Consider the following 288,358-nt stretch of genomic DNA (forward strand, 5'->3'; position numbering starts at 1 on the left):
ATAGCATAGATGGTTTGTGTGTCTCCGGTTTAGGCACATGGGGGTGGGGTTAGGATTAGGCTGTGTGGAGAGGGAGCTTAGGTTTAGGCACCTCCGGGGTTAGGTTAGGGTTAGGCACTAAGAGGTGAGCTAAGGGTTAGGCTGCGGGAAGGGAGGGGTAGGGGCTAGTATACTTACCTCGCCCATCTGGATTTTACACTTTGGTATTGTGACAACTGGCATCCCGTCCGCCAGTCAAACATACTGAACCCTCAAAGAGATACCCTTCATTTACATGGACTTGATGGTGGATGCAGCCTGCAGGGCTTACAATCGCCTTTCCAAGACTCTGTCACACTGCTGTCTTCGCACCCCCCACCCCAAGTGCAGCACCAACTGGGAGCAGTCCCAGTGGTCCCTGGATCTACTGTCTGCTGATACACTGTGCAAGTTGTCTGTCACCTCTGCTCACTCCTCCCTGCTGCTGTATTTAGTGCTGGAACTAAGCTCACTGCCAGGAGACCTTGATATTGCCCTTGAGCAGCCTCTGCACCACCTAGCATGGCACTGGGGACCGGGTCTCACTGACCCAGAACTAGCATCCGGTCCTGTTTGCCCCCCGGCATTGTATCAAAGCCCAGAGAAAGTGCTGCTGGCAAATGCCCTGTGAATAACTGAAAGGGCCAATCCCGATTTCATCCTGCAGAGGAGGAAGGGACATGGGACCAGAGGAGGAGGGGCGCTGTCTGGTAGGCACTTATTTGAGAAATTGTGTGTGTGGGCACTCGCCCATCTTTAAAATGTATTGCATTTAGAAGTCTGATTTTGTGAGTTAATGTTGGTGTACTTTCCAGAACATTTATCCTTAATGTTATTATTAACAGTTTCTCATATTGCGCAACCTATTCCGCTGGGATGAGCGAAGAAGCCCTCACACACATGCTGTGTATGCGCCAATTCTCTCTACCTCCTTTACAATCCTCAGACTACTTCCTGTGTGGGATACCTAAAGGAAAATAAGAATGTACTCACCGGTAATTCTATTTCTCGTAGTCCGTAGTGGATGCTGGGGACTCCGTAAGGACCATGGGGAATAGACGGGCTCCGCAGGAGACTGGGCACTCTAAAGAAAGATTAGGTACTATCTGGTGTGCACTGGCTCCTCCCTCTATGCCCCTCCTCCAGACCTCAGTTAGGGAAACTGTGCCCGGAAGAGCTGACATTACTAGGAAAGGATTTGGAATCCAGGGTAAGACTCATACCAGCCACACCAATCACACCGTACAACTTGTGATAACCTTACCCAGTTAACAGTATGAACAACAACTGAGCATCACTCAACGGATGGCTCATAACAATAACCCTTTATTAAGCAATAACTATATACACGTATTGCAGAAAATCCGCACTTGGGACGGGCGCCCAGCATCCACTACGGACTACGAGAAATAGAATTACCGGTGAGTAATTTCTTATTTTCTCTAACATCCTAGTGGATGCTGGGGACTCCGTAAGGACCATGGGGATTATACCAAAGCTCCCAAACGGGCGGGAGAGTGCAGATGACTCTGCAGCACCGAATGGGCAAACACAAGGTCCTCCTCAGCCAGGGTATCAAACTTGTAGAACTTCGCAAATGTGTTTGAACCCGACCAAGTAGCAGCTCGGCAAAGCTGTAAAGCCGAGACCCCTCGGGCAGCCGCCCAAGAAGAGCCCACCTTCCTTGTGGAATGGGCTTTCACTGATTTTGGAAGCGGCAATCCAGCCGCAGAATGAGCCTGCTGAATCGTGTTACAGATCCAGCGAGCAATTTTTTGCTTTGAAGCAGGAGCACCCAGCTTGTTGGGTGCATACAGGATAAACAGCGAGTCAGTCTTTCTGACTCCAGCCATTCTGGTTACATAAATCTTCAAAGCCCAGACTACGTCCAGCAACTTGGAGTCCTCCAAGTCACGAGTAGCCGCAGGCACCACAATAGGTTGGTTCAAATGAAAAGATGACACCATCTTTGGCAGAAATTGCGGACGAGTCCGCAATTCTGCCCTGTCCATATGGAAAACCAGATAGGGGCTTTTACATGACATAAGCCGCCAATTCTGACACCTGCCTAGCCGAAGCTAAGGCCAACAGCATGACCACTTTCCACGTGAGATACTTTAGCTCCACAGTCTTAAGTGGCTCAAACCAGTGGGATTTCAGGAAATCCAACACCACATTAAGATCCCAAGGTGCCACTGGTGGCACAAAAGGGGGTTGAATATGCAGCACTCCCTTAACAAACGTCTGAACCTCAGGCAGCGAAGCCAGTTCTTTTTGAAAGAAAATGGATAGGGCCGAAATCTGGACCTTTATGGACCCCAATTTTAGGCCCATAGTCACCCCTGACTGTAGGAAGTGCAGGAATCGACCCAGCTGGAATTCCTCCGTAGGGGCCTTCCTGGCCTCACACCAAGCAACATATTTTCGCCATATACGGTGATAATGCTTTGCTGTCACGTCCTTCCTAGCCCTTATCAGCGCAGGAATAACTTAATCCGGAATGCCCTTTTCTGCTAGGATCCGGCGTTCAACCACCATGCCGTCAAACGTAGCCGCGGTAAGTCTTGGAACAGACAGGGCCCCTGTTGCAACAGGTCCTGTCTGAGAGGCAGAGGCCATGGGTCCTCTGTGATCATCTCTTGTAGTTCTGGGTACCAAGTCCTTCTTGGCCAATCCGGAACAATGAGTATTGTTCTCACTCTTTTTTTTCTTACTATTCTCAGCACCTTGGGTATGAGAGGAAGAGGAGGAAACACATAAACCGACCGGAACACCCACGGTGTTACTAGAGCGTCCACAGCTATCGCCTGAGGGTCCCTTGACCTGGCGCAATATCTTTTTAGCTTTTTGTTGAGGCGGGACGCCATCATGTTCACCTGTGGCAGTTCCCATCGATTTGCAATCTGCTCGAAGACTTCTTGATGAAGTCCCCACTCTCCCGGGTGGAGGTCGTGTCTGCTGAGGAAGTCTGCTTCCCAGTTGTCCACTCCCAGAATGAACACTGCTGACAGTGCTTGCACGTGATTCTCCGCCCAACGAAGAATCCTGGTGGCTTCCGCCATCCGCGGTCACCAGGACCCAGTTCTGTATGCCGAACCTGCGGCCCTCGAGAAGGTGAGCACTTTGCAGCCACCATAGAAGAGACACCCTGGCCCTGGGGGACAGAGTGATCAGCCGATGCATCTGAAGATGCGATCCGGACCACTTGTCCAGCAGATCCCACTGAAAGATCCTCGCATGGAACCTGCCGAAGGGAATGGCTTCGTAAGACGCCACCATCTTTCCCAGGACTCCCGTGCAGTGATGCACCGATACCTGTTTTGGTTTTAGGAGGTCTCTGATCAGAGTCACGAGCTCCTGAGCCTTCTCCTCCGGGAGAAACACCTTCTTCTGTTCTGTATCCAGAATCATGCCCAGGAAGGGCAGACGCGTCGTAGGAATCAGCTGCGACTTTGGAATATTCAGAATCCAGCCGTGCTGTCGCAACACTTCCTGAGAGTGTGCTACGCTGATCAACAACTGCTCCCTGGACCTCGCCTTTATGAGGAGATCGTCCAAGTATGGGATAATTGTAACTCTTTGCTTCCGAAGGAGTACCATAATTTCCGCCATCACCTTGGTAAATATTCTCGGTGCCATGGAAAGACCAAACGGCAACGTCTGGAATTGGTAATGACAGTCCTGTACCACAAACCTGAGGTACTCCTGATGAGGTGGATAAATGGGGACATGCAAGTAAGCATCCTTGATGTCCAGAGATACCATAAAATCCCCCTCTTCCAGGCTTGCAATGACCTCTTTGAGCGATTCCATTTTGAACTTGAATTTCTTCAGATAAATCTTCAGGGATTTTAAATTCAAAATGGGTCTTACCGAACCGTCCGGTTTCGGTACCACAAACATAGTGGAATAGTAACCCCTTCCCTGTCGAAGGAGGGGAACCTTTCCTATCACCTGCTGGAGGTATAGCTTGTGAATTGCCGCCAGCACTACCTCCCTTTCCATGGGGGAAGCTGGCAAGGCCGATTTTAGGTAACGGTGAGGGGGGGGGGGGGGGTCACTTCGAATTCCAGCTTGTATCCCTGAGACACAATTTGTATGGCCCAAGAATCCACCTGTGAGCGAACCCACTGGTTGCTGAAATTTCGGAGACGCGCCCCCAACGCTCCTGGCTCCACCTGTGGAGCCCCAGCGTCATGCGGTGGATTTAGTGGAAGCCGGGGAGGACTTTTGTTCCTGGGAACTAGCTGCATGGTGCAGCTTCTTTCCTTTACCCCTGCCTCTGGCAAGAAAGGATGCACCTCTGACTTTTTTGCTTTTCTGAGAACGAAAGGACTGCATTTGGTAATACGGTGCTTTCTTTGGCTGTGAGGAAACATAAGGCAAGAAATTTGACTTCCCAGCTGTAGCTGTGGACACGAGGTCCGAGAGACCGTCCCCAAATAATTCCTCACTCTTATAAGGCAAGACCTCCATGTGTTTTTTAGAGTCGGCATCCCCTGTCCATTGCCGAGTCCATAAGACCCTTCTGGCAGAAATGGACATTGCATTTATTCTAGAGCCCAGCAGGCAAATGTCCCTCTGGGCATCCCGCATATATAGGACGGCGTCTTTGATATGACCCAGGGTTAGCAAAACAGTGTCCCTGTCCAGGGTATCTATCTCCTCTGACAGAGTATCTGTCCATGCTGCTACAGCGCTACACATCCAGGCCGAAGCAATAGGTGGCCTCAGTAGAGTACCAGAATGTGTATAAACAGACTTCAGGATAGCTTCCTGCTTCCTATCCGCAGGATCCTTTAGGGCGGCCGTATCCTGAGACGGCAGGGCCACCTTCTTAGATAAGCGTGTCAACGCCTTGTCTACCCTAGGGGAGGATTCCCAACGTAACCTGTCCGTTGGCGGGAAAGGATACGCCATAAGTAGCTTTTTGGAAATCACCACTTTGTTATCAGGGGAACTCCACGCTTCTTCACATAATTCATTTAATTCATGTGAAGGGGGAAAAGTCACTGCTCGTCTTTTCTCCCCAAACATATAAACCCTCTTGTCAGAGACAGGGTTATCCTCTGAAATGTGCAATACCTCCTTCATTGCAATAATCATGTAGCAGATGGCCTTGGTCATTTTTGGCTGTAAATTTGCCTCATCATCATCGACACTGGAGTCAGACTCCGTGTCGGCATCTGTGTCAACCATCTGAGATAGTGGGCGTTTATGAGACCCTGACGGCCTCTGAGTCGCAAGGTCAGGCACGGGTTGAGCCCCCGGCTGTCCCAAGGCTTCAGCTTTATCGAACCTTCTATGTAAGGAGCTTACATTATCATTTAAGACCTTCCACATATCCATCCAATCAGGTGTAGGCACCGACGGCGGCGACACCACATTTATCTGCACTTGCTCCGCCTCCACGTAACCCTCCTCATCAAACATGTCGACACAGACATACCGACACACTGCACACACACAGGGAATGCTCTGACTGAGGACAGGACCCCACAAAGGCCTTTGGGGAGACAGAGAGAGAGTATGCCAGCACACACCACACCGCTATATAACCCAGGGATTTACACTATAATTAGTGATCACCCAATAGCTGCTGATTTATACGTTTTTGCGCCTAAAGTTATGTGCCCCCCCTCTCTTTTTCCCTTCTTGTACCTGGATACTGCAGGGGAGAGCCTGGGGAGCTGCTTCCAGCGGAGCTGTGAAGAGAAAATGGCGCTAGTCAGTGCTGAGGAAGAAGGCCCCGCCCCCTCAGCGGCGGGCTTCTATCCCACTTTCATGTGAAAAAAATGGAGGGGGCTCGGACATATACACAGTCCCTGACTGTATATATGTCTATTTCTTTGCCAAAAAGGTATTTAATTGCTGCCCGGGGCGCCCCCCCTGCGCCCTGCACCCTACAGTGACCGGAGTGTGCGGTGTGTTGTGGGAGCAATGGCGCACAGCTGCAGTGCTGTGCGCTACCTTAAGTGAAGACAGGAGTCTTCTGCCGCCGATTTCGATGTCTTCTTGCTTCTGCTGGCTGCTGTACTTCTGGCTCTGCGAGGGGGACGGCGGCGCGGCTCCGGGAACGGACGATCAAGGTCAGGTACCTGTGTTCGATCCCTCTGGAGCTAATGGTGTCTAGTAGCCTAAGAAGCGCAACCTAGCTGCAGTGAGTAGGTTTGCTTCTCTCCCCTCAGTCCACGTAGCAGAGAGTCTGTTGCCAGGAGAAGCTCTCTGAAAATAAAAAACCTAACAAAATACTTTCTTTACTAGTAAGCTCAGGAGAGCCCACTAGGAGCACCCAGCTCTGGCCGGGCACAGATTCTAACTGAGGTCTGGAGGAGGGGCATAGAGGGAGGAGCCAGTGCACACCAGATAGTACCTAATCTTTATTTAGAGTGCCCAGTCTCCTGCGGAGCCCGTCTATTCTCCATGGTCCTTACGGAGTCCCCAGCATCCACTAGGACGTTAGAGAAAGGATGTATGTTTGGAAAACCCCGCACAACTCTGGAACTCTAACAAACTATCCAGAGGGAGATAGCAGCCATCCCAGCTGATGTGCTGCACAGCGCTATGGTGGGGATGACAGAGAGAGCCTGAGAATGTTCTCTTTGAGGCGGTGACAATCTAAGGTATGTGATATTCAAACCTTGAACAGTGCCATGAACTCCTGTACCTTGCTTATGTAGTACACATAGGGGTTTATTCATATCTGATTGCAAATTTGCAAACGGGTGCTTGTCTGTGGTCTGCACATGCGCAGTGGCCGCGGTGTGTGTGCACGACCTATCATAATGTGACTGCATCCTGGAAGGATGGCCATTTTCAGCATGCCTGATGACGTTGCCTGCATTCCTGCAATAGGAAACATGGCACCGGACTGCCTGCTGAGTAATCAGGGGGTCATCCTCTATTTTGGCTCCTGCAATGCAATTGCAATTTAATTGTGATTGCATCGCAGGGCAGCGCCATACATGCTGGGCAGCCTTGCCCTGTGCTGGGCGGCCCCCAGCATGCAATCTCATCCAGAGCAGTTTTTGATCATCTAGCAAAAACTGCTAAGGACTCTGAATAACCCCCATAGTCTTTAATAAATGAGCTTGCTCCATTCCTTGATACTTGCGTTTCAAATGTGTCCCATCATTATGTCTCCCCATCCCCATTTAGGGATGGCTTCAGAATATTCCAAGGTTGGTTTTCCATCCCAATCCACCGCTGGTAATATCCTCCTCCCCCCCGGAGTTTGCAGCCAAGGACAGCATAACCCGACCCCCCCGAGCTTGCAGCAGTGGGCAGTAATAGTCAATACCCTACCCCCACCAGATCTTGCAGCCACTGGCAGTCATTTTTTTACATTTATTCCCGTGAATGGGTGGCTATTGGCCCCAGTGAATAGCTTTGCCCAGGGCCTACAATGTTGTTAAGACGGCCCTGTCTGTTGCTACTGAAATCTAAGAAGGGATTTATTGTAAGCTACACATTTTCAGCAATTTGGATGGCAAATGTATTAGTTGTGCATGAAATTGGGTACAAATTAATGTATTTGTGAGGCCAAAATAGTCCAGATTAATCAATCATCTAATGCAGGTTACTTAATTATTAATCCGGACTAGAAAGCCAATGACCATCCACATTAATTAGGCCATGGGTTTTTTAGATCTGTCCACCTTAGTCACCCATGTTGCCAAATTATACGGAGATCTTATCTGTCCGAGTTCTTCCTGTTTCCTGTGTGTGAGTGAAAGTTCTACACAGATAGCCTGACAACTAAACATTAATGGTGGGATGTAATGGAGTCCGAGATGGGTGGAGGTGCGAGATGCAGACCGATCTCAGAAACACTTACAGTACAAGGCAAAACCATGACTTGTAATGTAAGTGATTGCCCCTTTAAAATCAGTCGAGATCGGCCAGCAACCCGCACCCCCCGCCAACTCGGACTCCAATACATCCCGCCACATATTTCTGAAATATAACTAAGTAAACAGCACTTATTCCAAACATTGGGCCTGATTCAGATGTGGTCACAACTTCAATGGTGTTGCAACTGAGTGATTATCAGCAGACTGCACGTGCGTTGCGGCCACAGTGCGTACGCACCAAGGTACCTTAGCAATTGTGCTTGCACTAAAATTTGATATGCAGACTGGTTGACAGGAAGGAACCATTTGGGGGAGGTAATGGGGAATGGCAGCAAAAGCCATTTTTGAGGCTTGTATATGCCTTCAGCTGTGATCATGTACGTAGAGAACATGGCGTCAGCGTCGCTACTGCCGCGGCCAGTCTGTGTAATCACAGGTATACCCTAGGAGTTGATGTTTCTCGTTATTGCGTCGGTCCTGCGTATGAGTACACAGTTGTGGAGGTCTTTACGTTGCCTCCGGCGGGCGTCTACCTTCTTTCTTGGATGGCAGCTTCACTTGTGATGATTAACAGTTCTGTAACCTAGAAAAACGCAGCTGCGTATGCATTTGGTACAAACATGAATTAGGCCCGGAGTATGCAGTTGCTGAGCGGGTTGTGATAGCTTCGGTGGGCGTCTCTGTTCACTTGTGGGTGGCTGCTACACTTGCATTTCCTTGCAGCTCCATTATGGAAAAGGATCACTGTTGCGTCGACATTGCGACTGCACCTGAATCAGGCCCATTTTTATCAGTATTATTGTTATGCCACATTACTTATAAAGTCACAACAGCACTTAAAAATAAGAAGGCAAAACTACAAACTGCTAACAATAGCTTTTTTATAGGACACAGAAGCTTATTTTCAATACCTATTAAAATCTATGGAAAAAATGTTAGTGCAGCGCCATTGTGAATGAGTCCTGTATGATGTTGCAATATAGAAATCAATACTACGATTATTAGATGTTAGATTTCAGCTATATGATGGCCTGAGGCCTCATTCCATGATTCATTATAACAGCTCTACTGTTTGTCACATGATTATGTCACATGAGCATGATCTGCTCTCACAGGGACCTCGCCCTTTATAAGCGGTTGTGTAAGAACTGGCTTGGCTGGACTGATGGTAACAAATAGATTTGCAATACAGCTGTAATTGTAGCTTGTGGGTGTAACTTTGTCTGAATGCAATAGTCACTATACATCCAGTATTTACACAAAGTTAAAACAATGCTGGTCCTATTTATAGGTGTCAGAGTGGGGGGTCAAGAGGGTGCCTCACCTCCCCCCAAATATTTGAGAGGTACCAGTCAAGGTATTGGGTTGCAATGCAGTCGCCACTGGGGCTACTATGGGCAGTGTCAGGATGGAGAGATAACCCCGTCTCCGGCTACACCGCCTCCACGGCTCTTCTCTGTCCTGGACCCAGCTCCTATAGTATATGGCTATTTACTGTGGGTTGGTCCCTCCTCTGCGACCTGCCCTGCGCAAAAACAATTCTGAGGTTAGAGTGCATTAAAAATGCCTTTTCTGTTTAAATCATAAGTAAAAGTTTAGATGAAAACCATAGAAAAATATTCTAACAGAATGTTGCAAATACATTTGACAAAACTATTCCATTGAAAATGTGCTTTTCTCTATGTGCAAGAAATTATTTAATGATCACTGGCAAGTTGCAACACATGAAGAGGATACTGTAATTATCACTCTGTTTGATTTGTGCTGAGGCAGCACCTCTAAAGGCCCATACACACTGGGCGATTTTTAGCTGAAAGCAGCTCACTTTTGGTGAGTTGAGCTGCTTTCAGCTCAAAACCGCCCAGTGTGTATGCCTCGGCGATGAGCGCTCATGCGCGCCCCCACTTCATCATTGGCGGCCGCCGTTCATCTGCTGGTATTACCAGCAGATGAACGGTGGGGTGAATGGCTTTCCATTGCGTCCTGCTATGGAAAGCCGTTCACCCCCGCTGACATCGCTGGGCAGGGGGGAAAATCGCTCAGTGTGTATGCACTGAGCGATTTTCAGCCCAGCGATGTCAGCAATCATCGCTGTGCATATGCGATGGGCAAAAACGCCCAGTGTGTATGTACATTAAGGGCCATATGCAATCAATTGCGGTCGAATTGCCGCAAATGTCGAAAAACGGGGCATTTTCGACAGTAAAAACTGATTCGACAATGCAATACAGTACTTTTCGACAAAAAAATGTCCGTTTCAGATTCAACTTTTTGCAATTCGACATTTGTCAAATTCGACATGTCTGCAATGGTAAAAATGCGGCTTTTCGACAAAAGTATATTCAATTGAAGAATGTCGATTCGACAACAGTGCTTTTCGACAGTCATTTTGTCAATTTCGCCCCCACCGGCCCCACCTCCAGGCTGCACCGTCCACCGTCATGCTGAGGACTTTGGTGTACCAGAAGCAAGTTTCTGTTCCTGGGAACCTGCAGCAGCAGGTTTCTTGGATTTTGGCCGACCCCCTCTAAAGAAGGTTTTGGACGGTTTGGCCTTTCTTGTTTTAGTAACCCGAAAAGGACTGTGATGCCGCTGAAGGAAAAGATTTCTTCACAGCAGGTGCAGCTGAGGGAAGAAAGGGTGACTTACCCGCTGTAGCCGTGGAGATCCACGCATCCAACGCTTCCCCAAAGAGAGCCTGACCTGTGTAGGGTAGGGTCTCCACACCTCTCCTGGATACCGCATCAGCAGACCACTGGCGCAGCCACAGTCCTCGACGAGCTGAGACAGACATGGAAGAAATACCTGCAGCCATTGAGCGCAGCTCCTTCATGGAATCCACCATAAATCCTGCAGAATCCTGAATGTTACAATTCTACGTCACTTTTATCCATAGTATCCAAATCCTCAAGTAACGTGCCTGACCACTTTACTATAGCCTTGGAAATCCATGCACAGGCAATAGTGGGCCGTAGTATCGCCCCTGAAGCCGTGTATATGGATTTGAGTGTAGTATCCATTTTGCGATCAGCCGGCTCCTTTAAGGCAGTAGATCCTGGAACAGGTAAAACCACCTTTTTTGAGAGTCTGGATACAGATGCGTCCATTATGGGTGGATTTTCCCATATTTTGCGATCCTCCTCAGAGAAGGGAAAAGCAACCAGAACCCTTCTAGGGATCTGGAATTTTTTCTCCGGGCTTTCCCATGCTTTCTCAAATATAGCATTTAATTCTTTGGACGCAGGGAAGGTTAGCGAGGCTTTCTTATTGTCAGTGAATTAAGCCTCCTCAACCTGCTACGGTGTTGTATCTGCAATATTCAACACATCCCTTATAGCCTCTATCATCAACTGCACCCCTTTAGCAAGAGATGCGGCCCTGCCTAAGCACATCCCCATGACCGTCTGCCGTGTCAGAGTCGGTATCCGTGTCATCCTGCATAATCTGTGCAAGCGCACGTTTATGGGAAACTCCTGAGGGGGGCCATGTGGTAACAGAACCAGACCAAACTGCCATAGAGTTCTGTAAAACCTGAGTTGCAGATTCATTCTGTGCAACCCTAGTAGAAATCTGAGAAATCATGGATTTGATAGAGGATAACCATTCAGGCTCCCTTGCTGATATCTGTGTTAAAACAGTGCAATCCTGATTACATGGAATGGGATCATCCTGTGAGGACATACCCTCTCCAGCATATGACACAGAGTCCCTGGACATAGCTAATGGAGACCACCGACACTCCATACACACAGAGGAGAACAGACAGAGTTTCACCCCCCCAAGAATGGCAAGAGAGACACAGAGATTGGAGCCAACCCACACACAGCGCTTTCCATGTATAGGGAGACCCTAACCAGCACTGACTGTGTACCTTAATAGTGTACCCCTTTCTACAACCCCCTGGTGCCGTGAGAGATAGCTGGAGTTGCTCTGGAGGGACTGCATATCACTGACAGCGTTTCTGCAGGCAGGAAAATGGCGCTGAAAGCTGCTGGGTCCGCTCTGAGGAGAAGCTCTGCCCCCTTAATGGCGCTGTCTTCCCGCTCTTCACAGAGCCTGTGGATTCATGCTGGCAGAGATCCCGGGACCCTGACAGGCTGTGTGACCAGTGTAGGGTGTAGGCACTGGCTCAGGGCGCCCCTCACAGCGCCGCACTATGTACCGCTGAGCCCCGGAGTGCAGTTAGTACTGCGCTCCATACCCTGTTGCCGCCATCTTCACACCGGCTCCCCGCTTGCTAGGGGGGCCGGTGACTAACTCACCACCAATCTTCTGGCTATGTAAGGGGGTGGCGGCATGCTGCTGGGGTGAGCGATCCCCTGTGGCGGGGAACGTTCGATCCCCTCAGGAGCTCAGTGTCCTGTCAGCGGAGATAGTGGCTCAGACCCCGCAGGGGTTTTACTAAAGAAGCTCTGTAGAGCTCCCCTAGCTGTGACTGGCTCCTCTGGGCACATTTTCTAAACTGGTAGGAGGGCATAGAGGGAGGAGTCAGCCACACTCTCAAACTCTTAAAGTGCCAATGGCTCCTAGTGGACCCATCTGTACCCCATGGTACTAATGTGGACCCCAGCATCCTCTAGGACGTAAGAGAAAAAAAGATGGGATTTCTAAGAGCATATAAAGATTTGAAGGCTGTGGATGTGTCTAATCAGGCATGGTAGGAAATCCTATAATAGGGCAGTGGCATAGTTGGTTGCTTGTAGGTGTTGGTGAGGGGATGCAGTCAGGATGCCGGCATTAGGGATGCCGGAGGAGGCATAGAGGGGAGGAGCCAGCACACCCAGTTGAAGCAATTTAAAGTGCACTGGCTCCTTTGGACCCGTCTATACCCTTCGTACTTATCTGTCCACAATATCCCCTATGGATGCAAGAGAAAATATTATTGTATGGTTTAGTTGTGGACAGAATGTCAGTAAATGAATATGTATCTAGTTAAATGGATAAATATGATCTATATGAAATACACATTTTACCAGACTGCAGCATACCTATACAGGTATGTCATCCATTTTTATACCTACAATTACTATTCGCATTGGGCAAGTTAGGATATTAACATCTCATCTGTGCAAACTAGCTGTATACTAGCTGTATACAATGGAATTGTTTGTATTTAAAAATTAGAGATTAATTCTTAGGATAAAATACAAGTTCCTCTCACGTGTAGAAATACAGATACTGAATTCCTTGGCGTCATAGAAAGTATAGTAGGGATAGGCTAAATGAAGTATAGAGAATCTAGTTTAGAATGAGGGGATAGAGTAAAAGAGGAACGGTATGTGAAAGACTTTTCTATTTTAAGGAAATATATTTGACTTTTTCAGATATGCACTGTGCTGCTGTAAGCTTACATGCTACAGTCATTTTCTCACATATTTATTAATTATAAAATAATACATTTGTATAAACACGATATTAATATAAATAATGATGTCATAGTGAAATGTGCTCATGACAGTAAGAGCAGAATAAATTTTGTTGAGGATCCCTAATTCCGTGGCGCAGTAAAAGCTGCCTAAGTAAAAATCCTTTCCCTAACCTGATCCAGCAAGAGATCGTCTGCTTAGAAGCAGGACACCCAATTTTTTTTGGGATCATATAGGACAAACAGAGAGTCCGACTTTCTGTGATGAGAAGTTCTCTTCACATATATCTTCAGAGCCCTTACGACAGCCAAGGACTTTGATGTAATTGAGGAGTCAGTAGCCATTGGCACCACAATAGGTTGGTTAATATGAAATGATGACACACCCTTCGGAAGAAACTGCTGACGTGTCCTGAGTTCAGCTCTATCTTCGTGGAAGATCAAGTAAGGGCTTTTACAGGATAAAGCCCCCAGCTCGGACACACGTCTAGCAGAAGCGAAGGCCAACAACGTGACCGCCTTCCATGTAAGAAACTTGACCTCTACCTCCTGTAGGGGTTCAAACCAATCCGACTGGAGGAACTGCAACACCACGTTAAGGTCCCAGGGCACCGTAAGCGGTACAAAGCAGTAGCGGATCTTGCCACGGGCAAGCAGGACTTTTGCCCGGGGCGCCGCCTTCCGGAGGGCGCCGCACCATGGCAAGATCCGCTACTGTGCTACTGTGGCCCCCGCTGTGTCCGCCGCTGGTCCCCCGCTGTGAAGGGAACTAGACGCTACCCGTCTAGTTTCCCTTCGTGGAAAGGACCTTTGCTGTGCGGTGCGCGATGACGTCATCGCGCACCGCACAGCATTGCGGGAATGACACACGCTAGGGGTCATAATTGACCTCTAGTGTCTGTCTATGCTCTGCTATGGGAGAAACGTCATGATGTCTCTCCCATAGATCCGAGGAGAGGAGCGGCGCTGGCGGAGGTCTGCAGCGGTCGGGAATCAGGAGCGGGGATAGTAAGTATTATTATATTTTTTTTGTGTGTAAGCGGCGCTACTGTACAGGGGGCACAAATGGGGGCACAACTCTACAGGGGGCGTAACTGACCACGCCCCCTGTATGAAGCCACGCCCCTATTTTTTCACCCGGGGGGCCAAAAGGGCTAGAACCGGCCCTGGTACAAAGGGAAGTTGGATATGCAGAACTCCCTTCAAAAAGGTCTGAACCTTAGGGAGGGCAGCCAATTATTTCTGAAAGAAAATGGATAGGGCCGAAATCTGGACTTTTACAGAACCAAACCTCAGGCCCATATCAACTCCTGCTTGCAGGAATAGGAGGAAACGTCCCAGTTAAAACTCCACCGTAGGAAACTTCTTGGATTCACACCAAGAGACATATATTTTCCAAATACGATGGCAATGTTTAGACGTTACCCCTCTCCTAGCCTGTATAAGGGTAGGAATAACCTTCTTCGAATACCCTTCCGAGCGAATTCTCTGGTGCATGTGGAGATGAGATCCCAACCACTTGTCCAGAAGATCCAATTGGAAGGTCCGAGCGTGGAACCTCCCGTACTGGAGAGCCTCGTAAGAGGCCACCATCTTTCCCAATAGGCGAATACATTGATGAACCGACACCCGGGCTGGCTTCAGGACATCCCGGACCATAGTTTGTATCACCAACGCCTTTTCCTGTGGAAGAAACACCCTTGGCACTTCCGTGTCCAGGATTATTCCCAGAAAGGACGACCTCTGGGTTGGTTCCAAATGTGACTTTGGAAGGTTCAGAATCCAACCATGACTCCTGAGGAGGCGTGTTGTGAGAACAATGGATTGTAGCAGCTTCTCCTTGGACGATGCCTTTATCAGCAGATCGTCCAGATATGGAATGATGTTACATAGTAACATAGTATCTAAGGTTGAAAAAAGACAATTGTCCATCGAGTTCAACCTATTTGTGGTCTCCTATGCAAGATTATTTTGTATAAAATTTTGACTGAAGTTGATGACTGCCGTTACGTTTTACCCCTCTTTTTTATAATAACCATATTGCGTGACTATGCCCGGTAACCCTGGATATCCTTATCCATTAGGAATTTATCTAACCCATTCTTAAAGGTGTTGACTGAGTCGGCCATTACAACTCCCTCAGGCAGGGAATTCCAAACATGTATCGTCCTAACTGTAAAAAAGCCTTTACGCCGTATTGTGTGGAATCTCTTCTCCTCTAACCTGAGCGAGTGTCCACGAGTTCTCTGTGTTGATCTAACCAAAAACAGGTCCTGCGCAAGATCTGTATATTGTCCCCTTATATATTTGTAAATGTTGATCATGTCCCCTCTTAATCTCCTCTTTTCCAGTGTAAACATGCCTAGTCTTGCAAGCCTTTCCTCGTATTCCAGCATCTCCATACCCTTAATTAGTTTGGTCGCCCGCCTTTGAACCTTTTCTAGCTCCAGGATATCCTTTTTGTAGTAAGGTGCCCAGAATTGTACACAGTATTCAAGGTGTGGCCTCAAAAGTGATTTATATAACGGGAATATAATACTCTCGTCCCTAGCATCAATTCCCCGTTTTATGCATGCTAATATCTTATTAGCCTTCTTTGCAGCAGTCCTACTTTGGGTACACCCTGTTTGCAGAGGAGAATCATCATTTCTGCCATCATCTTGGTAAACACCCTTGGTGCTGTGGAAAGGCCGAATGGTAGGGCCTGGAACTGGAAATGACAGTCCAGCAATGCGAAACGGAGATAAGCCTGATGCAGCAGCCATATCGGAATGTGGAGGTACGCATCATTGATATCCAGAGATACCAGGAATTCCCCCTCTTCCAGACCTGATATCACCGCCCTGAGAGACTCCATCTTGAACTTGAACTCCTTTAGAAAGGGGTTCAATGATTTTAGGTTCAGAATGGGCCTGACCAAACCATCCGGTTTCGGTACTACGAAAAAGTTTGAATAGTAACCTTTGTTCTGCATGTGAGGTGGTACAGGTACAATGACCTGTGCCTCCACCAGTTTTTGGACAGCGTCTTGTAGCACAGTGCTGTCTGCCAACAGAGTCTGCAAGCCTGATTTGAAAAAGCGATGAGGAGGGAGACTTTGAAACTCCAGCCTGTATCCCTGGGATACAATATCTATCACCCAGGGATCCAGGCCGGACGATACCCAGACGTGACTGAAGTGTCTGAGTCTGGCTCCCACTGGCCCCATCTCCAGGCCGCACGGTCCACCGTCATGGCATACCTGAAGCAGGCTTTTATTCCTGGGAACCCGCAGCTGCAGGTTTCTTGGACTTACTCGACCTCCCCTAAAGAAGGTATTGGATGCTCTGACCTTTCTAGGCCTGTTAGGCCAAAAGGACTGCGTTGCAGGTGAAGAGAAGGACTTCTTCTGAGCAGGTGCTGCTAAAGGGGAAGAAACGGAGACTTTCCCGCTGTAGCCATGGATATCCACGCATCTAGAGCTTCCCTAAAGAGACCCTGACCTGTATAGGGTAGGGCCTCCACACTTTTACTGGATTCCACGTCGGCCGACCACTGGCGCAGCACAGTCCCCGTCGAGCTGAAACAGACATGAAAGATATTCCCGCAGCCATGGAACCCAGGTCTTTCATGGATTCTACCATAAAACCTGCTGAATCATGTATGTTGCGTAAATATAAAGCAACGTCATCCCTTTCCATCGTATCCAAATCCTCAAGTAAGGTAGTCGACCACTTTACTGTAGCCTTTGCAATCCATGCAGTAGCAATAGTGGGACGTAATATGGCCCTGAACCAGTGTACACTGATTTAAGTGTGTTATCAATTTTTCTATCAGCTGACTCCTTTAAAGCGGTAGATCCCGAAAACAGGCAAAACCACCTTCTTTGAGAGTCTGGACACAGATGTGTCAACAATCGGCAGGTTTTCCCATTTTTTCCTATCCTCCTCAGGGAAATGAAACACCACCAGCACCCATTTAGGGACCTGGAATTTTTTCTCAGGGTTTACCCATGCCTTTTCAAATATAGCATTCAATTCCTTTGACGCAGAGAAGGTTAGCGAGGCTTTTTTATTTTCAGTGAAAAAAGCCTCCTCAACCTGCTCCGGTGTGGTATCATTAACATTCAACACATCCCTGATAGCCTCTATCAACAATTGCACCCCCTTTGCAAGAGATGCGGACCCCCGCAACACATCCCCATCACCGTCTGTGGTGTCAGAATCGGTATCCGTGTAGTCTTGTGTGACATGCACAAGCGCATTTTTTTGGGGGTATACAGCGGGGCGTCCTGAGGTACCAGAAACCGGCCATACTGCCATAGAGCTCTGTAATACCTGGGTTGCAGATTCATTACTTGCAACCCTGTCAGAAATCTGAGAAATCCAAGATTTGATAGAGGAAACCCACTCTGGTTCCCTTGCAGGTATCTGTGCTAAACCAGTGCTATCCTGATTACATGGAATGGGCTCATCCTGGGAGGATAAATCCTCTGCCGCATATGACACAGTGTCCCTGGACACAGCTAAAGGAGACCACCAAACACTCCACACACACACACAGGTGGGGGCAGACAGAGAATGGCAAGAGAGACACAGAGATTGGAGCCAAACCACACACAGTGCTTTTAGTAAAGGGAGACCCCTTGTCAGCACTGACTGTGCACCTTAATACGACACACAGTCTATTTACAGCCTCCCCTCCCTTCTACAACTCCCTGGTACCGTGTACAGATAGCTGGAGTTGCTGTGTAGGGGCCTGTTCTTTCTCTCAGCGCTGTGCAGGCAGGAAAATGGCGCTGGAATGCTGCTGGGTCCGCTCTGAGGAGAAGCTCCGCCCCCTTAATAGCGCTGTATTCACGCTCTTCAAGGATTATACTGACCTGAGGTAAAATGTGCTGGCTGAGATCCGCGGACCCCGACAGACTTCTGGACCATTGTGCAGGTGCTAACCCAGGGCGCCCCTCACAGTGCCGCACCATGTGCCTCTGAGCCTCCCAGGAGCGCAATTAATACTGTGCCTCCTCCCCGTTGCCGCCATCTTCACACCAGCCCCCCGCTTGCTAAGGGGGTCGGTGTCTTACTCACCACTCTTCAGCTCTTGCCGGCATGCTGCTGGGGCGAGCGGTCCCCTGTGTCGGAGAACGATCCGATCCCTCTGAAGCTCAGTGTCCAGTCAGCGGAGACAGTGGCTCAGACCCCGCAGGGCGGACACTGCTCCCCCCCTTAGTCCCTCACAGCAGGCAGGCTGTTGCCAACAGCCTCCTGTAAAAAAATAAACTCTAAAATTAAACTTTACGAGAAAAGCTCTGTAGAGCTCCCCTAGCTGTGACCGGCTCCTCTGGGCACATTTTCTAAACTGAGTCTGGTAGGAGGGGCATAGAGGGAGGAGCCAGCCCACACGCTCAAACTCTTAAAGTGCCAATGGCTCCTGGTGGACCCGTCTATACCCCATGGTACTAATGTGGACCCCAGGATCCTCTAGGACGTAAGAGAAACATACATGAAACATCACAGTGCTCACATATATTAATATACAATACGTCCAATTCAATGGGGCCAGTTGTTGTACTGTTTTTTGGGGATTTTATGACCTTGGTGGACATTTAAAAAACGTTTTTTTATATGGGAGTATCTGCCATTCCAGATGTCAAAGATACCTTTATAAACTTCACTTTCCCCACTATATAGTGAGTGGGGTACGCATGTTTTTCTTTTAAAAATCACAAAGACATCTTTTCAGAATTATTTTTTTTAAAAAAGAAGAAGATTGATATTCCATGTACACTTATTATCACCATTACATGTTTTGGCACTTACAGTATGTGTATTGGATAGAAACACATAAATCAAGTGAACACGGTCTTGAAATGTAAAACTTTTCTACACATATGTTTGTATTTTTATTTTTTATGTTCACCATTTGATCAAGTTTGAATTGAAGCACCAAGTGACATCAGAATAGTCGGAAGCATGATTACAACTTGACCCCATTGCATTGGACGTATTGTATATTAATATATGTGATCACTGTGATGTTCCATGTATGTTTTACCATCTAGCGCCCAGGTTTTATCTTTTCCAATCTCTTGTCATGACAGTAACAAACTGTTTGGAAATTGTTATCGAAGTGGTGACCTTTATGTCTTATCTTCTTACTTAAGAACCCATATTTGTATCCAATATAGCAGATCAAATCATATCAATATCCACAGTTCTGAATGTTCCAACAATCTCTGGAAGCACCTAAACGGCACTATAACTTAATAAGTATAGATATGTCCCTAGATCTGTAATCAGTGTCACCAGCTGGAGGGGGGTTCGGGGAAGCGGGTACACCATCACCTGGGCCTGTAGGGAGGTTTCATGAGCTACTGGCAGTGGTTCCCGACCAGAGAAGAGATAGGCAGGGGAGAGGGCTAGATTGATGTGTATGGGTCCTGTGCAAGCTGTTATCTGATGAGATCAATTAGTATTGGAGAAAGAGGCACACAGATAGCCCTCCTAAATCCTGTCCCAGTGTGTATGTAGTACACCATTGGTTTAAGCTTAAATATATACAATCTAATATTCCCCCCCCCCTGAGCACACTGCTGCACTTGCACTGTGCAGTCCCACACTGGGGGCGAGCAGAATGGCAAGTAGGGATGATGCAGATAAGATATGGAGCATCCTTCTTTCTTAAGTGCCCGGGCCCCCTCATGGCTTAATCCAGCCCTGGTCTTGTCTGAAGTTTGGGTAATCTACAGCTGAATGACAAAGGTTTTTCCTGTTGGGCGTACATGCTAGTGTAGGAACTTGCAGAGAATTTGGGTGCTTAGACAACAGGCTGTAAGCTTATATGTTTTGAACAAAATCTCCATACTTTTATTTGCTTTATACTCTGATTTGCAGGCTATTATTGTTAGTACAGATAACAAAAGTCTTTCTTATTCACTTAGCTTTTTTGCACCATATGGTGAGAGATGCTTATGCCAATTTATATGGTCCGTCACAGGGGACAATTCCCGTACTTTTCTACTTTTTCCTGAATTTTATTTGCATCGTAGTTGCATACTAAGTTACTCAGAATGTACCAAGCACACTAGATTAGTACTTTGTTGCAAAGGAATTGGTATAAAGTCGCTGATTAAGGAAAAAAATATGTGACATGAGACATGATGCCTTTTTACACACTTTAGCAATAGAGTTGCACACAGAACCTACTGTACATGAAATGCCAGCACCAGTACTCAGGCTACTCATGTACTTTTGTCTTGGGGTGGTCTTCAGTTTGCCGGTTGTCAGGATCCCGGCGCACAGTATACCGGCGCCGGAATCCCGACAGCCGTCATACCGACACTTTATCTCCCTCTTGGGGGTCCACGACCCCCCTGGAGGGAGAATAAATGCACCACTGTGCCAGCAGCGTGGCGAGCGCAGCGAGCAAGCAAGGGGCTCATTTGCGCTCTCGCCACGCTGTCGGTATGCCGGCGGTCGGGATTCCTGGCGTCGGTATGCTGGTCGTCGGGAGCCCGGCCGCCGGCATACAATACTACAGCCCTTTTGTCACATAGGTGATGTGAATAGGATGCTTTTTTTTTTTTTTTTTTTAAATGTATGTCTCATGGGATTCTTGCCACGGTTAAGTCGCAAAGTCTGTGGTGCACCAAACGTAGCTATTTGGTGCTATATGTACTTTTAACGATCTTCCTTTCTAGGAAGATCAATAGCATCTGCTTGTAATGAGCTACTGAATACATACTCAATACATGCTCATGGGAGTTTCCACTTTGTAAATTCCCCATACCACAATTACTGACACAACAGTAACCTGTAGGCGGGAGGCAGAACAGACCATAAATGAATCAATGGAGGCTGGCTTATTATACCAACAGTGACGATTATACAAGTCTGCTCTCTCCCTGCGTTATGTATAAATGTAATTTTATATGCAATCTGGTCTACAACAGGAATGCCACCCCTATTAGTTTGCACATAGAAAATATATTTTCTCTAATGTAGACCAGTGGTTCTCATCCAGGTCATGTTTTCATGATTTCTGCCTGCGGAAACAGGTGGGAGTATTAATAAAAGTGACTAAGCTAACGAAATCCAGAAAACATGACCTGTTTGGGTATATGAGGGCTGGACGGAGTTGAGTACCACTGATGTAGATGTATGCAATATCCATTAGAGTGTGCAAGGAACCTGCCTAAAGGAAATATAGATAAACACTGTCACAAAGCTTTAACCCTGCACTAACCTCCAATTATAAACCATATACCAATTTGAACGCGATGCAATACTACACACAAGCTCACATGGACAACACAGTGAAGCCAGTGAGCAGCGCACACAGCACAATGCATCGCAGCCTGGCACTCAAATCACAGCGTGAAGGTGCACGGATGGAGCTCGTGAAAAATCGCAGGAAACCTGACAGGCGTGTGGGTGGAAACACCTCCTTTCAGTCGCTGTAGTAGATCGCTGCTTCCTCTTGAGACAGGCAGCTCCCTCCCACCTGTCCGAGACACAGCTGCAGACAGGAGCTGTGCTGTAGAGAGGAGCAGCACGGCTATTACTCATTTATCATCCGACAGGCATAAGCGCACATGCGGCTGGCTACGCTTCACCCTGGACACGTTTAGCAGGGAATGACCGGAGTGATGCGCCTGATGTGTTCTTTCTGCACCTGTATCTAGTACGGAGCTCGGACCCTAGGCACTGCAGCTTCTACTACTACAGTAAGTGCTCTTTGTTTACTGACCTACAGTGTTATATTTATAGTTTCCGCGTGATACATACACACATGTGATCAGGCAATTGGGTACTTGCAGGGAGTTATTACCAGTATTGTGTGTTCTTATAGAGTGTAAACATATTTGATCTAGCATCAGCCGCTGATTTTACAGTGAAGTTTGTATTTATTGAGATGAGCATGCTCGCACGGGTGTAGTACTGGTGACCGGCTGCTCGCACAGCTGCAGGGATCACAATGGCACTCCCACTTTAGCCTACATGGTTAGACAATGTGCTGTATCAGGTCACTTGTTAGTCATACAGGTAACTATTGTTTTATTATTCTTTTTAATGTTGACTTGTAAGGTGCTGCAGTGCAGGCCAGTGGGGAAAACAAAGATGTAAAAAGAAAAGACAGGTATGTCAAGATAAATGTTGGGTCTTAGGACAAGGGACCTATAGGGCCACCTGCAACTACATACAATGTACTGTAATTGTATTTAGTATTTCTTTACCTGCACTTGGCATGGCCTGTATTCCTGCGCTGGTGTAGGGTAAATGCCTCACTCGCTGACAGTCTGCAGTTAATTAGGCTTACCATACATATCCCTTTAAACTGGGGTACTCATGAATTACATAGGTTCTGTGGCTGGCTTAATTTAAACCAGCACTTCACCTGGTTTTAGCCATCCATTTAACCTGTGTAATTGATGGGTGTCCCGGTTGAAAGTGATAGTATGGTTAAGTCTACAGTTAATGCTATCGGCATTCTGACTGTACAGAACAAGCTGTAGTAACACATTGTGGTGGTGGTGGTGGATATCTACTGTTAGGATCTCCATTTGTTTGTTGGAAACCCAGGGGGTATCCACCCACCCAATGCGTGTCAATTTATATTAAATTACTGTGAGTGCGGGAAATACATCTGAGTTCTCTTTATATTTTCATTGCTGACATTGTCATCTGTTACTGAAGTAAAAAGAAAAAAACTTAAGTGCAGTACCCTCTGATATTGCCAGAGGTCACCCCATATCTGTGCACTAAATATGTGTTGAAAAAACCCTGGCATAAGGCATCTGATGGTACAGAATCGGAGTGTAGTTGTTTTAGCCAATAGCAGCCACACCCTGGTATTTAAAAATCTAATCCCTGAAGAACTCGAAGATGCATTTTAGATGTTAAAACCATACACATAAAGTTATGCTGCGCTGTCTCATTTATATGGTATCGGCTGTAGATGTAGCATATTTAGGGGGCAGGGGACACTTTATAAAAATGATCACGAAGAACTAATATATAAAACAGCTTAGAAATTGAGGGGGGTAAAAACTGTACTACATTTCTAAAGATTACACTGATGATCTTCCTTCTCCAATTATAAATCGTGCCATGGCCAGCATCGAGGGTATGCTGCAGCCTATGGTCACCCACAACAAACAAAAGCAGAGGGAATCCTCAGACTTGGGGTGTGTTTGATACTGTGAGCCACAGTGATAGGACGCTCCTAGTATTGCTAAATGTTTATGCTGCAGCCTGATCTAGCTGCAGTCCTTGTCCTCCCTTGACATCACAGTGCCATCACCAAGTGTTGCTGGCAGCAGGAAGCATCTCATGCTGTCTCCTAGGTAACAAGTACGATCTTTGCGCTACAGTCTGGCCAGGGACAGGATGGAGACCTAGTGGAGTGTGGGATTGGTGATTGCAAGGGATATCCCACCGCCCTGGAGGTAGCTACATTTACTACACCAACAGTGACTCAGACACGATGATACTGCTAGCCCCTGCACCTACCTGCCCTGGCTGGAGGGTATCAAGTCAGGAATTCCTATGGCTAACATCCCGATTCCCCTCATCCACATACCTAGGTACCCCTCACTACTGGATACAGGTTCTCCCACATGCCCAGTTACTCCTCAGTACTGGAGGCAGGGTCATCCACATTGCAAGGTAATCCTTACTTATAGAGGGTATCCGGATGATAGGTCAACATTCTCAAAATGTCGATCTAACAATGGTTGACACATGAAGAGGTTGAAATGAATTTTTTTTCATGACTTTTTTTCAAACTTTACCACCTGCGTGGACTACAATTGGGAATACTAACCTGTCCTAAGCATGGTGAGCAACCGTGGTGCACTATTTGGGAGTCCACATGCTGGAAGGAATATTTTGAAACCAAAAGACATTAAAAAGCCATTTCGACCTATTCATGTGTCGACCTTATGCATGTCGACCATTTGGTGCTGACCCATTGATCCATAATGCCTTTAGAGGCAGGCTCCTCTGCATATAAAGTGTATGCTCCGTGACCACCTCTCTAAGGGCCCCCTGCTACCTACCACTGATTGGATCACCGATTTTCATTGGCGGCCACTGACAGCTGTCACACTCTCATTGACTCTGGTCATGAAGGCCCTGACAGTCCAGTCTGACCCTTTTTCTCACCAAGGTGGAGGAAATAAAAATCTCCTACACCCGTGCTTTAAATAAACAGCCCTCTAAAGGTCCAAATTGAACATAAAAGCTGACGAAAGGTATTGGGAGGACTTTATTCACCTAGGGGCCTATTTAGAAATAATGTCACTATAACCCTGAAAATTGATATTCCTTATTGCTTTGTATTGCTGTAATTTGGAATGCTTTTTTGGGGCTATTTAGTAAAGAGCACTCAGCAGGACAGTGGTTCTGATAAGAACCCATCTTAGTGTAGAGAAATATATTTAAGTAATAGCTACTCAATTACTTTCTTGTCTGGTTCAGACCTGGCTTGTAGAATGCACATTGGTATCTGAAAAGCTGGAAAAAAACCTTGCAAATCCAATTTTTTTGGGAACTGCAGTAACCGGCATTCAGCTCTTGTCAAAATCTTGTAGAATCTGCTTTTCTGAATTATTTGCTTGCATCCTATAGAGCTGCAATGAATCAGGCTTGCAAGAGGGGTAAACACTGTCCTCTTCTACACACAGTCCTGGTACTTGCAGTTTAATTGATATTGAGTTTGGTACTTATCTAATTTTAAGTTAAAATATTTAACCCATTTATACAGGTCTCTTCATGCATAGAAACCACTACAGTGGACAGCTGTTCAAATGATTATCTCCTATAGAAACTCTCTTGGAATCTCTAGTGCATGGTGTCCTCTTCTTTGGACCACTACCAAACTTAGGAGGTACTTCAGGGACTTCTGTAAAATAGTTTTACTCAAAGATAGCAGATCAGGAAAAATAATTACATTCAAAATTCAGGGAAAGTAACGTTTAGGGCATAATTTGGTAGATGTTTTGATCAAGCACTCAATTAATTTTTTTCACAGTTGATATAAAATCATATGTGCACTTCAGTGGGCATCATGCAATACAAAGATCCATACTGTATGCAAGGCTTATCCTGGCATATAGGCCTAACCTAAATATTTTCCTCATAAAATAGCCATATATCCCAATTTTGACAGCTGATAACATACAATGATACATATAAGACTATCTTAACTTTTTTGAAATTGTAAATGTTTTCAAATTATCATTAGTAGCAGCTGGGGTAGTAGTGGTGAACGCTTTGTTAGTATTTTTATTTTCTCTAACGTCCTAGAGGATGCTGGGGACTCCGTAAGGACCATGGGGATAGACGGGCTCCGCAGGAGACATGGGCACTTTAAGAAAGACTTTGGATCTGGGTGTGCACTGGCTCCTCCCTCTATGCCCCTCCTCCAGACCTCAGTTAGTTTGATACTATGCCCAGTGGAGACTGGATGCTTTCAGGGAGCTCTCCTGAGTTTCCTGTCAGAAAGTATTTTAGTTAGGTTTTTTATTTTCAGGGAGCCTGCTGGCAACAGACTCCCTGCATCGAGGGACTGAGGAGAGAGAAACAGACCTACTTCTCTGAGTTTCAAGGCTCTGTTTCTTAGGCTGCTGGACACCATTAGCTCCAGAGGGATTGGTACGCAGGTCTCACCCTCGCCGTCCGTCCCAGAGCCGCGCCGCCGTCCTCCTCGCAGAGCCGGAAGATAGAAGCCGGGTGAGTATGAGAAGAAAAGAAGACTTCAGAGGCGGCAGAAGACATCTTGATCTTCATAGAGGTAACGCACAGCAGTGAAGCTGTGCGCCATTGCTCCCATTCACCTCGCACACATCTGTCACTGTAAGGGTGCAGGGGGGGGGGCGCCCTGGGCAGCAATATAAACCTCTCCTGCGACAAAAGTACATATATACATGTACAGCTGGGCACTGTACATGTATATAAAGAGCCCCCGCCATGTTTTTAAGAATTTTGAGCGGGACAGAAGCCCGCCACCGAGGGGGCGGGGCTTCTCCCTCAGCACTCACCAGCGCCATTTTCTCCACAGCACAGCGCTGTTAGGAAGCTCCCCGGACTCTCCCCTGCTTACTCACGGTGACGGAGGGTTTTCAAGAGGGGGGGGCACATAATTGGCGCATATACATACATAAAGGCGCTACTGGGTAAACATTCTGTGTTTTTCCTGGGTCATATAGCGCTGGGGTGTGTGCTGGCATACTCTCTCTCTGTCTCTCCAAAGGGCCTGGTGGGGAACCTGTCTTCAGAAAAGAGCTTCCCTGTGTGTGTGTGTGGTGTGTCGGTACACGTGTGTCGACATGTCTGAGGTTGAAGGCTCACCTAAGGAGGAGGGGGAGTGTATGAATGTAAGGTCTCTGTCGGCAGCGCCGACACCTGACTGGATGGATATGTGGAATGTTTTAAGTGCTAATGTAAATTTATTGCACAAAAGATTAGACAAAGCTGAGGCTAGGGAACAGTCAGGGAGTCAAACCATGTCTGTCCCAATGTCGCCGGGACCTTCGGAGTCTCAGAAGCGCACACTATCCCAAATAGTTGACGCAGATACCGACACGGATTCAGACTCCAGTGTCGACTACGATGATGCAAAATTGCAGCCAAAAGTGGCTAAATGTATTCGATATATGATTATTGCAATAAAAGATGTTTTGCATATCACAGAGGAACCCCCTGTCCCTGACACGAGGGTACACATGTATAAAGGAAAGAAGCCTGAGGTCACCTTTCCATCCTCACATGAGCTGAACGAATTATGCGAAAAAGCTTGGGAAACTCCTGTCAAAGTCAGAAAAATGTCTCAATGCACGTTGCCATATTTGCACCGCACACTGGTCCGCGCTGCGCGTGCGTACGCTCTCCCGTGGAGGCGCATACCCGCAATAGCGTGCACTCGCAGGCGCGGTATGCGTATTTACGGTAGAGTTTATGTAGTCGTAGCGTGCGACTCATTCGTTACAAATGTTCACAATTAATGTAGTTTATAGATCATGGTCCCTTTGATAGATTCTGAAAGTTTGGTTAAAATACAATGTCCCAGAGCTGAGGAATCCCTCTTTATATCGTACGAAGGGTCTAACAGGAATCATACAGCAGTGTTTGGTACCCATCGGAAGAGTATTTAATTAGCAATATTCCGGTGTTGGTTTGGAGCGTATTAATCGCTCGTGCGAATAGTTATGGACATAAGAAGTTTATGTCCATTTCTATTATTTACACATACTCAGGTATGCGGCGGGAAACCCAGTTTCCCACCCACCTGAGCTGTTGGAAATCGTCACAGCCCACCTGTATGAATCACCCTATGACCTTTTGTTATGATACAGGGCCGAATTCCTTCGGCCAATGGACAATGGGATTGTAGGACCAGGAGATTGCATTGTGTGTGGGGCATAAATAGGCAGGCCGACCACATCCAGCTCTCACTCTCTCATCAACGGTTATCTGCTGATAGCCGGGAGCTGGATATCGAGGCGCAGGCGATCATACCCTTTGTGCGTAAGTTTCTCTCCGTAATCATTGTCTTTCTGTGAGCCAATTTCTCTCATCTCTCTCTCTCTCTCTCTCTCTCTCTCTCTCTCTCTCTCTCTCTGTTCTGTTCTCTCATATCTCCCCTAGACTAGGCTAGTATTGTATTGTATTAGATAGTATTGTATTGTATTGCATTTAGGTCAGTGTAGTATTGTCTTTTTGTATTTATTGTTTAGTTCTGTGGTTAGGAAGTCTTTGTTATATTGTAGTGTATCATTTGTACTGTTATCCCCTTTTTACAAGTATATTAGATATAATACAGTTAATAGGCTTTGGAACCTAAACCAGTATCTGTGTATTTTCTATAGTGTTAAGTGTTCACTTGAGCGTCGGTGACGCTCAAGCAGCTTTGTAGTTAGTCAGGTTACACAAGGTTGCACTTACACCCTGTACTCACATTAAGGTATTCTTTGTATTTCTTTGGTATAAGGTTTAAACATTAAGGTATAGCGTTGTGAGCGTCTGCGCCGCTGGTGATCTCCTCGTGGTCTCGAGCGTCCGCTACGCCATAGCGAATCATTACTCTAGTCATAGCCAATAACGTGTCCTGTGATCACTGGGCCGTGAGCGAACGTGACGCTTGAGCGTCTCGCCTACGGCTGAGCGATCGCTACGCCAATAGCGTACCATTACGGTACTTCTTAAGCAAACAGCGTACAGTGTTCTTAGCTTCATAAAGGGTTGTTATACGACAAAGGAATTTAGCATTGTCAATTGGGGACTCGTCCTATCCTTCTCATATCTGCACTAGGTAGATCAGCAGACATTATCCCTCCAGCAAAGGGTGGGAGGTTGTCTCACAGTGCTGACGGGATAAGCGTCTGCTTCGCTTAGATAAAGAGTGCTGAAGGAATCCGGGAACCGGAAGTAAGAACAAAACGCTTGTGTCTTTTAAAACTGTTTATTTCTCTTCTGTCTTGCGTATACACGCACGCATACATATATCTGCATTTTCTGTTTCATTTTCGTATATCACTATTCCTGTTTGCCAAATTTTATAGTTGATAGAAAGTGCTAAAAAGAGATTTGCTGTTATTTCATAGTAGAGGTGATAGTTAAAGTATAGAACAAACACACGGTTTGTCTGAGATACAAGGCAGTCAGTGTGGATTGCGGTAGATGATCAGGGATCATTTACATTGATAAAAATAGAAATTGTGTTACGGTGGATCTTTATATTGCGTACACGTGTCGCTAACAAAGACTAGCGTACGCAATCCAAAGGCAGACGCACGCAGCGTTCATTACGCAACGTAGCGTCCGGTTACGCCCACGTAGCTCAAGCTGTGATAAAGTGAAGTAACGCAAAGGCAATAATTAACGCACAGCGGTAGATAACGCGACGCGGTAAATAACGCAAATCTATTTTTGGAAAAATCTGAAATTTAGTTTAACAGATCCTGCTCCTAATTGGTAACACTTTTGGCCTAAAGACAATTTCTGCGCAGAAATAGATATAGAAACAAAAGTGTACATGTGTTGAGTGAGTGTGTTTTGTATACAAAAGTTTATATAACTTTAAGGTGGAACCAAAAGGAAAGCCGGGTACTCGTCAAGGGACATACGTGTAAGTGACATATACGGTGGCTAGGGAGGCATCCCTGGTTAAATAATATTTGAGCATTAGAGTATAGCGGACCATAAGGTAACAAGACCAGGAGGTCATAAGGTAACAAGACCAGGAGGTCATAAGGTAACAGACCAGGAGGTCATAAGGTAACAGGTAAAATAGACAAAGAGGTCCGCTATAAAAGTCCAGTGGCACAACGCCTGGGGTGTTGGTGCAGAACCCATATAGGCCATACAAGCTCTTGCTGAAGGAATCGCGGCCGGAAACATCGATTCCATTGATCTTTCAGTACATGACAAGTAGTGCTCGTGTACTGAACGATTGGACCGCACGTAATTGTGTGCAGTAGTTAGTAATCTGACCTAATACCATTAGAGTAAAGTGGTCACAAACGCTATTTGTACATTCTGACGTGATTTGTGTAATTTTTTATTTTTGGAAGGGAAGTTCGCTGGTCACTCAGGAACTATCCAACAACCGATACTTGCTGGGGAACGCGCCCCAGTAAATAAAGGTTCACAGGGGCCCTAGGTTGGGTACAGCAGCTCTGGTTACAGTGATTGCAGTACTGGCCAACGTGGGCGAGAAGTAAGTGGGGTACTTGATAAACCACCACCGCCGGCCTGCCCAAGGACATCTTGGTTTGTTTGTAAGGGTTCGCTGAAAACCTTGAGATAAAGATCCAAGGAGGAATAAGCAACGCCTGCAGATTATGGGGGCCATTTGTTCAGGTAGGGGGCGATCAACCTCGGTTCGGGTTGATTCAGAGAACCGACCAGTTGGGTCGGCACGATATGTAATGTGTGAAAAATACGGTAGTCACACAGAGGTTTTATGTGATGAATGGGAGAGAATGACTGTACAAGACAGGGACAAATTCCCAAGAATAGGTAGCTTCAGTCCAGAAGTGTTACAAAATTTAAGGAGGAGGATATGTCTCGTAAAATCAACAAAGAGACGAATTCAACATCATGATTGTTTACAGTTATGGCACCAGGAAGGTGAGATACAGAGAGGTTTGGCTCTGGCGGCAGGATCTGGGGCAGTCAGGAAGTTGATTGCCACAGCTCCTCCTCCACCATACATTGCAGGAGAGAGGTTGATTGCGGAGAGAAACGCACTGGGTTGTAAAACACAAACTCTTAGTAACCCTGTAAATGTTAATGACGTTAACCAAATAACTCATGCAAGTATTAACCCGTGCAAGATGTACCCTGTTTTGAACCTTCCTCAGGAGTGTGATCAAGAAGACGATTCAGCAACAATTTCAGCTCTCTCTCTTGCAGCCACCATAGCAGAGACCACAGTAGGCACAGCGACACCCACGAGATTAGTGAAAGCCCCTAGCGGAGGGATAGGTGAGGTCGTGTCAACGGATGGACTTGCCCCAAGAGACTGTGATCCGGATTTTGATGTTAACCATGATGTTGACCAGAGCAGTCTGTTCCGGCGAGAGTACCATAGAGGTCGAGAGAGGTTCTGGAATGGGTTCCGATTATGATGATGGAGGCGTAGTTTTCCAAGATCAACCAAACCAACAAGCAAAGGCGAGTATCAGAAAACGATCCGATAGAAGAAATTGTGATGGATTGTTAGCTGAAGAAAATTGTATCTGTAGGCTCTGTGATAATCTGGTTGAAGATGGATGCATAAAGAAATGCCAATCTAGTTTTAATATCCATATGGACCGGCATCCATTGAGTGACTATCACTCTCTAGTGGGTAATGTGTTAAACCAAACAGATTGTTGGGTATGCTCTCAAGTACCTCAGGGTCACAGTAAATCAGGGCTAGTACCATTTCCTTTAACGTTAGGGGAGGTACTTGAGCTAAGTGGTGGGAGACCGGTGGACCGGAGGTTTAACATCTCCAGCCCTCCTAGTTTGAAGCTCCACCAATACCATGTGGATAGGTCCCTCATATGTTTTAACATCTCCAATCCCAGAAAACCGGGAAATTGGGAAGTGTCATGGAGCAACCTTACCATGACCTTTTCACACAGAGCAGATAGAATGCCTACAGATACAGAGCTCGTACGCCACATAGCCAGTAGAGGAAAATCTTTCCGGTATCGATATACCTTAGGAAATAGGATTACTAGAGTTGGAGAGGTATCACCAGGATACTGTGCACATATCGTACAAACCGATACGTGCATTAGGCAGATGGAAGAATTAGGGTCAGGAGATTTCACCTGGAAGGTTTGTAACATGGTCATGTCCTTCTCCGTCCCTTATGTTCTCCCCGATGACGCATATTTCATATGTGGGAGAAAGGCGTACAAGTGGCTTGCCCCAAACTCTGAAGGATTGTGTTATATTGGAAAAGTATTGCCTGAAGTGATGACTGTTACACATGACAAAATGAAGGACATACACCGTGGTGCCCAAGCTCCTTATACTCACACTCATTACGAGCACCGAGTTAAAAGACAACTGTCAGAAAGGTTAGAGCATCCGGCCTCTGATCTTATCCATGAATCCACCGGGATTCAGGTCCTGGTCGCGTTAGATTTCACTCGCACCGCTCGGGGAGTGATGAATTATAGATACATTTCCGCACTCGCCAATTTGTTAGATAATATCACTGAAATGTATGATGACACGTTTAGATACACTGGAAGAGAACTTCAAGCTTATAAAACAGAACTAGTTCAGCATAGGATGGTTCTTAATTATCTTACAGCAGTAACAGGCGGATATTGTGTTACATTAGCAACACAGTACGGCATAAAGTGTTGCACGTATATCACCAATAGCACCGAGGATCCGGTAGAGGTCATAGACCAAAAGATGGACGATATTCTCCAATTGAAGTGGGAATTTCGTCGAAAACACAATCTCACCCTTGCTGCTGTAGGTAATGAGCTGACTGGTTGGGTGTCATGGTTGAACCCGCGAAATTGGTTCTCCGGTTTGGGAGACTGGGCTCAAGGAGTCATAATGGATGTTGGAAAGTTTCTACTATGTATCTTGGGTGTCGTTATATCGATTGGATTGATATTTAGATGCGGGCAGGCTTTAATGAGGTGCAAACAAAGTACAAAAGTGATGAGCTTGAGGAGTGAGGAAACCGTAATTAACCTGGATTTGATTTATGACCCAATGATAGAAACCAGAATGTGATGAAAATGCGATTATACGGTCCGTTTCTTTCACCTGTTTTTCTGCTTTTTCTCCAAGATACAAAGACCCCCTTGGACGAGGAAGCTGACGAGACGAGATGTATACAGACAACGGATTGACCAAAGAAGAAGATTTGACAACTTTAAATATGGACACTTGATGAACTTTGCCATGGATCCCCAGTTTCCCTAGTACTTTTAAACTCGCGCTAGCCCAACATTTTTTGTAAATCTGATGGCTCAGACAAAGCTATTTGCTCATGCCCAAGGAGCAATACAGCGCAAAGAAGACGACTCTCAACAGATACCGAACACAACTTCGACGACAGATGTACATTTCCCTGACATAGAATATCATTGCATTTTCCATAAGTGTTCTTTATCTTCATCTCTACAACCCTCAGGTAATGACACACATAGACGATAGGGAATACAGGCACAGATATCAGCAACCACATACCTCCCCCATTCATGTATCATCAACTAAAATGTGCTCCCCATTTTGTTCAAAATCCGAAAAGAGCTCGGTAAAGTTTGACAGCCCATCCACAGACCTGTACCACAGGATAAGAAGGAATTCAAATGTATACTTCGCAATACCTCGAAGCTTGATTTACAACACGTACGGCACGATGATACATGACCCCCCAAACATGGATTCATACACACATGCTTCTGCTATCTCACTAGGTCATACCCTCTTCACACCTTCTCCTCTCTCCTCCCCTACCCAACCATGGAAATCAATTAACCCCTGACTTACATTTTTCTCCTTAAATGTTTTGTGGCAGTTATTATTGACTGCCAAAGGGTGGACTGTCAAAGTCAGAAAAATGTCTCAATGCACGTTGCCATATTTGCACCGCACACTGGTCCGCGCTGCGCGTGCGTACGCTCTCCCGTGGAGGCGCATACCCGCAATAGCGTGCACTCGCAGGCGCGGTATGCGTATTTACGGTAGAGTTTATGTAGTCGTAGCGTGCGACTCATTCGTTACAAATGTTCACAATTAATGTAGTTTATAGATCATGGTCCCTTTGATAGATTCTGAAAGTTTGGTTAAAATACAATGTCCCAGAGCTGAGGAATCCCTCTTTATATCGTACGAAGGGTCTAACAGGAATCATACAGCAGTGTTTGGTACCCATCGGAAGAGTATTTAATTAGCAATATTCCGGTGTTGGTTTGGAGCGTATTAATCGCTCGTGCGAATAGTTATGGACATAAGAAGTTTATGTCCATTTCTATTATTTACACATACTCAGGTATGCGGCGGGAAACCCAGTTTCCCACCCACCTGAGCTGTTGGAAATCGTCACAGCCCACCTGTATGAATCACCCTATGACCTTTTGTTATGATACAGGGCCGAATTCCTTCGGCCAATGGACAATGGGATTGTAGGACCAGGAGATTGCATTGTGTGTGGGGCATAAATAGGCAGGCCGACCACATCCAGCTCTCACTCTCTCATCAACGGTTATCTGCTGATAGCCGGGAGCTGGATATCGAGGCGCAGGCGATCATACCCTTTGTGCGTAAGTTTCTCTCCGTAATCATTGTCTTTCTGTGAGCCAATTTCTCTCATCTCTCTCTCTCTCTCTCTCTCTGTTCTGTTCTCTCATATCTCCCCTAGACTAGGCTAGTATTGTATTGTATTAGATAGTATTGTATTGTATTGCATTTAGGTCAGTGTAGTATTGTCTTTTTGTATTTATTGTTTAGTTCTGTGGTTAGGAAGTCTTTGTTATATTGTAGTGTATCATTTGTACTGTTATCCCCTTTTTACAAGTATATTAGATATAATACAGTTAATAGGCTTTGGAACCTAAACCAGTATCTGTGTATTTTCTATAGTGTTAAGTGTTCACTTGAGCGTCGGTGACGCTCAAGCAGCTTTGTAGTTAGTCAGGTTACACAAGGTTGCACTTACACCCTGTACTCACATTAAGGTATTCTTTGTATTTCTTTGGTATAAGGTTTAAACATTAAGGTATAGCGTTGTGAGCGTCTGCGCCGCTGGTGATCTCCTCGTGGTCTCGAGCGTCCGCTACGCCATAGCGAATCATTACTCTAGTCATAGCCAATAACGTGTCCTGTGATCACTGGGCCGTGAGCGAACGTGACGCTTGAGCGTCTCGCCTACGGCTGAGCGATCGCTACGCCAATAGCGTACCATTACGGTACTTCCTAAGCAAACAGCGTACAGTGTTCTTAGCTTCATAAAGGGTTGTTATACGACAAAGGAATTTAGCATTGTCACTCCAGACAAAAAACTGCAGATTCCCAAAAGGATTCTTATGGCGTATCCTTTCCCTCCAAAGGACAGAATACGGTGGGAATCCTCCCCTAGGGTAGACAAAGCATTGACACGCTTATCAAAAAAGATAGCGCTGCCATCCCAAGATACGGCTACCCTCAAGGATCCTGCTGACCGCAAGCAGGAGGTTACCTTGAAGTCCATTTACACACATTCTGGTACGATACTCAGACCGGCAATTGCGTCGGCCTGGGTTTGTAGTGCTGTAGCAGCATGGACAGATTCCTTATCAGCGGAAATTGAGACCCTAGATAAGGATACCATTTTAATGACCCTAGGGCATATAAAAGATGCTGTGTTATATATGAGGGATGCTCAAAGAGACATTAGTTTACTGGGTTCCAGAATAAACGCTATGTCTATTTCTGCTAGGCGAGTCTTATGGACCCGACAGTGGACAGGTGATGCCGACTCAAAGAGGCATGTGAGTTTTTACCTTACAAGGGTGAGGAATTATTTGGAGGAGGCTTCTCGGACCTCGTCTCCACAGCTACGGCAGGTAAATCAAATTTTTTGCCTTATGTTCCCTCACAACCTAAGAAAGCGCCTCATTATCAAATGCAGTCCTTTCGGTCAAATAAAAGCAAAAGAGTACGTGGATCGTCCTTTCTTGCCAGAGGTAAGGGCAGAGGGAAAAAGCTGCACAACACAGCTAGTTCCCAGGAACAGAAGTCCTCCCCGGCCTCTGCAAAATCCACCGCATGACGCTGGGGCTCCCCTGAGGGAGTCCGCTCCAGTGGGGGCACGTCTTCGACTTTTCAGCCACATCTGGGTTCACTCACAGGTGGATCCCTGGGCAATAGAAATGGTTTCTCAGGGATACAAGCTGGAATTCGTGCCCCCTCGCCGGTTTTTCAATTCGGCGCTACCGACTTCTCCCCTAGAAAGGGAAATAGTGTTACATGCGATTCAAAAATTGTGTATTCAACAAGTGGTGGTCGAGGTTCCCCTGCTTCAAAGAGGGAAGGGATACTACTCAACTCTGTTTGTGGTCCCAAAACCGGACAATTCGGTCAGACCCATTTTGAATTTAAAATCCCTGAACCTCTACTTAAATCGGTTCAAGTTCAAAATGGAATCGCTCAGAGCGGTCATCGCCAGCCTGGAAGGGGGAGATTTTATGGTATCTCTGGACATAAAGGATGCATACCTGCATGTTCCCATATATCCTCCTCATCAGGCGTACCTGAGATTTGCGGTACAGGATTGTCATTACCAATTTCAGACGTTGCCGTTTGGGCTTTCCACGGCCCCGAGGATTTTCACCAAGGTAATGGCGGAAATGATGGTGCTCCTGCGCAAGCAGGGTGTCACAATTATCCCATACTTGGATGATCTCCTCATAAAAGCGAGATCACGGGAGAAGTTGCTGAACAGCATATCACTTTCACTGAAGGTGTTACAGCAACACGGCTGGATTCTCAATATTCCAAAGTCGCAGCTGAATCCTACGTCTCGTTTGACCTTCTTGGGCATGATTCTGGACACAGACCAGAAAAGGGTTTTTCTTCCAAAAGAAAAAGCTCAAGAACTCATGTCTCTGGTCAGGAACTTATTGAAGCCAAAACAGGTGTCAGTTCATCACTGCACTCAAGTCCTGGGAAAGATGGTGGCATCATACAAAGCCATTCCCTTCGGCAGGTTCCATGCGAGGACTTTCCAATGGGACCTACTGGACAAGTGGTCCGGGTCACATCTACAAATTCATCAGCGGATCACCCTGTCCCCCAGAGCCAGGGTATCTCTCCTGTGGTGGCTGCAGAGTGCTCACCTCCTAGAGAGCCGCAGGTGCGGCATTCAGGACTGGATCCTGGTGACCACGGATGCGAGCCTCCGAGGTTGGGGAGCAGTCACACAGGTAAGAAATTGTCAAGGTCTTTGGTCAAGTCTAGAAACTTCACATCAACATCCTGGAACTGAGGGCCATATACAACGCCCTACGTCAAGCGGAGGCATTACTTCGCGACCAACCAGTACTGATCCAGTCAGACAACATCACCGCAGTAGCTCATGTAAACCGCCAAGGCGGCACAAGGAGCAGTGTGGTGATGGCGGAGGCCACCAGAATTCTTCGCTGGGCGGAGAATCATGTAAGCGCACTGTCAGCAGTGTTCATCCCGGGAGTGGACAACTGGGAAGCAGACTTCCTCAGCAGACACGACCTACATCCGGGAGAGTGGGGACTTCATCAGGAAGTCTTCGCGCAGATTGCAAGTCAGGGAGGACTGCCCCAAATAGACATGATAGCGTCCCGTCTCAACAAAAAGCTACAAAGGTATTGCACCAGGTCAAGAGACCCTCAGGCGGTAGCTGTGGACGCACTAGTGACACCGTGGGTGTTCCGGTCGGTCTATGTATTTCCTCCTCTTCCTCTCATACCCAAGGTGTTGAGAATAATAAGAAAAAGAGGAGTGAGAACAATCCTCATTGTTCCAGATTGGCCACGAAGGACCTGGTATCCGGATCTGCAGGAGATGCTCACAGAAGATCCGTGGCCTCTTCCTCTAAGACATGACCTGTTGCAACAGGGGCCCTGTCTGTTCCAAGACTTACCGCGGCTGCGTTTGACGGCATGGCGGTTGAACGCCGGATCCTAGCGGAAAAAGGAATTCCGGATGAGGTCATTCCTACCCTAATAAAGGCTAGGAAGGATGTGACATCAAAACATTATCACCGAATATGGTGAAAATATGTTTCTTGGTGTGAGGCCAGGAATGCCCCTACGGAAGAATTTCATCTGGGTCGTTTTCTTCACTTCATACAAACTGGAGTGAATTTGGGCCTAAAATTAGGATCTATTAAGGTTCAGATTTCGGCCTTATCCATTTTCTTTCAAAAGGAATTGGCCTCTCTCCCAGAAGTACAGACGTTTGTGAAGGGAGTACTGCATATTCAGCCTCCTTTTGTACCTCCGGTGGCGCCTTGGGACCTTAACGTGGTGTTAAGTTTCCTTAAGTCACATTGGTTTCAACCACTTAAAACGGTGGAGTTGAAATATCTCACTTGGAAGGTGGTCATGTTGTTAGCCTTGGCTTCGGCTAGGCGAGTTTCGGAATTAGCGGCTTTATCACATAAAAGCCCCTATCTGGTTTTCCATATGGATAGGACGGAATTGCGGACTCGTCCTCAATTCCTACCTAAAGTGGTCTCATCTTTTCATATGTACCAACCTATTGTTGTGCCTGTGGCTACGCGTGACTTGGATGATTCCGAGTCCCTTGATGTTGTCAGGGCTTTGAAAATTTACGTGGCCAGAACAGCTAGAGTCTGGAAGACAGAAGCACTGTTTGTCCTGTATGCAGCCAACAAGGTTGGCGCTCCCGCTTCAAAGCAGACTATTGCTCGCTGGATCTGTAACACGATTCAGCAGGCGCATTCTACGGCAGGATTGCCGTTACCAAAATCGGTTAAGGCCCATTCCACTAGGAAGGTGGGCTCTTCTTGGGCGGCTGCCCGAGGGGTCTCGGTACTACAGCTGTGCCGAGCTGCTGCTTGGTCGGGGTCAAACACCTTTGCAAAGTTCTATAAGTTTGATACCCTGGCTGAGGAGGACCTCCTGTTTGCTCAATCGGTGCTGCAGAGTCATCCGCACTCTCCCGCCCGTTTGGGAGCTTTGGTTTAATCCCCATGGTCCTTACGGAGTCCCCAGCATCTTCTAGGACGTTGGAGAAAATAAGATTTTAAACCTACCGGTAAATATTTTTCTCGTAGTCCGTAGAGGATGCTGGCCGCCCGTCCCAAGTGCGGACTACTTCTGCAAGACTTGTATATAGTTATTGCTTACATAAGGGTTATGTTATAGTTTCATCGGTTTTGGACCGATGCTATGTTGTTTTTTCATACTGTTAACTAGATAGTATATCACAAGTTATACGGTGTGATTGGTGTGGCTGGTATGAATCTTGCCCTTGGATTATCTAAAATCCTTTCCTCGTACAGTCCGTCTCCTCTGGGCACAGTTTCTCTAACTGAGGTCTGGAGGAGGGGCATAGAGGGAGGAGCCAGTGCACACCCATACCTAAAGTTCTTTCTTAAAGTGCCCATGTCTCCTGCGGAGCCCGTCTATCCCCATGGTCCTTACGGAGTCCACAGCATCCTCTATGGACTACGAGAAAAAGATTTACCGGTAGGTTTAAAATCTTATTTTTTCCAGGCATCAAGTGCATCTAGCAACATAGGTACAGAGTAGTATAACACGCACATGAGGGGGGAGTGGGTATCATGGATCAGTCTGTGGTGATGTACCTACAGGAGATTGTACATTCGGGTGTTCTTACACTTTCTTTATGTGACTTATGTAAAGACATGGCTGCTGTATAGAATGTCTGGATTCAATGACAAGAATCGGATGATTTCAAAGCATCCATTTTTAGCACATTAAATGCAAAGAGGAAGACCAAGTGAGACACCACCTCCATTGAAGCGCAGGGCCGTGTCAAAGGCACCCTCTGAAATCAAGTTCAGGGTGGAATATCATTGGCCAAACTTTACGAATGCAAAACATGCAAACAAGTGCCACGATGCAGCGTACATGCGTAAAACAAAGTAATCTTCATGCAGTGTCTTCAGCCTTTGTGTTCGGGGGTGGTTTCTCCAACTTTCATACTAAAATGGTTTGTTTGTGGAAAAGACTTACTTTTCTAGGTATGAAACAAACTCAGAAGTAAAGGAAAATATTTGTTTTATAAATACTAAGGGCATGTTTGTTTCTGGATGAAATTTATCCATAAATAGATGTAAAACAAAAGTATTGTTTTCAACTTTTTAGTTCTGGCGAATAAATACAATAAGCGACATAATAAGAACAAACTGGAATCATACCAGACATTTGTTTTTTCATGTTAGCTTACTTTTTTGCAAGGAAAAAAAAAAAGCTTTCACAGTTAAAATTCTGTTCCATAATAGGGTAATTTTTATGTTGCAGATGCGTAATGTCTTCTCACGTGGACATGTGTGTAACTTCTTTAGTTTTATAGTTTGTTAAAAACCACTACTTTTTTTTTGTGTGTGTGTTTTCAGTCATGAAGACTAGTAAACATTTTTTTTTTTTTTTTTTTTTAAATCAAGCTATCATAATTCGTGCATTAAAGGGTTAAAGCATATGGATTCAGTATGAATATGGAGAGCATAGACAACAGATTGACAATGTAAGATGTAGTTCAATCGCAAAATCAAAAGATTTTCATAAGAATTCTACAGTTTTGATGTCATCTGTAATGCTGCTGGAAACATGGAGGGGTTTTCTTAAATTCCCACCCCTTCCTTTAAAATCATTATGGTGGCAGTCCCTTCTACCCTCAGCATCTGTAATACTAAGCAGGTTCATGGTGTGGCGGGGTCTCTCAGGTAAAATAGCAGCTCCGATGGTTCTCATGTGAACACCACAAAATTCTTCCATTTAAATATGATGCAGCCAACAGTTTAATGAGCTAATTTCACTCTGTGGTACATGTGTAAACTTGTCTCTCGGTGTTTCTGTGAAGAAACAAACTTAAATAACCTCTTCTTCACAAACCTGCATTGTATCCTGTGTATATTTGTCATTGGCTTTGGGAAATTCTTTGTACAGTACGTCTTAGGCTGGGAACACACCAGGCTGAGATGAGCAATTGCGCTGACAGAGTGGCCAATCCAGGTAAGCATAGACACTTACTGATTAGCCGCTCAGTGTGTTGGAATAGTACTAATTTGTACTTTTGTTATAAAATTAGCAGTAGGTCTACAGTTATAGAGATGTCATTCTAAAGTGTGTATTTTACTCCCGGGAGAATTGTTGTTATCATAATACATTTTATGCATTAAAATAAATGCTTTTTTATTTGATTGTCTAGCGCAACTTGGTAATTTTTTCTATCTTAGTGTGCTTTTGGGGATTGGCATTCCCTTTCCAAGCTGCTGCTGATAATCATCTATACACCACCACTCACTGAGCGCTTAGCTAATTTTCCCCTCCTTCAGTGTTTTGCCATAGCTGAAGCAGCTTGGTGATTGGTGCTGTAATATGAATTTCTATATGGATAGAATACAACGTAGACAGGAAGTTTTAAAAAACTATGAGACTGGGAATCGTACTATTGAGGAAACACCACATGATGAGTTCCTGAAAAATGCCAATAGACTAGAGGAATTGTTAAAATCCGAATCGAGACATTGGTGGGACAAGACGTCCCTATCTAAATATAAAGAGCATAACAAAATTCCTCGTGGCCTACGGATTTTTAAGAGCTCATCTTTTAATGAAGATCCTCAATTATTAGAACAATGGGATAAGATTTTAGATAAATGTTCTTTTGCACTGATGCAGTTAATTGTTGATTATAGAGAAAGTAAATTAAGAGGTATTGAAGATGAAATCAAGCAGACACAGGAGTCCCTCCATAAATTTAAAGATGAGGGTTATTATAAAGAGAGGGAGACTTTAATGAATAAACGGCTAGAACAGTATGAGAAGGAAATAATAGAAAGAAAAGAAATTTTCACGTGATCTCAGAGATTACAATACGAATACAACTAAGAGCTATCACACTAGAAATAGGTCAAGAGATGGCTCACGCTCACAGGTTCGTCAGAAAAGGAGAGTTAGGGATAATCTTGATACATACCAAAGGTCACAGAGAACAAAACCTAATTATAGGTATAATAATTATTCTCAGAACATCTACTCACCAGTTAATCATCAACAGACACAGTCACAGATGTCACCGGGTTGGAACACAGTGCCACATAAAGGATGGCACCGGGAACCAACCACAACAGGTTACAATGAGGAAACCCCCCAAGAACAACGCCATTTTTTAGATCGAGGAAGGAGAGAAAAGAGAGCAAGGGTTAAGAGGGACCAAACCATTCACACACAATCGTTACGACCCATTAATGAGAACACCAAAAAGAGGAAGAGATATCGACCAAGAGGGCGGAGAGGAGGTAAGAGAAAGGAAAAACCAACGGTTTCGTTAAAACCGGTAGGGATTTTCAATCTCTCCTCCACCCCTTTGACCAGAGTTGAGGAAAATTTACTGGCCAAGGGGATGAATTTTGCACCTACAACACGCCCTAACTTCTTTGAACTCTTCATTGAGCTCAATAGATTTGTCAGAGGACTCTGCAGAAAAAGATTTTTTGCGGTCACAGATAAACAAAGATACCCTGTTAATACATGGAATTCTGATATCATGCTGGACCATGATGATACATCTGGTCTAAACATATTAAATGAATTATTGCTTGAGAATATAAATTCAGATAATTCAGAGGAGCAAATACCAACATTGCTTTTTGATACTAATAGAGATATATTTAGGAAGAAGTCACAATTCTTCCCGATACACCATAAAACCAGTGCTATTGATACGTTTTATCATACAACTTTGGAAGAATTCCGAAAGCTGTGTGATAACAAAATACATCCTTGTTTGTTCAATCTACATGTGGATGAAAGGAGGGCCCTTAAAAAAACTTGCTGATGATCCATTGCTGACAATAAAACCAGCAGATAAAGGGGGAGGGGTAGTGGTGCAAAACACTGAAGACTATATCAAAGAGGCAAGAAGACAATTGTCTGATACTAGCTTTTATAAAATTTTAGGATATGATCCCACTTTAGAATATCAAAAACATCTAAAAAGCCTATTAATATCAGCATGTACTGATAAAATACTCACTCGTGAGGAGTTTGATTTCCTCTACCCCCTCCACCCAATCACTCCCATTTACTATCACCTTCCTAAGGTACACAAGACACTTCACAATCCACCGGGTAGACCAATTATTTCAGGGATTGAGGGTCTCACGTCTAATTTGTCCTATTATGTTGATTTTTATTTGCAACCTCATGCATCCTCTCTGAGATCCCATATCCGTGATACCACTGAGTTTATTAAACTAGTGGAGGGTCTGAAATGGCAATCAGATTACCTATTTGTCACATGTGATGTTCAGGCCCTGTACACAAACATTCCACATCAATTGGGGATAGATTGTGTGGCCAAAAGTCTATGTAATGATATTGGTATCTCAGAGAGGAAGCGTGAATTTATTTTGTCAGCTATTTCATTTATTTTATCTCACAATTATTTTTTATTTGATCACTGTCACTATTTACAGGTCCTCGGTACGGCGATCGGGACCAGGTTTGCGCCCAGTTTCGCTAACCTCTATATGGGCGACTTTGAAAGTACATATATCTGGGGAGGAGCCTACGCTGCAAACCTGATCCTGTATGGTCGCTATATCGACGACCTGTTTTTTGTTTGGAAAGGGGATTCTTTTTCTGTCACTGAATTTATTAATTATATTAATAACAACACTTATGGTTTAACCTTCACTTGCACTCACCATCCTTCACAAATAAATTTTTTGGATGTTACGGTGGAGGTGGTAGAGGAAATTGTTATGGTTTCTCCTTATAAAAAACCAGTAGATGTATGTAACTATATACCATATTCCAGTAATCATAATAAGAGTTGGCTTAGGAATGTTCCTAAAAGCCAAGTACATAGGATCAGAAGAAACTGTTCATCTGATATTAAATATCAAGAACAGGTAATGGATCTAGTAGAAACTTTCAAAAATTGCGAATATCCACAAGCAGTACTTGATGAAGCAGTAGAATATGCTACTAAGCTAACTAGAGCAGATACGCTTATGAGTAACAAGGATAGACGGCATGTGGAGATGGAAGCCCAGAGCCATGTCTGTAGTAGTGCTAGTGTGGATAACAGTTATCACACAGAACACTGCATCTAGGAATATGAATCTTATTCATGTCAATGGTAAAACCAAGGGTGAAGAAAATCTGAAAAGTAACAAATATGGTTTGGTATTTAAATCAAAGTTTAATATAGCTGCGAATAAAATCAGACACATTAAGAAAAATTACAGATTATTATTTACGGATCCTGTTCTTAAAGAACATCTTACTATTACACCCTCTATAGTTTTTAAAAAGGCAAATAATTTGAAAAATTTACTAGCTCCTAGTTTTTTTTGGAGGGCGTTCAAGAAAACAGTTCTCCAAATGTATACAAAGAACACTCATTGGACCAGAAGTTCTAGGGTTCTTTAAGTGTAATCATATGAAGTGTACCACTTGTTCATTTGTTAAGAACAAAACTAAAAGTGTATGTGCAGCGGTATCTAAAAAGATTTATACTATTGATTCATTTATTAATTGTAGCACACAGTATGTCATTTATTTGTTAATATGTCCGTGCCAATTATATTATGTAGGCAGGACAATACGTCCCTTGAAGACAAGGTTTATGGAACACAGACGGAATATTTTAAATAAATGTACTAATCATAGTGTTCCTCGCCACTTTCTGGAAGTGCATGGTGGGGATCCAGTGGGGCTCCAGCTGGTCGGACTGGAACATGTCCCAGTTACCAGCAGGGGTGGCGATCGCTTCAGAGTCCTATGCAGACAAGAAGCAGCATGGATTCTTAAGCTACAGTCATTAAATCCTCAGGGTCTTAATGAAACTATTGATCTGGAATTTATTTAGATTAACATATACCCTATTGGGTGTTCACTTATAATGTACTGGTGGTGAAATTTATGATGGGGACAGTTATTTATCCTAATCATAGCTATATGTCCAATGTTTCTCTCTATTCGTGTTTTCTTCTAGCCGTGTTCTCGACTAAATTGGAGTAGTATTGTTGCTTATATGCGTAATACATCTTCACCTCTATATGATTTTATTATGAATATCCCTAGGAATATTTATTTATTGTTTTCTTCTTTATATAAAAAAATAGGAATAATGTTTACACACATTTTATTAATATTTTTGAGTGGTATATTCCCAGTCTCATGTTCTATTGTCATAGATGATGTGGTAATTATTATTAATTGAAGAATATAGTTTTTTTATAATATCCATATTTGGATGTTCATATATATGTATCCATATTGATGTATATACATCTATTTGGTTTCAAGCAATAGATACAGGTGTTTTAATGCTGCTAATTGCTAGATAAAGTGAAAAGACCTTTTTAAATAAAAGCTAGGAACAGTGCTCGTTAAATACTAGCAATCACTGTGATTATTCTAATTTAATTAATCGCAATGGGATTCACCTGTATAGTGGGTATAAATGGAAGTGACTCCCACATCCTGTTATACCTGCCTTTGGAAGAAGACGCCCTGCTGGCGTTGAAACGCGTTAGGATACAGGTGCTTATTGTTGCTAACTTCACTTGGAGCCTCATCCAGCTTTACTCTGTGCGGGAGATCAGCTATCTTCATTAATATTGCTACTACGGTATACCACTGATTACGGACCAGCCGCCGCCTGAGTGTTCATCCACCTTCTATACACACTGGCAATTGCAGGGAGGCTCAATCGGAGCTGCCCGTGGGAGCACAGGTCAGCCGCCTGCTGTTGAGAGCCCATACATTGTACCACGCAAGGTAACAGCCAACCGTCCGGATACTGCAGCCGCGTGTCAGCTATACACAGCCGCATTTCATCCAGTCCGGCGGTTACTTCAGGTACGGCTTTCCACTCCCCGTGCAGGAGCCAGCGGCTGACCGCAGCAACATTGCTCCGGGCTCTCCCCCTTGTTACAGCGGCCAGTGGTTTACCAATTATGCATTTGCTCACAGCATCAACTACATAAGTTTCTATTTTATGTTATAAAAGTCCGGTCTACTACAGGATCATTGGATTAAGCTCACAGTTATCAATGATCAGGACTGTTCGGTATTCATGTGGACCAAGTGAGTTTATGTATGTCAACACAGACTTTTTATTTATTATTTTTTCTTTTAACAGATAATATTCATTTCTGTTGGTAATATTCTATTTAAAGTGATATCCCTGGGGTTATAAGCTCTGGAATAGTACTAATTTGTACTTCTGTTATAAAATTAGCAGTAGGTCTACAGTTATAGAGATGTCATTCTAAAGTGTGTATTTTACTCCCGGGAGAATTGTTGTTATCATAATACATTTTATGCATTAAAATAAATGCTTTTTTATTTGATTGTCTAGCGCAACTTGGTAATTTTTTCTATCTAAGTGTGCTTTTGGGGATTGGCATTCCCTTTCCAAGCTGCTGCTGATAATCATCTATACACCACCACTCACTGAGCGCTTAGCTAATTTTCCCCTCCTTGCTCAGTGTGTTGGTCCTGTCTTACAGTCGAATTGAATATGCCCCGTCTAGCTGTGACGTCAGCCCCTACAGCAAGTGTACGAGCGGTCATAGGACCGCCTGTACACCCGGCCAATGCGCAGATTACTACTTGCCGACCTGCTAGAGATATATTGGCTGTTCGACTGAATGGACGATATATTGCCCAGTGCGTGCCCAGCTTAAGTAAGGGTTGCAGATATGGGTGTAGGTAAATGCCTAGACTACTGTGTGCTACATTGTATTTCTCTAACGTCCTAAGTGGATGCTGGGGACTCCGTAAGGACCATGGGGATTAGCGGCTCCGCAGGAGACTGAGCACAACTATAAAGAAAGCTTTTAGACTACTGGTGTGCACTGGCTCCTCCCACTAAGACCCTCCTCCAGACCTCAGTTAGATTCTTGTGCCCGGCTGAGCCGGATGCACACTAGGGGCTCTCCTGAGCACCTAGAAAGAAAGTATATTTAGGTTTTTTATTTTCAGTGAGATCTGCTGGCAACAGACTCACTGCAGCGATGGACTAAGGGGAGAAGAAGCGAACCTACCTAACAGGTGGTAGTTTGGCCTTCTTAGGCTACTGGACACCATTAGCTCCAGAGGGATCGACCGCAGGACCCGACCTTGGTGTTCGTTCCCGGAGCCGCGCCGCCGTCCCCCTTACAGAGCCAGAAGCACGAAGAAGGTCCGGAAAATCGGCGGCAGAAGACTTCGGTCTTCACCAAGGTAGCGCACAGCACTGCAGCTGTGCGCCATTGCTCCTTATGTACACCTCACACTTCGGTCACTGATGGGTGCAGGGCGCTGGGGGGGGCGCCCTGAGGGCAATAAATAACACCTTGGCTGGCAAAATATACATCATAATATAGTCCTAGAGGCTATATAGATGTAAAATTACCCCTGCCAGTATTACAGAAAAAGCGGGAGAAAGTCCGCCGAAAAGGGGGCGGGGCTTCTCCCTCAGCACACTGGCGCCATTTTTCCCTCACAGTTCCGCTGGAAGGAAGCTCCCTGGCTCTCCCCTGCAGTCTGAATACTACAGAAGGGTAAAAAAGAGATGGGGGGCACTAAATTTAGGCGCAGCATAGATAGATATATATATATATATATATATATATATATATATATATATATATATATATATATATATATATATATATATATATATATATAGAAAGAGTATTGTCCACACTCACGTCTTCAGAAAACATTGCTGGGGTGACTTCCAGATAATTGGGATCAAAGTCCCACTCCAATATAAATCCAACAAAAAAGGCAGGAGCACTCACCAGTCTTCAAAGTAGTAAAATTGGTTTTTATTCAGATCATTAGTGCAGGAATCAAATCGACGTTTCGGTCTGCATGTAGACCTTTGTCAAGATAATTACAGACTGAACAGAGTGCCCTTATATACCCCCATATATATATATATATATAAGCAGCTATAGGGAAAACACTCATTGATAGTGGGATCCCAGTGTTATATAGCGCTCTGGTGTGTGCTGGCATACTCTCTCTCTGTCTCCCCAAAGGGCTTTGTGGGGTCCTGTCCTCTGTCAGAGCATTCCCTTTGTGTTTGCGGTGTGTCGGTACGGCTGTGTCGACATGTTTGATGAGGAGGCTTATGTGGAGGCGGAGCAGATGCCTGTAAATGTGATGTCACCCCCTGCGGGGTCGACACCTGAGTGGATGGTGCTGTGGAAGGAATTACGTGATAGTGTCGACTCCTTACATAAAAGGTTCGACGACATACCAAATGTGGGACAGCCGGCTTCTCAGCCTGTGCCTGCCCAGGCGTCTCAAAAACCATCAGGGGCTCTAAAACGCCCGCTACCTCAGATGGTTGACACAGATGTCGACACGGATACTGACTCCAGTGTCGACGACGATGAGACTAATGTAACTTCCAGTAGGGCCACACGTTACATGATTGAGGCAATGAAAAATGTGTTGCACATTTCTGATGTTACCCCCGGTACCACAAAGAAGTAGGGATGAGCGGGTTCGGTTCCTCGGAAACCGTACCCGCCCGAACTTAATGTTTTTTTACACGGGTCCGAGCGACTCGGATCTTCCCGCCTTGCTCGGTTAACCCGAGCGCGCCCGAACGTCATCATCCCGCTGTCGGATTCTCGCGAGGCTCGGATTCTATCGCGAGACTCGGATTCTATATAAGGAGCCGCGCGTCGCCGCCATTTTCACACGTGCATTGAGATTCATAGGGAGAGGACGTGGCTGGCGTCCTCTCCGTTTATAGAGAAGAGAGTGAGACAGTAGAGCGAGACACAGTAGTAATTTTGGGGAGCATTAGGAGGAGTACTAGTTACTTGCTGAAGTGATAGTGTGACTGTATATTATCTGACTTGTGGGGGAGACACTGACAGTGGGGAGCAGTTAGAGTCTGAGAGCAGGACTCAGGAGTACATATAACGTACAGTGCACACTTTTGCTGCCAGAGTGCCACACTGCCATTGTGACCACACTGACCACCAGTATAATATATATTGTGATTGTCTGCTTAGGAGTACTACTTGCAAGTTGCTGATAGTGTGACCAGTGACCTGACCACCAGTCACCACCAGTTTAATATATATATATATATATAATATTGTATACCACCTACCCGTGGTTTTTTTCTTTTTTCTTTCTTCTTTATACATACTACTATAGTAGCTTACTGTAGCAGTCTGCGGTGCTGCTGAGCTGACAGTGTCCAGCAGGTCCGTCATCAGTCATTACATAATAAATATATCTACCTGTCCGGCTGCAGTACTAGTGTGATATAATATATATTGATTTCATCTCATTATCATCCAGTCTATATTAGCAGCAGACACAGTACGGTAGTCCACGGCTGTAGCTACCTCTGTGTCGGCAGTCGCTCGTCCATCCATAAGTATACTAGTATCCATCCATCTCCATTGTTTACCTGAGGTGCCTTTTAGTTGTGCCTATTAAAATATGGAGAACAAAAATGTTGAGGTTCCAAAATTAGGGAAAGATCAAGATCGACTTCCACCTCGTGCTGAAGCTGCTGCCACTAGTCATGGCCGAGACGATGAAATGCCAGCAACGTCGTCTGCCAAGGCCGATGCCCAATGTCATAGTACAGAGCATGTAAAATCCAAAACACCAAATATCAGTAAAAAAAGGACTCCAAAATCTAAAATAAAATTGTCGGAGGAGAAGCGTAAACTTGCCAATATGCCATTTACCACACGGAGTGGCAAGGAACGGCTGAGGCCCTGGCCTATGTTCATGGCTAGTGGTTCAGCTTCACATGAGGATGGAAGCACTCAGCCTCTCGCTAGAAAACTGAAAAGACTCAAGCTGGCAAAAGCACCGCAAAGAACTGTGCGTTCTTCGAAATCCCAAATCCACAAGGAGAGTCCAATTGTGTCGGTTGCGATGCCTGACCTTCCCAACACTGGACGTGAAGAGCATGCGCCTTCCACCATTTGCACGCCCCCTGCAAGTGCTGGAAGGAGCACCCGCAGTCCAGTTCCTGATAGTCAGATTGAAGATGTCAGTGTTGAAGTACACCAGGATGAGGAGGATATGGGTGTTGCTGGCGCTGGGGAGGAAATTGACAAGGAGGATTCTGATGGTGAGGTGGTTTGTTTAAGTCAGGCACCCGGGGAGACACCTGTTGTCCGTGGGAGGAATAGGGCCGTTGACATGCCTGGTGAAAATACCAAAAAAATCAGCTCTTCGGTGTGGAAGTATTTCACCAGAAATGCGGACAACATTTTGTCAAGCCGTGTGTTGCCTTTGTCAAGCTGTAATAAGTAGGGGTAAGGACGTTAACCACCTCGGAACATCCTCCCTTATACGTCACCTGCAGCGCATTCATAATAAGTCAGTGACAAGTTCAAAAACTTTGGGCGACAGCGGAAGCAGTCCACTGACCAGTAAATCCCTTCCTCTTGTAACCAAGCTCACGCAAACCACCCCACCAACTCCCTCAGTGTCAATTTCCTCCTTCCCCAGGAATGCCAATAGTCCTGCAGGCCATGTCACTGGCAATTCTGACGAGTCCTCTCCTGCCTGGGATTCCTCCGATGCATCCTTGCGTGTAACGCCTACTGCTGCTGGCGCTGCTGTTGTTGCTGCTGCTGGGAGTCGATGGTCATCCCAGAGGGGAAGTCGTAAGCCCACTTTTACTACTTCCACCAAGCAATTGACTGTCCAACAGTCCTTTGCGAGGAAGATGAAATATCACAGCAGTCATCCTGTTGCAAAGCGGATAACTGAGGCCTTGACAACTATGTTGGTGTTAGACGTGCGTCCGGTATCCGCCGTTAGTTCACAGGGAACTAGACAATTTCTTGAGGTAGTGTGCCCCCGTTACCAAATACCATCTAGGTTCCACTTCTCTAGGCAGGCGATACCGAGAATGTACACGGACGTCAGAAAAAGACTCGCCAGTGTCCTAAAAAATGCAGTTGTACCCAATGTCCACTTAACCACGGACATGTGGAGCAGGGCAGGGTCAGGACTATATGACTGTGACAGCCCACTGGGTAGATGTATGGACTCCCGCCGCAAGAACAGCAGCGGCGGCACCAGTAGCAGCATCTCGCAAACGCCAACTCTTTCCTAGGCAGGCTACGCTTTGTATCACCGGTTTCCAGAATACGCACACAGCTGAAAACCTCTTACGGCAACTGAGGAAGATCATCGCGGAATGGCTTACCCCAATTGGACTCTCCTGTGGATTTGTGGCATCGGACAACGCCAGCAATATTGTGTGTGCATTAAATATGGGCAAATTCCAGCACGTCCCATGTTTTGCACATACCTTGAATTTGGTGGTGCAGAATTTTTTAAAAAACGACAGGGGCGTGCAAGAGATGCTGTCGGTGGCCAGAAGAATTGCGGGACACTTTCGGCGTACAGGCACCACGTACAGAAGACTGGAGCACCACCAAAAACGCCTGAACCTGCCCTGCCATCATCTGAAGCAAGAAGTGGTAACGAGGTGGAATTCAACCCTCTATATGCTTCAGAGGTTGGAGGAGCAGCAAAAGGCCATTCAAGCCTATACAATTGAGCACGATATAGGAGGTGGAATGTACCTGTCTCAAGCGCAGTGGAGAATGATTTCAACGTTGTGCAAGGTTCTGCAACCTTTTGAACTTGCCACACGTGAAGTCAGTTCAGACACTGCCAGCCTGAGTCAGGTCATTCCCCTCATCAGGCTTTTGCAGAAGAAGCTGAAGGCATTGAAGGAGGAGCTAAAAGGGAGCGATTCCGCTAGGCATGTGGGACTTGTGGATGGAGCCCTTAATTCGCTTAACAAGGATTCACGGGTGGTCAATCTGTTGAAATCAGAGCACTACATTTTGGCCACCGTGCTCGATCCTAGATTTAAAACCTACCTTGGATCCCTCTTTCCGGCAGACACAAGTCTGCTGGGGTTCAAAGACCTGCTGGTGACAAAATTGTCAAGTCAAGCGGAACGCGACCTGTCATTATCTCCTCCTTCACATTCTCCCGCAACTGGGGGTGCGAGGAAAAGGCTCAGAATTCCGAGCCCACCCGCTGGCGGTGATGCAGGGCAGTCTGGAGCGACTGCTGATGCTGACATCTGGTCCGGACTGAAGGACCTGCTAACGATTACGGACATGTCGTCTACTGTCACTGCATATGATTCTCTCACCATTGAAAGAATGGTGGAGGATTATATGAGTGACCGCATCCAAGTAGGCACGTCAGACAGTCCGTACTTATACTGGCAGGAAAAAGAGGCAATTTGGAGGCCCTTGCACAAACTGGCTTTATTCTACTTAAGTTGCCCTCCCACAAGTGTGTACTCCGAAAGAGTGTTTAGTGCCGCCGCTCACCTTGTCAGCAATCTGCGTACGAGGTTACTTCCAGAAAATGTGGAGAAGATGATGTTCATTAAAATGAATTATTATCGATTCCTCCGTGGAGACATTGACCAGCAGCAATTGCCTCCACAAAGTACACAGGGAGCTGAGATGGTGGATTCCAGTGGGGACTAATTGATAATCTGTGAGGAGCGGGATGTACACGGTGATATATCGGAGGATGATGATGAGGTGGACATCTTGCCTCTGTAGAGCCAGTTTGTGCAAGGAGAGATTAATTGCTTCTTTTTCGGTGGGGGTCCAAACCAACCCGTCATATCAGTCACAGTCGTGTGGCAGACCCTGTCACTGAAATGATGGGTTGGTTAAAGTGTGCATGTCCTGTTTATACAACATAAGGGTGGGTGGGAGGGCCCAAGGACAATTCCATCTTGCACCTCTTTTTTCTTTCATTTTTATTTGCGTCATGTGCTGTTTGGGGAGTGTTTTTTGGAAGGGCCATCCTGCGTGACACTGCAGTGCCACTCCTAGATGGTCCAGGTGTTTGTGTCGGCCACTAGGGTCGCTTATCTTACTCACACAGCTACCTCATTGCGCCTCTTTTTTTCTTCTTTGCGTCATGTGCTGTTTGGGGAGTGTTTTTTGGAAGGGCCATCCTGCGTGACACTGCAGTGCCACTCCTAGATGGGCCAGGTGTTTGTGTCGGCCACTAGGGTCGCTTAGCTTAGTCATCCAGCGACCTCGGTGCAAATTTTAGGACTAAAAATAATATTGTGAGGTGTGAGGTATTCAGAATAGACTGAAAATGAGTGGAAATTATGGTTTTTGAGGTTAATAATACTTTGGGATCAAAATGACCCCCAAATTCTATGATTTAAGCTGTTTTTTAGGGTTTTTTTAAAAAAACACCCGAATCCAAAACACACCCGAATCCGACAAAAAAAATTCGGTGAGGTTTTGCCAAAACGCGGTCGAACCCAAAACACGGCCGCGGAACCGAACCCAAAACCAAAACACAAAACCCGAAAAATTTCAAGTGCACATCCCTACAAAAAAGGGTATAATGTTTGGAGAGAAAAAACTACCAGTAGCTTTTCCTCCATCTGAAGAATTAAATGAAGTGTGTGAAGAAGCGTGGGCTTTCCCTGATAAAAAGCTGGTAATTTCTAAGAGGTTACTAATGGCGTACCCTTTCCCGCCAGAGGATAGGTCACGCTGGGAAATATCCCCTAGGGTGGATAAAGCGCTCACACGCTTGTCAAAGAAGGTGGCACTACCGTCTCCGGATACGGCCGCCCTGAAGGAATCTGCTGATAGAAAACAGGAGGCTATCCTGAAATCTATATATACACACACAGGTGTTATACTGAGACCGGCTATAGCTTCAGCCTGGATGTGCAGTGCTGCTGCTGCGTGGTCAGATTCCCTGTCAGAAAATATAGATACCCTAGACAGGGACACTATTTTGCTAAACGTAGAGCATATAAAAGACGCACTTTTATACATGAGGGATGCACAGAGGGATATTTGCCGGCTGGCATCCAAAATTAGTGCAATGTCCATTTCTGCCAGGAGAGGGTTATGGACTCGGCAGTGGACAGGTGATGCAGATTCCAAACGACACATGGAAGTTCTGCCTTATAAGGGTGAGGAATTGTTCGGGGATGGTCTCTCGGACCTCGTTTCCACAGCAACAGCTGGGAAGTCTAAATTTTTACCCCATGTTCCCTCACAACCAAAGAAAGCACCGTATTATCAGGTACAGTCCTTTCGGCCCAATAGGGGCAAGCGGGTTAAAGGCGCGTCCTTTCTGCCCAGAGGCAGAGGTAGAGGGAAAAAGCTGCAGCATACAGCCAGTTCCCAGGAGCAAAAGTCCTCCCCCGCTTCCTCTAAGTCCACAGCATGACGCTGGGGCTCCACAGGCGGAGCCAGGTGCGGTGGGGGCCCGTCTCAAACATTTCAGCAATCAGTGGGCTCGCTCACGGGTGGATCCCTGGATCCTGCAAGTAGTATCTCAGGGGTACAAACTGGAATTCGAGACGTCTCCCCCCCGCCGTTTCCTCAAATCTGCCTTACCAACCACTCCCTCAGGCAGGGAGGCAGTGTTACAGGCAATTCAAAAGCTGTATTCACAACAAGTGATAGTAAAGGTGCCCCTACTTCAACAAGGAAGGGGTTACTATTCCACAATGTTTGTGGTACCGAAACCGGACGGTTCGGTGAGACCCATTTTAAATTTGAAATCCTTGAACACATATATAAAAAAATTCAAGTTCAAGATGGAATCGCTCAGGGCGGTTATTGCAAGCCTGGACGAGGGAGACTACATGGTATCGCTGGACATCAAGGATGCTTACCTACATGTCCCCATTTACCATCCTCACCAGGAGTACCTCAGGTTTGTGGTACAAGATTGTCATTACCAATTCCAGACGTTGCCGTTCGGTCTCTCCACGGCTCCGAGGGTCTTTACCAAGGTAATGGCGGAAATGATGATACTCCTTCGAAGGAAGGGAGTTTTAATTATCCCGTACTTGGACGATCTCCTGATAAAGGCGAGGTCCAGAGAGCAGTTGTTGGTAGGGGTAGCACTATCTCGGGAAGTGCTACAACAGCACGGCTGGATTCTAAACATTCCAAAGTCACAGCTGGTCCCTACGACACGCCTGCAGTTCCTAGGGATGGTTCTGGACACAGAACAGAGAAAAGTGTTTCTCCCGGAGGAAAAGGCCAAGGAGCTGTCATCTCTAGTCAGAGGCCTCCTAAAACCAAAACAGGTGTCGGTGCATCATTGCACGCGGATCCTGGGAAAAATGGTAGCTTCCTACGAAGCGATTCCATTCGGCAGGTTTCATGCAAGAACCTTTCAGTGGGACCTGTTGGACAAGTGGTCCGGATCGCATCTTCAGATGCATCGTCTGATAACCCTGTCTCCGAGGACAAGGGTGTCTCTGCTGTGGTGGCTGCAGAGTGCTCATCTTCAGGAGGGCCGCAGATTCGGCATACAGGACTGGGTCCTGGTGACCACGGATGCCAGCCTTCGAGGCTGGGGAGCAGTCACACAGGGAAGAAACTTCCAAGGACTATGGTCAAGTCAGGAGACTTCCCTGCACATAAATATTCTGGAACTAAGGGCCATTTACAATGCCCTAAGTCAGGCAAAACCCCTGCTTCAAAACCAGCCGGTACTGATCCAGTCAGACAACATCACGGCGGTCGCCCATGTAAATCGACAGGGCGGCACGAGAAGCAGGACGGCGATGGCAGAAGCCACAAGGATTCTCCGATGGGCGGAAAATCACGTGTTAGCACTGTCAGCAGTGTTCATTCCGGGAGTGGACAACTGGGAAGCAGACTTCCTCAGCAGGCACGACCTCCACCCGGGAGAGTGGGGACTTCATCCAGAAGTCTTTCAAATGATTGTAAACCAGTGGGAAAAACCACAGGTGGACATGATGGCGTCCCGCCTAAACAAAAAGCTAGAAAAATATTGCGCCAGGTCGAGAGACCCGCAGGCGATAGCTGTGGACGCTCTGGTAACACCGTGGGTGTACCGATCGGTTTATGTGTTCCCTCCTCTTCCTCTCATACCAAAGGTACTGAGGATAATAAGGAGAAGAGGAGTAAGAACTATACTCATTGTTCCGGATTGGCCAAGAAGAGCGTGGTATCCGGAACTTCAAGAAATAATGTCAGAGGACCCATGGCCTCTACCGCTCAGACAGGACCTGCTGCAGCAGGGGCCCTGTCTGTTCCAAGACTTACCGCGGCTGCGTTTGACGGCATGGCGGTTGAACACCGGATCCTGAAGGAAAAGGGCATTCCGGAGGAAGTCATTCCTACGCTGATAAAAGCTAGGAAAGAAGTAACCGCAAACCATTATCACCGCATATGGCGAAAATATGTTGCGTGGTGTGAGGCCAGGAAGGCTCCAACGGAAGAATTTCAGCTGGGCCGGTTCCTGCACTTCCTACAGTCAGGGGTGACTATGGGCCTTAAATTGGGTTCCATTAAGGTCCAGATTTCGGCTCTATCGATTTTCTTCCAGAGAGAATTGGCTTCACTACCTGAAGTTCAGACTTTTGTTAAGGGAGTGCTGCATATTCAGCCCCCTTTTGTGCCTCCAGTGGCACCTTGGGATCTCAATGTGGTGTTGGATTTCCTAAAGTCACATTGGTTTGAGCCACTGAAAACCATGGATTTGAAATATCTCACGTGGAAAGTGGTCATGTTGTTGGCCTTGGCTTCGGCCAGGCGTGTTTCAGAATTGGCGGCTTTGTCATGTAAAAGCCCTTATCTGATTTTCCATATGGATAGGGCAGAATTGAGGACTCGTCCCCAGTTTCTCCCCAAAGTGGTATCAGCTTTTCATCTGAACCAACCTATCGTGGTGCCTGCGGCTACAAATGACTTGGAGGCTTCCAAGTTGTTGGATGTAGTCAGGGCCCTGAAAATCTATGTTTCCAGGACAGCTGCAGTCAGGAAGACTGACTCGCTCTTTATCCTGTATGCGCCCAACAAGTTGGGTGCACCTGCTTCTAAGCAGACTATTGCTCGCTGGATCTGTAGTACGATTCAGCTTGCACATTCTGCGGCTGGACTGCCGCATCCTAAATCAGTGAAAGCCCATTCCACGAGGAAAGTGGGCTCTTCTTGGGCGGCTGCCCGAGGGGTCTCGGCTCTTCAACTTTGCCGAGCTGCAACTTGGTCAGGGGCAAACACGTTTGCAAAATTCTACAAATTTGATACCCTGGCTGAGGAGGACCTTGAGTTCTCTCATTCGGTGCTGCAGAGTCATCCGCACTCTCCCGCCCGTTTGGGAGCTTTGGTATAATCCCCATGGTCCTTACGGAGTCCCCAGCATCCACTTAGGACGTTAGAGAAAATAAGAATTTACTCACCGGTAATTCTATTTCTCATAGTCCGTAGTGGATGCTGGGCGCCCATCCCAAGTGCGGATTGTCTGCAATACTTGTATATAGTTATTGCTTAACTAAAGGGTTATTGTTGAGCTATCTGTTGAGAGGCTCAGTTGTTATCATGCTGTTAACTGGGTATTGTATCACGAGTTATACGGTGTGATTGGTGTGGCTGGTATGAGTCTTACCCGGGATTCAAAATCCTTCCTAATTGTGTCAGCTCTTCCGGGCACAGTATCCTAACTGAGGTCTGGAGGAGGGTCTTAGTGGGAGGAGCCAGTGCACACCAGTAGTCTAAAAGCTTTCTTTATAGTTGTCCCCAGTCTCCTGCGGAGCCGCTAATCCCCATGGTCCTTACGGAGTCCCCAGCATCCACTACGGACTATGAGAAATAGAATTACCGGTGAGTAAATTCTTATTTTCTCTTACGTCCTAGAGCACAGGTTCTCAAACTCGGTCCTCAGGACCCCACACGGTGCATGTTTTGCAGGTCTCCTCACAGAATCGCAAGTGGTATAATTAGCTCCACCTGTGGACCTTTTAAAATGTCAGTGAGTAATTAATACACCTGTGCACTTGCTGGGTAACCTGCAAAACATGCACTGTGTGGGGTCCTGAGGACCGAGTTTGAGAACCACTGTCCTAGAGGATGCTGGGGACTCCGTAAGGACCATGGGAATAGACTGGCTCCGCAGGAGACATGGGCACTTTAAGAAAGAACTTTAGGTATGGGTGTGCACTGGCTCCTCCCTCTATGCCCCTCCTCCAGACCTCAGTTGATTACTGTGCCCAGAGGAGACTGGGTGCATTACAGGGAGCTCTCCTGAGTTTCCTGAAAATAAAGTATATTTGTTAGGTTTTTTATATTCAGGGAGCCTGCTGGCAACAGACTCCCTGCATCGAGGGACTGAGGAGAGAGAAACAGACCTACTTTAATGTTAGGCTCTGTTTCTTAGGCTACTGGACACCATTAGCTCCAGAGGGATCGGTACGCAGGTCTCACCCTCGCCGTCCGTCCCAGAGCCGCGCCGCCGTCCTCCTCCTCGCAGAGCCGGAAGATAGAAGCCGGGTGAGTATGAGAAGGAAGAAGACTTCAGAGGCAGCAGAAGACTTCAGATCTTCATAGAGGTAACGCACAGCGGTAATGCTGTGCGCCATTGCTCCCACCCAGCTCGCACACGGCAGTCACTGTAAGGGCGCAGGGGGGGCGCCCTGGGCAGCAATATAAACCTCATTTTCTGGCAAAAGTACATATATACAGCTAGGCACTGTATATAAAAGAGCCCCCGCCAGTTTTTTCAATATTTGAGCGGGGCCGAAGCCCGCCGCTGAGGGGGCGGAGCTTGTTCCTCAGCACTCACCAGCACCATTTTCTCCACAGCACAGCGCTGAGAGGAAGCTCCTCGGACTCTCCCCTGCTTATCCACGGTGAAAGTGTTTTAAAGAAGGGGGCACATGATTTGGCGCAAAATACAGATTACAGCGCTTTCTGGGTAAACATATTGTGATTTTTCCTGGGTCATTGGCGCTGGGTGTGTGCTGGCATACTCTCTCTATGTCTCTCCAAAGGGCCTTGTGGGGGAACGGTCTTCAGATAAGAGGATTCCCTGTGTGTGTGGTGTGTCGGCATGTCTGAGGTAGAAGGCTCTCCTAGGTAGGAGGTGGAGCAAATGAGTGTGGTGTCTCCGTCGACAACGCCGACACCTGACTGGATGGATATGTGGAATGTTTTAAGTGCTAATGTGAATTTATTGCACAAAAGACTGGACAAAGCTGAAGCTAGGGAACAGGAAGGGAGTCAACCCCTGCCTGTCCCTATGTCGCAGGGACCTTCGGGGTCTCAAAAGCGCCCACTATCCCAAATAGTAGACACTGATACCGACACGGATTCTGACTCCAGTGTCGACTACGATGATGCAAAATCACAGCCAAAATTGGCTAAAAGTATTCGATATATGATTATTGCAATAAAGGATGTACTGCATATCACTGATGACCCCTCTGTCCCTGACACGAGGGTACACATGTTTAAGGGAAAGAAAGCTGAGGTAACCTTTCCCCCCTCTCATGAGCTGAACGAGTTGTGTGAAAAAGCGTGGGAATCTCCAGACAAGAAACTGCAGATTCCCAAAAGGATTCTTATGGCGTATCCTTTCCCGGCAAAGGACAGGATACGGTGGGAATCCTCCCCTAGGGTGGACAAAGCGTTGACACGCTTATCCAAAAAGGTAGCGCTGCCTGGGTACCTTGAAGTCCATTTACACACATTCTGGTACCTTACTCAGACCGGCGATAGCGTCGGCTTGGGTTTGTAGCGCTGTAGCAGCGTGGACAGATACCTTATCGACAGAAATTGATACCCTGGATAAGGATACCATTTTATTGACCCTAGGACATATTAAAGATGCTGTCTTATACATGAGAGATGCTCAAAGAGACATTGGTCTACTGGGTTCTAGAGTCAACGCTATGTCGATTTCTGCTAGACGAGTCCTATGGACCCGGCAATGGACAGGTGATGCCGACTCAAAGAGGCATATGGAGGTTTTACCTTACAAGGGTGAGAAACTGTTTGGGGACGGTCTCTCGGACCTGGTCTCCACAGCTACGGCAGGTAAATCAAATTTTTTGCCTTATATTCCCTCACAGCCTAAGAAAGCGCCACATTATCAAATGCAGTCCTTTCGGTCACAGAGAAACAAGAGAGTACGAGGTGCGTCCTTTCTTGCCAGAGGTAAGGGCAGAGGGAAAAAGCTGCAAAACACAGCTAGTTCCCAGGAACAGAAGTCCTCCCCGGCCTCTACTAAATCCACCGCATGACGCTGGGGCTCCGCTAAGGGAGTCCGCCCCAGTGGGGGCACGTCTTCGACTTTTCAGCCACATCTGGGTTCACTCACAGGTGGATCCCTGGGCAATAGAAATTGTTTCTCAGGGTTACAAGCTGGAATTCGAAGAGGTGCCTCCTCACCGGTTTCTCAAATCGGCCTTACCGGCTTCTCCCCCAGAAAGGGAGATAGTGTTAAATGCAATTCACAAATTGTATCTTCAACAGGTGGTGGTAAAAGTTCCCCTACTTCAACAAGGGAGGGGATATTACTCAACCCTGTTTGTAGTCCCGAAACCGGACTGTTCGGTCAGACCCATTTTAAATTTAAAATCCCTGAACCTATACTTGAAAAGGTTCAAGTTTAAGATGGAATCGCTCAGAGCGGTCATCGCCAGCCTGGAAGGGGGGAATTTATGGTATCCCTGGACATAAAGGATGCATACCTTCATGTTCCCATATATCCACCTCATCATGCGTAGATTTGCGGTACAGGATTGTCATTACCAATTTCAGACGTTGCCGTTTGGGCTTTCCACGGCCCCGAGGATTTTCACCAAGGTAATGGCGGAAATGATGGTGCTCCTGCGCAAGCAAGGTGTCACAATTATCCCATACTTGGACGATCTCCTCATAAAAGCAAGATCACGAGAGCAGTTGCTGAAACAGCGTGTCACTTTCACTGAAGGTGTTACAGCAACACGGCTGGATTCTCAATATTCCGAAGTCGCAGTTGGTTCCTACGACTCGTCTGACCTTCTTAGGCATGATTCTGGATACGGACCAGAAAAGGGTTTATCTTCCGATAGAAAAGGCCCAGGAACTCATGACTCTGGTCAGGAACCTATTGAAGCCAAAACAAGTGTCAGTACATCACTGCACTTCGGTCCTGGGGAAGATGGTGGCATCTTACAAGGCAATTTCCTTCGGCAGGTTCCATGTGAGGACTTTCCAATGGGACATACTGGACAAGTGGTCCGGGTCACATCTACAGATTCATCAGTTGATCACCCTGGCCCCCAGGGCATCTCTCCTGTGGTGGCTGCAGAGTGCTCACCTTCTAGAGGGTCGCAGGTTCGGCATTCAGGACTGGATTCTGGTAACCACGGACGCGAGCCTCCAAGGTTGGGGAGCAGTCACACAGGGAAGAAACTTCCAAGGTCTTTGGTCAAGTCAAGAGACTTGTCTTCACATCAACGTTCTGGAGCTGAGGGCCATATACAACGCCCTTCGTCAAGCGGAGACCTTGCTTCGCGACCTACCGGTTCTGATCCAGTCAGAAAACATCACCGCAGTGGCTCATGTAAACCGCCAAGGCGGCACAAGGAGCAGAGTGGCAATGGCGGAAGCCACCAGGATTCTTCGCTGGGCGGAAAATCATGTAAGCGCACTGTCGGCAGTGTTCATTCCGGGAGTGGACAACTGGGAAGCAGACTTCCTCAGCAGACACGACCTGCATCCAGGAGAGTGGGGACTTCATCAGGAAGTCTTCGCACAGATTGCAAGTCAGTGTGGACTGTCACAGATAGACATGATGACGTCCCGCCTCAACAAAAAGCTACAGAGGTATTGCGCCAAGTCAAGAGACCCTCAGGCAGTGGCTGTGGACGCCCTAGTGACACCGTGGGTTTTCCAGTCAGTCTGTGTTTCCTCCTCTTCCTCTCATCCCAAAGGTGTTGAGAATAATAAGAAAAAGAGGAGTGCAGACAATTCTCATTGTTCCGGATTGACCGTGAAGTGCCTGATATTCGGATCTGCAGGAGAGGCTCACAGAAGATCCGTGGCCTCTTCCTCTAAGACAGGACCTTTTGCAACAGGGACCCTGTCTATTCCAAGACTTACCTTGGCTGCGTTTGACGGCATGGCGGTTGAACGCCGGATCCTAGCGGAAAAGGGCTTTCCGGATGAGGTCATTCCTACTCTGATAAAGGCTAGGAAGGACGTGACAGCAAAACATTATCACCGTATATGGCGAAAGTATGTTTCTTGGTGTGAGGCCAGGAATGCTCCTACGGAAGAATTCCATCTGGGCCGTTTCCTTCACTTCCTACAAACTGGGGTGAACTTGGGCCTAAAATTAGGCTCCATTAAGGTTCAGATTTCGGCCTTATCCATTTTCTTTCAGAAGGAATTAGCTTCTCTCCCAGTACAGACTTTTGTGAAGGGAGTGCTGCATATTCAGCCTCCTTTTGTACCTCCGGTGGCGCCTTGGGACCTTAACGTGGTGTTGAGTTTCCTTAAGTCGCACTGGTTTGAACCACTTAAAACAGTGGAGTTAAAAATTGGCGGCTTTGTCTCATAAAAGCCCTTATCTGGTTTTCCATATGTATAGAGTGGAATTGCGGACCCGTCCTCAATTTTTGCCTAAGGTGGTGTCATCTTTTCATATGAACCAACCTATTGTGGTGCTTGTGGCTACGCGAGACTTGGAGGATTCTGAGTCCCTTGATGTGGTCAGGGCTTTGAAAATTTACGTGGCCAGAACGGCTAGGATCAGAAAAACAGAAGCACTGTTTGTCCTGTATGCAGCCAACAAGGTTGGTGCTCCTGCTTCAAAACAGACTATTGCTCGCTGGATCTGTAACACGATTCAGCAGGCTTATTCTACGGCTGGATTGCCGTTACCAAAATCTGTTAAGGCCCATTCCACTAGGAAGGTGGGCTCTTCTTGGGCGGCTGCCCGAGGTGTCTCGGCATTACAATTGTGTCGAGCTGCTACTTGGTCGGGGTCAAACACCTTTTCAAAGTTCTATAAGTTTGATACCCTGGCTGAGGAGGACCTCCTGTTTGCTCAATCGGTGCTGCAGAGTCATCCGCACTCTCCCGCCCGTTTGGGAGCTTTGGTATAATCCCCATGGTCCTTACGGAGTCCCCAGCATCCTCTAGGACGTAAGAGAAAATAAGATTTTAAACCTACCGGTAAATCTTTTTCTCGTAGTCCGTAGAGGATGCTGGGCACCCGTCCCAAGTGCGGACTACTACTGCAAGACTTGTATATAGTTTTGCTTACATAAGGGTTATGTTATAGTTTTCATCGGTATCAGACTAATGCTGTGTTTTTTTTCATACTGTTAACTGGTTAGTATATCACAAGTTATACGGTGTGGGCTGGTATGCATCTTGCCCTTGGATTAACAAAAATCCTTTCCTCGTTCTGTCCATCTCATCTGGGCACAGTTTCTCTAACTGAGGTCTGGAGGAGGGGCATAGAGGGAGGAGCCAGTGCACAGCCATACCTAAAGTTCTTTCTTAAAGTGCCCATGTCTCCTGCGGAGCCCGTCTATCCCCATGGTCCTTATGGAGTCCCCAGCATCCTCTACGGACTACGAGAAAAAGATTTACCAGTAGGTTTAAAATCTTATTTTTACCAACCTATAACGCTTTCAAATGCTCCTGGCAAAGTTTTTAAAATTGACACCTGTAAGAGAGTGTGTACAAGTGTCAAATCATGTTTAATGGGCATTAGGAATGTGCATTAAACACAAGGACGGGGGAGGGGGAATTGGCTGCAAGGTTCAGACAATACATTCCGGGCTGCGCACATAGTGGGTAATTACAGTAGGAAGACTCTATATTTTTTATTTTTTGTCATGCTTTCCTTCCTGGATAAACGCTGACAGGGGGAGATGTATTCCAACCTTCCAAAGAGAACAGGTGGAGTAGTTGACCATTGTAATCAGTCAGCTTCTAGCTATAATTTTATAGACAAATTGCTTAAATTGGCAAAGACGGCTAACATCATCCTCAGAAGGTGTCAAGAATTACATCATCATGGCCCCACCCCCTGCCACTCAGTGCCATGATTGGTGCCATTGCTTAGCAGAGGATGAATCCTACAACAACGCAGTTTGTAGTGAATTTTTATGAAATTCATGAACCTGCAGTGAGTCATAATCTAAAGTTGATGTGCACCTAGGAATACTTTAATATATTACATATATCTCAGCTTTACTGTAATGACTGCGCTGCGGCAATCTCTGCTGCGGCTTTATATGGTCTACATGTGGGAATAGGAAGGGTTCTGTTGAGGTTGAGTTGTGCCTTAGCCTACACTAAAGTATAATGATTGCTCTAGTCACCTTAATCAGTTGATTGCATTGAAATGAGGACTAGATATCCATGGGTCATGATATGTTAAAAATGTCAAATCACTTCAGGTTATAAAGTTGTGTTTTGGGAGGAGATGTATCAAACTTTGTAGAGAGATAACATAACTAATCAGCGTTAAACTGTCATTTTACAGACTGTGGGCCAGATGCATCATCGCTTGGAAAGTGATAAATGGGGAGTGAAAAAGTACAAGCCAATCAGCTCCTAACTGCCATTTTTCAAACACAGCCTGTGACATGGCAGTTAGTACCTGATTGGCTGGTACTTTTCTTTCTCCATTTTATCTCTCTCCAAGCGATGATGCATCTAACAGGAGCTGATTGGTACTTTATCTCTCTCCAAAATGTGGTGCCTCTACCCCACTGTATGCTGAACATTCATATCAGAAGTAAAGGTTGGGCATAATGCTCCAACTTTTAGAGGCCAGGGTCAGAAATTTGAGCTAGAAAATTGTAAGGAATAATCTACTATTCTTGGAGCATACCAAAAGCAGAGTACAAGTATTCTGAACTTTTTAGACAGCCCAAATGACCAGCAGAACTATACCCAGCTAGTAAGCTGCTGTACATAGGGGGGCCATTCAAGTGTTTTGGGCGCCAGTCAGAGATTGCTTCAATCCAGAGCCAATCACTTCTGAAGCGCTCAAACGTGCTGGGTTTAGCTGTGCAAAGCTGCTAAATCCGACTAAAATGCTGCCCACAACACAAAGTCCTGCTAAAATACTGCCCGCAACGTGAAAAGTCACTTTTCACACATTTCTGCTTGCCACCTCTGGAGGCTGTGAACAGAAATGCTGGCACTTGCTGTATTCACGCCCAAACAGCAGAACAATTGAACTGGTTCAGGTGGGTGGCCAAATGACAATTGAATTTCTGCCATAGAGTTCTTTGGCTCCCAGTGTATGAGGTAGCAACCACTCTGTCACCTTCCCCACAATATAGAAGTCTATGTTGACCCTCGAACACAAATTATGGCACACTGCATCCTCCTGAGTTTACTGCCCAGCAGAGGACCCCCAGGACAAATGCAGTTTATTTCAGTGGCATCTGCCGCCACATTTAAGACCTGAGCTTGTAAAATATATGACCGCAAAACATGCAACATGTGAAAAAAGTGCTAGATATAAAAAAAAAGCACAAAAAACAGAGTTAAAATTGTATACATAGATGTATCGTTCAGATTACATATGTCAGTTGAATGATGTTGCTTTAACAACAGTTGCCAAACGACTGGGAGAGTATTACAATGTACTCTCTTATACTGGACGAAAGTACTGTAGGTAGCGTTTGCTGGTTTTATAGTTGGGTAGCCACAACTTCCCTAGCTTTGTTTGAGATTATAAAGGGTAATAAAAACAAATCAATTTAAGAACACCTGTGTGAACTTTACTCCAAGGGAATGATGCAATTTTTATGTGAACTATACAAATTTGTGTGACTACATTGGTAGTGTAGTCACACAAATCAGTAAGTGTTTACTCACCTTTATTACTGTTTTAACTGCCAGACTTGTTTGGCCTGTGGGGCTTTGTAATTAGTAGTACTTTCTGTATCACTGTATTTTGAGATTCATTGGTCAAGGAGCAAAATATATATGTATTCCCTAGGTCAGTGATTCCCAAACTGTGTGCCGTGGCTCCCTGGGGTGCCATGGATTGGTGGTCCAGGACTAATTCAAATTATTTATGGTCAATATAAAAGGCAAAACTAGTGCTAGTAGCTGTCAGTCATAAAATATGGGGACAAACAGAAGAAAATCTTGTCCCTCACCACACAATTAATACCTAAGGATGACATATAAACACAATCTACTTAATTTAATATTTCTTTCTAAATTTTTCAATAAGAAATGTTTGGCCTAGGGGTGCCGTGAAAAATATTCTGATACTCTAGGGCGCCGTGATTCAAAAAAGTTTGGAAATCACTGCCCTAGGTCCATCTTCCAACACATAGTAGTGGGTCTCACTTATTAATGCACAGGGGCCTTTGCAATAGTGGTGTATCACAGCATAATGATAGAATGAAGGGGCCAACAGAGTACTACAGTTATAAGGTAAGGAGTGTGATGGTGCCCCCCTCCCCTATCAAAAAAAAAAGTTATTCTACTATATTAGTAATGTTGAATATGGAAATTATTATTTTTTTTAAAGCCTTTAAGTCCCAGGCATTCTGAATGCCCTTTAAATAAAATGTTCTTTGGAAAGTCAAAGCATTATGGGTAAGTTTTATTTTAAAAGGACATACTGTGGGTGATTCAGTAGTTTTTTCGCCTGATCTGTCACTTTAGATGGGGTAATATTACATTTTCTCTTACGTTCTAGTTGATACAGGGGAACTGTACTTTAGTACCATGGGGTATAGATCGGGTCCACTGGAGCCTGGCACTTTAAAACCTTTTAGTGGGTGTATGTGTGTGCTAGCTCCTCCCCTCTATGCCCCTACTACCAGACTCAGTTTAGAAAAAAGTGAGTTTCCTTTATTATTTTTTTTTTTAATTTTAGTTCTTTATTTTCAGGTAGTACTGGTTGGCAACCAGTCTACCTGCTTTGTGGGACTTAGAGGGGGGACCAAACCAACCTCCTGAGGGTTAATGGTTCGTAATCCAAGCTGCCCGACACTGAGCTCCTGAGATGCTGTTTCACACACCATACTTGTGTGTGCCCACGCCAGCAGCTAGACGCCACCCTATAACAGATGTCGAAGAGTGGCAGGTGTGATGAGTGTTAACACAGGGTCCCGGTTAGCGGGTCCCCGGTGCGGTTTGGCGGCACATCACGCGGCGGTCACGGGCCATCAGCTGCGGTGCCTGCCGCAGACTACACTGGCTCAGCAGGGCTTTATGCGTCACAGGGTGCTCACTGTCAGTAGGCATTGTGTGTACTGTGTATATTACTTCAGCCAGTATAAACAACTTAGTGGGACCGCGTGCCATTACAGGGGTGGGGGGGCTTCCCGGAGAGCGGGACCAGAGGCGGGAAGGTGCCATTTCCTGCTGCTGCGGATCACAGGCTGCATGCACGCTGCTCCTCCACGGACCCACGCAGTTACAGACTCTGTACTGGTACCAGGGGGTCATAGCAGGGGGGCAGCATATCAGCGGTAGCGCCGCGCACATAAGTTAATGTGATACACATACTTTTACACACTGTGCTGCTGTGTTTGTGTGCTGGTCTCCGTTTCTCTGTGTCACTCCAGGGGCTCTCTAGGGTCTGTGTGGAGGTGTTTTCAGTGGGTTTGCACTGCATTATCATTGTGTGCAATATGTTTGTTGACATGGTTATGTGTACTGCTTGTAACTCTCTACCCCTTCTTCTGCGGGGTCCCTTGTGTGAACAGTGCTCCGTATCTTCACAGGGACACAGTTCACAGGCACCTGACTGGCTAGATACTTTTCAGCACATGATTCACAATGTGAATTCAGAACTAGCTGCAGCTAAGAAGGAGAGACAGGTGTTAAAACGGTCTATTGATTGTATGGCTAAAACAGCAGATACCAGAAAGGCTTCTCGGCCCCCTCTGTTGGTTGCACATAAACGCTCGCTGCCACAGGTGCTCCAATCTGATTCTGACCAGCCTGCTGTAGATGATGATGAGGACAGCTCTCTGTTCCCCCGGGGTGGAGGCCCTCATTTATGCTGTAAGAGAGGTTCTTCACATACCCGATCAGGAAGCAGAACCAGATGAGGAGTTGTACTTTAATGTTAGACCCAAGACTCGGCCACGTTTCCTGTGTCTAAGGAATTAAACTCCCTTGTCAGGGAGGCATGTGTGAACCCTGACAAGAAATTCAAAACTCAGAGGTTTTTATCTAGATTTTCCCTCCCAGCTGATGACGGGAAGGTATGGGAAAACCCCCCATCAGTTGATACGTCTGTGTCCAGACTGTCTAAGAAATTGGTACTGCCGGTGCCAGGGGCTATATCCCTAAAAGACCCTGCTGATCGTAAAATTGAGACCACTCTCAAGGCAATATATATGGCAGTGAGCGTAGCACAGCGCCCCACAATTGTTAGTGGTTGGATTTCTAGAGCAGTAGTCAAGTGGTCTGATAGTATTATTAATGGATTAGACACTCTGCCCCAGGATGAGGTCATAACTCATACAGGATGCTGCAAATTTTATGAGTGAACCTATAAAGGAATTATGTAAGATAAATGGCCGCACTACTGCTATGGCAGTTTTGAAACGCAGAGCTCTGTAGTTACGTCAATGGTCAGCGGACTCTGATTCCAAGAAGGGTGTAGAAAATCTTCCCCTTACAAGTGATGCCTTGTTTGGAGACGAGTTAAATAAATGGATCTCTCAGGCAACGGCGGGTAAGTCTCTACCTATCTGCCGTCAGCTGCACCACCTGCTCGACGTTCTTACCCAGGACCCTCCTTGCAGTCCTTTTGTGTGGCAAGGTTCAGAGGTAGGGGCCTCCACTACTCCCAGAGGATCTCGTGGTAAGTTCCGTAAGGCTGCAACTGCTGCATCCCTGGACCAGACCACCGGGTCCCCTGCCACTATGCCTTCTGCGTGACTGTTGCCCCCAACGGCAGGTTGACTTTCAGGTAGGTGCTCGCCTTCAACACTTCGCCCACGTGTGGGCGATGTCCTGCCGGGATCCTTGGGTGAGGGACCTCATTTCCCAGGGATACCGACTGGAATTTCAAGCACTTCCTCCTCACAGATTTTTAAAGTCAGGTTTACCAGTTTCTCTGACGTCCTAAGTGGATGCTGGGACCGTAAGGACCATGGGGAATAGCGGCTCCGCAGGAGACTGGGCACAACTAAAGAAAGCTTTAGGACTACCTGGTGTGCACTGGCTCCTCCCACTATGACCCTCCTCCAGACCTCAGTTAGAATCTTGTGCCCGGCTGAGCTGGATGCACACTAGGGGCTCTCCTGAGCTCCTAGAAAGAAAGTATATTTTAGGTTTTTTATTTTACAGTGAGATCTGCTGGCAACCGACTCACTGCAACGAGGGACTAAGGGGAGAAGAAGCGAACCTACCTGCTTGCAGCTAGCTTGGGCTTCTTAGGCTACTGGACACCATTAGCTCCAGAGGGATCGAACACAGGACCCGACCTCGATCGTTCGGTCCCAGAGCCGCGCCGCCGTCCCCCTTACAGAGCCAGAAGCAAGAAGTGGTCCGGAAAATCGGCGGCAGAAGACTTCAATCTTCTTCAAGGTAGCGCACAGCACTGCAGCTGTGCGCCATTGCTCCTCATGCACACCTCACACTCCGGTCACTGATGGGTGCAGGCCGCAGGGGGGGGGGCGCCCTGAGCAGCAATACTGACACCTTGACTGGCAAAAATTCACAATATATAGTCCCAGAGGCTATATATGTGAAAAATACCCCAGCCAGAATTCCAGAAAAAAGCGGGAGAAGTCCGCCGAAAAAGGGGCGGGGCTATCTCCCTCAGCACACTGGCGCCATTTTTCCCTCACAGCTCCGCTGGAAGGATCGCTTCCAGGCTCTCCCCTGCAGTTTACAACAACAAAGGGTAAAAAAGAGAGGGGGGGCACTAAATTTAGGCGCAGTATAACATATATAGCAGCTATAAGGGGAAATAACTCAGTATAGTGTTAATCCCTGTATTATATAGCGCTCTGATGTGTGCTGGCATACTCTCTCTCTGTCTCCCCAAAGGGCTTTGTGGGGTCCTGTCCTCCGCATTCCCTGTGTGTGTGCGGTGTGTCGGTACGGCTGTGTCGACATGTTTGATGAGGAGGCTTATGTGGAGGCGGAGCAGATGCCAATAAATGTGATGTCACGCCCTGCGGGGCAGACACCTGAGTGGATGGACTTGTGGAAGGAATTACGTGAAAGTGTCAACTCATTACATAAAAAGTTTGACGACATACCAAATATGGGACAGCCGGCTTCTCAGCTCGTACCTGCCCAGGCGTCTCAAAGGCCATCAGGGGCTCTAAAACGCCCGCTACCTCAGATGGCAGACACAGATGTCGACACGGATACTGATACCAGTGTCGACGACGATGAAACTAATGTAGTTTCCAATAGGGCCACACGTTACACGATTGAGGCAATGAAAAATGTGTTGCACATTTCTGATCTTACCCCGGGTACCACAAAAAGGGGTATTATGTTTGGGGAGAAAAAACTACCAGTGGTTTTTCCCCCATCTGAGGAGTTAAATGAAGTGTGTGAAGAAGCGTGGGCTTCCCCCGATAAGAAACTGGTAATTTCTAAAAGGTTACTAATGACGTACCCTTTCCCGCCAGAGGATAGGTCACGTTGGGAAACACCCCCTAGGGTGGATAAAGCGCTAACACGCTTGTCAAAGAAGGTGGCACTACCGTCTCCGGATACGGCCGCCCTGAAGGAACCTGCTGATAGAAAGCAGGAGGCTATCCTGAAGTCTGTATATACACACACAGGTATTATACTGAGACCAGCTATTGCTTCAGCATGGATGTGCAGTGCTGCAGCTGCGTGGTCAGATTCCCTGTCGGAAAATATTGATACCCTAGACAGGGACACTATATTGCTAACCATAGAGCATATAAAAGACGCAGTCTTATACATGAGAGATGCACAGAGGGATATTTGCCGGCTGGCATCTAAAATAAGTGTAATGTCCATTTCTGCCAGGAGAGGGTTATGGACTCGGCAGTGGACAGGGGATGCAGATTCTAAAAGGCACATGGAAGTTTTGCCTTATAAGGGTGAGGAGTTGTTCGGGGATGGTCTCTCAGACCTCGTTTCCACAGCAACAGCTGGGAAGTCAGCATTTTTACCCCATGTTCCCTCACAGCCAAAGAAAGCACTGTATTATCAGGTACAGTCCTTTCGACCCCAGAAGAGCAAGCGGGGAAAAGGCGCGTCCTTTCTGCCCAGAGGCAGAGGTAGGGGGAAGAAGCTGCAGCATACAGCCAGTTCCCAGGAGCAAAAGTCCTCCCCCGCTTCCTCCAAGTCCGCCGCATGACGGTGGGGCTCCACAGGCGGAGCCAGGTACGGTGGGGAGCCGGCTCAAAAACTTCAGCAATCAGTGGGCTCGCTCACGGGTGGATCCCTGGATCCTTCAAGTAGTATCTCAGGAGTACAAGCTGGAATTCGAGACCCCCCCCCCCCCCGCCGTTTCCTCAAATCTGCCTTGCCAACAACTCCCTCAGGCAGGGAGGCTGTGCTAGAGGCAATTCACAAGCTGTATTCCCAGCAGGTGATAGTCAAGGTGCCCCTCCTTCAACAAGGACGGGGTTACTATTCCACAATGTTTGTGGTACCGAAACCGGACGGTTCGGTGAGACCCATTTTAAATTTGAAATCCTTGAACACATATATAAAAAAATTCAAGTTCAAGATGGAATCGCTCAGGGCGGTTATTGCAAGCCTGGACGAGGGGGATTACATGGTATCACTGGACATCAAGGATGCTTACCTGCATGTTCCCATTTACCATCCTCACCAGGAGTACCTCAGATTTGTGGTACAGGATTGTCATTACCAATTCCAGACGTTGCCGTTCGGCCTGTCCACGGCACCGAGGGTATTTACCAAGGTAATGGCCGAAATGATGATACTCCTTCGAAAAAAGGGAGTTTTAATTATCCCGTACTTGGACGATCTCCTGATAAAGGCGAGGTCCAGGGAGCAGTTGTTGGTCGGGGTAGCACTATCTCAGGAGGTGCTACAACAGCACGGTTGGATTCTAAATATTCCAAAGTCACAGCTGGTCCCTACGACACGTCTACTGTTCATGAGAATGGTTCTGGACACAGACCAGAAAAAAGTGTTTCTCCCGGAGGAGAAAGCCAGGGAGCTGTCATCTCTAATCAGAGGCCTCCTGAAACCAAAACAGGTCTCGGTGCATCACTGCACGCGAGTCCTGGGAAAAATGGTAGCTTCCTACGAAGCAATTCCATTTGGCAGGTTCCATGCAAGAACCTTTCAGTGGGACCTGTTGGACAAGTGGTCCGGATCGCATCTTCAGATGCATCGGCTGATAACCCTGTCTCCAAGGACCAGGGTGTCTCTGCTGTGGTGGCTGCAGAGTGCTCATCTTCAAGAGGGCCGCAGATTCGGCATACAGGACTGGATCCTGGTGACCACGGATGCCAGCCTTCGAGGCTGGGGGGCAGTCACACAGGGAAAAAACTTCCAGGGACTTTGGTTAAACCAGGAGATTTCCCTACACATAAATATTCTGGAACTGAGGGCCATTTACAATGCCCTAAGTCAAGCAAGACCCCTGCTTCAAAACCAGCCGGTACTGATAAAGTCAGACAACATCACGGCAGTCGCCCACGTAAATCGACAGGGCGCACAAGAAGCAGGATGGCGATGGCAGAAGCCACAAAGATTCTCCGATGGGCGGAAAATCACGTGTTAGCACTGTCAGCAGTGTTCATTCCGGGAGTGGACAATTGGAAGCAGACTTCCTCAGCAGGCACGACCTCCACCCGGGAGAGTGGGGACTTCATCCAGAAGTCTTCCAAATGATTGTAAACCGTTGGGAAAGGCCACAGGTGGACATGATGGCGTCCCGCCTCAACAAAAAGCTAAAAAGATATTGCGCCAGGTCAAGGGACCCTCAGGCGATAGCCGTGGACGCTCTAGTGACACCGTGGGTGTACCAGTCGGTTTATGTGTTCCCTCCTCTGCCTCTCATACCCAAGGTACTGAGAATAATAAGAAGGAGAGGAGTAAGAACTATACTCGTGGTTCCCGATTGGCCAAGAAGAGCTTGGTACCCGGAACTTCAAGAGATGATCTCAGAGGACCCATGGCCTCTGCCGCTCAGACAGGACCTGCTGCAGCAGGGGCCCTGTCTGTTCCAAGACTTACCGCGGCTGCGTTTGACGGCATGGCGGTTGAACACCGGATCCTGAAGGAAAAGGGCATTCCGGAGGAAGTCATTCCTACGCTGGTTAAAGCAAGGAAAGATGTAACCGCAAAACATTATCATCGCATATGGCGAAAATATGTTGCGTGGTGTGAGGCCAGGAAGGCCCCAACGGAGGAATTTCAGCTGGGTCGATTTCTGCACTTCCTACAGTCAGGGGTGACTATGGGCCTAAAATTGGATTCCATTAAGGTCCAGATTTCGGCTCTGTCGATTTTCTTCCAGAAAGAACTGGCTTCACTGCCTGAAGTTCAGACATTTGTTAAGGGAGTGCTGCATATTCAGCCCCCTTTTGTGCCTCCAGTGGCATCTTGGGATCTCAACGTGGTGTTGGGTTTCCTAAAGTCACATTGGTTTGAGCCACTTAAAACCGTGGATTTAAAATATCTCACGTGGAAAGTGGTCATGCTATTGGCCTTGGCTTCGGCCAGGCGTGTGTCAGAATTGGCGGCTTTGTCATGTAAAAGCCCTTATCTGATTTTCCATATGGATAGGGCAGAATTGAGGACTCGTCCCCAGTTTCTCCCTAAGGTGGTATCCGCTTTTTATTTGAACCAACCTATTGTGGTGCCTGCGGCTACTAGGGACTTGGAGGATTCCATGTTACTGGACGTAGTCAGGGCCTTGAAAATTTATGTTTGCAGGACGGCTGGAGTCAGGAAAACTGACTCGCTATTTATCCTGTATGCACCCAACAAGCTGGGTGCTCCTGCTTCTAAGCAGACTATTGCTCGCTGGATCTGTAGCACAATTCAGCTTGCGCATTCTGCTGCTGGACTGCCGCATCCTAAATCTGTAAAAGCCCATTCCACGAGGAAGGTGGGCTCTTCTTGGGCGGCTGCCCGAGGGGTCTCGGCTTTACAACTTTGCCGAGCTGCTACTTGGTCAGGGTCTAACACTTTTGCAAAATTCTACATATTTGATACCCTGGCTTAGGAGGACCTTGAGTTTGCTCATTCGGTGCTGCAGAGTCATCCGCACTCTCCCGCCCGTTTGGGAGCTTTGGTATAATCCCCATGGTCCTTACGGAGTCCCAGCATCCACTTAGGACGTCAGAGAAAATAAGATTTTACTCACCGGTAAATCTATTTCTCGTAGTCCGTAGTGGATGCTGGGCGCCCATCCCAAGTGCGGATTGTCTGCAATACTTGTATATAGTTATTGCCTAACTAAAGGGTTATTGTTGAGCCATCTGTTGAGAGGCTCGGTTATATTTCATACTGTTAACTGGGTATAGTATCACGAGTTATACGGTGTGATTGGTGTGGCTGGTATGAGTCTTACCCGGGATTCAAAATCCTTCCTTATTGTGTCAGCTCTTCCGGGCACAGTATCCTAACTGAGGTCTGGAGGAGGGTCATAGTGGGAGGAGCCAGTGCACACCAGGTAGTCCTTAAGCTTTCTTTAGTTGTGCCCAGTCTCCTGCGGACCGGCTATTCCCCATGGTCCTTACGGAGTCCCAGCATCCACTACGGACTACGAGAAATAGATTTACCGGTGAGTAAAATCTTATTTTTACCCACAGCAAAAGTTACCTTGCAAGAGGCTATTCAAAAACTTTTGCAGACGGGAGTGGTGGTTCTAGTGCCTCCTCCGTTACACAACATGGGTTTTTACTCCAGTCTTTTTGTCGTTCCAAAACCAGTCTGTTCGGTGTGACCCATCTTGAACCCGAAATCTCTAAACCCGTATCTGCGGGTGTTCAAATTCAAGATGGAATCCCTGCGGGCAGTGGTGTTCGGTCTGGAGGAAGGGGAGTTCCTGGTATCTAGATGTCAAGGATGCTTACGTACACATTCCCGTGTGGCCCCCTCATCAGGCTTACCTCAGGTTTGCCATTTTGGACGACCATTTCCAGTTTCAGGACTTACCCTTTGGCCTATCCACAGCTCCGAGGATCTTCACCAAGGTCATGGCGGAGATGATGCTGCAACTGTGCATGATGGGAGTCGACATAGTCCACTACTTGGACGATCTCCTGATAAAGGCTATGTCCAGGGAGCGCCTACTGCACAGCATCGATCTGACGACTCGCCTACTTACGGATCATTGGTGGATCCTACATTTTCAGAAATCTCATCTGGAAACGACCCAACGACTTTTTCAGTTTCAGGGAATGATACTGGATACAGTGTCTCAAAAGGTGGTTCTTCCAATGTACAAGGCCTTGGCTATCCAAGCTATGGTTCGCTCAGTGCTCCGTCCTTGCAAGGTATGTATACTTCTTTGCATACGCTTGCTGGGCAGGATAGTAGCTGCTTACGAGGCAATCTAGTACGGAAGGTTTCATGCCCGGCCGTTTCAGCTGGATCTGCTGGATAGATGCTCAGGGTCTCACCTTCACATGCATCAGCAAGTGACCATCTCTCCACAAGCTCGGATTTCTCATTATGGTGGCTACAAGTTCCTCACCTGGTAGAAGGCAGGAATTTCTATAGCCACTCGTGGATTCCACTGACAGTGGATGCCAGCCTCTGGGGTTGGGGGGCTGTGGCCCAGGGGGCCCAGTTCCAGGGGACATGGTCAAATCAGGAATCTGCGCTGCCGATAAACATCCTGGAACTCAGGGTAACTTACAATGCCCTTCTGCAAGCTTACCATCTCCTGAGGGAACAGGCGATACAGGTTCACGGCGGAGCAAGGGGGAACACGAAGTAGAGCGGCAATGCGAGAAGTGTCAAAAATACTCTTCTGGGCGGAGGCCAACGCAAAGGCCATCTCAGTCATATTCATTCCAGGAGTGGACAACTGGGAAGCAGACTTCCTCAGCAGACACGACCTCCATCCGGGAGAATGGAGCTTACATCCCAGGTGTTTAAACAGTTAATTCACTGGTGGGGCTGTCGGCAGATAGCTTCTCGTCTAAACAAGAAGCTATGCCATTACTGTTCCAGAATGAGGGATCCGCACGCTGTAGCAGTGGACGTGCTGACGACACCATGGATGTACCAGTTTGTTTACCTATTCCCTCCTCTATCGCTAATCCCAAGGGTTCTAAAAAGACTAAGAAGGGAAAGTGTTCAAGCAATTCTACTTGCCCTGGATTGGCCTCGACAGGCGTGGTACTCGGACCTCCTAACCATGGCTCTGGTGGATCCCTTGCCTCTGCCGCTTCAAAAGGATCTTCTTCAGCAAGGTCTGTTTGTCTATCCAGACTTACCATGGCTACGTTTGACGGCTGGGAAGTTGAGAGGGAGATTCTAGGCAGAAAAGGTATTCTCTCCAGAGTTATTTCTACTATGGTCCAGGCCAGGAAGATGGTTACGTCAAAACCGTTATCATCGTATCTGGAAAAAGTATGTTTCGTGGTGTGAAAGTAGAAACGTTTCTCCCGTGGAATTTAGAATTGGTCGCTTTCTACTTTTCCTACAAGCGGGAGTGGATGGGCGTACGTTTAGGCTCCATCAAAGTGCAGATGTCGGCACTATCTATTTTCTTCAAGAAACAACTTATGTTGCCGGAAGTACAGACTTTCCTAAGAGGATTTCTTCATATGCAACCGCCCTTCGGCTCCGTGGGATCTCAGTGTGGTTTTGGCTTTCTTCAATCGGACTGGTTTTGAACCCTTACATAGGGTGGAATTGAAATTTCTTACCTGGAAGACTGTTACTAGCATTGGTGTCTGCAAGACGTGACTCTGAATTGGGGGCCTTATCCTGTAAGAGCCCTTATTTGACTTTTCATGAAGACAGGGCAGAACTCAGGACCCAACCTCCGTTTTTCCCAAAAGCGGTGTCAGCTTTTCACGTGAATCAACCCATTGTGGTTCCGGTGTTGTCTGTCTGAAACTTCCGTTGGTCCAGAGTTCTTGGATGTGGTGAGGGTTCTGAAGGTTTATGTCAAACGGACTGCTCGGCATCGGAAATCTGATTCGCTGTTTGTCCTTTATGATGCAACCAAAATTGGTCGTCCAGCTAATAAGCAATCAATTGCTCGTTGGCTCAGGTTGACCATTCAACAAGCCTATACTTCAGTGGCTCTGCCTTTGCCGACGTTTATTCAGGCCCACTTTACGAGATCTGTGGGCTCTATCTGAGGGGTGTCTGCCTTACAGTTGTGCCGAGCTGCTTCTTGGTCTGGTTCGAACACTTTTGTTAAGCTCTATCGGTTCGACACCTTAGCCAAGGATGACCTTCAGTTTGGTCAGGCGGTGTTACAGGGGTCTCAGCATTCTCCCACCCATTTTGGGTGCTTTGGGACTTCCCCATGGTACTAAAGTACAGTTCCCCAGTATCCACTAGAATGTAAGAGAAAATAGGAATTTAATACCTACCAGTAATTCCTTTTCTCATAGTACGTAGTGGATACTGGGCGCCTGCCTCAGTGCTTCGATTCTTGCTACCTTGAGTAAGTGTTTGGTTGGCTCACCGTTGCGGTCCCCTTATGTTATTGGTATAGCTTTGCTGTCCTGGTTAGGTTGGTGTTGCTATCCTCTGTTCTGGTTAGCGCCCTCCTTTTCGGTTATGGTTGTGTGTTGGCTTATTGCCTCACTGCTGTTGTACCTGTTTTCTCTTGTGGTATGTCCGTCTCGGGCACAGTTTCCTAGACGGTCTAGTAAGAGGGGCATAGAGGGGAGGAGCCAGCACACACATGCACACACTAAAAGTTTTAAAGTGCCAGGCTCCAGTGGACCCAATCTATACCCCATGGTACTAAAGTACAGTTCCCCAGTATCCACTACGGACTATGAGTAAAGGAATTACCGGTAGGTATTAAATTCCTATTGTTCGTACTTTTCACGCATGTCATGTCCAAATGCACCAGGTTTAGCAGCATCAACCAGCTAAACCAGTCTCAATTACTGTGCGTGCAGCGTTTTGGGTGCCCAAAAGTCTGACTTTTCTGAGATTTCTGCTCGCCACCTCAAGAGGGTTCAAACAAAAATCATTGGCACTTGTATCCGATTGGTAAGAAAATGTGCTTGGGCATCCAAAAAGCATTAGAATATATTGAGTGGCATTTAATCTTAGTAAATTGTATAATTGTTTATTGCACGTTTTTGTTTCATTGCTTCCCCCTTTAGCAAGTTTCCCCTATTTCTAATATATTATTCAGTAGTACTTTTATATTGCAAGTTTCACTGTTGCTTTCTATGAAGACCTTTTCAACAAAGAATCAGTTTAAACAGGATATGAAAGCATTGGATGTGAAATATGTTTAGTTTTATGATTTTTAAGTAAAGCATATGCATTTCTTGGAAAACTGACTCCTATTTATGAATTATGGCCTGGATTCAATTATATTTGGTTATTTACTGCACCAGAAAAAGGGTGGTATCCTCTGGATTTAATTACAGCCCCTTTTCCTTGTGCGGTGAGTTACCAACTACCACGTGTTAACCTATAGAACCTGGGATAAGTTCCCGGAGCTATGGGTTAACAGCTTTGCGGCACGGTCAGGGCAGCCTTGAACAGAAATCCACGTTAACTGCAGCTAATTGAATAGCTCCGGAAGATCAATTAGCTGCGGTTAATTCGAACCTATTTGTCCTTACATTTTGAGAAGAGCACCTCTTTTCACCCACCACTCTCCATTCAGTATACAACTAATTTAAAATTTATTTTTTGGTCAGTCACCTTACTGATCACCATTGGCTTGAGCTGGGAACCCACACAGCCCTTGGTGCAGCCAAAGATCCCAGCAGTCACAGCGTGACCAGTCACAAGATTTAGGGGTATATTCAATTTCGAATTGCCGAAATTGTTGAAAAACTGGTCATTTTCGACACAAAACCTGTCGAATTTGATTCGACAATTCAATACAGTACTTTTCGACAAAAAACCTGCCGTTTAATTTTCGACTTTTTGCAATTCGACTTTTAGCAATTCGACATGTCTGCAATGTAAAAAATGCAGCTTTTCGACAAAAGTATGTTCAATTGAAGAATGTCGATTCATCAACAGTGCTTTTCGACAGTCATTTCGTCAATTTCATTCCGCCTCATTTTTCTGTCGTGATCTAATAACATTTTTTAAAAACATATATTTTTTGGTGCTGTTTTGATTGCTAATAGCATATCTATTTATATTTGAAGGGATTATCTACTTGGTTTGTCTATTTAGGAGCCACAAGTATTATTATTTAATCGATTTTTTTTTTTTTTTTAAAGAATATTTTTTTTTTTTACTGACTACAATAATATGGAGAGATCAGTGCATGTTTTTCAGTTGTAAGGGATGTTGAAAGTGTTAAGTCCTGGAAAAAAAAAATGCGCGGGGTACCCCCTCCTAAGCATAACCAGCCTCTGGCTCTTTGAGCCGGTCCTGGTTGTAAAAATACGGGCGGAAAATTGACTGTGGTTCCCCCATATTTAAACAACCAGCACCGGGCTCTGCGCCTGGTCCTGGTGCAAAAAATACGGGGGACAAAACACGTAGGGGTCCCCCGTATTTTTTCCACCAGCATCGGGCTCCACTAGTCGGAGAGATAATGCCACAGCCGGGGGACACTTTTTATAGAGTTCCCTGCGGCCGTGGCATTAAATCCCCAACTAGTCACCCCTGGCCGGGGCACCCTGGAGGAGTGGGGACCCCTTAAATCAAGGGGTCCCCCCCTCCAGCCACTCAAGGGCCAGGGTTGAAGCTCAAGGTTGTCTCCCCCCCCCCCCCCCCCCCCCCCCATCCAAGGGCGGCGGATGGGGCACTGGTAGCCTTTTGTGACAAAAAAAAGAATATTGTTTTTTTGTAGTAGCAGAACCACAAGTCCCAGCAAGCCTCCCCCGCAAGCTGGTACTTGGAGAACCACAAGTACCAGCATGCGGGGGGGAAACGGGCTCGCTGGTACCTGTAGTTCTACTACAAACCCCCCCCCAAAAAAAACACGACTCATACACCGTGACAGTACAACTTTATTACATACATGCACACCTACATACACACATACTTACCTATGTTGACACGAAGCAGTCGGTCCTCTTCTCAAGTAGAATCCAGGGGTACCTGTAAATAAAATTATACTCGCAAACAATCCTGTGTAGATCCGTCCACTTCTAGTTTGTAATCCAGGGACTTGGTAAAAAAACAAAAACAAAGAACCCGAACCACGCACTGAAAGGGGTCCCATGTTTACACATGGGACCCCTTTCCCCGACTGGCGGGACCCCCCGTGACTGCTGTCAAAGAGGGTCCCTTCAGCCAATCAGGGAGCGCCACGTCATGGCACTCTCCTGATTGGCTGTGCGCGCCTGAACTGTCAGTCAGGCGGCGCACTGGAGATACAATGTAGCGCATAGGCGCTCCATTGTATCCAATGGTGGGAACTTTGCAGTCTGCGGTAGACCGCGAGGTTAAGTGGGGTCACTCTTGTGGTTGGCCATACTTAACCTCGCGGTCAACCGCAGACCGCAAAGTCCCACCATTGGATATAATGGAGCGCCTATGCGCTACATTGTATCTCCAATGCGCCGCCTGACTGACAGTTCAGGCGCGCACAGCCAATCAGGAGAGTGCCACGACGTGGCACTCCCTGATTGGCTGAAGGGACCCTCTTTGACAGCAGTCACGGGGGGTCCCGCCCGTCGGCAAAAGGGGTCCCATGTGTAAACATGGGACCCCTTTCAGTGCGTGGTTCGGGTTCTTCGTTTTTTTTTTTTTTTTTTTACCAAGTCCCTGGATTACAAACAAGAAGTGGACCGATCTACACAGGATTGTTTGTGAGTATAATTTTATTTACAGGTACCCCTGGATTCTACTGGAGAAGAGGACCGACTGCTTCGTGTCAACATAGGTAAGTATGTGTGTATGTAGGTGTGCATGTATGTAATAAAGTTGTACTGTCACGGTGTCTGTTGTGGTTTTTTTGGGGGTATTTTTTTGTAGTAGAACTACAGGTACCAGCAGGCCTGTTTTCCCCCCGCATGCTGGTACTTGTGGTTCTCCAAGTACCAGCTTGCGGGGGAGGCTTGCTGGGACTTGTGGTTCTGCTACAAAAAACAATATTCTTTTTTTTTTTTTTTTTGTCACAAAAGGCCATCAGCCTCGGGCTTCACCCCTGGCCCTTGGGTGGCTGGATTTAAGGGGTCGCCACTCCAGGGTACCCCGGACAGGGGTGACTAGTTGGGGATTTAATGCCACGGCCGCAGGAACCTATATAAAAGTGTCCCCCGGCTGTGGCATTATCTCTCTGACTAGTGGAGCCCGGTGTTGGTGGAAAAAATACGGGGGACCCCTACGTCTTAGGAGGGGGAACCCCACACAATTTTTTTTCAGGATTTATTGAACACTTTTGTGATGTCCGTGAAGTCAAATCCAGGCCGCCCACTATTCGTCAATTGGTCCGTTTTTCAATAGGGGGACTGTCGAATCCGTTATTTATTGAATATGTTGAATTCGGGTCCCGACTGGAGGGTTTCGCCTGTCGAATTGTGTCGAATCCAAAAACGGTCGAATTCACGCCAGAATTCGACCGCAATTGAATATACCCCTTAAAGCGGCAATTAGTTTAAAGGGAAAACCAGGTTGGAGTGTCCTGTAAACAAATATCTGTTTCAAATTTAGTGACTATCTCACCGGAATAGCGCTGGCTCTCAAAATCATAGGCTATTACATTTGGCCACGTATGTATGTCTAAAAAGGGACCTGAAATGTTTTGCTGTATTCCAAAACAAAGATAAATGAATGGATTAATCTCCTATAGTCCAGAGTGAAAGAGGACTGAATGGCCGCAACACAATCAGTGGTGGTCTCACACAGTAGCGTAACTTCATCTCAGTTGCCCGGAGGCAAGAAAAATGTGTTGTCGTCCCCCATTCAGACTCTCTAACTTCGTACAACATATATTCAAACCTGGCTTAAGGTGTGAGAGAGAGAGGGGAGTGACATAGAGAAAGGGCGTAGAGAAGGAAGAATGAGAGAGAAAGATGGTATCAAGGAGAAAGAGAGGAGCGAGAGAGAGATGGTGTAAGGGAAAGATGTATGAGAGAAGAGAAAGGGGAGAGCAAGAGCGGTTGTCAGGCAGAGAGAGAGGGGGGAGAGACGGAGGGTGTCGAGGAGAGAGCCTGAGATGGGGGGAGAGGGGGGAGCAAGAGAGACGTGTCAGGGAAAGGGGGGGGGAGAGAGTGGAGAGTGTCAGAGGGGGGGCAAGAGAGTGTCAGAGAGAGAGTGAAAGGAGCAAGAGTGTCAGAGGGGGGCAAGAGTGTGTGTCAGAGAGAGTGCGAGAGAGGAGCAAGAGGGAGAGTGCTGAGTGTCAGAGAGGGGGGGGGGGAGCAAAAATCATGCTGGGCATACACTATACAATTATCTGACAGATAATCTGGCTGTTTGGAATGAAAATTGTATGGCCTAACTACCCTACCAGGGAAGTTAGGCCCATAAATGTGAATACACCCCCACCGTGTATAACCAGCTCTGGCACCAGTTGCATAAGGCCTCTTCCCCGTACTCCAGGGCGGTGGGTAAGGGGGTAAAGAAATAGTTGATAAAATGCAATTTGTCTTTGCTAAACTACAGGTCTCCGCATGACCTGTCACATCTAGCTAGCACTTGGAGAACCAGCTTGCTTGGCACCTGTAGTTCACCAAATAAAATACACAGTTTTAAGTATTCATAAACAGAAAAAAAAACTATCCTGATGCTAATAGGAGCAATATTGTGAATCTGTGAATCAGCTGCTCACCTAGAAGAGGGATGCCAGTCTTTTTACAAAAGCACAATAACAAGAGGTCCCAAGTGGCGCTTGAAACACACAATCAAAAAGCATATGATAAAGCAGTAAGAAGTGCTGATGTGGAGCTCTCTGTGACAAGGCCACTGCCTCTATAAAAAGGACTCCCGTGCCTTTAACGCATTTCTCCACACACGGCGGCTTTGTCAAGAAGCAGACTATCCGGAGAACGGTAAACTCCCACTCATGCTATTATAAATGCATGATAATATGGTGATTTTATACAATCAGGAGCACAGTATTTGAATATTTTTATTACGCTTGATCACTGAGCTGTGTTGGTTTTTGTTATAAAATTACTAATTGTCCCTCTCCTGGGAGTTATTTAAACACTTATGATAGTGTAGTCCAGGCATGTCCAAACTGCGGCCCTCCAGCTGTTTAGAAACTACACATCCGAGCATGCCCTGACACAGCTTTAGCATTCTCTGACAGCAAAACTGTGTCGGGGCATGCTGGGATATGTAGTTTCACAACAGCTGGAGGGCCGCAGTTTGGTCCTGTGTGGTTAAAGTGCCATTATTTTAGAATTACCTGCTCTTACTGTCCTGAAGTGCACTTCACAATGACACCTGTTAACAAACAAAAAAAAATCGAAAAAATTAATGACTGAAGGGGAAAGAAAGTGCATGTATCTGCCAAAACCATGTAAAATAGATTCAGCCGGGAGCCATCTGGAACTACTTGTCTATCTTTACCTTAACCCTGTACTTTTTACATGGAGATCCCAAGATTGTTTCAGGTCAAACAGACAAGTTGACTTGGTTGGACAGACAAATAGGTTATTTGGTTGAAAGTTGGTCAGTGGGGTCTAATTGTGCAAACATGGGGTCCAGCTTGATTTTAACTGCACACATGGAAAGATGTGGGATTTCACCAGTTATTTGTCAATTTCTGTCTAATTTACTGAATTAGTCACAGTATGTTTGCTTTAGTCCGAGGACCGCATTGGGATATTACATTCATTAAGGGGGCTACATGACTTGCTTAAACATATAAAATACATACAATGTACTAGCGGAAAAGAACTTGCAGCATTTAGAAAAGGTCCCTATGGAGACAAGTGTGTCCAGTGTCGCCTTTCCTCACCTCTGCAGGAACGCCGTCACAACACCATTGCGACACCAGCTATACATCCTCCTGCATTGTACTGTCAATTTGTCTCTCACTGTTGTAGGGTCAGTAATGGCCGGTAAACAGTTGGTTAGTGTGCCAGGGGCTATCCAGTTAGCCCCGATAAGCCAGCGCGAGGCATGGCTGATCAGGGATTTATTTTCACGTGCCTCAGGCAGGCGAAACCAAATCCCCAGAAACAGTCCTGTTTTCATGCGAAAAAAGAAAAAAAAAATTGATGAAACATCTATAAAAATGCTAGAAACGGACATTTTTTTACACCCGTTTTATCTCATCTAATTGGATAACCCCCTTATGAAGATATATATATATTTATTTTGTTGCTCCAGACCTGTAAATTAATGTGGGCTTGTGTGATTCACATGCAAACATTGGAATTAAAGTCCCAGTCTGGCTGTGACTATGGAAATTAAAATACATTATAAAAAATTCTCCAAAATGTTGCAGAAAGCAGACATTTTCTTGTTAACAGGTACAGTAAATATTATGTAATTCCTTTTATTTTGTTTAACATAAAACCATTGTCTGAAGATAATGCAATGTTTGATAATTTTATTAATAATGAAATGTGAAGAGCATTAAAAAAAAAAATACTTACCTGAGCTAGAACTGCGGCTCAGTCGGTCTGCCATAATAGAATTAGAACATTGAGCAGGAAAAGTGCATAGCGACAGTCTTGCGATATAATGGTTACATAATCAAGACTGGGATCTCCGCGGGCACTTCTCTGCAAAGACATTTTAGCTAATTTGGTAGGCCGCCGGCTGCCTGTCATCGGAATGTTTTTGTCAAGTTCCTCCCCAATAAGTAACTTCCACCCTTCACCCTTCTCCTTTAGTGTCGGGTGCAGAAAATTAGATTGAGAATGAAAAACTTGAGGAACAGAAAAAATAAACTGCGCCAGGGTGGCTTCCTGTCTGCCCCCCCCCCCCCCTCCCCACACCCTCTAAAAGGCACATGTATTGAGGGTGAGGCCTGCAGATTGGGGATCTGGTCTCTAGGTCGACAAGACTTAGGTCGACAGTTTCTAGGTCGACCACTGTTGGTCAACAATAAGTAGGTCGACATGGTTTCTAGGTCGACCGGGACTCTAGGTTGACATGAGTTTTTCACCTTTTTTATTTTAATTTTAATTTAATTTTAATTTTTTTGAACTTTTTCATATTTTACGAGCCACATGGACTACAATTGGGAACGGTAACCTGTGCCGAGCGCAGCGGCAGTGGAGCGAGGCACCTCACTCGCCAAGCAAGGGGACACGGTGCACTAATTGGGGTTCACCGTCACTCTACAAAGAAAACGACACCAAAAAAAAGACCTTTTTTTCATGTTGACCTAGTACATGTCGACCTAGAGTCCCTGTCGACCTAGAAACCATGTCAACCTACTTACTGTCGACCAATAGTGGTCGACCTAGACACTGTCGACCTAAATCTATTTTTATCTAACATACCACACCCTTTGATTGTGCATGTCTCCTCTAGTCCATATTTTTATTCTTTCTATCACCTAATAGCTGAATGAAAGCTGGCACCTGAAAATACTGAGTAAATATGATTGTAACGCTGAATGTAATTCTTATTTTCATTATACTGTATTGTATAGCAGGTCTATATGGTACATTCAGAAGTAAGGTGCAGCTATGTATAGTCCTTTTCGATAAATTCTGGAATGTGGTTTCATTGTAAAAGTTAATCCCAGGAGATATTAAGAATTGTTCCCCATACTGCAGGTAAAATTTCATGTGTCATAAAGAAAATGTGCACCTGATCTGTTTTCCATTTACAATGTTTTTTTTTAGCTCAATTTGATTTATTTTTTTAACTCTGATGTCATTCATACTTGGAAAATAGTTAAGCAGGTAAAGTAAGCTGTATTCACATGTGGCTTTATATTTTTCCCCCGATGCTGGGATTTCTTTTTTTAGAAAGCAAAAAAATTTCAGGTATTTAACTATTGTTTTGGTTGGTGGGTGTTTACAAAAGAAACCTAACTATGCTTTGGAGAAAAAGTGACAAAAAACTAGTACTAAACATTTTGCTTAAATTTTATTCATTGCTTCACTTTCGTAAATTTCTGTATCATCCATAAGGGATACTGGGGACACTGATTACGATAGGGGTATAGATGGGGTCCAAAGGAGCCGGTGCACTTTAAATTTCTTCAACAGGTTGTGCTGGCTCCTCGCCTCTATGCCCTCCCTCACAGCTCCGTTTAGAAAAATGTGCCCTCAGGAGAGGATGCACACTCTGGAGCTCCAGAGAGTTTTTCTTCAGTTTATTTTCTATTTTGTTATTTTCAGGTAAGCTGTTGGGCAACAGTTTACCTACACCGTGGGACACTGGGGGGGACCGACACCGGCCTCATGGCGGTGCTGAGTCTGATCCCGCTGACAGGACAACGGTCCTGAGGGTTCGTGTACCGCAGGCATTGCTCTCTCGCGCACACACACCAGCAGCACACCGCCAGTACAGAGCCTGAACTGTCACAGTGGTGAGTGGCAACCGGGGACCACGCTTGCGGGGGCCCCGGCTCATTGTGCGGCGCGGTCACATGGCGGACATACAGACTCCCCTTGGAGTGATCCCATAGCCCCCTCGTATAGACTGGCCAGCAATCGTGAAATGGGGTGTCAGTACTTGCATTTTACACTGTTTGGGGACTTTGCCGGTATAAATAACTGTATAGCTCTAGCACCATTGCAGGGGGCGGAGCTTCCTCAGAGCAGGACCAGCTCCTCCAAGTGATACTCCACGGCCAGACACTGGTACAGGGGTGTAGTTAAGGGGGAGAGCCAGCTGTGGGACCTTTGTATCAGGCTCCTCATGCACAGTACACTAAATTGCCTATCTCCTAGCAGTTAAATTGTTAGTAGCAGGCTGTGTGCTGGTTCCTCATCTCTGGGTGTCTCCACACATACTGGGCTGGGCATGCTTGCTTGTACCCTGTGTCTCTGTGTATGTGTATGTAAATGTCCTCTGTCAGCATGGTGAAAAAAGTTGTGTGTGCTATTTGTCTCACCAGGTTTTTCCCCACTCCTGCGGATTCTCTCATGTGTGAACAATGCAGTCAGTCCTCACAAACTAGTGAGGCTTCTGGGGGTGAATTGCAGGAACCTCCCTGGCTCAGTTCAATTAAAACTATGATGGCTGACATGTCTAATGAGTTAATTACTGCAAGGCAAGAAAGGCAGCAGTTACAACAGTCTATGGCTGCTCTGGCAAAGGACAGGGCAGATAGCAGACGTGTTTGTCCTCTCTCTAATCTTTTACCCCAAAAAAAGGGGTAACCGGATATCCTCTCAGAATCTGAGGAGGGGGTACCGGAGGGGGAAGAGCTGGAATCAAATGTTGAGTTAGATGATTCCTTTACTGCACAGGGTGTAGACTCGCTTATCATTGCAATAAGAGATGTTTTAAATATTCCTGGTAATGAATCTGATGTGCAGCAATCCTTTTTATCTGCTCAGAAAAAGGTACAGGTCACATTTCCTGACTCAAAGGAACTAGATTATCTTATCAAGGACCCATGGGTCTCTCCTGATAAGAAATTCCAAGTGTCAAAAAAATGGTTAGCCACCTTCCCATTTGCCCAGGAAGGGCGTAGGGTATGGGAAACTCCCCCGGCGGTGGACGCATCAGTGTCACGTCTGTCAGAAAAGCTAGTTCTGCTGGTTCCATGGGCTACAGCCTTAAAGGAACCTGCAGATAGGAAAATAGAAGCAACTTTAAAATCTATTTATGTTGCAGCGGGGGGCATCCCAAAGGCCTGTTATTGCAGGATGTTGGGTGATGCACGCCATACACACTTGGGCTGGTAACATTCAGGAGGGCCTCGCAGGTAATAGGTCCCTGGCCGACTTGGTACAGCATATTCAGGATTCTGTCCGCTTCCTGTGTGATACCATCAAAAGAATCTGTGTTATTAATGCCCGTACCTCTACCATGGCGGTCTTTGCACGCAGAGCATTGTGGTTACACCAGTGGGTGGCGGACGCTGAGTCTAAAAAGAGTGTGGAAGCCTTACCCTCCACAGGTGATTGGCTGTTCGGAGGTGAATTGGATACCTGGATTTCGAAGGCACCGATGGAAAGTCCTCGTGCCTCCCCTCTGCTGCTCTGCCAGCTAGACGCTCTTACACTGGACCTTCTCTGCAGTCCTTTCGGCCAGCACGCTTTAAGGGTAAAGCCAGAGGTGCGTCAAATGCGGCACGTGGATCCAGAGGTAAGTCTCGCAAGCCTACCACCACTGGATCTCAGGACCAGAGCGTCAGCTCTGGCTCCTCAAAACCCTCAGTATGACGGTGTCCCTCTGCTACAGGGGGATCTTAGGGTGGGAGCTCGTCTGAGATTCTTCAGCTCCATTTGGAACAGCTCCTACCAGGATGCTGGGGTAAAAGACCTGATCTACCAGGGCTACAAACTATAGTTCGACAGTTCTCCGCCAAAAAGGTTTTCAAATCGGGTTTACCGGCTTCAGAAACCATGTGCCTCACCCTACGGGAGGCCATTCAAAAGTTAAACCAGACCCAGATCATTGTTCTTGTACCACTTCAGCAACGGGGCGTTATACTATTCCAGCCTTTTTGTGGTACTAAAGCCAGATAGTTCAGTGAGACCCATTTTGAACCTCAAATCGTTAAACCCATATCTGGGGGTTTTCCGGTTCAAAATGGATTCTCTGACAGCTGTGATCTCGGGTCTGGAGGAGGGGGAATTCTTGTTCTCTCTGGACATAAAGGATGCCTACCTCCATGCCCAAATATGGCCGCCTCATCAGGTGTTCCCCAGGTTTGCTCTGATGGACGTACATTACCAGTTCCAGGTGCTACCCTTAGGCTTTTCCACAACCCCAAGGGTTTTCACCAAGGTAATGGCGGAGATGATGTTACAACTCAGGGTTCAGGGGGTGAACATTGTCCCCTACCTGGATTATCTGCTTATAAAAGTAGGGTCACAGGAACTCCTGCTGGACAGCATCTGTTGCACGACATCCCTGATGTCGCGCAACGGTTGGATTTTGAACTTTCAGAAATCCCACCTGGTGCCAACCAAATGCCTCCTCTTCCTGGGGATGGTCCTGGACACTGTGGCTCAAAAAGTCTTCCTTCCTGCGGACAAGGCGAAGGCGCTTCAGGAGTTGGTTTGAGCGGTTCTACAACCACACAGGGTCTCTGTACACCTTTGCACCCGTCTGTTGGGAAAGATGGTGGCCTCCTTCAAGACCATTCCATTTGGAAGATTTCATGCAAGGACCTTCCAACTGGATCTCCTGAAGAAGTGGTCTGGTTCGCATCTGTAGATGCACCACGTCATATGTCTTTCACTATAGGCCAGGATTTCTCTTCTGTGGTGGTTAAAGCCCTCCAACCTATTGGTGGGGAGGAGATTCAGGATCCAGGATTGGATTCTCGTGACCACGGACGCCAGCCTTCAGGGCTGAGGCGCTGTTACCCAAGGGGCACAATTCCAGGGCAAGTGGTCGAGACTCTCTAGGCATACTGAAACTCAGAGCGATATACAATGCTCTGCTGCAGGGGGCTCTGAGGTCAAGCCATTCAAGTCCAGTCAGACAATGCCATGGCTGTGGCATACGTCAATCGATAAGGAAGAACAAAGAGCAGGGCCTGCATGCGGGAGGTATCCAAGATTCTCTTTTGGATCGAAAGGAATGCAAGGGCGGTGTCGGCCATTTTCATTCCAGGAGTGGACAGCTGGGAGGCAGACTTTCTAAGTCGTCATGACCTCCATCCAGGAGCGTGGGGTCTCCATTCCACAGGTGTTCCGGATGATAACAGATCTGTGGGTATGTCCAGAGATCGATCTGATGGCCTCTCGGCTCAACAACAAGTGATAATGTCGATGTATATACAGGAATGAAAAGCTATACCTTCTATACCTTCTATACACTCTAAACACACTTTAAACCTTTAGCCGATGCGGCCGCTATACTTGGTACACACGCTACGTACTTTTTACGCTATTAGCGTACAGAGTCCCGTACGATGTACGGACACTGTGTAGAAACGCCGCGCTGATGGTACAATGCACCCGCAGCGCGTACACACCCAATGAATACGCTTTTAAACCTTATACAGCAATGTGTTACTAATACACTTTTAAACCATAGCGGGGAAAGGAAGACACAACACCGATTTGTAGTTAAATCACTGGGTTCCGACACCACAGCGTAATATTGCTGAAAGGGGATTACAATATAACCAATACAATATAAGACAATATAACAATATAATGGCTACAGTCAATGGTACATACGTGAGTATATTCGCGTGCGCTTCCCGGTCCGGTCCTCCGTAATCTAATAGATAACGTTGTGAGTCTTGTGTCAGACCAGGCTGCAGCAGGCTTTATTTATACAATTCTTCCAAAAGCAATACAATGGATACTGTAATCCCTTTGTCCATTGGACACTGGAATGCACTTTTACAGTACAGCAGTTCTAACTGCTCTTGTGGGTGGTCTCCTCTGGATTCCCGCCGCATACATAATGTACAGTAAATACAGTTTATATCTATATTCTGCTTCTGCACATAACTATCCGCAGGAACATGCGATCTTCCTCAAACCAACAGCGGAATGTTACCCTTAAAATACCCTACAGCTGGATACCAAACACCACCTTATGACCTTGTTCTATCCCCTCCTATTCTGTAAAGGTGAATCCCTTTGTTCTGAAACCATTCAAACTGTTGTTATTTTCTGGTGTGGTGCAGGGGGACTATGTGTACATTGTGCACTATTTGGATTAAATATGTCATGTGTTTTGATAGCTCTCCATGCGTTCACAAACTCTACCGTAAATACCCATACCACGCACTGATGCGCACGACCGCGGGAGCGACCATACGCAAATTGCGAATATGTGCACGCACAGCAGAACAAGTACACGCGCGGAGGCCATCTGTGTGTAGTTCGTACGTGATGTGTGTACTGCAATATTTTTCGACTTTGACACAAGTTTCTGTGCTATTGTTTCAGGACGAGGGACCTTCTAGCAGCGGCTGTGGACGCGCTGACAACACCGTGGGTGTACCGGTTTCCTCTGGTTCTATTACTCAGAAGAGAGGGTGTGCAGGCAGTTATCATTGCCCATGACTGGCCTCGAAGAGTCTGGTATGCGGATCTTCTGGCCATGGCAATAGAAAAACCCTGGGCCCTCCCACTATGGGGGGATCTTCTTCAGCAAGGGCCGTTCGTCTACCCGGATTTATGGCGGCTTTGTTTAACAGCATGGTGGTTGAGTGGAACATTCTAGCTAAGAAGGGTATTCCGGATAGAGATGAGCGGATTCGGTTCTCAGAGAACCGAACCCTACCGGACTTCACGCTCCGAGCCCGGAACCGAGTCATGCTCGGGTTTTCCCGCCTGACTCGGAAACCAGAACGAGGCAAAACATCATCATCCTGCTGTCGGATTCTCGCGGGGGTTTGGATTCCATATAAGGAGCGGCGCGTCGACGTCATTTTCACTCCGGCATTGGAGAGTGTAGAGGAATGTGTCTCCATTCTCTGTGTCCATGTCTTGTGCTGCATCTGTCCAATCACAGTGTTGTGTCCTCTGCTGCCATATGTCCAATGCTGTCCAGTGGTGGTGTGTTGTGCTGCATCAGTTCAGTCACAGTGGTGGTGTACTCTGCTGCCATATGTCCAGTGCTGCTGGTGTCCGTTACAGTGTTGCTGTGTTGTCCTGCATCAGACGAGTGGTAGTGTCCTGTGCATCAGTCTGTCCAGTGACCAGTCACAGTGGTGTCCTCTGCTGACATATGTCCAGTGCTGCTGTATAAGGTGCTGTATTGTGCTGCATCAGTTCAGTGTGGTGGTGTATTGTCCTGCATCAGTCCAGTGGTGGTGTCCCTGTGCTGCCGTATAATTCCAGTGGTACTGCCGTATAATTCCAGTGGTACTGCCGTATAATTCCAGTGGTACTGCCGTATAATTCCAGTGGTACTGCCGTATAATTCCGTATAATTCCGTATAAATCCAGCCAATGGTGCTGCCATATAAATTCTGTGGTGCCGTCATGTGCTATATATTATTTACTCCAAATAAAGGGGTTATTAATATTTAATCCAAATAATTTTTACAGAGTTTGCCCTGTGAGGTGTAGGGGTACGCTCTCCTGTGCTGCATATTGTGTTCTATAACTCCAGAAAAATAATGGAGAACAAAAATTTGGAGGATAAAATAGGGAAAGGTCAAGAACCACTTCCTCCTAGTGCTGAAGCTGCTGCCACTAGTCATGACATAGACGATGAAATGCCATCAACGTCTTCTGCCAAGGCCGATGCCCAATGTGATAGTAGAGGGCATGTAAAATCTAAAAAGACAAAGTTCAGTCAAAAGACCCAAAAAAAGAAATGTAAATGGTCTGAGGAGAAACGTAAACTTGCCAATATGCCATTTACGACACGGAGTGGCAAGGAACGGCTAAGGCCCTGGCCTATGTTCATGACTAGTGGTTCAGCTTCACATGACAATGGAAGACCTCATCCTCCCACTAAAAAAATGATAAGAGTTAAGATGGCATAAGCACAGCAAAGAACTTTGTGTTCTAAGATGGTATCACAAATCCCAAATCCCCAAGGAGAGTCTAAGTGTGTCAGTGGTTGTGATGCCTGACCTTCCCAACACTGGACGGGAAGAGGTTGTTGAAATCCGAACACTACATTTTGGCCACCGTGCTCGATCCTAGGTTTAAAGCCTACGTTGTATCTCTTTTTCCGGCAGACTCAAGTGTGCAGAAGTGCAAAGACCTGCTGGTGAGTAAATTGTCAACTCAAGCGGAATGTGACCCGTCAACAGCTCCTCCTTCAATTTCTCCCACCACTGAGGCTGCAAGGAAAAGGATAAGATTTCCTAGCCCACCCGCTGGCAGTGATGTAGGGCAGTCAGGAGCGAAAGCTGACATCTGGTCCTGCCAACGATTACTGACATGTCTACTGTCACTGCATATGATTCTGTCACCATTGAAAGAATGGTGGAGGATTATATGAGTGACAGCATCCAAGTAGGCATGTCAGACAGTCGGTCAGTATGTATACTGGCAGGAAAAAGAGGCAATTTGGATGCCCTTGCACAAACTGGCGTTATTTTACCTAAGTTGCCCCCCCTCCAGTGTGTACTCCGAAAGAGTGTTTAGTGCAGCCGGTAACCTTGTCAGCGATCGGCGTAGGAGGTTGCTTCCACAAAATGGGGAGAAGATGATGTTCATCAAAATAAATGATAAATTCCTCCAGGAAGACCTTAACCAGCAATTGTCTCCGGAAAGTACACAGGGACCTGTGATGGTGGATTCCAGTGGCGACAAATTTATACTCTGTGTGGAGGGGGATGTAAACAGTGAAAGAGGTGAGGAATCTGAGGATGAGGTCGACATCTTGCCTCTGTAGAGCCAGTTTATGAAAGGAGAGATTGATTGCTTCTTTTTTGGTGGGGGCCCAAACAAACCAGTCATTTGTGGCAGACCCTGTCGCAGAAATGATTGGTTTGTTAAAGTGTGCATGTCCTGTTTATACAACATAAGGGTGGGTGTGAGTGCCCAAGGACATTTCCATCTTGCACTTGTTTTTCTTCTTTGCATCATGTGCTGTTTGGGGACTATTTTTTTTAAAGTGCCATCCTGTCTGACACTTCTGTATATGTCCAGTGATACTGCTGTATATGTCCAGTGGTACTGCCATATAATTCCAGTGATATTGCCGTATAATTCCAGTGGGAATTGTTTGTGTCGCTTGGCTTAGTCATACAGCTACCTCATTTCACCTCTACCACATCTTTGCATGAGGTGCTGTTTGGGACCTAGTTTTTGAAAAGTGCCATTCTGTCTGACACTGCAGTGCCAGTCCTAGATGGGCCAGGTGTTTGTGTTGTGCACTTGTGTTGCTTAGCTTAGTCATCCAGCAATCTCGGTGCAACCTTTTTGGCCTAAAAACAATATTGTGAGGTGATCAGAATAGACTGGAAATGAATGTTATTGAGGTTAATAATACCGTAGGATCAAAATTACCCCTAAATTCTGTGATTTTAGCCGTTTTTATGTTTTTTTCAAAAATCATGCAGATCCAAAACCAAAACACGAAAGTGTGGGTTTTGGCAAAACCCAAGACAAAACCAATACATGAAAGTGGAGTTAGAACCAAAACCAAAACGCGAAAAGTGCCACCCGCACATCTCTAATTCCGGATAAGGTCATTGCCACCATGGTTCAGGCCAGGAAGCATGTCGCGTCAAAATATTACAACCATATTTGGGAACGATACGTCTCCTGGTGTGAAGGCCAAGGGTTTCCAGCTGCGGAATTCAACCTGGGGTGCTTTTTGCGCTCCTACAAGCTGGCGTGGATATGGGCTTACGTTGGGCTCCATAAAGGTTCAGATCTCGGCCTTGTCCATCTTCTTCCACAAAAAATTGGCTGTTCTGCCTGAAGTACAGATGTTCCTGCAGGGTGTCCTACATAATCAACCTCCCTTTGTGCCGCCCATGGCTCCTTGGGATCTCAACATGGTTCTGAAATTTCTACTGTCCTCTTGGTTTGAGCCTCTGATGTCGGTAGAGGACAAATTCCTCACGTGGAAGACGGTGATGCTCTTGGCCTTGGCTTCCGCTAGGCGTGTTTAAGAACTGGGTGTTTTGTTCTGTAGGAGTCCCTACCTGGTCTTTCATGTGGACAGGGCAGAGCTCAGGACTCATCAACAGTTCCTGCCAAAGGTGGTCTCTGCGTTCCACCTGAATCAGCCTATTGTGGTTCCGGCAGCTTCGGCCACTGCCTCTCTCTTCCTGAGTCCTTGGATGTGGTACAAGTCCTGAGGATTTACATCAAGAGGACTGCGACTGTCCGAAAATCGGATTCCATGTTTGTCCTCTATGATGCTCGCAAGAAAGGTCTTCCTGCTTCCAAGCAATCCATTGCACATTGGATTAGGCTTACTATTCAACAGGCCTATGCCTTAGCGGCCTTGCCTGTTCCTCGGTCTGTCAAGGCCCACTCTCCCTGGTCTGTGGGTTCTTCCTGGTCGGCTGCCCGTGGTCTCAACTTTGCAACTATGCCTGGCCGCTACCTGGTCGGGGTCACACACGTTTGTCAAGTTCTACAGGTTTGATACCCTGGCCACAGAGGATGTCCGGTTTGGACATTCTGTGTTGCAGGCGTTTCAGCGCGTTTTCACCCGTTCTGGGAGCTTTGGGACGTCCCCATCGTAATTAATGTCCCCATTATCCATTATGGATGATAGAGAAAATAGGATTTTAATTACCTACCGGTAAGTCCTTTTCTCGGAGTCCATAAGGGATACTGGGTGCCCACCTCTGTGCTTCACCTTCCTGCAAGTTATTGTTCTTGTGTGAAGTTGTTCTTATGAGCTGTTGCTGTTTTTTCTGGTTTCACTAGCGGTTGCTAGTTTGTTATTGCTGTGTGCTGGTTCGTTAATCTCACCACTCATGTGTTGTCATGTTTCCGCGTCTCAGGTATGTCCTTCTCCTTCGGGCACAGTTTTCCTAGACTGAGCTGTGACGGAGGGCATAGAGGGGAGGAGCCAGCACACCCTGTTGAAGAAATTTAAAGTGCACCGGCTCCTTTGGACCCCATCTATCCCGCTTTGTAATCAGTGTCCCCAGTATCCCTTATGGACTACGAGAAAAGGATTTACCGGTAGGTAATTAAAATCCTCTTATCTCCCATTATATTGCAGAGTCACACTATTATTTATTGTTTATGTATACATTCCATTAGCCCTCCTTGTTCTAAGAAGGGGAGTATACAATTAGCCTCCTTTTTTTTTCTCTTAGAAAAATGTTGATTTTCTGTGCGAAAACACATTGGATCCGTGAAAAGTTGTGGACCTATGTATTTTTGCGTTTGCTGTCGAAAAGGAAGATTAGGTCAGGCTGCCGAAAAGGAGGATTAGATTTAGGAGGTTTGTGGATTAGGGATGTTATACTTGCCTAGTACGCGTTAGGGTGCCGCTGGCGGCATCATGACTGCTGGCATCCCAAGCGTCGGGATCCCGATACCATCCTGTTTGACTCCGTGTACTAGTAACTGATTGAGAATATTTTCCTAACAGCAAATTGCTTTTACATCTGATGTCTTTGTACACAGAATAACTTATTTCATCTTATCCTATACTTTCCTATATTGACATCTCCACATGAATGGCCAAATAGGTCACCTTTAATTTGAATGTCTGAACACTATATAGAACTCGGTTGTGTATTATTCCCTGTGTAATTACTTTCTCCCCAAACCTTCTCTCATATACCAGATCACTATGTAGAACTTTGAACACTCCAGCAACATCCAAGCATATCATGTTATTGCACTGCCAAGTTTTAAAAAATTAATAAGCTTTGTTAGACATTGTCATTTTCTTCATGGACCCTCCCTGACATTGAATTATCAGATCATTTTCTACAATATTTATAATAATTGCATTCTTTTGAAATAACAAAAGTCAGGTTCACGTGTTTGATTTCTCGGCTTTGATTTTGTTCTCTTAAGAAAGATTAGTGATACAAATGGCCTGCTCTCTGTAAATCAGTGACATCTACAGTAGTGATATACTTTGTGTGTGGGTTTTCATTCCTCTGACCAAAGTTAATAGTTTGACCGGGTAACCATCCGACTGATTTATAAATTCACATAACATACAAGTAACAAGCTAGTAATGCCCGACTTTTGTCTAAGTTATCAGACAACATCGGTAAATCATCTTCTCAACACAAGATGTAGTTCTTTCCATATCCGAGGGGCCCAGTCATTTTATTATCAAATGCCAGTATCAGTCCATATCTTTATGTATATACAGCAGGCATCTTATTGCAATCTCAGATTCTGGGGTCTATTTACTAAGCCTTGGAGAGAGAAAAAGTGGACAGACATAAGGGGGGTACCGACAGGAGAGATGTGTGCTGAGCGATCTTAACACAGACCGCTCAGCACACATCTCTCCCCCCGCTCAGCACAGCGCGATGTACTGAGCGAGGGGGGGGCGGCTACGGGGAGCCCGTTTACTTCACACAGCGGTGAAGTGAGCGACCTGCTAGATTAAGGCTCAAACTAGCACCGGCGATAGCGATGCGCGGGGTCGCCTATCGCTGAGGGGCATACACACGACAGATCCCTGCTTGAAATCTAAGCAATCTAGTCAGATTGCTTAGATATTAAACACCGATCTCTCCGTGTGTACCCCCCTGTAAAGTTTCAGCCAATCAGCTCCTAACTGACATATTACAGGCTGTTGGGGGAATTCAAATCTTAACATGCTCCCTATCTCCTGTCTAAAATGGCGGGAGATAGAGGGGCTATATTCAAATGGCCCCGTTTATCGCCCCTATTGCGCCCAGTACAGTGGGGTTTAGGCGACTAAACTACTGGGTGCAATCGTGAAAAGACCCATTTGGGTGCCCAAACGGATCTCTTTATGTGCATTTCAGATCGCTACCTCCGGGGGTAGAGAGCTGAAACAAACTTGTCGCACCCGTCGGCAGTAACACTAGAATACCACCGGTGGGCGTGATTGTGGCCAGGAGGAGGGGGGAATAACATTTGAATCCAGCCCTTTGTTTGAAAAAAGACAGGAGCTGATTGGTTGGTACTTTATCTCTGTCCACTTTATCTCTCTCCAAGGCTTAGTACATAGACCCCCCTTCGTGGGAGTACCACTAGTAACAGTGATTATCTCTCGTACAAGGTCAGTAAGTTCTAACATATATAAAACCAAGACCCAGTATGTCTGGAGCTACCATCAGTTTTCTATAGCCCTCTGTCTAGAATTATTCCACAATGCTCTGCTTCTCTAATGGTCATTCTACTGGAATGTAGCTATCTGCTATTAAACCATATAAGGTAATACCTATTAGATATGATGGCCATTGCACATCTTTGTAAATAACAGGTAGAAGTTGGACTCTCAATATATGTCTTGTCTTGTTTGATCCTAAAGGTTGCAGCTAATCTCAGCCTGAATAGAATATATTGAAAGCCTCAAAACAGGAATTAAAACGTATATGCTATATTGAACTCAAATAATTAACCAGAAAGCTTACACATGCTCATTGGGGAGACCATAAATATAACCATTAGTGGTCCATCAATTCCCAAACTTGGTTCCTTTGGATACACGGATAGTTGTCCTCTACAGATAGTCGATTTGCACCATCAAAATCACCCCCACAATCCTGGGGATTCATTGTCCCAGTCCTCTCTAGTCTATCCTAAAGTAAATTTCCTTTTAAACTTGTATGGTTATACTGGCCTTATTCAGTAAAAAAAAGGATTGCAGTAATTTCTTAAAAAGCTGAGCTGGTATCTTTTTTGTTTATTTCAATGGCAAACTGATTTTATTGGCGTTTCTAGTGCGTATGCTACATCTAGAAACTCCAGTGCAATCAATGGATGCAAAGAAGCTCGATCTATGAAGTTCTTCCTTACATTTGCAATGTAAATGAACTATAGTGACATTTGTACTGTATACTGTGTTGTGTTCTAAATGATCCTGTTTTTCTCCTATGTGTTTGGGTTTCTCCAGCGGTGTTAACTGGTTTTGTATTACATCACTTAAGATTGGTAATACGGGCAGGGATGTTAGAGACTTATGTCTTTTCATTCTAGAATACAAAAATTTAGATCCAGCCCTCCACTGTTTAAAAGTAAGTCTATATGCAAGGAACACCGAAGTGTGGACAGGGTTGCCACCTCTCCCTGATTTCCTGGATTCTCCAGGATTTGATGGCAACCCTCCAGGAGGCTTTTCCCTTCACACGGATTCCTGGATTCTCCAGGAATAAGGGGACCCTGGGAGCACCAGCAGCCGAGGAACTCTGTGAACTACAGTGATATTCTTGCGAGAGGATATCAAATCTCATGAGACTGTGTTCAGCCCAGACTGAGCCGAAGCTGCCGTGATGCTGCCATCGGCAGCTCTTCTTCGGTGTTTCCCCGGCTGCACCTGTGGACCGCAGACTGAGCTGAAGCTGCCATGATGCTGCCATAGGCAGCTCTTCCTCAGCATTTCCACGGGCTGTGGTGGTAAAGTAACGCCGGCCCGGCTCATGTGAGAAGAGCAACGAGAGCTGACAGGCATGTCACACATATATTTATAATATAATGAGCATGCATGGAACAAATAGAGGCTCAAGTTATATATAGATATATGTGTATATTTTAATCACTGACACCTTTTAGTAGTGCATTTGTTTGTTTAACCTGTTGAAGCTTGATATTGATTAGGTTGTGTGCAACACTAAAGGCCAGTACTGACTGGAGAGATGTGTGCTGAGCAATCTTAACACAGACCGCTCAGCACACATCGCTGAAGTGAGCGACCCGATAGATTTGAGCCTGCATGCAAGCTCAATCTAGCACTGGCAATAGCGCGCATCGCTATCGCTGGGGGGCATACACACGAGATCCTTGCTAAAAATCTAAGCAATCTAGTCCCCTAAGTGTGGGTAGTGTAGTGCAGAAGTTAGTAGAGTGTGGTATAGTGCAGACATTCAGAATGTTGAAAGCATAATATCAGCATGGTCCAAATGTTGACATATTCGGTGTGTGACAATGTCAATGTATCCAGAATGTTGACAATGGTATTTTAAGGTAAACCTATTGGGATCTGTGTGAAAAACCGCCAGGCGGGATTCCAGCTGTCAGTATACAGACAGCGGGATCCCAGCCACCGGTATGACGGCAGCAGGGCGAGCACTAGTAAGACCCAGGTCATATTCTCCTTTTATGGGTGTATTTCGCCGCTAGTTGGGATGCTGGTGTTAGCATTGTGACATCCGGGTTGCCGACTAGCGGTATTTTAACCGCTTCCCAACCTATCACTAAAATCATGTCTCAACACAGTGAACATGTCGACGTTCTGAATGTCTACATAATGACTACATACCAGTATCTGGGGTGGGGTAGGGCTTTTCACTCCATGCTCCGTCTCCCTGTTCTAGTGGAAACTAACTCATGCTGCCTAGCTCTCTGGCTGAATGGACTGTGCACTTTGCCTATTTACTCAATGCTGGTCCTATGGAAATAGATGGAACTTTTTTTTCATTGAGCCCAGTGATTTCAATATTTGTGCTAACATAAAAGAATGTTTATTCTCCTTTCTTTTTGTATTTAATTTGGTTTTATCTCACTGACTGTAAAGCAATCCTGAGTTTCTAACACAAGGAAAACTATTTTGGTTATAACTAAATGAAATGACCCTTCAGATATTTTGTATTTTCAGAGTTTTGAGAACTCATTTATAGCCTTATACTGTTATTAATAGATTTAATGACTAGAAAAATGTGACCTTTAAGTCGATAAACAAAAATAATGATTGTGTGGGTTATTCTTTCTTAAAAGAAAAAAATGCTGTTTCTGCAGATCAGTTAACTTCAGACCCCTCCCTTTCCTTTCCCCCTCCCAATAAACTCATGATTGTGTTTAGGCATAAATAACTAAATTGCCTTGTGTTGTTGTATATTATTTTCTGTAATAAAGTGGAACACAACCTATATTTTCACAATTCTTCCTATATTGTATCATTTATTTTTTAGTTTATTTTTGGCATGATATTACAGATTTTCTTTTCTTTGTATAGTTTTTACATTTTGAAAGATTTTGTTATTGGTCCTGCATTTTAGACAATGTCTTTTCCCTCACATACCCTATTTTTTGATTGGTGGCTAATGTATTTCTGAGGTGACTACATAAGATTATCCATCACCCTTTTCTCTTACGTCCTAGAGGATGCTGGGGACTCCGTAAGAACCATGGGGATAGACGGGCTCCGCAGGAGACATGGGCACTTTAAGAAAGAACTTTAGGTATGGGTGTGCACTGGCTCCTCCCTCTATGCCCCTCCTCCACACCTCCGTTTATTACTGTGCCCAGAGGAGACTGGGTGCATTACAGGGAGCTCTCCTGAGTTTCCTGAAAAGAAAGTATTTTGTTAGGTTTTTTATTTTCAGGGACCCTGCTGGCAACAGACTCCCTGCATCGAGGGACTGAGGGGAGAGAAACAGACCTACTTTAATGTTAGGCTCTGTTTCTTAGGCTACTGGACACCATTTGCTCCAGAGGGATCGGTACGCAGGTCTCACCCTCGCCGTCCGTCCCAGAGCCGCGCCGCCGTCGTCCTCGCAGAGCCGAAAGATAGAAGCCGGGTGAGTATGAGAAGGAAGAAGACTTCAGAGGCGGCAGAAGACTTCAGATCTTCAGTGAGGTAACGCACAGCGGAAGCGCTGTGCGCCATTGCTCCCACACAGACACACACTGTAAGGGTGCAGGGCGCAGGGGGGGGCGCCCTGGGCAGCAATATGAACCTCAATCTCTGGCAAAAATTTATATATACGGGCTGGGCACTGTATATATAAGAGCCCCGCCAGTTTTTTCAATATTTTAGCGGGACCGAAGCCCGCCGCTGGGGGGGCGGAGCTTGTTCCTCAGCACTCACAGGCGCCATTTTCTCCACAACACAGCGCTGAGAGGAAGCTCCCCAGACTCTCCCCTGCTTACACGGTGAAAGAGGGTTTTAAAGAAGGGGGGGGGGGCACATAATTTGGCGCAAAATACATGATTATAGCGCTATCAGGGTAAACACATTGTGTGTCTTTCCTGGGTCTTTGGCGCTGGGTGTGTGCTGGCATTCTCTCTCTCTCTCTCTCTCTCCAAAGGGCCTTGTGGGGGAACTGTCTTCAGATAAGACGATTCCCAGAGTGTGTGGTGTGTCGGTACGCGTGTGTCGACATGTCTGAGGTAGAAGGCTCTCCTAGGGAGGAGGTGGAGCAAATGAATGTGGTGTCTCCGTCGACAACGCCGACACCTGACTGGATGGATATGTGGAATGTTTTAAGTGCTAATGTGAATTTATTGCACAAAAGATTGGACAAAGCTGAGGCTGTCCCTATGTCGCAGGGACCTTCGGGGTCTCAAAAGCGCCCACTATCCCAAATAGTAGACACTGATACCGACACGGATTCTGACTCCAGTGTCGACTACGATGATGCAAAGTTACAGCCAAAATTGGCTAAAAGTATTCGATATATGATTATTGCAATAAAGGATGTACTGCATATCACTGATGACCCCTCTGTCCCTGACACGAGGGTACGCATGTTTAAGGGAAAGAAAGCTGAGGTAAGCTTTCCCCCCTCTCATGAGCTGAACGAGTTATGTGAAAAAGCGTGGGAATCTCCAGACAAGAAACTGCAGATTCCCAAAAGGATTCTTATGACGTATCCTTTCCCGGCAAAGGACAGGATACGGTGGGAATCCTCCCCTAGGGTGGACAAAGCGTTGACACGCCTATCCAAAAAGGTAGCGCTGCCATCCCAAGATATGGCTACCCTCAGGTATCCTGCTGATCGCAAGCAGGAGGTTACTTTGTGTAATAGCGTGGACAGATAACTTATCGACGGAGATTGATACCCTGGATAAGGATACCATTTTATTGACCCTAGGACATATTAAAGATGCTGTCTTATATATGAGAGATGCTCAAAGAGACATTGGCCTACTGGGTTCTAGAGTCAACGCTATGGCGATTTCTGCTAGACGAGTCCTATGGACCCGGCAATGGACAGGTGATGCCAACTCAGAGGCATGTGGAGGTTTTACCTTACAGGGGTGAGGAATTGTTTGGGGAAGGTCTCTCGGACCTGGTCTTCACAGCTACGGCAGGTAAATCAATTTTTTGCCTTATATTCCCTCACAACCTAAGAAAGCGCCACATTATCAAATGCAGTCCTTTCGGTCACAGAGAAACAAGAGAGTACAAGGTGCGTCCTTTCTTGCCAGAGGAAAGGGCAGGGGGAAAAGCTGCAAAACACAGCTAGTTCCCAGGAACAGAAGTCCTCCCCGGCCTCTACTAAATCCACCGCATGACGCTGGGGCTCCGCTAAGGGAGTCCGCCCCAGTGGGGGCACGTCTTCGGGTTTTCAGACACATCTGGGTTCACTCGCAGGTGGATCCTGGGGCAATAGAAATTGTTTCCCAGGGTTACAAGCTGGAATTCGAAGAGGTGCCTCCTCGCCGATTTTTCAAATCGGCCCTACCGGCTTCTCCCCCAGAAAGGGAGATAGTATTAAATGCAATTCACAAATTGTATCTTCAACAGGTGGTGGTCAAAGTTCCCCTACTTCAACAAGGGAGGGGATATTACTCAACCCTGTTTGTAGTCCCGAAACCGGACGGTTCGGTCAGACCCATTTTAAATTTAAAATCCCTGAACCTATACTTGAAAAGGTTCAAGTTCAAGATGGAATCGCTCAGAGCAGTCATCGCCAGCCTAGAAGGGGGGGGGGGGGGGGGATTTTATGGTATCCCTGGACATAAAGGTTGCATACCTTCATGGTCCCATATATCCACCTCATCAGGCGTACCTGAGATTTGCGGTACAGGATTGTCATTACCAATTTCAGACGTTGCCGTTTGGGCTTTCCACGGCCCCGAGGATTTTCACCAAGGTAATGGCGGAAATGACGGTGCTCCTGCGCAAGCAGGGTGTCACAATTATCCCGTACTTGGACGATCTCCTCATAAAAGCGAGATTACGAGAGCAGTTGCTGAACATCGTGTCACTTTCACTGAAGGTGTTACAGCAACACGGCTGGATTTTCAATATCCCGAAAGTCACAGTTGGTTCCTACGACTCGTCTGACCTTTTTAGGCATGATTCTGGATACGGACCAGAAAAGGGTTTATCTTCCGATAGAAAAGGCCCAGGAACTCATGACTCTGGTCAGGAACCTATTGAAGCCAAAACAGGTTTCAGTGCATCACTGCACTCGGGTCCTGGGGAAGATGGTGGTATCTTACGAGGCCCTTCCCTTCTGCAGGTTCCATGCTAGGACTTTCCAATGGGACATACTAGACAAATGTTCCGGGACACATCTACAGATTCATCAGCTGATCACCCTGTCCCCCAGGGCCAGGGTATCTCTCCTGTGGTGGTTACAGAGTGCTCGCCTTCTAGAGGGTCGCCGGTTCGGCATTTAGGACTGGATTCTGGTAACCACGGACGCGAGCCTCCGAGGTTGGGGAGCAGTCACACAAGAAGAAACTTCCAAGGTCTTTGGTCAAGTCAAGAGACTTGTCTTCACATCAATGTCCTGGAGCTGAGGGCCATATACAACGCCCTTTGTCAAGCGGAGACCTTGCTTCGCGACCTACCGGTTCTGATCCAGTCAGACAACATCACCGCAGTGGCTCATGTAAACCGCCAAGGCGGCACAAGGAGCAGAGTGGCAATGGCGGAAGCCACCAGGATTCTTCGCTGGGCGGAAAATCATGTAAGCGCACTGTCAGCAGTGTTCATTCCGGGAGTGGACAACTGGGAAGCAGACTTCCTCAGCAGACACGACCTGCATCCATGAGAGTGGGGACTTCATCAGGAAGTCTTCGCACAGATTGCAAGTCAGTGGGGACTGCCACAGATAGACATGATGGCGTCCCGCCTCAACAAAAAGCTACAGAGGTATTGCGCCAGGTCAAGAGACCCTCAGGCGGTGGCTGTGGACGCGCTAGTGAAACCGTGGGTGTTCCTGTCGGTCTATGTGTTTCCTCCTCTCCCTCTCATCCCAAAGGTGTTGAGAATAATAAGAAAAAGAGGAGTACAGACAATTCTCATTGTTCCAGATTGGCCGCGAAGGGCCTGGTATCCGGATCTGCAGGAGATGCTCACAGAAGATCCGTGGCCTCTTCCTCTAAGACAGGACCTTTTGCAACAGGGGCCCTGTCTGTTCCAAGACTTACCGCGGCTGCGTTTGACGGCATGGCGGTTGAACGCAGGATCCTAGCGGAAAAGGGCATTCCGGATGAGGTCATTCCTACTCTGATAAAGGCTAGGAAGGACGTGACAGCTAAACATTATCACCGTATATGGAGAAAGTATGTTTCTTGGTGTGAGGCCAGGAATGCTCCTATGGAATAATTCCATCTGGGCCGTTTCCTTCACTTCCTTCAAACTGGAGTGAATTTGGGCCTAAAATTAGGCTCCATTAAGGTTCAGATTTCGGCCTTATCCATTTTCTTTCAGAAGGAATTGGCTTCTCTCCCAGAAGTACAGACTTTTGTGAAGGGAGTGCTGCATATTCAGCCTCCTTATGTACCTCCGGTGGCATCTTCGGACCTTAACGTGGTGTTGAGTTTCCTTAAGTCGCATTGGTTTGAACCACTTAAAACGGTGGAGTTAAAATATCTCACTTGGAAGGTGGTCATGTTGTTAGCTTTGGCTTCGGCTGGCGAGTTTTAGAATTGGCGGCTTTGTCTCATAAAAGCCTCTATCTGGCTTGCCATATGGATAGAGCGGAATTGCGGACCCGTCCTCAATTTTTGCCTAAGGTGGTGTCCTCTTTTCATATGAACCAACCTATTGTGGTGCCTGTGGCTACGCGAGATTTGGAGGATTCCGAGTCCCTTGATGTGGTCAGGGCTTTGAAAATTTACGTGGCCAGAACGGCTAGGGTCAGAAAAACAGAAGCACTGTTTGTTCTGTATGCAGCCAACAAGGTTGGCGCTCCTGCTTCAAAACAGACTATTGCTCGCTGGATCTGTAACACGATTCAGCAGGCTAATTCTACGGCTGGATTGCCGTTACCAAAATCGGTTAAGGCCCATTCCACTAGGAAGGTGGGCTCTTCTTGGGCGGCTGCCCGAGGCGTCTCGGCATTACAACTTTGTCGAGCTGCTACTTGGTCGGGTTCAAACACCTTTGCAAAGTTCTATAAGTTTGATACCCTGGCTGAGGAGGACCTCCTGTTTGCTCAATCGGTGCTGCAGAGTCATCCGCACTCTCCCGCCCGTTTGGGAGCTTTGGTATAATCCCCATGGTCCTTACGGAGTCCCCAGCATCCTCTAGGACAGGGGTTCTCAAACTCGGTCCTCAGGACCCCACACAGTGCATGTTTTGCAGGTAACCCAGCAGGTGCACAGGTGTATTAATTACTCACTGACACATTTTAAAAGGTCCACAGGTGTAGCTAATTATTTCACTTGCGATTCTGTGAGGAGACCTGCAAAACATGCACCGTGTGGGGTCCTGAGGACCGAGTTTGAGAACCTGTGCTCTAGGACGTAAGAGAAAATAAGATTTTAAACCTACCGGTAAATCTTTTTCTCGTAGTCCGCAGAGGATGCTGGGCCCCCGTCCCAAGTGCGGACTACTTCTGCTAGACTTGTATATAGTTTTGTTTACATAAGGGTGATGTTATAGTTTTCATCGGTCTCGAACTGATGCTGTGTTGTTTCATACTGTTAACTGGTTCGTATATTACACAAGTTATATGGTGTGAATGGTGTGGTCTGGTATGAATCTTGCCCTTGGATTAACAAAAATCCTTTCCTCGTACTGTCCGTCTCCTCTGGGCACAGTTTCTCTAACTGAGGTCTGGAGGAGGGGCATAGAGGGAGGAGCCAGTGCACACCTATACCTAAAGTTCTTTCTTAAAGTGCCAATGTCTCCTGCGGAGCCCGTCTATCCCCATGGTCCTTACGGAGTCCCCAGCATCCTCTACGACTACGAGAAAAAGATTTACCGGTAGGTTTAAAATCTTATTTTACTGGCATATGACTTAATATTTTGCTATGGTCGAAATCAATGTAATATTGAGTCGCCTGACAGTGGATAGCGAATCATAAACCATTATATGGATTTAATGGGGCTGTATAAACTGTTATGAAGTGAGGTGTGGAAGGTGAAGGTATAAATGGGGGCATTGGCTCATACTTTACACATTGGACCTCAGATATAGTCTTCCTACAGAATTCTTGTAGAATAATAACTACAAAAATTATTTCTTGCTTTTAGAATTGAACTATGAACTTTAAACAATACACCAGTAGAAAACTATGCAATGATGTCAATCCAAGTAAACATAAAATTAATTTGCTCAAGATAGATATCTATCTATCTATCTATCTATCTATCTATCTATCTATCTATCTATCTATCACACATACATACACACACACACACACACACACACACACACACACACTTGAATACTGTGTACAATTCTGGGCACCTTACTACAAAAAGGATATCCTGGAGCTAGAAAAGGTTCAGAGGTGGGCGACCAAACTAATTAAGGGTATGGAGATGCTGGAATACGAGGAAAGGCTTGCAAGACTAGGCATGCTTACACTGGAAAAGAGGAGATTAAGACGGGACATGATCAACATTTACAAATATATAAGGGGACAATATACAGATCTTGCGCAGGACCTGTTTTTGTTTAGATCAACACAGAGAACTCGTGGACACTCGCTCAGGTTAGAGGAGAGGAGATTCCGCACAATACGGCGTAAAGGCTTTTTTTACGTTAAGGACGATACGTGTTTGGAATTCCCTGCCTGAGGGAGTTGTAATGGCTGACTCAGTCAACACCTTTAAGAATGGGTTAGATAAATTCCTAATGGATAAGGATATCCAGGGTTACGGGGCATAGTCACGCACTATGGTGATTATAAAAAAGAGGGGTAAAACGTAACGGCAGTCATCAACTTCAGTCAAAATTTTATACAAAATAATCGTGCAAAGGAGACCACAAATAGGTTGAACTAGATGGACAATTGTCTTTTCTCTATCGTCCTAGTGGATGCTGGGGTTCCTGAAAGGACCATGGGGAATAGCGGCTCCGCAGGAGACAGGGCACAAAAAGTAAAGCTTTTCCAGATCAGGTGGTGTGCACTGGCTCCTCCCCCTATGACCCTCCTCCAGACTCCTGTTAGATTTTTGTGCCCGGCCGAGAAGGGTGCAATTCTAGGTGGCTCTCATAAAGAGCTGCTTAGAGAAAGTTTAGCTTAGGTTTTTTATTTTACAGTGATTCCTGCTGGCAACAGGATCACTGCAACGAGGGACAGAGGGGAGAAGAAGTGAACTCACCTGCGTGCAGGATGGATTGGCTTCTTGGCTACTGGACATCAGCTCCAGAGGGACGATCACAGGTACAGCCTGGATGGTCACCGGAGCCGCGCCGCCGGCCCCCTTGCAGATGCTGAAGTAAGAAGAGGTCCAGAATCGGCGGCTGAAGACTCCTGCAGTCTTCTAAAGGTAGCGCACAGCACTGCAGCTGTGCGCCATTTTCCTCTCAGCACACTTCACACGCAGTCACTGAGGGTGCAGGGCGCTGGGGGGGGGGCGCCCTGGGAGGCAAATGTAAACCTATATAAAGGCTAAAAATACCTCACATATAGCCCCCAGAGGCTATATGGAGATATTTAACCCCTGCCTGTATTCACAAAATAGCGGGAGACGAGCCCGCCGAAAAAGGGGCGGGGCCTATCTCCTCAGCACACGGCGCCATTTCCTCTCACAGCTCCGCTGGTCAGGACGGCTCCCAGGTCTCTCCCCTGCACTGCACTACAGAAACAGGGTAAAACAGAGAGGGGGGCAAATTTAATGGCAATATCTTGATATATATAAAGCAGCTATAAGGGAGCACTTATTATAAGGCTATCCCTGTCATATATAGCGCTTTTTGGTGTGTGCTGGCAGACTCTCCCTCTGTCTCCCCAAAGGGCTAGTGGGTCCTGTCTTCGTTTAGAGCATTCCCTGTGTGTCTGCTGTGTGTCGGTACGTGTGCGTCGACATGTATGAGGACGATATTGGTGTGGAGGCGGAGCAATTGCCAAATATGGGGATGTCACCTCCTAGGGGGTCGACACCAGAATGGATGCCTTTATTTATGGAATTACGGGATAGTGTCAACACGCTAAAGCAGTCGTTTGACGACATGAGGCGGCCGGACAATCAATTAGTGCCTGTCCAGGCGCCTCAAACACCGTCAGGGGCTGTAAAACGCCCTTTGCCTCAGTCGGTCGACACAGACCCAGACACAGGCACTGATTCCAGTGGTGACGGTGACGAATCAACCGTATTTTCCAGTAGGGCCACACGTTATATGATTTTGGCAATGAAGGAGGCGTTACATTTAGCTGATACTACAGGTACCACTAAACAGGGTATTATGTGGGGTGTGAAAAAACTACCTATAGTTTTTCCTGAATCAGAAGAATTAAATGACGTGTGTGATGAAGCGTGGGTTGCCCCTGATAAAAAGCTGATAATTTCAAAGAAATTATTGGCATTATACCCTTTCCCGCCAGAGGTTAGGGAGCGCTGGGAAACACCTCCTAGGGTGGACAAGGCGCTAACACGCTTATCAAAACAAGTGGCGTTACCTTCTCCTGAGACGGCCGCACTTAAAGATCCATCAGATAGGAGGATGGAAAATATCCAAAAAAGTATATACACACATGCAGGTGTTATACTACGACCAGCTATAGCGACTGCCTGGATGTGCAGTGCTGGGGTAGTTTGGTCAGAGTCCCTGATTGAAAATATTGATACCCTGGACAGGGACAATATTTTACTGTCGTTAGAACAAATAAAGGATGCATTTCTTTATATGCGTGATGCACAGAGGGATATCTGCACACTGGCATCACGGGTAAGTGCTATGTCCATTTCGGCCAGAAGAGCTTTATGGACGCGACAGTGGACAGGCGATGCGGATTCAAAACGGCATATGGAAGTTTTGCCGTATAAAGGGGAGGAGTTATTTGGAGTCGGTCTATCAGATTTGGTGGCCACGGCTACAGCCGGGAAATCCACCTTTCTACCTCAAGTCACTCCCCAACAGAAAAAGGCACCGACTTTTCAACCGCAGCCCTTTCGTTCCTTTAAAAATAAGAGAGCAAAGGGCTATTCATATCTGCCACGAGGCAGAGGTCGAGGGAAGAAACAGCAACAGGCAGCTCCTTCCCAGGAACAGAAGCCCTCCCCGGCTTCTACAAAAGCCTCAGCATGACGCTGGGGCTTCTCAAGCGGACTCGGGGACGGTGGGAGGTCGTCTCAAAAATTACAGCGCGCAGTGGGCTCACTCGCAGGTAGATCCCTGGATCCTGCAGATAATATCTCAGGGGTACAGGTTGGAATTAGAGACAGATCCACCTCGCCGTTTCCTGAAGTCTGCTTTACCAACGTCCCCTTCCGAAAGGGAGACGGTTTTGGAAGCCATTCACAAGCTGTACTCTCAGCAGGTGATAGTCAAGGTACCTCTTCTACAACAAGGGAAGGGGTATTATTCCACTCTATTTGTGGTACCGAAGCCGGATGGCTCGGTAAGGCCTATTCTAAATCTGAAGTCCTTGAACCTGTACATAAAGAAGTTCAAGTTCAAGATGGAGTCACTCAGAGCAGTGATAGCGAACCTGGAAGAAGGGGACTTTATGGTATCCTTGGACATCAAGGATGCGTATCTCCACGTTCCAATTTACCCCTCACACCAGGGGTACCTCAGGTTCGTTGTACAAAACTGTCACTATCAGTTTCAGACGCTGCCGTTTGGTTTGTCCACGGCACCTCGGGTCTTTACAAAGGTAATGGCCGAGATGATGATTCTTCTTCGAAGAAAAGGCGTATTAATTATCCCATACTTGGACGATCTCCTAATAAGGGCAAGGTCCAGAGAACAGCTAGAGATGGGATTAGCAATATCTCAAGAGGTGCTAAAGCAGCACGGATGGATTCTGAATATTCCAAAATCCCAATTAATGCCGACAACTCGTCTGCTGTTCCTAGGGATGATTCTGGACACGGTTCAGAAAAAGGTTTTTCTTCCCGAGGAAAAAGCCAAGGAGTTATCCGACCTGGTCAGGAATCTCCTAAAACCAGGAAAGGTGTCTGTACATCAATGCACGCATCTTCAGATGCACCTGCGGATAACCCTGTCTCCAAGGACAAGGGTATCTCTTCTGTGGTGGTTGTAGAGGGCTCATCTATTGGAGGGCCGCAGATTCGGCATACAGGATTGGATCCTGGTGACCACGGACGCCAGCCTGAGAGGCTGGGGAGCAGTCACACAAGGAAGAAACTTCCAGGGAGTGTGGTCGAGCCTGGAAAAGTCTCTTCACATAAACATTCTGGAACTAAGAGCAATCTACAATGCTCTAAGCCAGGCGGAACCTCTGCTTCAAGGAAGACCGGTGTTGATCCAGTCGGACAACATCACGGCAGTCGCCCATGTAAACAGACAGGGCGGCACAAGAAGCAGGAGTGCAATGGCAGAAGCTGCCAGGATCCTTCGCTGGGCGGAGAATCACGTGATAGCACTGTCAGCAGTGTTCATCCCGGGAGTGGACAACTGGGAAGCAGACTTCCTCAGCAGACACGATCTTCACCCGGGAGAGTGGGGACTTCATCCAGAAGTTTTCCACATGCTAATAAACCGTTGGGAAAGACCAATGGTGGACATGATGGCGTCTCGCCTCAACAAAAAACTGGACAGGTATTGCGCCAGGTCAAGAGATCCGCAGGCAATAGCTGTGGACGCGCTGGTAACACCTTGGGTGTACCAGTCGGTGTATGTGTTTTCTCCTCTGCCTCTCATACCAAAGGTATTGAGAATCATACGGCAAAGCGGAGTAAGAACGATACTAGTGGCTCCGGATTGGCCAAGAAGGTCTTGGTACCCGGAACTTCAAGAGATGGTCACGGACGATCCGTGGCCTCTACCTCTAAGACAGGACCTGCTTCAGCAGGGACCGTGTCTATTCCAAGACTTACCGCGGCTGCGTTTGACGGCATGGCGGTTGAACGCCAGATCCTAAAAGGAAAAGGCATTCCAGAAGAAGTCATTCCTACCTTGATTAAGGCAAGAAAGGAAGTCACCGCGAAGCATTATCACCGCATTTGGCGGAAATATGTTGCGTGGTGCGAGGATCGGAGTGCTCCGACGGAGGAATTTCAACTGGGTCGTTTCCTACATTTCCTGCAATCAGGATTGTCTATGGGTCTCAAATTGGGATCTATTAAGGTTCAAATTTCGGCCCTGTCAATATTCTTCCAAAAAGAATTGGCCTCAGTTCCTGAGGTCCAGATTTTTGTCAAAGGAGTACTGCATATACAGCCTCCTGTGGTGCCTCCGGTGGCACCGTGGGATCTAAATGTAGTTTTAGATTTCCTCAAATCCCATTGGTTTGAACCACTAAAAAATGTGGATTTGAAATATCTCACATGGAAAGTGACTATGTTACTGGCCCTGGCGTCCGCCAGGAGAGTATCTGAACTGGCGGCTTTATCTTATAAAAGCCCTTATTTAATTTTCCATTCGGATAGGGCAGAGCTGCGGACGCGTCCGCATTTTCTCCCTAAGGTGGTATCAGAGTTTCACCTGAACCAGCCTATTGTAGTGCCTGCGGCTACAAGCGACTTGGAGGACTCCAAGTTGTTGGACGTTGTCAGAGCTTTAAAAATATACATTTCAAGGACGGCTGGAGTCAGAAAATCTGACTCGCTGTTTATACTGTATGCACCCAACAAGTTGGGTGCGCCTGCTTCTAAGCAGTCGATTGCTCGTTGGATTTGTAACACAATTCAACTTGCACATTCTGTGGCAGGCCTGCCACAGCCTAAATCTGTTAAGGCCCATTCCACAAGGAAGGTGGGCTCATCTTGGGCGGCTGCCCGAGGGGTCTCGGCATTACAACTCTGCCGAGCAGCTACGTGGTCAGGGGAGAACACGTTTGTAAAATTCTACAAATTTGATACCCTGGCAAAGGAGGACCTGGAGTTCTCTCATTCGGTGCTGCAGAGTCATCCGCACTCTCCCGCCCGTTTGGGAGCTTTGGTATAATCCCCATGGTCCTTTCAGGAACCCCAGCATCCACTAGGACGATAGAGAAAATAAGAATTTACTTACCGATAATTCTATTTCTCGGAGTCCGTAGTGGATGCTGGGCGCCCATCCCAAGTGCGGATTATCTGCAATACTTGTACATAGTTATTGTTAACTAATTCGGGTTATTGTTTAGGGAGCCATCTTTCAGAGGCTCCTCTGTTATCATACTGTTAACTGGGTTTAGATCACAAGTTGTACGGTGTGATTGGTGTGGCTGGTATGAGTCTTACCCGGGATTCAAAATCCTCCCTTATTGTGTACGCTCGTCCGGGCACAGTACCTAACTGGAGTCTGGAGGAGGGTCATAGGGGGAGGAGCCAGTGCACACCACCTGATCTGGAAAAGCTTTACTTTTTGTGCCCTGTCTCCTGCGGAGCCGCTATTCCCCATGGTCCTTTCAGGAACCCCAGCATCCACTACGGACTCCGAGAAATAGAATTATCGGTAAGTAAATTCTTATTTTTTCAGCCTTAGATACTATGTTACACACACACACACACACACACACACACACACACACACACACACACACACACACACACACAGTATTTGGACAGCCACCGATTGTGCAAGTTGACCCACTTAAAAGATGAGAGAGGTCTGTAATTTTCATCATAGGTACACTTCAGCTGTGAGAGACACAATGTGATTTCATTTTTTATTTTTTTTAAACAATTCATTTGTATAATCTTGCGGAAAATAAATATTTGGACAATCAAAAAGTTTAACTCAATACTTTGTAATATAACCTCGGTTGGCAATTTACAGAGGTCAAACGTTCCCTGTAGTTCTTGACCAGGTTTACACACACTGCAGCAGGTATATTTGCCCACTCTTCCATGTAGATATTCTCTAGATCAGTCATGTTTTGGGGCTGTCGCCGGGCAACACGGGTTTTCAACTCCCTCCACAGATTTTCTATTGGGTTGAGGTCTAGAGACTGGTTAGGCCACTCCAGGACCTTGAAATGCTTCTTACGGAGCCACTCCTTAGTTGCCCGGGCGGTGTGTTTGGGGTCATTGTCATGCTGGGAGACCAAGCCACGTTCCATCTTCAATGCTCTTACTGAGGGAAGGAGGTTTTTGCCCCAAATCACACGATACATGGCCCCATTCATCCTCTCTTTAATACGGATCAGTCGTCCTGTCCCCTTTGCAGAAGAGCAGCCCAAAGAATGATGTTTCCACCCCCATGCTTCACAGTGGGTATGGTGTTCTTGGGATGCCATTCATCATTCTTCTCCCTCCAAACATGGCGAGTGGAGTTTTATACCAAAAAGTTCGATTTTGCTCTCATCTGACCACATTACATTCTCCTAATCCTCCTCTGGATCATCCAGATGGTCACTGGCAAACTTTAGACGGGCCTGGACATGTGCTGGCTTAAGCAGGGGGACTTTTCGGGCGCTGCAGGATTTCAATCCGTGACGACATAGTGTGTTATTAAAGGTAACCTTTGTGACTGTGGTTCCAGCTCTCTTGAGGTCATTGACCATGTCCCCCCGTGTAGTTCTGGGCTGATTCCTCACCGTTCTCAAGATGGGATGCGGTCAACATCCCGCTGGACGGGATCCCGGCGGTCGAAATACCAACGCCGGAATCCCGACCGCCACAATCCCGACATATTCTCCGTCCGTGGGTGTCCACGACACCCATAGAGGGAGAATATAATAGTGTGCCGAGTGCAGCGAGGCACCGTGCCCGCAGCGTGGCGAGCGAAGCGAGCCCGCAAGGGGCTCCGTTCCGCTCGCCACCCCTGTCGGGATTGTGTGGTCGGTATTTCGACCGCCGGGATCCCGTCCAGCGGGATTACGTACTGATCCCCTCAAGATCATTGATACCCCACGAGGTGAGATCTTGCATGGAGCCCCAGGTCGAGGGAGATTGCCAGTGATCTTGTATTTCTTCCATTTTTTTAATAATTGCACCAACAGTTGATCTCTTCTCACCAGGCTGCTTGCCTATTGTCGAGTAGCTCATCCCAGCCTTGTGCAACTCTACAATTTTGTCCCTGGTGTCCTTAGACAGCTCTCTGGTCTTGGCCATGGTGGAGAGGTAGCAGTCTGACTGTTTGAGGGTGTGGACAAGTGTCTTTTATACAGATAACCAGTTCAAACAGGTGTCATTAATACAGGTAACGAGTGGAGGATAGAAGAGCTTCTTAAAGAAGTAGTAACCGGTCTGTGAGAGCCAGAAATCTTGCTGCTTGGTAGGTGTCCAAATATTTATTTTCCACAAGAATATACAAGTAAATTGTTTAAAAATCATACAATGTCTCTCACAGTTGAAGTGTACCTATGATGGAAATTTGGAAATTACAGACTTCTCTCATCTTTTTAAGTGGGTCAACTTGCACAATCGGTGGGTGTCCAAATACTTTTTTTTGCCCCACTGTATGTGTGTGTGTGTGTGTGTGTGTGTATGTATATGTATGTATATATATGTATGTGTGTATATATATATATATATATATATATATATCTATCTATCCATACAGTGTAACGCTGGCACTCTGGTACCCTCCATCTGGGTTTGGTAACCCCATATGTAGATCAAAAAATGAGGCGGCACTCAGAGATTTGTTGAAAAGCAAACAGGTGTGTATTCAAATCATCACATCACATCAACGTTTCACTTTCTGCACTGTTTGTTGATCCTGATGAAGGGGATTTGTTCCCCGAAACGTTGATGTGATGATTTGAATACACACCTGTTTGCTTTTCAACAAATCTCTGAGTGCCGCCTCATTTTTTGATATATATATATATATATATATATATATATATATATATATATATATATATATATATTTTATAAATACAAAGTGTGAGCGCAAATGAAGTCTTTTCTGTGGAACTATAAGTGCGTGCATGTATTGGCACCTTAAAAAGACTGAAGTTTCACACACGAATAGAATCTCCAACAGTCTTGTCTGCACGCTGTCACTTGTATCAGCTGTCGTCCACCTGTCTCTACACAGGGAAATAAGTGTCTAAAATAAATAAAATCATTGGGGGCTCCAGTAGTGCATTAAAAGAGTTACAATTTATTAAATCATCATACACCGTGAATCCGATTCAGTGCGTACCAGAGAAGGCGGTACAATCACCGCTTATAAAATCATATAAGAACGGTCATCAAGGACGAATTTACCACTGCATGATGCTGGGTTTCACGTCCATCCACAAGCCACGCCCCTACGCATTTCGTCACAGGGACTTCGTCAGATATAGTGTTTATAGTGGAGTGTGAATAAATGTAGTGATGGTAGAAGCCGCATAGGCCACAACCATAAGGAAATTCTTCTTTCATGTTCAAGCTCTAAGCTCTTCTGTCCCTGATATTTCTCTGACGTCCTAAGTGGATGCTGGGACTCCGTAAGGACCATGGGGAATAGCGGCTCCGCAGGAGACTGGGCACAACTAAAAGAAAGCTTTAGACTAACTGGTGTGCACTGGCTCCTCCCACTATGACCCTCCTCCAGACTTCAGTTAGAATCTTGTGCCCGGCTGAGCTGGATGCACACTAGGGGCTCTCCTGAGCTCCTAGAAAGAAAGTATATCTTAGGTTTTTTATTTTACCGTGAGATCTGCTGGCAACAGACTCACTGCAGCGAGGGACTAAGGGGAGAAAAAGCGAACCTACCTGACTGGAGATAGTTTGGGCTTCTTAGGCTACTGGACACCATTAGCTCCAGAGGGATCGAACACAGGACCCGACCTCGATCGTTCGGTCCCGGAGCCGCGCAGCCGTCCCCCTTACAGAGCCAGAAGCAAGAAGTGGTCCGGAAAATCGGCGGCAGAAGACCTCGGTCTTCAACAAGGTAGCGCACAGCACTGCAGCTGTGCGCCATTGCTCCTCATGCACACCTCACACTCCGGTCACTGATGGTTGCAGGGCGCTGGGGGGGGGCGCCCTGAGCGGCAATATAAACACCTTGGCTGGCAAATCATCACAATATATAGTCCCAGGGCTATATATGTGATAAATTACCCCTGCCAGAATTCCTGAAAAAAGCGGGAGAAAAGTCAGCTGAAAAAGGGGCGGGGCTAACTCCCTCAGCACACTGGCGCCATTTTTCCCTCACAGCTCCACTGGAAGGATCGCTCCCTGGCTCTCCCCTGCAGTATCAAGCTACAAAGGGTAAAAAAGAGAGGGGGGGCACTAAATTTAGGCGCAGTATAACTATATAGCAGCTATAAGGGGAAATAATTCAGTTAATCCCTGTATTATTATAGCGCTCTGGTGTGTGCTGGCATACTCTCTCTCTCTGTCTCCCCAAAGGGCTTTGTGGGGTCCTGTCCTCTGTCAGAGCATTCCCGGTGTGTGTGCGGTGTGTCGGTACGGCTGTGTCGACATGTTTGATGAGGAGGCTTATGTGGAGGCGGAGCAGATGCCTATAAATGTGATGTCACCCCCTGCGGGGCCGACACCTGAGTGGATGGTTATGTGGAAGGAATTACGTGACAGTGTCGACTCCTTACATAAAAGGTTTGACGACATACCGAATATGGGACAGCCGGCTTCTCAGCCTGTGCCTGCCCAGGCGTCTCAAAAGCCATCAGGGGCTCTAAAACGCCCGCTACCTCAGATGGCAGACACAGATGTCGACACGGATACTGACTCCAGTGTCGACGACGATGAGATTAATGTAACTTCCAATAGGGCCACACGTTACATGATTGAGGCAATGAAAAATGTGTTGCACATTTCTGATGTTACCCTAGGTACCACAAAAAAGGGTATTATGTTTGGAGAGAAAAAACTACCAGTAGTTTTTCCTCCATCTGAGGAGTTAAATGAAGTGTGTGAAGAAGCGTGGGCTTCCCCCGATAAGAAACTAGTAATTTCTAAAAGGTTACTAATGACGTACCCTTTCCCGCCAGAGGATAGGTCACGTTGGGAAACATCCCCTAGGGTAGATAAAGCGCTCACACGCTTGTCAAAGAAGGTGGCACTACAGTCTCCGGATACGGCCGTCCTAAAGGAACCTGCTGATAGAAAGCAGGAGGCTATCCTGAAGTCTGTATATACACACACAGGTATTATACTGAGACCAGCTATTGCTTCAGCATGGATGGGCAGTGCTGCAGCTGCGTGGTCAGATTCCCTGTCGGAAAATATTGATACCCTAGACAGGGACACTATATTGCTAACCGTAGAGCATATTAAAGAACGCAGTCTTATACATGAGAGATGCACAGAGGGATATTTGCCGGCTGGCATCTAAAATAAGTGCAATGTCCATTTCTGCCAGGAGAGGGTTATGGACTCGGCAGTGGACAGGTGATGCAGACTCTAAAAGGCACATCCATGCTGAAGCAATAGCTGGTCTCAGTATAAGGCACATGGAAGTGAGGAGTTGTTCGGGGATGGTCTCTCGGACCTAGTTACCACAGCAACAGCTGGGAAGTCTGCGTTTTTACCCCATGTTCCCTCACAGCCAAAGAAAGCACCGTATTATCAGGTACAGTCCTTTCGGCCCCATAAGGGCAAGCGGGTTAGAGGCGCGTCCTTTCTGCCCAGAGGCAGAGGTAGAGGGAAAAAGCTGCAGCATACAGCCAGTTCCCAGGAGCAAAAGTCCTCCCCCGCTTCCTCTAAGTCAACCGCATGACGCTGGGGCTCCACAGGCGGAGCCAGGTACGGTGGGGGCCCGTCTCAAAAATTTCAGCGATCAGTGGGCTCGCTCACGGGTGGATCCCTGGATCTTTCAAGTAGTATCTCAGGGGTACAAGCTGGAATTCGAGACGTCTCCCCCCGCCGTTTCCTCAAATCTGCCTTGCCAACAACTCCCTCAGGCAGGGAGGCAGTGATAGAGGCAATTCACAAGCTGTATTCCCAGCAGGTAATAGTAAAGGTACCCCTACTTCAACAAGGACGGTTTTCTATTCCACAATGTTTGTGGTATCGAAACCGGACGGTTCGGTGAGACCCATTTTAAATTTGAAATCCTTGAACACATATATAAAAAAATTCAAGTTCAAGATGGAATCGCTCAGGGCGGTTATTGCAAGCCTGGACAAGGGGGATTACATGGTATCACTGGACATCAAGGATGCTTACCTGCATGTCCCCTTTTACCATCCTCACCAGGAGTACCTCAGATTTGTGGTACAGGATTGTCATTACCAATTCCAGACGTTGCCGTTCGGTCTCTCCACGGCTCCGAGGGTCTTTACCAAGGTAATGGCCGAAATGATGATACTCCTTCGAAAGAAGGGAGTTTTAATTATCCCGTATTCTAAATATTCCAAAGTCACAGCTGGTCCCTACGACACGTCTACTGTTCCTGGGGATGGTTCTGGACACAGAACAGAAAAAAGTGTTTCTCCCGGAGGAGAAGGCCAAGGAGCTGTCATCTCTAGTCAGAGGCCTCCTAAAACCAAAACAGGTGTCTGTGCATCACTGCACGCGGATCCTGGGAAAGATGGTAGCTTCCTACGAAGCAATTCCATTCGGCAGGTTCCATGCAAGAACCTTTCAGTGGGACCTGTTGGACAAGTGGTCCGGATCGCATCTTCAGATGCATCGGCTGATAACCCTGTCTCCAAGGACCAGGGTGTCTCTGCTGTGGTGGCTGCAAAGTGCTCATCTTCAAGAGGGCCGCAGATTCGGCATACAGGACTGGGTCCTGGTGACCACGGATGCCAGCCTTCGAGGCTGGGGGGCAGTCACACAGGGAAGAAACTTCCAAGGACTATGGTCAAGTCAGGAGACTTCCCTAAACAAAAATATTCTGGAACTGAGGGCCATTTACAATGCCCTAAGTCGGGCAAAACCCCTGCTTCAAAACCAGCCGGTACTGATCCAGTCAGACAACATCACGGCGGTCGCCCATGTAAACCGACAGGGCGGCACGAGAAGCAGGACGGCGATGGCAGAAGCCACAAGGATTCTCCGATGGGCGGAAAATCACGTGTTAGCACTGTCAGCAGTGTTCATTCCGGGAGTGGACAACTGGGAAGCAGACTTCCTCAGCAGGCACGACCTTCACCCGGGAGAGTGGGGACTTCATCCAGAAGTCTTCCAACTGATTGTAAACCGTTGGGAGAGGCCACAGGTGGACATGATGGCGTCCCGCCTAAACAAAAAACTAGAAAGATATTGCGCCAGGTCAAGAGACCCGCAGGCGATAGCTGTGGACGCTCTAGTGACACCGTGGGTGTACCGGTCGGTTTATGTGTTCCCTCCTCTTCCTCTCATACCAAAGGTACTGAGGATAATGAGGAGAAGAGGAGTAAGAACTATACTCATTGTTCCGGATTGGCCAAGAAGAGCTTGGTACCCGGAACTTCAAGAAATGATCTCAGAGGACCCATGGTCTCTGCCGCTCAGACAGGACCTGCTGCAGCAGGGGCCCTGTCTGTTCCAAGACTTACCGCGGCTGCGTTTGACGGCATGGCGGTTGAACACCGGATCCTGAAGGAAAAGGGCATTCCGGAGGAAGTCATTCCTACGCTGATTAAAGCTAGGAAAGAAGTAACCGCAAACCATTATCACCGCATATGGCGAAAATATGTTGCATGGTGTGAGGCCAGGAAGGCCCCAACGGAGGAATTTCAGCTGGGCCGTTTCCTGCACTTCCTACAGTCAGGGGTGACTATGGGCCTATAATTGGGTTCCATTAAGGTCCAGATTTCGGCTCTATCGATTTTCTTCCAGAGAGAACTGGCTTCACTACCTGAAGTTCAGACTTTTGTTAAGGGAGTGCTGCATATTCAGCCCCCTTTTGTGCCTCCAGTGGCACCTTGGGATCTCAACGTGGTGTTGGATTTCCTAAAGTCACATTGGTTTGAGCCACTTAAAACCGTGGAATTGAAGTATCTCACGTGGAAAGTGGTCATGTTGTTGGCCTTGGCTTCGGCCAGGCGTGTATCAGAATTGGCGGCTTTGTCATGTAAAAGCCCTTATCTGATTTTCCATATGGATAGGGCAGAATTGAGGACTCGTCCTCAATTTCTCCCTAAGGTGGTATCTGCCTTTCATCTGAACCAACCTATCGTGGTGCTTGCGGCTACTAAAGACTTGGAGGCTTCCAAGTTGTTGGACGTAGTCAGGGCCCTGAAAATTTATGTTTCCAGGACAGCTGGAGTCAGAAAGACTGACTCGCTATTTATCCTGTATTTGCCCAACAAGTTGGGTGCACCTGCTTCAAAGCAGACTATTGCTCGCTGGATCTGTAGTACGATTCAGCTTGCACATTCTGCGGCTGGACTGCCGCATCCTAAATCAGTGAAAGCCCATTCCACGAGGAAGGTGGGCTCTTCTTGGGCGGCTGCCCGAGGGGTCTCTGCTCTACAACTTTGCCGAGCAGCTACTTGGTCGGGTTCAAACACATTTGCTAAATTCTACAAGTTTGACACCCTGGCTGAGGAGGACCTAGTTTGCCCATTCGGTGCTGCAGAGTCATCCGCACTCTCCCGCCCGTTTGGGAGCTTTGGTATAATCCCCATGGTCCTTACGGAATCCCAGCATCCACTTTGGACGTCAGAGAAAATAAGAATTTACTCACCGGTAATTCTATTTCTCGTAGTCCGTAGTGGATGCTGGGCGCCCATCCCAAGTGCGGATTGTCTGCAATACTTGTATATAGTTATTGTTTAACTAAAGGGTTATTGTTGAGCCATCTGTTGAGAGGCTCAGTTGTTATCATACTGTTAACTGGGTATAGTATCACGAGTTATACGGTGTGATTGGTGTGGCTGGTATGAGTCTTACCCGGGATTCAAAATCCTTCCTTATTGTGTCAGCTCTTCCGGGCACAGTATCCTAACTGAAGTCTGGAGGAGGGTCATAGTGGGAGGAGCCAGTGCACACCAGTTAGTCTAAAGCTTTCTTTTAGTAGTGCCCAGTCTCCTGCGGAGCCGCTATTCCCCATGGTTCTTACGGAGTCCCAGCATCCACTACGGACTACGAGAAATAGAATTACCAGTGAGTAAATTCTTATTTTAAATGACACAAAATGTTTTTTATTCTTAGACTAGCTGGAGTACCCGGCGTTACCCAGGATTTTAAGAATGTTTGTTTACAAAAATTAATTTAAATATTAAACACACCGTATAAATAACATAGTATAAAAAAGCATGTAAAATGTTATACACATCAATAAAATGAAAACCCAAGGTGCTGCTGGGGGACCTTGCTATTTCCACTATATAACTCTGTGTGTGGGTTCGTGCTACCTCCATTCCCCTCCTCACATCATGTCACTGCCGCTGTCACATGCAGCCCTGTCATCACTGACATATCATACATGTCCTAATATAGTCAGTGCCCACTCCTAGGGGTGATAGTGGTGTGTTACCCCCACAGTGTTTGTTCCCAGAGTGTAAGTAATATGTGTAGCAAGTTTGTTGTAAATTGCTCCAGGCATTCCAGAGTTATGCTGTCTGCTGAAAAAACTCTGTGCTGCTGCCTCACCCCTAGGGGTGCTAGGGGTATCTTCCTCCCACAGTGTTTGTTTCAGATTGTAAGGCATATGTGTACCAAGTTTTGAGTACTTTGCTCCAGCAATTCCGGAGTTATGCTGTCTCCTGATATACTCTGTACTGCTGTCTGCACCTAGGGATTTCAAATTGTTTTAGTTGCCTCCGCCATGTTTTAATACGCCTGTATGTGAAATTTCACGATCTTCGCTTGTAAATTGTGGATTTGTATAGAAAGACAGAAGAACAGAATGACCGATTTATTCATTTTTATATATTAGATTTATATCCTTCCCCTGCTTTCACAATGCCTAGTACCATTTTTTTTTTTTTTTTTTTATACTTATAGGGCCTAAATCATGTTTGTACACAGTTGCCGATGTTGATGTAACAGAGCAATAATCAGCAAACTGTGCATGTGGCGCAATTGTAGTGCGCAAACGGCACGGGACATTTGCGATCGTGCTCACAGTGAGGTCTTAGCCGCAGAGTGATTGACAGGAAGGGATTGTTTGAGAGAGTTTACAGGGAGTGGCGGCAAAAAACGCATGAGTGTCATGGCTGTTTTCGGTTTTATCTGCATTCAGCTGTGCTCATGTAGGCAGAGAAACATGGTGCCAGCGCCGCTACTGCAGCGGCCAGTCTGCGTAGCCATAGGGCAACCTATAGATCTGATGTCCCTCATTTTTGTGTGTAGTATGCAAATGTTTGCGATCAATTCGGTGGATGTCTCTTTCCATTTCAGGGACGGCAGTTTCACCAGCTAACATTTTGCTTTTCCGTAGCCCAAATAATCGCACATGCAATTGCATGTGCTTTCAAACATGAATTGGGCCCACAGTTCACAATGTTCTTCTGCATAATTCGTAAGTTAATTTATGGAATGATTTGTATCTAAATGCAATTGACCACATTATTTGGGGAGTGTAGTTTCTAGTCTCTCATGGTAAGTGCACAGATATATGCCCACTGGCCCAGCAGTTTTGTTGCCTGAGATGAGCTTGCAGCGCCTCTTGGTAAGGATCAGCCGGCTTAAATGGGAAGTTCTGTTTCTGCAATATTTTTAAGTCTTCGAAATAGACTTTACTTCTGTTTTTTTTTTTTTTTTTTCTTATCAAACATCCTCTTTTTTTCCTGTTGGTAAATAGAGTTACTTGATTGGTTCATTATCAAACTGAGAGGTCACAGCTCACTGCTCTCTCCACAAGCCAGCCTACATCTGTGTTGTCACCACCTAACAGCCTTTTTAGACAAGCAATGCACTATGCATGCACCAATTTGTCATTGTGCCTCACCCACTATACACTAAATAATCTCCTTTACTTGATGGTGGCAATTTAAAGCTGTAATTAAGATGGAGGATACAGGAAGTGACCAGATACAAAATACAGGTCAGTGCTACTTATTTTTCTGTGCCTGATACATAAAATGCTACCAATAGGGATGTAAATGGTATTTTTCAATGACTGAGGTATTATATATTTACTTTCTACTTAGGGGGGAAATCAATTAGCCACTAATTGACCCCCCTGGTGCTATTTAGTTAGCCCCAAATCTGGAAGGCGGAAAAAAAATCCCAGATAAACAGACTCATTTTCGCGAATGCGGCTGCGAAAACACATAGGTCTGTGAACTTCTCATGGATTCTATTTGTTTTCACCCAAAAATAAATGTAATTATTTTTTGGGAGATAAAAATGGGGTGTAATTGAATAGATAAAACCCCTTCTTTTTTTTTTTTTTATAGTTCTCCCCAGAAATTATCGGGGCTAATTGAATTTCCTCCTTGAGTGGTATCCTGTTAGCCTTGTTTAATTTTCCTCAGAAAAAAAATATTGTGATTTTAGCCCAATGGTAAGTATCAGGCAATCCTTTTTAAAGCCCCCTTTTTTTTTTGGCCTAAAAATGTACTGCTATTGGCCAACACACATGGGATCTGGGAAGGTTCCAGAACCCATGTGTTATTACGGCTCTGAAGGGCTGCTAATCGGGGATTATGCTTCGCGTGACTGCTTCCAGAGATCAGCAAGCCGGCAACAGGGCTAGTAGGATATCCCTTAGCAAATCTATCAGGAGCTGTAAATTACTGCTGCCTAATAGGATATGGCCCTTAGTACATTGGTTCTCAAACTGTGCGGTGGCACCCTGGGGTGCCTTGGGTTAATGTCCAAGGATCAATTCAGATTACTTATGGTCAAGGTGATAGGCAAAAGCAGTGCTGGCGGCTGCCAATCATAAAATATGTGGACAAACAGAAGCCAATCCTGTCCCTGAACACATAACTGACCCTAAGGATGACATATAAACACAATTTACTTAATTTCATATTTCTCTCTACATTTCTCAATAAGAATCTTATGGCCTAGGGGTGCCATGAAAAAAATTCTAATACTCTGGGGCGCAGTGATTCAAAAAAGTTTGGGAACCACTGTCTGTAGTTAAGTACTAACATTACTCATTTAGCATATCTGTACTAAAATATACAGGTTGAGTCTCCCTTATCCAAAATGCTTGGGACCAGAGGTATTTTGGATATGGGATTTTTCCGTATTTTGGAATAATTGCATATAATGAGATATCATGGTGATGGGACCTAAATCTAAGCACAGAATGCGTTTATCTCTCATATACCCCTTATACACACAGCCTGAAGGTCATTTTAGCCAATATTTTTTATAACTTTGTGCATTAAAACAAAGTGTGTGTACATTCACACAATTCATTTATGTTTCATATACACCTTATACACACAGCCTGAAGGTCATTTAATACAATATTTTTAATAACTTTGTGTATTAAACAAAGTTTGTGTACATTGAGCCATCAAAAAACAAAGGTTTCACTATCTCACTCTCACTCAAAAAAGTCCGTATTTCGGAATATTCCGTATTTCGGAATATTTGGATATGGGATACTCAACCTGTGTGTGTGTGTGTATATATATATATATATATATATATATATATATATAATATATGCAGAAAGTATTATTTCCCAGCTGCATGAGATGTGTGTCACTTAATCTTGGCTGCTTTCATATCTTTGATTTTATATGATGTATAAGTATGCTGCTTCATAGAGTCCAGCTCTTGGCACCTGTGTCCCATTCTGCTCACCGCAACACTTATTTTCTTGAATGTCTGACAATATACATATGCCCTCCTGAATGAGCTTTAATTCAACAGCGTCTGACCATTGAACATGCTGCTAGAATATGAAAGTTTTTCCTTAAGTGCCTGGAAATGACATAGGTACTGTTCCAATGACAAATGTAGTTTCTGCCACTCCTAGTGATGGGAATTAAAAATATGAATGTGGAGTATGTTGGACTGCATACAAGAGATGAGTGAGGAAGATATCAGTGTACAGCCAAATATAAATAGTTCACTGAATAATAGCCGTAATCAATGGACTTGGTTAGCTTTGGTATATAAGAAGAATTGTGTATACATTTATGTTTCCGCCCATTTATGTTCAAAATAGCCCTTCTCCTGGCTTGACTTTTATTTATAATATCTGTCAATGACCATGTTCTCTTTAAAAAAAAAAAAAATTAGGGTATTTCCATCATCTAGTAATGATGGAAAATACTATATTATCATTGTATATTTGGGGAAGGAAAAAAAGTAGCTTGTCTGAATGTGAACTTCTCTTGTAGGTGGAAACTTGGGGAAATAATACAATTTAAAATTTTGAAAGGCTGTAACTAGTTTGGCACAAATTCAGAAATGTAATTTCATTGTATACTGCAGTACTTTAATTTGTTAGACAATATTTTCAGCACATTTACTTTTTCTGTGACAAGCCTCACATTCCTTAACGCAAGACCTTTATAGAATTCCAGGGTCTGTAAACAATCAGCAGACAGAATTCTGACTATGGGCCTGATTCAGCATGGATCGCAAAAGCAAACTCTTTCTCTAGTGGGCAATGTGCACTGCAGGTGTGGCAAATCTAACCTGCAGAGAGAGCTGTAGATTTGGGTGGGTTATTTTGTTTCTGTGCAGGGTAAATACTGGCAGCTTTATTTTTACACTGCAAGTTAGATCTCAGTTTGAACACACCCCACCCTAATCTAACTCTCTCTGCACATGTTATATCTGCCCCACCTGCAGTGCACATGGTTTTGCCCATTAGAGAGAGATTTGGCTTTTGCGATCCATGCTGAATCAGGCTCTATATTATATATGCTAACAATAGTTAGTAAATGCTGCACCTTTACACATCTGTCCAATGAGAAAATGCCTTCCTGCACTAAAACTTATTCCAGGCGGGGAATGTAATAGGGTGTAAGAATCAGAAAGTGAGCGATTTTGTGCGTTTTCTGGGGGGAGGGGGTGGGGTGGGGCGGTGGGGGTTTAAAAGCGGCAATGATTTACACAGCAAAATCAACCTGGTGTACATGATAGCAGCTTAACCCCCCCCCAAACTCACAAAATCCCTAACTTTCTGATTCTCATACTCTATTACTTTTCACCAATCTGTCAGTTTTCGTCGCCATACAGTATACACTGTGTACATTCAAATAAATATTTTTCTATACTGGTGAACCAAGTGATTTTTTTTTTGTCTCTTATTTTTAATTAAAATGGAATTAATACAGTATACACAATGATAATGTATAGTGACTGCAGGCATGTATTAGGATTTTGGAGACTGATGGGTAATAACGGTATTGCACTATTGTGCGCTGCTTTTACTTGTTAGACGCTTTGGTACGTACCTTCATGTTTTATCTGAGAAAAATAAATGACCACCTGTGTAAAGTAGACTTAGTTGGTATCGGTTTTATTGAAGCATAAGTAATGCATAATTATTTTTATTGATCATCCACCAGCACTGAACTGATGGATTTTTAATTAGCAAAACTAAGCACATATTCATCTAAAAATGTTTTGGATATAATACAAGCTCTTTAGATGACAACAGGCTCAATTTTTACATTACAACAACATAATATATCCGAGTGGACAGGCATGAACACCATAACAAACTTTGCACTCTTCAATTTCTTAACTTACAGTAATCATGGGTGCATGTGGCCCAAGTCTGCATATAAACTCCCCTATTACAGTGTTCATCAAATGACCAATCACCAGGTGAGAGGAGGCACCTAAAAAGAAAAAAAATTCAAATATTCAATTGAAGTTCCGTTCTTCCGCCCTGTTGGAAATTCCGACAAGTCGAAAAACACATGGATGAGCAGAATCTCTGCTCATTCATGTGTTTTCGACCATTTATTTTTGCCCATAAGAGAGGGCGGAAAAGAATGGTCGGAATGGGAGGGGAAACGGCCCGCTGTTGAGTAGTGATGTGTCAGATCCTCTCCGTCAGAGAGGATCTGACTTCAATTGAATATACCCCATAATCTGTGTGACGTTGTGTATTTAATAAATATTAAGGAAAACTAAAACTTGCTTCCTGCTTTGTCTTTAACCAATTCCCAAGTCCTAAAAATAAAATATCTCAAGTCATTAGTGGCCTAATTCAGAGTTGATTGCAGCAGCAAATTTGTTAGCAGTTGGGCAAAACCATGTGCACTGCAGGGGGGGCAGATATAACATGTGCAGAGAGAGTTAGATTTGGGTGGGGTGTGTTCAAACTGAAATTTAAATTGCAGTGTAAAAATAAAGCAGCCAGTATTTACCCTGCATAGAACCAGTATAACCCACCCAAATCTAACTCTCTGCACATGTTATATCTGCCACACCTGCAGTGCACATGGGTGGTCATTCGAGTTACTCGCTCGCTGACTATTTTCGCAGTGCAGCGATCAAGTGAAAAAACGGCAAAAATGCGCATGGTACGCAGCGCGCATGCGCTAAGTACTTTCACACAAAACTTTGTAGATTTACACAAGCTCGAGCAACGTTTTTTCATCGCTTGAGTGATCATAGTATGATTGACAGGAAGTGGGTGTTTCTGGGCGGAAACTGTCCGTTTTCAGGGAGTGTGCTAAAAAAACGCAGGCGTGCCAGGTAAAAACGCAGGAGTGGCTGAGGAAACGGGGGGAGTGGCTGGCCGAACGCAGGGCGTGTTTGTGATGTCAAACCAGGAACTAAATGGACGGAGGTGATCACAGTCTAGGAGTAGGTCTGGAGTTACTCAAACTGCAGGGAATTATTTAGTAGCAGTTCTGCCAATCTTTAGTTCGCAATTCTGCTAAGCTAAGATACACTCCCAGAGGGCGGCGGCCTAGCGTGTGCAATGCTGCTAAAAGCAGCTAGCGAGCGAACAACTCGGAATGAGGGCTATGGTTTGCCCAACTGCTAACAAATTTGCTGCTGAGATCAACTCTGAATTACCCCCTAAGTTATAGAGACATAGAATGGGGTCAGTTCAGTTAGGAGTGATGCCGGCAACATCCATACGTAGTCCCTACATTATGCGTCTTACTTTGCAGCCCCAATGGGGGGCTTTTTCAGACAGCTTCTCCTGTTTACAGGGGTTTGAGTGCACTGCCCATTGCGCCAGAACAAGTGATAGTGCATCACTCCTAATTTAGATGACCCCCTATATGTTATGTATGTATACATGGGTATAGTGTTGTACAGCTACAATTCACCACTGCTCTGTTCTAGCTGAACCACCCGTGCAATTGCACATCGATATGAAGGTCACACCTTAGTGCTTTTCATTACCGTAGCAGACCCCTTCTCTTCAGCTGTCATGCTTAGGTCTTTTGGTCACTAGCATAGTTCGCTTGTTTATTTTCTGTGTTAAAACTCACCCTGTGTATGTTTGTATGTATGTGTGTGTGTGTGTGTGTGTATATATATATATATATATATATATATATATATATATATATATATATATATGTGTGTAGATATATATATATATATATATATATGTGTAGATATATATATATATATATGTGTAGATAGGTAAGGCACTCCTAAAGCTAAATGTGAATAATGCCGGTGCCTCCGTAAAACCAAATTAATAGCACAGAGAGAGGACGTGGCACCCACGGCAAACTGAAGAACTCAGACTCATCAGTAATTTAGAGTAACGTTTCAGTGGACACCCCACTGTCGTCAGGCTTGACGACAGTGGGGTGTCCACTGAAACATTACTCTAAATTACTGATGAGTCTCTGAGTGCCACGTTCCTTCTCTGTGCTATATATATATATATATATATATATATATATATATATATATATATATGTATGTGTGTGTATATATATATATATATATATATATATATATATATATATATACACATATATATATATATATATATATATATATATATATACACATATATATATATATATATATATATATATATATATATATATATACACATATATATATATATATATATATATATATATATATATATATATATATATAATGTATGTGATATGGTATGCCGGCAGCCGGGATCCCAGCGGCCGGCATACCAGCACCGGAATGCCGGCATACCAACAGATGGCCGAGCGCAAATGAACACGGTGGCGCGCTATTTATTCTCCCTCCAGGGGGTTCGTGGACCCCCAAGAAGGAGAGTAGGTGTCAGGATCCCGACAGCCGGCCGGCATACGGAATACCACCTATATATATATATATATATATATATATATATATATATATATATATACAGTGATCGCGCTGAGCCCAAAAAAAAGTGGGTCCCAGGGACCTTTCACTTTTAAAAATTGGGGCCCTACCTGTCCTATTCTGGGTCCCATCGGAATGAAGATTATTAATCTTATTAATGATTCAAATATGAAACCCCACAACTTGATTTGGACACTACAAAAGTGTTGCAAGGGGGAAAAGGGGGTGACAGTGCTGCTGGGCTGTGTAGCATACAGAACACTGCTCCAGAGCTGTACCTAGACATTTTGGTGCCCTTTGGCAGAAAGTAAATTGGTGGTCCCCTTCCCATATTATAAAGTATGTACAGTGCGCGCCGGAGGCGCGCATAAAAAATTTAGGGGTCTGGCTTTGTGGGGAAGGAGCTTGGCCACATAATAGTACCAATTCACATTACACCACAGAGTAGCGCCGCTTATACACATTGCACCAGGTAGAACAACCTATACACACTGCGCCAGGTTGAGCACGTTATACACATTGCACCAGGTAGAGCACGTTATACACATTGCGCCAGGCAGAGCACATTACACATTGCACCAAGTAGAGCACGTTATACACATTGCGCCAGGCAGAGCACGTTACACACATTGAACCAGGTAGAGCACGTTACACACATTGAACCAGGTAGAGCACGTTATACACATTGCACCAGGTAGAGCACGTTATACACAATGCACCAGGTAGAGCACGTTATACACATTGCACCAGGCAGGGCACGTTATACACATTGCGCCAGGTACAGCACGTTATACACATTGCGCCAGGTAGAGCACGTTATACACATTGCGCCAGGTAGAGCACGTTATACATATTGCGCCAGGTAGAGCACGTTATACATATTGCGCCAGGTAGAGCACGTTATACACACATTGCGCCAGGTAGAGCACGTTATACACACATTGCGCCAGGTAGAGCACGTTACACACATTGCGCCAGGTAGAGCATGTTACACACATTGCGCCAGGTAGAGCACGTTACACACATTGCGCCAAGTAGAGCACGTTATACACATTGCGCCAGGTAGAGCACGTTATACACACATTGCGCCAGGTAGAGCACGTTATACACATTGCGCAAGGTAGAGCACGTTATACACATTGTGCCAGGTAGAGCACGTTATACACATTGCGCCAGGTAGAGCAGTATATAATGGCCACTGTGGGTGTGCATGTGATGGTCACTGTGTGGGTATGTGTGGGGGGTGTATGTTGGCCACTGTGGGAGTATTTGGTGTGTTTATAATGGACACTGAGGAGGTATGGGCAGAGTGTATGATGGGCACTGCCCCATCCTCCATATTTGCATCATTAGCTGCCAACACTCTTCCCCTCCCACACACACATACGCTCCCTCTGTTAGTTGATAACTTACTTAATCCCCCAGGGAGTGCAGCTGTATGCAGCCAGAGAGACACAGGCTAATTCAATGATCGCGCTGCGCTGGTTAGTGAGCAGCCACTGTGTGTGTCATAACACAGCCCGCCCCAGCGGGCTGTGTTATGACATCCACATGATATCCACTGCTCAAAAAAACAAAGGGAACATTTAAACAACACAATGTAACTCCAAGTCAATCACACTTCTGTGAAATCAAACTGTCCACTTAGGAAGCAACACTGATTGACAATCAATGTCACATGCTGTTTTGCAAATGGAATAGACAACAGGTGGAAATTATAGGCAATTAGCAAGACACCCCCAATAAAGGAGTTGTTCTGCAGGTGGTGACCACAGACCACTTCTCAGCTCCTATGCTTTGTGGCTGATGTTTTGGTCACTTTTGAAAGCTGGCGGTACTTTCACTCTAGTGGTAGCATGAGACGGAGTCTACAACCCACACAATTGGCTCAGGTAGTGCAGCTCATCCAGGATGGCACATCAATGCGGCCTGTGGCAAGAAGGTTTGCTGTGTCTGTCGGCGTAGTGTCCAGAGCATGGAGGCGCTACCAGGAGACAGGCCAGTACATCAGGAGACGAGGAGGAGGCCGTAGGAGGGCAACAACCCAGCAGCAAGACCGCTACCTCCACCTTTGTGCAAGGAGGAACAGGAGGAGCACTGCCAGAGCCCTGCAAAATGACCTCCAGCAAGCCACAAATGTGCATGTCTACTCAAACGATCAGAAACAGACTCCATGAGGGTGGTATGAGGGCCCGACGTCCGCAGGTGGGGGTTGTGCTTACAGCCCAACACCGTGCAGGACGTTTGGCATTTGCCAGAGAACACCAAGATTGGCAAATTCGCCACTGGCGCCTTGTGCTCTTCACAGATGAAAGCAGGTTCTCACTGAGCACATGTGACAGAGTCTGGAGATGCGAAGGAGAACGTTCTGCTGCCTGCAACATCCTCCAGCATGACCGGTTTGGCAGTGGGTCAGTAATGGTGTGGGGTGGCATTTATTTGGGGGGCAGCACAGCCCTCCATGTGCTCGCCAGAGGTAGCCTGACTGCCATTAGGTACCGAGATGAGATCCTCAGACCCCTTGTGAGACCATATGCTGGTGCGGTTGGCCCTGGGTTCCTCCTAATGCAAGACAATGCTAGACCTCATGTGGCTGGAGTGTGTCAGCAGTTCCTGCAAGATGAAGGCATTGATGCTATGAACTGGCCCGCCCAGTCCCCAGACCTGAATCCAATTGAGCACATCTGGGACATCATGTCTCGCTCCATCCACCAACGCCCTGTTGCACCACAGACTGTCCAGGAGTTGGCGGATGCTTTAGTCCCAGGTCTGGGAGGAGATCCCTCAGGAGACCATCCGCTACCTCATCAGGAGCATGCCCAGGCGTTGTAGGGAGGTCATACAGGCACGTGGAGGCCACACACACTACTGAGCCTCATTTTGACTTGTTTTAAGGACATTACATCAAAGTTGGATCAGCCTGTAGTGTGTTTTTCCACTTAAATTGTGAGTGTGACTCCAAATCCTGACCTCCATGGGTTAATAAATTTGATTTCCATTGATGATTTTTGTGTGATTTTGTTGTCAGCACATTCAACTATGTAAAAAACAAAGTATTTAAAAGAATATTCCATTCATTCAGATCTAGTATGTTATTTTAGTGTTCCCTTTATTTTTTTGAGCAGTGTATATATAATATGTATATATGTGATGTGTGTATATGTACACGTGTGTGTGTGTGTGTGTGTGTGTGTGTATATATATATATATATGTGTGTGTGTGTGTGTGTGTGTGTGTGTGTGTGTGTATATATACAGGTTGAGTATCCCATATCCAAATATCCGAAATACGGAATATTCCAAAATACAGACTTTTTTGAGCGAGAGTGAGATAGTGAAACTTGTGTTTTTTGATGGTTTCAATGTACACAAACTTTGTTTAATACACACCGTTATTAAAAATATTGTATTAAATGACCTTCAGACTGTATATAAGGTGTATATGAAACATAAATGAATTGTGTGAATGCAGACACACTTTGTTTAATGCACAAAGTTTTAAAAAATATTGGCTAAAATTACCTTCAGGCTGTGTGTAAGGTGTATATGAAACATAAATGCATTCTGTGCTTAGATTTAGGTCCCATTGCCATGACATCTCATTATGGTATGCAATTATTCCAAAATACGGAAAAATCCGATATCCAAAATACCTCTGGTCCCAAGCATTTTGGATAAGGGATACTCAACCTGTGTGTGTATATATATGTGTGTGTGTGTATGTATGTATGTATGTATGTATGTATATATATATATATATATATATATATATATATATATATATATATATATACACATATGCATGTGTGTATGTAGGTTACATAGATGCACTCTCCTTTTTAGTTTCTTCACCATGCAGGGTGCTCTTTAATTATTCCTCACCGGAAAGTCCATATCCACCAAAGTAAAGGCACTCACTACTGTTTTGTTTTCATATTTGACAATACACAATTGTTTTTATTATTCAATCTCCAGGCACAGCTGTATTAATCCACTGTTTTTACTGAGCATGTTCATTAGCATGGGGTCACAAAGTTCAAGTTAACATATATGTCACTTTCCATACACTTCACTGATCATTGGAAAATCTTCAATTGTTGTATACATATAATACTATTGTAGATGTGAGTCTTGTAAGGCACGTAAGCGGCCGAAGTCGACAGACATGTTTAAGAAACACGATGTATTTAAAGGAGGAAGAGCATGATGGCATAATGTGTGGAGTCTCATATAAAGGAGTATTATATGTATACAACAATTGAAGATTTTCCCATGATCAATGAAGTGTATGGAAAGTGATATATATGTTAAGTCGAACTTTGTGACCCCATGCTAATGAACATGCTCAGTAAAACAGTGGATTAATACAGCTGTGCCTGGAGATTGAATAATAAAAACAATTGTGTATTGTCAAATATGAAAAACAGTAGTGAGTGCCTTTACTTTGGTGGACACTCACATTCACACACTCCTCTCTCTCTCTCTCTCTCTCTCTCTCTCTCTCTCTCTCTCTCTCTCTCTCTCTCTCTCTCTCTCTCTGGATAGTGGAGATGCTGCAGTATTGAGTTGGTTTGCTATGTTGCTATCTGTACTGTTGCAACTTCCTTGAAGCTTGTGGTAGGAAATAATGACCAGCTTTATCTAAAACAGATAACATAACGCCATTATAATGTGTGCGTTTCAAATGAGATGGACACATCCTACTTTTAAATAGGGTTCACTTGTCCCTTTTTATTTCCCTATAACTATTCCATACAAATCCCCATCCTTACTTAGGTGCTGCATCAGGTGTTTTGCAGTTTCAGAAGCCCCATACACACTAGATGAACCCCGCCGATATTGGCAACGGCAGGGACCTGGTGGGATGCCAGCATCTGCAAGTGCATACACGCTTATGTCAAATATCTGACATATTTGACATAAGTCAGAAATGGGCGCGATCTAAAGGAATCTTTCTGTGCTTGAATAAAGCTCTCTGTTCACTATGTGAGAAAAAGTGTATGTAATGTTTTGGTTATGTGATGCTTGCTTTTTACATTGATTCTATAAATTAAGGTTCATATTCTATCTCTAGACAACTGATAAGTAGTGTCTGACCTTTCTTTCTCTAACGTCCTAGTGGATGCTGGGGACTCCGTCAGGACCATGGGGAATAGCGGCTCCGCAGGAGACAGGGCACAAAAGCAAGCTTTTAGGATCACATGGTGTGTACTGGCTCCTCCCCCTATGACCCTCCTCCAAGCCTCAGTTAGGTTTTTGTGCCCGGCCGAGAAGGGTGCAATCTAGGTGGCTCTCTTAAAGAGTTGCTTAGAAAAAGTTTTTAGGTTCTTTATTTTCAGTGAGTCCTGCTGGCAACAGGCTCACTGCATCGAGGGACTTAGGGGAGAGATTTTCAACTCACCTGCGTGCAGGATGGATTGGATTCTTAGGCTACTGGACATAGCTCCAGAGGGAGTCGGAACACAGGGCTCGCCCTGGGGTTCGTCCCGGAGCCGCGCCGCCGACCCCCCTTGCAGATGCTGAAGATGAAGAGGTCCGGAACCAGGCGGCAGAAGACTCTCAGTCTTCATCAGGTAGCGCACAGCACTGCAGCTGTGCGCCATTGTTGTCAGCACACTTCACACAGCGGTCACGGAGGGTGCAGGGCGCTGGGGGGGGGCGCCCTGGGCAGCAATGTATAATACCTGTATGGCGAAAAATACATCACATATAGCCCTTGAGGCTATATGGATGTATTTAACCCCTGCCAGATATCTAAAACTCCGGAGAAGAAGCCCGCCGAAAAGGGGGCGGGGCCTATTCTCCTCAGCACACAGCGCCATTTTCCCTCACAGAAAGGCTGGTGGGAAGGCTCCCATGATCTCCCCTGCACTGCACTACAGAAACAGGGTTAAAACAGAGAGGGGGGGCACTGATTTGGCGATATGTATATATATTAAAATGCTATAAAAGGAACACTTATATAAAGGTTGTCCCTGGATAATTATAGCGTTTTGGTGTGTGCTGGCAAACTCTCCCTCTGTCTCCCCAAAGGGTTAGTGGGTCCTGTCCTCTATCAGAGCATTCCCTATGTGTGTGCTGTATGTCGGTACGTGTGTGTCGACATGTATGAGGAAAATATTGGTGAGGAGGCGGAGCAAATTGCCTGTAATGGTGATGTCACTCTCTAGGGAGTCGACACCGGAATGGATGGCTTATTTATGGAAATTACGTGACAATGTCAACACGCTGCAAGCCGGTTGACGACATGAGAGGGCCGGCGAACAAATTAGTATCTGTCCAGGCGTCTCAAACACCGTCAGGGGCTGTAAAATGCCCATTTACCTCAGTCGGTCGACAGACCCAGACACGGACGCTGATTTCAGTGTCGACGGTGAAGAAACAAACGTATTTTCTTTTAGGGCCACACGTTAAGGGCAATGAAGGAGGTGTTACATATTTCTGATACTCCAAGTACCACAAAAAAGGGTATTATGTGTGAGGTGAAAAAACTACCTGTAGTTTTTCCTGAATCAGATAAATTAAATGAAGTGTGTGATGATGCGTGGGTTTCCCCCGATAGAAAATTATTGGCGGTATACCCTTTCCCGCCAGAAGTTAAGGCGCGGTGGGAAACACCCCTCAGGGTGGATAAGGCGCTCACACGCTTATCAGAACAAGTGGCGGTGCCATCTACGGATAGGGCCGTACTTAAGGAGCCAGCTGATAGGAGGCTGAAAAATATCCTAAAAAGTATACACACACATGCTGGTGTTATACTGCGACCAGCGATCGCCTCAGCCTGGATGTGCAGAGCTGAGGTGGCTTGGTCGGATTCCCTGACTAAAAATATTGATACCTTTGACAGGGACAGTATTTTATTGACTATAGATGCATTTCTATATATGCGAGATGCACAGAGGGATATTTGCACTCTGGCATCAAGAGTAAATGCGATGTCCATATCTGCAAGAAGATGTTTATGGACACGACAGTGGTCAGGTGATGCAGATTCCAAACGGCACAAAGATGTATTGCCGTATAAAGGGGAGGAGTTATTTGGGGTCGGTCCATGGGACCTGGTGGCCAGGGCAACTGCTGGAAAATCCACCGTTTTTTACCCTAAGTCACATCTCTGCAGAAAAAGACACCGTCTTTTCAGCCTCAGTCCTTTCGTCCTTATAAGAGTCATATCTGCCCAGGGATAGAGGAAAGGGAAGAAGACTGCAGCAGGCAGCCCATTCCCAGGAACAGAAGCCCTCCACCGCTTCTACCAAGTTCTCAGCATGACGCTGGGACCGTACAGGACCCCTGGATCCTACAAGTAGTATCCAAGGGGTACAGATTGGAATGTCGAGAGGTTTCCCCCCTCGCAGGTTCCTGTAGTCTGCTGTACCAATGTCTCCCTCCGACAGGGAGGCAGTATTGAAAACAATTCACAAGCTGTATTCCCAGCAGGTGATAATAAAATTACCCCTCCGACAACAAGGAAAGGGGTATTACTCCACACTATATGGTGGTACTGAAGGCTAGGTGAGACCTATTCTAAATCTGAAAAATTTGAACACTTGCAAGGGTTCAAATCCAGATGGAGTCACTCAGAGCAGTGATAGCAAAGAACAAGGGGACTATATGGTGTCCCGGGACATCAGGGATGCTTACCTCCATGTCCCAAAATTTGCCTTTTCTCACCAAGGGTACCTCAGGTTCGGGGTACAGAACTGTCACTATCAGTTTCAAGACGATGCCGTTGGATTGTCCAAGGCACCCCGGGTCCTTACCAAGGTAATGACCGAAAGGAGGATTCGTCTTCAAAGAAAATGGACGACCTCCTGATAAGAACAAGGTCCAGAGAACAGTTGGAGGTCGGAGTAGCACTATCTCAAGTAGTTCTACGACAGCACGGGTGGATTCTAAATATTCCAAAACCGCAGTTGTTCCGACGACACGTCTGCTGGTCCTAGGGATGATTCTGGACACAGTCCAGGAAAAGGTGTTTCTCCCAGAGGAGAAAGCCAGGGAGTTATCCGAGCTAATCGGGATCCTCCTAAAACCAGGAAAAGTGTCAGTGCATCATTGCACAAGAGTCCTGGTAAAAATGGTGGCTTATTACGAAGCGCTTCCATTCGGCAGATTTCACGCAAGAACTCTTCAGTGGGATCTGCTGGACAAATGGTCCGGATCGCATCTTCAGATGCATCAGCGGATAACCCTATATCCAAGGACAAGGGTGTCTCTCCTGTGGTGATTACAGAGTGCTCATCTTCTAGAGGGCCGCAGATTCGGCATTCAGGATTGGATGCTGGTGACCACGGAGGCCAGCCTGAGAGGCTGGGGAGCAGTCACACAAGGAGTGTGATCAAGTCTGGAGAATTCTCTCCACATAAATATACTGGAGCTAAGAGCAAATTTATAATGCTCTAAGCTTAGCAAGACCTCTGCTTCAAGGTCAGCCGGTATTGATCCAGTGGGATAACATCACGGCAGTCGCCCACGTAAACAGAAAGGGCGGCACAAGAAGCAGGAGGGCAGTGGCAAAACTGCAAGGATTTTTCGCTAGGCGGAAAATCATGTGATAGCACTGTCAGCAGTGTTCATTCCGGGAGTGGACGACTGGGAAGCAGACTTCCTCAGCAGGCACGACCTCCACCCGGGAGAGTGGGAACTTCATCGGGAAGTTTTCCGCATGATTGTGAACCGTTGGGAAAGACCAAAGGTGGACATGATGGCGTCCCGCCCGAACAAAAAATGGGACAGGTATTGCGCCAGGTCACGAGACCTTCAGGCGATAGCTGTGGACGTCCTGGTAACACCGTGGGTGTAACAGTCGGTGTATGTGTTCCCTCCTCTGCTTCTCATAACCAAGGTATTGAGAATTATAAGACATAGAGGAGTAAGAACTATACTCGTGGCTCCGGATTGGCCAAGAGGGACTTGGTAACCGGAACTTCAAGAGATGCTCACAGAGGACTAATGGCCTCGGGAGCTAAGAAGGGATTTGCTTTCAGCAAGTACCATGTCTGTTCCAAGAGGAACCGTGGCATCGGCCTTTAAGAAAGGACCTGCTCCAGCAGGGACCTTGTCTGTTCCAAGACTTACCGCGACTGCGTTTGACGGCATGGCGGTTTGAACGCCGGATCCTAAGGGAAAAGGCATTCCGGAAGAGGTCATACCTACCCTGGTCAAAGCCAGGAAGGAGGTGACCGCACAACGTTATCACCACATGTGGTAAAAATATGTTGCGTGGGTGAGGCCAGGAAGGCCCCACGAAAAAATATCAACTAGGTCGATTTCTGCACTTCCTGCAAACAGGAGTGTCTATGAGCCTCAAATTGGGGTCCATTAAGGTTCAAGTTTCGGCCCTATAGATTTTCTTCCAGAAAGAATTGGCTTCAGTTCCTGAAGTCCAGACGTTTGTCAAGGGAGTATTGCATATACAGCCCTTGTGTGCCTCCAGTGGCACCGTGGGATCTCAACGTAGTGTTGGGATTCCTCAAATCATATTGGTTTGAACCACTCAAATCTGTGGATTTGAAATATCTCACATGGAAAGTGACCATGCTGTTGGCCCTGGCCTCGGCCAGGCGATTGTCAAAATCGGCGGCTTTGTCTTACAAAAGCCCATATTTGATTTTCCATTCGGACAGGGCAGAACTGCGGACTCGTCCCCAGTTTCTTCCTAAGGTGGTGTCAGCGTTTCACCTGAAACAACCTATTGTGGTGCCTGCGGCTACTAGGGACTTGGAGGACTCCAAGTTGCTAGACGTTGTCAGGGCCCTGAAAATATATATATATATATATATATATATATATATATATATATATATATATATAATTCCAGGACGGCTGGAGTCAGAAAGTCTGACTTGCTGTTTATATTGTAGGCACCCAAAAAAGCTGGGTGCTCCTGCTTCTAAGCAGACTATTGCTCGTTGGATTTGTAGTACAATTCAGCTTGCACATTCTGTGGCAGGCCTGCCACAGCCAAAATCTGTAAATGCCCATTCCGCAAGGAAGGTGGGCTCATCTTGGGCGGCTGCCCGAGGGGTCTCGGCTTTACAACTTTGCCGAGCAGCTACTTGGTCAGGGGCAAACACGTTTGCAAAATTCTACAAATTTGATACCCTGGCTGAGGAGGACCTGGAGTTCTCTCATTCGGTGCTGCAGAGTCATCCGCACTCTCCCGCCCGTTTGGGAGCTTTGGTATAATCCCCATGGTCCTGACGGAGTCCCCAGCATCCACTAGGACGTTAGAGAAAATAAGATTTTACTTACCGATAAATCTATTTCTCATAGTCCGTAGTGGATGCTGGGCGCCCATCCCAAGTGCGGATTGTCTGCATTACTTGTACATAGTTATTGTTACAAAAAATCGGGTTATTATTGTTGTGAGCCATCTTTTTTAGAGGCTACTTCATTGTTATCATACTGTTAACTGGGTTCAAATCACAAGTTGTACGGTGTGATTGGTGTGGCTGGTATGAGTCTTACCCGGGATTCAAGATCCTTCCTTATTGTGTACGCTCGTCCGGGCACAGTACCTAACTGAGGCTTGGAGGAGGGTCATAGGGGGAGGAGCCAGTACACACCATGTGATCCTAAAAGCTTGCTTTTGTGCCCTGTCTCCTGCGGAGCCGCTATTCCCCATGGTCCTGACTGAGTCCCCAGCATCCACTACGGACTATGAGAAATAGATTTATCGGTAAGTAAAATCTTATTTTAAGGGGCCCAGACATTATGGATTACCATCAATGATTAGCAACCAGCGCAGAGGGCAACAAACTTAACTCTGCCGCCTGTTGCTTCACTCAGTCCTGCTTTCCTAATTGGCCCACCACTTAGCCTCGCCCCCATTGTGCTGTTCAGTCCCGATTCCCCTTCCCTGATTTGCCCTGTGCCCATGGGTAGGGATGCTGTCTCTGGTTGACTGCTAGAGAGGAGGAGCAGGTCAACTGAATAGTGGTCACCTGTAGTCTGAAACTGACTATTCTCTTTAAAAATGAGATTTATGGAAAGAACTTACCATTGTTAAATCTCTTTCTGCGAGGTACACTGGGCTCCGCAGGGAATGACATTGGGGTGTAGAGTAGGATCTTGATCCGAGGCACCAACAGGCTCAAAGCTTTGACCTTCCCAGAATGCCTAGCGCCGCCTGCTCTATAATCCCGCCTCCGTGCACAGGAGCTCAGTTTTTGTTAACCAGTCCAATGCAGTAGCAGGCATAAGAGACGAATTTTGTTTGTAGCCACATACACCACAGTCTCACGACAGGAGAAAGTGTCAGCGGCTAATGCCATACCAACCCAAAGAGGCTAAGTGCGTCAGGGTGGGCGCCTTGTGGAGCCCAGTGTACCTCGCAGAAAGAGATTTAACAATGGTAAGTTCTTACTATAAATCTCGTTTTCTGCTGCGGGATACAATGGGCTCCACAGAGAATGACATTGGGGATGTCCTAAAGCCAATCCTTATGGGAGGGGATGCACTGTAGCGGGCACAAGAACCCGGTGTCCAAAGGAAGCATCCTGGGAGGCGGAAGTATCGAAGGCATAAAGCCTTATGAACGTGTTCACTGAGGACCACGTAGCTGCCTTGCACAATTGTTCAAGGGTCGCACCACGGCGGACCGCCCAAGAAGGTCCAACCGACCGAGTAGAATGGGCCTTTATTGTAGCAGGAGCTGGAAGGCCAGCCTGTACATAAGCATGTGCAATCACCATTCTAATACATCTGGCTATGGTCTGCTTGTGAGCAGGCCAGCCATGTTTGTGAAAACCAAACAGAACAAAGAGAGAATCCGACTTCCTAATGGAGGCAGTTCTCTTCACGTAGATATGGAGAGCCCGTACCACATCCAAAGACCGCTCATTGGAAGACAATTCAGGAGAGGCAAAGGCCGGAACCACAATCTCCTGATTTAAGGTGGAAAGAAGATACCACTTTAAGTAAATACCCGGGACGTGTTCTAAGAACCACCTGATCACGGTGAAAAATCAGATATGGTGACCTACAAGATAAGGCACCCAAATCCGACACCCGTCTAGCAGAGGCAATAGCCAGCAGAAACAAAACCTTAAGAGAGAGCCACTTAATGTCTGCAGATTCAAGGGGCTCAAATGGAGACTCTTGTAACACCTCTAGAATCACTGACAAGTCCCAAGGAGCCACAGTCCGGACATAAGGAGGTTGAATCCGCAACACACCCTGAGTGAACGTATGAACATCAGGTAAAGTCGCAATTTTTCTCTGGAACCAAACCAACAAGGCAGAAATATGAACCTTGATGGAGGCCAGACGAAGGCCCAAGTCCAGGCCCTGTTGTAGAAAGGCCAAAAGTTTGGCCGTAGTAAACTTGTGAGCGTCATGATTGTTAGATGCGCACCAAGCAAAGTAAGAATTCCAGACCCTATGGTAAATCCGAGCAGAAGCCGGTTTCCAGGCCTTCAACATAGTTTGAATGACCGCCTCAGAAAAACCTTTGGCCCTCAAGACGGAGGCTTCAAGAGCCACGCCGTCCAAGCCAACCGGGCTAAATCCTGATATACACAGGGGCCGTGAACGAGGAGATCTGGGCACTGTTGAAGTAGAAGGGGACCCTCTATCAAGAGCATAGGTGTGCGCAGGGGGGGTGCCTGGTGCGCACAGGCACCCCCTAATGTCCAACACCCCGATCTCACATGCCTGATGCAGCGATTGCAGAGCAGGCTGATTACTGTCTCCTCTGCGCTGCACCCTGTTAGGACTGCATTACTGACCGGGCGTCTGGGTTAATCGAGAGTGCCACTGCCACCGTCTTTCAAATTCCCAGCTCCACCACCATGTACAAAAACAGCGTGATGTGATGTGATTACGTCATGCTGCTCACACGCCCACCCGTCACACCCACCACATACACACCTCTCTCCTTCTATTCTATGCCAACGCCAGCCACTGATGAGGATCAGCATGCAGCCAGCGTTCCTCTTAGGAAGACAAATTTAATACTGGCAGGCGGATGGAAGCAGAATTGACACGTCACTCGTATTTCCAGCAGCGGCAGCAATACCAGTCTGCGACTGTCAGTTTAGTTACTGACTTGTAAGTAAGCTGCTGGAGCTTGCAGGGGAAAGAGAGGGGGATCCAGACCAGGCTGAGGAGGAGCAGTGTAATTGCAGCGAGTGCCATTAGGGGTGTTTGGTGCACACCACAACATCTGACAATGTATCTGCTTTATTAGGATTGGTACAAGGGTGGATATTTTATATTGTGTTGACCGTCAATAGATGGTGCTAAACACGCCCAAAAGGCGGTGCTAGACACACCCCTCCGACGGTGCACCCCCTAATAAAATGTGCTGCGCACGCCAGTGATCAAGAGACCCTGAATGTCTGAGAACCAATGCCGTCTGAGCCACGGGGAGCGATCAGAAGTAGGATTCCTCCTTCTTGCTTGAACTTCCTTATTACTCTGAGCAGGAGTGACACCGGAGGGAACACGTATAGCAGCTGAAAGTTCCATTGAATTGCCAGCGCGTCCACGAACGCTGCTGGAGGATCCCTTGTCCTTGCTCCGAAGACCGGAACCTTGTGATTGTGTCGAGACGCCATCAGGTCCACCTCTGGAAGGCCCCACCTGTCCACGAGAAGTTGAAACACTTCTGGATGGAGACTCCACTCTCCGGCATGTATGTCCTGACGACTGAGAGAGTCCGCTTTCCAGTTTAGGACCCCCGGAATGAATACTGACGATATGGCTGGCAGACGGCGTTCCGCCCATTGAAGAATCCTTGATACTTCCCTCATTGCCATGTGGCTTCGAATGCCGCCTTGATGATTGATGTACGCCACTGTGGTGGCGTTGTCCGACTGTACTTGAACCGGTCTGTTCTGTATTAAATGCTGGGCCAAGTTCAGAGCATTGAACACCGGCCGCAGTTCCAGAATGTTTATCGGGAGGAGAGACTTCTCCTAGGTCCACCGACCCTGAAGGGAGTGTTGCTCCAACACCGCGCCTCAACCTCCCAGACTGGCATCCGTCGTCAGAAGGACCCAGTTGGAGATCCAGAAGAGACGACCCCTGCTCATTTGTTGGTCCTGAAGCCACCAGCTCAGTGACAGACAGACCTCCGGAGACCAGGAGATCATTTGAGACCTGATCCGGTGAGGCAGGCCGTCCCACTTGGCAAAAATCAACTTCTACAGAGGGCGGGAATGGAATTGAGCGTACTCCACCATGTCGAAAGTAGACACCATAAGACCTAGCACTTGCATTGCCGAATGTATCGACACTTGCGGACGAGATAGGGAGCATCGAATCCTGTCCTGAAGCTTCAGGACTTTCTCCTTTGACAAGAACAACCGCTGGTTGTGAGTGTCCAACAACGCCCCCAAGTGCACCATGCTCTGAGCAGGGACCAGGGAAGATTTCTTCCAGTTGATGAGCCACCCGTGGGCTTGCAGAAACTGGATAGTCAGATCCAGATGGCGTAGGAGAATTTCTGGGGAATTTGCCAGGATCAACAAGTCGTCCAGGTACGGCAGGATCCTGACCCCTTGACGGTGGAGTACATACCACCGAATGAATCTTTGAGTCTTTGCCTTCACCTGATACGAAGGGACGTCTGTCAGGCAAAATCGATGAGCGGGACGATTCTTGAAGGATACGGCGTAACCTTGAGTGATGACTACCCGTACCCAGGCATCGGAAGTGGTTCTCAACCATGCCTGGGTATACCCTAAAAGATGGCCTCCCACCCTGGGATCCCCCAGAGGGTGTCCCACCCCATCATGCGGCAGGCTTGTCAGTTTTGGAAGCAGGCTGATGGGCAGCCCAGGCCCTTTTGGGTTTGGGCTTATTGGGTTTGGAAGTGCGAACCTGTTTCGGGTACGCCTGACCTTTTGCTTCCCCTGAAGTACGAAAGGAGCAAAATGGAGTACTTTTAGCCTTTGGCACCGAAGGAGCAGTACTAGGTAGACATGCTGTTTTAGCAGAAGCTAAGTCAGCCACTATCTTGTTGAGGTCTTCCCCGAAAAGAATGTCTCCCTTAAAAGGGAGTACCTCCAGATCCACAGAACAGGACCGTAACCAGAAAATTCGGCGAGCCAAAATGGACGTAGTAGAAGCCTTGGCCGCCAGAATACCGGCATCAGAAGCCGCCTCCTTAATGTAATTAGAAGCTGTGACAATATAAGACATTGTCTAGCATGATCAGAAGCGTTGGAAGGCAACTCCGCCTCCAGCTCCTGAGCCCACGCTTCAACAGCCTCGGCAGCCCATGTCGCTGCAATGGTGGGCCTATGCGCAGCACCAGTTAGGGTGTAAATTGCCTTTAAACAACCCTCCACATGCTTATCCGTTGGTTCTTTCAGAGTTCAGATCCACTGACCAGGACCGCAACCATAGAATCCTGCGAGCCAGTATGAACGTAGTAGAAGCCTTGGCCGCGAGAATACCGGCATCAGAAGCCGCCTCTTTAATGTAATGAGAAGCTGTGACAATATACGATGAGCATTGTCTAGCATGATCAGAAGCGTTGGAAGACATCTCAGCTTCCAACTCCTGAGCCCACGCTTCAATAGCCTCTGAAGCCCATGTCGCTGCAATGGTGGGCCGATGCGCAGCACCTGCTAGGGTGTAAATCGCCTTTAAACAACCCTCCACACGCTTATCCGTTGGTTCTTTCAGAGACGTGACTGTAGTTACCGGCAGAGCTGAGGATACCACCAGCTGCGCCACCTGTGAATCCGCTGGCGGGGGTGTCTCCCAATTTTTACTTAGCTCTGCAGCGAGGGGGTAGCAAGCCAGCATCTTCTTGTGAGGCGTGAATTTCTTTCCTGGATTTTCCCGGGACCCCTGACGTATGTCAACCAAATGGTCAGAATGAGGTAAAACTTGTTTAACCACTTTCTGACGTTTAAACCTGTCCGGTTTCTTAGGGGCAGCATCAGGCTCTGGATCATCAGTAATTTGGAGAATGGTCCTGATATCCTCCAACAAGTCAGGAACATCCACCTGTGAAACAGAATCCCCATCAAAGCGTCGGGATTAGAATCTGTTGGGTCAGTATAAACACCATCCTCATCAGACGAGGAGTCTGGGACGTTGGTGGATTGTGAGGAAGTAATGGCCCACTTAGAGGACCCCTTGGTCTTAGGCGGGCGAGGGTTAGACATCTGAGTAGTCCGTGATTGGTTCAATTGCTGTAATTGAGCGGACAGTTGATCTGCCCATGGCGGGTTAACCGCAGAGACCTTAAGCGGTTGCAGCGGCACAGGAGGTCCCATATGGGCGTTAGTCTAGTTACCAGTGTATTCAATAGCGTGGAGAAGGTAGCCCAAGGTGGGTCATTATGAACCCCCGTTGCTACAGTCCCACTTGGGGGTAAGGATCCCCCAGAACCTGAACCCTCAGCTGCTATGTTTTCCTCAAATGTGTCTGCAGCATCACCACCACCACGCACTGTGGGATCAGCTCCAGCACCATTGCCCTTTGTAGCTGACATATTCAGAAGCTCAATGCAGGGCAACCCAGTACAATATCAGCAGCACAATACCTGACAAGAACCCCCTGTGCAGTGTAACAGCACAAACAGGGAATTCAAGAGGTATATGGTGACTAAAAATGACAGAGAAAAATACACACTGAGTATATCCTGTGAACTACCTATATTAAATGATAAACCTGACACACTTAGCCCCCTCAGGTTATAGAATATAGGGATAGCAATCTGAGTGAGATACACGAAATGGAGGTCACACAGCAGCTATATGCACACACATAGTCACATTGAATAATGCAGAAATTATGACATGCAATAAAACTGCACTGGACTAGCAATACAGAGTAGTACTATGTATAGCTATACACTCAATAGATATAAAAATGCACAGTAAAGACTGGATGTATATCACAGGGTACTTGTACTATATAACCCTGACTAAATGCACTTTCTTAACTAACAATGTCAGCAGACATGTAGAATACTTAAGTGTCCTGTAAAATGCACAGCGCTGACATGCAGGCGGCTTTACAGAGGAGGATTTGTCCAAACAGTCCCAGGATCAGATCAGCTTGTCCTAATGGCGCCCAAACGCTGACAGGGAGTGAGGGAGAGAGAGATATGCAGCTCCAGGGCGGGAACACTTACTCTAAATGGCACCCTGGGGCTGGGGGAGGGGCTACAGGTCAAAGCCTTATCCCCCTGCTGGACTTCACCACCGGGTACTGTGGGCTTATATAAACGGTTTATGAGAGAAAACCAACCTGTGCCCTTGCCCTGGTGGTCTAGTGGGGTCCCTGTACAGCCACAGTTACCACGCAAGTGCGTGAGGCCCGCCTCCCACCGGCCGCGCGGGATCACAATTTACAGCGGGTCCCGCCGGGGGGACCCACTTACCTCCTCCCTGAGTGCGGCCGTGCGATCCAGGAGAATAGCAGTCATGTGTGATTAACTGGAAGAAAACCGGAGCCTCCGCTGTAGTTACCCGGCAACCAGGGCGCGGGAGTGTACAGCGCCGCTGGGGGAGGTGATGGAGCTGCAGCAGGAGATGTCAGACTGACATCTAACACAGACAGTGTCTCTGCTGCAGCCCTTGAAGTCTTCATTTTTCTTTTAAAAGCTTCTTCTCAGGGCTGCTGGAGCAGCCCCCATGTTGTATGCCTGCTTACTGCATGGCACCAACTTCAAAACTGAGCTCCTGTGCACGGAGGCGGGGTTATAGAGGAGGCGGTGATAGGCATTCTGGGAAGAACTCTACACCCCAATGTCATTCCCTGTGGAGCCCAGTGTACCCCGCAGCAGAAATGTCATTATTAGATCATGCTGAAAATTGCCCTTCAAATCTCTGTTATAGGCCCTACACACATGCCGATTTTTTGAAAGATATGAACGATCTCGTTCATAAATGAACGAGAACTCGTTCATATCTTTCAGTGTGGAGGCTCCAGCGATGAACGATGCACGGCCCCGCGCTCGTTCATCGCTGGTCCCCCGTCGGCTGTGCATGCAGGCCAATATGGACGATCTCGTCCATATTTGCCTGCACTTCAATGGAGCCGTGTGACGGGGGGAGTGAAGAAACTTCACTCCCCCCGTCACTGCCCCCCCGCCGCCGGGTCGCTCGTCGGCCGTATCAGCCGTCGGGCAGCTCGGCGGCGGATCGTCATGTATGTAGGGCCCATTAGAGATAACGTACGACTGTGCTTACTACATTTTTACTATTAAACACATAAGGACTGATTCAATAAAAGCAAAGCGCGTGATATGCCATCAGGATGGCATAGGAAATGCTGTTAATGGCAGCACATCGCTGGTACAACATCGCTCCCTTTACCTAATTATGGGGGATGTCTGCAGCTGCCACACATTGCAGATAATTGAATCGTTCCCATAGACTGCTATAATAATGGGAACAGTAACTAACAAAAAAAGTATTTTAAATAAAACATTTTTCATATATGTTCTGTAAGTTTAACTGATGATCATTCTCTTTGACCCACATTTGAATAACCTTTTTCAGGAGCATGTGAATTTGATGTGACTTCTCCTATTACACCTCTCAACATCAACCACTGGACATAATTAAAGAACAAAAACTTTCTGTTCAAAGGTGGTGACACATAAAGCCATGGTCAATGGATTATAGCGCCTAATTCAGACCTTATCGCTGCTGCGTGTTTTCGCACAGTGGGCGATCAGGTCTGAACTGCGCATGCTCTGCTCAGCAATCGCCTATGCCTGCTGGGCGGACTGGCGGCGTTTGGCCACCGTTTTAGGGGCGCAGTCAAATCTCATCCTGACTCTCTGTTCCACGCTTTCTGTCTGCTCCATCTGTTACCCCTGTCTGTATGCTCCTGTCCCTCCCCTAAGCTCTCACGAGTAGTGCACTCTTCCCCCATGTGCTTATCCTTTTCTTACTTTAATAATCTTTGACCTCATCAAATCTAGCGGTTTTCTGCCATACTGATACTTATTTCAGTGTCATCTGCTGATGTAGCTATGTTAATTAACCCTTTACTTGTCTTATATTGTCTTCAACTGTAAGTCACTTTTTTTCTGTTTATTTTTTTTATGCACTCTGTAATTGGGCGCTGCGTATCCCTTGTGGCACCATATCAATAAAGGATGAGGATTATGTGATAATAATAAATTCCAGGTAGACAATGTGTATCATGTAACTGCATATTAAGGCAACTGGTTTCAGTGAGATTGTTCTTTGGGATCAGGTTAATGTTTAAGATCACATGAGGAGATAACCTTTAAAGGAAGAGGAGTGGTTTGATATAGTTAGTAGAAAATCTCCTATATAATAGCCCAAATCTGTCACTCTGTGACTGTGAGGATAAAGCTGGACATGGCTAGGGGTTCTCATTGGGTTAGCAGCAGGTCTATCACACCCAGTCCATAGCTGATTGGGCGAGAAACGCCCTCCCACACAGGTTACATCCAATGGGAGGCTCTGCCCTTTGGCTGCTGTGTGTTCCCAGAGCAGGATTAACAATGGGGCTGATGGAGCTCCAGCTCCAAGTCCACACCCCAAAATAGGCCCCCTGCATCTGCAGCAACATACCCTCCAACAATTTACACATAAAAATTGGTACAAATTTTAAAAGGGGGCGTGGCCACAGGTAAAGTGACGTGGCCACACCCCTTTTCCTAAACTTTCAATGGAAGTTTGGAGAGCCAAAAATCGGTACAGACCATAAAAAAAGGTACTGTACCTGCCAAAAAGGTACAGTTGGAGAGTATGCCACTGCATCTGTAGCAAGTCTCTGCGCTGTAGATAGGGGAAAAAAATCATTTTACTGCAGTGTCCTATGTCCTGCTGCCAGTCCGCCTGCCCCCTCCGGCATCCACAATCCCCACTCACTAGCCGAGGCGCAGGTGGATCAAAATCTGCTGCTGCCACCGGCATAGATGTTTATGAAAGCGGCGCAGCGGAAGCCTTTCATAGCCCTCCCAGCGCCGCATACTCTCTGAGCCCCAAAGCCTCCTCTGCGCATGATGTCACAGAAGTGCCTCCCCGCCACAGTCGCACCCAGAGGCTCTAACTCCGCAACACAGCACCTAGGCTGCCGGCCTGGAAGCCCCGAGATGGCTAATGTAACGGATAGAGTGGGTGATATCGCGGAGGGTAATATCTGGACGCTGAATCAATGTAAAAGGTGACAGTGGTGTGCAGTGTCACAGACACTGCACAGCACTCTCTCACCTTTTACATTGATTCAGCGAGCCAGTCACTATTGTTAGCGCCGGTGTCCCAATGCGCGACATTACAGGGAAGGCTCCGGATCCCCACCCGTGGAACCCCCGCAACCGCTCCTCCCCCACCCGTGGTAGCTCTGGACCCCCACCCGCTGCACCCCCACCCACGGCACTCCGCGACACCCCTGGACCCCCTCCCTCATCCGTGTCTCCCCCGCACCCCAGCCACAGCACCTACTAGGTGATTCATCTGGCCCTGCGTGCACTGTTCACACCGTTGCAAGGGGCTTCGACCCCTTAACCATTGCACGCCCTTGCAAGGGGCTACGACCCCTTAACCATTGCCCTTTGTCCGTGCAATATTTAACCACTCACGCAATTATGATTGGAGGTAATACTCCATATAATAAAAATATTGTACGCTACAAGGGTGTGCAAGGGTTAAGGGGGGCGTAGCTACTTACGACTGTGTGAAGAGCGCCCGTAGGGCACGATGAATCACCTAGTGTAAAATAATTGTCCTTTAGTATCACGATGAGAAACTGCTTAGAATTATAGCCTTTGTCCTATTTTGTAGCTTTCGGTTTTTGTTTTCTTTTTGAGAGCTTGATTATGGGAGTTTCATGGTCCTGTAGATTTAGCCCACATTTTTTCGCGAATGATACAGATTTCTATTTTCAGATTATTCAAAACCAGAAATAATCTTCTATGTACTCTCCTGGTCCTTTTATTTCTTCTTACTGTTTATAGTGAGTGTTCAGTGATAAAGAAGCAGTTATTGGCCCTACACACTGGCCGACATCACTCAAAGATATGAACGATCTCGTTCATTAATGAACGAGATACCGTTCATATCTTTGAGTGTGGAGGCACCAGCGATGAACGATGCGCGGCCCCGCGCTCGTTCATCGCTGGTGCCCCGTCAGCTGTGCATGCAGGCCAATATGGACGATCTCGTCCATATTTGCCTGCACTGCTACGGAGCCGTGTGCTGGGGGGGCGGTGAAGAAACTTCACTCCCCCCGCCGGCCGTAAACGCCGTCGGGCAGCTTGGTGGCGGATCGGCCAATGTGTAGGGCCCATTAGATATGTGGGTCACCTAAAACAATCCAGTTTATTGAAACCAGGTTTAAAATGGTGAATTAAGAGTGCTTTAAATTGTATATCCGATTACATTGTAAAATGTTTGTAAGATACATTTACTCTGAAGCATGTAATATTAGATATGTTGTGCCTATCATTGCTTTCAAATATTAAACTGAACAAAAATAGTAGTTCTTGTAGGGGGAGGCAGTTACGAGACTGGCAGTCCGGAGACAGGCGGTCACAATACTGATGCCGGAATCCCGCCCTTTTACATTCCCGACAGTCGGCATGCCGACCAACAGAGACTATTCCCACTCGTGGAGAGTGGGAATATAACCTGTGGCGAGCGCAGTGTGCCCACAAGGGACTTGGTTCCGCTTGCCCTCTCCCCCATCTCCCACCGGACATCTGCAAGCCGGGATTCCGGCATCTGTATCGTCACCAGCGGTCTCCTGACCGCTGGTCACGCGTACCCAACCCCTTGTAGGAGCTTGGTGCTAGTGGGTAGAGCAGACTATGTGGTTAATAGCAGGGCTATCTTAATAGCATTGTACGCCCTGGCAAAGCAATGCACTGGGGCCGCTATTCACCCATTCATGGGAATTTGAAAAAAAAAAGAAAAAGAAAAAAATAACTTGGCTCTCCTGTGGTCCCGCGCCATCTCTCCACATGCTTCAAAGTAGTGAATGGCTGTCAGTACTCTGATTGGTGGATAGCTCCAGCCAACCACCAATAAGCATACTGACAGCCATTCACTGTCTGGCTGCAGGCTCGGTGGCAGGTAGAGAATGCTGCCTCGCTGCTCTGATTGTGTATAATTCACAATCTGAGCGACCAGGCTGCATTCCTTGCCTCCCAAGAAGCTCCAGAGACACCAGCCAACCCAAGTTAGAAGGCACCTAGAAACGTGAGGCCTTGGGCAGATGCCCAGTGTGCCCATACTGGACGTTAAGATGGCTCTGGCTAATGGTGAAAATAGCATCGCTTTTGCCGTTTTGGCATCAAGTAGCAATATTATTTTGGAGTAGCTGGTAGTGAAGTATTCTGAAATCTGTTACATGCAGACTCTGGAGTTGCACAGTATAGGTAAATATTATACATATTATCTAATCCAAAGCATTTTAAAAAAACAAACCCTCAGGCCTATTTTTGTTTTACTTGAATACTATTTTTTGTAAAAAAAAAAAAAAATACTTCTGTATGACAAGGAACAAAATACCACCTGCTGTATAATATAATGGTATTAGAAGTCGCGTGGCTTCTTGGGGGTTTTTATGGTTCTCACCCTACTGTTGAAAATCTTGTTGGGTAGTTTTAAACCGATTTAACCACAAGTTTGTGTTTAATTTATTACAAGATTTTGTATTTTTTTCCCCACCTAATATATTTACACTTTTGATATTTTTTTGTTTTCTAGTAATCATGAAGGACCGCCTCAGTGAGCTTCTTGAGTATGCAAGACTTCATAATCAATATGTTGAGAATAGTGAAGATGACCCCTCACAAGGCCTTGCAATGTTTGAGACAGACCACTCATTAGAAGTCCTATACCGGGATATACAGCTCATTCGGACAGAAAACCACTTGTTGAAGGTTGACGTGAAACGTTTGGGGAAGCAGACCACGCGCTTTCTTACTTCAATGCGTCGCCTCAGCAGCATTAAAAGAGATTCCAACAGTATAGCAAAAGACATTAAGCTGCGAGGAGAAGGCATCCACAAGAAGCTCCAGAGCCTCAAAAACCTTAGTGAAGACGCAGAGAGCAAACACGGGGAAAGTTCGGTTTTCGCACGCGTGTCCAAAGCTCAGTATTTCACTCTTACACGTGCTTTCCAAAAAGCCATGGTTGAATACAATGAGGCTGAAATGGTTCAACGGGAGAACTGCAAAATCCGTATACAGCGTCAACTTGAGATAATGGGAAAAGATATATCGGGAAACCAGATAGAAGACATGATTGAACAAGGGAAGTGGGATGTCTTCTCTGAAAATCTACTTGCTGATGTCAAGGTGGCCCGTTCAGCACTTAATGAAATTGAAACACGGCACAAAGAGCTACTAAAGCTGGAGACGCGCATAAAAGAGGTCCATGATCTCTTCTTGCAGATGGCTTTGTTGGTTGAAGAGCAGGCTGAGACTCTGAATGTTGTTGAATTAAATATGGAAAAAGTTAAAGATTATGTTGGGGCAGCAAAAGCTCAAGTCAAACAAGCAGTAGAATATAAGAGGAAGAATCCATGCCGCAAAATGTTCTGCTGTTGTTTTCCTTGCTGCAACTAATTTTCAAAGCTGCAACTAATTTGCAAAGCTGCCTGCATGCCGTTTTTCTCGCTCTGCACAGAGAGCTCATGAACAAAGTACTGTATGAAACGGACAGCAGTGCCTTATAGCAACTTAATTTGTTCTTTTAGATTTTCTTAATCACCAACATTTTTTTTTTAAGTATTTTTTTGTGTGTATTTTTTAAGTGAAAACTTTACATAAAACAACAAAGATGCTGCCATTTCTGTGTACATGAGACAATCAAGTGAATTTTAGATTTTTTTGTTTCTTTTGTGGTTTTAAGGATCAGGTCCTAATAAAAAGGTATATACTGTACCATGAGAAAATAAATGTTTGTTCTTCGGTAAAACATGAAAGCCTGCGTGCACAGTCACATGAATCTACGCACATGATACATACTGTCAGATGGTAGAGATTTGCATGCATTGTCTGTCTGGTTCCTGTGCTTTGTGAACTAAGTGTTCAGTGCATTTTCATGTAAAAGGGAAGTAATATATATATATATATGATCTGGCAGTTGGGAGTATACAGAATAGCTTTGAGAGAGATAAAAATAAACAGCAGGTTGGTCACATGTAAAGTTAAAATAAAATGCAGCTTCAACCACTGCACAATATGCCATTAGGAAAATATGTTTATAGATGTCAGCCAATGTATTTTTTCCACTTTCTAGTAAAATCTGATATTTTTAATTTCTTATTTAGTTTAGCACTAATAAAGCCATATTTATAATGGCACTTTCTGAGGAAACCACGAGTGATATTAATACAATAGTCTATTGTATGTATATCACTAGTCTTTTCCTCAGATCTTTAATTTTCTACACTCTGCTCAAAACGTGGTGGTTGCAAGATCAGTATGCAGCCACCCATGGCCTTTAGACACTTAGAAGTTTATTTACTAAGCCGTGGAGAGAGAGAAAGTATCAGCCATCCAGCTCCTAACTGCCATGTTATAGGCTGCATTTGAAAAATGACAGGAGCTGATTGATTGGTACTTTATCGCTCTACACTTGATCTCTCTCCAAGGCTTCGTAAATAGACCTCTTATTTTGCCTTAGGATTTGGAAATGAGATTGCGGTTATAGCCATTTCATTATCTTCGGTAAGTTTTGGTGATTGGTTGATCACAGAGGTGTCAATTAAAATGATTGCAATACAAGCTAGAAGTAGGACTTAAAGTCACACTTTTAGATCAGACTCTTTTTGAATTGTCAAATAATGCAAAACAGCTACTGTAGTTTAGTTGTTTAATACATACAGTTTTTGAGTTTGCAGTTTATCTTTGTTTTATTTATAGACATCAGATTCAGCAATTCAGTGGCTGTTGGTCATTTTAAACAATAAATAAAAGGTTTGATGCTCTGCTTCAGATTTCATATATTTTTGTAATAACCATTTTGTATAATTTTGTCAGTGAAAGTTTGTATTCTCTGTTTGATCCTGTGTTTTTTTAATTGTGTGCATACTACTGTTTGACGTACTATACTACTGTTTTTGGTGTTTATTCTATTGTGCTTGTGCGTTTTTGTGTGTACACATTTGTCACATACATTTTCTTGCTCTGACCTTGTGTAACCGTATTTTTTAACATTTGTTTGTCTTTACTGTTTCAACAGGTACTGTTTATTAGGTTAAGGACTTTAACTGAACTATGTTAAGTAGGTGTGTGTGTGCGTCCTGTACAATGAGAAAATATATTTGTTACTGAAACAAAAGGGAATATAACCTATAAAAAATGTTTGCCTAGACTGAACTTTTATGCAATTTAAACCAAACTTAGATATGAATAAATAACAGTATATTGTGTTCATTCTAGCACCCTGCACCTGTCACAATCTGTGCAGTTCATCTGTCCTGCCTGGAGTATCACGCTCTGCTCTGGTGCTTCTAGTGCTGAGATACAAACCAGAGCTAGAAGCACCAGGGCAGAGCAACACCCCAGGCAATAAAGAGGAACTTTATGGGTTGTGATAGGTGCAGTGTGCTAGAATGAACACTTTGCATAACTGAGCTTTGCAATTTAGTACAAAGCACAGTCCATCTTATTCCGATCCAATGTTCAGTAGTAACTGCTAGTGTTACTGTTCATGTCTGTCTATGTGGAGGTATGGACAGTGGTCCAGAAACGGAGCAAAGTCATACAGTTCTGATAAGTGTATTATTTTCGAAAACATAACATTAATCCAGGATCACTAGTGTCATTATATAGGGCTTAAATACAAGTATTCCATTTAAACTTGAGATATTAAACTTGAGATAAGTTCATGTGTGTGACCGTTTCCCATTACAGGTTGCAGTGATTTCCTATGAATGCCATGGGGTCAATTCAAGACAAGTGATGTGAATTGCTATTACAACGGTGTGGAAATGCTGACAACCGTACCTCATCTCACCCCCAATTCACTGATTTTTGTATGCAGCCCTAGGGAGCCGCAAATCAATATCTGCCAGTCTGGGGCTACCGTAAGTGCGAACTGAATTTACCCCATATTTTAGTGCAGCTTTTTGCTTCCAAACACATTTAACACATTTCCACTGTGTTTCTGCATTCATACATTTGAGCGTGTGGAACAAAACCAAAAGCTTGGAATTTAGACATTGAACATTTATTTTCTTGTAGAAGATGTAATTCAGTATTAGCACTTTTATTAGTTGGGTATTGTCTGAAACCCATGATCATTGTTTCAACAGTATCATGTTACGTATTTCTGAATGAAAGAACTGTGTTCTCTTGTGTTTTATTTATAGACTTTTTTCTTTCTTTCTATATTTTGTATTCCTTTAAATAAAATGACAATAACAGTTTTGAAGCAATGTCCTTATTTCTTTATTGTACATTTTGTGATTTTTTTTTTTTTTTTTTGTACAAGCAATTGTTATTTTGATGTTCTCCCAATACCTCACCCATGCATATGAAAAAGGTGGTAGTTAGAATTCTATTAATAGCCCATACCTGACTACAGGGGGAGATGTATTATAGTGGCACATATTGTGCCTCTCTATCAGTTTCTGCTTTGCCTCTTTACCTAGGCGAAGCAGGAAGCTACACAAACGAGATGTATTAACATCTCATTTGCCGGAGTGGGGAGTGAAAATTCCACCCTTCAGCAATCCCTGCTCTCAGCGCATCACCTTACGCAAGATCTTTCGTGCAGCCTAAAGCCGGCATCCGCAACAGCCAGGAACAGAGGTGTCCCTACTATGGTGATGGGGCAACGACAGCCGCTGCGGTCAAAATCGATAGCTGCAGGTGTTGCCACTAACTGTTAATACATTGCCCAGCACATCGGCGCACTATCTTACAAAAAGCGCTGAAAATGACGAGGGTGCATTGCCCCTGTCATTTAGCTTACATTGGCACATTAATACATGGGGGAGACGCAGTATCAGTGCACATAACTCTTCTCCCCCATACCAACACTATTTACATCTACCGCTACATTTTAATTTGTCCTCAAATCTTAAGCTCAGTAGTATGGATCTTGCTTTATTTTATTCAGTATGTTTGACTTTATAGTTGGAATAGGTTTGTTTAAAACTGAGAGAGACACTTTCTGCCATTTCACAGGCTGTGAATGACTGGCTGATCTTCATAACCCCTGTATCCATGCAAAAATGCCAGTTTGTTCCCATGGTTACAGATGTTGCAAATGCTGGGCATACATTGTCAGACCAACATACGTTTTATCTGACAGCCTGAAGCTACCAGCTATCGTGGCCATTCTGTGGGGGAGATGTATCAAACCTTTGAGAGAGATAAAGTGGAGAGAGATCCAACCAACTAGCTCCTAAGACTGGCTGCACAGTAGAAAGATGTGTAGCTGGCTAATCCGGTGGGCGACGGGAACCTGCATTGGCAACTGTTAACACACTTGCACAGTGCAGTGGACGATGGCGCGATCCAACATGTCACGCATTCCACAGCATGGCATCATTAGCGATATCTTCTGGTTGATTCTGCAGCAGGTCCGACCAGAAGATGACGCCTGCAACCGTGGAAGCACGCAAATGGGGCATATACACTTAACAATATGCCTACACTTAACAATATGCCTACACTTAACAATATGCCTGATTTGTCTCTCGGATTTGCCCGGAAATAACAAATCAGGCGGATATCGTTCTAGTGCAGCGGGGTAGCTTGCCACTGTAATCAGAGTAGCTCGCTTGCGGCGGGTGGAATCCAGCTGCCCATGTCACCCGGCATATTGACACCTGGGCTGTACGCTGCTGGGATGGGCTGTACGCAGGAGAGACCTCCATTTTTGCCCCTAAGCTGCCACATGGAGTGTGACAGAACCCACACCCCACGCCATCCGGACTATCCACACGAGGCGTGATAGCGGCATTTAGTCAGGGTTAGTGGCAGCAGTCATAGGCTTCTGTGTGTGGTGACAGCTGCAGTCAGCACAATGCCGGTGTATTATGATGGAGCATAATGTGACTGTGCCACAACCTCATTATGCTCCAATATGCTATACATATACGTATGCACGTAGACACCTGCATTTGGGTGGGTTATTTTGTTTCGGTGCAGGGTAAATACTGGCTGCTTTATTTTTACACTGCAATTTGGATTTCAGTTTGAACACACCCCACCCAAATCTAACTCTCCCTGCACATGTTATATCTGCCCCCCCTGCAGTGCACATGGTTTTGCCCAACTGCCAAAAAATTTGCTGCTGCGATCAACTCTGAATTAGGCCCCTAGTTAGAGTCAAATTATGCTCCAGTATGCTCCATCCGTATACACATGCATTGTGCTGATTTTTGTAGCCATCACCACACCCATTTAGAGTCTAAATAGGTGTGGCAATGCTGGCACTGCTGAGAGGCATTATTTGTGTATCTGGCACTGCTGAGAGGCATTGCGTATCTGGCACTGTTATGGGGCATTCTTTGTATCTGGCACTGCTGGGGGGGCATTACTTGTGTATCTGGCACTGCTGGGAGGCATTACTTGTGTATCTGGCACTGCTGGGGGGGGGGGCATTACTTGTGTATCTGGCACTGCTGGGGGGGGCATTACTTGTGTATCTGGCACTGCTGGGGGGGCATTATTTGTGTATCTGGCACTGCTGGGGGGGCATTATTTGTGTATCTGGCACTGCTGGGGGAGGCATTACTTGTGTATCTGGCACTGCTGGGAGGCATTACTTGTGTATCTGGCACTGCTGGGGGGGCATTGTGTATCTGGCACTGCTGGGGGCATTACTTGTGTATCTGGCACTGCTGGGGGGGCATTACTTGTGTATCGGGCACGGCTGCGGGGCATTATTTGTATCTGGCACTGCTGAGAGGCATTGCTTGTATATCTGGCACTGCTGGGGGGCATTACTTGTGTATCTGGCACTGCTGGGGGGCATTACTTGTGTATCTGGCACTATGCTAGGGAAGGGGGGCTTTACTTGTGTATCTGGCACTATGCTGGGGAAGGGGGGGCTTTACTTGTGTATCTGGCACTATGCTGGGGGGGCATTACTTGTGCATCTGGCACTATGCTGGGGGGGCATTACTTGTGCATCTGGCACTATGCTGGGGGGCATTACTTGTGTATCTGGCACTGCTGGGGGGGGGCATTACCTATGTATCTGGCACTTCGGGGGGGGCATTACTTCTGTATCTGGCACTACGCAGGGGGCATTACATATAGTTGTGAGGCCACACCCACTTTTGCGAGACCACTCCCATTTTGTGAGGCCACACCCACTTTTGCAGGAATGCACGCACTTTGGAGGAAGGGGTTAGCTCTTCCAGAGATTTTATTTTCCAAAAAGTAGCTCACACCCAAATTAAGGTTGGAGACCACTGTTCTAGTGTGTTCCCACCCTAAAGGTGATTACTTACTAGGCGATGTGCTCTGTGAGTGTGTTGCCTAGTGTGTTCCCTACCCTGCAGGGCGGAGTCTGTTATATGGTAGATAGTAGCTGATAGGTTGGTATTTGCTAAACACCGACACCGGGATCCTGACTGGCAAAATCCCGACGGGGAGCACAACGCAGCCCCTTGTGGGCTCGCCACGCTGCGGTCACGGTGCCTCGCTACGCTCGGCACACTAATTTATTCTCCTATGGGTGTCGTGGACACCTAATGAGGGAGAATATGTCGGGATTGTGCCGGTCGGGATCCCTGTGTCGGTATTTCGACCGCCGGGATTCCGTCCGGCGGGATCTTGATCGCATCCCCTCCAGCCCTCTGTACATTGACAATTGCTCAATGGGGGTCATTCCGAGTTGATTGCTCACTGGCTAGTTTTAGCAGCCGTGCAAACACTATGGCGCCGCCCTCTGGGGAGTGTATTTTAGATTAGCAGAAGTGCGAACGTATGTGCAACAGAGCTCTGCAGTTTCTGAGTAGCTCTGAACCTACTCAGCGTTTGTTGTCACTTCAGCCTATTCGTGTCCGGATTTGACGTCATACACCCGCCCAGCCACGTCTGCGTTTTTTTTAGACACGCCTGCGTTTTTGCAAACACTCCCTGAAAACGGTCACTTGACTCCCAGAAATGCCCCCTTCCTGTCAATCTTCTTGCGGCCGTCAGTGCGACTGAAAACTTCGCTAGAACCTGTGCACAACCACAACGGGCTTTGTACCTGTACATAGCGTGTGCACATTGCGGGGCATACGCATGCGCATAGATGATGATTTTTAGCCTGATAGCCTCGCTGCAAACAACTGCAGCTAGCGAACAACTCTGAATGACCCCCAATAAGCTCAACTTCATCACAGTCCTATGTCTGCCATATGATACCTGTGCTCAGTATAGCCTCATGTTCTCCAAAGACCTGTGCCCACCATACACGACACTGTACATTGCATAACTCAAACCTCCTGCCTACCACTGGTACTGCGGTATCTCATTCTAAATAGAAACCCCAATAATCTAAATATTTGCTAACATCTGTCCCATCTTCAGCATGAAGTGACTTGAGTTGGTGCATACTCAAATAATGTGAAAGATGAGGATTAGTTGGGATATGTATTCAGTGAATGAGGCAGGAACACTTGATCCAGTGAATGCAGTAGTTCTGTCTCAGTACAAGTAATTCCAGTAAGCTATTACATACACCCCATTTTAATTAGGCAACATAATTTTCATAGTTTTCAGAAACTCAACCAGCTGGTCATAATGCAAATATTGAACTCTTTTTTTTGTGTTACTTACACTAGTGTTCCCAGCACTATTTGCTGAACACTGAGAGGCTTATTCAGGTGAGTTTTTGTATTGCTGTTTTATCTTTTGCTGTACGCAATAGCGCTTATATGCTAATATGGGCAGAAGCTAACCTGAGCATAGGGACGCCAACTGCAGTCTCATCATTTCCGTCCAACAGTGTAAAATTGCTGATACATTGTTACCATTAACGCAAATCGGGCCATGTCGCAGAGTCTGAGGGACAGATGTATTAAGCCTAGAGAAGTGATAAGTGGAAGGTGATAATGCACTAGCCAATCATTACAGGTTTGAAAAATGACAGGAGCTGATTGGCTGGTGCGTAATCACCTTCTATTTATCAGTTCTTTATCACTTCTACAGGCTTAATACATCTGCTCCAGTGTGCCTCTGAAGATGTATAGGCTGAGCTGCTCTCCAGTAGCAAGTAATAGGCCCTACACACATGCCGATTTGTTTGAAAGATATGAACGATCTCGTTCATAAATGAACGAGAACTCGTTCATATCTTTCAGTGTGGAGGCTCCAGCGATGAATGATGCGCGGCCCCGCGCTCGTTCATCGCTGGTCCCCCGTCGGCTGTGCATGCAGGCCAATATGGACGATCTCGTCCATATTTGCCTGCACTTCAATGGAGCCGCGTGACGGGGGGAGTGAAGGAACTTCACTCCCCCCCGTCACTGCCTTCCCCCGCCGCCGGGTCGCCCGTATCGGCCGTCGGGCACCTCGGTGGCGGATCGGCATGTCTGTAGGGCCCATTAGACTGCAACTGCTAATTTATGCAAACCTACAAAAGGGCAATGACATGTTTGCGTTTACCTGACCACAGCCAGTTCCCACTCCCAAACTCTGTCTTCCTGTCACTCACTGTGACTAATTCCTCAGTGTGACCGCAATCACAATTCACCTGCTGTGCGTGCACACTGCGGCTCAGACACATGCGCAGAAAGAAAACATTGACCGATGTGCACACAATAACTGCTTTGCAACTGCACTTGAATGATCTCAGGGTAACTTAAAAATGTATCCCCAAAATATTTTCTTTCTTTGAGGGTATGTACTGCATGCATCAACCCAGAAAAGCTATTATTTAGCTTCAGATCAATACCGGTGAATTTTGGATTAATATCCCCTGCCATCCGGTTACAAAAATAATCAGATTTTTTTTTTCATACCGGTTTTACCTATACTGATCATGTGACTTTAGTAAAGTCATAATTGGATATTGTGATGTCACAGCTTGTGCATACATCATACCTGGCATTGAACAGTCCGTTATCTGCTGCCTCTGAGCAAGTAATACTGTATGTATGCAATGTCTGCATCTATACCTACTGTATGTTTGGTGGATTTGGCAGCACACAGTCTAATAAGGTAAGCACTATTTATATGTGAAAATTCTGTATTTATTCTAAGATAACATAAATATATAATAAGTACCGATTAACAATACCAAGATACAACATCACATGACTGATCTAACATTTCACCTGGGACAAAATACTCTGATCAAGATCTTCCTACTTCATCTATTGTTACACTTATATGTTTAATTAACTAGTTAATTTATGAGAACTGACTTTTTAAACCTTAATTCAGCAAGTAAAATGCTGGTTGAGGTGCATTTCTAATGAGAATAGTTGCCTGTGGTAACTATAGCTACTGACGTAAAATGGTAAGATACTTATAAATAAACTATAAACTCTGTAAAAGATGGTATTGTCCAGATTTTTCTGTTGAGCAAAAAACATTGCTGTATATTTTGTATGAGTGCATCTGGGGAAATACAGACAGAGCCCAACAATTTGTATATCAGTTCTATTAAACTTCTCGAGTATCTGGAGGTGGGTGGGTACACAAGTTTTGGACCTACGTGGTAGAGAGCCAGGTAACTATGTAGAATTGTGGTAAAGTAAATAAAATGGGTATTATATCAAAAATGGACAGACCTGCTTTGCATGTTTTAAAGCAAAACAATACATTTAGCATGCATGGTATAATATTCATTCCCATCACATACAGCACTGTGTGCAGCTTCTTGGCCACCACAATCCCCTACCAAACATACACAGCCCCATGTCCAGCACATCAGCCCCAATCCCACCATATATTACCTATGCTCATTATAATGGCATCATGACCTCCACAGTGGTGAGTGAGATGTAGCAGGGCAAAGAGGAGCATATGCGAGGATGAATTGTGGGTGTCAGTGAGTATAGGAAACAAAATAGTGAGCGTGAAATAATGATGAGGGAGGGGGAAATATAATACTGGAAAGTGAAGAAAAAACATTTCATTGGTGCATACTTGAGTAATGTGAATCATGTAGATTAGTTGGCATATATATTGAGAGAGTGAGGGAGGAACACATGATCCAATGACAGCAGTGATTATGTTCCAGTAGAAATTATTCTAGTAAGCTTTAGAACCCAGCACAGGTATGTGATGTGTTGCGAGAGCGGTATAGATTTAAAAAGGCAAAACCAACCTGGTTTTTACCTTTTTGAATTATAGACGCTTTAAAGCTACAGCTGAGATTGCTGAAAATTACCCGCTTCACATAGATCATAACCTATTACTGACATACCCATACAGTTTTTAATTAGGCAACATCATTTTAAGAAACTCAATCATGTGGTCGTAATGCATACATCTATCTAGTTTTTTTATTGCGTTACAAGCATGTCATCAGTACTATTTGTTAAACACTGTGTAAATTTAAAACGTTTTTGATTTTTTTTTTCTTATTCTTTAGGGGTATGTACTGCATGTACCCAAAAATGCCAAAGCTGTTATTTTGCTTCATATTAGTACCAGCAGCTGTAATTTACAGGAGTTATCGCTGTAAGGGATTACTGGTTTTACCTTCAGGTATGCCACTTCACCTTCTTTCAGAGGGGTATTTCTCGACTCAATAGGGCCCTTACGCCGTTTGAGACTGTTTTAGCACTCCACAGACCGTACTCCTGTTCTCTCTGGTATCTACCAAATCCTGTTACATGGCCACTTCCCTGCTATACTGTCATTTTGTGAGGCTTGGGACGGTGACCTCGTACATCATGGTATACATGTAAACTGGGAGAAAGCTTGTCAATTTACCTTGGTATGCTCCACTAGCATAGAGATACTTGAGACTCAGTATAAGCTTTTGACAAGGTGGTACAGGTGTCCAATCATGTTACACAAGTTCTTTCCTACTGTGTCCCCTCTCTGCTGGTGTTGAGGCAAAGATAGAGGTACTTTGATCAACATATGGAGGGGCTGTCCCCTGATAATTCCCTTTTGGATAAAAATCATAGAACTATCATCCAAAATCCTGGATAATTAGGTCCCGACTGGACCGGACTTTTTGTTACTATCGTTTTTGGACATCTCTATCTCCTGATATAAGAAGTCTCTCCTTAAACATATGAATAATGAATCAAGAGTGATTGTCCTGATTCGGTGGTGTTCAGTGGTGGCATCCTTGATTTGGAAGTGGTGCCAATGATTGGACTATTATATGAACAAGGAGTATGTCTGCTATTTGGTTTAACTGGATGGAGTTTAAGTCTTCTTTACATAAAGCCCTTGCGCCTCCACATCAGATGTAGCTATAAACAGAAGATAAGGTTTGTTGGCGCTGGACAAATCTGTGTGAGTGAAAATTGGCATCAGCAGCCACCTGGTGAGGAGGTAGCCAGCCTCCTCAACATAATAACAATTAAAAACAAACACCAGGCCGGCGCTTAAATCCAATAATACTTCCAAGTATAATAAAAATTTATTTAGCTAGCATCAAAAAAAAAAAAAAAAAAATACACATTAATTAAGAAAATACTAGTAATAGACCACAGTATTTAGTATCACATAAAACTTGGGTATATAGCACCTCAATTGTTAGCATAATACATGCCTAAATAAAAAACATATAAGAGAGGGTCACTGAAATTTGTAAGGAGAAACTTTCAATAGAATATGATTAGACTCTAATAGTTGTTCCGTGTCCCACAGTTCAAATATAAATATGTCCTCCAGCTGATGTATTCAGCATCTGTGACCATATGTGTCTTAAGTTGGTATAAACTTTTCCATGGGCTGGATGTATAATTTATATTGAAAAAACCGTACGGTTTCTATTACTCACTGAGTCACTGCAATTGCCTTCCTGCGCAAGATGAATTTGTTGGAAGCCGCTCTCTATCACCCTTTACACGGGTGAGACATCCGTCGACGGCACGCTGGAGTGAATGCTGTTCTCTTCAGTGCAGCGCAGTGTTATCCCCGGCTCGGGAAGATCTATGCTCAACAGAGTGGGGTATGTGGTAATTACCAATGCAGGGAAGAATAGGAAGTCCAGTCTCATCACAGGTGGGCTGATTACTGTAGCAAAACAGCCGATTTGAATATAGGCTGGTGTATTTCTCCTGTAGACACTTAATGGTCTCAGCGACCCTTTCTCTCTGTACCCTCAACGCGTTTCTCCGCGTGTATCAGATGTAGCTATACCTATTTAGATTATGCCCTACAAGACCATCATATCTCTTACGTTTTTTAATTCACTGATGTCTTCCCCAATTCCCGAACTTTCCCTTCACCTCCTTCCTTTGTCTCGTCTCCCCCTCCTCTATATATGTGGTTTATTGAGTATGTCGTGGTTTCTTGATGTTTTGTTGGTATATATTGGTATACAGGTATATACTATGCTCTTGTTTGGTGTATACTCAATGCAAACGAAAAACATGACATTGTTGCTTTTTGTATTCTCTATTGTGATTCTACGCAGTAGAATCACAATAAGAGAATACAAAAAGTAACATTGTCATGTTTTTTGTTTGCATAGGTAATATAGTCCAAAGAGTATTAATTAAATGGCCTAATCCAGCGACTTTTTAATAGTACCAATATCACATGACTAATCTAACATGATACCTTCCACCTAGTTCCACCTACTATTAATTCATTTAATTTACTATCACAATTATCTGTTTTGAACTAATTAATTTATGAGAATGGCATTAATGAATTTTAATTAATTTAGCAAATGTAACAAAATGCTGGTTGTGTTTTCAATGTGAATAGTTGGCTGTGGTAGCTGTAGGGAATACATACGATTCCCTGGCGGACAATGCCAGCTGTCATGATCCTGACAGTGGGATCCCGTCCACCAGAATGCCGGCAGCTGGACGAGCACTAGAAAGCACCTTGCGGGATCACTGCACTTGCCACACTGCTGGCACGGTGGCTCGCTGCGCTCCCCACAGGTTATATAGTCTGTGTCGCTGGTACTCTGGCGGCGGCATTTCACCACTTGTCGGGATTCCGACATCGGTATTGTGACCAGTGGGATTTCTTCTGGCGGTATTTTCACAGCTTCCCAGTTGTAGCTACTGAAGTAAAATGGTAAGATATAGAATTATAGTTAGTTTACTTAAAACCTAGATTGCATAGGAAAAGGGGAGGTTGAGATGGGAAGAGATGTGGAAACAGGAGCATGAGCTGATAGCAGGGCTTGCTTGCATGATGCCCAGGGTCAAATGAGGTGTTGCCAACAGCAGAGAAGGGCACGGAAGAGCACATGTGAGGATGATTTCTGGGTATGGGTTATAGGACAGTGAGTCAGGAAACAAAATAGTGAGAGTGAAATAATGGGGTTTGGTATGTGTGACTGGCAGACGGGATGCCGGCGGTCACAATACCGACACTGGCATGCCGATGTTTAAAATCCTGACAGGGGCGAGGTAACTATGGTACCTCCACTCCTCTACCCCCAAACCCTAATCCTCCTTTCCCGCAGCCTAACCTTAACTGTCCCCTGGTGGTGCCTAAACCTAACCTATCCCAGGTGGGGCCTAACCCTAAACCACCCCCACCCCCCTCGCAGTCTAACCCTAACCCCCCGGATGGCGCCTAAACCTAACCTCCCCCCGGGCCCTAAACCCGTCCCTATACTTACGCTCGTGATGCCGGCTGTTGGGATTCCGGGGTTGGACTCCTGACCCTGTCAGGATAATGGCGTCAGCATTCTGATGGGTGTCTGGATTCCGGAGTCAGTATTCCAACTGTCCGGATCCCGACAGCTGGTATCTTAACCACATCCCAAATAATAAGTGGGGGACTGAATACTGGAATGAGAATAGGAGCAAAAGAAGAGAAAGTATCTTGAATCGGTACATATTCGATTAATGTGAAAGATGTGGAATCGTTGGGATATCTATTGAGAGTGTGGGGAAGGAACACTTAATCAAGTTAATACAATGGGATGTAGTCACGATCAGCATACCGACCAGAATGCCGGCAGGGGGCCGAGGGCTATTCCCTCTCGTGGATATCCACGACACCCATAGAGTGGAAATAGAACCTGCGGCAAGTGCCGCGAGCCACAGAGCCCGCAGTGTGGTGAGCGCAGCAAGCCCAACGGGATCCTGGCAGTCAGCATGCCGTCGCCGGGATCCTGGCCTCATTCTGGTGGCTGGGATCCCGGCGACGGCATGCTGACCACCAGGATCTCGACTGCCGGTATCCCGAACCCAACCCAATACAATGGTTATGTAGGGGCTCCTTCACAGCCCCCAGTGTGGGAAATAGAGTAAGCACTCTCCATGGCCTGAACACATGGTAGTTGGGCTTAATTGGTACAACAGAGATATACCTCATACAGCAGTGTTGTTGTGTAATTTGTAAGAATAAGATGTAGTGGAGGGCATAGAACAAATTAGGGAGGCCAATCCTGTGCCTTTTTTTTTCCAGTCCTGGGTATCGACATTGAAGAAAGGTTAATCCCGGGATTACCGGAATACCCAGGATTGGGTTGAAGACCCGCCCACCCCAGCCCAGCCCACATAAATACTCAACATCGTGGTTGAGAGCTGGGCTCGCGGTCTGCAGGTGGCGAGGTACGGTCCAAACGGCTGGCGTCAGACTCACCATCATGGGTGGGAGGGCTCACGAGCAGCGAGGTGCGGTCCGGGTGGCCCGGGCTTGGCGCCAGACTGCGCAGCGTGACCTCTGACATCATGTCACATTGCGCAGTATGCACTGCTGGGGGCAGGGGGAGCTGGGACGAGGGAGCCGGGCAGTGTCTGAGTCTCCTGAGGATGCTCAACGCTACCTGGCATTAAAAAAAACAATGGGGCAGGTAAATCCCGCAATCCACAGGATTGGAGCTTCCAATCCCAGGATTGAATCCCGTACGTTTTTGGCCTAAATCCCAGGATCTCGCCGATCCTGATCCTGGGACTGGTCTCCCTAGATCAAATGTTCAGTGATCTATAAGTTCTATTCGGGTATGGGTCATTAGGTCGACAGTCATTAGGTTGACCACTATTGGTCGACATGGTCACTAGGTCGACATGGAAAAAGGTCGACATGAGTTTTACTTTTTTTGTCGTTTTTTTTTGTAAAGTGACGGGGAACCCCAATTAGTGCACCGTGTCCTCACACATGGCTCGCTTTGGTCACCATGCTTTAGGCAAGGTGCCTCGCTCCGCTACCGCTGCGTTCGGCACAGGTTACTATTCCCAGTCGTAGTCCACGTGGATCATAAAGTATGAAAAAGTTCAAAACATGAAAAAAAGGTGAAAACTGCATATCGACCTTTTTCCATGTCGTAGTAAGTCTATCTAGTGACCATGTCGACCTAATCACTGTATCCCGTTCTATTCTTGCGTCACTTATTTAATGCATTTATATGATGTTGGAAGAGGTAATCAACAAAATGTGGAAGCTACTAAAGTAATGTAGGGGAGTACTCATGTATTGTGTAAGTGGGGCTATCATTATAATGCAAGGGCTATTCATGTAATGTAGCATCATTGGTGAACTCTTTATTAAAGAGTATATTCATTTCATGTGGGGTTGATGGGGCTAATATATTGTAGGGGATAATAATGCAATTTGGGTTATAGGTTTAAATATGAGAGCTAATAATTTAATGACAGGGCTTATTTATTAAATATGGGTGTTACTAACTTAATATCAGGACTGGTTGAAGTGAAAGAGGCCTGGTGCTCAGGTTTCCAGATTTCCAAGAGGTGACTAGTACCAGGGCCATAACTAGGTATGTGCGCTGTGTGCCTTGCACCCAGCCGCCAGCACAATCTATATTACACAGGTGAGTGGCTGTCAGCTCCGCCTCCCCTCCCTCCCAAGCCGGAGCTGTCAGTGGCAGTGCAGATGTGGGAAGCCCCCCCCCCTCACAGTAACCCTTAGCCGCAATCATCTCCGCCTCCTCTCCCTCCCAAGCTGTTGCATATAGAGCAGCAGCATGGGAAGCCACGAGTAATGCCCGCACCCTCTGCCTCATGGTAACACAGCTGCACGAGCATTATTGCCCGACACCCCCACCCGCAGGAGCTTACAGCAGCGCCGGGTGACTCCCTCTGTGTGCACTGTGCAGGCTGATGATCTGTGCTGCAGACAGTGCCGTGGAGGTTGAGATCCGCCTCCTCCCCCCGAATCCTGCAGTCTAAAGGAAGTTATATCAGGGGAGACACTCAGTTCAGGACATAGTGTAAGGTAATATTAGCATAAACATGAGAGAGGGAGGAAGGTGGGCAGGCACAGGGGCAAATGCACAATATTTAGGGGGGGGGAGGGTTATATATACACTGTAATGTGTAAAAGGGGGTCTCTGTCTGCCATAATGTGTAAAACGGGGCTCTACCTGCCAGACTCTGTATGTAAAAGGGGACTCTGCCTGCTGTACTGTGTATGTAAAAGGGGACTCAAAAGGGGACTCTACCTGCCGTACTGTGTATGTAAAAGGGGACTCTATCTGCTGTACTGTATAAAAGGGGACTCTACCTTGCAATATTGTGTAAAAGGGGACTAATCTAACGAAGAATGCGATCGCACCGGCGATTGCTAGAAGATTGACAGGAAGAGGCCAAACTTTTGTTTCTGCTGCGGGGTACACTGGGCTCCACAAGGAAAGACATAGGGGTGTAGAGTAGGATCTTGATCCGAGGCACCAACAGGCTTAAAAGCTTTGACTATTCCCAGAATGCACAGCGCCGCCTCCTCTATAACCCCGCCTCCCTGCACAGGAGCTCCGTTTTATAGTTGGTGCCGCAGATAGCAGGCACATAACAGAGGGGCTGCTCTGGGCAGCCCTAAGAAGAGCTTTTTGAGAAGAAAAGTGAAGACTTCAAGGGCTGCAGCAGTGTGTACATGTCTAGTGACATTCACTGCTACAGCTCCATCTCTCCCCAGCGGCTCTGTACACTCCTGAGCCCTGGTTGCCGGGTAACTACAGCAGGAGGCTCCGGTTTTCTTCTAAAGTCAGGCACACACGACGGGGGCTCTCCGGGATCGCGTGGCCGCGCTTCAGGAGGTGGTGAGTGGGTCCCGATCGCGGGACCCGTACTTTATTGTGATCCGGCGCAGTCAGTGGGAGGCGGGCCACGTGCGCTGGCAGTGGACACTGTAGCAGTACAGGCGATCCCACTAGATCACCAGGGCATGGGTGCAGGTCAGGTTTTCCCTTAAAACTGTTTTACTAGTAGCCCACAGTACCCGGTGGTTTTGCCAGCAGGGGGATAAGACTTAGACCTGGAGCCCCTCCCCCAGCCCCAGGGCGCCATTTCCAGCAAATGTTCCCGCCCTGGAGCTGCATATCTGTCTCTCTCTCACTCCCTGTCAGTGTTTTGGTGCCATTTCTCTCAGCTACAATGTTCCTGGGACTGCTTGGGCAAATCCTCCTGTGTAAAGCCGCTTGGTTGTCAGCGCTGTTACTTTACATGACACTTAAGTATTCTACATGTCAATTAGACAGTGTTAGTTATGAAAGAGTGCAATTAGTCAGGGTTCTCTGGTACAAGTACCCTGTGATATACATCCAGTGTTACTGTGCAGTGTTATATCTATTGACTACATAGCTATATAAGCTGGTCCAGTGCAGTATTATTGTTAGTAATAACCTCTGCATTGTTTACATGTGACTATATGTGTGTGCATTAGCTTGCTGAGTGGTTTCCATTTCGTGTCTCTCACTCAACTTGCTATCCCTATATTCTATAACCGGAGGGGGCTTGGTGCGTCAGGTTTTATAATTATATAGGATTTTCACAAGATATACTCTAATACGTATTTTTTTCTGTGATTTTAGTCACCATATCTCTCCTGTATCTCTGCTTGTGCTGACTACACTGCGCAGGGGTTTGGGTAAAAGAGGTATTGTGCTGCTGCCAATTGTACTGTGTTACCTGATACTGCAAGTTATATCATGTCTGCTTCTGAAGGTAATGGTCTGGGGCTGAACACACTGCCGGTGTTGCTGAAGCCAAGGACCCCTATGAGGAGACTATAGCAGCTGTGGGCTCTGGTTCTGGGGGCTCCTTGCCCCCCAGTGGGACTGTTGCAACGGGGGTACATAATGACCCACCGTGGGCTACTTTCTCCACGCTTCTACATACGCTAGTTACTAAACTAACACCCCCTATGGGACATCCTATGCCAGTGCAACCGTATGTGGTCCCCGCAGCTAACCCGCCTTGGGCGGACAATTTATCTGCTCAATTGAAGAAGTTGAACCAGTCCTTGACTACTAAAAAGTCTGACCCTCGCTCGCCTAAGACCAAGGGGTCCTCTAAGCGAGCTCTTATCTCCTCACAATCCATTGCTGTCACTGACACCTCGTCTGATGAAGATGACCCCACAGATTCTGACACAGATACTGCACATGGGGAGGGTAGTTCACATGTGGATGTTCCTGATCTTTTGGAGGCTATTAAGTTAATTTTACAGATTACGGATGATCCCGAGCCATCCGCCCCTCCTAAGAAACCAGATAGGTTCAAGCGTCAGAAGGTGGTTAAACAAGTTTTACCGCGCTCTGACCACCTAGTGGATATACGTCTGAAACCCTGGGGAAACCCGAGAAAGAGGTTTGTGCCTCAAAAGAAGATGCTGGCTCGCTATCCCCTCGTGCCAGAGCTGTCTAAAAATTGGGAAACGCCTCCTCCAGTAGACTCACATGTGGCTAGGATGGTGGTTTCCTAAGCTCTACCTGTCACTACCGTCACGTCTCTAAAAGAGCCTACGGATAAACGTGTGGAGGGTTGTCTGAAAGCGATTTACACCCTCACGGGTGCTGCACAAAGGCCCACTATTGCAGCAACATGGGCTGCAGAGGTTATTGAAGCATGGGCCTTGGAGTTAGAAGCTGAAATCTCTTCTGACCATGCTAGACAATGCTTGTCATATATTGTCACAGCTTCTCACTATATTAAAGAGGCGGCTTCTGATGCCGGTATCCTAGCAGCCAAGGCCTCTATTACATCAGTCCTGGCTCGCCGGATATTGTAGCTGAGATCCTGGTCTGTGGATCTGGACTCTAGAAAAACCTTGGAGGTACTCCCTTTCAAGGGAGATATTCTGTTTGGGGAGGACTTAAATAAGATAGTGGCTGACTTGGCTACTGCCAAAACTGCCTGTCTGCCAAGTACCGCTCCTTCTGTGTCGAAGGCTAAAGGTACTTCCTTTCGCCCCTTTCGTCCTTCGGGTAAAGCAAAAGGTCAGGCGTACAACAAGCAGGCCCGCACTTCCAAACCTGGTAGCCGTCAGCCAGCTTCCAAGACCGATAAGCCTGCCACATGACGGGGCGGGCCTCCCCCTGGGGTATCCCAGGGTGGGGGGTCGGCTTCTAGGGTATACCCAGGAATGGTTGAAGACCACTTCGGATGCCTGGGTACGGGAAGTCGTCACTCGAGGTTACGCCATAGCCTTCAAAAACCGACCCCCTCATCGATTTTGCCGGACAGACGTCCCGTTGGACCAGACAAAGGCAAACACTCTGCATTCGGTGGTGCAGACCCTCCTGGATACAGGAGTCGTAGTACAGGTGTCTCTTGCTCAGAGGGGCCGGGGGTACTATTCTCCGCTGTTTCTGGTCCCGAAACCGAATGGGTCCTCTTGGCCCATTCTCAACTTCAAGGCATTGAACAGGTTTGTGAAAGTTTCCAAGTTCCGTATGGAAACCCTTCGCTCTATAGTTCTGACCTTGGAACCTGGGGACTACATGGTCTCCCTGGACATACAGGATGCTTACCTGCATATTCCTATAGCAGTGTCACATCAGCAATACCTGAGGTTTGCGATTGGCAACCTCCATTACCAATTTCGGGCGTTACCTTTTGGTTTACCTACGGCTCCGCGAGTCTTCACCAAAGTTATGGCGGTGATGACGGTGGTACTCCGTCGAGTGATGCAGGTGCTGGGCCTCATGGTATCAGCATTCGACATGGTGGAGTATGCTCAATTTCATTCTCGCCCCCTCCAGAGGCTGATTCTAGCCAAGTGGGATGGCTGCCTCACCGGATCAGGTCTCACATGATCTCATTGACTCCGGAGGTCCGTCTGTCACTGCACTGGTGGCTCCAGGACCAACGATTGTGCAGGGGCCGTCCCTTCTGGATATCCGACTGGGTCCTGTTGACGACAGATGCCAGTCTCAGAGGTTGGGGAGCGGTGCTGGAGCAACACTCCCTTCAGGGTCGGTGGACCAAGGAGGAATCTCTCTTCTCGATCAACATTCTGGAATTGCGGGCGGTCTTCAATGCGTTGACCCTGGCCCAGCATTTAATTCAGAACCATCCTGTTCAAGTACAGTCGGACAATGCCACCACAGTGGCTTACATAAATCATCAAGGCGGCACTCGAAGCCGTTTGGCAATGAAGGAAGTCTCACGGATTCTACATTGGGCGGAACGCCATCTACCGGCCATATCGGCAATATTCATTCCGGGAGTCCTGAATTGGGAAGCGGACTTTCTCAGTCATCAGGACGTACATGCCGGAGAGTGGGGCCTCCATCCAGAAGTGTTTCAACTCCTAGTGGAAAAGTGGGGCCTTCCAGACGTAGATCTGATGGCGTCTCGACACAATCACAAGGTTCCGGTCTTCGGAGCAAGGACAAGGGATCCTCAAGCAGCATTCGTGGATGCGCTGGCGGTGCCGTGGAGGTTTCGGATGCCGTACATGTTCCCTCCGGTGTCACTCCTGCCCAGGGTAATTCGGAAGTTCAAGCAAGAAAGAGGAATTCTGCTTCTCATAGCTCCAGCGTGGCCCAGACGGCACTGGTTCTCAGACCTGCAGGGCCTATCGTCAGAGCGTCGAATTCTACTTCCACAATGCCCAGACCTCCTCGTTCAGGGCCCCTGTGTCTACCAGGACCTAGCCCGGCTGTCTTTGACGGCGTGGCTCTTGAAGCTTCCGTCTTGAGAGCTAAAGGGTTTTCTGAGGCGGTCATTCAAACTATGTTGCGGGCCCGAAACCGGCTTCTGCTCGGATTTACTATAGGGTCTGGCATTCTTACTTTGTTTGGTGCGCATCTAACGATTATGACGCTTCCAAGTTTAGTATAGCCAAGTTGTTGGCCTTTCTTCAGCAGGGCCTGGACTTAGGCCTGCGTCTGGCCTCCCTCAAGGTTCAAATATCTGCCTTGTCGGTGTGGTTTCAAAGAAAGATTGCGACCTTACCTGATGTGCATACCTTCACTCAGGGTGTGTTGCGTATCCAACCTCCCTATGTCCCGCCTGTGGCTTCTTGGGACTTGTCGGTGGTTTTGGAGGCATTACAAGAGTCTCCGTTTGAACCTCTTGGTTCAGCTGATCTTAAGTGGCTTTCCCTTAAGGTGGTGTTTCTGCTGGCTATTGCTTCAGCTAAAAGAGTGTTGGATTTGGGTGCCTTGTCTTGTAGTTCCCCATATCTGATATTTCACCATGACCGGGCGGTTCTTAGGACTCGTCCCGGTTATTTGCCTAAGGTGGTTTCTTCGTTCGGCCTTAACCAGGAGATTGTGTTTCCGGCACTTGTTTCTCCTGATCTGTCTCCCAAAGAGCGGCCTTTGGATGTGGTACGGGCTCTCCGTATCTATGTGAAGAGAACTGCTTCTATTAGGTAATCTGATTCTCTTTGTTCTGTTTGGATTTCACAAACGGGGCTGGTCTGCTCACAAGGAAACTTTGGCCAGATGGATTAGAATGGTGATTGCACATGCTTATGTGAGGGCTGGTCTATCAGCTCCTGCTCACATTACGGCCCATTCTACTCGGTCTGTTGGACCTTCTTGGGCGGCCCGCCGTGGTGCGACCCTTGAACAATTGTGCAAGGCGGCTACGTGGTCCTCGGTGAACACGTTCATTAGGTTCTATGCCTTCGATACTGCCGCTTCCCAGGATGCTTCCTTTGGACGCCGGATTCTTGTGCCCGCTACAGTGCGTCCCCTCCCATAGGGAACTGCTTTAGGACATCCCCAATGTCTATCCTTGTGGAGCCCAGTGTACCCCGCAGCAGAAAACGAGTTTTATGGTAAGAACTTACCTTTGTTAAAACTCTTTCTGCGAGGTACACTGGGCTCCACAAGGCGCCCACCCTGACGCACTTAGCTTCTTTGGGTTGGTATGGCATTAGCCGGTGACACTTCTCCTCTCGTGAGAGTGTGGTGTATGTGGCTACTAACTGTTGTCGTCTCTTCCTGCTACTGCATTGGGCTGGTTAACTAAAACCTGAGCTCCTGTGCAGGGAGGCGGGGTTATAGAGAAGGCGGTGCTGTGCATTCTGGGAACAGACATAGCTTTTGAGCCTGTTGGTGCCTCGGATCAAGATCCTACTCTACATTCCTATGTAATTCCTTGTGGAGCCCAGTGTACCTCGCAGAAAGAGTTTTAACAAAGGTAAGTTCTTACCATAAAACTCGTTTTGTGCAGCTCTCTGCACAAGCGTTTGCAGCCCTGCCCAGCGAATCCCAACTTCCCTGTGGGTGGCGTATACCTGGTCGCAGCAGTGAAAAAAATAGCCTGCGTGCGACCAGGTCTGAATTCGGCCCATAATCAGTGACAATCACCAGTACACACATCCTTCCCATATGGATCAGTGAGTACATTTGTCAGCTATTATGTACACTAGAGTAGTTCTCCAATACACACCACATCAGGAAGGGACTTGCAGGGAGTTTGCTTATGGCATATGTGTCAAGGGGAGAATAGTGGTGGAATACATGTGACAAGGAAAGAGTGTGACCAGCTGTGGGTGTGAGTGTGTGTGTGTGGGGTGGGGAGGGGGGCGGGCATGTGACACATTATTTTTGCTATAGCATTTTTGTTTTGCATGTGTGTTATGTTTACTATCTTCGCTCTACATAACTTTACCTCCAGTTATTTTTAGCACAGATACAAACTTGGAAACCTTAATCAATATAAAGGCCACACACACCCTTAAGCTTCTAGTTTCCTGTGTTAACCTGTTGCATGTAAGAGTAACAAGAACAAAGCTGCTAAACCAAAACCTGTTGGTCCAGAAGCTGCACAGATTTTATTTGTGCATGCCTACACACCACCATCATGTGCTTAAAAGTAAAATATCAGCATGATAAAGGCTCCCTGCACTTCCAACAGAGGACAAAAAAAGCTATCAAACATCATATGTGACCTAGAAAAACCAGTAAAATGTACACTACATACAGTATATGTTATCTGGAAAACTCTTCACTCTGCTCAATTCTGTGTTTGTGAAAACGTGTTAGCACACTACTATATGTCTCCACATGCTGCACAATCAGGGCGAAATGTATCAAACATCAGAGAGAGATAAGTACCAACCAATCAACTTCTGTCATTTTCCACATACAGCCTTTAAAATGACAGAAGCTGGTCGGTTTGTACTTTATCTCACCACAATTTGAGGTAAATGTACTACCTGTCATTATGGGGGAGAAGCGGTAACAGCGCACGTTATGTGCGCTATACCGCTTCTCCAGCATGTATTACTGTGCCGGTATGTGGTACATGACGGGTTCATTGGTGTTGCTATCTATAAGATAGCATGCCGATATGCTTGGGCAATGTATGAACGGTCAGCACTGTACCTTTAGCGGCCTGTGGGGTTTGGTCTCCCTCACCACTTAGTCCAGCGCGTCAAGTGTGGAACCGTTTTTGGTAAGTCGTTGCCTCCCCCAAAGCTTCTCCTGGGTGAGCTTCTCTTTGTTTACCGCATGCACACCCCGGCTGAGTTGTGGCTCCCGGCAGTGGCAGTAGCAAGCTTTATTGTGTGCCTGACACAGCAGCAGCGGCCGGATTTATTAAAAAACAAATTGCCACCTTATGAGGACCCCCGTTTAATTGAATTTTAAATACAAATAAGGTCTCTGCCAGAATTACTCCTCCAGAATGGCTTCCCTGCCTAATGCGGATCGGCTCCGTGTATGACGTCACACCGCCGGCTCTCAGGTACCAATCTATACTACTGTGTATTATTGCTGTGGCCTTCATAGCTGTGCTGCTGTATGTTGCTGTGAAGGACGCTACTATTGTATACTTGTGCCTCCTGCTGCTGGATCTCTCTGCCTGGGAGCTTTAGGATTGGTGCTGTGCTGCTGTGACCAGCTGCCTAGTACATTGCCTCCTTCCTTACTGCACTTCCATCCTTCTCCTGGTGTCCTAAACTCTGACACCCTGACCCTCCCTGTCACCCACTATTTCCGTCACGCCTGCCTCCCCAGTCACCCACTATCTCCTTGTCACCCACTATCTCCCTGTTACCCACTATCCCCCTGTCACCCATGCCTCATTAGTCACCTACTATCTATCCATCTTCCCTGCCTCCCCGGTTACCTACTATCTCCCTATACCCTTGAAAGTACAATTGTGTGGTCACGCCCATTTCTTCTGAGACCACACCCCTTATTGTCGTTGTCACTTTAAGAAGTTTATCCCATCAAAGGGCGCCTACATTTTTATTTGCTTACCACAAAAAAAATAGCCTCAGGCCGGCCCTGAGCACTACACAGCTACCTTCAGCACTTCAGAACAGGACGCTGCATCAAGATAATCTGACCCTGCTTTCCCGGAAGATCATCCACATTCCACAGGCTTGCATTCAGTGCTTTCACTATCATCTATCTCCAGTCTCTCTGTGTCTGCCTGTGACTGTCTGTCTATCTATCTAGCTATCTATCTATCTAATTTATGTTTACCTGTCTATCTTAGTAAATAGCTATAAATATGTATAGGCAATTAGATACAGACACATATCAGTGTATATGTGTATCTATATCTAAGTCCAGGTAGTCGACACAATCCCACGCTTAATCAGTAATAGCAAATGTCCTTGTAGCGCCACTCGGACTTTCCACATGTAAATAACAATCAGCCCATATTGTACAGCTACATTTTATCATCAGGAAACAAGAATGCCGCTACAAAGACATTTGCATGGCCAGATACGTGGATTGCATGTCTTGAAAAAGGTCTGTGTTCAGACCGAAACGTTGACAGCCTTATTCCTCAACCAGGGACCGGATGTATTAATACCCCAGTACGACAGCCATGAGGGATGCCGGCTGAACTCTTAAAGTTTTTTTTTTCAAGGGGCAATCACTTACAAGGCAAATCCATGCCTTGTAAGTGATTGCCCCTTTAAAAAAAAGTCAGAGTTCTGCCGGCATCCCGCATGGCCGCTGAACTCGGGCGTCATTACATCCGGCCCCAGATATGGAATATTGTGATTATTACTGATTTGGTATGTCAAAGTCAGAAAAATATCCCCATGCACGTTGCCATATTTGCACCGCACACTGGTCCGTGCTGCGCATGCGTACGCTCTCCCGTGAAGGCGCATACCCGCAATAGCGTGCACTCGCAGGCGCGGTATGCGTATTTACGGTAGAGTTTATGTAGTCGTAGCGTGCGACTCATTCGTTACATATTTTCACAATTAATGTAGTTTATAGATCATGATCCCTTTGATAGTTTCTGAAAGTTTGGTTAATATAGAAGGTCCCTGTTTAAAGTAATCCCTCTTTGTATTGTACGAAGGGTCTAACAGGAATCATACAGCAGTGTTTGGTACCCATCGGAAGAGTATTTAATTAGCAATATTCCGGTGTTGGTTTGGAGCGTATTAATCGCTCGTGCGAATAGTTATGGACATAAGAAGTTTATGTCCATTTCTATTATTTACTCATACTCAGGTATGCGGCGGGAAACCTAGTTTCCCACCCACCTGAGCTGTTGGAAATCGTCACAGCCCACCTGTATGAATCAACCTATGACCTTTTGTTGTGATACAGGGTCGAATTCCTTCATCCAATGGACAATGGGATTGTAGGGACTATGAGATTGCATTGTGTGTGGGGCATAAATAGGCAGGCCGACCACATCCAGCTCTCACTCTTCAACGGTTCTCATTGCTGAAAATCGGGTGCTGGATGTCCAGGCGCATGCGATCGTTTACCCTGTGCGTAAGTTTCTCTCCGTAATCATTGTCTTTCTGTGAGCCATTTCTCTCATATATCTCTCTCTCTCTCTCTCTCTCTCTCTCTCTCTTCTCCTTCTCTCGTATCTCCCATTGACTAGTATTGTATTGTATTAGATCAGCATAGTATTGTATTGTATTTCTTGTATAGTTATTTGGTTAGGAAGTCTCTGTTATATTGTAGTGTATCATTTGTACTGTTATCCCCTTTTACAAGTATATTAGATATAATACAGTTAATAGGCTTTGGACCCTAAACCAGTATCTGTGTATTTCCTATAGTGTTAAGTGTTCACTTGAGCGTCGGTGACGCTCAAGCAGCTTTGTAGTTAGTCAGGTTACACAAGGTTGCACTTACACCCTGTATTCACATTAAGGTATTCTGTGTATTTCATTGGTATAAGGTTTAGACATAAAGGTATAGCGTTGTGAGCGTCTGCGCCGCTGGTGACCTCCTCGTGGTCTCGAGCGTAAGCTACGCCATAGCGAATCATTACTCTAGTCATAGCCAATAACGTGTCCTGTGATCACTGGGCCGTGAGCGAACGTGACGCTTGAGCGTCTCGCCTACGGCTGAGCGATCGTTACGCAACTAGCGTACCATTACGGTACTTCTTAAGTAAACAGCGTACAGTGTTCTTAGACTTCATAAAGGGTTGTTTATACGACAAGGGAATTTAGCATTGTCAATTGGGGCCTCGTCCTATCCTTCTCATATCTGCACTAGGTAGATCAGCAGACATTATCCCCCCAGCAAAGGGTGGGAGGTTGTCTCGCAGTGCTGACGGGATAAGCGTCTGCTTCGCTTAGATAAAGAGTGCTGAAGGAATCCGGGAACCGGAAGTAAGAACAAAACGCTTGTGTCTTTTAAAACTGTTTTATTTCTCTTCTGTCTTGCGTATACACGCACGCATACATTTATCTGCATTTCTTTTTCAAATTTCGTATATCACTATTCCTGTTTGCCAAGTTTTATAGTTGATAGAAAGTGCTAAAAGAGATTTGCTGTTATTTCATAGTAGAGGTAATAGTTAAAGTAAAGACCAACACACGGCTTGTCTGGGAGATAAGGCAGTCAGTGTGGTGTGCGGTAGATGATCAGGGATCATCTACATTGATAAAGGTAGAAATTGTGTTACGGTGGATCTTTGTTTTGCGTACACGTGTCCCTAACAAAAGACTTGCGTACGCAATCCAAACGGCAGACGCACGCAGCGTACATTACGCAACGTAGCGTCTGGTTACGCCCATGTAGCTCAAGTCACGAAAAGTTGAATTAGAGCAAAGCGATAATTAGCGCAAAGGCGATAAGTAACGCACAGCGGTAAATAACGCGACGCGGTAAATAACGCAAATCTATTTTTGGAAAAATCTGAAATTTAGTTTAACAGATCCTGCTCCTAATTGGTAACACAGTTGGACTGAAGACAATTTCTGCGCAGAAATAGATATAGAAACAAAGTGTACATGTGTTGAGTGAGTGTGTTTTTATCACATAAGTTTATATAACTTAGAGGTTGAACCAAAAGGAAAGTCGGGTACTCGTCAAGGGACACACGTGTAAGTGACATATACGGTGGCTAGGGAGGCATCCCTGGTTAAATAATATTTGAGCATTAGAGTATAGCGGACCATAAGGTAACAGACCAGGAGGTCATTAAGGTAACAGACCAGGAGGTCATTAACAGACGGTAACAGACCAGGAGGTCATTAAGGTAACAGACCAGGAGGTCATTAACAGACGGTAACAGACCAGGAGGTCATAAGGTAACAGGTAAAATAGACAAAGAGGTCCGCTATAAAGGTACAAGAGGCACAACGCCTGGGGTGTTGGTGCAGAACCCATATAGGCCATAAGCTCTTGCTGAAGGAATCGCGGCCGGAAACATCGATTCCATTGATCTTTCAGTACATGACAAGTAGTGCTTATGTACTGAACGATTGGACCGCACGTAATTGTGTGCAGTAGTTAGTAATCTGACCTAATACCATTAGAGTAAAGTGGTCACAAACGCTATTTGTACATTCTGACGTGATTTGTGTAATTTTTTATTTTTAAAGGGAAGTTCGCTGGTCACTCAGGAACTATCTAACAACCCCAACTTTACTGGAAAGAGTAAGTGTCCTTCGGGTAACCCTCATATGTTCCAGTAAACAGAAGGTTCACAGGGGCCCTGGGTTGGGTACAGCAGCTCTGGTTACAGTGATTGCAGTACTGGCCAACGTGGGCGAGAAGTAAGTGGGGTACTTGGTAAACCGCCACCGCCGGCCTGCCCAGGACATCTTGGTTTGTTTGTAAGGGTTCGCTGAAAACCTTGATATAAAGATCCAAGGAGGAATAAGCAACACCTGCAGAATTATGGGGGCCAGTTGTTCAGGTAGGGGGCGATCAACCTCGGTTCGGGTTGATTCAGAGAACCGACCCGTTGGGTCGGCAAGGTACATCATGTGTGAAAAATACGGAAGTCACACAGAATCTTTATGTGATGAATGGGAGAGAATGACTGTACAAGACAGGGACAAAGTCCCAAGAATAGGTAGCTTCAGTCCAGAAGTGTTACAAAAATTTAAGGAGGAGGATATGTCTCATTGAACCAACAAAGAGACGAAGTAAACATTATGATTATGTGCAGTTAGGGCAACAGGAAGGTGAATTACAAAGAGATTCAATTGACTTTTCTGAATCTTATCTTGAGAGGAGAGACATGGCATCGGGGAGGATTATGGTTGCGGAGAAAAGCACAAGGTTGAACAATAAAAACGCTCTTAGCAACTGTAGTATAGATTATAAGAATAAGTGTAATAACTGTAACAATGATTATTGTAATACTGTTGAATGTACAACTATTAACCTATGCAAGACGCACCCCATGTTAAACTTCCCTCAGGATTACCAACAAGAAAGTGAGCCCAGAACGATGTCGGCACCTCTTCCAGAAGCCATCCTACAAGACATCCAGGTGGACGCGACCAAATTGGTAAAGGCAATAATCAAACCCCCTAACGGAGGGTCAGGTGAGGTCGTGTCCACAGGTACGTACAATGTTTTATATCACGCACAAACAAATGTACCCCATATTGTAAGACCAAAACAAGGTGATGTGATTGAGTTTAGTCCTGTCAGGGTGATCACAGTCCCCAATGGGAAGACTGATGATCAGGGAACCATTCCCGTCAAGGACAGTGCAATGCGCCATCCCTGGTCCCGGACAGAATTGAGATCAATCATATCTGATTACCCAGATCCTAGGAAAGATCTAACTGTATGATCAAAGATTCACAGAAGGTATATCAACTCCCTAGACAACACCATAATCATGAAAACCAAGGAATCAGGGAAGAACAGGGGAAACGGTTGATGATGATGAGCATCCGAGCGTTTGAGGAGGCATCAAATCAGCCAAGACCCCAGTTCACTGACACTCGGAGAAAGCCAAGGATCTGTTACCATTGTAGAAGAGAAGGGCATTATGCCAACAACTGTAATAACCCACATAAAGTTAGACCCCCTAGACCAAGAAATGAGCAAAATTACAACACACACCATTATAATCAGGGATCACATAGGCAGGAAAGGTGATTATTAGGAATGGAGGCAAGCCTGAGGTAACGGTTAATGAAGTGGGAGGTCATTCACTGAAGACACAGGAATGACCAGGTGAAAAGTTGTAAATGTATCAGTGAAATGTTTTTTTTCTCTCTCTCTCTATCCCCATCTCTGACGAGTATTGGTAAGAATTCACACATTGCATATCCACTTGGTCCTTGCAGAAGTCTACCAAACCCCAGCATGACCTCCGCCACAATGTATTTCTGGCCAGATACAGACAGTGGAGTAATGCAGGTGCTGGTGGGAAGGGACTGCTCAAGGAGACCATTAGACACATAGATATGACAGCCTAATAAGTCTGACAATGTTTTTCTAATGCTAACAATGTTTTCTTAATGTTGACAATGTTTAAAAAAAATAAAAAAAAATAAAAATAAAATGTTTTGTTTCTCTTTCCTTATTGATGGTTATTGTCGAGTTATGTAATGTATATATGCACATGAATTGTTCTCTATCTCTTTTGTTTTTTTTTGTGTTTTCTCTCTCTTCCCACTCATGTTTCCATGGTTTAAAGATGCTATGTCACCCCTCAGTTGGACCAATGGTAATGCCAGATTTTTGCTCCTTACAGAAAGATCGTCGGTTGGGAAGGAATATTGCATCACCAGAATGTTCGTTTGGAAGACTGAGAGACAGCACCTTTGAGAGGACAGCAGAACAAGAAGAACAACAAGACGAGAGAACTTATTATCGTAACAAGTTCTCTCCCCCTCAAACTGTTTTCTTATGCCCCCTTTACAAATTTCTTCTTTTCTCCTCCTGTAAGATGGACTTGCCCCAAGAGACTGCAATATGGATTTTCCCGTTAACCAGGATGTTGACCAGAGCAGTCTGTTTCGGTGAGAGTACCAGTGAGGTCGAGAAAGGATCCAGAAAGGTCCTGATGACTGAGACGGAGGTGTAAATTTCCAATAGCAACCCAATCACCTAGCAAAGGCGAGTACCGGGCACGATCTAACAACCATGTTATCTGTAAACATTTTCTTTGAAGGATTGTTAGTTCAAAAAGAAAAACTGTATCTGTAGGCTCTGTGACAATGGTTGAAGATGGATGCATAAAGAAATGCCAATCCAGTTTTAATATCCATATGGACCGGCATCCATTGAGTGACTATCACTCCTTAGTGGGTAACGTGCTAAACCAAACAGATTGTTGGGTATGCTCTCAAGTACCTCAGGGTCATAGCAAATCAGGGCTAGTACCATTTCCTTTAACGCTAGGGGAGGTACTTGAGCTAAGTGGTGGGAGACCGGTGGACCGGAGATTTAACATCTCCAGCCCTCCTAGTTTGAAGCTCCACCAATACCATGTGGATAGGTCCCTCTTATGTTTTAATATCTCCAACCCCCGTAAGCCGGGAAATTGGGAAGTGTCATGGAGCAACCTTACCATGACCTTTTCACACAGAGCAGATAGAATGCCTACAGATACAGAGCTCGTACGCCACATAGCCAGTAGAGGAAAATCTTTCCGGTATCGATATACCTTAGGAAATAGGATTACTAGAGTTGGAGAGGTATCACCAGGATACTGTGCACATATCGTACAAACTGATACGTGCATTAAGCAGATGGAAGAATTAGGGTCAGGAGATTACACCTGGAAGGTTTGTAACATGGTCATGTCCTTCTCCGTCCCTTATGTTCTCCCCGATGATGCATATTTCATATGCGGGAGAAAGGCGTACAAATGGCTTGCCCCAAACTCTGAAGGATTGTGTTATATTGGAAAAGTATTGCCTGAAGTGATGACTGTTACACATGACAAAATGAAGGACATACACCGTGGTGCCCAAGCTCCTTATACTCACACTCATTACGAGCACCGAGTTAAAAGACAACTGTCAGAAAGGTTAGAGCATCCGGCCTCTGATCTTATCCATGAATCCACCGGGATTCAGGTTCTGGTAGCGTTAGATTTCACTCGCACCGCTCGAGGAGTGATGAATTATAGATACATTTCCGCACTCGCCAATTTGTTAGATAATATCACTGAAATGTATGATGACACGTTTAGATACACTGGAAGAGAACTTCAAGCTTACAAAACGGAACTAGTTCAGCATAGGATGGTTCTTAATTATCTTACAGCAGTAACAGGCGGATATTGTGTTACATTGGCAACACAGTACGGCATAAAGTGTTGCACGTATATCACAAATAGCACCGAGGATCCGGTAGAGGTCATAGACCAAAAGATGGATGATATTCTCCAATTGAAGTGGGAATTTCGTCGAAAACACAATCTCACCCTTGCTGCTGTAGGTAATGAGCTGACTGGTTGGGTGTCATGGTTGAACCCGCGAAATTGGTTCTCCGGTTTGGGAGACTGGGCTCAAGGAGTCATAATGGATGTTGGAAAGTTTCTACTATGTATCTTGGGTGTCGTTATATCGATTGGATTGATATTTAGATGCGGGCAGGCTTTAATGAGGTGCAAACAAAGTACAAAAGTGATGAGCGTGAGGAGTGAGGAAACTATAATTAACCTGGATTTGATTTATGACCCAATAATAGAAACCAGAATGTGATGAAAATGCGATTATACGGTCCGTTTCTTTCACCTGTTTTTCTGCTTTTCTCCAAGATACAAAGACCCCCTTGGACGAGGAAGTTGACGAGACGCTATACAGACAACAGACAAGCACCAAAGATGAAGTTTTGACCACTTGAGAAATGGACATTTGATGAACTTTGCCATGGATCCCCAGTTTCCCTAGTACTTTTAAACTCACGCTAGCCCAACATTTTTTTGTAAATCCGATGGCTCTGACAAAGCTATTTGCTCATGCCCAAGGAGCAATACAGCGCAAAGAAGACGACTCTCAACAGATACCGAACACAACTTCGACAACAGATGTACATTTCCCTGACATAGAATATCATTGCATTTTCCATAAGTGTTCTTTATCTTCATCTCTACAACCCTCAGGTAATGACACACATAGACGATAGGGAATACAGGCACAGATATCAGCAACCACATACCTCCCCCATTCATGTATCATCAACTAAAATGTGCTCCCCATTTTGTTCAAAATCCGAAAAGAGCTCGGTAAAGTTTGACAGCCCATCCACAGACCTGTACCACAGGATAAGAAGGAATTCAAATGTATACTTCGCAATACCTCGAAGCTTGATTTACAACACGTACGGCACGATGATACATGACCCTCCAAACATGGACTCATACACACATGCTTCTGCTGTCACACTAGGTCATACCCTCTTCACACCTACTCCTCTCTCCTCCCTCACCCAACCATGGAAATGAATTAACCCCTGACATATATTTTTCTCCTTTTGAAATGTTTTAGAAGGTGGCAGTTATTATTGACTGCCAAAGGGTGGACTGTCAAAGTCAGAAAAATATCCCCATGCACGTTGCCATATTTGCACCGCACACTGGTCCGTGCTGCGCATGCGTACGCTCTCCCGTGAAGGCGCATACCCGCAATAGCGTGCACTCGCAGGCGCGGTATGCGTATTTACGGTAGAGTTTATGTAGTCGTAGCGTGCGACTCATTCGTTACATATTTTCACAATTAATGTAGTTTATAGATCATGATCCCTTTGATAGTTTCTGAAAGTTTGGTTAATATAGAAGGTCCCTGTTTAAAGTAATCCCTCTTTGTATTGTACGAAGGGTCTAACAGGAATCATACAGCAGTGTTTGGTACCCATCGGAAGAGTATTTAATTAGCAATATTCCGGTGTTGGTTTGGAGCGTATTAATCGCTCGTGCGAATAGTTATGGACATAAGAAGTTTATGTCCATTTCTATTATTTACTCATACTCAGGTATGCGGCGGGAAACCTAGTTTCCCACCCACCTGAGCTGTTGGAAATCGTCACAGCCCACCTGTATGAATCAACCTATGACCTTTTGTTGTGATACAGGGTCGAATTCCTTCATCCAATGGACAATGGGATTGTAGGGACTATGAGATTGCATTGTGTGTGGGGCATAAATAGGCAGGCCGACCACATCCAGCTCTCACTCTTCAACGGTTCTCATTGCTGAAAATCGGGTGCTGGATGTCCAGGCGCATGCGATCGTTTACCCTGTGCGTAAGTTTCTCTCCGTAATCACTGTCTTTCTGTGAGCCATTTCTCTCATATATATCTCTCTCTCTCTCTCTCTCTCTCTTCTCCTTCTCTCGTATCTCCCATTGACTAGTATTGTATTGTATTAGATCAGCATAGTATTGTATTGTATTTCTTGTATAGTTATTTGGTTAGGAAGTCTCTGTTATATTGTAGTGTATCATTTGTACTGTTATCCCCTTTTACAAGTATATTAGATATAATACAGTTAATAGGCTTTGGACCCTAAACCAGTATCTATGTATTTCCTATAGTGTTAAGTGTTCACTTGAGCGTCGGTGACGCTCAAGCAGCTTTGTAGTTAGTCAGGTTACACAAGGTTGCACTTACACCCTGTATTCACATTAAGGTATTCTGTGTATTTCATTGGTATAAGGTTTAGACATAAAGGTATAGCGTTGTGAGCGTCTGCGCCGCTGGTGACCTCCTCGTGGTCTCGAGCGTAAGCTACGCCATAGCGAATCATTACTCTAGTCATAGCCAATAACGTGTCCTGTGATCACTGGGCCGTGAGCGAACGTGACGCTTGAGCGTCTCGCCTACGGCTGAGCGATCGTTACGCAACTAGCGTACCATTACGGTACTTCTTAAGTAAACAGCGTACAGTGTTCTTAGACTTCATAAAGGGTTGTTTATACGACAAGGGAATTTAGCATTGTCAGGTAATAAATATTTAAGTACATTAATTTCAAAGACTGGTGAGTGCTCTTGTAATCACCCTGCTGTGATATATTTAAGTAGGACCTGCACTGCTGCCTCATGCAGGTGTGGGGGTAGGGTGGCCTGCGCTGACAACTGGGGAAGGCCCCCTGTTTGTCAAGTGACCTGGGCCCCCAAAAGGATTAATCCGGCCCTGTATATTACGGTTTGACAGGCTTACTGCCACAATAAAACTCCTGGCCTGCCACTGTCCCCAGAGCTTGGTAAATCCGGCAGCACAACAGCCCCCATAGAAGCCTATGGGATCTGCATTTGTGGACGAAAATGGAGGGACAATGGCAGATATTGGTGATATCTGCTGAAATCCCTCCATAGTACATCTGTGGGATCCTTAATATTTGTGGATATTTTCAGAGAATATCCCAGACATATTTAATGATTAATAGCATACCTCCCAACATTGGCGGTTCGTGGAACGGGACCTTGTGTGTGCTCATCCGCAAAGGGGGCAGAGCCTCCATGAAAGGGGGCAGAGCTTCATGGCACCCCTGTTCCCATCACTGTGGGGGTGTTCCCAGTACTCTCCGAGATGCTGAGCTGCCCCCAGGCTCTCCCGGCACTGTAAATAAATGCAGTGCACATGAGCATGGCATCTATTCTGCTGCTGCTTACCCGTTGCTCCACCCAACTCCCCACCACCACAGGACACTGTGGCCGTGGACGGAACAGTCCTAGAGATACTGGACTGTAGCGGGACAGTTGGGAAGTATGAAAAAGGCCCCATTGTGAGTACTTTCTTTTTCACTTGACTATAGAATTAACCATCTTCTGTGTTTCTTAATGTTTGGCAGGTCCCACCATTGAAACTGGAAATCAGTGGCATTCGCCATGTCAAACATATAGAGCTAGAAGGGAGAGGCTTTAGTTCAGAGCAGAAATACAGAAAGTTTTTTGCAGGAGCCATGGGCACTTTAAGACTTTTCAAGGGTGTGAACTGGCTCCTCTCTCTATGCCCCTTCTCCAGAGGAACTGTGCCCAGGGAGACAGACATTTTGAGGAAAGGATTTACTTTTATATTAATGGTGAGATTCATACCAGCTCACACCTCAACCATGCCGCACAACATGGCATTCAATATAACACACGTCAACAGGCATGAACCTGATAAAGCTGAATCTATTTATCGTATAAATAACCCTTTAAGAGGTCTAAGAACACTGTACGCTGATTACGCAAGAAGTACCGTAAGGGTACGCTACTTGCGTAACGATCGCTCAGCCGTAGGCGAGACGCTCAAGCGTCGCGTTCGCTCACGGCCCAGAGATCACAGACTGGCACACATTGGTTACAGACAAACGTAATGATTCGCTATGGCGTAGCGGACGCTCGAGACCACGAGGAGATCACCAGCGGCGCAGACGCTCACAACGCTATACCTTGATATCTATACCTTTAACAATGAGATTCACAGTATACCTTTATGTAGAGACAATGTGTAAGTGCAACCTGGTGTAACCTGATTAACTACAAAGCTGCTTGAGCGTCACCGACGCTCTGTGAACACTTAACACTATGAGAAAATACACAGATACTTGTTTAGGGTCCAAAGCCTATTAAATGTATTATAACTAATATACTTGTAAAAAGGAATCACAGTACAAATGATACACTACAATATAACAGAGACTTCCTAACCAAATAACTACACTATAAATACAATACAATTCAAGATACTTTAAGGAAAATACGAGAGAAAGAGTAGAGAGAGAGAGAGAGATGAGAGATGAGAGAAATGGCTCACAGTAAGACAATATGATCACGGAGAAAAACTTACGCACAAGGGGAAACGATCGCATGCGCCTGGACATCCAGCACCCGATTTTCAGCAATGAGAACCGTTGAAGAGTGAGAGCTGGATGTGGTCGGCCTGCCTATTTATGCCCCACACACAATGCAATCTAATGGTCCCTACAATCTGATCGTCCATTGGACACAGGAATTCGGCTTCGCACTATAACAAGAGGTCATAGGTTGATTCATACAGGTGGGCTGTGACGATTTCAAACAGCTCAGGTGGGTGGGACACTGGGTTTCCCGCCGCATACCTGAGTAAGAGTAAATAATAGTAATGGACATAAACTCCTTATGTCCATAACTATTCGCACGAGCGATTAATACGCTCCAAACCAACACCGGAATATTGCTATTTAAATACTCTTCCGATGGGTACCAAACACTACTGTATGACTCCTGTTAGACCCTTCCTACAATACAAAGAGGGATTCCTCCGTTCAGGGACATTCTATATTAACCAAACTTTCAGAATCTATCAAAGGGACCATGATCTATAAACTACGTTAATTGTGGAAATATGTAACGATTGGGTCGCACGCTACGACTACATACTCTTTACCGTAAATACGCATACCGATGCGAGCGGGTGCACGCATCAGCGGGTATGCGCTATCACGGGAAAGCGCACGCATGCGCAGCGCGGACCAGCGTGAGGTGCAAATATGGCAGCGTGTATAGGGATATTTTTCTGACTTTGACAGTCCACCCTTTGGCAGTCAATAATAACTGCCACCTTCTAAAACATTTCAAAAGGAGAAAAATATATGTCAGGGGTTAATTCATTTCCATGGTTGGGTAGGGGAGGAGAGAGGAGTAGGTGTGAAGAGGGTATGACCTAGTGAGATAGCAGAAGCATGTGTGTATGAGTCCATGTTTGGGGGGTCATGTATCATCGTGCCGTACGTGTTGTAAATCAAGCTTCGAGGTATTGCGAAGTATACATTTGAATTCCTTCTTATCCCGTGGTACAGGTCTGTGGATGGGCTGTCAAACTTTACCGAGCTCTTTTCGGCTTTTGAACAATATGGGGAGCACATTTTAGTTGATGATACATGAATGGGGGAATATGTGATTGCTGATATCTGTGCCTGTATTCTCTATACTATGTGTGTTATTACCTGAGGGTTGTTGAGATGAAGATGAAGAACACTTATGAAAAATGCAATGATATTCTATGTCAGGTAAATGTACATCTGTCGTCGAAGTTTTGTTCGGTATCAGTTGAAAGTCGTCTTCTTTGCGCTGTTTTGCTCCTTAGGCATGAGCAACAAGCTTTGTCAGTGCCATCAGATTTACAAAAAATGTTGGGCTAGCGTGAGTTTAAAAATACTAGGGAAACTGGGGATCCATGGCAAAGTTCATCAAATGTCCATTTCTCAAGTGGTCAAAACTCTTTCTTTGGTCCATCCGTTGTCTGTATAGCGTCTCGTCAATTTCCTCGTCCAAGGGGGTCTTTTTATCTTGGAGAAAAGCAGAAAAACAGGTGAAAGAAACGGACCGTATAATCGCATTTTCATCACATCCTGGTTTCTATCATTGGGTCATAAATCAAATCCAGGTTAATTACAGTTTCCTCACTCCTCAAACTCATCACTCTTGTACTTTGTTTGCACCTCATTAAAGCCTGCCCGCATCTAAATATCAATCCAATAGATATAACAACACCTAAAATACATAGGAGAAACTTTCCAACATCCATTATGACTCCTTGAGCCCAGTCTCCCAAACCGGAGAACCAATTTCGCGGGTTCAACCATGACACCCAACCAGTCAGCTCATTACCTACAGCAGCAAGAGTGAGATTGTGTTTTCGGCGAAATTCCCATTTTAATTGGAGAATATCGTCCATCTTTTGGTCTATGACCTCTACCGGATCCTCGGTGCTATTCGTGATGTACGTGCAACACTTCACGCCGTACTGTGTTGCCAATGTAACACAATATCCGCCTGTCACTGCTGTGAGGTAATTAAGAACCATTCTATGCTGTACCAGTTCTGTTTTATAAGCTTGGAGTTCTCTTCCAGTGTATCTAAACGTATCATCATACATTTCAGTGATATTATCTAACAAATTGGCGAGTGCGGAAATGTATCTATAATTCATCACTCTCGAGCGGTGCGAGTGAAATCTAACGCCACCAGAACCTGAATCCCGGTGGATTCATGGATCAGATCAGAGGCCGGATGCTCTAACCTTTCTGACAGTTGTCTTTTAACGAGGTGCTCGTAATGAGTGTGAGTATAAGGAGTTTGGGCACCACGGTGTATGTCTTTCATTTTATCATGTGTTACAGTCATTACTTCAGTCAATACTCTTCCAATATAACACAATCCTTCAGAGTTTGGGGCAAGCCACTTGTACGCCTTTCTCCCGCATATGAAATATGCATCATCGGGGAGAACATATGGGACGGAGAAAGACATTACCATATTACACACCTTCCAGGTGAAATCTCCTAGCCCTAATTCTTCCATCTGCTTAATGCACGTATCAGGTTGTACGATATGTGCACAGTATCCTGGTGATACTTCTCCAACTCTAGTAATCCTATTTCCTAAGGTATATCTATACCTGAAAGATTTTCCTCTACTGGCTATGTGGCGTACAAGCTCTGTATCTGTAGGCATTCTATCTGCTCTATGCGAGAAGGTCACGGTCAGGTTGCTCCATGACACTTCCCAATTTCCCGGCTGTCGGGGATTGGAGATGTTAAAACATAAGAGGGACCTATCCACGTGGTATTGGTGGAGTTTCAAACTAGGAGGGCTGGAGATATTAAACCTCCGGTCCACCGGTCTCCCACCATTTAACTCAAGTACCTCCCCTATCGTTAAAGGAAATGGTACTAGCCCTGATTTGCTATGACCCTGAGGTACTTGAGAGCATACCCAACAATCTGTTTTGTTTAATACATTACCCACTAAGGAGTGATAATCACTCAATGGATGCCGGTCCATATGGATATTAAAACTGGATTGGCATTTCTTTATGCACCCATCTTCAATCAAATTGTCACAGAGCCTACAGATACAGTTTTCTTCAGCTAACAATCCATCACAATTTCTTCTATCGGATCGTTTTCTGATACTCGCCTTTGCTTGTTGGTTAGGTTGATCTTGGAAAACTACGCCTCCATCATCATAATCGGAACCCATTCCAGAACCTCTCTCGACCTCCATGGTACTCTCGCCGGAACAGACTGCTCTAGTCAACATCATGGTTAACAGGAAAATCCGGATCACAGTCTCTTGGGGCAAGTCCATCTTTGAGGAGGAAATGGAGAAGTATGAGAAGGGGGAAAAAGAAATTTCCAGGGAGAGGGGATGGGAAGTGGAGAAAAACAATAAAAGGGAGTGGGGAGTCGACAACAGCTCTCGGTCTTCAAGGCTCAGGTGCCGCCTCAGTCCTCCTGGAACAGACACTCCAGTGATACAACCTCTACCGTCTGTTCCTTATCACGGGACTTCTCTGGATCAGCAACCTTCTTGCAGTGGGATGAATGGACCCAAGTCTCTCTCTCAGCAACCTTCAATGCTGTGGTGCTAGTCAATAAGACCTGGTATGGTCCTTCCCATCTATCAATAAGACAACCTGAGCGTAGAAAATTTCGTATCATTACATAATCCCCAGTTTCAATGTCATGACAATTACTATCAGGTAGATCAGGAATCACCAACTTCAGATTATCATTTTGATTCCTTAACTGTTTACTCATGTTAATTAAGTACTTTACAGTTACTTCATTGTTACATTTCAAATCATCCTGAGGGTTAATCATGACATGCGGTTGTCGACCAAACAAGATTTCAAAAGGGGACAGATTAAGAGGGGACCTGGGAGTGGTTCTGATGCTATACAAAACAATGGGTAAAGCTTCTGGCCACGTCAATCCTGTCTCTGCCATTACTTTACTCAATTTATTTTTAATAGTGCTGTTCACTCTTTCGACCTTCGCACTCGCCTGTGGACGGTACGGAGTGTGCAGCTTGCTATCAATTCCCATCAACTTACACATTCCTTGAAAGACATCACCTGAAAAATGGGTACCCCTATCACTTTCGATTATTCTAGGGATACCATATCTACATACAAATTCCTGCACAATTTTCTTAGCTGTAAACATAGCGGTATTTGTAGCTGCTGGAAATGCTTCGACCCAATTCGAGAAAACATCTATACAAACAAGTACATATTTCAAATTCCGACATGGGGGTAATTGAATGAAGTCAATTTGTATTACCTGAAAAGGGCCGCCGGCAGGTGGGATATGGGATGGTTCTGTAGGTATTGCCTTTCCAATATTCTTTCTCAGACAGGTAAGGCATGACATTGCTCTTTTACTCGCATGAGAGGAGAATCCTGGGGCGCACCAGTATGCTCTTACCAATTTGCACATCCCCTCCTTGCCTAGATGAGTCAGCCCGTGAGCTGCTTCAGCCAGACATGGAAGATATGTCCTGGGGGCCACTGGTTTACCATGTCCATCCGTCCAGAGCCCTGAGGACTCCTGGCCATATCCCTTTGCCTTCCAGACTGCTCTTTCCTGTGCGGAACACAAATTCTGCATTTCACACAACTTCTGTGTGTTGATGGTATTGAATACCATCAGTTGTGTGGTGTCTGTCGGTATGGGGGTAGCAGCTGCTAACTTAGCAGCTTCGTCTGCTCGGCTGTTACCAAGTGATACTGGGTCTTGACTATATGTATGTGCTTTACATTTGATAACAGCCACTCTGTCAGGTTCCTGTATCGCTGTTAGAAGCCTTTTTATGTGGGCTGCATGCGCTATCGGTGTACCAGCTGCCGTCATGAAATTTCTGAGGCGCCATAGGGCTCCGAAATCATGGACTACCCCGAATGCGTATCTAGAATCGGTGTAGATATTGGCTGACTTACCCTTAGCCAATTCACATGCTCTGGTTAGGGCGACCAGTTCAGCAACCTGGGCTGAGTGAGGTGGGCCTAGCGGTTCCGCTTCTATGGTGTCTTGGTCATCTACGACTGCGTATCCAGTACACAAGTCTCCCGAGTCTGACTGTCTGTGACAACTACCGTCCGTGTAGAACGTGAGTTCTGCATCTTCCAGTGGATTGTCACTGATGTCAGGCCTTGCGGTAAAATTTTGGGTCAAATATTCCATACAATCATGTGTATCTTCCTTTGTATTAAATCCTCCTTCCCCAGCACTCTCACCTTCCACCCTTTGTGCCTGACCAGGCACACCTGGGAGATATGTTGCAGGATTTAATGCACTGCATCTCCTTATGGTGATGTTTACTGGGGCCATTAGTGCCAATTCCCATCTTGTAAACCTCGCTGATGAGACGTGTCTGGTTTGGGCAGAATTCAATAAGGCTGACACTGCATGTGGTGTATGGATTGTGAGGTTGTGGCCTAGCACGACATCTTCGCTTTTTGTTACTAGCAATGCTATTGCAGCAACGCTTCGCAAGCATGTGGGGAGGGATCGCGCTACCGTATCTAGCTGAGCGCTGTAGTATGCAACTGGCCTGCTGGCATCACCGTGTTTTTGGGTTAGTACACCTGCTGCGCAACCAGCACTTTCTGTTCCGTATAGTTCAAAGGGTTTCCCATAGTCTGGCATACCTAGCGCTGGCGCCTGCGTTAGGCACTGTTTGAGTCTCTCAAATGCTGTTTCGGATTCGTCGGTATGCGAAATCCGATCAGGTTTGTTTGAGGAGACCATTTCTTGCAAAGGTAACGCCAATATGGAAAACCCTGGGATCCAATTACGGCAATACCCACACATTCCTAAAAACGTTCTGATCTGTTGCTGGGTTTGTGGCAGTGTCATGTCTCTAATTGCTTGGATTCTATCAGCGGTCAGGTGTCTCAGTCCTTGTGTTAGACAGTGTCCCAAATATTTTACCTTAGTTTGGCATAATTGCAACTTGTCTTTGGAAACCTTGTGACCTGTGTCTGAAAGATGAAACAGGAGCTGTTTCGTATCCTTCAGGGATGCTTCCAATGAATCAGAACACAGTAGTAAATCATCCACATACTGTATCAATACTGATCCACTCTCTGGTTGGAAAGACTGTAAACAATCATGCAAAGCCTGAGAAAATATACTTGGACTATCTATGAAACCTTGGGGTAATCGAGTCCACGTGTATTGGACTCCTCTGTATGTGAATGCAAACAAATATTGGCTGTCAGGGTGTAGAGGTACCGAAAAGAAAGCGGAGCAGAGGTCAATAACAGTGAAAAATTTGGCAGTGGGAGGGATTTGCATTAGGATGACAGCTGGATTTGGCACTACGGGGAACTGGCTCTCAACTATTTTGTTAATCCCCCTTAGATCCTGCACTAGCCTGTAACCCCTCCCCCCACTCTTTTTAACAGGGAAGATGGGACTATTGGCAGTGCTAGACGTTCTTACCAGAATGCCCTGTTGTAGCAAGCGCTCTATTACTGGAAAAACTCCTAACTCCACCTCTGGCTTCAGAGGATACTGTGGGATTTTTGGAGCTATCCTACCATCTTTTACTTGTACAACTACTGGAGCTACGTTTGCCATTAATCCAGTGTCCTGTCTGTCTTTTGTCCAAAGTGACTCTGGTATTTGAGATGTCATCTCTTCTACTTGGGACGGATTCCTATTTGTCATAATGGAATGTGACATTAATTTTGATGGGGAGTCTAACATGTCTCGTACTTCCTGAGCGTGATTCTCAGGTATGTCCAAGAATACACCTTCAGAAGTACAATAAATGACGCACCCCATTTTACATAGTAAGTCTCTTCCCAGGAGATTGGTTGGTGCCGATGCAGCCAGCAAAAAGGAATGCTTGGTATGCAAAGGCCCTATTGTAATCTCGGCTGGTTTGCTAACAGGGTAATGCTGGACTACTCCTGTTACTCCCATGGCTGGAATTGTCCTACCAGTGGTTCTCATGCCCACTGTCGAATTTATCACTGACTTGGCCGCCCCTGTGTCTACAAGAAAGTTTAAAGTTTTACCAGCTACATTGATTGCAATCTCTGGTTCACTTCCAAGACTGGCAATCAATTTAACTGGCTGCAGATTACAGGTATGGCCACACCCCTATTGCGTATGCTGACCTCCCTGAATCCCGTTGGCAGCAACTACTTGTGAGGGAGTTAGCTGGGAACTACCAGAGGCATGCCAATCTCTGTTCGGGGGGTATCTTTTTGTTTCCCCTGTATGTGGCTCAAAACTCCGCCTCTGTGGACCCTGCTCCCAATGTCTTGTGTTGTGTCGTTGTCTAGGGGGTTGAAAAGATCTTTGTACACTCTTTATTCTACAGTCTCGTGCATAGTGTCCCTGTCTGTTACAGGAATAACAAGTTATTTCAGTTGACTTACTTACAGGATTCGATGGTACATACGCAGGCTGCTTTGTGGTCAGCGCCTGTATACTTACTGACATTAACTTATCACTTTGCGATTCTCTGTGCCTGGTGATGTTTCTGTCGTGATCAATAGCAGCCTCTCTCAAAGTGGACACTGACAGACCTCGCCAACATGGTTGCGTGGTCTGTACCCTAGCCTTTAATGTTTCCTTTAAACCATCCATCAGTACAGATACTGCTACTTCTTGATGGTTTGGGTTGGTCCTAATGTCTTCTATACCAGTGTATTTTGCCATTTCTAATAGTGCCCGGTGAAAATATTCTGCTGCCGTTTCGGACTCTTTTTGTCTAATGGAGAATATTTTGTTCCATTTAACAACGGCTGGGAAATACTCCTTTAGCTGTAAATTTATCCTTTTTACGTTATCTTTGTTGTACACATCTGAAAGCGGTACATCTTTATCTAGTCCACAATCAGCCAAGAATTGGACTGAGTCGACATTTGAAGGTAAACAAGCTCTTAGCAGTATCTGCCAATCTTTGTTGTTGGGCTCTACAGTGTTCCCTAGATCCCTGATGTATTTTTGGCTAGCAACTAAGTCTTTCCTGGGGTCAGGAAATTCGGACACTATGGTTCTTAATTCCATTCGGGAAAATGGTGTGTACATGGCAATGTTCCTTATGGGAGTGGCTCCTGATGCATCTGTTTTCCCATTGGGAACTGCTATTACTCTAACAGGGTTAACTCTAACAACCTCATTCTGTGTAGATTCTACAGCTTGTGGTGAAATTGTTTCGGTATAATGCATGGTGCCGTACTTACCCGTTGACACGACCTCACCTATCCCTCCGCTAGGGGCCTTCACTAATCTCGTGAGTGGTGCAGTTCCTACTGTGGTTTCTGATATGGTGGCCGCTAGAGAGAGCGCTGAAATTGTTGCCGAATCGTCTTCTTGATCACACTCCTGAGGAAAGTTCAGAACAGGGTACAACTTGCACGGGTTAATAATTGCATGGGTTACTTGGTTAACATCATTAACATTTACAGGGTTGCTAAGAGTTTGTGTTTTACACCCCAGTGCGTTTTTCTCCGCAATCAACTTCTCTCCTGCAATGTATGGTGGAGGCGGGGCTGTGGCTATCAGTTTCCTGACTGCCCCAGATCCCGCCGCCAGAGCCAAACCTCTCTGTATCTCACCTTCCTGTTGCCATAACTGTAAATAATCATGATGTTGGATTCGTCTCTTTGTTGATTTTATGAGACATATCCTCCTCCTTAAATTTTGTAACACTTCTGGACTGAAGCTACCTATTCTTGGGAATTTCTCCCTGTCTCGTACAGTCATTCTCTCCCATTCATCACATAAAACCTCTGTGTGACTTCCATATTTCTCACACATGATGTACCTTGCCGACCCGACTGGTCGGTTGTCTGAATCAACCCGAACCGAGGTTGATCGCCCCCTACCTGAACAACTGGCCCCCATAATCTGCAGGTGTTGCTTACTACTCCTTTGATCTTTATATCACGGTCTTCAGCGAACCCTTACAGCAAACCAAATTATTCAAAATAGGCCGGCGGTGGCGGTTTACCGAGTACCCCACTCACTCGCCCACCTCGACCAATACGACCTGATCACACCGATATGGTGCTGGCGTACTCGATACAGGGCCCTACCAAAAACCTTCTGTTTACTGGAACATATGAGGGTTACCCGCAGGACACTTACTCTTTCCAGTAAAGGTGGGGTTGTTAGATAGTTCCTGAGTGACCAGCGAACTTCCCTTCAAAAATAAAAAATTACACAAATCACGTCAGAATGTACAACTAGCGTTTATGACTTTTGTACGCAAAATGATACTAGTCAGGTTTACTAATGCACACAATGACGTGCGGTACAATCGTTCAGTACATAAACACTACCTGTTATGTACTGAGAGATCAGTGGAATCGAAAATTTCGGCTGCGAATTCCTTCAGCCAGAGCTTATATGGCCTATATGGGTTCTGCACCAACCCCCGGGGTTGTGCCTCTTACCTTTATAGCGGACTTCTTTGTCTCCTTATGACCTCCTGGTCTTGTCTGTACGACCTCCTGGTCTGACCTCCTGGTCTTGTTCTATACTGGTCCGCTATACTCTAATGCTCAAATATTATGTTTAACCAGGGATGCCTCCCTAGCCACCGTATATGTCACTTACACGTATGTCCCTTACGAGTACCCGATTTCTTTTTTGGTTCAACCTCTTATGTGGTAAAAACACACTCACTCAACACATGTACACTTTTGCTTCTATTTCTATTTCTGCGCAGAAATTTTCTTTAGCCCAGCTGTGTTACCAATTAGGAGCAGGATCTGTTAAACTAAATTTCAGATTTTCCAAAAATAGACTTGCGTTATTTATCGCCTTTTGCGCTATTTACCGCTTAGCGCTAACTATCGTCTTTGCGTTAATTATCGCTTTGCGCTAAAATTCAACTTTTCGTGATTTGAGCTACGTGGGCGTAACCGGACGCTCCGTTGCGTAATGTACGCTGCGTGCGTCGGCCTTTGGATTGCGTACGCTAGTCTTTGTTAGAGACACGTGTACGCAATGCAAAGATCCACCGTAACACAATATACTTTTATCAATGTAGACGATCCCTGATCATCTACCGCGTACCCCACTGGCTTTGCCTTATCTCCCAGGCAAACCTGTGTGTTTCTCTACACTTTTAACTATTACCTCTATTCTTAAACTATGAAATAACAGCAAGTCTCTTTTAGCACTTTTCTATCAACTATAAAATTGGCAAACAGGATAGTGATATACGAAAATGAAAAAGAAATGCAGATATATGTATGCGTGCGTGTGTACGCAAGACAGAAGACAAATAAACAGTTTTAAAAGACACAAGCGTTTTGTTCTTACCTCCGGTTCCCGGATTCCTTCAGCACTCTTTATCTAAGCGAAGCAGACGCTTATCCCGTCAGCACTGCGAGACAACCTCCCACCCTTTGCTGGGGGATAATGTCTGCTGATCTACCTAGTGCAGATATGTGAAGGACAGGACGAGCCGCCAATTGATAAAGCTGAATCTATTTATCGTATAAATAACCCTTTAAGAGGTCTAAGAACACTGTACGCTGATTACGCAAGAAGTACCGTAAGGGTACGCTACTTGCGTAACGATCGCTCAGCCGTAGGCGAGACGCTCAAGCGTCGCGTTCGCTCACGGCCCAGAGATCACAGACTGGCACACATTGGTTACAGACAAACGTAATGATTCGCTATGGCGTAGCGGACGCTCGAGACCACGAGGAGATCACCAGCGGCGCAGACGCTCACAACGCTATACCTTGATATCTATACCTTTAACAATGAGATTCACAGTATACCTTTATGTAGAGACAATGTGTAAGTGCAACCTGGTGTAACCTGATTAACTACAAAGCTGCTTGAGCGTCACCGACGCTCTGTGAACACTTAACACTATGAGAAAATACACAGATACTTGTTTAGGGTCCAAAGCCTATTAAATGTATTATAACTAATATATTTGTAAAAAGGAATCACAGTACAAATGATACACTACAATATAACAGAGACTTCCTAACCAAATAACTACACTATAAATACAATACAATTCAAGATACTTTAAGGAAAATACGAGAGAAAGAGTAGAGAGAGAGAGAGAGAGAGAGATGAGAGATGAGAGAAATGGCTCACAGTAAGACAATATGATCACGGAGAAAAACTTACGCACAAGGGGAAACGATCGCATGCGCCTGGACATCCAGCACCTGATTTTCAGCAATGAGAACCGTTGAAGAGTGAGAGCTGGATGTGGTCGGCCTGCCTATTTATGCCCCACACACAATGCAATCTAATGGTCCCTACAATATGATCGTCCATTGGACACAGGAATTCGGCTTCGCACTATAACAAGAGGTCATAGGTTGATTCATACAGGTGGGCTGTGACGATTTCAAACAGCTCAGGTGGGTGGGACACTGGGTTTCCCGCCGCATACCTGAGTAAGAGTAAATAATAGTAATGGACATAAACTCCTTATGTCCATAACTATTCGCACGAGCGATTAATACGCTCCAAACCAACACCGGAATATTGCTATTTAAATACTCTTCCGATGGGTACCAAACACTACTGTATGACTCCTGTTAGACCCTTCCTACAATACAAAGAGGGATTCCTCCGTTCAGGGACATTCTATATTAACCAAACTTTCAGAATCTATCAAAGGGACCATGATCTATAAACTACGTTAATTGTGGAAATATGTAACGATTGGGTCGCACGCTACGACTACATACTCTTTACCGTAAATACGCATACCGATGCGAGCGGGTGCACGCATCAGCGGGTATGCGCTATCACGGGAAAGCGCACGCATGCGCAGCGCGGACCAGCGTGAGGTGCAAATATGGCAGCGTGTATAGGGATATTTTTCTGACTTTGACAAACCATTTACAGCAACATGCTGAAAACAAATGTAACACACTTGTGTAAATAACTGAACAAAACTGCAGGTAAAGTACGCACTGGGTCGGGCGCCCAGCATCCTCTACGGACTAGGAGAAAAGGATTTACCGGTAGATATTAAAATCCTGTTTTCTCATACGTCCTAGAGGATGCTGGGGTCCATTTCATGACCATGGGGTTTATACCAGAGCTCCAGTACGGGCGGGAGAGTGCGGATGACCCTGCAGCACCGATTGACCAAACTTGAGGTCCTCATCGGCCAAAGTGTCAAACTTATAAAATTTAGCAAAAGTGTTTGACCCTGACCAAGTAGCTGCTCGGCAAAGTTGCAACGCCTTGACCCCCCCGGGCAACCGCCCGGGACGAGCCCACCTTCCTAGTAGAATGGGCCTTCACCGACTTCGGCAACGGCAAACCAGCCGAAGAGTGAGCGTGCTGAATCGTACCTCTGATCCAGCGCGCCATGGTCTGCTTGGAAGCAGGACACCTAATCTTGTTGGGAGCATACAGGACAAACAGAGCCTCTGTTTTCCGTATCCGAGCTGTTCTAGCGACATAAATCTTCAAAGCCCTAACCACATCTAGAGACTTTGACTCAGTGAACGTGTCAGTAGCCACTGGCACCACAATAGGTTGGTTTATATGGAAAGACGAAACCACCTTTGGAAGAAATTGTTGACGAGTTCTTAACTCTGCCCTATCTTCATGAAAGATCAGGTAAGGGCTCTTGTGAGACAAGGCCCCCAACTCAGACACCCGCCTTGCGGATGCCAAGGCCAAAAGCATCACCACTTTCTAAGTGAGAAACTTCAATTCTATCTCCTGCAGAGGTTCAAACCAATCTGATTGAAGGAACTGCAACACCACATTAAGGTCCCATGGTGCCACTGGAGGCACAAATGGAGGCTGAATGTGCAGAACCCCTTTCACGAATGTCTGAACTTCTGGAAAGGAGGCCAATTGTTTTTGAAAGAAAACTGATAAGGCTGAAATCTGGACCTTAATAGACCCCAATCTAAGGCCCGCATCCACACCAGCCTGCAGAAAATGGAGAAAACGTCCCAACTCAAACTCTTCCATAGGAGCCTTCTTGGATTCACACAAGGGGGTAATTCCAAGTTGATCGCAGCAGGACTTTTTTTAGCAGATGGGCAAAACCATGTGCACTGCAGTGGAGGCAGATATAACATGTGCAGAGAGAGTTAGATTTGGGTGGGTTATTTTATTTTTGTGCAGGGTAAATACTGGCTGCTTTATTTTTACACTGCAAATTAGATTGCAGATTGAACACACCCCACCCAAATCTAACTCTCTCTGCACATGTTATATCTGCCTCCCATGCAGTGCACATGGTTTTGACCATCTGCTAACAAAAGTCCTGCTGCGATCAACTTGGAATTACCCCTCAAGACACATATTTTCTCCAAATACGGTGGTAATGTTTAGACATTACTCCTTTCCTGGCCTGAATGCGAGTGGGGATGACTTCCTTGGGAATACCCTTTCGAACTAGGATCCGGCGCTCAACAGCCATGCCGTCAAACGTAGCCGCGGTAAGTCTTGATACACACACGGCCCCTGCTGTAGTAGGTCCTCTCGAGGAGGAAGAGGCCGAAGATCTTCTATGAGCAACTCCTGAAGATCTGGATACTAAGCCCTCCTTGGCCAGTCTGGGGCAATGAAGATTGCTCAAACTCTTGTACTTCTTATTATTTTGAGAACTTTTGGAATTAGTGGAAGTGGAGGGAAAACATATACCGACTGAAACACCCACTGGGTCACCAGTGCATCCACTGCTATTGCTTGAGGGTCTCTCGACCTGGAACAATATCTCTGAAGCTTCTTGTTTAGATGAGATGCCATCATGTCTACTTGAGGAACTCCCCAAAGACTTCTTGGTGGAGGCCCCACTCTCCTGGATGGAGATCATGTCTGCTGAGGAAGTCTGCTTCCCAGTTGTCCACTCCCGGAATGAAAATTGCTGACAGAGCTCTAACATGTCTTTCTGCCCAGAGGAGAATCCTGGTCACCTCTGCCATTGCCGCTCTGCTTTTCGTTCCGCCTTGCCTGTTTATGTACGCGACTTGCTGTTACATTGTCCGACTGGATCTGCACGGGATGATCTTGAAGAAGATGTACCGCTTGTAGAAGGCCGTTGTAAATGGCTCTCAATTCCAGAAAGTTTGTGTGAAGGCAGGCTTCCTGACTTGACCATTTTCCTTGGAAGCTTTCCCCCTGTGTGACAGCTCCCCAGCCTCGGAGACTTGCATCCGTGGTTATTAGGACCCAGTCGTGAATCCCAAATCTGCGTCCCTCTAGTAGGTGAGAACTGTGTAGCCACCACAGGAGCGAAATCCTGGCTTTGGGGGACAGGATTATTTTCCGGTGCATGTGTAGGTGGGATCCGGACCACTTGTCCAACAGGTCCCACTGGAATACTCTGGCATGAAATCGGCCAAACTGTATGGCCTCGTAGGCCGCTACCATTTTCCCCAACAACCGAATGCATTGATAGATCAACACGCTTGTTGGTTTCAATATTTGTTTGACCATTTTCTGGATTTCCAGAGCCTTTTCCACTGGAAGAAATACTCTCCGTACTTCTGTGTCCAGAATCATCCCTAAAAAGGACAATCTTGTCGTCGGTTCCAACTGCGACTTTGGAAAATTCATGATCCAACCGTGTTGTTGGAGTATTGACAGGGAGAGTGCGATGTTCTGCACCAACTGTTCCCTGGATTATCAGGAAATCGTCCAGATAAGGAATTATATTGATTCCTTTTTAACGAAGGAGGACCATCATCTCCGCCATCACCTTGCTGAATACCCTCGGCGCCGTGGAGAGTCCGAACGGCAACGTCTGGAACTGGTAATGGCAATCCTGTACTGCGACTCTCAGATAAGCTTGGTGAGGAGGATAAATGGGAACATGCAAGTAAGTATCCTTTATGTCTACTGACACCATGAAGCCCCCTCCTCCAGACTGGAAATCACTACCCTCAGGGATTCCATCTTGAACTTGAACCTTTTCAGGTAGAGATTCAGATTTTTCAGGTTTAAAATCGGTCTGACCGAGCCGTCCGGCTTCGGAACTACGAAGAGTCTTGAATAAAAACCTTCTCCTTGCTGTGCCAAGGGTACCAGGACAATGACCTGATCCTGACATAATCTTTGAATTGCCGTTGTTACTGTCTCTTTTCCCGGAAGAGAAGATGGCAAGGTCGATTTGAAAAATCGGCATGGGGGGACGTCTTGAAACTCTAGTTTGTACCCATGGGACACTATTTGAATCCAGATTTTGCTGAAAAGTTTCAGACATGCTCCCACCCGAGCGGACTCCTGCAAGGGAGCCCCAGCGTTATGCTGCATATTTGGCAGAAGCAGGGGTGGACTTCTGCTCCTGCGATCCGGGAGACGCTGCGGATTTCTTTCCTTTTTTCCTTTTCCCCTTCCTGCAAAAAAAGGGGGAACCTTTGGCCTTTTTGTATTTGTTGGGCCGAAAGGACTGCACGTGAGAGTGATGTGTCTTTTTCACCGGTGTAGGAGCAGAAGGCAAGAATGTCGACTTACCTGCGGTAGCCGCCGAGACTAACGCATCCAGCCCATCACCAAACAAGGCCTCACCTTTATACAGGAGAGCCTCCATATTTCTTTTGGAATCTGCATCAGCATTCCACTGGCGAATCCACAACGCCCTCCGAGCCGATACTGCCATGGTAGCTGTTCTTGATCCCAAGAGACCAATATATTTCATGGTTTCTAGTACGTATGCAGCAGTGTCTTTTATACGACCTAACGTTAGGAGTATCTCGTCTCCATCTATTGTGTCAATGTCTAATGACAAGTTTTCTGACCACTTCTCAATAGCACTACTCACCCATGCACAGACAATGGAGGCCTGAGTAGTGTCCCATTGGCCACATCAATAGATCACCTCACTCACTTGCGCCTGTCGGCTCCTTAAGTGAAGCAATTCCAGGCGCAGGGAGAAACACCTTTTCTCTTTTATGACAGGGCCCTGTCTAAAATGCGGGGTGACTCCCACCTTTTGGAAAAAGGTAAGCTGCCTGAATTCCTTTTGGGAATCTGACATTTCTTTTCAGGTTAAATCAGACTCCCTCCAAGAGACTGTTCAACTCCTGAGGTGGAGGGAAAATTACATTACTTCTTTACTAAAGTAAACCCTCTCCTTGTGGTAAAAGAGGGGGTTTTGTAACTTCTAACACCTCCATTATAGCTAAAACATGTTTTGAATGCTTTTTGCTAACTTAGAACCTATTCCCCTGGAATCACTAGTGTCGACACAGGAATCAGAGTCCGTGTCGGTATCAGTTTGTACTACATGTGCAAATTTATATGTGGCCCAGAGTGGTCCCTGTGAATGAAAGGCACAACTATTTAAAATCACATCTTCAACAGATTTTATTCAGGTTTCTGTATGAGATTCAGTCCAACCTCTTACTGATATGATTCACACTATCATGTAACCTTTCACCCAGTCAGGCTCTTGGTGTCATATTACACCTCTGTGTCTCTAACATGTCTCCCACAGAGGAAGAGTTCCCTGCCACAGACATGTCACACACGTGCACAACCACACCACAGACACTCCGGGACTTATAGGGGACAGACCCACAGTAAAATCTGTCAGAGGGACACAGATAGGATTTGCCAGTTCACAACCCAGCGCCAGTAACACAATGTCTGTGAACACAAAATGCCCACTGACATGCAGCACTTTTATAATGTTAATCACACAATTATATAGCACCAAATTCACTGTGACCCCCCCCTGTTTTGCACCCTGATACTTGTTCAGTAGTGGAGGAGGACCAGCGTTGTCTCTGCAGCCTGAGGAGAGAGAGAAAATGGCCCTGAGCAGTGTGCTGGCTGACTGAGGAGGAAGCTCCACTCTTCAATGGTGTGTTTCTCCTCAGCTTTTATGAGGTAATTTTTTATACTGGCGGGGGTAGGACTGTGCCTCAGCAATTTATGCCCCTTATTTATGCCAGTTTCCATAGGTTTCATGCTGCCCAGGGCGCCCCTCCCCCCCCCCCCCCGCGCCCTGCAGTGCCTGTGTATGTGCGGGCAACATGGCACGCTGTGCTCCCGCCAGCCGCGCGGTACCTTTAGCCGTCACTTTCTTGATTGAAGATCTGTCTTCTAACACTCACCTGTCTTCTGACTTCTGGCTCTGTGAGGGAGGTGACGGCATGCTGTGGGAGTGAGCATCTAGGCACGGATAGCGTTCAGTTCCCTTCAGGAGCTAATGGTGTCCTGTCAGCCAGTAGCAGAGCCATGAAACTCTTTAGGAAGTTAGTTCCTACTTCTGCCCCCTCAGTCCCACGAAGCAGGGAGACTGTGGCCAGCAGTTCTCCCTGAAAATAAAAAACCTAACCTAAGTCTTTTCAGAGAAACTCAGTAGAGCTCCTCTGGAGTGCATCCAGTCTGCCTGGGCACATTTCTAAAACTGAGGTCTGGAGAAGGGGCATAGAGGGAGGAGCCAGTTCACACCCTTGAAAAGTCTTAAAGTGCCCATGGCTCCTGCAGAACCGTCTATATCCCCATGGTCATGAAATGGACCCCAGCATCCTCTAGGACATATGATAAATCCTGGTAGATTCTGCATGTAGCTCACAAATACGGGACAGTCTTACTCTGCAGCATATTCAGTTAGCGAAGGGGCTTACAGCTGGCTTGTAACAGTACCTGGGCCTATTGAATTGCAGCCCGCGGTAAGCCCCATGGCTAACTGAATAGTCCCTGAGGCTTTTCCATGGTCGTATAGCAGACACCAGAAGGGAGGCCCATGTCAAGTTAGGCCGAAGTAGAAGCAACCCTCCTGAGGTGCAAACAGAAATCCGCAGTAAGAAGGGCTGCAAACACATTAGCCCATAGTTCTGCGCACCGAACCTGGGATCTATTCATTACGATGCATTAGTCGTGGGCTTACCGTGGTAGGAAATGAACATAAACTTGAATACCCCCGAGTGTTAAAGATAATGGCTATCCTCCCGTGGTAAGCCTTGGGGCTAATTGAATATGCTCCTCAGTGTAGTGCTGGTAATCACTAATAGAGATACCAGCCCTGGGCTGTCCAGTCTGGAAGCTGATTTTCATTATAATTTTTCTGCTTTTGTAGATGTACAACAACTGAAGAACCATGGCTCTGCTAACTATTCTATACAATGCAGTTTAGGCGGTATGCTGCTGTACAGCTGTTATAGGTCTTTACTTAGTAAATGCAGACACACATATAGAGATGCTTGTTTGGATAAGTGACTCCAATTTTGAATAATCGGTGACAATAACTTGTTTCAAATCAGCAACTTAAGTAAACCTGACGCTAGTAAAACTAATAAGAGTAAATTGAGAGAATGTTAACCAAGGGCTTAAATCAGAGGTTGGAGCTGATAATGTGTTCCATACAGATAACCCATTATCGGGGAATCTGCGGCAGCGCAAGGTCCGTTCTGTGCATGAACAGAACTGGCCTTGCGATGACACCTGTAGTTCCCCTCTGCCGCTGCCTGATTGACTGGCAGTGGCGATGAAGGGGTGGGGAGGGAGCAGAGGGAGGGCTGTGTTACTGAAAATGGGGGCATGTCGCCCCATTTTATGGGAGGGAAGAGCCAAGGATCTGCTTGCAACAACGCAGATTTTCTGGTCTCGCAATCCCCCTGCTTCCATTGGCCAGTTGCACAAGCTGAGGCTTACTCAGCTGGCCGATGGTCACGATGTTGGATCCCAGCTTGGGACGTCGGTGGCAGTGCTGGGATCACATCTACATGCAGGAGGCGTCCCTTCTACTGAGACATCTCCTGCATGTCCCTCCTTCTAATTGGATGAAAATTCAATGCTGCTTGCATGCGGCATTGAACTTCCGTCCAGCCCTGAATCAGGCCCGTAGTATGCTGCCAGAGCATGCTGTATTAAGGTTTGTGAGTGGTTCCAGGGCAACTAAAGTGCACAGTCTGACTCTAGCCCATAGTCATAGCCTGACTTGGGGGAGATTTATCAAATCTTGGAGAGAGATAAAGTGGCAACATATAAGGAACCCACCAATCAGCTTCTAAGTGCCAGTTTTCAAATACAGCTTGTAAAATTACAGAAACTGATTGGTTTGTACTTTATCTGTCGTCACTTGGTCTCTTCCCAAGATTTGATAAATCTCCCCCCAGGTTTTTTCTCCAGTATGGCAACAACATTGTGAGTGACAGACTGTTGTCTGTCTCACACTCACAGTTTTTCTTAACTCAGGGTTTTATGGCCTTTGCCATATTACTTATGCTGGGCATACATTATACAATTATCTTGGTGATACACCTAATATTGTCAAATCGCCCGGATAACTGTACTGTGTATTCGCGCAACCAATCTCAAAATATTGATCAATTAGCTATGCCAAATTGTCCACCATGTCCATCGGATACAATATTTTTGGAGTTGGAAGTCAGCTGCAACAGGCAGTGTGTATGCCCATGACTGACTGACGGACATTTGTCCTGTTCCTTCACATGGTAGGAACAGGAAAATGTCTCCTCAACCTGTGAAGGTAAACAGATATTGTGGACATACACGCTGTGAGATATCACAGTATATGGCCACGATATATGCTGGGTTACAGGTGGTCAAATAAAATGTCTTTTGGTCTGACAGGCATTTTATGGGACTGTGTATAACCAGCATTAGATATTGACTGACTGGTGTAAGACTGTGGGAGTTGGCATGACTGTGACTACAGACATACAGCAGCACTGCACATGGTGCTTTTGATACAACTGTATTTTAGGGCGATGGAAAATTGATAACTTATGATATAGAGAAAATACTGAAAGGCACAGATGGAATCTAGGCAGAAAAAACTGAATAAAGTCACTGGAATGTGGACAATCCTTTTAAGTTTATAACTCAAAGGTTCGGCTTTACACATTTCAGACGTAAACTATATTCAGATATTGTACTCTAGCTGTTCATGTTGTCTTTCATTGCGTTACAGTTACTGCGCTATAAAGGTCACGTCTATAATTTATCTAAAGGATGCAGATAACCATTTTTTTTATTTTTTTCATAATTTTTTCCCCCCTTGACAACAGAATTAACAGCTTAGTCAGAACAGTCTAATCTTATTATCTTTCACCGACACACCACACAAAGTCAACTGTATTTTGTGGCATTCAGATGAATGCATGACATTTACCCCTTTGTTCTAACACAATTTACATTTTATGGAACCTAATTTTTAGTGTATTTACAGAGGTCCTTAATTTCAAAGTGTGCCTTTTGAAACATGCGTCAGCCAACGCATGCGCAGATAGGATTCCTGCATCATAAACCTGGGAGTCCTAACCTCACAAAGGACCGCTCTTATTGGTAAAGCTGTCCATCGCGATTTTATGCAAGCATACAGTGCTGCGATGAGTGGCGGCATGCATGCCTAGCATAAGCACTACACGAAGAGGTCATACTCCCTCTAAAAGACAACGGTATACATACTTTTGTTTGGTTGTGGATCTTATGTGGATGCAAAGTTCGAAAATCACAATGTCAACATTCATAATGTTGACATCACAATGTATACAGGTAAGTTGACATTGTTAAAATGTTGACACTCATACTCAGATTGTCGACAGGTAAAACGCCAACAATGTCAGAATGAGGGTTATGCTGCAGGTGGGTTAGGGATAGGCACTAGAGTGAGGGTTAGGTTTAGGGATTATGGTTAGATATAGGATAGAAATGCTTACTGGAGCTTCTGCAGCCCTCTGAAGCAGGTAGGTCACCACTGGCCTACCAGGGAAACAGTCTAACATGTCGACATTTCATCACTGTATATGGGTTGCATATGGGAGACCAGCAGTCAGGATGCCGGCGGTCAGAATACTCAGAATCAGATTGCCACACTAAAGTAACTAATCCCAACCCTCCCCGCAACCTGACCGTAACCCACTCCATGCAGCCTAAACCTACCTCCCTCTAGCTTAACCCTCCCCCCGCAGTCTAACCCCCCTCCCCACAGCCTAAACCTAACCCTCCCTGGTTTACTTACGTTTGGGACTCCGGCGCCGCCATTCTGACAGATGTCGGGATTCCAGCATCGGCATCCTGACCGCCAGGATCCCGAACGCCGGCATGCCGACGACATCCCCACATTATGACCATGTTGACATGATGAATGTCAACATTATAACTGTTGACATATACCCAATCCGATCTTATGTACCGACGTCTGTGGAATTACATTTGGAGCTAATCTAGAATGCCTGAGGCACTGAACACCTGAGAGCAAGTGTTTTTAACTAAGAACATTTTTCCTACAAATTAACCAGAGACAAGATGTTTATGTTGTGTTGAAGACTCTTTTATAATACAAGGGAGGTGCGTTCTTCTATATAAGTTTAGAGACCTTTTATTACATATCCAGTTGTCAAATAGTAGTGGTGTCTGCAGCTCAACTGATGTACGCATGCGCAAAGCACAAAATGCTTAAGGCCTGCCCACGACTTGCAACTTCACAACGCCTCTCCAGACGGGATGTAGTTAGCATCCCAACGCTCAGGATGTAGGTGGACAGAAGACTGGCGCCAAAATCCAGACTCTAGTCAGAATACCTACGCCGGAATCCTGACAGCGGACATGACGAACGTATCAGAGGAAGGTTATGGTTCGGCTGCAGGAGGGGAGGTTAGGGTTAAGGCCTCCGCACACTGCACAATATAGCTGCTGATCCGACAATTAGAATGAAATAGACGCTATATCGTTCCGTGTGTTGGCATGATGTCGTCCACTGCGCGCACCCGTGGGGTCGTCTGCTTGTATCGCTGATCTTTCTGCATGTTCAAAAGATGTAGGGAGACAATCCCATGCAGTGCTATGCGGAGGACGGCTGGTATAGCGGGCGGTCGGGCAGTGGATCACCCCGTGTGTGGGGACCGCACGATATGTCGGCCTTCAGATGCTCCTTCGCTTTGGCATTCTCAGTTGGGATGCCGGTGTATTGTAGTCTGACCGCCGACATCCTAATCCTGTATCACACCCATCCAGACTGCACTCTAGCCTGCCATTCCAAGTACTGCAAAAGATGGGGTGCCACTGGTACAGCGACGGTTCCACCCACACCGCCTTTAACCTGGGCAACAATCACACACCCATTCTTACAGCGTCACTAACAGCAGAGCATTAGAATACAGGTGTTCATGTGAATGGCCAAAATTACTAGAGATACATCAAAATAAAATGAGGGATGAGTGCAGGCCTGTTGGGCACGACAGGAATGTTGGCCAAGAAGAAAATGTTTATTTTTGTAGACCACACAAATTGGCGCAGAGAGGATGCTGCCTATAGAAAATATTGATCCAATTGGATATCACCCCTAATCCAAAATATTATGAACACAAGACAAAAATAGGATTTTAATACCTACCGGTAAATCCTTTTCTCTCAGTCCGTAGAGGATGCTGGGGTCATCATACAACCATGGGGTATAGACGGGATCCGAGGGAGACATGGGCACTTTAAGACTTTGAAAGGGTGTGAACTGGCTCCTCCCTCTATGCCCCTCATCCAGACTCCAGTTATAGGAACTGTGCCCAGGGAGACGGACATTTCGAGGAAAGGATTTATTGTTAAACTAAGGTGAGATTCATACCAGCTCACACCTCAAGCACGCCGTACAACATGGCATTCAACAGAACACAAGCCAACGGCATGAACAATTTCAGCAACAGGCTGACTATAAACGTAACACAACATGTGTGTAACCACAACTAATAACTGCAGATACAGTACGCACTGGGACGGGCGCCCAGCATCCTCTACGGACTAAGAGAAAAGGATTTACCGGTAGGTATTAAAATCTTATTTTCTCATACGTCCTAGAGGATGCTGGGGTCATCGTAGAACCATGGGATTATATCAAAGCTCTAGAACGGGCGGGAGAGTGCGGATGACTCCGCAGCACCGATTGAACAAACTTAAGGTCTTCATCAGCCAAGGTGTCAAACTTGTAGAACTTTGCAAAAGTGTTTGACCCCGACCAAGTAGCTGCTCGGCAAAGTTGCAATGCCGAGACTCCCCGGGCAGCCGCCCAGGATGAACCCACCTTTCTAGTAGAATGGGCTTTTACCGATTCCGGTAACGGCAATCCAGCCGTGGAATGAGCCTGCTGAATCGTGTTACAGATCCAGCGTGCAATGGTCTGCTTGGAAGCAGGACACCCAACCTTGTTGGGAGCATACAGGACAAGCAGAACTTCTGTTTTCCTAATCTGAGCCGTTCTGGTGACATAAATCTTCAAAGCTCTGACCACATCCAGAAATTTTGACTCAGCGAAAGCGTCAGTAGCCGCAGGCACCACAATAGGTTGGTTCATGTGGAAAGAGGAAACCACCTTCGGCAGAAATTGTTGACGTGTCATCAATTCAGCTCTATCTTCATGGAAGATCAAATAAGGGCTCTTGTGAGACAAGGCTGCTAATTCAGACACACGCCTTGCAGAAGCAAGGGCCAACAGGATGACCACTTTCCAAGTGAGGAATTTCAACTCCACCTTTCGTAAAGGTTCAAACCAATGTGATTGAAGGAACTGCAACACCTCATTAAGATCCCACAAAATGGAGGTTGGATGTGCAACTTCTGGAAGGGAGGCCAGTTGTTTCTGAAAGAAAACCGATAAGGCCGAAATCTGTACCTTAATTGAGCCTAATTTTAGGCCCGCATCCACACCTGCTTGTAGAAAATAGAGAAAACGTCCTAGCCGAAACTCCTCCGTAGGAGCCCCCTTGGATTCACACCAAGAAACATACTTTCCCCAAATACGATGGTAATTTTTAGACGTTACCCCTTTTCTGGCCTGAATAAGTGTGGGAATGACTTCACTGGGAATACCCTTACGGGCTAGGATTTTGCGCTCAACCGCCATGCCGTCAAACATAGCCGCTGTAAGTCCTGATACACGCACGGCCCCTGTTGTAACAGGTCCTCGCGCAGAGGAAGAGGCCAGGGCTATCCTATGAGTAATTCTTGAAGATCTGGATACCAAGCCCTCCTTGGCCAGTCTGGGACAATGAGGATCGCCCAGATCTTTGTTCTTCTTATGATCTTTAGAACTTTTGGAATGAGAGGAAGTGAAACACCCACGGTGTCACCAGTGCATCCACTGCAATTGCTTGAGGGTCCCTTGACCTGGAACAATATCTCTGAAGCTTCTTGTTGAGCCGAGATGCCATCATGTCTACTTGAGGAACTCCCCAACGACTTGTCACCTCTGCGAATACTTCTTGGTGGAGGCCCCACTCTCCTGGATAGAGATCGTGTCTGCTGAGTAAGTCTGCTTCCCAGTTGTCCACTCCTGGAATGAAGATCGCTGACAGAGCGCTTGTATGCTTTTCCGCCCAGCAGAAAATCCTTGTGGATTCTGCCATTGCCGCTCTGCTTTTCGTTCCACCCTGACGGTTTATGTACGCTACTGCTGTTACATTGTCCGACTGGATCAGTACAGGCAGATCTCGAAGAAGATGTTCCGCCTGCAGAAGGCCGTTGTAAATTGCCCTTAACTCCAGAACATTTATCTAGAGACAAGTTTCCTGACTTGACAATCTTCCTTGGACGTTTTCTCCCATTGTGACTGCCCCCCAGCCTCGGAGGCTTGCATCTGTGGTCACTAGGATCCAGTCCTGAATCCCGAACCTGCACCCCTCTAGGAGGTGAGATCTGTGCAGCCACCACAGGAGTGATACCCTGGTCTTGGAAGACAGGATTATCCTCCGGTGTATTTGTAGGTGGGACCCGGACCACTTGTCCAACAGGTCCCACTGGAACACTCTGGCATGGAACCTGCCAAACTGAATGGCCTCATAGGCCGCAACCATCTTCCCCAGCAACCGAATGCATTGATGGATTGACACTCTAGCTGGTTTCAGATGTTTGACCAGACTCTGAAGTTCCAGAGCCTTTTCCACTGGAAGAAAGACTCTCTGTAGTTCTGTGTCCAATATCATTCCCAAAAATGACAACCGCGTCGTCGGAATCAACTGTGATTTTGGCAAGTTTAGGAGCCAACCAAGTTGCTGAAGGACTGTCAGGGAGAGTGCAACTTTTTTCACCAACTGGTCCCTGGATCTCGCCTTTATCGGGAGATCGTCCAAGTATGGGATAATCATGACTCCTTGCTTGCGAAGGAGAACCATCATCTCCGCCATCACTTTCGTGAAAATCCTCGGAACCGTGGACAGACCAAACGGCAACGTCTGAAATTGGTAATGACAATCCTGAATTGCAAATCTCAGGTAAGCCTGATGCGGAGGATAAATGGGAACATGTAAGTAGGCATCCTTTATGTCCACCGACACTATAAAATCCCCTTCCTCCAGACTGGAGACCACTGCGCGGAGAGACTCCATCTTGAATTTGAATTTCTTTAGGTAGAAATTTAGGGATTTCAGGTTTAGGATTGGTCTGACCGAGCCGTCCGGCTTCGGGACCACAAACAGGCTCGAATAAAAGCCTTCCCTCTGTTGTGACTGGGGAACCCTGATGATAACTTGATTTTGACACAACTTTTGTATTGCGTTGCAAACTACCTCCCTGTCCGGAAGAGAAGCTGGTAAGGCCGATTTGAAAAAACGGCGAGGGGGAAGGTCTTGAAACTCCAGCTTGTACCCTTGGGATACTATTTGTTAAACCCATGGGTCTAGGTCCGAACTAAACCAAAACTGTCTGAAGAGTTTGAGACGTGCCCCCACCGGTGCAGACTCCCGCATAGGAGCCCCAACGTCATGCAGTGGAAGTGGCAGTAGCCTGGGAGGACTTCTGCTCCTGGGAGCCTGACAAGGCTGGTGATCGTTTACATCTTCCCCTTCCTCTAGTAACAAGGAAGGAAGAACCTTGGCCTTTCTGTATTTATTGGGCCGAAAGGACTGCATCTGATAGTGATGCGTTTTCTTTTGTTGTGGGGGAACATAAGGCAAAAAAGAAGACTTACCGCGGTAGCTGTAGATACCAAGTCATCAAGGCCGTCACCAAATAAAGCCTTACCTTTATATGGTAGAGATTCCATACTTTTCTTGGAATCAGCATCAGCATTCCATTGGTGAATCCACAACGCTCGTCTAGCTGAGACTGCCATGGCATTGGCCTTTGATCCCAAAAGACCAATATCTCTCTTAGCTTCCTTAAGTATGCTGCAGCGTCCTTGATATAACCCAGCGTCAAGAGGACGCTATCCCTATCTAGGGTATCTATTTCAGAAGACAAGTTGTCTGCCCACTTTTCGATAGCACTACTTACCCACGCAGACGCAATGACAGGTCTGAGTAGCGTACCTGTGGTCGCATAAATGGACTTTAACGTAGTTTCTTGTTTACGATCCGCAGGATCCTTAAGGGCCGCTGTGTCAGGTGACGGGAGAGCCACCTTTTTAGACAAACGTGACAGGGCCTTGTCCATGGTGGGGGGTGACTCCCACTTTTCCCTATCCGCCGAGGGAAATGGATAAGCTACCTTAATTCTTTTGGGAATCTGAAACTTTTCAAATAGCGTGTTCAGTTTATGAGAGGGGGGAAACGTTACCTCAGGTTACCTTTCCTTATACATACAGACCCTTTCATCAGGGACAGCCGGGTCCTCAGTGATATGTAGCACCTCTTTAACCGCCACAATCATGTACTGAATGCTCTTTGCCAAATTTGGATCTAATCTGGAATCGCTATAGTCGACACTGGAATCAGATTCCGTGTCGGTATCAGTGTCTGCCAACTGGGCCAGCGTACGTTTCTGTGACCCTGATGGGACCTGACTTTGCAATAACATATCTTCTACAGATTTCTTCCATGCCTGGGTCTGAGACTCAGACTTATCTAGCCTCTTACTAATAAGAGCCACATTAGCATTCAAGGCGTTCAACACATTTATCCAATCTGGCGTCGGCGGTGCCGACAGGGTAACCCTCGCAGCCGTTTGTGTCCCTAATACAGCTTCCTCCTGGGAAGAGCCTTCAGCCTCAGACATGTCGACACACGTGCACCAAACACCCACAGACACACAGGGCCTATAGGGGACAGACCCATAGTAAAGTCTGTTAGAGAGACACAGAGGAGATTTGCCAGCTCACACCCCAGCGCCCAATCAGCGGTTCTGAAGCGCCCAATAAATGCCTCAGACCTGTAGCGCTTTTAATATAAGGTATATTGCACCAAATTAGCCAGTGTCCCCTCCCCGTTTTGCACCGATACTTGTCATTGTGAAGGAAGGACCAGCGTCTCTGCAGCCTGATGGAGAGAAAATGGCGCCGAGTGAGCTGTGAGGATGAAGCTCCGCCCCCTTAATGGCACGCTTCCGTCCCGCTTCTTCTATGATTATACTGGCGGGGGTTTTGGACAGTGCCTCGGCACTAATGTCCCTCTTTTGCCAGTGTCCACTGAGGATATATTAGCTGTCCAGGGCACCCCCCCCCTGCACTCCGTAGTGCTGTGTATATGTGGGAGCTTGGCGCGCAGCGTCCACGCGCTGTGCGGTACCTCAGAGAATGCCGTCACTGAAGTCTTATTTTCTTCAGCTACTCACCTGTCTTCTGACTTCTGGCTCTGTAAGGGGGTGACGGCAGCCTGCGGGAGTGAGCATCTAGGCGTACCCAGCGATCAGCACCCTCAGGAGCTAATGGTGTCCTGTAGCCAGAAGCAGAGCCCTTGAGCTCACTGGAAGTGGGTCATACTCCACTCCCCTAAGTCCCACGAAGCAGGGAGACTGTTGCCAGCAGCCTCCCTGAACATAAAAAACCTAACAAAAAGTATTTTTCAGAGAAACTCAGTAGAGCTCCCTGCAGTGCGTCCAGTCTCACTGGGCACAATTCTAAAACTGGGGTCTGGAGGAGGGGCATGGAGGGAGGAGCCAGTTCGCACCCTTTCAAAGTCTTAAAGTGCCCATGTCTCCTGCGGATCCCGTCTATACCCCATGGTTCTATGATGACCCCAGCATCCTCTAGGACGTATGAGAAAACAGGATAGGATCAATTATTTCATTTGGCACATGAAACAGGACGGGAAAGATTTATATAACAATGTTAAATCACTTTCCTATCCAAAACAGAGTGGGATTCTTATATTTTGCGTACCCCCACTCACGCTGTTAAGAGGTGTATAAAAACACATCAAGGTATCTTTATTCTTCTAAACACAAAATCTGAATGTTCGCAGTCTCAATGTCTGGAAAATGAACCTGGGTATCGTACCCCAACTCACACAGCTGTGGAGATGTAGACTCCTATCAAGGTTTCTTTTCACTGTTATCCGAGATGTGGTTCCTGGTGTATGTTCCTGGCCAAGGGTAGCCTCATACAGATGGGAAAATAAAGAAGAAAACAGCCAATGTGTAGTGTCCTCTATAACTTATTAAATAATTTAATATAGAGGACACTACACATTGGCTGTTTTCTTTTTCTTTTCCAAGACCTACATATTTTCTTGAGGATTTACGTTTTAATAATGATTTACAATTTTTTACCGGGACATAAAACCTCTGCATCTCCCATATGCTCCTGTCTGCATATAACGCAGGCGGGCGCCCATGTCCCGTAATGTACCAGGCTACCCGCTGCCGCTGTGGTATATGACTCGCACGCCGTCAGCATAACATGAAGCAGACGCACAGTGACTACAGCAGGACGGCATACTACTAACTGGGGGAACCGGTGCTTGTGACGTACAGGAGTGTCAGCAGCTCACACCCAGCCCTGTGCGGCCAGAGAGGCGGGATAACGGGTTACTCCGCCTCTGTGACGTGCGGCTACACGGCTCAGGCTTTGGTATCGCAGAGAGCGGCGTACTGCGGATTGATATCTGTTTACACAGATCGCAGTTGCCAGACTCAGGCTAGGGACACAGCGCCGTGTTTTCTAGGTGCGCCACTGGCAGGCTGCCCACCACGCCGCAGCGCAGACTGGATGTAAGAGCTGTGAGCGCGATTCCACCATGCTTACCAGGATGGCCGAGTGGTTAAGGCGTTGGACTTAAGATCCAATGGACATATGTCCGCGTGGGTTCGAACCCCACTCCTGGTAGATGTGTTTTGTTGTCCTCATAATTTATTAGCAAGTTTTATAAAATTAAGTGCTTCCCTTTAATCTTCATGTCTTTTATAGAAGTCAGTAAAACACAGGAAAAACTGTGCAGAAAGGCATTTTTACATTAGTATGGGCTGCTTCAGCTGTGTCAGGTATTTGTTATGATTTATATGATAGTAAGAGTCTCATATAGTTATAGAAATTATGTTTATGTCATAGTAGTAATTAACACACCGTTTGTAAAATTCATACCAGGAGTGGGGTTCGAACCCACGCGGACATACATCCATTGGATCTTAAGTCCAACGCCTTAACCACTCGGCCATCCTGGTGTGAGTGCATGGTGTGTCACAGATCATGTGACTTACTACAGCACACTTCCGTGCCTCTGTAATTTATAATGGTAACTGCTTGTTTTGAGCCTGTTTTACAATGGCTCGTCCTTTTGCTAAATTTCTAGTAAAACATGAAAATAAAACCTTGGACCCCCTCCCCAACAAAAGAAAAAACCTTAGGATTGAAAGTATTAAAAACAACTAATACTTACTAGAAAAAATACTGTAAGCAGAACACTTTGAGGGAGAAAGATGAGCTGACCACATGGTAAACCTGTAATATCTGAAATATGTTTACTTTCTGGACACTTGTGTCTTTTGAAATGCCATACTTTATGGCAGCAATTGATAAATGGAGATATTGTATAGTAAACGGGATAAAACAATGCACAATGTCTGATGAAAGTGTAAGTGCAAGAAATTGCCACCTGGTGGCTACATCTCAACAGATACAAAACAGTAAAGAAAAAAAAATGTTTAAACCTTTGATACACACATACAGATATTTTAATAGTTGGTTTTTGTACCTTTGTAACATTCATGTTCATTTCCTGGATGTCCTCTTTCCATATTTTTAAAAATATATTTTATTAATGATCTCATACACAGACACCACTTACCTACAGAGACACAGGTCACCACTTACTGGCACACCTATTGACATGGACACCCCTTACTGACAGATACCACTTATACCCCTCTCACACCGCACAAATAACCCAATATCGACCCGGTATATTGCCAGGTCGACACAGGTAACTGTGCAGTGTGAAAGGGTCGCTCCAGAAATCCTGGGTCGCCTGACCCGGTAATTTAACTCAGAAATAAAGAAGGGTTATTCCTGGGTTATTACCGGGTCAGGTGCAGTGTGAACGGGTTACCCGGGTCGATGCGACCCGGGACCCGTTCACAGCATAGGGAGAGGCGACGCAGTGATGATCTCATCTCCCAGCGCCGCCTCCGCCCCCGATGCTGCCACTAACCTGTTTCCAATTCCTGGGTGCGACCCGGCATTTGCAATCTGAAAGTGGACACATTTACTGACAGACACTGCTTTTTGACAGAGACACCACTTACTTTCACAGACACACTTATAGGCCCTACACACTGGCCGATATTCCTCAAAGATATGAACGATCTCGTTCATTATTGAACGAGATAACGTTCATATATTTGAGTGTGGAGTCACCAGCGATGAACGATGCGTGGCCCCGCACTCGTTCATCGCTGGTGCCCCGTCGGCTGTGCATGCAGGCCAATATAGACAATCTCGTCCATATTTGCCTGCACTGCTATGGAGCCGTGTGATGGGGGGAGTGAAGAAACTTCAGTCCCCCCGTCACTGCCCCCCCCCCGCCGCCGGGTCGCCTGTCAGCCGTATCCGCAATCGGGCAGCTCGACGGCTGATCTTTATATGTGTAGGGCCCTTTACACAGACACCTCTTACTAACACAGACACTTCTTATTGACACAGATTCCACTTACTGACAAACACACTGATACAGACACGCCTGCTGACTCAAACACTGACACACTTATTGACACAGACACCACTTACTAACACAGAAACACCTACACATACACATTTAATGACAGACACCGCTTACTGATACAGACATCACTTACACAGACACCTCTTACTTTTACAGACTCCCCTTATGGACACCCCTTACTGACACAGACACCCCTTACTGACACATAATCCACTTACTGACACAAACACACTGATACAGACACACTGACACACCTTACTGTCACAAACACTGAAACACTTATTGACACAGACACACCTACACAGACTATTCTTACTGACACAGACACACTTACTGACAGACACAGATTTCTGAGAGACACCATTTACTGACAGAGACACCACTTACTGACACACTGACACAAACACACTTTCTGGCACTCCTTATTGATAAAAACATTGACACAGGCTTATTGACAGACGCCACTTACTGACAGATAACCCTTACTGATACAGACACCGTTTACTGATACAGATTCCACTTACTGGGACAAACACACTAGCACATCTTACTGACACAAACACTGACACATATACTTATTGACACAGAGACACCACTTACTAACACAGACACACTGACACAAACACACCTTGTGACACACCTTATTTACAAAAACACTGACACTCACTTATTAACACAGATGCCACTTACTGACAGATAACCCTTACTGGTACAGACACCCTTTACTGACACAGATTCCACTTACTGGGACAGACACACACTGACACAGACACACTGACACTTCTTACTGACACAGACACTTCTTACTGACACAAACACTGACACATACACTTATTGACACAGCTACAACTTACTGACACAGACACAACTTATTGGCACATAATACATATTTATTGACAGACACCCCTTACTGACAGACACTACTTATTGACACATAAACTTACTGACACAGACACCACTTACTGAAATAGGGGAAGAGGGAGACCCCCAGGCCTGGTGTATGCTGCGTCTCTCCGGGTGTCACACGTCTGCTCTGCTCTGACATCCACAGATCTGGCTCTCCTCTCCTCTGCTCACAAACAGCAGCCTCCTCCCACAGGCTCTCCTCTTCTCCTATTTCATCCCGCATCTGATGGTCCTACTATGGTGGTGGCAGGCGGGTGCCGGGCGCCGTGGGACCGCCTACCTATTTCACCTTGCCTGAAATAGGCTGGCAGAGTGGGGAAGGGAAGTTGCCTCTCCAGCTCGGCTCCTTCCTGCAGTTTATACCCCTGCTTACCGAATTGAGCCGGCCCTTATATAAAGCGTGCTCAATAAAAGGATACATTTTAATCAGATTTTCACTTATTTTTATTATTATTATTATTATTATTATTATTTTCTCTTACGTCCTAGAGGATGCTGGGGACTCCGTAAGGACTGGGAATAGACGGGCTCCGCAGGAGACATGGGCACTAAGAAAGAACTTTAGGTATGGGTGTGCACTGGTTCCTCCCTCTATGCCCCTCCTCCAGACCTCAGTTGATTACTGTGTCCAGAGGAGACTGGGTGCATTACAGGGAGCTCTCCTGAGTTTCCTGGAAAGAAAGTATTTTGTTAGGTTTTTTATTTTCAGGGAGCCTGCTGGCAACAGACTCCCTGCATCGAGGGACTGAGGGGAGAGAAACAGACCTACTTTAATGTTAGGCTCTGTTTCTTAGGCTACTGGACACCATTAGCTCCAGAGGGAGTGGAACACAGGTCTCACCCTCGCCGTTCGTCCCAGAGCCGCGCCGCCGTCCTCCTCGCAGAGCCGGAAGATAGAAGCCGGGTGAGTATGTGAAGAAAGAAGACTTCAGAGGCGGCAGAAGACTTCAGATCTTCATAGAGGTAACGCTGTGCGCCATTGATCCTACACAGCACACACGGCAGTCACTGTAAGGGCGCAGGGGGGGCGCCCTGGGCATCAATAAGGACCTCCAAATCTGGCAATAAGGATATATACAGGCTGGGCACTGTATATAAAAGAGATCCCCCGCCAGTTTTTTTAATTTTTCAGCGGGACCGAAGCCCGTCGCTGAGGGGGCGGAGCTTGTTTCTCAGCACTCACCAGCGCCATTTTCTCCACAGCACAAGGCTGAGACAAAGCTCCCCGGACTCTCCCCTGCTTACCACGGTGAAAGAGGGTTTTAAAGAAGGGGGCACATAATTTGGCGCAAATACATTATAACAGCGCTATCTGGGTAAACATATTGTGTTTTTCTCTTACGTCCTAGAGGATGCTGGGGACTCCGTAAGGACCATGGGGTATAGACGGGCTCCGCAGGAGATAGGGCACCTAAAAAGAACTTTGACTATGGGTGTGCACTGGCTCCTCCCTCTATGCCCCTCCTCCAGACCTCAGTTAGATTCTGTGCCCAGAGGAGAAAGGGTACAATGCAGAGAGCTCTCCAGAGTTTTCTGTTTTAAAGAATTTGTTAGGTTTTTTATTTTCAGAGAGTCCTGTTGGCAACAGGCTCCCTGCATCGTGGGACTGAGGAGAGAGAAGCAGTGCTGGCTTGTCAAGTTGGGCACTGTTTCTAAGGCTACTGGACACCATTAGCTCCAGAGGGAGTCGGAACACAGGTCTCACCTGGGTTCGTCCCGGAGCCGCGCCGCCGTCCTCCTCACAGATGCCGAAGATAGAAGCCAGGTGAGTATGAGAAGGCAAAGACATCAGGCGGCAGAAGACATCAGATCTTCATGAGGTAAGCGCGCAGCGGTATGCTGCGCGCCATTGCTCCCAGTACACACACACAGGCAGGCACTGGAGGGTGCAGGGTGCAGGGGGGGGGGCGCCATGGGCAGCAAGTTTCCTCATTTTTTGGCAATATAAAGCAGGATTAGGCTGTGGGACAGTAAATCCTAAAATCCCCCGCCATTTTTTATATAGAATTACTGGGACCGAAGCCCGCCGTCGGGTGGGCGGGGCTTGATCCTCAGCACTAACCAGCGCCATTTTCTCCACAGAAACTGCATGAGATACGCTGGCTCTCTGATCTCTCCCATGCTGAACTTCACAGGCTGGAAAAAAGAGGAGGGGGGCACTTTGGCGACGCAGTGAGTGGGAATTAAGGTTATATATATAAAAAAGCGTTATCTGGTCATATATATTCCAGTGTTTTTAAGCGCTGGGTGTGTGCTGGCATACTCACTCTCTGTCTCTCCTAAGGGCCTGGTTGGGGTTTTGTCCCCTTATAGGTTAATCCCTGTGTGTGTGTGGGGTGTCGGTACGTGTGTGTTGACATGTCTGAGGCGGAAGGCTTCTCCAAGGAGGAGGTGGAGCAAATGAGTGGTGTGTCCCCGTCGGTTGTGCCGACTCAGGATTGGATGGACATGTGGCATATGTTGAATGCAAGTGTGGCATCTTTACATAATAGGCTTGATAAGGCTGAATTAGGGGGGGCATCAGGGGGTCTATCCTCGGATTGGACCGACTCACAGGGCCCGTCGGGGTCTCAAAAGCGTCCCTTAACACAAGACACTACTACCGACACGGATTCTGATTCCAGTGTCGACTATGACTAAGTAAAATTGCACCCTAGGGTGACTAAAACCATTCAGTGTATGATTGTGGCTATAAGGGATGTGTTGCATATTGAGGATGAGCCCTCGGTCCCCGACACAAGGGTACACATGTTTAAGGGAAAGAAACAGATTATTAATTTTCCCACATCTCATGAATTAAATGATTTGTTTGGAAAAGCTTGGGAGACTCCGGAAAAGAGACCGCAGATACCCAAAAGAATTTATATGGCATACCCCTTCCCTAAACAGGACAGGGAGATTTGGGAATCACCCCCCACTGTGGACAAGGCCCTGACGCGCTTGTCCAAGAAAGTGGCGCTACCGTCTCCTGACACAGCGGCCCTTAAGGACCCTGCAGATCGCAGGCAAGAAACTACCTTAAAGTGTAGTTATTCTCATACGGGTGCTGTGCTAAGACCGACAATTGCGTCGGCATGGGTGTGTAGCGCAATTGCAGCTTGGACAGATGAGCTGACAGATCACTTTGATAATATGGATAAGGATACTATATTCTTAACTCTAGCCCATATAAAAGACGCAGTCTTATTTATGAGGGATGCCCAAAGGCAGTGGCGGATCTAGGGGGGGGGCACTCGGGCCCGTGCCCCCCCTGTCGTTACCCAGGAATTGATATGGGGACACAAAAAAAAAAATGCTGGGTCCCGACTCACTCAGGACGCGCTGTGAGCCGCAGCGCTGTCCTGTCCTGTCAATCAGTCCGGTGGGAGGGACGGAACGGAGGGAGGAACTTGGAAGAGGCGGAGACCATGAAGAGTGTGATCTCCCGCCCTCCCCTCCTCCTCCTCTGCTCCGCATGCTCTCCCCCCACGATGAACTCCGTCTCCGCTGCTGTACCAGTTTGGTCCCTGGTCCCCCAGCTGGATGCCGCCGCACTCCCCGCTGATTCCCCTCTTCTCCCTCCTCGACCATGCGGCGGCCCCCTCAGCGTTTTCCGCTCCCCCCTGGCCGCATCCTGAGACTCCATCCTGGCGAACTATAACCCCCGGCCTGACAGCGCTGCTGGCTGCTCACAGTGTCCATGGTAAGCAGTGGGGGCCTGGTCCCTGGAGGGAGTTATTTGGTGGGGTTTCTGGCTGCACACTCTCCTGCCTCTCTGTCCCTACCCCCCTCTGGTGCCTCTGTCCCTACCCCCCTCTGGTGCCTCTGTCCCTACCCCACTCTGGTGCCTCTGTCCCTACCCCCCTCTGGTGCCTCTGTCCCTACCCCCCTCTGGTGCCTCTGTCCCTACCCCCCTCTGGTGCCTCTGTCCCTACCCCCCTCTGGTGCCTCTGTCCCTACCCCCCTCTGGTGCCTCTGTCCCTACCCCCCTCTGGTGCCTCTGTCCCTACCCCACTCTGGTGCCTCTGTCCCTACCCCACTCTGGTGCCTCTGTCCCTACCCCACTCTGGTGCCTCTGTCCCTACCCCACTCTGGTGCCTCTGTCCCTACCCCACTCTGGTGCCTCTGTCCCTACCCCACTCTGGTGCCTCTGTCCCTACCCCACTCTGGTGCCTCTGTCCCTACCCCCCTCTGGTGCCTCTGTCCCTACCCCCCCCTGGTGCCTCTGTCCCTACCCCCCCCTGGTGCCTCTGTCCCTACCCCCCCCTGGTGCCTCTGTCCCTACCCCCCCTGGTGCCTCTGTCCCTACCCCCCCCTGGTGCCTCTGTCCCTACCCCCCCCTGGTGCCTCTGTCCCTACCCCCCCCTGGTGCCTCCGTCCCTACCCCCTGCTGCCTCCGTCCCTACCCCCTGCTGCCTCCGTCCCTACCCCCTGCTGCCTCCGTCCCTACTCCCTGCTGCCTCTGTCCCTTCCCCCTGCTGCCTCTGTCCCTTCCCCCTGCTGCCTCCGTCCCTTCCCCCTGCTGCCTCCGTCCCTACCCCCTGGTGCCTCTCTCTGTCCCTACCCCCTGGTGCCTCTGTCCCTACTCCTTGCTCTCTCTGTCCCTATTCCCTGGTGCCTATCTCTGTCCCTGCTACCTCTGTCCCTTCTCCCTGCTACCTCTGTCGCTACTCCCTAGTACCATATAAAACGTGTATAACATGCTCTACCTGGCGCAATGTGTATAGAACACTAACTGGTGCAATGTGTGTAACGTGTTCTACCTGGTACAGTGTGTATAACGTGTTCTACCTGGCGCAATCTATATAACGTGTTCTACCTGGCGCAATCTATATAACGTGTTCTAGCTGACGCAATCTGTATAACGTGCTCTACCTGGCGCAGTGTGTGTAACGTGCTCTACCTGGCGCAGTGTGTGTAACGTGCTCTACCTGGCGCAGTGTGTGTAACGTGCTCTACCTGGCGCAGTGTGTGTACGTGCTCTACCTGGCGCATTGTGTAGAAAGTGCTCTACCTGGCGCATTGTGTAGAACGTACTTTACCTGGTGCAGTGTGTAGAACGTGCTCTACCTGGTGCAGTGTGTATAACGTGTTGTAACTGGCGCAATATGTATAACGTGTTCTACCTGGCTCTGTCTGTATAATGTGTTCTACCTGGTGCAGTGTGTGTAACGTGTTCTACCTGGCGCAGTGTGTGTAACGTGTTCTACCTGGCGCAGTGTGTATAGGGTGTTCTAACTGGCGCAATGTGTGTAACGTGCTCTACCTGGTGCAATGTGTATATAACGTGCTCTACCTGTGTGGTGTAATGTGAATTGGTACTGTTATGTGGCCATGCTCTTTCCCCATGAAGCCAGACCCCTACATTTTTGGTGAGCACCTTCGGCGCGCACTGTCCTTGGTTTGAAATATGGCAGGGGGAGCACCAATATACTTTCTGCCAAAGGGCACTGAAATGTCTAGTTACAGCTCTGGGGCAGAGTGTCCTGTTGGCTACACATCCCAGCAGCATTGTCACCCCATCCTCCCCCTCGCAATACTTTTGTAGTGTCCAAATCAAGTCTGTTTTTATATTTGAATAATTAATAAGATTAATATGAACCTTAATTCCGATGGGACCCAGAAAAGGACAGATAGGACCACAATTTTTAAAAGTGAGGGGTCCGTGGGACCCACTTTTCTTTGGGCTCAGCGCGATCACTGACACTTCTTTTTTATTTTTTTTCAAAAGGAGAACCACACTCCTTATCTGGGAGCACGCGTGCCTTAGGTGCATGTAAATATAACTATTACTGTTCCCATATTATGGTGCCCCCCCTTTCATTTTCTTCTGGATCCGCCCCTGCCCAAAGGGACATTGGATTGCTAGCTTCTAGGGCCAATGCCATGTCTATCTCGGCGAGAAGATCCTTATGGACTCGCCAATAGACGGGTGATGCGGATTCCAAAAAACATATGGAAGTACTACCCTATAAGGGAGATGTATTGTTTGGGGATGGGCTGACGGACCTGGTTTCCACAGCTACAGCAGGTAAATCAAATTTTTTACCATATATTCCCCAACAGCAAAAGAAAGTACCACCCTATCAGATGCAGTCCTTTCGGTCGCACAAGTCCAGAAGAGGTCGGGGATCCTCTTTCCTTGCCAGAGGTAAGGGCAGAGGCAAAAGGGCACCTGCTTCGTCAGGTGCCCAGGAACAAAAGTCCTTCCCGGCCTCTCCAAAATCCACAGCATGACGCTGGGGCTCCCCTGAGGGAGTCCGCACCGGTGGGGGCACGTCTTCGACTTTTCAGTCAGGCCTGGGTCAGATCAGACCTGATTCCCTGGGTGTTGGAAATAGTTTCCCAGGGTTACAAACTGGAATTCGAGGAGGTGCCCCCGCGCCGATTTTTCAAATCGGCCCTACCAGCTTCCACATCGGAAAGGGATGTAGTGTTAGCTGCAATTCAAACGCTGTGTATACAGCAAGTGATAATCAAGGTTCCCCTGCACCAGCAGGGAAGAGGTTACTACTCAACCCTATTTCTCTAACGTCCTAGTGGATGCTGGGGACTCTGTAAGGACCATGGGGAATAGACGGGCTCCGCAGGAGACAGGGCACTTTAAGAAAGAATTTGGATACTGGTGTGCTCTGGCTCCTCCCTCTATGTCCCTCCTCCAGATCTCAGTTTTGAATCTGTGCCCGGACGATCTGGGTGCTACTTAGTGAGCTCTCCTGAGCTTGCTAAAAAGAAAGTATTTTGTTAAGGTTTTTTTATTTTCAGAGAGATCTGCTGGCAACAGACTCCCTGCTACGTGGGACTGAGGGGAGAGAAGCAGCCCTACTCACTGAAGATAGGTCCTGCTTCCTAAGGCTACTGGACACCATTAGCTCCAGAGGGATCGTACATAGGATCGCACCCTTGGTCGTCCGATCCCGGAGCCGCGCCGCCGTCCCCCTCGCGGAGCCGGAAGACAGAAGCAAGAAGACTTCGAAATCGGCGGCAGAAGACTCCAGTCTTCATATGAGGTAGCGCACAGCACTGCAGCTGTGCGCCATTGCTCCCACACTAAACCCACATACTCCGGTCACTGTAGGGTGCAGGGCGCAGGGGGGGGGGCGCCCTGGGCAGCAATTAGAGACCTCTTTGGCAAAAGTTAGCATAATATACAGTTGGGCACTGTATATATGTATGAGCCCCCGCCAAAATTGTACATGAAAGCGGGACAGAAGCCCGCCGTCGAGGGGGCGGGGCTTCTTCCTCAGCACTCACCAGCGCCATGTTTTTTCTCCACAGCACCGCTGAGAGGAAGCTCCCCAGTCTCTCCCCTGCAGTTACACGGTAGAAGAGGGTAAAAAGAGAGGGGGGGCACATAATTAGGCGCAAAAATCAATATAAACAGCAGCTACTGGGTTCACATTAAGTTACTGTGTTATTCCTGGGTTAATAGCGCTGGGGTGTGTGCTGGCATACTCTCTCTCTGTCTCTCCAAAGGGCCTTATGGGGAAATTGTCTTCAGATGAGCATTCCCTGAGTGTGTGGTGTGTCGGTACGTGTGTGTCGACATGTCTGAGGTAAAAGGCTCCCCTAAGGAGGAGATAGAGCAAATATCTACTCATGTCTGTCCCTATGTCGCAGAGACCTTCAGAGTCTCTCAATGCTCACTATCCAAAATAATAGACACTGATATCGACACGGAGGTTGACTCCAGTGTCGACTATGATAATGCAAAGTTACAGCCAAAATGGCAGAAAAGTATTCAACATGATTATTGTAATAAAAGATGATTTGCATATCACTGATGACTCATCTGTCCCTGACACAAGGGTACACATGTTTAAGGGGAAGAAAGCTGAGGTAAATTTCCCTCCTCTCATGATGAAAAAGAGCGGGAATCTCCAGACAAGAGCCTGCAGTTTCCCACAAAGAATTCTCAGGCAGTATCCTTTCCCCACTAGGGCCAGGATAGGATGGGAATCTTCCCCTAGGGTGTCACGTTTGCCCAAAAGGTAGCCCTGACGTAACAGCTATTCTCAGGGATCCTGCAGATAGCGTGCACATTCTGGTACACTACTCAGACCGGCGATTGTGTCGGCATGGGTTTATAGCGATGTGGCAGCGTGGACAGGTACCTTAGCAGCAGAGATTGAGACCCTAGTATGTATATATAGAGATATATATTAAAGATGCTGTCTTAAGAGATATATATATATAAAACATGCCCAAAGAGACATGAGTATACTGGGTCCTAGAGTCAAAGCTATGTCGATTTCTGCTTGACGTGTCCTGTAAAATATGCAATGGACAGATGATGCCGACTTAAGAGGCATATGGAAGGCTGAGGATTGTGTGGAGAAGGGTTCTCGGACCTGGTCTCCACAGCTATAGCTGGTAATTCTGATATTTTGCCTTATATTCCTACACAGCCTAGGAAAGCACGACATTATCAAATGCAGCCTTTCGAACAAAGAAACAAGAAAGTCCGAGGTGCGTCCTTTCTTGCCAGAGGCGGGGGCAGAGGAAAGAAGCTGCACAACACAGCTAGTTCCCAGGAACAGAAGTCCTCCCCGGCCTCTACAAAAATCCACCGCATGTCGCTGGGGCTCCACAGGCGGGCACGCCTTCGTAAGTTCAGCCACAAGTGGGTTCACTCCCTGTTAGATCCCTGGGCAATAGATATTGTGTCTCAGGGATACAAGCTGGACTTTGAGAAGATGCCCCCTCACCGACGGCCCTGCCGGCTTCCCCCCACGAGAGGGAAACAGTGTTAACTGCAATTCACAAATTGTATCTTTAACAGGTGGTGGTCAAGGTTCCCCTCCTTCAACAAGGAGGGGGTTATTATTCGACCATGTGGTAGTCCCGAAACCGGACGGTTCGGTCAGACCCATATTGAATTTAAAATCCCTGAACATATACCTGAAAAGGTTCAAGTTCAAGATGGAATCGCTAAGAGCGGTCATTGCAAGCCTGAAAGGGGGAGATTTTATGGTGACTCGGGACATAAAGGATGCATACCTTCATGTCCCCATTTATCCACCTCATCAGGCGTACCTCAGAATTGCGGTACGGGATTGTCATTACCAATTTCAGACGTTGCCGTTTGGTCTCTCCACGGCCCCGAGAATGTTCACCAAGGTAATGGCGGAAATGATGGTGCTCCTGCGGAAGCAAGGGTCACTATTATCACGTACTTGGACGATCTCCTCATAGAAGCGAGATCAAGAGAGCAGTGGCTGAACAGCGTATCACTTTCTCTGGAAGTGTAACGGCAACACGGCTGAATTCTATATATTCCAAAGTCGCAGTTGGTTCCTACAGCTCATCTGCCTCTCCTAGGCATGATCCTAGACACAGACCAGAAAAGGGTTTATCTCCCGATAGAGAGAGCTCAGGAGCTCGTGACACTGGTCAGGAATCTATTAAAACCAAAACAGGTGTCAGTGCATCACTGCACTCGAGTCCTGGGAAGGATGGTGGCATCATACGAGGCCATTCCCTTCGGCAGGTTCCATGCGAGGACCTTCCAATGGGACTTACTGGACAAGTGGTCTGGATCACATCTTCAGATGCATCGGTTAATCACCCTATCCCCCAGGGCCAGGGTGTCTCTCCTGTGGTGGCTGCAGATTGCTCACCTTCTCGAGGGTCGCAGATTCGGCATTCAGGACTGGGTCCTTGTGACTACGGATGCAAGCCTCCGAGGGTGGGGGGCAGTCACATAGGGAAGAAATTTCCAAGGGCTGTGGTCAAGTCAGGAGACTTGCCTTCACATCAATATCCTGGAACTACGGGCCATATACAACGCCCTACGTCAAGCGGAGTCCCTGCTTCGCGACCATCCGGTTCTGATTCAGTCAGACAATATCACCGCAGTGGCTCATGTAAACCGCCAAGGCGGCACAAGGAGCAGGGTGGCGATGGTAGAAGCCACCAGAATTCTTCGCTGGGCGGAGAATCACGTAAGAGCACTGTCAGCAGTGTTCATTCCGGGAGTGGACAACTGGGAAACAGACTTCCTCAGCAGGCACGACCTCCACCCGGGAGAGTGGGGACTTCATCAAGAAGTCTTCACGCAGATTGCAAGGAGGTGGGAACTGCCACAGGTGGACATGATGGCATTCCGCCTCAACAAAAAGCTACAGAGATATTGCGCCAGGTCAAGAGACCCTCAGACGATAGCTGTAGACGCACTAGTGACACCGTGGGTGTTCCAGTCGATTTATGTATTTCCTCCTCTTCCTTTCATACCCAAGGTGCTGAGAATCATAAGAAAAAGAAGAGTGAGAACAATACTCATTGTTCCGGATTGGCCAAGAAGGACTTGGTATCCGGATCTGCAAGAAATGCTCACAGAGGACCCATGGCCTCTGCCTCTAAGACAGGACTTGTTGAAACAGGGGCCCTGTCTGTTCCAAGACTTACCGCGGCTGCGTTTGACGGCATGGCGGTTGAACACCGGATCCTAGTAGAAAAAGGCATTCCGGATGCGGTTATTCCTACGCTGATAAAGGCTAGGAAGGACGTGACGGCTAAACATTATCACCGTATATGGCGAAAATATGTTGCTTGGTGTGAGGCCAGGAATGCCCCTACGGAGGAATTCAGCTGGGCCGTTTACTTCACTTCCTACAGTCGGGAGTGACTTTGGGCCTGAAATTGGGTTCCATTAAGGTCCAGATTTCGGCTCTATCCGTTTTCTTTAAAAAAGAACTGGCTTCTCTTCCTGAAGTCCAGACGTTTGTAAAGGGAGTGCTGCATATTCAGCCCCTTTTGTGCCTCCAGTGGCACCTTGGGATCTTAACGTGGTGTTGAGTTTCCTGAAGTCAGGTGGTCATGCTATTAGCCTTGGCTTCAGCTAGGTGTGTGTCAGAATTAGCGGCTTTGTCACATAAAAGCCCCTATCTGGTTTTCCATATGGACAGGGCAGAATTGCGGACCCGTCCACAATTTCTGCAAAAAGTGGTGTCATCCTTTCATATGAACCAACCTATTGTGGTGCCTGTGGCTACTCGTGACTGGGAGGATTCCGAATTACTAGATGTGGTCAGGGCTTTGAAGGTTTATGTAGCCAGAACGGCTAGAGTCAGGAAAACTGAGTCTCTGTTTATCCTGTATGCACCCAACAAGCTGGGTGCTCCTGCTTCAAAGCAAACTATTGCTCGCTGGATCTGTAACACGATTCAGCAGGCTCATTCTGCGGCTGGATTGCCGCTGCCAAAATCAGTAAAAGCCCATTCCACAAGGAAAGTGGGCTCTTCTTGGGCGGCTGCCCGAGGGGTCTCGGCATTACAGCTTTGCTGAGCGGCTACTTGGTTGGGTTCAAACACTTTTGCAAAGTTCTACAAGTTTGATACCCTGGCTGAGGAGGACCTTGTGTTTGCTCATTCGGTGCTGCAGAGTCATCCGCACTCTCCCGCCCGTTTTGGAGCTTTGGTATAATCCCCATGGTCCTTACGGAGTCCCCAGCATCCACTAGGACGTTAGAGAAAATAAGATTTTACTTACCGGTAAATCTATTTCTCGTAGTCCATAGTGGATGCTGGGCGCCCGTCCCAAGTGCAGACTTTTTCTGCAATGCTTGCATATAGTTATTGCTTACATAAGGGTTATGTTATAGTTGCATCAGGGTTGATCTGATGCTCTATTGTTGTTCATACTGTTAACTGGGTAAGTTTATCACAAGTTATACGGTGTGATTGGTGTGGCTGGTATGAGTCTTGCCCTGGATTCCAAAATCCTTTCATTGTACTGTCAGCTCTTCCGGGCACAGTTTCTTTAACTGAGGTCTGGAGGAGGGACATAGAGGGAGGAGCCAGAGCACACCAGTATCCAAATTCTTTCTTAAAGTGCCCTGTCTCCTGCGGAGCCCGTCTATTCCCCATGGTCCTTACGGAGTCCCCAGCATCCACTACGGACTACAAGAAATAGATTTACCGGTAAGTAAAATCTTATTTTGTGGTCCCGAAACCGGACGGTTCGGTCAGACCTATTTTGAATCTGAAATCCCTAAACCTGTACATAAAAAGATTCAAATTCAAAATGGAATCACTCAGAGCGATAATAGCCAACATGGAGGAGGGGGAGTTTATGGTGTCTCTGGACATAAAGGATGCGTACCTTCATGTCCCCATATATGTCCCCCATCAGGAATACCTGAGATTCGCTGACAAAGATTGTCATTACCAATTTCAGACGTTGCCGTTTGGACTTTCCACGGCCCCGAGGATTTTCACCAAGATAATGGCGGAAATGATGGTGGTCCTGCGCAAGCATGGAGTCACAATTATCCCATACTTGGACGATCTCCTGATAAAAGCGAGATCAAGAGAGAAATTGCTGAGCAGTGTGGCGCTCTCTCTGAGAGTGCTCCAGCAACACGGTTGGATTCTAAATCTACCGAAGTCACAGTTGATTCCGACAACTCGACTACCGTTCCTAGGTATGTTACTGGATACGGAACAAATTAAGGTCTTCCTCCCAATAGAGAAAGCCCAGGACATCCAGAACATGGTCAGAGACCTGCTAAAACCGAAAAGGGTGTCAGTTCACCAATGCACTCGAGTTCTGGGAAAAATGGTGGCGGCCTACGAGGCCATTCCCTTCGGAAGGTTCCATGCAAGGACTTTTCAATGGGACCTTCTGGACAAGTGGTCCGGGTCCCATCTGCACTTACATCGGAAAATAACTCTGTCCCCAGGAGCCAGAGTGTCTCTCCTGTGGTGGTTGCAAAGTGCTCACTTGCTGGAGAGTCGCAGGTTCGGAATTCAGGATTGGATCCTGGTTACCACGGACGCGAGCCTCCGAGGATGGGGAGCGGTCACACAAGGAAAAAATTTTCAGGGACTTTGGTCAGACCAGGAGTCCTGTCTACACATCAATGTGTTGGAACTCAGGGCCATTTACAACGGCCTTCGACAAGCGGAGAGTCTTCTTCGAAACCTACCGGTTCTGATTCAATCAGACAATGTCACAGCAGTGGCTCATGTGAACCGCCAAGGCGGGACAAGAAGCAGAGTCGCGATAGCGGAAGCCACCAGGATTCTTCGCTGGGCGGAAAATCATGTAAGCGCTCTGTCGGCTGTCTTTATTCCGGGAGTGGACAACTGGGAAGCAGACTTCCTCAGCAGACACGATCTCCATCCAGGAGAGTGGGGACTTCATCAAGAAGTCTTTGCAGACATAACACGTCTTTGGGGAACTCCTCAAATAGCCATGATGGCGTCACGCCTCAACAAAAAACTTCGGAGGTATTGTGCCAGGTCTCGGGACCCTCAGGCAGTGGCTGTAGACGCTCTAATAACACCGTGTGTGTTCAAATCGGTCTACGTGTTTCCTCCTCTTCCTCTCATCACAAAAGTGTTGAGGATCATAAGGCAAAGAAGAGTACAGACGATACTCGTTGTCCCAGACTGGCCTCGAAGGGCCTGGTACTCAGATCTACAAGAGATGCTCACAGGAGATCCCTGGCCTCTTCCTCTGAGGGAAGACCTGTTGCAACAGGGGCCCTGTGTATTTCAAGATTTACCGCGGTTACGTTTGACGGCATGGCGGTTGAACGCCGAATCCTAGCGAAAAAGGGGATTCCGGAAGAGGTCATCCCTACTTTAATAAAGGCTTGGAAGGAGGTGACGGTTAAGCATTATCACCGTATCTGGCGAAAGTATGTGTCTTGGTGTGAAACCAAGAATGCACCTACGGAAGATTTTCATCTGGGTCGTTTTCTCCACTTCCTACAGACAGGAGTGGATATGGGCCTGAAATTAGGCTCTGTTAAGGTACAGATTTCGGCCCTCTCGATTTTCTTTCAGAAGGAGTTGGCTTCTCTTCCAGAAGTCCAGACGTTTGTAAAGGGAGTGCTGCACATCCAGCCTTCTTTTGTGCCTCCAGTGGCACCGTGGGACCTCAACGTGGTGTTGCAGTTCCTAAAATCACACTGGTTTGAACCGCTTAACAAGGTTGAGTTGAAATTTCTTACTTGGAAGGTGGTCATGTTGTTGGCCTTGGCATCAGCAAGGCGAGTGTCAGAATTGGCGGCTTTGTCACACAAAAGCCCCTACTTGATTTTTCATGTGGATCGAGCTGAATTGAGGACATGTCCGCAATTTTTGCCTAAGGTGGTTTCTTCATTCCATGTGAATCAACCTATTGTGGTGTCTGTGGCTACAAGTGACCTGGAGGATTCCAGATTCCTGGACGTAGTCAGGGCCTTAAAGATTTATGTAGCCAGGATGGCTAGAATTAGGAAAACAGAGGCTCTGTTTGTCCTGTATGCTGCCAATAAGATTGGCGCACCTGCTTCGAAGCAGACTATTGCTCGCTGGATCTGTAATACGATTCAGCAGGCTCATTCTATGGCTGGATTGCCGGTACCAAATTCGGTAAAGGCCCATTCCACTAGGCAGGTGGGCTCTTCTTGGGCGGCTGCCCGAGGCGTCTCGGCATTACAACTTTGCCGAGCGGCGACTTGGTCGGGGTCAAACACTTTTGCTAAATTCTACAAGTTTGATACCCTGGCTGATGAGGACCTAGCGTTTGCTCAGTCGGTGCTGCAGAGTCATACGCACTCTCCCGCCCGATTGGAGGCTTTGGTATAAACCCCATGTTCCTTACGGAGTCCCCAGCATCCTCTAGGACGTAAGAGAAAATAAGATTTTAAACCTACCGGTAAATCTATTTCTCCTAGTCCGTAGAGGATGCTGGGCGTCCGTCCCAGTGCGGAAACTCTGCAAAACTTGTATATAGTTGTTGCTTAAATAAGGGTTATGTTACAGTTGACATCGGTCTTGGACCGTTGCTGTTACTGTTCATACTGTTAACTGGTTTTGTATGATCCAGGTTACGTGGTATGCTTGGTGTGGGCTGGTATGAATCTTGCCCTTGGATTTCTAAATCCTGCCTTGTAGTGTCCATCTCCCCTGGGCACAGTTCTCTAACTGAGGTCTGGAGGAGGGGCATAGAGGGAGGAGCCAGTGCACACCCATAGTCAAAGTTCTTTTTAGGTGCCCTATCTCCTGCGGAGCCCGTCTATACCCCATGGTCCTTACGGAGTCCCCAGCATCCTCTACGGACTAGGAGAAATAGATTTACCGGTAGGTTTAAAATCTTATTTTTTTCCTGGGTCATTAGCGCTGGGTGTGTGCTGGCATACTCTCTCTCTGTCTCTCCAAAGGGCCTTGTGGGGGAACTGTCTTCAGATAAGAGGATTCCCTGAGTGTGTGGTGTGTCGGTATGCGTGTGTCGGCATGTCTGAGGTAGAAGGCTTTCCTAGCGAGGAGGTGGAGCAATTGAATGTGGTGTCTCCGTCGGCAACACTGACACCTGACTGGGTGGATATTAGTGATGAGCGCCTGAAATTTTTCGGGTTTTGTGTTTTGGTTTTGGGTTCGGTTCCGCGGCCGTGTTTTGGGTTCGACCGCGTTTTGGCAAAACCTCACCGAATTTTTTTTGTCGGATTCGGGTGTGTTTTGGATTCGGGTGTTTTTTTCAAAAAACCCTAAAAAACAGCTTAAATCATAGAATTTGGGGGTCATTTTGATCCCATATTATTATTAACCTCAAAAACCATAATTTCCACTCATTTTCAGTCTATTCTGAATACCTCACACCTCACAATATTATTTTTAGTCCTAAAATTTGCACCGAGGTCGCTGGATGACTAAGCTAAGCGACCCTAGTGGCCGACACAAACACCTGGCCCATCTAGGAGTGGCACTGCAGTGTCACGCAGGATGTCCCTTCCAAAAAACCCTCCCCAAACAGCACATGACGCAAAGAAAAAAAGAGGCGCAATGAGGTAGCTGTGTGAGTAAGATTAGCGACCCTAGTGGCCGACACAAACACCGGGCCCATTTAGGAGTGGCACTGCAGTGTCACGCAGGATGTCCCTTCCAAAAAATCCTCCCCAAACAGCACATGACGCAAAGAAAAAAAGAGGCGCAATGAGGTAGCTGTGTGAGTAAGATTAGCGACCCTAGTGGCCGACACAAACACCGGGCCCATCTAGGAGTGGCACTGCAGTGTCACGCAGGATGGCCCTTCCAAAAAACCCTCCCCAAACAGCACATGACGCAAAGAAAAAAAGAGGCGCAATGAGGTAGCTGTGTGAGTAAGATTAGCGACCCTAGTGGCCGACACAAACACCGGGCCCATCTAGGAGTGGCACTGCAGTGTCACGTAGGATGTCCCTTCCAAAAAACCCTCCCCAAACAGCACATGACGCAAAGAAAAAAAGAGGCGCAATGAGGTAGCTGTGTGAGTAAGATTAGCGACCGTAGAGGCCGACACAAACACCGGGCCCATTTAGGAGTGGCACTGCAGTGTCACGCAGGATGTCCCTTCCAAAAAACCCTCCCCAAACAGCACATGACGCAAAGAAAAAAAGAGGCGCAATGAGGTAGCTGTGTGAGTAAGATTAGCGACCCTAGTGGCCGACACAAACACCGGGCCCATCTAGGAGTGGCACTGCAGTGTCACGCAGGATGGCCCTTCCAAAAAACACTCCCCAAACAGCACATGACGCAAAGAAAAAAAGAGGCGCAATGAGGTAGCTGACTGTGTGAGTAAGATAAGCGACCCTAGTGGCCGACACAAACACCGGGCCCATTTAGGAGTGGCACTGCAGTGTCACGCAGGATGTCCCTTCCAAAAAACCCTCCCCAAACAGCACATGACGCAAAGAAAAAAAGAGGCGCAATGAGGTAGCTGTGTGAGTAAGATTAGCGACCCTAGTGGCCGACACAAACACCGGGCCCATCTAGGAGTGGCACTGCAGTGTCACGCAGGATGGCCCTTCCAAAAAACCCTCCCCAAACAGCACATGACGCAAAGAAAAAAAGAGGCGCAATGAGGTAGCTGACTGTGTGAGTAAGATAAGCGACCCTAGTGGCCGACACAAACACCGGGCCCATTTAGGAGTGTCACTGCAGTGTCACGCAGGATGTCCCTTCCAAAAAACCCTCCCCAAACAGCACATGACGCAAAGAAAAATAAAAGAAAAAAGAGGTGCAAGATGGAATTGTCCTTGGGCCCTCCCACCCACCCTTATGTTGTATAAACAAAACAGGACATGCACACTTTAACCAACCCATCATTTCAGTGACAGGGTCTGCCACACGACTGTGACTGATATGACGGGTTGGTTTGGACCCCCCCCAAAAAAGAAGCAATTAATCTCTCCTTGCACAAACTGGCTCTACAGAGGCAAGATGTCCACCTCATCATCATCCTCCGATATATCACCGTGTACATCCCCCTCCTCACAGATTATCAATTCGTCCCCACTGGAATCCACCATCTCAGCTCCCTGTGTACTTTGTGGAGGCAATTGCTGCTGGTCAGTGTCTCCGCGGAGGAATTGATTATAATTCATTTTAATGAACATCATCTTCTCCACATTTTCTGGATGTAACCTCGTACGCCGATTGCTGACAAGGTGAGCGGCGGCACTAAACACTCTTTCGGAGTACACACTTGTGGGAGGGCAACTTAGGTAGAATAAAGCCAGTTTGTGCAAGGGCCTCCAAATTGCCTCTTTTTCCTGCCAGTATAAGTATGGACTGTGTGACGTGCCTACTTGGATGCGGTCACTCATATAATCCTCCACCATTCTTTCAATGGTGAGAGAATCATATGCAGTGACAGTAGACGACATGTCCGTAATCGTTGTCAGGTCCTTCAGTCCGGACCAGATGTCAGCATCAGCAGTCGCTCCAGACTGCCCTGCATCACCGCCAGCGGGTGGGCTCGGAATTCTGAGCCTTTTCCTCGCACCCCCAGTTGCGGGAGAATGTGAAGGAGGAGATGTTGACAGGTCGCGTTCCGCTTGACTTGACAATTTTCTCACCAGCAGGTCTTTCAACCCCAGCAGACTTGTGTCTGCCGGAAAGAGAGATCCAAGGTAGGCTTTAAATCTAGGATCGAGCATGGTGGCCAAAATGTAGTGCTCTGATTTCAACAGATTGACCACCCGTGAATCCTTGTTAAGCGAATTAAGGGCTCCATCCACAAGTCCCACATGCCTAGCGGAATCGCTCCGTGTTAGCTCCTCCTTCAATGTCTCCAGCTTCTTCTGCAAAAGCCTGATGAGGGGAATGACCTGACTCAGGCTGGCAGTGTCTGAACTGACTTCACGTGTGGCAAGTTCAAAGGGCAGCAGAACCTTGCACAACGTTGAAATCATTCTCCACTGCGCTTGAGACAGGTGCATTCCACCTCCTATATCGTGCTCAATTGTATAGGCTTGAATGGCCTTTTGCTGCTCCTCCAACCTCTGAAGCATATAGAGGGTTGAATTCCACCTCGTTACCACTTCTTGCTTCAGATGATGGCAGGGCAGGTTCAGTAGTTTTTGGTGGTGCTCCAGTCTTCTGTACGTGGTGCCTGTACGCCGAAAGTGTCCCGCAATTCTTCTGGCCACCGACAGCATCTCTTGCACGCCCCTGTCGTTTTTTAAATAATTCTGCACCACCAAATTCAAGGTATGTGCAAAACATGGGACGTGCTGGAATTTGCCCATATTTAATGCACACACAATATTGCTGGCGTTGTCCGATGCCACAAATCCACAGGAGAGTCCAATTGGGGTAAGCCATTCCGCGATGATCTTCCTCAGTTGCCGTAAGAGGTTTTCAGCTGTGTGCGTATTCTGGAAAGCGGTGATACAAAGCGTAGCCTGCCTAGGAAAGAGTTGGCGTTTGCGAGATGCTGCTACTGGTGCCGCCGCTGCTGTTCTTGCGGCGGGAGTCCATACATCTACCCAGTGGGCTGTCACAGTCATATAGTCCTGACCCTGCCCTGCTCCACTTGTCCACATGTCCGTGGTTAAGTGGACATTGGGTACAGCTGCATTTTTTAGGACACTGGTGACTCTTTTTCTGAGGTCTGTGTACATTTTCGGTATCGCCTGCCTAGAGAAATGGAACCTAGATGGTAATTGGTACCGGGGACACAGTACCTCCAACAAGTCTCTAGTTGGCTCTGCAGTAATGATGGATACCGGAACCACGTTTCTCACCACCCAGGATGCCAAGGCCTCAGTTATCCGCTTTGCAGTAGGATGACTGCTGTGATATTTCATCTTCCTCGCAAAGGACTGTTGGACAGTCAATTGCTTGGTGGAAGTAGTAAAAGTGGTCTTACGACTTCCCCTCTGGGATGACCATCGACTCCCAGCAGCAACAACAGCAGCGCCAGCAGCAGTAGGCGTTACACGCAAGGATGCATCGGAGGAATCCCAGGCAGGAGAGGAATCGTCAGAATTGCCAGTGACATGGCCTGCAGGACTATTGGCATTCCTGGGGAAGGAGGAAATTGACACTGAGGGAGTTGGTGGGGTGGTTTGCGTGAGCTTGGTTACAAGAGGAAGGGATTTACTGGTCAGTGGACTGCTTCCGCTGTCACCCAAAGTTTTTGAACTTGTCACTGACTTATTATGAATGCGCTGCAGGTGACGTATAAGGGAGGATGTTCCGAGGTGGTTAACGTCCTTACCCCTACTTATTACAGCTTGACAAAGGGAACACACGGCTTGACACCTGTTGTCCGCATTTCTGTTGAAATACCTCCACACCGAAGAGCTGATTTTTTGGGTATTTTCACCAGGCATGTCAACGGCCATATTCCTCCCACGGACAACAGGTGTCTCCCCGGGTGCCTGACTTAAACAAACCACCTCACCATCAGAATCCTCCTGGTCAATTTCCTCCCCAGCGCCAGCAACACCCATATCCTCCTCATCCTGGTGTACTTCAACACTGACATCTTCAATCTGACTATCAGGAACTGGACTGCGGGTGCTCCTTCCAGCACTTGCAGGGGGCGTGCAAATGGTGGAAGGCGCATGCTCTTCACGTCCAGTGTTGGGAAGGTCAGGCATCGCAACCGACACAATTGGACTCTCCTTGTGGATTTGGGATTTCGAAGAACGCACTGTTCTTTGCGGTGCTACTGCTTTTGCCAGCTTGAGTCTTTTCATTTTTCTAGCGAGAGGCTGAGTGCTTCCATCCTCATGTGAAGCTGAACCACTAGCCATGAACATAGGCCAGGGCCTCAGCCGTTCCTTGCCACTCCGTGTGGTAAATGGCATATTGGCAAGTTTACGCTTCTCCTCCGACAATTTTATTTTAGGTTTTGGAGTCCTTTTTTTACTGATATTTGGTGTTTTGGATTTGACATGCTCTGTACTATGACATTGGGCATCGGCCTTGGCAGACGACGTTGCTGGCATTTCATCGTCTCGGCCATGACTAGTGGCAGCAGCTTCAGCACGAGGTGGAAGTGGATCTTGATCTTTCCCTAATTTTGGAACCTCAACATTTTTGTTCTCCATATTTTAATAGGCACAACTAAAAGGCACCTCAGGTAAACAATGGAGATGGATGGATACTAGTATACAATTATGGATGGACTGCCGAGTGCCGACACAGAGGTAGCTACAGCCGTGAACTACCGTACTGTACTGTGTCTGCTGCTAATATAGACTGGTTGATAAAGAGATGTAGTAGTATGTATGTATAAAGAAGAAAGAAAAAAAAACCTCGGGTAGGTGGTATACAATTATGGACGGACTGCCGAGTGCTGACACAGAGGTAGCTACAGCCGTGAACTACCGTACTGTACTGTGTCTGCTGCTAATATAGACTGGTTGATAAAGAGATGTAGTAGTATGTATGTATAAGTATAAAGAAGAAAGAAAAAAAAACCACGGGTAGGTGGTATACAATTATGGACGGACTGCCGAGTGCCGACACAGAGGTAGCTACAGCCGTGAACTACCGTACTGTACTGTGTCTGCTGCTAATATAGACTGGTTGATAAAGAGATGTAGTAGTATGTATGTATAAGTATAAAGAAGAATGAAAAAAAAAACCACGGGTAGGTGGTATACAATTATGGACGGACTGCCGAGTGCCGACACAGAGGTAGCTACAGCCGTGAACTACCGTACTGTACTGTGTCTGCTGCTAATATAGACTGGTTGATAAAGAGATGTAGTAGTATGTATGTATAAAGAAGAAAGAAAAAAAAACCTCGGGTAGGTGGTATACAATTATGGACGGACTGCCGAGTGCCGACACAGAGGTAGCTACAGCCGTGAACTACCGTACTGTACTGTGTCTGCTGCTAATATAGACTGGTTGATAAAGAGATGTAGTAGTATGTATGTATAAGTATAAAGAAGAAAGAAAAAAAAACCACGGGTAGGTGGTATACAATTATGGACGGACTGCCGAGTGCCGACACAGAGGTAGCTACAGCCGTGAACTACCGTACTGTACTGTGTCTGCTGCTAATATAGACTGGTTGATAAAGAGATGTAGTAGTATGTATGTATAAATAAGAAAGAAAAAAAAACCTCGGGTAGGTGGTATACAATTATGGACGGACTGCCGAGTGCCGACACAGAGGTAGCTACAGCCGTGGACTACCGTACTGTACTGTGTCTGCTGCTAATATAGACTGGTTGATAAAGAGATGTAGTAGTATGTATGTATAAAGAAGAAAGAAAAAAAAACCACGGGTAGGTGGTATACAATTATGGACGGACTGCCGAGTGCCGACACAGAGGTAGCTACAGCCGTGGACTACCGTACTGTACTGTGTCTGCTGCTAATATAGACTGGTTGATAAAGAGATGTAGTAGTATGTATGTATAAAGAAGAAAGAAAAAAAAACCTCGGGTAGGTGGTATACAATTATGGACGGACTGCCGAGTGCCGACACAGAGGTAGCTACAGCCTTGAACTACCGTACTGTACTGTGTCTGCTGCTAATATAGACTGGTTGATAAAGAGATGTAGTAGTATGTATGTATAAAGAAGAAAGAAAAAAAAACCACGGGTAGGTGGTATACAATTATGGACGGACTGCCGAGTGCCGACACAGAGGTAGCTACAGCCGTCAACTACCATACTGTGTCTGCTGCTAATATAGACTGGTTGATAAAGAGATGTAGTAGTATGTATGTATAAAGAAGAAAGAAAAAAAAACCTCGGGTAGGTGGTATACAATTATGGACGGACTGCCGAGTGCCGACACAGAGGTAGCTACAGCCGTGAACTACCGTACTGTACTGTGTCTGCTGCTAATATAGACTGGTTGATAAAGAGATGTAGTAGTATGTATGTATAAAGAAGAAAGAAAAAAAAACCACGGGTAGGTGGTATACAATTATGGACGGACTGCCGAGTGCCGACACAGAGGTAGCTACAGCCGTGGACTACCGTACTGTACTGTGTCTGCTGCTAATATAGACTGGTTGATAAAGAGATGTAGTAGTATGTATGTATAAAGAAGAAAAAAAAACCACGGGTAGGTGGTATACAATTATGGACGGACTGCCGAGTGCCGACACAGAGGTAGCTACAGCCGTGAACTACCGTACTGTGTCTGCTGCTAATATAGACTGGTTGATAAAGAGATGTAGTAGTATGTATGTATAAAGAAGAAAGAAAAAAAAACCTCGGGTAGGTGGTATACAATTATGGACGGACTGCCGAGTGCCGACACAGAGGTAGCTACAGCCGTGAACTACCGTACTGTACTGTGTCTGCTGCTAATATAGACTGGTTGATAAAGAGATGTAGTAGTATGTATGTATAAAGAAGAAAGAAAAAAAAACCACGGGTAGGTGGTATACAATTATGGACGGACTGCCGAGTGCCGACACAGAGGTAGCTACAGCCGTGGACTACCGTACTGTACTGTGTCTGCTGCTAATATAGACTGGTTGATAAAGAGATGTAGTAGTATGTATGTATAAAGAAGAAAGAAAAAAAAACCACGGGTAGGTGGTATACAATTATGGATGGACTGCCGAGTGCCGACACAGAGGTAGCTACAGCCGTGAACTACCGTACTGTACTGTGTCTGCTGCTAATATAGACTGGTTGATAAAGAGATGTAGTAGTATGTATGTATAAAGAAGAAAGAAAAAAACCCACGGGTAGGTGGTATACAATTATGGACGGACTGCCGAGTGCCGACACAGAGGTAGCTACAGCCGTGGACTACCGTACTGTACTGTGTCTGCTGCTAGTATAGACTGGATGATAAATAATGATATAAAAAATATATATATATATCACTACTGCAGCCGGACAGGTATATATTATATAATGACGGACCTGCTGGACACTGTCTGTCAGCAGAATGAGTTTTTTATAGAATAAAAAAAAAAACACCACACAAGTGAAGTCACACGACGAGTGTTTAACTTTTTCAGGCAATCACAATATAGTATACTACTAACTATACTGGTGGTCAGTGTGGTCAGGTCACTGGTCAATCACACTGGCAGTGGCACTCCTGCAGCAAAAGTGTGCACTGTTTAATTTTAATATAATATGTACTCCTGGCTCCTGCTATAACCTATAACTGGCACTGCAGTGCTCCCCAGTCTCCCCCACAATTATAAGCTGTGTGAGCTGAGCACAGTCAGATATATATACATAGATGATGCAGCACACTGGGCTGAGCAGTGCACACAGATATGGTATGTGACTGAGTCACTGTGTGTATCGTTTTTTTCAGGCAGAGAACGGATATATTAAATAAAACTGCACTGTCTTGTGGTCACTGTGGTCAGTCACTAGTAAACTCTGCACTCTCTACACTTCTACAGTACTCCTAAGCTCCTGTAAATCAGGTCAATCTCTCTCTCTCTCTCTCTCTTCTAATCTAAATGGAGAGGACGCCAGCCACGTCCTCTCCCTATCAATCTCAATGCACGTGTGAAAATGGCGGCGACGCGCGGCTCCTTATATAGAATCCGAGTCTCGCGAGAATCCGACAGCGTCATGATGACGTTCGGGCGCGCTCGGGTTAACCGAGCAAGGCGGGAGGATCCGAGTCTGCTCGGACCCGTGAAAAAAACCATGAAGTTCGGGCGGGTTCGGATTCAGAGAAACCGAACCCGCTCATCTCTAGTGGATATGTGGAATGTTTTAAGTGCTAATGTGAATTTATTGCACAAAAGGTTGGACAAAGCTGAGTCCAGGAATTATGCAGAGAGTCAGGCCCTGCCTGCCCCTATGTCGCAGGGACCCTCGGGGTCTCAAAAGCGCCCACTATCCCAAATAGTAGACACTAATACCGACACGGATTCTGACTCCAGTGTCGACTACGATGATGCAAAGTTACAGCCAAAATTGGCTAAAAGTATTCAATATATGATTATTGCAATAAAGGATGTTTTGCATATTACAGAGGAACCCCCTGTCCCTGACACGAGGGTACATATGTATAAGGAAAAGAAACCTGAGGTAACCTTTACCCCTTCTCATGAGCTGAACGAGTTATTTGAAAAGGCGTGGGAATTTCCAGACAGGAAACTGCCGATTCCCAAAAGGATTCTTATGGCGTATCCTTTCCCGGCTAAGGACAGGATACAGTGGGAATCCTCCCCAAGGGTGGACAGAGCGTTGACACGCTTATCCAAAAAGGTAGCACTGCCACGGTTCGGTCAGACTCATTTTAAATTTAAAATCCTTGAACCTATACTTGAAAAGGTTCAAGTTCAAGATGGGATCGCTCAGAGCGGTCATCGCCAGCCTAGAAGGGGGGGGTTTTATGGTATCCCTGGACATAAAGGATGCATACCTTTATGTTCCCATATATCCACCTCATCAGGCGTACTTGAGATTTGCGGTACAAGATTGTCATTACCAATTTCAGACGTTGCCGTTTGGGCTTTCCACGGACACGAAGATTTTCACCAAGGTAATGGCGGAAATGATGGTGCTCCTGCGCAAGCAGGGTGTCACAATTATCCCGTACTTGGACGATCTCATTAAAGCGAGATCGCGAGAGCAGTTGTTGATCAGCGTGTCACTTTCACTGAAGGTGTTACAACAACACGGCTGGATTCTCAATATCCCAAAGTCACAGTTAGTTCCTACGACTCGTTTGACCTTCTTAGGCATGATTCTGGATACGGACCAGAAAAGGGTTTATCTTCCGATGGAAAAGGCCCCGTAACTCATGACTCTGGTCAGGGACCTATTGAAGCCAAAACAGGTGTCAGTGCATCACTGCACTCAAGTCTTGGGAAAGATGGTGGCATCTTACGAGGCCATTCCCTTCGGCAGGTTCCATGCGAGGACCTTCCAATGGGACCTACTGTACAACTGGTCCGGGTCACATCTACAGATTCATCAGTTGATCACCCTGTCCCCCAGGGCAAGGGTGTCTCTCCTGTGGTGGCTACAGAGTGCTCACCTTCTAGAGGGTCGCAGGTTCGCCATTCAGGACTGAATTCTGGTAACAACGGACGCGAGCCTCCGAGGTTGGGGAGCGGTCACACAGAGAAGAAACTTCCAAGGTCTTTGGTCAAGCCAGGAGACTTGTCTTCACATCAACGTCCTGGAGCTAAGGGCCATATACAACGCCCTTCGTCAAGCGGAGACTTTGCTTCGCGACCTACCGGTTCTGATTCAGTCAGACAACATCATCGCAGTGGCTCATGTAAACCGCCAAGGCGGCACAAGGAGCAGATTGGCAATGGCGGAAGCCACCAGGATTCTTCGCTGGGCGGAAAATCATGTAAGCGCACTGTCAGCAGTGTTCATTCCGGGAGTGGACAACTGGGAAGCAGACTTCCTCAGCAGACACGATCTACATCCAGGAGAGTGGGGACTTCATCAGGAAGTCTTCGCACAGATTGCAAGTCAGTGGGGACTGCACCAGATAGACATGATGGTGTCCCGCCTCAACAAAAAACTACAGAGGTATTGCGCCAGGTCAAGAGACCCTCAGGCGGTGGCAGTGGACGCCCTCGTGACACCGTGAGTGTTCCAGTTGGTCTATGTGTTTCCTCCTCTTCCTCTCATACCCAAGGTGTTGAGAATAATAATAAAAAGAGGAGTGCAGACAATTCTCATTGTTCCAGATTGGCCACGAAGGACCTGGTATCCGGATCTGTAGGAAATGCTCACAGAAGATCCGTGGCCTCTTGCTCTAAGACAGGACCTTTTTGCAACAGGGGCCCTGTCTGTTCCAAGACTTACCGCGGCTGCGTTTGATGGCATGGCGGTCGAACGCCGGATCCTAGCGGAAAAGGGCATTCCGGATGACTTCATTCCTACTCTGATAAAGGCTAGGAAGGACGTGACAGCGAAACATTATCACCGTATATGGCGGAAGTATGTTTCTTGGTGTGAGGCCAGGTATGCGCCTACGGAAGAATTCCATCTGGGCCGTTTCCTTCACTTCCTACAGACTGGAGTGAATTTGGGCCTAAAATTAGGCTCCATTACGGTTCAGATTTCAGCCCTATCCATTTTCTTTCAGAAGGAATTGGCTTCTCTCCCAGAAGTACAGACTTTTGTCAAGGGAGTGCTGCATATTCAGCCTCCTTTTGTACCTCCAGTGGCACCTTGGGACCTGAACGTGGTGTTGAGTTTCCTTAAGTCGCACTGGTTTGAACCACTTAAAACGGTGGAGTTAAAATATCTCACTTGGAAAGTGGTCATGTTGTTAGCCTTGGCTTCGGCTAGGCTAGTGTCAGAGTTGGCGGCTTTGTCTCATAAAAGCCCCTATTTAGTTTTCCATATGGATAGAGCGGAATTGCGGACCCGTCCTCAATTCTTGCCAAAGGTGGTTTTGTCTTTTCATATGAACCAACCTATTGTGGTCCCTGTGGCTATGCGAGACTTGGAGGATTCCAAGTCCCTTGATGTGGTCAGGGATTTGAAAATGTACGTGGCCAGAACGGCTAGGGTCAGGAAAGCAGAAGCACTGTTTATCCTGTATGCAGCCGACAAGGTTGGCACTCCTGCTTCCAAGCAGACTGTTGCTCGCTGGATCTGTAACACGATTCAGCAAGCTCATTCTACGGCTGGATTGCCGTTACCAAAATCAATAAAGGCCCATTCCACCAGGAAAGTGGGCTCTTCTTGGGCGGCTGCCAGAGCGGTCTCGGCATTACAGCTGTGTTGAGCTGCTACTTGGTCGGGTTCAAACACTTTTGCAAAATTCTACAAGTTTGATACCCTGGCTGAGGAGGACCTCATGTTTGCTCAATCGGTGCTGCAGAGTCTTCCGCACTCTCCCGCCCGTTTGGGAGCTTTGGTATAATCCCCATGGTCCTTACGGAGTCCCCAGCATCCTCTAGGACGTAAGAGAAAATAAGATTTTAAACCTACCGGTAAATCTTTTTCTCCTTGTCCGTAGAGGATGCTGGGCGCCCGTCCCAAGTGCGGACTACTTCTGTAAGACTTGTATATAGTTTTTGCTTACATAAGGGTTATGTTACAGTTTTCCTCAGTCTCGGACTGAGGCTGTGTTGTTTCATACTGTTAACTGGTTTGTATATCTCAAGTTATACGGTGTGGATGGTGTGGGCTGGTATGAATCTTGCCCTTAGATTAACTAAAATCCTTTCCTCGTACTGTCCGTCTCCTCTGGGCACAGTTTCTCTAACTGAGGTCTGGAGGAGGGGCATAGAGGGAGGAGCCAGTGCACACCCATACCTAAAGTTCTTTCTTAGTGCCCATGTCTCCTGCGGAGCCAGTCTATCCCCATGGTCCTTACGGAGTCCCCAGCATCCTCTACGGACTAGGAGAAAAAGATTTACCGGTAGGTTTAAAATCTTCTTCTTATTATTATTATTATTATTATTTTTGTTCTGTATATCCCAATGGGGAACTTGTAGTGACCATTTGTCAATATGCATGCTTTCATCTATATGCTAGTCACCTGGCCATACTTAAAAACAACACATATAAATAAGTTGTTGTGCAAACTTAGGGTCAGATTTAACAATGAGTGATAGTCTTATCATTCGTTATTACATTAAATTGTGATCCAACCAATCAGCTCCTGTCATTTTTCAAACACATGACAGTTATGAGCTGATTGGTTGGAGCACCATTTAAGATTAGTAATCAGTCATAACTAGAATAGAGTAAATCTGCCCCTTAACTTGTTATATGCAGGGCCGGATTAACAATGGGGCGGATGGAGCTGCAGCTCCAGGCCCCCCATTGAAAATAGGCCTTCGGGTTGGTGTCGTGTGGGCCTATCTCTAACTCTGCCATGTCTCCCCCGAATCCACCTGACATTCCTACATCACCCCACCCCCCCACCCCACCCCAGACCGGTCCGAATCCCCACCCCCACGTTCATCTGCTAACCTCAGACTCGGACTGCGCACAGTAGGATAAATCCCCAGTGAGCTCTCAGTCCCCGGCTCTGTAACCCCGCCCACTATCATCGGGGTGTGTGGCCAATGCAGGGTCAGCTGGTGACTGGTAAAGGAGACGCTGTATACAACAGTCACTACTTCATCTGCTGTGCTGCGTACTGTGGACTGACCTGCTGCTGTAACGCTGAGGAGATTCCTACTCTGTGCAGGAACTCCCCAGCAGTGTCTGCTGTGCTCCGATTGGCATGCTGACACATCACTCAGCCAATCGGAGCACAGACAACCCCACACCCCTTCCCAGAAAGGAGGCTTGCTGGTCTGACTCTGGATGAAAATGCAGGCTGAAGTTCAACACTAACACAGCACAAATGGTAAGTCTAGTGTCAGTGTGTAACACACTATGCACTGTATGTGTATAGCACTGTACGGAGTAATCACTTTAATAAGCGTGGCCCCTCCCCCTGCTTTCTCCCCAAAGCCTACATGTTCCTTATATCCTTATCGGGTGTAGTATGAGTGGCCGGCGGCCGGGATTTCGGGGGCCAGCATACCGACGCGGGGATCCCGACTGCCGGCATACCGACAGGTGGGCAAGCGCTAATGAGCCCCTTGCGGGCTGGCTGCGCTCACCACGCTGTGGGCAAGGTAGCGCGCCGCGCTATTTATTCTCCCTCCAGGGAAGTCGAGGACCCCCAAGAGGAAGAATGTGTCGGCAAGCCGGCGGCCGGGATCCTGGTGCCGGTATGCTGGTCGCTGGGATCCCTGCTGGCGGCATACTGAAGACCACCCTCCAGAGGCGTATCTAGCACGGGGCGAGCAGGGCACGTGCCCTGGGCGCCATGGCAGCCCCAACAGAGGGGGGCGCCACCGGCACCTGTACGGCCTACTCGCCCCATGCTTCCGGGATTCCGCCGGCGCTTTCCCTGTCTCCCCGGCTGCTGTGCCTGTCACAATAGACAGGCAGCGGCAGCCAGGAGCCTCCCCCTACTCCCCCCTGCAAAGTGACTGTGTGTTACGCATGCGCGTGCGCGACCTCGGGGGGGGGGGGGGGGGGGCGTGCGGCCCCTGCCCTGAACAGCAGTGAGTGCAGGTGAGCGGAAGGGGGTGCGGGACATTTTGTGTGTGTGTGTGTGTTAAGTGTGTGTGTGTATCGGACAGTGTGCGTGTGTGGGACATTGTGTGTGTGTGGGACAGTGTGAGTGTGTTAATTGTGTGTGTGGGACAGTTTGAGTGTGTGTAAATTGTGTGTGTGTGTGACTGTGTGTGTGTGACAGTGTGCGTGTGGGACAGTGTGTGTGTGTTAATTGTGTGTGTGACAGTGTGAGTGTGTTAATTGTGTGTGTGGGACAGTGCGTGTTTGTTAATTGTGTGTGTGACAGTGTGAGTGTGTTAATTGTGTGTGTGGGACAGTTTTGAGTGCGTGTTAATTGTGTGTGTGTGGGACAGTGTGCGTGTGTGTTAATTGTGTATGTGTGGGACAGTGTGAGTGTGTTAATTGTGTGTGTGTGGGACAGTGTGAGTGTGTTAATTGTGTGTGTGTGGGACAGTTTGAGTGTGTGTTAATTGTGTGTGTGTGGGACAGTGTGCGTGTGTATCAATTGTGTGTGTGTGGGACAGTGTGCGTGTGTGTTAATTGTGTGTGTGTGGGACAGTGTGCGTGTGTTAAGTGTGTGTGTGTGTGACAGTGTGAGTGTGTTGTGTGTGTGTGGGACAGTGCGTGTTTGTTAATTGTGTGTGGGACAGTGTGCGTGTGTGCTATTTGTGTGTGTGGGACAGTGTGCGTGCGTGTGTGTTAATTGTGTGTGTGTGTTAATTGTCCCGGCGGTTATTGGCGTCTGTAGTGTGCGCCCCATCCTCCTCCGCTGCCGCTGACAGGAGCGGCGGTGTGCGGCTCTCCCCCTCCTCCGCCGGCTCCGTCCTCCCATCGTGGCCCAGCAGTGTGTGCCGGTCTCCCCAGCAGCAGCAGCAGGTTAGTCTCTCCCCCCCCCCCCCTCTCTCTCTCTCTCTCTCTCCTCCTGTGGATTGCAGTTTGTAAGTATCATTTTAATTTTTACAGGTACCCCTATTGAATTCTACTGGACAAGTGGACGTGATCGGCGTGGGATGTAGGTAAGTAATCTGTCTCTTATTTTTACAGGTACCCCTATTGCACAGGTTCTCAAACTCGGTCCTCAGGACCCCACACAGTGCATGTTTTGCAGGTCTCCTCACAAAATCACAAGTGAAATAATTAGCTCCACCTGCGGACCTTTTACAATGTGTCAGTGAGTAATTAATACACCTGTGCACCTGCTGGGTTACCTGCAAAACATGCACTGTGTGGGGTCCTGAGGACCGAGTTTGAGAACCTCTGCCCTATTGGATTCTACTGGACAAGTGGACGTGACCGGCGTGGGATGTAGGTAAGTAATCTGTCTCTCATTTTTACAGGTACCCCTATTGGATTCTACTGGACAAGTGGACGTGACCGGCGTGGGATGTAGGTAAGTAATCTGTCTCTCATTTTTACAGATTCTCCTACTGGATTCTACTGGACAAGTGGACGTGACCAGCGTGGGATATAGGTAAGTAATCTGTCTCTCATTTTTACAGGTACCCCTATTGGATTCTACTGGACAAGTGGACGTGATCGGCGTGGGATGTAGGTAAGTAATCTCTCTATCATTTTCACAGGTACCCCTATTGGATTCTACTGGACAAGTGGACGTGACCGGCGTGGGATGTAGGTAAGTAATCTGTCTCTCATTTTTACAGATTCCCCTACTGGATTCTACTGGACAAGTGGACGTGACCAGCGTGGGATATAGGTAAGTAATCTGTCTCTCATTTTTACAGGTACCCCTATTGAATTCTACTGGACAAGTGGACGTGACCAGCGTGGGATGTAGGTAAGTAATCTGTCTCTCATTTTTACAGGTACCCCTATTGGATTCTACTGGACAAGTGGACGTGACTGGCGTGGGATGTAGGTAAGTAATCTGTCTCTCATGTTTACAGATTCCCCTACTGGATTCTACTGGACAAGTGGACGTGACCGGCGTGGGATGTAGGTAAGTAATCTGTCTCTCATTTTTACAGGTAACGCTACTGGATTCTACTGGACAAGTGGACGTGACCGGCGTGGGATGTAGGTAAGTAATCTGTCTCTCATTTTTACAGGTAACGCTATTGGATTCTACTGGACAAGTGGACGTGACCGGCGTGGGATGTAGGTAAGTAATCTGTCTCTCATTTTTACAGGTACCCCTATTGGATTCTACTGGACAAGTGGACGTGACCGGCGTGGGATGTAGGTAAGTAATCTGTCTCTCATTTTACAGATTCCCCTACTGGATTCTACTGGACAAGTGGACGTGACCAGCGTGGGATGTAGGTAAGTAATCTGTCTCTCATGTTTACAGATTCCCCTACTGGATTCTACTGGACAAGTGGACGTGACCGGCGTGGGATGTAGGTAAGTAATCTGTCTCTCATTTTTACAGATTCCCCTACTGGATTCTACTGGACAAGTGGACGTGACCGGCGTGGGATGTAGGTAAGTAATGTGTCTCTCATTTTTACAGCTATCCCTATTGGATTCTACTGGACAAGTGGACGTGACCGGCGTGGGATATAGGTAAGTATGTGTGAGTGTGTCAGTGTGCTTTAATAAATTTTTACTGTCACGGTGTGTGAGTTGTGTTTTTATTTGGGTATTTTTTCTGTTGTAGAACTACAGGTACCGGCGGGCCCGTTATTTCCCTGCATGTTGGTACTCGAGGTTCTCCAAGTACCAGCAAGCGGGGGAGGCTTTCTGGGCCTTGTAGTTCCACAACAAAAAACAATATTCTTTTTTTACTTACATGGCTATCAGCCTCCCATCCACAGCCCACGGATGGGGGGGACAGCCTCGGGCTTCACCCCTGGCCCTTGGGTGCCTGGAGGGGGGTTGACCCCTTGATTTAAGGGGTCCCCACTCCTCCAGGGAACCCCGGCCAGTGGTGACTAGTTGGGGGGGTAATGCCACGGCCGCAGGGACCTACATAAATGTGTCCCCCGGCTGTGGCATTATGTCCCTGGCTAGTGGAGCCCGGTGCTGGTTTTAAAAATACGGGGGGACCCCTACATCTTTTGTCCCCCGTATTTTTGGAACCAGGACCGGACTAAGAGCCCGATGCTGGTTGTCTAAATATGGGGAACCCCTGTCCAATTTTTTCCCAGTATTTAAACAACCAGGACCGGCTCAAAGGGCCCGAGGCTGGTTATACTTAGGAGGGGGACCTCACGCAGTTTTTTTTTACACTTTTAACCCATTCAGACCCTTCTCCATTAAGTTAATGGAAACCCTGGACAACAAAATTGCATTCATGTCCTCCTCCCACTCCCTTCCCAGTCCCAAACACTGATTATTATTTTTTTCTATAAAAATGTACAATATATCACAAGTATGATGAGCAGGCATGCAGCGGGCATTGGCGACTTTGGACTGAGTTGCAAATTAGTGGCGGAGGGCTGGGTCAGTTGATGGTGGGCGAGTTTGTAAGCCATTGGTGGTGGCAGCGGGCATCGGCTCAGAGGCAGTGGCGGGCATTGGCTCGGTGGCGGTAGGGTTCATCGACAGGATTCGGCGGACATTATGGGGTATATGCAATTCACGGCGAATCGCGGCAATTTTTCACCGTTTTTTAATTCGACTAAATTCGCCAGGTGAATTCCGGAAGGTGGCTTCCGGAATTCACCATATTCAATGAAAAACGGATTCGCCAGAATCGCGGGCGAAAATCGGCCGATTTGGCGGATTTTACCGCGATTTTAAAAAACGGGAAAAACCCGGAAAAAAAAATGGCGTGGGGTCCCCCCTCTAAAGCATAACCAGCCTCGGGCTCTTCGAGCTGGTCCTGGTTCTAAAAATGCAGGGGAAAAATTGGGCATGGATCCCCCGTATTTTTAAAACCAGCACCGGGCTCTGCGCCTGGTGCTGGTGCCAAAAATACGGGGGACAAAAAGAGTAGGGGTCCCCCGTATTTTTAACACCAGCATCGGGCTCCACTAGCTAGACAGATAATGCCACAGCCGGGGGTCACTTTTATGCCGTGCCCTGCGGCCGTGGCATTAACTACCCAACTAGTCACCCCTGGCCGGGGTACCCTGGGGGAGTGGGGACCCCTACAATCAAGGGGTCCCCCCCCCCAGCCACCCAAGGGCCAGGGGTGAAGCCCGAGGCTGTCCCCCCCCCATCCAATGGGCTGCGGATGGGGGGGCTGATAGCCTTTTGTGATAATAAAAAGATATTGTTTTTTCCATTAGTACTACAAGTCCCAGCAAGCCTCCCCCGCAAGCTGGTACTTGGAGAACCACAAGTACCAGCATGCGGGAGAAAAACGGGCCCGCTGGTACCTGTAGTACTACTGAAAAAAAAATACCCAAATAAAAACAGGACACACACACCGTGAAAGTAAAACTTTATTTCATACGCCGACACACACATACTTACCTATGTTGACACGCCGACTGCCACGGTCTCCGACGATCCGAGGTACCTGTGAAAAAATTATACTCACCTTCCAGCGTCCAGAGGTACATCCAGGTCCAGAGATAATCCACGTACTTGGCAAAACAAAAAAACGAACACCGATCCATACCGGACTAGAAAGGGGTCCAATGCTTTCACATCAGACCCCTTTCTCCCGAATCCCGGGACATCACATGACTCCTGTCACTGAAGTCCCTTCAGCCAATCAGGAAGCGCTACTTCCGTGGCGCTCATCTGATTGGCTGTGCGCTGTCTGTGATGTGACAGCGCATCGCAAAGCCGCTCCATTACTTTCAATGGTGGGAACTTAGCGGCTAGCGGGGGGGTCACCCGCCGGTCAGCCGCTGACCGGCGGGTGACCTCACCGCTAGCCGCTAAGTTCCCACCATTGAATATAATGGACTGGGCTGTGCGATGCGCTGTCTGCTCAGACGCACAGAGCCAATCAGATGAGCGCAACGAAGTTGCGCTTCCTGATTGGCTATAGAGACCTTTCTGTTACAGCTGTCACTGACAGGTCTCTCTGCATTCGGGGATAGGGGTCCCATGTGTCAGCATGGGACCCCTTTCAGTCCGTTTGGTCGGGTATTTGCGGTTTGTTATTTTCTACAAGTACGTGGATGTATCTCTGGACCATGGCTAAGGTGAGTATATTGATCTTTTTTTTCAGGTACCCCTGGATTCTACAAGGAGAAGAGGACCGATGTCGGCGTGTGAACATAGGTAAGTATGTGTGTGTCGACGTAAGAAATAAAGTTTTACTTTCACGGTGTGTGTGTCCTGTTTTTATTTGGGTATTTTTTTCCCAGTAGTACTACAGGTACCAGCGGGCCCGTTTTTCTCCCGCATGCTGGTACTTGTGGTTCTCCAAGTACCAGCTTGCGGAGGAGGCTTGCTGGGACTTGTAGTACTACTGGAAAAAACAATATCTTTTAATTATCACAAAAGGCTATCAGCCCTCCCATCCGCAGCCCATTGGATGGGGGGGACAGCCTCGGGCTTCACCCCTGGCCCTTGGGTGGCTGGGGGGGACCCCTTGATTGAAGGGGTCCCCACTCCCCCAGGGTACCCCGGCCAGGGGTGACTAGTTGGATATTTAATGCCACGGCCGCAGGGCACGGCATAAAAGTGATCCCCTGCTGTGGCATTATCTGTCCAGCTAGTGGAGCCCGATGCTGGTGTTAAAAATACGGGGGACCCCTACTCTTTTTGTCCCCCGTATTTTTGGCACCAGCACCAGGCGCAGAGCCCGGTGCTGGTTTTAAAAATACGGGGGATCCCCTGTCAATTTTTCCCCCGCATTTTTAGAACCAGGACCAGCTCGAAGAGCCCGAGGCTGGTTATGCTTTGGAGGGGGGACCCCACGCAATTTTTTTTTCGGATTGTACCGTTCCAGCAATAAAAAATAAAAATAAAAAAAATAATATTTTAAAAAAATTATAAATAATATTTGTGCCTCCAAAAAAAAAGTACCTAATCCCTTCTAATATAAATAGATCTGCTATTCCCAAAAAAAAAACACAAAAAAAACCATGTTTAAATTTTTTTTATTTGTTTTCACCCTCCAAAGTGTGGCGGATTGAAAATGACGAATTTGCTGTCTAAAAGCACTGCTGTCGAATTTCCAAACTTGAATTGAATATGCTTTGGTCGAATTGCAGCACTTATATCATTGCAGAAAAGTCGAATTTGCAAAAATTCGAATTTCAAAAAGTCGAATTTTGAAAGTCCGTTTTTTGGTCGGAAAGCACTGAATTGCATAGGCGTATTTTTTTTTTGGTCGAAAATGACCCAAAATTCGACAATTTTGGGAATTCGACCGCAATTGCATATACCCCTATGGCTGTAGTGCCTCACCGCACGCCACTGACCTCACCGCACGCCACTGGTGTGTGGGACAGTGTGCGTGTGTGTTAATTGTGTGTGTGGGACAGTGTGAGTGTGTGTTAATTGTGTGTGTGTGTAACAGTGTCAGTGTGTGTAAATTTTTGCAGTCCAGTGTGTGTGTGGGGGAGAGGAAAGTATGAGGATGTGTGTGTGTGTAGTCTGAGTGGGTGTGTGTAGGATTTGGGGGTGGCCAGTCTGTGTGTGTGTGTAATCAGTGTGTGTGGGATGTACTAATGGCCATTTACCGAAGAGAGATATGTATTAAACCACGGGCACTGAGATGCCCTTCTCACTCACCATCCAGCTGGGTGGGCGAGCCGGGCGGGTGGAAAGCCAGCAGCAGGGGCAGCATGCCGGATATCAGCAGCCGAGGGTGGGGGCTGTAATGCACATGCGGAGCCCAAAGCCGGAGATCAGCAGCATGCTGACCGGCAATAAGCAGCTTCTGCTTCCGCGTTCAACATGCTGCTGATCTCCGGCTTTGGGCTACGCAGGGTTCGGGGGATGGGTGTCCTCTGCCGGTGTACTGCAGCTCCGGGGGTGCGGGCTCCGGAGGCTTTCAGCACTGTTGAATATCCAGCTGCCTCAAGTATGTACAGCCCGCACCCTCTGCTGCTGATATCCGGCATGCTGCTGCTGGCTGTCCCCCCGCCCGGCTCGGCCACACAGCTGTATGGTGAGAAGGGCATCTCAGTTCCTGAGGTTTAACACATATGCCTCAGAAAATGGCCTCTGCGGTAAACGATACTAATGCTTACCGTGACAGTAACAGCGGGGAGGAAGGCGCACATCGGGATCCTGCAGCATGAAACAAGAACCCCTTCGGAGCGCAGCAGGCCACACTGAAAAGGGTGCATACCCGGTGCGGTGCTCTGCATCCCGGGTGGTGCCGTAGATGTGGAGTGTCGGAGGTGGCAGAAGTGCCGCAGCTTGGGGTGAGAAACCGCTGCAGCCCTTCCGCTGCTAAACTCTGCAATTAGTCTATTAAGGGGGTGGGCTCCCCTCATCATAGTGCCCCACAGGCCATGTTAATTCTGGGGGTAGGATCCCCTAACTCTATAATGGGAATTTTGGCTCATATCATGTGCTGTAACGTGAATTTTGGCTAATACCGTGTGCTATAATGTGAATTTCGGCTCATACTATGTGGGGTAATGTGAATTTTGGCTCATTCCGTGTGCTGTAATGTGAATTTCGGCTCATACCGTGTGCTGTAATGTGAATTTCTGCTCATACCATGTGTTGAAATGTGAATTTTGGCTCATACCATGTGGAGTAATGTGAATTTTGGCTCATACCGTGTGCTATAATGTGAATTCCGGCTCATACCGTGTGCTATAATGTGAATTTTGGCTCATACCATGTGGGGTAATGTGAATTTCGGCTCATACTGTGTGCTATAATGTGAATTTCGGCTCATGCCGTGTGGGGCAATGTGAATTTCGGCTCATACTGTGTGCTATAATGTGAATTTCGGCTCATACCGTGTGCTATAATGTGAAAGGGGCACCAGTACTAGATAGTATAAGGGGTCCTACTACACTGAAGGGCACGCCCCTTTTGAGTGACCACGCCCCTTTTCCGGAGCGCGCGCGCATAATTGCTATCTGCACTCTTTCATTCCACCTTCAAAAATTCAACTTCGACCACTGCACCTACATACACATACATACACACCCTGACATCTTTATATGCAGTGACACCGGTGGCGTCTGCACATACTTTCCTTTTGTTTGTTTTTTTTATTATCATTTTATTAATTTATTATTGTTATTAAGAAATTTTTTTTTTGGGGGGGGGGGCGCCATTATTGATCTTGCCCTGGGCTCCAAAAACCCTAGTTACGCCTCTGCCACCCTCCTTATCCCTTGGATGTAGCAGCCACTTCTGTAATCCCCTCCCTCTCAGCTGCTTTTTCTACAGTATGTATATGTATATTTCTGCTGCGGGGTACACTGGGCTCCACAAGGAAATAACATTGGGGTGTAGAGTAGGATCTTGATCCGAGGCACCAACAGGCTCAAAGCTTTAGACTGTTCCCAAGATGCACAGCGCCGCCTCCTCTATAACCCCGCCTCCATGCCAGTGAGCTCAGTTTAGTTAACCAGCCCAATGCAGTAGCAGGTACCAGAGACGACAACCGCTCGTAGCCAATAACACCACACACTCACCACAGGAGAGGGTGTCAGCGGCTATGCCAATACCAGCCCAAAAAAGCTAAGTGCGTCAGGGTGGGTGCCTTGTGGAGCCCAGTGTACCTTACAGAAAGAGATTTAACAACGGTAAATTCTTACCATAAATCTTGTTTCTCTATCGTCCTATTGGATGCTGGGGTTCCTGAAAGGACCATGGGGAATAGCGGCTCCGCAGGAGACAGGGCACAAAAGTTAAGCTTTAGGATCAGGTGGTGTGCACTGGCTCCTCCCCCTATGACCCTCCTCCAAGCCTCAGTTAGGTTTTTGTGCTCGGCCGAGAAGGGTGCAATCTAGGTGGCTCTCCTAAAGAGCTGCTTAGAAAAGTTTAGTTTTAGGTTTTTTATTTTACAGTGAGTCCTGCTGGCAACAGGATCACTGCATCGAGGGACTTAGGGGAGAAGAAGTGAACTCACCTGCGTGCAGGATGGATTGGCTTCTTAGGCTACTGGACATTAGCTCCAGAGGGACGATCACAGGTACAGCCTGGATGGGTCACCGGAGCCGTGCCGCCGGCCCCCTTGCAGATGCCGAAAAGAGAAGAGGTCCAGAAATCGGCGGCAGAAGACTCTTCAGTCTTCTTAAGGTAGCGCACAGCACTGCAGCTGTGCGCCATTGCTCTCAGCACACTTCACACGGCAGTCACTGAGGGTGCAGGGCGCTGGGGGGGGGGCGCCCTGGGCAGCAATGGAAACCTGTTATTTGGCAAAAAATACCTCACATATAGCCTCCGGGGGCTATATGGAGATATTTAACCCCTGCCAGAATCCGTTGAAGAGCGGGAGACGAGCCCGCCGAAAAGGGGGCGGGGCCTATCTCCTCAGCACACAGCGCCATTTTCCCTCACAGAAAGGCTGGAGGGAAGGCTCCCAGGCTCTCCCCTGCACTGCACTACAGAAACAGGGTTAAAACAGAGAGGGGGGGCACTAATTTGGCGATAGACATATATATAAAGATGCTATAAGGGAAAACACTTATATAAGGTTGTCCCTATATAATTATAGCGTTTTTGGTGTGTGCTGGCAAACTCTCCCTCTGTCTCTCCAAAGGGCTAGTGGGTCCTGTCCTCTATCAGAGCATTCCCTGTGTGTGTGCTGTGTGTCGGTACGTGTGTGTCGACATGTATGAGGACGATGTTGGTGAGGAGGCGGAGCAATTGCCTGTAATGGTGATGTCACTCTCTAGGGAGTCGACACCGGAATGGATGGCTTATTTAGGGAATTACGTGATAATGTCAACACGCTGCAAGGTCGGTTGACGACATGAGACGGCCGACAAACAATTAGTACCGGTCCAGACGTCTCAAAAACACCGTCAGGGGTTTAAAACGCCCGTTTACCTTAGTCGGTCGACACAGACACAGACACGGACACTGAATCCAGTGTCGACGGTGAATAAACAAACGTATTCCTCATTAGGGCCACACGTTAAGGGCAATGAAGGAGGTGTTACATATTTCTGATACTACAAGTACCACAAAGATGGGTATTATGTGGGAGTGAAAAAACTACCGTAGTTTTTCCTGAATCAGATAAAAATAAAATGAAGTGTGTGATGAGGCGTGGGTTTACCCCGATAGCAAATATTGGCGTTATACCTTTTCCCGCCAGAAGTTAGGGCGCGTTGGGAAACACCCCTTAGGGTGGATAAGGCGCTCACACGCTTATCATGTGGCGTTACCGTCTCCAGATACGGCCGCCCTCAAGGAGCCAGCTGATATGAAGCTGGAGTAATATCCTAAAAAGTATATACACACATACGGTGGTTATACTGCGACCAGCGATCGCCTCAGCCTGGAAATGCAGTGCTGGGTTGGCTTGGTCGGATTCCCTGACTGAAAATATTTTAGTGATATAGAGCATTTAATAGGATGCAGTCTATATATATATATATATATATATATATATGCGAGATGCACAGAGGGATATTTGCACTCTGGCATCAAGATAAGTGCGTTGTCCATATCTGCCAGAAGATGTTATGGACACGACAGTGGTCAGGTGATGCAGATCCCATACGGCACATGAAAGTATGGTCGTATAAAGGAGAGTAGGTACTTGGGGTCGGTCCATAGGACCTGGGGGCCACGGCAACAGCTGGGAAATCCAACCTTTTTACCCCAAGTCACATCTCAGCAGAAAAAGACACTGTCTTTTCAGCCTCAATCCTTCCGTTCCCATAAGGGCATGCGGGCAAAAGGCCAGTCATATCTGCCCAGACATAGAGGAAAGGGAAGTAGACTGCAGAAGGCAGCCCCTTTCCAGGAACAGAAGCCCTCCACCGAGTCTGCCAAGTCCTCAGCAGGACGCTGGGGCCGTGCAAGCTGACTCAGGTGAGGTGGGGGGTCGTCTCAAGAGTCTCAGCGTGCAGTGGGATCACTCGCAAGTTGACCCCTAGATCATACAAAGTATTATCCCAGGGGTACAGTTTGGAGATTCGAGACATCTTTTCCTCGCAGGTTCCTGAAGTCTGCTTTACCAAAGGCTCCCTCCGACAGGGAGGCAGTATTGGGAAAAAAAATTCACAAGCTGTATTTCCAGCAGGTGATAATCAAAGTACCCCTCCTACAATCAAGGAAAAGGGTATTAGTCTTCCACACTATATTGTGGTACTGAAGCCAGACGGCTTGGTGAGACATATTCTAAATCTGAAATTTTTGAACACTTACATACAAAGGTTCAAATCAAGATGGAGTCACTCAGAACAGTGATAGCGAACCGGAAAAAAGGGGACTATATGGTGTCCCTGGACATCAAGGATTACCTCCATGTCCAAATTTGCCCTTCTCAACAAGGGTACCTATGGTTCGTGGTACAGAACTGTCAATATCAGTTTCTGACGCTGCCATTGAATTATCCACGGCACCCCGGGCCTTTACCAAGGTAATGGCCGAAAAGATGATTCTCTTCAAAGAAAAGGGCATCTTAATTATCCCTTACTTGGACGATATCCTGAAAAGGGAAAGGTCCAGAGAACAGTTGGAGGTCGGAATAGCACTATCTAAAGTAGTTCTATGACAGCACGAGTGGATTCTAAATATTCCAAAAATCGCAGCGTTTTTCCGACGATACGTCTGCTGTTCCTAGGAATGATTCTGGGCATAGTCCAGAAAAAGGTGTTTCTCCTGGAGGAGAAAGCCAGGGAGCTATCCGAACTAGTCAGAAACCTCCTAAAACCAGGCCAAGTATCAGTGCATCAATGCACAGGAGTCCTGGGAAAAATGGTGGCTTCTTACGAAGCAATTCCATTCGGCAGATCTCACGCAAAAAATTTTCAGGGGGATTTGCTGGACGAATGGTCCGGATCGCATCTTCAGATGCATCAGCAGATAATCCTGTCTCCAAGGACAAGGGTGTCTCTTCTGTGGGGGCTGCAGAGTGCTCATCTTTTAGAGGACAGCACATTCAGCATTCAGGACTGTGTTCTAGTGACCACGGATGCCAGCCTGAGAGGCTGGGAAGCAGTCACACAGGGAAGAAATTTCCAAGGAATGTGGTCAAGTCTGGAGACTTTTCTCCACATGAATATACTGGAGCTAAGAGCAATTTCCAATGCTCTGAGCCTAGGAAGACCTCTGCTTCAAAGTCAGTCGGTGCTGATCTGGTCGGACATCATCATGGCAGTCGCCTACGTAAACAGACGGGGCGGCACAAGAAGCAGGAGGGCAATGACAGCAAGAACTTTTCGCTGAGCAAAAAAATCATGTGATAACACTGTCAGCAGTGTTCATTCCGGGAGTGGAAAACTGAATTTCCTCAGCAGGAATGAATTCCACTCGGAAAAGTGGGAACTTCATCTGGAAGTTTCCACATGATTGTAAACCGTGGGAAAGACCAAAGGTGGTCATAAGATGGCGTCCCACCTGAAGCGCCAGGTCAAGAGACCCTCAGGCAATAGCTGGGTCGCTCTGGTAACACCGTGGGTGTACCAGTCGGGTATGTGTTCCCTCCTCTGCCTCTCATACCCAGGGTATTGAGAATTATAGGAAGGAGAGGAGTAAGAATTATACTCGTGGCTCCGGTTTGGCCAAGAAGGACTTGGTAACCGGAACTTCAAGAGATAAGAAGGGTCTTGATTCAGCAAGAATCATGTCTGTTCCAAGACTTACCGCAGCTGCGTTGACGCAGGGGCGGGTGAACGCCGGATCCTAAGGGAAAAAGGCATTCCGGAAGAGGTCATCCCTACCCTGGTCAGAGCCAGGAAGGAGGTGACCGCACAACATTATCACAGTTTAGGTGAAAATATGTTCCATGGTGTGAGGCCAGGAAGGCTCCACGGAAGAATTTCAACTAGGTTAATTCCTATATTTCCTGCAAACAGGAGTGTCTATGGGCCTCAAATTGGGGTCCATTAAGGTTCAAATTTCGGCCTGTCGATTTTCTTCCAGAAAGAATTGGCTTCAGTTACTGAAGTCCAGAAGTTTGTCAAGGGAGTACTGCATATACAACCCCTTTTGATGTCTCCAGTGGCACTGGGGGATCTCAACGTAGTTTTGGGGATTCCAAAAATCACATTGGTTTAAACCACTCAAATCTGTGGATTTGATATATCTCACATGGAAAGTGAACATGCGGTTGGTCCTGGCCTCGGCCAGGCGAGTGTCAAAATTGGCGGCTTTGTCTCACAAAGCCATATCTGATTGTCCATTCGGACAGAGCAAAGCTGCGGACTCGTCCCCAGTTTATCCCTAAGGTGGTGTCAGCGTTTTACCTGAACCAGCTTATTGTGGTACCTGCGGCTACTAGGGACTTGGAGGACTCCAAGTTGCTGGATGTTGTCAGGGCCCTGAAAATATAGTTTTCCAGGTCGGCTGGAGTCAGGAAATCTGACTTGCTGTTTTATCCTGTATGCACCCAACAAGCTGGGTGCCCCTGCTTCTAAGCAGACTATTGCTCGTTGGATTTGTAGTACAATTCAGCTTGCACATTCTGTGGCAGGCTTGCCACAGCCAAAAATATGTAAATGCCCATTCCACAAGGAAGGTGGGCTCATCTTGGGCGGCTGCCCGAGGGGTCTCGGCTTTACAACTTTGCCGAGCGGCTACGTGGTCGGGGGAGAACACGTTTGTAAAATCCTACAAATTTGATACCCTGGCTAAGGAGGACCTGGAGTTCTCTCATTCGGTGCTGCAGAGTCATCCGCACTCTCCCGCCCGTTTGGGAGCTTTGGTATAATCCCCATGGTCCTTTCAGGAACCCCAGCATCCAATAGGACGATAGAGAAAATAAGAATTTACTTACCGATAATTCTATTTCTCGGAGTCCGTAGTGGATGCTGGGCGCCCATCCCAAGTGCGGATTATCTGCAATACTTGTACATAGTTATTGTTAACTAAATCGGGTTATTGTTGTAGTGAGCCATCTTTCAGAGGCTCCTCTGTTCTCATACTGTTAACTGGGTTCAGATCACAGGTTGTACAGTGTGATTGGTGTGGCTGGTATGAGTCTTACCCGGGATTCAAAATCCTTCCTTATTATGTACGCTCGTCCGGGCACAGTATCCTAACTGAGGCTTGGAGGAGGGTCATAGGGGGAGGAGCCAGTGCACACCACCTGATCCTAAAGCTTAACTTTTGTGCCCTGTCTCCTGCGGAGCCGCTATTCCCCATGGTCCTTTCAGGAACCCCAGCATCCACTACGGACTCCGAGAAATAGAATTATCGGTAAGTAAATTCTTATTTTTCTGCTGCGGGGTACAGCAAGGAAATAACATCGGGATGTCCTAAAGCAGTTCCTTATGGGAAGCTGCTTTTTCTACAGTATGTATATGTATATTTCTGCTGCGGGGTACACTGGGCTCCACAAGGAAATAACATTGGGTTATAGAGTAGGATCTTGATCCGAGGCACCAACAGGCTCAAAGCTTTAGACTGTTCCCAAGATGCACAGCGCCGCCTCCTCTATAACCCCGCCTCCATGCCAGTGAGCTCAGTTTGTAGTTGGTGCCTGCAGTAGCAGGTCACTTAACAGGGGGCTGCTTCAGGCAGCCTATTCTTAGCTTAAACTTTACAGACAGAAGAGGGCTGCAGCAGGCTGTTTCTGATCGACGTTTCTGCTGCAGCTCCATCACCCCCAGCGGCGCTGTATTCTCCCGCGCCGCGGTTGCCGGGTCACTACAGTGTAGGCGCCGGCTTCTTCCTCTGTCCTCCAGTGAGTCACACACACGCCGCCATCTCCTGGATCGCGGGGCCGCTGTCAAGGGGAAGGTAAGGGGCTTCTGTGCCGCACCTTGCACCGCGATCCAGCGCAGCCATAGGAGATGGGCCGCGCGCGCTGGCGTGGACGCAGATTACTGAGCTGATGTTCCACTAGTCACCAGGGTGTTTCTATATGGGCACAGGTCAGAGGGGACGTTGTACCATTACCCCCCCCCCCGCTTTTGTTTTACTACCCGCACGCCCGGTAGGGATGCCAGCAGGGGGAGCAGGCCTGACCTGAGGCCCCTCCCCCCAGCCCCAGGGCGCTATTTCTACAATGTTCCCGTCCTGGAGCTGCATATCTCTCCCTCACTCCTGACCAGCGGCCATAACAGATTGAGCTGAGCTGTTTCTAGGACTGCTGGGGCAAATCCTCCTCTGTGGAACCGCCTGACTGCCAGTGCTGTGCTTCCTACAGGACACTTGAGTATTCTACCTGTCACTGCGACTGTGCTAGTTAAGAAAGAGTGCATACTGTCAGGGTTGTGTGGTATAAACACCCTGTGATATACATCCAGTGCTTACTGTGTTTGTTATATCTATTATTATCACATATAGCCATACTGAGTATTACTTTGTATTGCTAGTCCAGTGCAGTTTATGGCACATCATTTTTGCATGGTACGTATGTGACTATATACGTGTGTGTGTGTGTGTGTGTGTGTGTGTGTGTGTGTGTGCGTGTAGCTGCTGTGTGGTTGCCTTATTGCAGGGTATTTCACTCAGTGTGCTATTCCTATATTACTATACCTGAGGGGGCCAAGTGTTTCAGTTTTTTTTCTGATAATATAGGTTTGTTTCACAAGATATGTTACTGGAGTATTTTTTTTCTTGTGAATTATAGTCACCATATATTCTATTCCTATTGAATCCTCGGTCTGTGCCAGCTTCAGCTGTTCCTCTGAGAGTTCTCACTAGGTATAGTGCTGCTATAAATAAAATAATTTTTTGTACCGGGTTGCCCATTACTGTGCGCATTGTTATGTCTGCTACACGTGGCAACGACGTTGGGGCCTCTCCCACACTGCGTGGTAGTGAGGCCACTGACGGAATGGAGGATAATTTAGCAGCTGAGAGTTCAGGTTCAGGTTCAGGGGCTTCCTTGCCCCCCAGTGGGTCGGTAGCACTCGGGGCATCACAAGAACCACCTTGGGCTACATTTTCCACGTTAAACACGCTTGTAACTAAATTGACGCCCCCTGTGGGACCACCTGTGCCGCTACCACAGATTATGGTCCCCGCTGTGAACCCGCCGTGGGCGGATCAGCTTTCCACTCAGTTACAGCATTTTAACCGATCCATGTCCAAATCCAAGGGTCACTCTCGCCCGCATAAGATTAAGTCTTCTTCTAAAAGGGCCATTACCTCCTCCCGATCCGCAGCCTTAACTGACACGTCCTCCGAGGAGGACAGTGCTTATACTGACCCCTCGGTCACTGACGCTGACGCTGATATTTCAGATGGGAGGTGAAATCGTCCATGGATGTCTCGGATTTGATTGAGGCGATACGGCTCATTCTTCCGGTGGCTGATGATTCTGAGCCTGAGACTGTCTCCAAGAAACCTGATAGGTTTAAGCATAAGAAGGTGGTTAAGCAGGTTCTACCCTACTCTAAACACCTGATTGACATACGTCAGGAATCCTGGGAAAATCCGGGGACAAAGTTTACACCGAATAAGAGACTGTTGGCTCGCTATCCTCTCTCTGCGGAGGTGTGTAAAAATTGGGAAACCCCTCCGCCTGTAGATTCTCATGTGGCGCATATGGTTGTTTCCTCTGCCTTGCCAGTAACTACCGTCACCTCTCTGAAGGAACCGATGGATCGTCGGGTGGAGGGCTGTTTAAAAGCGATTTATACCCTGTCTGGGGCTGTTCAAAGGCCAACTATTGCAGCAACTTTGGCTGCTGAAGCTTTTGAGGCGTGGGCTCAGGAACTCGAGGCGGAACTGCCTTCTGATGCTTCTGAGCATGCTCGACAATGTCTCTCATATATTGCCACGGCTTCTCTGTACCTTAAGGAGGCGGCCTCTGCTGCCGGGGTGTTCGCGGCCAAGGCTTCTACTGCGTCCGTTTTGGCCAGACATATCCTTTGGTTCAGATCCTGGTCGGTGGATTTGGATTCCAGAAAAACCCTGGAGGTTCTTCCTTTAAAGGGAGACATTCTCTTTGGAGAAGACCTCAATAAGATTGTGGCTGGCCTGGCTACTGCTAAAACAGCCTGCCTACCTAGTACGGCTCCTTCCGCACGGAAGGCTAAAAGTACTTTCCCTCTGCCCTTTCGTACTCCAGGTAAAGCAAAAGGTCAGGCGTACCCAAAGCAAGTCCGTACTTCCAGACCTGCCAAGCCCAGACCAAAGCAAGCTTGGGCCACCTTCAGCCAACTTCAAAATCTGATTAGCCTGCCACATGACGGGGCGGGCCTCTTCCTGGGTTATCTCAGGGTGGGGGGCTGACTTCTAGGTTTTACCCAGGAATGGTTGAAGACCACTTCGGATACCTGGGTGAGGGAAGTCGGTGCTCGAGGTTACGTCATACCCTTCAAGAATCGACCCCCTCATCGATTTTGCCTAAAAGATATGCCTCTGGATCCGGCAAAAGCAAACACGTTGCACTAAGTGGTACGTTCCCTCCTGTCCATAGGAGTGGTACTGGTACAGGTGCCTCTGACTCAGAGGGGCGAGGGGTTCTATTCATTATTGTTTCTAGTCCCAAAACCGAATGGGTCCTCGCGGCCCATTCTCAATCTGAAGTCTTTGAACAAGCATGTGCGAATTTCCAAGTGCCATATGGAATCGCTGCACTCTATTGTTTTGACCATGGAGCCTGGGGACTATATGGTCTCCCTGGACATACAGGATGCCTAACTACATATTCATATTGCGGTATCTCATCAGCAGTACCTGCGGTTTGCAGTGGGCAACCTTCATTACCAATTTCGGGCGTTACCTTTTGGTTTGACAACGGCTCCGCGAGTCTTTACCAAAGTTATTGCGGTCATGGCGGCCACGCTACGCCGACAAAGGGTGAGGATACTACCATACCTAGATGATTTGTTGATCCTGGCGAGTTCCCCAGAACTTCTCCTGTGTCATCTCGATTTGACAATCCAGTACTTGAAAGCCCACAAAAGCCCATCAACTGGAAAAAAACCTCCCTGGTTCCTGCTCGGAGCATGGTACACCTGGGAGCGTTATTGGACACCCACATCCAGCGGTTGTTCCTGTCTCAGGAGAAAGTCCTGAAGCTTCAGGACAAGTTTAGATGCTTCCTCTCCCATCCGCAAGTGTCGATTCATTCGGCGATGCAAGTGCTAGGTCTCATGGTGTCGGTTTTCGACACGGTAGAGTATGCTAAATTCCATTCTCGCCCGCTGCAGAAGTTTATTCTATCCAAGTGGAATGGCCTGCCTCACTGGATCAGATCTCACATGATCTCCCTGTCTCCGGAGGTCCGTCTGTCACTGAGCTGGTGGCTACAGGACCAACGATTGAGCAGGGGCCGTCCCTTCTGGATATCCAACTGGGTCCTTCTGACGACGGATGCCAGCCTGAGAGGTTGGGGCGCGGTGTTGGAACAACACTCTCCCCAGGGTCGGTGGACCGAGGAGGAGTCGCTACTCCCAATAAACATTCTGGAACTGTGGGCAGTGTTCAATGCGTTGACAGTGGCCCAGCATCTGATACAGAACAGACCTGTTCAAGTACAATCGGACAACGCCACCATGGTGGCGTACATCAATCATCAGGGCGGCACTCAAAGCCGCATGGCAATGAGGGAAGTGTCAAGGATTCTTCAGTGGGCAGAACGCCATCTGCCGGCCATATCAGCAGTGTTAATTCCGGGCATTCTGAACTGGGAGGCGGACTATGTCAGTCATCAGGACGTGCACGCTGGACAATGCAGCCTACATCCGGAGGTGTTTCAACTTCTCGTGGACATGTGGGGTCTCCCAGATGTGGACCTGATGGCATCTCGACACAATCACAAGGTTCCGGTCTTCAGAGCAAGGGCAAGGGATCCTCAAGCAGCGTTCGTGGATGCTCTATCACTCCCGTGGAACTTTCAGCTGCCGTATGTGTTCCCTCCGGTGTCCCTCCTGCACAGAGTAATACGGAAGTTCAAGCAAGAAGAAGGAAACCTACTTCTGGTCGCTTCAGCGTGGCCCAGGCAGCACTGGTTCTCCGATCTACAGGGCCTCTCGTTGGATCGTTCCCTTCTACTTCCACAACGACCAGACCTCCTCGTTCAGGGTTCTTGTGTTTACCGGGATTTGGCCCGTCTGACTTTGACGACATGGCTCTTGAAGCTTCCGTCCTGAGGGCCAAGGGTTTTTCTGAGGCAGTCGTTCAAACTATGTTGAAGGCCCGTAAGCCGGCTTCTGCACGGATATACCATAGGGTCTGGAATGCTTCCTTTACTAGGTGTGCGTATCACAATCATGACGTTTTCAAGTTTAGTACGGCTAAACTATTGGCCTTTCTGCAACAAGGCCTGGATTTAGGCCTGCGTCTGGCCTCCCTCAAGGTTCACATCTCAGCCTTTTCGGTTTGGTTTCAGAGAAAGATCGCTATCCTACATGATGTCCATACATTCACTCAGGGTGTGCTGAGGATTCAGCCTCCTTATGTGCCACCTGTGGCCCCTTGGGATCTGTCGGTGGTCTTGGAGGCCTTACAAGAGTCTCAGTTTGAGCCTCTTACCTCTGCTGACCCTTAAGGTGTTGTTTTTGCTGGCTATTGCTTCAGCTAGAAGGGTCTCGGACTTGGGTGCCTTATCCTATAAGTCCCCCTATTTGATTTTTCAACGTGACCGGGCGGTTCTTCGGACACGCCCAGGTTATTTACCCAAGGTGGTGTCTTCTTTCCACCTTAACCAGGAGATTGTGGTTCCGGCCTTTAATTCTCCTGAGTTGTCTTCCAAAGAGCGGTTTTTGGATGTGGTACGGGCTCTCCGTATCTATGTGAAGAGAACTTCTTCCCTTAGGAAATCCGATTGTGTTTTTGTGTTGTTTGGTTTTCACAAACGTGGCTGGCCTGCTTCTAAGCAGACATTGGCCAGATGGATTAGAATGGTGATTGCACATGCTTATGTAAAGGCTGGTCGTCCGGTTCCTGCTACCATTAAAGCCCATTCTACTCGGTCGGTTGGACCTTCTTGGGCAGCCCACCGTGGTGCGACCCTTGAACAATTGTGCGGCTACGTGGTCCTCGAGGAATACGTTTATTAGGTTCTATGCCTTTGATACTGCCGCTTGCCAGGATGCTTCCTTTGGATGCCGGGTTCTTGTGCCCGCTACAGTGCGTCCCCTCCCATAAGGAACTGCTTTAGGACATCCCCGATGTTATTTCCTTGCTGTACCCCGCAGCAGAAAACAAGATTTATGGTAAGAATTTACCGTTGTTAAATCTCTTTCTGCGAGGTACACTGGGCTCCACAAGGCACCCACCCTAACGCACTTAGCTTTTTTGGGTTCGTATTGGCATAGCCACTGATACCCTCTCCTGTGGTGAGTGTGTGGTGTTATTGGCTACGAGCGGTTGTCGTCTTTGGTACCTGCTACTGCATTGGGCTGGTTAACTAAACTGAGCTCACTGGCATGGAGGCGGGGTTATAGAGGAGGCGGCGCTGTGCATCTTGGGAACAGTCTAAAGCTTTGAGCCTGTTGGTGCCTCGGATCAAGATCCTACTCTACACCCGATGTTATTTCCTTGTGGAGCCCAGTGTACCTCGCAGAAAGAGATTTAACAACGGTAAGTTCTTACCATAAATCTCGTTATGTTTGTGTATTCTATGTGTATGTATGCTATATGTGTAAATATACACATATATATATATATATATTATATATATATATATATATATATATGTATTTGTATATGTGTGTATGTATATATGTATATATATATATACACACAAATCAGCCTGTTTGTATTTATTCGTTGAGCAACACGTGGGAGGGCACCCAGGCAATATTGGAGAGCTGTGTAATTGAGTGCCAACACACTGTCATGCTTAACTATATTTAACATACAGATGGAGCCACGCTAATCGTGGCTCCGTCTGCGCCCGGGCGCGTCAGTGACGCGTACGCCCTCCATTAACAAGAATGGGAGCATCTCTGTGCACTCCCGGCCTGGCTAGGCGGCCGGATCGCCTAGTCCCGCCGGGAGTGCACCTATGCGATGGAGCCTGCATGCAGATATATATATATACACATACTGAATATGTACACTGTATCCGCATGCACACTATGTACACTATATATAGTCTATTTATAGAAATGTATAATATTTGTGTTTATGCATATTGTACTATGTATATGTATTTTGTATTGGTATTTATGCTATGTAAATGTAAACCTGTGCATTCTATGTATACTGTAGGTATGTTTATGTACACTGCAAACATATGCTGGGTGTGATACATTTTACCGGCATTTGGGATCCCGGCTGTCATAAAACTGACAGCGGCATCCCGATGGAGAAGATGCCGACAGGGATTCGGTAACTATACTTACCTTCCCCATCAACCTCCCTAACCCTCCCCCTGCAGCCTAACCCTCCCCTGTGGCTCCTAAATCTTACCCCTACCCCCATGACCTAACCCTAAGAGTCCCTAGCAAACTTGCGATCTGGAATCCGGCGTCAGCATTTCAAGTCATGTTGGGTTTCTAGCACCGGGATTTGGAGTGACGGCATCCTGATCACCGGCATGCTGACCGTCTCCCCATATACTACTATTTATACCGGAGGCAGTCAATTGACCGCCTTGTCGGGATCCCGGCGGTCAAGATACTGACGCCGGAATCTCGACACCAGCTGAAAAATACCGGCGGTCGGATTCCCGACCACCAGCTGGCTACCCCTCTTGGGTGGTGGTCCACGCCACCACCCGGAGGGGAGTAGAACACACCGGGCCTGAAGCGTGCACTCGCTGCCAGGATCCGGCTGTTGGGCTCCCGGCGTCTGTCTTCTGACCACCGGGATACCGACAGCCGGGATCTCGTACTGATCCCATGTATACATATGCATAATATATAGGTAGATATATATATATGTACACTGTATATCAGGTAGGCAATGTTCAGCACTCCAGCTACAGTTTAACTATACATCCCAGCATGCATTGCCATAGATTTGCTGTTAGGGCAAATTATAACTGTTAAAGGACATGCTGAGATATTTAATTCCACGGCATCTGGAGTGCTGGACATTGCCATTCCCTGATGTATATAATATACTGTATATGTATACTGTGGGGTTGGGGCTGCGTGACCGGCTGCCGGGATCCCAGTGACCGCATCCCATACTGTCCATATGCACATATACTATATGTATGGATACTGTATATGTACACTGTGGAGGAGATTCCAATTGTTTTGCACACCCGTTCTCCTGTCTAAAGTGATGGGAGATCGCCGGGCGCAATTCAGTTGTTTTATTTTTAATGCACTAATCTCACCTAGACAGGCCAGGTTTAGCCACATATAATGGCTAAACCCAACCAAAATGCTGGGCGTGACGCGAAAGGTGCTGTTTGCACGCTGAAACGGGTCACTTTTCACACACTTCAGCTTGCCAGCACTGCCGGCTACGAACTGAAATGTATCTCCCCACAGCTCATTGTTCCAAAATGGAGCAACAATTGAATTCTTCCCTTAATCTAGGTATGTTAACTATGTTTATGTACGCCATGTATATGTATACTATGTATGCACACTATCTATCACTAGCTTAGGGGTCAGTCCTATTGCGGGCTAACGGTGCAAGTTGCCTGTTGCAGTGGTTTGGAGACGGCAGTAACGGCACTGCATCTTGCACCATTCATGGCCCACTCCCACCCCAAATTTGAAAACTTTTGTACGCAGACCTAAAAAAGCTGCTTACAAAACTGTACAAGTCTGAGCTGGCATAAAGCACTAATTTGCGGGGATGAGAATATCACCTGCAATTGTATTCTTCTCTTTATGTGTAAACTATGGGAGGGATGTAAGGTCGTCTGAATTCGCCAGACGTGCAGGTTGCTGGCCAAAGTTGGACGTTTTTTTAAAGGGACATTTATTTACAAGGCAACACCATGTCTTGTGAGTGATTGCCCCTTCAGAAAAACATCCGAGTTCGGCCGGCAACCTGCACGTCCGGCAAACTCGGACAGCATTACATACTGCCTTGTGTATTATTGCTAATCTATTAAAAGGGGCACCGATTATTGATATTTTTTTAAGGGGGAACAGATTATTGATATTTTACTAAAAGGGGTATGGATTAATGTTAATCTAATAAAAGGGGCACAGATTATTTATATTATAATGTGGGTTGACCACACTGCTCCAGTTTATGGCCACCTTACCTAAGGCTGGTTATGCCCCTTCAGTGGCATTCCTCTGTGAGCCCTTGATGCCCCAGTCTGATACTGACCTCAGTGGACGACCCTGGAGTAGCCCTGGGCAACCCAATCTGCCATCTGAGAATTTAGATATCTTTCCAGGAAAGGAATTCCTGAGCTCATGCAAAGACCACCTGCTGCTGGCAGAGTGGGTAAGAGCCCAATTATCAGAGGTGCTTCAGTCTCCCTAGTCATTTGTCCAGGGATCCTCTAACATGATGGTCTGATTAAAACCACTACATGCAGCTGGGCACAGGCACCCTATGGCACTTATCAGGGTGATCTATAGGAGCTTTGTATTGTCCCTCCATTTATTTCACCACTATACCCTGTCCCTGCTTTCAGCTACTGTCACCCCTACATCATGTCCCTGCATCCCGGTACCATCACCCCTGCACCCTGTTCCTACGTCCTGATAGCCTCACCTCTACACCCTGTCCCTGCATCCAGGTACTGTCATCCCTACACCCTGTCCCTGCATCTAAATACAGTCACCCCTACACTCTGTTCCTGCATCAGTTACCATAACTCCTACACCTTGTCCCTCCATCCAGGTACCATTACCCCTGCAACATGTCGCTGTATCCTGATACCCTCACCCTTACATCCTCTTCCTGCATCCCAATAACCTCACCCCTACACCCTGTCCCTGCATCCCAGTACCACACCCTGTTCCTGCATCCAGGTACCCTCACCCTTACACCCTGTCCCTGCATCCCAGTACCCACACCCTGTTCCTGCATCCAGGTACCCTCACCCTGTCCCTGCATACAGGAACCATTACCTTCTCACCCTGTCCGTACATCCAGGTACCATCATCCCTACACTCTATCCTTTCATCCAGAGACCCTCGCCTCTACACAGTGTCATTTCATCCAGAGATCTGCTCACATCCATAGCAACACCCAGTCTAGCAATCTCCTAGACTACCTCTGCCTCAGATCTCTGTTCCTATCCTCACACTCGTCTCCTCAGAGTCATCTCCTCACATTGCCCTGTGTCACACCCCATGGGAGTGGTGTCCTTTGTATTTTATGGTTGTGGTTGGAGCTCTCTATATAATATGACATTTATTGCAATGTTCTTTAGTGTGTGGAGGTCATTTGAATGCTTTATGTATTGTATGTTAGTCAATGGGATGCTCTCTAATTTGGACACTGTTACTCGATCTTTTTTATGTGGCAGTCATTGCGATGCTCTTGGTTATATGATGTTCACTGCAATACTCTCTGTATCATATGGCGACACTGTAAAGCTTTCTGTGTCATATGGTGGTCACTGCAATGGTCTCTATTATATGGTGGTCACTGTGATGCTGTATGTATCATATGGCGGTCACTGATGGTTCTGTAAATATGGTCACAAACTTTTTGTTATATCGTCACTTAAGTAGTTAAAGGTAGGCACTGGCTATGACCTCCATGGGGATGGCGACACACACAGCACAGGCCACACCCACTTTGTAAACCACACCACACTGGTCACACCGCCACAGCGCTTGTCACACCTCCTGACGAGGCACACAATAGGCCCTTCAGAAGTTTCAGCTCCAGGCCCATGTGGACCTTAATCTGGCATTGGTTATATGTATCACGGTTCAATCAAAATATAGCCTACATGAGAGATATAATGCTGCTGAAATGCCCTGTTTGCCAGTTGGTGTGAGCTTCTGGTACACTTTATACATAATTTCTGTAGGTTTCAGTAACATGTTGCTTATGTTTATTCTGATGCTATAGGAAATGTGTTTCTGTGAACCTTCTGTGTGTTTCTGAGAACATTTGGTACTCTTACGTCCTAGAGGATGCTGGGGTCCACATTAGTACCATGGGTTATAGACGGGTCCACCAGGAGCCATTGGCACTTTAAGAGTTTGAGAGTGTGGGCTGGCTCCTCCCTCTATGCCCCTCCTACCAGACTCAGTTTAGAAAATGTGCCTGGAGGAGCCGGTCACAGCCAGGGGAGCTCTACAGAGCTTTTCTAGTAAAGTTTATTTTTAGAGTGAGACACCAACCCCCCTAGCAAGCGGGGGACCGGTGTGAAGATGGCGGCAATGGGGAGGGAGTGCAGTATTAACTGCGCTCCTGGGAAGGCTCAGAGGCACATGATGCGGCGCTGTGAGGGGTGGCCTGGGCCAGCGCTTACCCCCACACTGGTCCAGAAGTCTGTTGGGGTTCGCGGATCTCAGCCAGCACATATTTCCTCAGGCCAGTATAATCCTGGAAGAGCGGGAAGACAACGCCATTAAGGGGGCGGAGCTTCTCAGAGCGGACCCCGCAGCGTTCCAGCGCCATTTTCTTGCCTGCACAGTACTGAGAGGAAGAACAGGTCCCTCCACAGCAAGTCCAGCTATCTGTACACTGTACCAGGGAGTTGTAAAAGGGAGGGGAGGCTGTAAATAGACTGTGTGTCCTATTAAGGTGCACAGTCAGCGCTGACAAGGGGTCTCCCTTTGCTAAAAGTGCTGTGTGTGGGTTGGCCCCAATCTCTGTGTCTCTCTTGCCATTCTTGGGGGGGAAACTCTGTCTGCCCTCACCTGTGTGTGTGTGTGGAGCGTTTGGTGGTCTCCTTTAGCTATGTCCAGGGACACTGTGTCATATGCTGCAGAGGATTTATCCTCCCAGGATGATCCCATTCCATGTAATCAAGTTAGCACTGGTTTAGCACAGATACCTGCAAGGGAACCAGAGTGGTTTTCCTCTATCAAATCTTGGATTTCTCAGATTTCTGACAGGGTTGCAAGTAATGAATCTGCAACCCAGGTATTACAGAGCTCTATGGTGGTATGGCCGGTTTCTGGTACCTCAGGACGCCCCGCTATATACCCCCACAAACGTGCGCTTTTGAATGTCACACAAGATGACACGGATGCCGATTCTGACAAAACAGACAGTGATGGGGATGTGTTGCGGGGGTCCGCATCTCTTGCAAAGGGGGTGCATTTGTTGATAGAGGCTATCAGGGATGTGTTGAATGTAAGTGATACCACACCTGAGCAGGTTGAGGAGGCTTTTTTCACTGAAAATAAAAAAGCCTCGCTAACCTTCCCTGCGTCAAAGGAATTAAATGCTATATTTGAAAAGGCATGGTAAACCCTGAGAAAAAATTCCAGGTCCCTAAAAGGGTGCTGGTGGCATTTCCTGTCCCTGAGGATGATAGGAAAAAATGGGAAAACCCACCGATTGTTGAAGCATCTGTGTCCAGACTCTCAAAGAAGGTGGTTTTGCCTGTTCCGGGATCTACCGCCTTAAAGGAGCCGGCTGATAGTAAAATTGATAACACGCTTAAATCAATGTACACTGCTTTAGGGACCATATTATGTCCCACTATTGCTACTGAATGGATTGCAAAGGCTGTAGTAAAGTGGTCAGCTACCTTACTTGAGGATTTGGATACGATGGATAGGGATGACGTTGATTTATATTTACGCAACATACATGATTCAGCAGGTTTTATGGTAGAATCCATGAAAGACCTGAGTTCCATGGCTGCGGGAATATCTTCCATGTCTGTTTCAGCTTGTCGGGGACTGTGGCTGCGCCAGTGGTCGGCCGACGTGGAATCCAGAAAAAGTGTGGAGGCCATACCCTATACAGGTCAGGCTCTCTTTGGAGAAGCTCTTGATACGTGGATATCCATGGCTAAAGCGGGTATGTCTTCGTTTCTTCCAGCAGCACCTGCTCCGAAGAAGTCCTTCTCTTCATCTGCACCGCAGTTCTTTCGGCATAACAGGCCTAGAAAGGCCAATACCTTCTTTAGGGGAGGTAGAGTTAAGCCCAAGAAACCTGCAGCTACAGGTTCCCAGGAGCAAAAGCCCGCTTCAGGTACGCCAAAGTCCTCCGCATGTCGGTGGACCGCGTGGCCTGGAGATGGGGCCAGTGGGAGCCAGACTCAGACTCTTTAGTCATGTCTGGGTATCGTCCGGCCTGGATCCCTGGGTGATAGATATTGTATCCCAGGGTTACAGGCTGGAATTTCAAAGTCTCCCTCCTCATCGCTTTTTCAAATCAGGCTTACCAACAGCACTGTACTACAAGACGCTGTCCAAAAACTGGTGGAGGCACAGGTCATTGTACCAGTACCACCTCACATGCAGAACAAAGGTTACTATTCGAACCTTTTCGTAGTACCGAAACCGGATGGTTCGGTCAAGCCCATTCTGAACCTAAAATCATTGAACCCCTTACTAAAGGAGTTCAAGTTCAAGATGGAGTCTCTCAGGGTGGTTATATCAGGTCTGGAAGAGGGGGAATTCCTGGTATCCATGGATATCAAGGATGCGTACCTCCACATTCCGATATGGCTGCCGCATCAGGCTTATCTCCGTTTCGCATTGCTGGACTGTCATTTCCAGTTCCAGGCCCTGCCATTCGGCCTTTCCACAGCACCAAGGGTATTTACCAAGGTTATGGCAGAAATGATGATTCTCCTCCGCAAACAGGGTGTGAACATCATTCCATATCTGGATGATCTGCTGATAAAGGCATCGTCCAAGGAGAAGCTACTGCAATCCATTGTTCTCACAACACGCCTCCTCAGGAGTCATGGTTGGATTCTGAACCTTCCAAAGTCACATTTGGAACCAACCCAGAGGTTGTCCTTTCTGGGAATGATCCTGGACACGGAAGTGCAAAAGGTGTTTCTTCCACAGGAAAAGGCGTTGGTGATACAAACTATGGTCCGGGATGTCCTGAAGCCAGCCCGGGTGTCGGTTCATCAATTAATTCGCATTCTGGGAAAGATGGTGGCCTCTTACAAGGCTCTCCAGTACGGGAGGTTACACGCTCGGACCTTCCAACTGGATCTCCTGGACAAGTGGTCGGGATCTCATCTCCACATGCACCAGAGAATTCGTCTGTCGCCAAAGGCGAGGATTTCACTCCTCTGGTGGCTCCAATTGCCTCACCTTCTGGAGGGCAGCATGTTCGGGATTCAGGACTGAGTCCTTCTAACCACAGATGCGAGCCTTCTGGGCTGGGAAGCAGTCACTCAAGGAGTAACCTTCCAAGGAAGGTGGTCAAGCCTGGAAGCCGGCCTGCCCATCAACATCCTGGAACTAAGAGCCGTCTACAATGGTCTTCTTAAAGCGGCCCCTCTTCTAAGAAACCGTCCATTCAAGGGGAGTGGGGTCTCCATCCAGAGGTGTTCAAGGACATAACAGCCCTTTGGGGTTTGCCCCAAATAGACATGATGGCCTCTCGTCTCAACAAGAAGCTTCGGCTCTTATTGTTCCAGATCGAGGGACCCACAGGCAGTGGCAGTGTACGCACTGGTGTCTCCATGGGTGTTTCAGTCAGTGTACGTGTTTCCACCACTCCCACTCATTCCAAGAATCCTAAAGCTCATAAGGAGAACAAGGGTTCAAGTGATCCTCATTGCCCCAGACTGGCCAAGAAGGGCTTGGTACGCGGACCTTCTGAATCTACTGCAAGAAGAGCCGAGACCTCTTCCTCTTTGGGAGGACCTTTTGCAGCAGGGGCCCTTCGCCTATCAAGACTTACTGCAGCTTTGTTTGACGGCATGGAAGTTGAGCGCCTGATACTTGCTCGGAAGCGTATTCCGAAGAAGGTTATTCTTACCCTCATACAGGCTAGGAAAGGGGTAACGTCTAAACATTACCATCGTATTTGGAAGAAATATGTCTCTTGGTGTGAATCCAAGAAGTTTCCTACGGTGGAGCTTCAACTGGGACGTTTCCTCCTATTCCTGCAAGCAGGAGTGGATGTGGGCCTGAGGTTGGGATCTGTGAAGGTCCAGATTTCGGCCCAATCCATTTTCTTTCAGAAACAATTGGCTGCCCTCCCTGAGGTTCAGACCTTTTTGAAGGGAGTTCTGCATATCCAACCTCCCTTTGTACCGCCTATGGCGCCCTGGGACCTTAACGCGGTGTTGCAGTTCCTCCAGTCGGATTGGTTTGAGCCCCTACAGGAGGTAGAGATCAAGTTTCCTACATGGAAGGTGGTCACATTGTTGGCCTTAGCTTCTGCTAGATGTGTGTCCGAGCTGGGGGCTTTTTCCTGTAAAAGCCCTTACTTGATCTTCCACAAAGATAGAGCTGAGCTCCGGACACGTCAGCAGTTTCTTCCGAAGGTTGTGTCGGCATTTCATATCAACCAACCTATTGTGGTGCCAGTGGCTACCGACTCCTCAATTACATCAAAGTCCCGGTACCGGTAGGTACCAAAATCCTATTTTCTGTGCTGCTGTGCTGTGTGACTTTGCATTATGTTGGTTAAATAAAGATAATAAATATTACACGACTGTTAATATTGTTGCCAAAGGGAAAAAAATATATGAAATAAATAAGAAAAAATGTTTTCCAAGTCGAATGCCAGAATCACGCAGCAATACTTGTTAGCACAAATACACCACATGTACTCTTATATCCAGTGTATATACGTCAGGTACTCAGATATCATTGTGCAACTAGTCTACTCTCATTATAAAGTGGTATTAGGTTCTGGCAATACTATTTTAAAGTTTAGCTTTGCTGTCACAAACACTGCCAATCCACACTGTTTCTGCAGCGGGGTACACTGGTATTCCACAGGGAATAACAACGGGGTGTAGAATTGGATCTTGATCCGAGGCACCAACAGGCTAAAGCTTTGACTGTTCCCAAGATGCACTGCACCGCCTCCTCTATATTCCCGCCTCCAGTCACTGGAGCTCAGTTTTTTAAGTTGGTGCCTGCAGTGCAGGCAGCTAACAGGATGGGCTGCTCTAAGCAGCCTTAAAAAGAGCTTTTCTGAGAAGAAAGAAGACTTCAAGGGCCGCAGCACAGGCACTAGTTGCTATATGTCATGCTGACATATCGTGCTGCTGCTCCCTCACCTCACCCAGCGCGCTGTATACTTTCGCGCTCTGGTTGCAGGGTACTTACAGCAGGGGCGCTCCGGTTTCATCAGGCACACACATACCGCCGCTGCCCTCCTGGATCGCGTGGACGCACATCTAGGGAGGAGGTAAGAGGGTCCCCCATGCGGGACCCGCAGAAATCGTGATACGGACGCGGTCTCCGGAGATGGACCGCGCCGCTGGCGTGGACACTGGCCGTGCAGGGACCCCACTATATCCACCAGGGCAAGGAGCACAGGTCGAATTTACTAAAATCCGTTTCACATAGGCTCCATTGTACCTGGTGGTGAAGTCCAGCAGAGGGGATAAGGCATTGATCTGTAGCCCCTCCCCCAGCCCCAGGTGCCATCTACAGCAGATGTTCCCGCTCTGGAGCTGAATCTCTCTCTCTCCCTCACTCTCTGTTAGCGTTTGGGCGCCATTACACAGAGCTGCGCTGATTCTGGGACTCTGGGCACAGCCCTTCTCTGTAAAGCCGCCTGCCTCATCAGCGCTGTGCTTTTGCATGACACTGAAGTATTCTACATGTCGTTTAGACAGTGTTAGTTAAGAACAAGTGCATAACTATATGAATATTTAGTACAAGTATTCTGTGATATACATCCAGTGTTTACTGTGCATTGTTATATCTGTATACACACATAGCTCTATGTAGTATTACCAGTGCAGTTTTATTGTTGTATGTAATAATTTCTGCATTGTACATGTGACTGTGTGTGCGAATAGCTGCTGTGTGGTTTCCATTCAGTGTATCTCACACATATTGCTATCCCTCTATTCCAGGCATTCCCAACCACGGTCCTCAAGGCACACTAACAGTGCAGGTTTTAGTGATATCCAGGCTTCAGCACAGGTGACCTAATTAGTAGCTCAGTTATTTTGATTTAACCATCTGTGCTGCAGCCTGGATATCACTAAAACCTGCACTATTAGGGCTGTAACACACACTCCGGTTTTTCCCGGATGGCAAAAAGCCGGACAAACTTTGTCCGGCTTTTTGCCATCCGGGAGAAACCGGCAGTGTCTGTCACACAGGACGGCTTTTAGTCGTGTGTGATGCTGTGCGCATGCGCAGCATCATACACGGCTACAGTAAAAACCGTCGTGTGTGAAAGCTCCCCTTCACACACACGGTTTACTGGCTCCAAAGACGGCCCGGCGGCCGCCCGGCCGCCGGACCTTCCAGTGGTGAGACCCGGCTGCAACCCGGCAGCCGGGCCGGGGCCGTGCATTGTGAAGGCACCCTAGCCCTCACACTGTTAACTACAATGCCGGCACGGGAAAAAGCCGTCCGGCTTTTTCCCGGCCGGCAAAAGCCGTGTAGTGTGTTTCAGCCCTTAGTGTGCCTTGAGGACCGTGGTTGGGAATGCCTGCTCTATTCTGTACCCTGAGGGGGGATAAGTGCATCAGGGCATACTTACCTACCTGACCCTCTCCATGAGGGAGAAAATGCTCTGTTCCTGGACTTTCCTGGTAATGTATGATTGCCATCACCTGTGGTGAGCTAGTTAATTGATAAGAAAGGTGTTTCACCACAGGTGATGACAATCATACATTACCAGGAAAGTCCAGGACCAGAGCATTTTCTCCCTCATGGAGAGGGTCAGGTAGGCAAGTATGCATCAGGGTCATATATATACAGTGTTTCACAGGATATACTATTTGGTATTTTCTCTGTGTATTTTCAGTCTCCCTATACCGCTAAAATCCTCTGTTTGTGCTCTGCGTTTGCACAGGTTTTTTTTGTCCGGCACTGTGTTTGTCTGGCTATATTGTACTACTACGCCCTAAGGCTACGTTTCCAAGAAAGGTCTGCTACACAGGGAATTCCTTGAACGCTCCTGCCTCATGCAGTGCTGATGCCACGGTTTTCCCTTAGGAAAATATTTCAGCTGAGGGTCCAGGTACTGGGTGTTCTGCACCCCCTAGTCAGCCTACAGCACCAGTGGCACACCAAAACCCACCTTATGCTGCTTTCTCTAATATGCTGACTACGCTGGTAACAAGACTTATGCCCCCTGTGGGACCTCCTGTGCCATTACAGCCGCATATTGTCCCTGTAGTTAATCCTCCATGAGCGGATACTCTGTCAACTCTGTTACAGCAATTAAATCAGTCCTTGGTTAAACAAACACCTAACCCTCGCCCTTCTAGGACCAAAGGGTCATCTAAGCGTGCAATTTCTTCCTCACAATCCACTCATGGTTCAGATACTTCATCCGATGAAGATGGGGAATATACTGATCCATCAGACACTGATGCTGCTGCTTCTGATGAGAAATCTATAACACAGGTTTTTGTACCTGACCTAGTGGAGGCAATCACACTGATTCTTCAGATTGATGACCGTCCAGTTACGTCTAAGAAACCTGATAAGTTCAAACATCAGAAGGTTACTAAATTAGTTTTACCACATTCTGACCATTTAGTTGACATACGTCAGGAATCCTGGGAGTCTCAAGGTAAGAAATTCTCCCTGTCTAAATAGATGCTAGCTCGGTATTCCCTTGCTGCAGAGTTAAGTAAAAATTGGGAAACACCACCTCCAGTGGACTCGCATGTCGCACGTCTTGTGGTGTCTTCTATTCTGCCTGTCACTGCCGTCACCACTCTGAACCGATGGATAAGCGTGTGGAGGGTTGTTTGAAGTCTATTTACACTCTTGCAGGTGCTGTAAATAGACCTTCTATATCAGCTTCTTGGGCTGCAAAAGCTATTGAAGCCTGGGTTCAAGAAGTTGAGGCGGAGCTACCTCTGTATTTTTCTGATTATGCCAGACAGTGTCTTTCATATATTACCACAGCCTCTCATTACATTCAGGAGGCGGCTTCTTATGCCGGCGTGCTGGCAACCAAAGCGTCTACTACGTCCGTTCTGGCTCGCTTGATTCTGTGGTTGCGGTCCTGGTCTGGGGATCTGGACTCCAAAAAGACCTTGGAGGTGATCCCTTTTAAGGGAAACATCCTTTTTGGGAAGATCTGAACAATATTGTTGCTGACTTAGCATCTGCTAAAACTTCATTTCTGCAGAGTACTAATCCTTCGGCTCCGAAGGCTAAGAGTACCACCTTTCGTTCCTTTCGACCTCCAAGTAAAGTAAAAGGTCAGGCGTACCCAAAACAGGCTCGCACTTCCAAAACCTCTAAGCCCAAACCTAAACGTTCCTGGGCTGCCCGTCAGCCAGCTTCCAAACCAGACAAGCCTGCTGCATGACAGGGCGGGCCTCCTCCTGGGGGACAGACTGCTGCGGTTCACCCAGGTATGGGTGTGGCATCAGCAATATTATTATTGCTGCGGTTCACCCAGGTATGGTTGTGGCATCAGCAATATTATTATTTATTTATTTATTGCCAGTTATTTATATAGTGCACACAAATTCCACAGCACTGTACAGAGAATATTTTGCCCATTCACATCAGTCCCTGCCCCAGTGGAGCTTACAATCTATATTCCCTATCACATGTACACACATTCACATTAATTTTTGTTGGGAGCCAATTAACCTACCAGTATATTTTTGGATTGTGGGAGGAAACTGGAGTACCCGGGGGAAACCCACGCAAGTACGGGGAGAATATATAAACTCCGCACAGTTAGGGCCACGGTGGGCATTGAAACCATGACCTCAGTGCTGTGAGGCAGTAATGCTAACCATTACACCATCCATACTGCCCAATATCTGCCATTTGCTATTGGCAACCTACATTATCAATTCCAGGCCTTGCCTTTTGGACTGACCATGGCTCCGCGAATCTTCACCAAGGTCATGGCGGTCATGACGGCCTATCTCCGTCGTCAGGGTATCAGGATCCTGCCGTCTCTGGACGACTTGTTGATCCTGGCAAACTCCCCGGAGGTTCTCCTCCATCATATGGAACTGACGGTCCAATTTCTGCAAGCCCACGGGTGGCTCATCAAATGGAAGAAATCCTCACTGGTCCCTGCTCAGAGCATGGTGCACCTGGGGTCATTATTGGACACACACAACCAATGGTTGTTCTTGACTACGGAGAAGGTCCTGAACCTTCAGGACAAGAAAAGATGCTTCCTATCTCGCCCACGTGTGTCGATACACTCGGCGATGCAAGAACTAGGCCTCATGGTGTCGGCTTTCGACATGGTAGAGTACGCTCAATTTCATTCTCACCCTCTGCAGCGGTTAATCCTTTCCAAGTGCTATGGCCTGCCTCACCAGATCAGGTCTCACATGATTTCCTTGACTCCGGAAGTTCGTCTGTCTCTGAGCTGGTGGCTCCAGGACCAATGATTGAGCAGGGGTCGTCCCTTCTGGATCTCCAACTGGGTCCTACTAACGACGGATGCCAGTCTGCGGGGTTGGGGCGCAGTGTTGGAGCAACCTCTTCAGGGTTGGTGGACCAGGGAGGAATCTTTCCTTCCGATAAACATTCTGGAGTTGCAGGCAGTGTTCAATGCTCTGAAACTGGCCCTACCTCTAGTACAGAACAGGCCTGATCAAGTACAGTCGGAAAACGCCACCACGGTGGCGTACATAAATCATCAAGGTGGCACTCGAAGCCGCATGGCAATGATGGAAGTGTCAAAGATTCTTCTATGGGCGGAACGCCATCTGCCAGCCATATCGGCAGTATTTATTCTGGGGGTCCTCAACTGGGAAGCGGACTTCCTCAGTCATCAGGACGTACACGCCAGAGAGTGGAGCCTTCACCCAGAAGTCTTTCAACACCTAGTGGACAAGTGGGGCCTACCAGATGTAGACCTGATGGCGTCTCGACACAATCACAAGGTTCCGGTCTTCGGAACAAAGAAAGGGATCCTCTAGCAGCGTTCGTGGATGCGCTGGCAATTCCATGGAACTTTTGGCTGCCGTATGTGTTCCCTCCAGTGTCACTCCTGCCCAGGGTAATAAGGAAGTTCAAGCAAGAAGGAGGATTACTACTTCTAATCGCTCCAGCATGGCCCAGATGGCATTGGTTCTCAGACCTGCAGGATCTCTCGATAGAGCATCCTCTTCTACTTCCGCAACGCCCAGACCTCCTCGTTCAGGGCCCTTGTGTCTACCAGGATCTGGCCTGACTGGCTTTGATGGCGTGGCTCTTGAAGCTTCAGTTCTGAGGGCCAAAGGATTTTCTGAGGCGGTCATTCAAACTATGTTGAAAGCCCATAATCTGGCTTCGGCTCGGATTTATTATAGAGTCTGGAATTCTTACTTCACCTGGTGTGCGGCTAAGAATTATGATGCGTACGAGTTCAGTACTGCCAAACTTTTGGCTTTTCTGCAACAAGGCCTCGACTTAGGCCTTCGTCTGGCTTTCCACAAGCTTCATATTGCAGCCTTGTCGGTATGGTTTCAGAGAAAAACTGCGACTCTACCTGACGTTCATACTTTCACTCAGGGTGTTTTACTGATTCAACCTCCCTATGTCCCGCCTGTGGCTCCTTAGGAGTTGTCGGTTGTTCTGGATGCCCTACAAGAGTCTCCGTTTGAACCTCTTGAGTCTGTGGACCTTAAATGGCTTACACTTAAGGTCTTATTTTTGCTGGCTATTGCCTCTGCTAGAAGGGTTTCAGACTTGGGTGCCTTATCCTGTCGGTCATCCTTTCTGATTTTTCACCGTGACCATGCGGTTCTTAGAACTCGCCCTGGTTATCTGACTAAGGTGGTGTCGTCTTTCCACCTTAACCAAGAGATTGTGGTTCCGGCCTTTATCTCTCCTGGTTTGTCCTCCAAAGAACGGTCTTTGGATGTTGTACGGGCTCTCTGTATATATATATGTGAGGAGAACCGCTTCTATTAGGAGATCTCTCTTTGTCCTTTTTGGTTTTCATAAACGTGGCTGGCCTGCGAATAAGCAGACCTTTTCCAGATGGATTAGAATGGTGATTGCACAAGCTTACGTACAGGCTGGACTTCCAGCTCCTGCTACTATCAAGGCTCATTCTACTCGGTCTGTTGGACCTTCTTGGGTGGCCCACCGTGGCACGTCCCTAGAACAACTGTGTAAGGCGGCTACATGGTCCTCAGTGAACATGTTCATCAAGTTCTATGCCTTTGATACTTCCTCCTCCCAGGATGCTTCCTTTGGACGCTGGGTTCTTGTGCCCGCTACAGTGCATCCCCTCCCATGAGGAACTGCTTTAGGACATCCCCAATGTTATTCCCTGTGGAATACCAGTGTACCCCGCTGCAGAAAATGAGATTTATGATAAAACTTACCATTGTTAAATCTCTTTAAGAGATAGAGTGTTGGTGTGTCCTAATGTGCGCTGTTGTTGGCAGCCCGTAAGTAATTGCTTATATGAGAATTTCTCCAAAACTCCTGAAGTGTAGATATATATGTGAAGATGGTAAGCAATTAGTAAACAGGCGCTAACTCTATGAATAAAAAAATGGTAGATACGTTCCTTAACTTCTATATATTGAGGCGATGTGCAATCTTCCCCAAGATCGTCATGTAGGGTTCTTCTACCGGATGGATCTCCAATATTTCACGGATTATGAAAAAAATGAATAGAGAGACCATATAGTGTAATACGTCTTATAAAAATTGCATGTATGGAAAGGTGGGATGGATAACCAATTCCCTTGTGAAATCCTGAGTGGAAGATTGTATGTAATTACCAGAGAAAAAGAAATATGCAGTTTAGTGCCTCACACCTCCTCCGGATAATAACACCCCTAAATGGTGCAGGAAACAGTAGAAATGGCTCAATTACCAGAGTGCGGAATCAGTAAGCATATAACCACTCTCCTCCCGGTTATCACAGGTGGTCACCCAGAAAAATCTACAGCTGGTTGATTCAGTGCCTCGTACCTCCTCCAAAAGATACCATCCATACAATAGTGCAGAAACGGTAAAAATGGCTCAATTACCAGAATAAGGTATCAAATCAGCATATGTATATCCTCCTTCCAATAATCATAGGTAGTTCCCCTTCAGGCGGATGCAACCAGATGTACCATGGATTTATGCAAAGAAATGTGAAAACCGCATAGCATAATACGTTTTAATGGTCTCAAAAAAAAATTAAAAACATTAACACTGATCCCTTGCTGGAATCCTGAATATAAAATCAGAACAATTACCAGATGACAGTCGGTAACAGACAATATTAAAAGCAGATCCTTAATTCCTTAAAGGACACTCATGGGATAGCGTGTGTCACAATTGAGGGCCTGAGCTGACAGGAGGAAGCCTCAGTGGTAGGGGCTGGGGTGAAGCTAAACTTCGGGGGTTTTATCAGACCCCTGGACATACGAGTAGGATGTAGAAAGGTTGCCCGAAGGCGTGACCATGACAACCAGGATTAAAAGTCAATAAGTATTTAATTAACAGAACTCCATGTAATCACAGCAGTAATAAGTCAATGAAGATATACAGCAGATTTGATAAAAACAGTTCCTGGAGAACTACGGGTTGGCAACGGCCACAGGGTACTGGTAGCAGTAGGTACAGTTCTTAATGTCCCAAAGATGGAATGTCCTTACCAGACCCGTCCGTAGTATAAGGTAAAGCCAAGGAACACACCAGCAGATGTTTTACTGGAAGCCGGTAGCACTGTAGTTGAGGTAGCTGCTGAGTACGCTGGATGGAACCAGCCAGGTGTTAAAACATGGAGTAGATGCTGGATGGAACCAGCCAGATAGTAGAATGAAGATAGGGAGCGAAGATGTAGAAACCGATGGTTTGCGGGTACCGATGGTATGCAGGTAACCGATGGTATGCAGGTAACCGATGGTATGCAGGTAACCGCTGGAAAAGCATCGTCTCTTTAATAAAGCTGATCACTGCTGGAAGCTGACCGCTGGAAGCAGATGAGACTGTAGCCGGAGACTGGAGCAAACACAGGAGACTATAGAGTCAGGCTGCACCGCAAGATGGTAGGCTGGTGCGGATCTCTTAGTGGAATCTGGAAACAGGAGCTGGAAACCTGAAATGGAAACAACCACAGGAGAGAGAGACTGGAAACAAGGTTTGACAACCAAAGCACTGATGATTTCCTGGTTCAGGCTCAATCCCTTTATACCTTTAGGTATGCAGGGATTGGATGAGCAATTAGGCAGACTTCAGCGGAGCTATGGATTGGAGGACAGGATCATGTGACTAGAACTAAGATGGCTGCGCCCATACTGGCCAGTGGAGGGAAACCTTGTATGTAACACCACATGGAGATTCCTCTGTAATGGCGGCGGTGAACACAGATAACGCCGACTTGCATCTCAGACCTCCAGCGCAGACGGCCGCGGTAGATGAGGAGTACCACATAACCTGTAATGCATTGAGAATACACAGACGATGCCCGAGGCCCCGCCGGCTGGTGACGCCATGCCAGTCGCCCGGGCACTGGAAGGACAATATCCATGGACCAGCAGAGATGAGACATGACATAGAATGCTAGCAACACAGCTGGGAACCGGGCCTAGGCCGCTGAGCCAGCCTCAGGAGACACCTGAAAGGTAAATAATGGCGTCCAGATACCCGGATCGTGACAGCACCCCCCCCCTTTAGGAGTGGCCCCAGGACACTTCTTAGGCTTCTGAGGAAATCTAGAGTGGAAATTCCGGACCAAGGTTGGAGCATGGACATCCGAAGCATTGGTCCAAGTGCGTTCCTCAGGGCCATAGCCCTTCCAATCAATAAGATATTGTAACTGACCATAACGGAAACGTGAATCCAGAATCTTGGCAACTTCATACTCAACTCCGTTGAGTCTGGACTTTAGGAGCCGAAGGTAGTGCAGAATGGAATCGATTCAGGATCAGCGGTTTCAGAAAGGAAATGTGGAATGTCCTAGGAATTTTCAAGAATGGGGGTAACTGGAGTTTGTAAGCAACAGGACTGATAAGTTGTTCAATTTGAAAAGGACTGATGTAACGGGGAGCAAACTTCATGCTTGGAACTCTCAACCTCAAATTCTTTGTAGACAGCCAAACACGATCACCCACTTTGAGGGCAGGAATTGCCCTACGCTTCTTATCTGCAAACTTCTTGTATCTCAACGATGCTTTGAGCAGAGCCGCTCGAACATTCTTCCAGTTGTTTGAAAACTGGCGCAAGGTGATATTAACTGCTGGTACAGAAGTTGCTGGAAGCGGTTGGAATTCTGGAACTTTAGGGTGGAATCCGTAGTTGATGAAGAATGGTGTTGAAGAAGATGAGGAATCATATTGGTTGTTATGGCTGAACTCGGCCCAGGCAAGGAGTTGAACCCAGTCATCTTGAGAGGAAGACACATAAATGCGGAGGAAGGCCTCCAAGTCCTGATTCACCCTCTCAGTTTGACCATTGGTCTGAGGATGGTAAGCTGTAGAAAACTTTAATTTGACTTGGAGGGCTTGACACAAACTTCGCCAAAATTTGGCTACGAATTGTACTCCTCTGTCAGAGATGATCTCCTCGGGAAGACCGTGTAGTCGGAAGATATCCTGAATGAATACTTGAGCCAACTTGGAAGCTGACGGAAGACCAGTGAGGGGAATGAAATGTGCCATCTTGGTGAACCGGTCAACCACTACCCAGATGGTATTAAAC

General features: G+C 46.9%; 1 protein-coding gene and 2 non-coding genes across 6 annotated transcripts; 2 read left to right on the forward strand and 1 right to left on the reverse strand.

Moving 5' to 3' along the window:
* Window positions 1–21,492: 21,492 nt before the first annotated feature.
* On the forward strand, window positions 21,493–155,253 carry STX11 (syntaxin 11). 4 transcript variants are annotated; one of them, XR_010176138.1, is made up of 3 exons: window positions 122,660–122,758; window positions 151,596–152,764; window positions 154,754–155,253. XR_010176138.1 is itself a non-coding variant. In XM_063917936.1 (2 exons), exon 2 carries the CDS (start codon window positions 151,601–151,603, stop codon window positions 152,456–152,458), a length of 858 nt encoding a protein of 285 aa, XP_063774006.1. In that variant the 5' UTR covers window positions 21,493–21,940; window positions 151,596–151,600; the 3' UTR covers window positions 152,459–152,817. The 4 variants fall into 4 exon arrangements, 3 of the variants coding, with proteins under 3 accessions (XP_063774006.1, XP_063774005.1, XP_063774004.1); XM_063917936.1 differs by lacking the exons at window positions 122,660–122,758; window positions 154,754–155,253 and adding an exon at window positions 21,493–21,940 and having other exon boundaries at window positions 151,596–152,817; XM_063917935.1 differs by lacking the exons at window positions 122,660–122,758; window positions 154,754–155,253 and adding an exon at window positions 22,185–22,259 and having other exon boundaries at window positions 151,596–152,817.
* Window positions 155,254–216,891: 61,638 nt separating this feature from the next.
* Window positions 216,892–216,974, forward strand: TRNAL-UAA (transfer RNA leucine (anticodon UAA)). The gene has a single exon. It is a non-coding gene; the product is annotated as a tRNA-Leu (tRNA).
* A 252-nt stretch (window positions 216,975–217,226) lies between these two features.
* Window positions 217,227–217,309, reverse strand: TRNAL-UAA (transfer RNA leucine (anticodon UAA)). The gene has a single exon. It is a non-coding gene; the product is annotated as a tRNA-Leu (tRNA).
* Between the last annotated feature and the right edge of the window lie 71,049 nt (window positions 217,310–288,358).

Source organism: Pseudophryne corroboree, chromosome 4 (genome assembly GCF_028390025.1).
Source record: "Pseudophryne corroboree isolate aPseCor3 chromosome 4, aPseCor3.hap2, whole genome shotgun sequence".
In the NCBI taxonomy this organism is placed as follows: Eukaryota; Metazoa; Chordata; class Amphibia; order Anura; family Myobatrachidae; genus Pseudophryne; species Pseudophryne corroboree.

Excerpts from the sequence above, each read along its gene's own strand:
- STX11 (XM_063917934.1), top strand. The coding sequence starts at position 122,722 with ATGGAGGATACAGGAAGTGACCAGATACAAAATACAG. Across the intron at positions 122,759-151,595 it reads TGACCAGATACAAAATACAG|TAATCATGAAGGACCGCCTC; the intron begins GTCAGTGCTACT and ends TTTGTTTTCTAG.